At 37.3% G+C, this 270000-nt stretch overlaps 5 protein-coding genes across 8 annotated transcripts in view; 3 read left to right on the top strand and 2 right to left on the bottom strand.

Annotated features, from left to right (window-relative positions):
• LOC121391286 (sedoheptulokinase-like) overlaps nt 1–4456 on the top strand; it is an 8522-nt gene extending 4066 nt beyond the window's left edge. The window contains exons 2-4 of the mRNA XM_041522968.1: nt 363–538; nt 2267–2470; nt 3653–4456. Of these exons, the coding sequence (XP_041378902.1) occupies nt 363–538; nt 2267–2470; nt 3653–4041 (769 nt within the window). The 3' untranslated portion in view covers nt 4042–4456. The remainder of the gene's footprint in view (nt 1–362; nt 539–2266; nt 2471–3652) is intronic.
• Nucleotides 4457–18122: 13666 nt separating this feature from the next.
• LOC121368332 (P2X purinoceptor 4-like) lies at nt 18123–107691 on the top strand. Of its 3 annotated transcripts, XM_041493018.1 has the most exons (12): nt 18123–18272; nt 34402–34561; nt 45967–46035; nt 54144–54219; nt 63470–63563; nt 64437–64523; nt 69346–69493; nt 81336–81466; nt 84511–84667; nt 91357–91461; nt 96619–96720; nt 105752–107691. In XM_041493018.1, exons 1-11 carry the CDS (start codon nt 18136–18138, stop codon nt 96688–96690), a joined length of 1236 nt encoding a protein of 411 aa, XP_041348952.1. In that variant the 5' UTR covers nt 18123–18135; the 3' UTR covers nt 96691–96720; nt 105752–107691. The 3 variants fall into 3 exon arrangements, with proteins under 3 accessions (XP_041348952.1, XP_041348950.1, XP_041348951.1); XM_041493016.1 differs by lacking the exon at nt 96619–96720; XM_041493017.1 differs by lacking the exons at nt 69346–69493; nt 96619–96720 and adding an exon at nt 73150–73297.
• Nucleotides 107692–121644: 13953 nt separating this feature from the next.
• LOC121391294 lies at nt 121645–168643 on the bottom strand. Of its 2 annotated transcripts, XM_041522977.1 has the most exons (16): nt 168475–168643; nt 165623–165994; nt 153883–154011; nt 146348–146502; nt 145294–145512; nt 141400–141475; nt 140542–140685; nt 138935–139155; nt 137649–137846; nt 136602–136689; nt 135955–136142; nt 131464–131998; nt 130475–130772; nt 128665–128932; nt 126256–126292; nt 122521–122687 (listed from the first exon to the last, which is right to left on the bottom strand). In XM_041522977.1, the coding sequence occupies exons 1-16, from the start codon at nt 168491–168493 to the stop codon at nt 122650–122652; spliced, it is 2985 nt and encodes a 994-aa protein (XP_041378911.1). In that variant the 5' UTR covers nt 168494–168643; the 3' UTR covers nt 122521–122649. The 2 variants fall into 2 exon arrangements, with proteins under 2 accessions (XP_041378907.1, XP_041378911.1); XM_041522973.1 differs by lacking the exon at nt 126256–126292 and having other exon boundaries at nt 121645–122687.
• A 5488-nt stretch (nt 168644–174131) lies between these two features.
• On the top strand, nt 174132–198249 carry LOC121368333 (serine/threonine-protein phosphatase alpha-2 isoform). The gene is made up of 7 exons (XM_041493019.1): nt 174132–174324; nt 181170–181301; nt 182300–182530; nt 190302–190406; nt 191821–192044; nt 195951–196085; nt 196572–198249. Exons 1-7 carry the CDS (start codon nt 174267–174269, stop codon nt 196674–196676), a joined length of 990 nt encoding a protein of 329 aa, XP_041348953.1. The 5' UTR covers nt 174132–174266; the 3' UTR covers nt 196677–198249.
• A 17951-nt stretch (nt 198250–216200) lies between these two features.
• LOC121368748 (solute carrier family 43 member 3-like) lies at nt 216201–241815 on the bottom strand. Its single transcript, XM_041493496.1, has 9 exons — nt 241283–241815; nt 235024–235070; nt 232743–232912; nt 228996–229200; nt 227865–228032; nt 219827–219922; nt 218769–218955; nt 217134–217257; nt 216201–216527 (listed from the first exon to the last, which is right to left on the bottom strand). Exons 1-9 carry the CDS (start codon nt 241813–241815, stop codon nt 216201–216203), a joined length of 1857 nt encoding a protein of 618 aa, XP_041349430.1.
• Nucleotides 241816–270000: the final 28185 nt, after the last annotated feature.

Consider the following 270000-nt stretch of genomic DNA (forward strand, 5'->3'; position numbering starts at 1 on the left):
ATTTATTTTTTTTTTTTTTTTTTTTTTTTTTTGTGTAAGTGTAGTGGGACATTGATGTAGAAATGTTCAAAATGAAAAACAACTTACTTGGTATTTATTTTAAAAATTGCTTGGAATAAATTGCACATGAATGCATGCAATAAACTGAACAGCATTAAAAACACACCTTTTGTTTTTGTTTTGCTGCGAAGGGGTCAAATAAGATAAACTAAAACATTATTTCAGTATGTTAAGATGCTGACTTTATAATTATTTCAATGTTACAAGTTTTAGATATTGAATATTAATATTAAAAGGGGAACATTTACTGGTTCATTTAGTACAGTTTAATGAACTATTTTGGTTTTGTTTGTTATTTTCAGATTAAAGAAGGGTGGATTTCCTGTTGATCTTCTTCCAGAAGTAGTGGATTGTGGGTCAGTGGTGGGTCACACAGGTCACCAGTGGGGTCACATTGCAGTGGGAACACCGGTCTATGCAGCTCTGGGCGATGTTCAGTGTGCATTTCTCTCAGCCCAGCAAGAAATAACAGATGCTGGTGATTGTTTAAGCTGTAGCAAACTAATTGCATGCTTTAAGAAATTAATGCAAAAAGTTGCCCTTGAAATAAAGGACATTTTAAAATTTCACTCTATTTTTTTGTTATGCCATACTTTTGGTAACTAATGGTTTGTTCCTTTAAATCCATCTCGCCATTTTAGTTAGTGGGCATGTCATGTTTTTTAAAGTTAATTTTTACCAGTCCTATGTTTTTTTGCAAGTAATTGGTCTCACTCACGTCTGCTTGCAGAAAACTATTTTCATGTGGGCGAAAAATTGGTCACCTCATCACACGCTGATATTACTAATTTATTTACTAAAAATTACTGTGCATTGGTACACTGAGAAAGTTTCTTGCTCAACATCAATTTTCAAAACACAAGCACTATTTTTATATACTCTTCAAAAAAAGTAGCCGAACTGTAATAAGAATTTGTAATTGCCAAAATTGTAAGGTATATTTTAGCTGTGGGGAATGGTTATATGATAATAGTGAATTAATTGGGCAAACATTACAACCGGTAGTTCAGTATTACAGTAGGTTTTATGACCACCAAAGATCTTAAAGGAGGATTGGGGTCAGAAGTGAAATTTGAAAGTTGACAGTTTTTTATCAGTAAATCACAAATTCAAACAATAAAAATTACTAAAAAACAAAACAATAACAACTGTATGAAACAGAATGAAAAAGATTGACAGGAATAATGTTCCACAGTGATTAATCGACCTTCCTTGAAATTGTGTACGGGGCAATTGCGTGATGTATGTTTAAACTATGGAATGTGTTTCGGTGTGTTGATAAACAGACCTGAACGTTCTTTACTAGAATGTCTGTGGTCAAAGTGTATGTTTTAATATTTCAGGTTCTCAGCTTTTTTGAAGAGTATATATAGAAGTTATCTTTAACAAGCACTAAACTTGCCATAATTTCATACGTTAGCTTTTTTTTTCACAGTACTGGTAATATTTTCACAATCAATCATATACAGTCGAACCTGTCTATGGCGGCCACTCGTGGGACATGACAAAAGTGGCCGCCATAGAGAGGTGGCCACCGTATGCAGGTTATATATAAGTCCGAAGTGAAAAAGAGAATATTTAACAAACAACAGAATAATGGAGCACTGTTCTGCGCATTAAAGTCACTGATTATCCTTTAATGTTCACTTGCTAAAGAAGTCACGTATCTTGCTAAATATCAGAAATAAACTGCAGCAGTATTTAATTCCTTCTAGAGTTGACACGTTTAACTCCAGTTGTTTTAGGATAGATACCCCCTTATCACCTGCGTTTAATGACCACCGCCGATGACTAGTACATCGCACCGTTAATCCAGATTAAAAACACTTGTTAATTAACGAACACAGCTAAGCGACCGACGACCTTTAAAGGACCGCTGATTATCAAGTCAATTGGTTATATCAACAAAAACATCTTACGTTTTTTTTACGATTGCCGACATTTCTTTATAACTTGCACTAAACAACAATTGTGGCCGCGATAGCAGGTTCATTTTCGCTTTTTTATGACAAAAGTGTGGCCTCTGGCCGCGTTGAGCAGGTGGTTGCCATATAGAGGTAAAATATATAGTAAAATTCATTGGGGGGACCTCAGGGTGGCCGTCATGGACAGGTGGCCGCCATATGGAGGTGGCCGCGAAGGCAGGTTTGACTGTATTTCATTTGAATGATGTACTGCGGTAACAGTTTTCTTCCTGTTTTTTCAGTGTTGAATATCGGTACATCTATGCAGATGGGATTTGTTTTAAAGGGAAACAATCTGAATCCATTCCGTTTTCCAAGTTATCCAGAAAGTGTGGATTATTTCCCTTACTTTGATGGCCAGTATTTGGCACTGGCTGCCAGTCTGAATGGTGGAAATGTGGTGTCTGAGTTTGTAACCATGCTACAAAGCTGGTTCAGCGAATTTTGTAAGTTTGGTTTATTTGTAAAACTTTTGCAATATTATTTTCAAAGTTACTGGCAAAATAAAATGACTTGATTTATAGTCTAATGCTAAATTGATGATGATTCTAAACTTTAAAATAAGAATTATGTTCCATTCCAGCCACAAAAAAAGGTATTGGATATAAATGGTTCATTTTCATCATGTCAGTATTGTTATTTAATTGCAGAAACAGCTGAAGTCCCCTATCATTTGCAATTTGGTCTATCCCTGTGAAGATGACAATATGGTAGTTAAAGTTTGTTTTGTTGAACAACACTACTAGAACACATTGATTTATTAATCACTGAAAAATTGGCTTTTGGATGTCAAACATTTAGTAATTCTGAAATGTAGTCATCAGAGGAAACCCGTTTCATTTTTCCTAATACAGCAAGGGATCTTTTATATGCACTTTCACACAGATAGGAAAGCACATACCACAACCTTTGACCAGCTATGGTGCACTGGTTAGAACGAGGAAAAAAATCCCAGTGGCTTGATCCTGCAATGCATGCACCTCAAGCAAACATTCAACTGATTGAGCAAAATCCCACCCCCAAGATGACAATAGGTGCATGGTTCTAATAATTAGTCCAGTAATTCAAACTGAATGTATAATCAAAAGTTGATCAGTTGGGACAGCTGATTTTAACTGATGATCATTGATGAAATGCCATCCAGATCCCAACACCAGGTGTGCGTCCAAGTGTTTGTGAAAGGATTTGGGGGGGGGGGGGGGGGGGGGATGTTGGACATGAAAAGAGGTGTTTGAATGGGCTTTCAGTGATTTTATGTTTTTTACCTCTGCGAAAAAAAAGGTGTGTGTGCACACTCCTGGATATGTGCCTGAATACAGCAAAAATATATTCTAATCCCATCATTCATAATAAATTTCTCACTCCTGCCAGTGCACCACAACTGGTATATCAAAGGCTGTGGTATGTGCTATCCTGTCTATGGGATGGTGCATATAAAAGATCCCTTACTGCTAATCAAAAAGAGTAGCCCATGAAGTGGCAACAGCGGGTTTCCTCCCTCAATATCTGTGTGGTTCTTAACCATATGTCCGATGCCATATAACCGTAAATAAAATGGGTTGAGTATGTCGTTAAATAAACCATTTTCTTCCTTCATAATAAATATACATACATATATATAATTTTAGCTTTCAGTGTTTCTGAAGAAGATGTGTGGAGGAAGCTTCTATCATTAGCAGGTGTCGCAGAGGACAACGGGCTTAAAATCCAACCAACTATATTTGGTGAGCGCTATCAACCAGACGAACATGGCAGTGTTGTGGGCATCACAAACAGCAACACATCCCTCGGTCAGACATTCAAAGCAGTTTGCGACGGAATCATAGACAACCTTGACCGTATGATGCCTTGTGACTTTGTCAAGTGTAATGGCGTCAGACGTATTCTAGCCTGTGGAAATGTTGTGGCCCAGAATTCAGTCATTCGAAGGAGACTGGAAGATGTGTATCATAAGATTCCTATTCATTATGGCCAGTGTGGAAATTCTGCCTTTGGAGCTGCAAAAGTTGTTAAATAACAAGGGCAGACCCTGGAAATATTTTAGGGAGGGGATCAAGGGAAAAAGGGAACATGGACTCCTGAAAAGGGCACCTCATTAAAATTTTGACCCATGAAATGAAAATTGTAAACAAATTGTTTTTATAAGGGAGAGCTGGAATTAGTTTAATGGGGACAGGACTCACCCCCCCCCCCCCCCCCCCCCCCCCTTTGGTCCACCCTTGAATAAAATATCTATGTGAATAAATAAAATATTTTGATGTTATTGAAATTATTATCAGGGTATTTATTATCTTTGAAGGTGTGAGTGTTTGACATTTTCATTTCATTTCAACTTATTTTCGTGCTTATATCCAATCAAGGTTCAAGCACGCTGTCCTGGGAACACTTCAGCTATCTGGGCTGTCTGTCCAGGACAGTGGGTTAGTTGTTAGTGGTTAGTGAGAGAGAAGAGGGTGTAGTGGTCTTACACCTACCCTCTGAGTAGTTAAAACTCACTTTTGATGGGAACCGGTACCAGGCTGCGAACCCAGTACCTACCAGCCTTATGTCCAATGGTCTAACCACGACACCACTGAGACTGCTCTATATATGCTCACCGCAATGAGGTGTATAATTGTAACAATGAAAAGCATTCGGCAGTGACGGAGCAGTGCTGGTAGAAATTGCTTTTTACAATGGTTATAAATCTGTGTGATAGAAAAAGTATCCAGTTACTGGCGTGGCCATTGGGGGGTGGGGTGGGAGGTGGGGGTACACGTGGGCTATAAAATTGTCACTACGCCAATGTATCCACTTCTTAAAACTAGGACCAATGGACAGACCACTTGCTGATATCAAGGATACAACATGGGGATGGGGAATTTTAGTGGTCTTTTTGGATGCCTGATAGGGAATTCTAGTGGTCTTTTTGGATGCCTGATGGGGAATTCTAGTGGTCTTTTTTGATGCCTGATGGGGAATTCTAGTCTTTTTGCATGCGTAAAATGTTATACTTTTTTAAAACATTTTTTATTCTTTATATATCAAATATAATGTCCATAATTAGTGTTTGTTAAAATGCAATTTCTAGTTATCATAGCTAAAAAAGAAATTGTACTTGTATTGTTGTTAACATGTAACAGACATATGTCTATATGAAAGCTATATGAGCACAGAATGGTGCTCTATAAATGGCCTTAGACTAGTTATCCACCCATTTAGTTACCCAAAATACGGAAATGAATGCGAGCAAATCTTGTTATGTGATTAATGGCTGGGGAGCTGCTTTGTATGCTGAATTGTTACACTGGTTTTGACAGGGAAGAGAATGCAGTTAGTGAATATGTGCAATTTTCAGGGTACCCATGGGATGGAAAAACGGGACATGGTTTTAAAAAATTCACTGCAGGGAAAATTCAGGGAATTTGAAATTTTGTTCTGATTCAGGGAAAATTTTATTTGGAATATCAGGGAATTGTTTTGAGTCCTATATTGTATATACATGGATATGTATACAAAATCATGTAACAATGTAATAAACCTAAGATATTGTGTGTTTTGGATTCCTTTGTCTTTTTCATGAGGGTATTGAATGATAGCTACTGATGATTTCTAGTGTATGTTTTGAAAAACTATCTACATGTATTTATTTTTATTGAGAAATCATCTGGTCACTTTATCAAATTGTACCACCAAGGGAAATGTCATGTTTATATTATCTACATACAGCACCCACAACATTAGAAGTCAAGAGTAGAAGGTTATACCAGACTTAATCTATATAGTATCTATTAAGTATTGTTATATTTGTAAACCATAATCTTTATATTCAGCATGTAGCTTTTACATGTAGTTATAATACAACATAATGCCTGATGTTTTCCCCCAAGGACCTCTATACACATTTGTAGTTTTTATGTGTAGACAATATTAACAGTAACTGGAACACAGGAAAAATAAATACAAATTAATGAGTTGAAATGTACACACATATACATGTATATTGAAACAATATGTTGATCATGGTATTTGGAGGTGAAGGCGCAGCTACTGGGGGTGACAGGAGGCCCTTGCAAACAATAAAACAACATGGATATCAGATTGGGAAAAATCTTTTACAACGGGGAAAATACAGGGAATTTTAATTTGAAAATTCTGTAGGTACTCTGACTTTGTTTTCACAAGATACTGAATACTGTCCCCCCACTGCACCTTGAAATCATGAAACATTTGTGTAAAATGCATAGAAATGGGTGTGATTCGGTCCCTTAGCCCACGTGTGTTTGTTTACATTGATATAACGTGAAAACGAGCTGGACAACAGGGGTCGTCCTTTTGAGTGTTCATTGGCCCCAGGCAGCTAACGTTTCTTGTGAAATGCCATGGCCTGGTGAAATTAATAAACGTGCTACAGCCACTGGGGCTATGTACCATGGTGTGGTATGCCTATGGGATATCATATGGTATGTTATTTGGCATGTACATGTATTTAAAACAAATTGTCTTTGAATTATGATCCCCCGTCCGCTACCGATTCCGGTCGGACTGCTGGTGCACCCTTGCACTTGCCAGCGCGAGCGATCCCCTCTCCCACCTACCCCACCCCTTGAACAGCTTGTTCTGGATGTGCCTGTCAAACCCTTTGACCTGACCCGAATTATGACTGACTAGAAGAAATGTAAGCTGATAACTTTATTTTTATTGCATATCTATATTTCTCTTGGCTTTTAGAACATGCCAGCAGCCTTGGACAATGCCCAGTCTGTAATAATTAAACAACAAAAAGAAACACAGATATTTAATTGATTTAAAATTAATAACTTTTCATCCCATTAGTTTTTTGTGTCCGTTGAAAAAATCAATGTCTTGTAAACATTGAAGGCCCATTACTGACCTTGTTTAACCGGCCTCTGTGGTGTCGTGGTAAATCCATCGGACCACAGGCTGGTAAGTACAGGGTTTGCAGCCCGGTACCAGCTACCACCCAGAGCTAGTTTTAACAACTCAGTGGGTAGGTGTAAGGCCACTACATCCTCTTCTCTCTCACTAACCACTAACAATTAACAACCAGGGTTTCTGCCAGAGGGTAAAACGGGTATGGCGCCATATCCAAATTATTTTGCAGATTTAAAAAAAAAAAAAATTAAGTTAACCTTTTGAAAAATTAATTACTCTTACTATTACTGTATGATTTTCTTAACCCTAATCCTAAACGTAACCCATTTTTCCTGGGAGAGGCCCCCATACCCCTTGTTGACTGTGTTTGCATTCAATTCCACAGCGCCATACCCAAAAAAAAAATTCTGGCAGAAACACTGACAACTAAGCCACTGTCCTGGATAGACAGCCTAGATAGCCGAGGTGTGTGTCCATGACAGTGCGCTTGAACCTTAATTGGATATAAGCACGAAAATACGTTGAAATTAAATGACACTGTTTAATATATTAAGAGTATCATAAAAAGATATGTATGTATTAAAATATTTACGTTTCTTTTGTAATTCATTACACATGTATCACAAGCAAACGAAATGGTATTAGACATAACTTGAAAGGGTTAGAATGGGAAAGAAAGACTGACGCTATAATCAGTTGTGTGTGTGTGTGTGTGTGTGTACTATCTGAAACAGTACAAAGTTTTTGTTTACAAGTAAAATGCGTTGCTGGAGATAATATTTCCCCCACAGAAAGTTAAGCCTTCATCGAGTTTAATCAGCTGTAATATTATTATATCGTATTACTAATTATAAATGTTTGTGATTTGAGAAAATCGGAGTGGTGAATGGGGTGGAAGCGCAGATTTCCTTGCTATGGCACTCTAATGTTCACTTAATGTAGAAGTAATTTTTGCTTTAGACTCTGGTTCCATGCATATGCATTTCCTGCTTTCTCAAGGATAGCGAAACATATTCTAGGTATAATTTTCACCACCCACGTTCGGAAATTGGAGTCTTGGATTTTCTGAAAATTTTGACAAGAATTCCGACATGAAAATGATTAAATTCATTGATCTAAAGAAGTGCATTACTGATGACGCGACGGTAAAATGGTATAAAATGTCACTTTCAGAAAGTAATAAATTCTTTGTTCTGAAACTTTTGTCAATAGAGACTAACAAGCAACACTGATTTCTCTTTGGGACAATGGATGATTTTTTGTCAATAATATGGCTTTAGAAATGATGAATCGGTATGAAAAAAAAAAAAATCATGGGTTACCATTATATGTTTTGATTGACGTCTTATAGAGACCATTCGTAAAAATGACATGCTTGCTAATGAAGGTAAAACTATTAAGACTTGAGAGGCTTAAACCTGTAGTGGCCATATCATCAAGTATCCTACTTGTTATGGGTACGTTAAACTATTTTCACACTGGTAATTGACTATAAAGAGTGGAGGGGCGCTTGTCGGGCACCTCATGAAGTGTTCTCAGGGAAGAGAGGCAGTACACACACATGGCTTACAAGTAACAAAGATTGCGAATTCCGTTCTATTTGTAATGAAATACAATAGATCCTAATGTTGGGTATTGAAATTTAAACATATCTATTTTTAATTGTCTTTTTCCCCACGCCCACGCCCAACCACATTTTTGGCACACGCGGGTTTTTTGTTTTTTTGTTTGTTTATTTGTTGTTTTTTTTGTTTTTGTTTTTTTGCAACCATGATCTTGGAGATTATATATGTCAATGCCGCTAAACATATATTGAGTAATTGATATTTTATATAAAACCAGTTTATTATAGTTTTTGATGGTGAAATTTTTATTTTGATACATGGCTTACTTTTAAAATGGCGCACGAAATAATGCGTAATGTCCCAAATATTATGTATCATTGATAACCTACACATCTACCAACGATGGTCGATTGTCGCACCATTTTCTTTTCACACAGCTTATATTTTTTTAATAATAACCACACACACACGCGCACACATAAACACACACACCATCTTTATTCTTTAATACGGTGTTATTTTTGCTCTCAACGTTTCGGAATTTCCTCTTCATATCCCCGACTGCTGCCTCTATGGAATGTTCAGTACGGGACCAAGTCGACGGTGGTGGTCTAGGATCGATCCCCGTCGGTGAACCCATTGGCTTATTTCTCCTTACAGCCAGTGCTCCACAACTGTGTGTGGGATGGTGCATATAAAAATCCCTTGCTGCTAATCGAAAAGGATAGCCCATGAAGTGGCGACTGCGGGTTTCCTCTCTCAATATCTGTGTGGTCCTTAACCATATGTCTGACGCCATATAATCGTAAATAAAATGTGTAAATAAAACACTTCCTTCCGGTGCACTGGTTGGAGCGAGAAAAACCGCAATGGTGTTGAATGGATCCACAGAGGTGGGTCGGTCCTGCGACGCAAACGCCTCAACCGAGCACTCAACCGACTGGGCTAAATACCCCCCCCCCCCCCCACCCCCCCTCCCCGTATATGTGCTTTAAAAGGAAATCTCAACAATGTTAGCTGAAGCAAAAATAGCACTCCAAAAAATAAAGAAGTATATTTCATCATGTAACAATAGACCATGGGCAGTAAGAAAATGAAACGGACACCCGATATATTTGATTGGTCAGTAAATATTGAAACTCGTTAATAACAACAGTTGTCTAGCGATGTCTGATCGTGGTATATTTACTTGAGGTCTTTGAGGACAGATCCACTAATCTCAACTTTCGTCAGCCTTGAAGGGACTCCTGAGTTTGCAGCCATTGTAAGATGTTTCCGACTAACAGAGACTTTTTGGCAACTAAATTTACACATTCAATACATTTTCGTGTTTAAAATACCAATGTCTGTATACCCAAATGTTATATATATATATTTCGTGGTAAAATGAACAATGACCGCTACAAACATTAGCATACGATCGCAAACATTTGGGTATACAGACATTGGTATTTTAAACACGAAAATGTATTGAATATATATATATATATATTTTTTTTTCATATGTACGAAATTATTGGAAGGTAAAATCCGGTTTGAGCTACTACAAACATTAGAATAACAATAAACACCTTGTTTATACAGATATTGATATTCTAAACAGGAAACTAGTTTTAGTATGTAATGTTAGTCATCAAAACTAATTTGTTACTCGTAAACTATATAGTTGCAGTAAACTCAGGGCAGTCCCTTTAAACGAAATATATCTAGGAATGTACCCAGGAGTGTTTTTTTGCTTTGTTCAACGACACCACTAGAGCACATTGAGATTTATTAATCATCGGCTATTGGATGTCAAACATATGGTAATTTTGACAGTCATAGAGAGAACACCCAGAACATTTGTCTGTTAGTAGCAAGGGATCTTTTATATGCACAGACAGCACAGCACATACCACGGCCTTTGGTATACCAGTCGTGGTGCACTGGCTGGAATGAGAAATAGCCAAATGAGCCCACCGACGGGGAACGATCCTAGACCGACCGCGCATCAGGCGTGCGCTTTACCACTGGGCTACGTCCCTCCCCGCTTACCCAGGAGTGAATATAAGGATGCCACTGTTCTGAATCAGTCCAGTTTGGCAAATATCCATTTTAATATACACTAAAGTAACACAGGTATAAAATAATCTTTCTACCAGTTCTTGGATTTTGATGCAAAACCACTCCAAAAACCCCATCAAAAAAAGAAGAAGAAGTGAAACACGGTCTCATTTAGCGGTACCGGCCTCGGTGGCGTCGTGGTTAGCCATCAGTCTGTAGGCTGGTAGATACTGGGTTCGGATCCCAGTCGAGGCATGGGATTTTTTAATCCAGATACCAGCTCCAAACCCTGAGTGAGTGCTCCGCAAGGCTCAATGGGTAGGTATAAACCACTTGCACCGACCAGTGATCCATAACTGGTTCAACAAAGGCCATGGTCTTTGCTATCCTGCCTGTGGGAAGCGCAAATAAAAGATCCCTTGCTGCCTGTCGTAAAAGAGTAGCCTATGTCGTGACAGCTGGTTTCCTCTAAAAAAAACAGTGTCAGAATGACCATATGTTTGACGTCCAATAGCCGACGATAAGATAAAAAAATCAATGTGCTCTAGTGGCGTCGTTAAATAAAACAAACTTTACTTTTAGTGGTGTTCCAATGATCGATTATAATCGACAATTAATCGGATTGGCTATTACGATGTGATGATCGATTATGAAAAATCCAGAATCGATTGTGTGGGAAAATGTTAACTGTAATTGTTCCGCCAGATTAGATGATAGAACTGATGTATATATGCTTGGGTTTGGGTTGTTTTCGTGAGTACATAAAGAAAATAGATATTAAATAGTTAATAAAGATACAATTAGTCATTTGCAGGGTGCAGACGACAATGGGTACATGGTCCTTATAATTCAAAGCCTTCTTATGGTCATGGAATTCTAACCGATTGTGTAATCGAAAATTGATCGGTTGGTGCCAACCGATTATAACCGATAATCGATGATGAAATCCCAACCGATTCCCATTACTGGGGTTAAGTGTGCATAATTCGAAAGATATTTCTTAATCAATGTCAGCGTCTCATACTTACTTCTGGTGTTTATAGATGATGATGATGATAACTAGTTTAACGTGCCCATATACCACTAGGGTTTCGAACACGCCCATCCCGAGTCCGACCTCCGATAAGATCGGTCATGGTCATGGAAAACTAACCGATTGTACAATCGGAAGTTGATCGGTTGGTGCCGACCGATTATAACCGATGATCGATGATGAAATCTCAATCTGTTGTTGGTAAATCCGGCCCGGCTACCATTGGGCTTAGCCTGGTGTTTGATCGCATTCTGGATTGGGCGCGATGCCCCCCCCCCCCCCCCCCCCTTGTCCTCCAGGGCTAAATATGATAATTATAATATTATATTAATAATTTTATTATATTTAAATCATTTTAGACAAGCTCGATCGAAATTAGCACCAAATAAAATAATATATAAATATATATATCCTGGAATAAATCATTTTTTACGGTGCGCCTAAAACTTGTATATATATATATCTAGCTATATAAACTAACTTTAAATATTGCCTCCCTGTATTAGGCTATTTAGAACCCGGTCTTACCGTCTAAATTTTGAAATTGTCCCCATCATACTATTACCCCCCCCCCCACACACACACACACACACACACACACCCCTCCCGCCATGGAATAGTAGGCTGGCGAAGTCAGAACCCGAGTCCATGGCGGGCGTGCCTGAACCGAAAGGATGTGGGCACATTAATACAGTTCCCTTCCCTTCCCTTCCCTTCCCTTGTTGTTGGTATTCCAAGCTGTCACATTGATTCATACAACGTTTTAGTAATACCCTTTTTTGCATAATAACTGAGAGTTTCGCTTTGTCCTAATAGGTTGGTCCGGGAATCGGAGACCAGCCTTTGAATCCGTCTCAAGTACAGTGTTCTTTGTACTGTAAATCAATAGTTATTACAGTGTTTAGTATTCTATGTGAATTAAAGGGTCTTATACTCGATACCAGAAGTCGATTCCTGTAATGAAACTGAAATAACAATTCTTATTTGTTTGAAATCCTGCAGCGTCAATGCACCTGGACTAATTACAAATGCCAGCATCTGTTCAAGCATTTATTTACAACCACTGAACATGTATCAAGTTCTGTCCATTCTTTATTATAATAGCACAAACTGTACCTGCACTCAGTTTATCATGTCCCCCTTCCCCCCACCCAACCACCACCCCACCACCCCCAACAAAAAACCCCACACAAAAAACCCACAATATTATAATTATCAAAAAGGAATCGAGAGAAAAAGAAAGAGAGGGATGGTGGGCAACTTGGATATACATAAAACAGACCAAGCAAACAATAAAATCAATATGATATAATTAGTTGTTTAACCGACAGAAGACCCCCTGGCTGTAAATATTCACCATTGACGAAACAGGTAATTATATTTACAGTGGCAGTATATTTTTATTATTTAAGCATATAAAACAGAAAATCCAATTACGTTTGGTGCATATAATGATATATGACGCCGCACTCCGCATTGGTTTCACTACGCTGGCTTATCCAGGTCAAAAACAAATCCAGTATTTCGAAACTGGGACACTTTTGACAGGCTCCTACCGATCTCGGTTTTTATTGGCTTATCACAAGTGTGGAATTCCTCAACAAGAGATCACGTGAGATTTCGCAATTTTTTAACAAATTTAACTGTCTTGATCGAGGAGTCGTCTCATATCTCCAAAACATATTTATATCCATAGAGGTATGGTACAACGCCTTTCCAGGCGTCGGTGGGTGGGGGATTTGCCTTGAAATTTTGACAGTGGCCAGCTGTTGGCATACGCGTTACATGTAAGGGGGTGTTACTAATTACGTAACGCTCTAGTGGTAGAGGAAGAGGGTACTGTGTTCGATTTACGTAACATTTTTCAAGACTATATGTTATTTTTATTCATTACTTAGACCTAAAACGGTGTTTTTTTAGGAAATGCGCGGTCAGTCTAGGATCGATCCCCATTGGCGGGTATATAAAAGACCATGGTATGTGATATCCTGTCTGTGGGATGGTACATATAAACAATCCCTTGCTAAAAAAAAATGTAGCGGGTTTCCAAGGCGCGTGTGCAGGGATTTCAGCGGGGTTGGGGTTATAGACTGTGTTGAGCGAAGTTTATATGGGGCTATGCTCCCCCAGAAAATACATTTCAATTATTTTAAGCTTGGGCAAGTAAGGGTTTCGACTTCCAATACCCTCCCCTATATGTCAAAATTACCAAATGTTAGACATCCAACAGCAGATGGAAGGAAGGATAGGATATGCTTTATTTAACGACGCACTCAACACATTTTATTTACGGCTGTATGGCGTCGGATGATTATTAAATCAATATGCTCTAACTTTGTCGTTAACCCCCCCCTCCCCTAACTTTACCTTTTCCAAACGAAAGAATATTTATTTGAATTTGTCGATTTTAACACGTAAAATTAAGAAGTGAAAACGTTCATTGTCTACTTTAGTATATTTTATTTAAAAAATATATACATGATTAATGTGTTACTAGTATACAAACTAAACTTTGAAAGTTCTACTAACACTGTATAAAATATTAATTCTGAAATAGGAAGGTACGATTGTCGATATTACGTTGTCAAGATCAAACCGGTTTTAACGAAAGACTCTAGTACCGTATCCTCAGCCGAACGTTCTTGGTACACCGCAAGATTTCTCTTTTAATGTTTTGAGACGAACCCTACAATTTGAAATCGGCAAACGCACGTGTGGCTGTCGTATGTGCTTTGCTGAGCTATGGCGGCACAGGCGACGAATCAAGCGTATACTTTTGACGATATCCGTTCATAGCGAACACACACGAGTTTTTTAAAAAGTGTATTTGAGCTTGTATTTCATATTTGTAAATGGTGTTATAATATGGTAACCAGAGACTGTAACTTTAATATCTAACCATATAAAAGAAATGTTTTATTGTTTATATCGACACAATCTCTCTCTCTCTCTCTCTCTCTCTCTCTCTCTCTCTCTCTCTCTCTCTCTCTCTCTCTCTCTCTCGCTCTCTCTCTCTCTCTCTTATATCCGAAGTGTTTGCGGTCATCCTGGTGTTTCTAATACTACAAAATGTAATTTTTTTATATGTTTAAAAACGCATGCACCTCTGAGAAATAAGACTCTTGTTTCACTCTATTATAACCCCTGCGCGTGCTGTAACCTCACCGTGGTGCAGGGGTGTAACATTCTCTTTGAGAATGGCCAATACAGCACAAATTGAAGTTTAGAGTAAAATTCGGTGTCCGTAAAATTCTGTGATATTTGTATTTGTATTTTTGCACAGTTCTTTACACTGTTTTTGTTTAAACCTTGAATTTTTATATTGATGTTGATCATCACTTTATTTATTTGCATTACCATAGTTTGACACCCAATAGCCGATGTATTTTTCGTGCTGGGGTGTCGTTAAACATTCATTCATTCATTCACTCTATTATAACTTTATCCAAATATGTTACAGGTTTGTAGATTAACCAAATTTAGTATCATTTTTTACGCTTGGAAACTATAGTGTCTGTGACTTTAAAGGAATGAATAAAACTGCATTTTTATTACCCCTGATGCCAGTATGGCTGGACACCCAACAAAATACAATGTTTTTTGTGTGTGTGTGTGTGTGGGGGGGGGGGGGGGGGGGGTTCACATTTTTATTGAATGGCAATGTATAAAAAGATAGACTTTCGTTTCGCCATCTCAATTAAGGGATGTTCCAGCTTCATATTTTGACAAGCATCTATTCCTAAGGATAGCATGATTTTATGTTGTTTCATTAAATTTGAACAAAACACGGTAATTACTATACTCCCCATCAACAACTCTTTATCTGCCGACATTATGCATCCCAATTTAAAGGGGAAAAAACAATCAATAGCTGTCGAGGGCACGGTCTTTTAACATGTAATTCGAGCAACACAGCAAGCTAGCTAATGGGAAATATAATCTTTTCTTCTTGTGTAAAAAGTCTATATGGTTGCTACAGTCATTGGCATAGACAGCGCTTTACTTATAAAAAAGAAAGAAAGAAATGTTTTAGTTAACGACGCACTCAACATATTTTATTTACGGTTATATGGCGTCAGACATATGGTTAAGGACCACACAGATATTGAGAGGAAACCCGCTGTCGCCACTACATGGGCTACTCTTTACAATTAGCAGCAAGGGATCTTTTATTTGCGCTTCCCACAGGCAGGATAGCACAAACCATGGCCTTTGTTGAACCAGTTATGGATCACTGATCGGTGCAAGTGGTTTACACCTACCCATTGAGCCTTACGGAGCACTCATTCAGGGTTTGGAGTCGGTATCTGGATTAAAAATCCCATGCCTCGACTGGGATCCGAACCCAGTACCTACCAGCCTGTAGACCGATGGTCTAACCACTACGCCACCGAGGCTGGTTTACTTATAAGACGTCTCTTAGATACTGGCATATGCATATAGTTTTGTCCTGTATTCATCCATCACTTCATTTATCCATAATTCCACCGACCCATCCATCAAACAATCTCTCTATCCATCCATCAATCTTTCTATCCACAGATTCATCTATTATTTCATTCACTTATTCATCCATCCATCCATCAATCCAATCAACCATCCATCCACCCACCCACCCATCCATCCATCCATCCATCCATCCATCCATCCATCCATCCATCCATCCATCCATCCATCCATCCATCCATCCATTCATCCAACCATCCACCCATCCAACAAACCATCCATTTAATCCGTCGATCGATCCCCGTCAGTGGGCCCATTGGGCTATTTCTCGCTCCAGCCAGTGCACCACGACTGGTACATCAAAGGCCGTGGTATGTGCTATCTTGTCTATAAAAGATCCATTGCTGCCAATCGAAAAGAGTAGCCCATGAAGTGGCGACAGCGGGTTTCCTCCTTCAATATCTGTGTGGTCCTTAACCATATGTCTGACGCCATATAACCGTAAATAAAATGTGTTGAGTGCGTCGTTAAATAAAACATTTCCTTATTTAATCCGTCCATCTCTCTAAACCCACCTATCCATCTATGCGTGCGTGCGTGCATCCATACATCCATCCATCCATGAATATCGGCATCGGGTGACATCACAATACGATAACCCTGCTGAATATCAACTAGGGTTGGGTTTTTTTTAAGTATGGGACCTTCCGTCGCAGGATCGAACCACCTCGGTAGATCCATTCAGTTGAATGGGTTTGTCTCGTTCCAACCAGTGTATCACAGCTGGACAAAGGCCGTGATATGTGCTTTCCTGTCTGTGGGAAAATGCATATAAAAGATCCCTTGGTGCATTAGAAAAAAATGTAGCGGGTTTCCTCTGATGACTACGAGTCAGAAATTACCAAATGTTTGACATCCAATAGCCGATGATTCAGGGCCGTAGCTAGTGGGGAGTGGGCGGTGGGGGGAAGGTGACAGAAAACAAATCAGATTTTTTTTTTATAGAAACTTAAAAACAATTCTCTTCTTAATCGTTTAAGGAGTTTTAGACCCCAAAAAAAACCCCCAAAAAAACCCCCCAACAACATCCTAGCTACGGCCCTGTGATTAATTAATCGATGTGCTCCAGTGATGTCGTTAAACAAAACAAACTGTAACATATTTCACACTCATTAATATAAGGATATTTGCCACATTCAGTGAAAGTTTTAGATCCAAAGGTCAAATATTGTTAAAATGGCAACAGATTCAAAAGTGTAAGTCAAACAAAAATGCGACGCTTATATATTTTTTGGTCTTACAATTTTGAGTCTGTTGCTATTTTAATAATATTTTACCTATAGATGGGACTAAAATGTTCACTGAAGGTGGAAAATATCCATATATTAATGAGTGTGAAATATCAAAGTTACAGTCCCCATACTTTTAAAATAATTCTATAGGCCTATTCAGTAGGAATTATCTTCTTCTTTTTTTAGAAAAGGGGGGGGGGGGGGGGGGGAGACACCCAATAAGGTCTGTATGTATCCTGTATTCCATTCCCATTTATTTTTTCCACCCCAACACCGAAATAAAAAAATAATAATGTTAAGTAATACAATTCTTTTTTTTTTTTTTTTTTTTTTTTTTTTTTTAAGAAAATAAATAGTGGGTGGTGAGGGTTCAATCGAACATCCTGAGATAGCATCATATTTCGAAATAACCTCAGACCATACACATATATAATAAACCTATAGTAATTATTAGGTATACCGTATAGATGGGTCAATGATGACCCTGCATAAAGAGGTCAACATAATTTCAAAAAATAATAATAATAAAATACAAATCCATGAAAATCTCGCTTCGCTTGCGAAAATCACAATCTAATTAAAATTAGCTCCACTATTACATGTGGCATATAGGTACCAGTAGAGCTAATTTTAATCAGATTGCGAAAATCACAGAATCCTCCCATTTCAAGATCCACCCTACGCAGGCTACGGGCATGAATATATTTACAAAATGTTAAAAAAATAAGTAATTTTTGCACCAATAAGAAAGCCTTCACTTCGTGACTCCACCCATGTAATTCTCGGATCCTCCCTGTAAAACAGGATGACCCACGTGCTGTTTTGAGTCACATGACGGCGATTCTCCAGTTGGTGAAATGGCTCCCAAGTTGGTACGGTCGGCGATCAGTGTGTTCTTTGAGTACGATACCCCGAGGATTGTTCACATCAAAAGCAAGAAAGTTGGCTTCGTAAATAGGTTTTTACAAGCGTGTGTTATTGGATATGTCATAGGGTAAGTGTTTTGACAGTTGTTTAGTTTTACAAAATTACTTTTTGGTTCAGGAAGTACGATCGAAACTACGCAAGTTTATAGTTACACTTCACTAAGCTATCTTCGTTTTCAACTTATGGGTACATGTATACATATCTAACTAACCACCTGCCTAAATATGGTTCAATACAGATAGTGTCGTTCTTGTTCGTGTCGATAAAATGGTCAAAAGACGTGGAAGCGCAGAAGGGGCGGATCCAAGATTAAATTTTGGTGTGTGATCTGATGAGAACGAAGTTTTACTTTCTCTTTCGCCGATGAAAGTTATATTTTGAAAGTGCATCCTTGACAGATATTGAATGTAGGCCAAAGCATTGTTATAAATAACCAGATATATTCTGACAGTTGTCTTTACTTCAAACAAATGTGTTTTGTGGGGGAGAGTGTTTTGTTATGTTTTTTATATACCGTATTTTATCTAATAACACGAGCCTCCAGGCCCTGTGCTTATAAAACTTAAAGTCTAGACTTTAATAAAGTCCAGACTTCAATGTAATGCTGTTTGAATGGTATTGCCATGACGTTAAAAGTCTGGACTTTATTAAAGTCTAGACTCTAAGGTTTATAAGCATGGGGCCTGGTCCGCAGGGGACAATATTTCAAAATCTTACGTAACCGGAAGTCAGTTCACGTGAGTTTTACTTAGGTAACCGATTGTTCGGTTACGTGAATATAGTCCTTGTAACCGGTAAGTTAGACCTACCTAATCCTAAAACACTTGAACTACGGTTCTGTGCTACATTGGTGGTTCAAAAACATTGTATCAGTGCTGTCAGGTGTATCGGCGCACCTAAGCATTCAAGGACCATTTTCTATGTGAACACTGTGAGATACATAATAAAATGTGTCTCTCACCAATGAAGAAGTGCATAATCTGAAATACACTACAAATTGTTTTATGTCTTTAGTAAATAAACATTTTAAAATGGTGCATAAATATAGGCACCCCCTTGTATACAAAATGATTTGCATGTCCGGTGATTCAGCGCAGTAGATGTGGATCGTTGACTCCGCTATTTATAGACCGCCCATGACCTCATTTTGTTGCCCATAAACACTACACTATTGTCCCAGGATTATTTTAGTACTTTTTTGTTTTGTCTTGTTAAAGATATTACGTACCATGAAAATTAACAATCACACATGACCCATCTCATGATCAGTTTCGGAATCGTTTTCTTGAGTGGCACAGTACTGCAGATGCATACATGTTCATTGTCATGCATGGCTAAGATGCCTACATGGAATTTTTTTTTCTCGGGGGTGGGGGTGGGATTGTGCACACATGTGGATCTTATTTTGCTTTTATTTCTTGTAACAATGTGACAAAATTTTGGGAACTGGAATGACATAATTAAGGTGTAAAACTTTCGTTTTGTTTGCATTTGTCTGTGTTTTCCTTTTCAGTTTAAATAAAAATAACCCAAAAAATAATTATACCATCTACTATAATTTTAAAAATGCAGGAAAGGTGTTTTCAGACTGGTTTTAACATTCTTAATATTAATACGGCTGACCTACTTTGCGTTTATATACCCGAAAACAGGTGAATGATTTATTTTGAAATTATGATATAATTATTGATAATTCAAAAAAAATATTAACTGCACCCTTAACAATAAATATGTTGATACTTGATTACTCCCTGGCATAATTTAAAAAAACATAAAAAAAACTAGTTTTGGTAGTGAGGGCTAATTATTAACCATTTTCATGTTATTGAATAAGCAAGGAAGGAAATGGTTTATTTAAAAACGCACTCAACACATTTTATTTACGGTTATATGGCGTCAGACATATGGTTAAGGACCACACAGATATTGAGAGAGGAAACCTGCTGACGCCACTTCATGGGCTACTCTTTTCGATTGGCAGCAAGGGATCTTTTATATGCACTACCCCATAGACAGGATAGCACATACCACGGCCTTTGATGAACCAGTTGTGGTGCACTGGCAGGAGAGAGAGTTATTGATTTAAGTTGCAGTATACTATTATTTTTAAGTTATTGTTGAGGCGTCTTCAAGCAATGACATTGATGCTATATGTGCACTTTACATGGACAAATAATATTGATTTGTTCATTGTTTTGTTAAAGTTTAAAGTTTTGTTACAGTTTGAAATTAAAGTTTAAAGATAAATAAAATTGTAAGTTTGTAATTTTTTGCTTTAATTTCTAAAATTAGTTTGAAAAAATAAAGGTCAGGTCTCCAATAAGTGCTCAGTCTGAGACCATTTTGTATATCTGCCCTACCTAGACAGAGCCATCCCTAGAATAGTGCCCTTTAAAGTTCTAATTTACATGTGCCTCTTTGTATCGCTCTTATGTATATCTGCCCTGCCTAAACAGAGCTGCCCCTAGAATAGTTCCCTTTAAAAAAAAAAGTGATCAAAGACAAATTACGATAGAATATATGAAGCAAAGTTGATTTCATTGGTCCATCGTGATTAACTTTATTTCATACATATAATATGGCATACATAATATAACATACATAAAAGAAACTTGCATACAATATATCCATTATAATATTTTGAAGAACGTTAACATGTGTTAACATGCGTTTTCTACCTACCAGGTATATGGACCTGGGCTTCCAATAATTCAAGACTGTCAATTCCGTTATCAATATTGTTTCTTTCACCTGCATATTAAAAATACATATCTTAAAATCAAATATCAAAACCATACTACAATGCAATAAAAAAAACCCGCAAGTACATTGGTTACAAAACCATGGTAATTCAAACCACCGTAAATGTCATCTAAATGAAAAGCATTTCCTAACAATCCAAAACCCCAAAATGGTTATTAAAATACATACAGGTAAACAATGAAAATAGCGCATACCATGGATATTAAATAATTACAACCATGTTTTAGTTGATCGTTAAAGATAATCTACAGTAAACGTTAATACGTTCATACCAATACTAAATCTAATATACAAGAACTACCGTGAAATATAAATACTATTAATTAAATAAAAACACACTAATCTGGACAACAACCCGATCTGCCAACACCTAGTGATAAGTGACAATGAATCCCCCAACATACCCGTCTATTTATGTAACTTTACACGGTGGACAAATCGTGGGTGTGCAATAAGCTGCAATGCTACGTGTTCATGCAGTTAGTGTTATCTATGCTGCATGCTGTATATTGATTTTGTACCCGATAGTGCAATCAACAAATCGTATTTTCAAAATTTACATTATACTTTGGTTGCGGCCAACATATTACTAAAACATTAAACATAAAACTATGTACATACCTAACACTCCCCCCATAATAAACCATCTACCACACACACAAAATATATTTTACAGTGATTCGGAAAGAGCAGCCTGTATACATGTATATATAATAATAATACTGTTAAAAATTAAGTAGGGAATATTCCATTTCAAATATTAATAATTATAGAATGAAATCAGATGTAAAACACAATGTGCACAATGTGTGTTAATGTTTCCATGCACTCAAAAAGCATGAAAAAACGCACCGATTGGTTTGATCGCGAAGCACGTGATGCAACGTTGCATGTGTGAAGGGTGTGATTTGAAATTGAACACTTAAGTTTGTGTGTATGTTGTGTGCACTCTGTGGCAATATTGTTTCTTGTTTTACCGTTACTAACTAGTGCTAATATTGAAAATGTCAATTTAAATTAACAAGCACCACCCCTGTTGCCTATCTGTGTCTCCTTTGGACCTGCATCACTATCCTGGCTATAATCTTTAATGCCAATCCCTTGTTACATGAGTGCTTATGTTTTACCATTAATTAATATTGCACTAAAAATTAATACATCTCTGTTATATAGTCTTTATTTAGAACATATATGAGGCAACGACTGATTTTTTTCGGTGACTATGAATCAATATATACTGAAAAAAAAAAGAAACTTCCAATTTGTACATATAGTATTTGTTGTGTTAAAGAATTCATTGTGTAATGAAATTATACAGGTAGTATTAGCCTTGAGCTGTATTATCAGGATTCATGAATTTTATCGATTATTTTTGCACTGTTAATCATCGACAATGTGAACTTCAATTTGTACGTGCACGCATGGTTCGACATGTCCCGTGTAGTATTCGGTCAATTTGTTTTACTGGTCTTACTGACATTGTTGTCAAGTGAATGAAAACGCTTCAAAATTTGTAAAAAAATTAAAGTTTTTTACATTGTAGCATTTTTAGTATGCCAAGAATACCCAATAATTTACGCAAACGGGCAATTGGCATATTTGATGCTAGCATGTCGACAGAAGACGTTGCAAGGCATGTTGGGAGTTCTAGTCGAGCGATACGAAATCTTCGCGTAAGATTTCGAACGACAGGAAGCACCAACGACTTGCCATGTCGTGGACATCCGCGTGTTACAATGCGTGGTCAAGACCACTATATCATGAACACGCGTTTGCGCAATCGATTCCAAACTGCTACTGCTGCTAACACACCTGGGCTTCATAATAACTGAATCAGTGGGCAAACTGTTCGTAATCGCCTGCGGGAGAACGGTTTACATGCACGACGTCCTTACGTCGGATGCGTTTTAACGCAACGTCATTGTCTAAATCGTCTTAATTGGGCACGTGTACACACTCGCTGGATACGGCGACGCTGGAATACCGTTCTTTTTTCGGATGAATCCAGATTTTCTTTACAATGTGGTGATGGCAGAGTGCGCGTCTACCGTAGGAGAAATGAAGGCTATGCTGACTGTTGTGTTCTTGAACGAGATCGTTTCGGGGGTGGGGGTTGTGTCATGGTCTGGGCAGCCATTGCCCATGGTTATCGTTCACCACTAGTCGTCATTGATGGCAATTTAAATGCTCAATGTTGCCGCGATGACATTCTCGCTCATCACGTCATTTCTCTGTTCCATAACAACGCCAACATCTCGATTTTTCAGCATGATAATGCCACCTCTCATACAGCTAGAGACACTGTAAATTTTCTTAGAACAAATAACATTGATTTCATTGATGACTGGCCTGCTAAAAGTCCTGATCTCAACCCCATCGAGCATGTCTGGGATAGTCTGGACAGACGCTTGAGGCGTCGTCCCAACCCACCCGCTAACGTCAACGAACTTCGTCAAGTGCTCATTCAGGAATGGAACAATATTCCACAGGCAGAAATCAACACTTTAGTCAATTCTATGTGCCTGTGATGCACTGCTGTGGTCAATTCAAGAGGTGGTCATACCCGTTATTAAGTGGGTGGGTTTTTTTTTTAACCCCTACCACACTTGGTCAAAATTTCTCCCAGTTTCTGTTAACCTATGGCCATGATTTTTGCACCAAACGATGCATCATGGAACACTCTTTAAACGCATATATAACAATTATTCCCCCGTTTTGTTTTCATCAAGTTATGTTCAAGCAAAGTTAGCGGAAGTTTCTTATTTTGTTCAGTATATAATCATGTGCCAGCCCTACATTCAATAACCGCTGATCAGGTACTAATCAAGTGTTATAGGGTGTATACTACCAAATTAAATCCCATAGACGACAATTGTAGTAGCATCATCATTTTGGAACAAATGACAACTGTATTGTTTTGGGTTAAAGGCTCTTTAATGGCTGACAATAGATTCCATTTTTATATCATCCTGTAACAATATAATTAAAATACAATATAATAATACATAATATTCCATCATTTAAATAATAGTATTTAATATAACATGACATATTAAAGTAATTAATGCATAATACAAAATAGGTCTTATGATTACAACAGACATAGTTACAATACATACATACATAATATACATTATCACTCACATGTCCAAATAATGATTTAACATAAGTCTCCATTATAACAAATTACAATACACAAGATATTCTCAATCATGTGAAATACATACATGTCTGGAAATAAGAATTATATTATAAAAATACATATACAAATATATTACATACCAAGTATGTGACACCAGGGCAAATGGAACTGGTCACACTTAAAAGGATTGACGTATCTGCATAAAAGAATTACAATAATAAATAACCACGCAGACACGTTATGTTTCATAAAATATATAATAAAATACAACAATCTCTAAAGTGTTCATCACCACAAACATACACACTGCATTCATACTAAATTATGTTTATCACATATTTAGATATAGATTAATCAAATTACTGAATTAATAAAAATTAATATTACACTGTACAGTTTTATAATGTTATACAGAAATATATAATAATTACTTGTTATAAATCATGATTTAGTCAATTACATTTACATTAAAGTATATGTTATTATAGTGTACACAAACAATAAATAACCTAACTATAACTAACCTTAAATCTTCTCTAGAAATATCTTCCAATAAATTGAGCAAACATGACGTATTAACTCCAGAAGAGCAAACTATAATGTGGACCATAATACCAGACATACACCAGTATTTAAGAAAACAGTGAACTGTAATAAGCTATTACTTCAGACAAGAACACTAAAACCACATCAGCTTACTATGTACCCAAGCTAGAAACAATAGGACAGGCGCAGCGCATGGGTGATAGTGCTATTGTTACTAAATTGTGCAAGGTGTCATATGTGCTTGTGCAATTTGTAACAAAGAAAGAAGAAAGAAGTGTTTTATTTAACGACGCACTCAACACATTTTATTTACGGTTATATGGCATCAGACATATGGTTAAGGACCACACACATTTTTTTTAGAGGAAACCCGCTGTCGCCACATATGCTACTCTTTTTTACGACAGGCAGCAAGGGATCTTTTATTTGCGCTCCCCACAGGCAGGATAGCACAAACCATGGCCTTTGTTGAACCAGTTATGGATCACTGGTCGGTGCAAGTGGTTTACACCTACCCATTGAGCCTTGCGGAGCACTCACTCAGGGTTTGGAGTCGGTATCTGGATTAAAAATCCCATGCCTCGACTGGGATCCGAACCCAGTACCTACCAGCCTGTAGACCGATGGCCTGCCACGACGCCACCGAGGCCGGTCAATTTGTAACATGCCAAGATACCTGAAAATAGCAATCAACTTGTCATTAAGAATAAAATAATTAAAGGTACAGAATCTGTTGTAATTCATTACCTGTTTATGGAAATAAAATAATTAATTACATGAAAACAAATAAAACCAATGCATTAATATAAAACAATAATTATATACAAATATCCACATGTCAATATTATTACACATATGTGGCTAAAACTCCTACCTGCAGCGTATCAATCAACATAAACACCACAAATATAAATACCACCATCCCTCACCCTTAAAGTGAATCAGAAAAAATGGGGGTCAAGCTGCTCATTTCTGAGGTAATAGGTAGCGTCTATGACTATCCTAGTTTCGTACAAAATTCGAGTACTTTTTTTTTACAGGTACCCCATACATGTTTCAAGCATAAGGCTACTTGACACAGTGGTACTAGATGAAATAAAATTGCATAATTTTTTTGCCCAAATGAAATAATTTTTCACATTCACATTTATCACCAATCACAGGATGTGTGGTGTTCACTTCTCTATCAAAAGTTCGGTGCACCTCGAACTTTGATCCAGCCAGAAGTTATTTGGTTTAGTACTACCTGTAGTAGTGTCATTAAACAAACTTTATCTGTAACTTTTATTGATATTAAAATTAAAAGGTATCAGTAGACTAGTAGTAGATAATACTTGTTTATGAAAGCAAGTTCCATGTTAAATAAATAAATAAATACTGAAATATTATAAAGGTGATAGATATACATGTAGTGTCTGTTAGACAATGTCCATTACACATTGCCTGACAGTGACACTGGACTTGCTGTTCCGTGGTATTTTATTGTGTTGAATGTTGTGTTCATAATGACCAAGAACATTTGGTTGTGATGGAATTCAAGTATTGTATATATATACTGAACTAAAAAGAAACTTCCGATTTGTACATATAGTATTTGTTGTGTTAAAGAATTCATTGTGTAATGAAATTATATAGGTAGTATTAGCCTTGAGCTGTATTATCAGGATTCATGAATTTTATCGATTATTTTTGCACTGTTAATCGTCAACAACGTGAAATTCAATTTGCACGTGCATGCATGGTTCGACATGTCCCGTGTAGTATTCGGTCAATTTGTTTTACTTGTCTTACTGACATTGTTGTCAAGTGAACGAAAACACTTCAAAATTTTAAAAAAAAATTAAAGTTTTTTACATTGTAGCATTTGTAGTATGCCAAGAATACCCAATAATTTACGCGAACGGGCAATTGGCATGCTTGATGCTGGCATGTCGACAGAAGACATTGCAAGGCATGTTGGGAGTTCTAGTCGAGCAATACAAAATCTTCGCGTAATTCGCGTAAGATTTTGAACGACAGGAAGCACCAACGACTTGCCACGTCGTGGACATCCGCGTGTTACAACGCGTGGTCAAGACCGCTATATCATGAACACGCATTTGTGCAATCGATTCCAAACTGCCACTGCTACTGCTGCTAACACACCTGGGCTTCATAATAACCGAATTAGTAGGCAAACTGTTCGTAATCGTCTGCGGGAGAACGGTTTACATGCACGACGTCCTTACGTCGGATGCGTTTTAACGCAACGTCATTGTCTAAATCGTCGTAATTGGGCACGTGTACACACTCATTGGATACAGCGACGCTGGAATACTGTTCTTTTTTCGGATGAATCCAGATTTTCTTTACAATGTGGTGATGGCAGGGTGCGCGTCTACTGTAGGAGAAATGAACGCTATGCTGACTGTTGTGTTCTTGAACGAGATCGTTTCGGGGGTGGGGGTTGTGTCATGGTCTGGGCATTGCCCATGGTTATCGTTCACCACTAGTCGTCATTGATGGCAATTTAAATGCTCAACGTTACCGCGATGACATTCTCGCTCATCACGTCATTCCTCTGTTCCATAACAATGCCAACATCTCGATTTTTCAGCATGATAATGCCACCTCTCATACAGTTAGAGACACTGTACATTTTCTTAGGACAAATAACATTGATTTCATTGATGACTGGCCCACTAAAAGTCCTGATCTCAACTCCATCGAGCATGTCTGGGATAGTCTGGACAGACGATTGAGGCGTCGTCCCAACCCACCCGCTAACGTCAACGAACTTCGTCAAGCGCTCATTCAGGAATGGAACAATATTCCACAGGCAGAAATCAACACTTTAGTCAATTCTATGCGCCTGCGATGCACTGCAGTGATCAATTCAAGAGGTGGTCATACCTGTTATTAAGTGGATGTTTTTATTTTTAACCCCTACCACACTTGGTCAAAATTTCTCCCAGTTTCTGTTAACCTATGGCCATGATTTTTGCACCAAACGATGCATCATGGAACACTCTTTAAACACATATATAACAATTATTCCCCCGGTTTGTTTTCATCAAGTTATATTCAAGCAAAGTTAGCGGAAGTTTCTTATTTTGTTCAGTATATATATATATATTGATACAATCTGTTCTGGATTTTTTAATTTTTTAATTGTTTTTTTTATATATATCCCACTGCCCCCATTCCTTTCTCTCCTTTGACTTCCATCTCTTTTCTTCCCGAACTGGTAGTTCCTCCTGTCTTTTAACTTCTTTTGCTATCCATCTCCACATCCCAGTCCATGTCTCTCCAACCGCAGGTCAGGTCAGGTTAGGTCATAGGGTTTTACGTGCACATTCAGAACAAGCTGTTGTAGTGCACGCCTGTCATGGGCACAAGAGCTGGCCTCGGCCAGCTCCTCCGTCCATGACAGGAAAGGGTGGGGGAAGAGGAGGGACTGCCTGCACTGGCAGGTGCAAGAGAGCACAAGCAGCCCAACCAAGGTCGGTAGCAGGCGGGGGAGAGTGGTGGTGGTGCTATGGAATTTTGAATGGAGCAGTTAATATGCCAAAGAGAAAAGGTGCGCAATTTTGATTGAGGAATTTGGGCGCAATTTTGAACAGTCGGTCAAAAGGAAAATGGCAGAGCTAATATAGGTTTTGACATTAGTGAATCAAGAGTAGCTCGTTAGTTAGACCTCTATGATGCTGTGGTGTCTCCCTAGGTTGCCCATAGGGCCCTTAGAAAGGGCCTGACCTCTTCTGGTCGTGGCATGACAACCCGGGTTTTGTCCAGGTGTTGATGAAGTGGTCCACGGCGTCCTCCTTTTCAGTGTCACCAAGTACCAAGTTAGACTACCAGCAGCAAGTATTTGGGGGTTGGATAGGGTAGACTGGTATTCTTTTGTCCAGTTTCCCCTGGGTGCAATGCAATTGTGTACTCGGAACCGGTATTCTTTTGTCCGGCTCCTTATTAGAGTACATGCTGGGCCATTAAATGGGGGCGGGTGCATTGTTATCATTAGTCAATGCACTCTATGTACTGATGCGGTGTGCGTGCTGTCTGTTTGTGAATCCTAATTTCATGTTAAGGTTATACCTATCAGTGTTCTCGCTGGGTGAAAATTAAAGGAGGGCGGCCGCACAGTACCACACCCTTCAAAAAAAAAACGAAAAGCAAAAAAAAAAAAAAAAATGGGGGGGGGGGGGAAGCTTGGTGGTTACCATGTTGTTGGGTGTTGATAGACTTTGTGGAAAGACATACTCCTTATTTTGATTACAAAACGTTTATACGAAATACAAGCACTCATCTTTTAACTGAACCGAAGATGTTATCGGTCTGATATTCACTGGCAGTTCCGGTTTTGCTCAAACCGATCAAAGTTTTAATATTATTATTTTAATAAAGATTTCAAGATATACGAAAAACAAATAAGACATTTGTGTGATCCCCTAATGTCGAATTTTTTTGTTTGTTATTCCCATCTTCATCGAATCAATCGCCAACTGATAAAAAGTAGTTTCATTTTTGTAGTGGCGGTGTATATATTATTTGGCACCCAAGATGAATGATTTTAATGCCAAACACTACCACTTCTGTTGATTTTATAAGCGGTGATATCACCCCAAAATGAAATTTTACAATATGTTATAAGAACTGCTGAATAAACAGAATGACAGAAATGACAAAAAGTAAAAATCGTCAGTTACAATCAATTATATCTGTAACTGAGGACAAAATGTCAGACAACAGTTAGTGGAAACAAAAGATAGAGTGACCGTTCTGATCACGTGACAAATTTGGCGCCAAATAAGTAGGGGGTTTTCCAGTCGGAGATTGCCGAATCCATAAAAAATAAAAATGTTTTCATTGCTCAAATAAAATATAACTTTTATTGTTTGTATTAAACATACAAATGGATATAGGTATAGGACAAAATAGAGGCTGTTAAAAATACTATTAAATTATGTTACGCTACCCGTCGTAAATGTTTTGTCAGCTGAGTTGCTTTTTCGTACACAACACGGCTTGTTTCCTTTGATGTTCAGTGGGCAGACTGATCGTTGTGGGTTTTTTATGTGTGGAAAAAAGTGTGCATTTGGAAATAGCGGAGATAGGTGCTGGAAAATATAGTAGGGTGCTGGAAAATAAAGAGGGGCGCAGAAAAATAAAGGAGGGCGGCAAAATGCAATAGCAGGGCGGGCCGCCCCGCTTAAATGGAGCAGCGAGAACACTGCCTATTGTCCTAAGTCCCTGATCGCATACCAGAAGATATGATCCGGGCAGTGGTGGACTACTGGCCATCTTTGGTGATAGTACACCTGGGCGGAAATGACATTGCCCCCGGAACTGCCCCTAAGGACATAATTGATCGTTTGCTGGCGTCTCGTCACTGGCCGATGTCCGAGGGTGTGGAGAAGGTCTGCGTGATGAAGACCTCCAAGAAATTCCCCGAGATGACGATAGCCTTATTTAACACGTTGAGAAATGCTGTGAATCATGGTATGAAGAAGGCCATAGGACGCAACCTGGTGCCCCTGTCACCTCGGTACCCAGACAACTTTTTGGAAGACGGAGTCCACTTCAATGTCCGTGGAATGCGGAAGTACTTCTTCCGCATTCGCAATACGATCAGGCCATGGTAGTATTAAACCGGCCCTTTTAAAGGCCACTAAATCACTAGAGAGTGATATACCAATTGCCAATCATGAATCCAATAAAACATTTATGTCTATAGTTATCTATTTTTAACATTTTATACTAACGTGCCTTTACCCCTCACCGTTGGACTCCCGGGGTGGAGTGCGTGGTCCTGGTCAAGTGCTTATGGTCGCTTATCCATCTGGGAGGCGTACAGGAAAGGGGTGTTGGCTAGGTATATATTGTTAATCATTGCACCGTTTTCCATATATTGCACATCCATATAGATCTACACGGATGGCTCTAAAAACCCAGATAACAGCAAGGTTGTCTTTGCAGTAGTTGAAGAAAAAATATCTAAACATTCTAAACTAGTTAAATACTCTAGGCTATCAGATAATGTATCAGTATATACAGCAGAACTGACAGCCATACATGAAGCTCTTATTTGGATTAAAACCCAAAACTGCTCAAAAAGCGTTATTTTTTCAGATAGCCTCAACTCTATCCAATCACTTCAAACAAATAACAACCCCCCACCCCCCCCGCCTGCTACCGACTTGGTCGGGCTGCTGGTGCTCCCATGCACCTGCCAGTGCAGGTGGTCCCTCCTCTCCTCCTCCCCCCCCCCCCCCACCTTTCCTGCAATGCAAGTTGGGCGTGGTACATGATATCGGGGACTCCAGTTTTTGTTTTTTTTTCGGTCTGTATTTTTGTCATGGCCTGTTGCCAGAAAACGTACTCGTAGAATGTTGGGTTAAGCCCATCGAACAAAACTTGGCAAAGTCCCGGTTTACTGGAGACTCGCGACGTGAGAAATTTAGCCTTTTTGTTGGAACGGATGGGTCCTGGTTTTTTGTCACTGCCTAACACTTGAAACCTATTTTTAACCACCACCTCGGGGTGGATATCTGATTCAATGTCACTATCCTCGGGGTTGATTTCTCGACTGAGGTTGGGTGAGCCCTTTCGTTTGGAAGAGCTGCGGGGGGTATTGATACCGGTTTTAGAAACTGATTTTACCGCTAGGTTGAAGGCATGGGAAATGGTGTTGATTTGAGAGTTTGTGGACACAAACTCCACGTCTAGGTCAACGTCCTGGTTGTTAGCTGACCCTATGACAGGCACCTCCACAACAGGTGCTTGTCTCTTGTAGCTATCTGTGCCACACACCTGTTATTTCCCCATCAGCTTTTATTATTTGGTGTTCTCGATGGGTGAAAATTAAAGGAGGGCGGCTGCGCTGCACCACACCCTTAAAAAAAAAAAAAAAAGGAAAGCTTGGTCACCATATATCGTTGTGTGTTGGTTGGTCGACTTTGTGGAAAGACATACTCTTTATTTTGTCTCTCGTTATTTGGCTCAAAACATTGATACGAAATACAAGCCGACTCACGTTATTGGGCAATTTCGGTTTTGCTATACTGAACAAAGTTTTAATATTATTATTTTAATAAAGATTTCAAGATATATGTAAAACAATAAAGATGTTTGTAAAGTGATCCCCTAATGTGGGATAAAAACATTTTATAACTTTTTTTCCATCTTCATCGAATGAATCGATCGCTTTGATATTGCCAATTGTTTTTGGAAAGGCAGTGTAGATATTATTTGGCACCCAAGATAAATGATGACCGGCCTCGGTGGCTTCGTGGCAGGCCATTGGTCTACAGGCTGGTAGGTACTTGGTTCGGATCCCAGTCGAGGCAAGGGATTTTTAATCCAGATATCGACTCCAAACCCTGAGTGAGTGCTCCGCAAGGCTCAATGGGTAGGTGTAAACCACTTGCACCGACCAGTGATCCATAACTGGTTCAACAAAGGCCATGGTTTGTGCTATCCTGCCTGTGGGAAGCACAAATAAAAGATCCCTTGCTGCCTGTCGTAAAAGAGTAGCCTATGTGGCGAAAGCGGGTTTCCTCTAAAAAAAATCTGTGTGGTCGTTAACCATATGTCTGACGCCATATAACCGTAAATAAAATGTGTTGAGTGCGTCGTTAAATAAAACACTTCTTTCTTTTTTTCCAAGATAAATGATTTTAATTATAAACACTACCACTTATGTTGTTTTTATAAGCGGTGATATCCCTCAAACATTTAAAGGTTATAATATTTTATAAAAAATTACTGAATAAACAGAATGACAGAAATGACAGAAAGTAAAATTCATTAGTTACAACCAATTAAATCTGCAATTGAGGACAAAATATCAGATGATAGTTAGTGGAAACAAAAGACAGAATGACCGATCTGATCATATGACAGATTTGGCGCCAAATAAGTGGTTTTTTAGTCGGAGATTGCCGAATCGATAATAAATCAAATCTTTTCATTGCTCAAATAAAATATAACTTTTATTGTGTGTATCAAACATACAGATGGATACAGGTATGGGACACAATGGAGGCTGTTAAAAATACTGTTAATTTACGTTATGGTAACTGTCGTAAACTTCTGAAGTTTTTCGTCAGTTGCTTTTTTGAACACAATTTAACACAGCTTGTTTCCTTTGATGTCCAGTGTGCAGACTGATGATTATTTTTGTGTGGAAAAAATGGGCCATTTGGAATTAGCAGAGATAGCTAGGTGCTGTAAACTACAGTAAGTTGCAGGAAAATAAAGGAAGGTGGCAAAACATGAAAGGTCAAGGGCGGTAAAATGCAATAATGGGGTGGGGCACCCCAGGTAAATGGAGCAGTCAGAACAGTAATGTTTTTGTGAGAGGTAAATATTGAACTGTCTTTCCAGATTACACTAAGTGGGTCGGTAATGCCATTATCTAACTTGACAGACTGCAGGTCCTTTTGGACCAATTTGTTTCCCATTGCTGATAATGTTAACATTTCTAATACACGAAATTATAAAGTATGGATGTCACATTTATGAACCATATACGCAAGAAAATGGATGGTCACATGGCATTTAAGCAATTTTATAAATTCATGTTTTCGTTAGCAGCTGTCACTTTTTGTGAAATTCACCCATTCCATTTTTGGGTGTGTACCATACACTGGTTTCAGTGTCTAGTGTATGCTGCGTAACAACAATGTACTGAAGCTAATTTTAATCTGTAAATAATTGATGGTACACCTCAAACTATAAGACAGAATAGAGCCTCGATTAAGGAATTTTCAGTGGGCGGCAAGCAAAGGCTTGCAGATCCAGACCTCCCCCGACAACCGAAATCAAATGTGCGAACCATGACAAAATAACACAAAGAAGTAGTTCTAAAATGTTCACTTTGAGGCATAAACCATATTCACTATAACAATATCTCTATCATCCTCCCAAACTTGTGAGCAAGATGTCGCTCAGTGGTAGACTGCTCCTCAGGTTTCTTCCCATTCCAACCAGTGCCTCATGACTACTACATCAAAGGCTATGGTATGTACTATCCTGCCTATGGGAAAATGCATATAGAAGACCTGATTTAAAAAACAAAAAATCCCTTTTCTCCTTTGAATTCCGTCTCATTTCTTCCTTATCTGGCAGCTCCTATCTTTCAACTTCTTTCGCTGTCCACCTCCACATCCCAGTCCTTGTCTCTCCAACCGCAGCAAGTTCAAGGAGAGTAATTTTTAGTATTTGAATTATATGGTGTCCATGTGTTAATATTTTAAATGGCTTTCATAATCTACGGTAGGGGAGCAATTAATTACTTCCCGCAATTTTTTTCATTTCAATGTCTGTATATTGGACACCAGATGGCTTCACTTTAAAATGTGCTGATGTTGTTTTTTTGTGTGTGATTTAAAAAAAGAAAAGAAAAAGGATTATAATTATTATTGTTAAAAGTAGTAAGAAGGCCTCAGGGGAGAAGTCTAGAACTAATTGAGCTACCTTCTATAAATAATTTGTTTATTATTTTATGATGATGATGATGATGATGATGATGATGATGATGATGATGATGATTATTATTTCTGTGATGTTTTTAACCACAAAATAAATTGAAACAACATGGCTCCAAAACTTATATTCTAATTGCGATATGCATGCGTAAACACACAACTTCGAGCAAGGGGACCAGTCTTTGTCTCAGAGTTATCATCAGAGGGAGCAGTCATTTGTCTACATTTTCACTGTGTTCATTAATACACTATAATTTCCTTCCTGTGTTTTCCAGCTATGCTATTGTTTGGCAAAAGGGCTACCAGAGTTTTGAGGATGTCCAGAGCGCAATAACTGTGAAGGTGAAGGGTGTGGCATTCACCAACCTCACAGGTGTCCCCCCCGAAGGTGGGCCTCGGATCTGGGATGTTGCCGACTATGTTGTGCCCCCTCAGGTAAACAGGTTTTTTTTGTTTAATGACACTACCAGAGCACATTGATCTATTAATCATCGGCTACTGGATGTCAAACATTTGGTAATTTTGACATAGTCTTTGAGAGGGAACCAGCTACATTTTCCATCAGTAGCAAGGGATCTTTTATATGTACCATCCCATAAACAGGACAGCACAGCACATACCACAGCCTTTGATATACCCACTGACTGGGATCAGTCCTAGACCTACTGTGTATCAGGTGAGCATTTTACCACTGGGCTATCTTCTCTCTCTCTCTCTCTCTCTCTCTCTCTCTCTCTCTCTCTCTCTCTCTCTCTCTCTCTCTCTCTCTCTCTCTCCCCCCCCCCCCCCCCCCCCCCCCCCCCCCCCCCCCCCCCCCCCCCCCCCCCCCCCCCCCCCCCCGGGTAATGAAGAGAGCTGCATTTCATTTATTAATTCATTCATTGTGAGTGAAACAAGATGTTTCCAGCGCTAGCCTGTTATGTGCCATGGCTGCAGGATCGAATTTCCTCAGTGGACTCACTCTCTGATTGATTTCCCCCTGTTCCAAGGCCATGGTATGTGCTGTCTTGTCTGTAGGAAAGTGCATATAAAAGATCCCTTGCTGCATCAGAAAAAATGTATTGGCTTTCCTCTAAGACTGTGTCAGAATTATGAAATCTTTGATGTCCAGCTGTCATTGGTGAATAAATAAATGTATTGGCTTTCCTCTAAGACTGTCAGAATTATGAAATCTTTGATGTCCAACTGTCATTGGTGAATAAATAAATGTATTGAGTTTTCTCTAAGACTGTCAGAATTATGAAATCTTTGATGTCCAGCTGTCATTGGTGAATAAATAAATGTATTGGGTTTCCTCTAAGACTGTCAGAATTATGAAATCTTTGATGTCCAACTGTCATTGGTGAATAAATAAATGTATTGGCTTTCCTCCAAGACTGTGTCAGAATTATGAAATCTTTGATGTCCAGCTGTCATTGGTGAATAAATAAATGTATTGGCTTTCCTCTAAGACTGTGTCAGAATTATGAAATCTTTGATGTCCAACTGTCATTGGTGAATAAATAAATGTATTGGGTTTCCTCTAAGACTGTCAGAATTATGAAATCTTTGATGTCCAACTGTCATTGGTGAATAAATAAATGTATTGGGTTTCCTCTAAGACTGTCAGAATTATGAAATCTTTGATGTCCAGCTGTCATTGGTGAATAAATAAATGTATTGGGTTTCCTCTAAGACTGTGTCAGAATTATGAAATCTTTGATGTCCAGCTGTCATTGGTGAATAAATAAATGTATTGGGTTTCCTCTAAGACTGTCAGAATTATGAAATCTTTGATGTCCAGCTGTCATTGGTGAATAAATAAATGTATTGGCTTTCCTCTAAGACTGTCAGAATTATGAAATCTTTGATGTCCAGCTGTCATTGGTGAATAAATAAATGTATTGGGTTTCCTCTAAGACTGTCAGAATTATGAAATCTTTGATGTCCAGCTGTCATTGGTGAATAAATAAATGTATTGGGTTTCCTCTAAGACTGTCAGAATTATGAAATCTTTGATGTCCAGCTGTCATTGGTGAATAAATAAATGTATTGGGTTTCCTCTAAGACTGTCAGAATTATGCAATCTTTGATGTCCAGCTGTCATTGGTGAATAAATAAATGTATTGGGTTTCCTCTAAGACTGTCAGAATTATGAAATCTTTGATGTCCAGCTGTCATTGGTGAATAAATAAATGTATTGGGTTTCCTCTAAGACTGTCAGAATTATGAAATCTTTGATGTCCAGCTGTCATTGGTGAATAAATAAATGTATTGGGTTTCCTCTAAGACTGTCAGAATTATGAAATCTTTGATGTCCAACTGTCATTGGTGAATAAATAAATGTATTGGGTTTCCTCTAAGACTGTCAGAATTATGCAATCTTTGATGTCCAGCTGTCATTGGTGAATAAATAAATGTATTGGGTTTCCTCTAAGACTGTCAGAATTATGCAATCTTTGATGTCCAGCTGTCATTGGTGAATAAATAAATGTATTGGCTTTCCTCTAAGACTGTCAGAATTATGAAATCTTTGATGTCCAACTGTCATTGGTGAATAAATAAATGTATTGGGTTTCCTCTAAGACTGTCAGAATTATGCAATCTTTGATGTCCAGCTGTCATTGGTGAATAAATAAATGTATTGGGTTTCCTCTAAGACTGTCAGAATTATGAAATCTTTGATGTCCAACTGTCATTGGTGAATAAATAAATGTATTGGCTTTCCTCCAAGACTGTGTCAGAATTATGAAATCTTTGATGTCCAGCTGTCATTGGTGAATAAATAAATGTATTGGCTTTCCTCTAAGACTGTGTCAGAATTATGAAATCTTTGATGTCCAACTGTCATTGGTGAATAAATAAATGTATTGGGTTTCCTCTAAGACTGTCAGAATTATGAAATCTTTGATGTCCAACTGTCATTGGTGAATAAATAAATGTATTGGGTTTCCTCTAAGACTGTCAGAATTATGAAATCTTTGATGTCCAGCTGTCATTGGTGAATAAATAAATGTATTGGGTTTCCTCTAAGACTGTCAGAATTATGAAATCTTTGATGTCCAGCTGTCATTGGTGAATAAATAAATGTATTGGGTTTCCTCTAAGACTGTCAGAATTATGAAATCTTTGATGTCCAGCTGTCATTGGTGAATAAATAAATGTATTGGGTTTCCTCTAAGACTGTCAGAATTATGAAATCTTTGATGTCCAGCTGTCATTGGTGAATAAATAAATGTATTGGGTTTCCTCTAAGACTGTCAGAATTATGAAATCTTTGATGTCCAGCTGTCATTGGTGAATAAATAAATGTATTGGGTTTCCTCTAAGACTGTCAGAATTATGAAATCTTTGATGTCCAGCTGTCATTGGTGAATAAATAAATGTATTGGGTTTCCTCTAAGACTGTCAGAATTATGCAATCTTTGATGTCCAGCTGTCATTGGTGAATAAATAAATGTATTGGGTTTCCTCTAAGACTGTGTCAGAATTATGAAATCTTTGATGTCCAGCTGTCATTGGTGAATAAATAAATGTATTGGGTTTCCTCTAAGACTGTCAGAATTATGAAATCTTTGATGTCCAGCTGTCATTGGTGAATAAATAAATGTATTGGGTTTCCTCTAAGACTGTCAGAATTATGAAATCTTTGATGTCCAACTGTCATTGGTGAATAAATAAATGTATTGGGTTTCCTCTAAGACTGTCAGAATTATGCAATCTTTGATGTCCAGCTGTCATTGGTGAATAAATAAATGTATTGGGTTTCCTCTAAGACTGTCAGAATTATGCAATCTTTGATGTCCAGCTGTCATTGGTGAATAAATAAATGTATTGGGTTTCCTCTAAGACTGTCAGAATTATGAAATCTTTGATGTCCAACTGTCATTGGTGAATAAATAAATGTATTGGGTTTCCTCTAAGACTGTCAGAATTATGCAATCTTTGATGTCCAGCTGTCATTGGTGAATAAATAAATGTATTGGGTTTCCTCTAAGACTGTCAGAATTATGAAATCTTTGATGTCCAGCTGTCATTGGTGAATAAATAAATGTATTGGGTTTCCTCTAAGACTGTCAGAATTATGAAATCTTTGATGTCCAGCTGTCATTGGTGAATAAATAAATGTATTGGGTTTCCTCTAAGACTGTCAGAATTATGAAATCTTTGATGTCCAGCTGTCATTGGTGAATAAATAAATGTATTGGGTTTCCTCTAAGACTGTCAGAATTATGAAATCTTTGATGTCCAGCTGTCATTGGTGAATAAATAAATGTATTGGGTTTCCTCTAAGACTGTCAGAATTATGAAATCTTTGATGTCCAGCTGTCATTGGTGAATAAATAAATGTATTGGGTTTCCTCTAAGACTGTCAGAATTATGCAATCTTTGATGTCCAACTGTCATTGGTGAATAAATAAATGTATTGGGTTTCCTCTAAGACTGTCAGAATTATGCAATCTTTGATGTCCAACTGTCATTGGTGAATAAATAAATGTATTGGGTTTCCTCTAAGACTGTCAGAATTATGCAATCTTTGATGTCCAGCTGTCATTGGTGAATAAATAAATGTATTGGGTTTCCTCTAAGACTGTCAGAATTATGCAATCTTTGATGTCCAGCTGTCATTGGTGAATAAATAAATGTATTGGGTTTCCTCTAAGACTGTGTCAGAATTATGAAATCTTTGATGTCCAGCTGTCATTGGTGAATAAATAAATGTATTGGGTTTCCTCTAAGACTGTCAGAATTATGAAATCTTTGATGTCCAGCTGTCATTGGTGAATAAATAAATGTATTGGGTTTCCTCTAAGACTGTCAGAATTATGAAATCTTTGATGTCCAGCTGTCATTGGTGAATAAATAAATGTATTGGGTTTCCTCTAAGACTGTCAGAATTATGAAATCTTTGATGTCCAGCTGTCAGTGGTGAATAAATAAATGTATTGGGTTTCCTCTAAGACTGTCAGAATTATGCAATCTTTGATGTCCAACTGTCATTGGTGAATAAATAAATGTATTGGGTTTCCTCTAAGACTGTCAGAATTATGCAATCTTTGATGTCCAGCTGTCATTGGTGAATAAATAAATGTATTGGGTTTCCTCTAAGACTGTCAGAATTATGCAATCTTTGATGTCCAGCTGTCATTGGTGAATAAATAAATGTATTGGGTTTCCTCTAAGACTGTCAGAATTATGAAATCTTTGATGTCCAGCTGTCATTGGTGAATAAATAAATGTATTGGGTTTCCTCTAAGACTGTCAGAATTATGAAATCTTTGATGTCCAGCTGTCATTGGTGAATAAATAAATGTATTGGGTTTCCTCTAAGACTGTCAGAATTATGAAATCTTTGATGTCCAACTGTCATTGGTGAATAAATAAATGTATTGGGTTTCCTCTAAGACTGTCAGAATTATGCAATCTTTGATGTCCAGCTGTCATTGGTGAATAAATAAATGTATTGGGTTTCCTCTAAGACTGTCAGAATTATGCAATCTTTGATGTCCAGCTGTCATTGGTGAATAAATAAATGTATTGGGTTTCCTCTAAGACTGTGTCAGAATTATGCAATCTTTGATGTCCAACTGTCATTGGTGAATAAATAAATGTATTGGGTTTCCTCTAAGACTGTCAGAATTATGCAATCTTTGATGTCCAGCTGTCATTGGTGAATAAATAAATGTATTGGGTTTCCTCTAAGACTGTCAGAATTATGCAATCTTTGATGTCCAACTGTCATTGGTGAATAAATAAATGTATTGGGTTTCCTCTAAGACTGTCAGAATTATGAAATCTTTGATGTCCAGCTGTCATTGGTGAATAAATAAATGTATTGGGTTTCCTCTAAGACTGTCAGAATTATGAAATCTTTGATGTCCAGCTGTCATTGGTGAATAAATAAATGTATTGGGTTTCCTCTAAGACTGTCAGAATTATGAAATCTTTGATGTCCAGCTGTCATTGGTGAATAAATAAATGTATTGGGTTTCCTCTAAGACTGTCAGAATTATGAAATCTTTGATGTCCAGCTGTCATTGGTGAATAAATAAATGTATTGGGTTTCCTCTAAGACTGTCAGAATTATGCAATCTTTGATGTCCAACTGTCATTGGTGAATAAATAAATGTATTGGGTTTCCTCTAAGACTGTCAGAATTATGCAATCTTTGATGTCCAGCTGTCATTGGTGAATAAATAAATGTATTGGGTTTCCTCTAAGACTGTCAGAATTATGCAATCTTTGATGTCCAGCTGTCATTGGTGAATAAATAAATGTATTGGGTTTCCTCTAAGACTGTCAGAATTATGAAATCTTTGATGTCCAGCTGTCATTGGTGAATAAATAAATGTATTGGGTTTCCTCTAAGACTGTCAGAATTATGAAATCTTTGATGTCCAGCTGTCATTGGTGAATAAATAAATGTATTGGGTTTCCTCTAAGACTGTCAGAATTATGAAATCTTTGATGTCCAGCTGTCATTGGTGAATAAATAAATGTATTGGGTTTCCTCTAAGACTGTCAGAATTATGCAATCTTTGATGTCCAACTGTCATTGGTGAATAAATAAATGTATTGGGTTTCCTCTAAGACTGTCAGAATTATGCAATCTTTGATGTCCAGCTGTCATTGGTGAATAAATAAATGTATTGGGTTTCCTCTAAGACTGTGTCAGAATTATGAAATCTTTGATGTCCAGCTGTCATTGGTGAATAAATAAATGTATTGGGTTTCCTCTAAGACTGTCAGAATTATGAAATCTTTGATGTCCAGCTGTCATTGGTGAATAAATAAATGTATTGGGTTTCCTCTAAGACTGTCAGAATTATGAAATCTTTGATGTCCAACTGTCATTGGTGAATAAATAAATGTATTGGGTTTCCTCTAAGACTGTCAGAATTATGCAATCTTTGATGTCCAGCTGTCATTGGTGAATAAATAAATGTATTGGGTTTCCTCTAAGACTGTCAGAATTATGCAATCTTTGATGTCCAGCTGTCATTGGTGAATAAATAAATGTATTGGGTTTCCTCTAAGACTGTGTCAGAATTATGCAATCTTTGATGTCCAACTGTCATTGGTGAATAAATAAATGTATTGGGTTTCCTCTAAGACTGTCAGAATTATGCAATCTTTGATGTCCAGCTGTCATTGGTGAATAAATAAATGTATTGGGTTTCCTCTAAGACTGTCAGAATTATGAAATCTTTGATGTCCAGCTGTCATTGGTGAATAAATAAATGTATTGGCTTTCCTCTAAGACTGTCAAAATTATGAAATCTTTGATGTCCAGCTGTCATTGGTGAATAAATAAATGTATTGGCTTTCCTCTAAGACTGTCAGAATTATGAAATCTTTGATGTCCAGCTGTCATTGGTGAATAAATAAATGTATTGGGTTTCCTCTAAGACTGTCAGAATTATGAAATCTTTGATGTCCAGCTGTCATTGGTGAATAAATAAATGTATTGGGTTTCCTCTAAGACTGTCAGAATTATGAAATCTTTGATGTCCAACTGTCATTGGTGAATAAATAAATGTATTGGGTTTCCTCTAAGACTGTCAGAATTATGCAATCTTTGATGTCCAGCTGTCATTGGTGAATAAATAAATGTATTGGGTTTCCTCTAAGACTGTCAGAATTATGAAATCTTTGATGTCCAACTGTCATTGGTGAATAAATAAATGTATTGGGTTTCCTCTAAGACTGTCAGAATTATGAAATCTTTGATGTCCAGCTGTCATTGGTGAATAAATAAATGTATTGGGTTTCCTCTAAGACTGTCAGAATTATGAAATCTTTGATGTCCAGCTGTCATTGGTGAATAAATAAATGTATTGGGTTTCCTCTAAGACTGTCAGAATTATGAAATCTTTGATGTCCAGCTGTCATTGGTGAATAAATAAATGTATTGGGTTTCCTCTAAGACTGTCAGAATTATGAAATCTTTGATGTCCAGCTGTCATTGGTGAATAAATAAATGTATTGGGTTTCCTCTAAGACTGTCAGAATTATGCAATCTTTGATGTCCAACTGTCATTGGTGAATAAATAAATGTATTGGGTTTCCTCTAAGACTGTCAGAATTATGCAATCTTTGATGTCCAGCTGTCATTGGTGAATAAATAAATGTATTGGGTTTCCTCTAAGACTGTCAGAATTATGCAATCTTTGATGTCCAGCTGTCATTGGTGAATAAATAAATGTATTGGGTTTCCTCTAAGACTGTGTCAGAATTATGAAATCTTTGATGTCCAACTGTCATTGGTGAATAAATAAATGTATTGGGTTTCCTCTAAGACTGTGTCAGAATTATGAAATCTTTGATGTCCAGCTGTCATTGGTGAATAAATAAATGTATTGGGTTTCCTCTAAGACTGTCAGAATTATGAAATCTTTGATGTCCAACTGTCATTGGTGAATAAATAAATGTATTGGGTTTCCTCTAAGACTGTCAGAATTATGCAATCTTTGATGTCCAGCTGTCATTGGTGAATAAATAAATGTATTGGGTTTCCTCTAAGACTGTGTCAGAATTATGAAATCTTTGATGTCCAACTGTCATTGGTGAATAAATAAATGTATTGGGTTTCCTCTAAGACTGTCAGAATTATGAAATCTTTGATGTCCAGCTGTCATTGGTGAATAAATAAATGTATTGGGTTTCCTCTAAGACTGTGTCAGAATTATGAAATCTTTGATGTCCAGCTGTCATTGGTGAATAAATAAATGTATTGGGTTTCCTCTAAGACTGTCAGAATTATGAAATCTTTGATGTCCAGCTGTCATTGGTGAATAAATAAATGTATTGGGTTTCCTCTAAGACTGTCAGAATTATGAAATCTTTGATGTCCAACTGTCATTGGTGAATAAATAAATGTATTGGGTTTCCTCTAAGACTGTCAGAATTATGAAATCTTTGATGTCCAACTGTCATTGGTGAATAAATAAATGTATTGGGTTTCCTCTAAGACTGTCAGAATTATGAAATCTTTGATGTCCAGCTGTCATTGGTGAATAAATAAATGTATTGGCTTTCCTCTAAGACTGTCAGAATTATGAAATGTTTGATGTCCAACTGTCATTGGTGAATAAATAAATGTATTGGCTTTCCTCTAAGACTGTCAGAATTATGAAATCTTTGATGTCCAACTGTCATTGGTGAATAAATAAATGTGCTCTAGTGGTGTTGTTAAACATGAATGAATGAATGAATGAATGAATGAATGAATGTATGTATGTATGTATGTATGTATGTATGTATGTATGTATGTATGTATGAATGTATGAATGAATGAATGAATGAATTAATTAATTAACGAATGGACAAATGAATGTTTAATGACACGCCAGCAGCAAAATACACTTCGGCTATTGGGTACCCAACAAAGGTTCCTTAAACAGAATAAACTGTTGGGTTCTTTTTTTTTTATATAGACATTGCTATAAAAAAATGTTTAAAAAAAATGATTAAAGGTGTAGACCCTAGTTTCAGCCCGTGAAAATAGAGACATAGTTTACTTAAAGAGACAGACCCTAGTCTGAGCCTATGAAAATAGACACATAGTTTACTTAAAGGGACAGACCCTAGTTTCAGCCAATGAAAATAGACACATAGTTTACTTAAAGGGACAGACCCTAGTTTCAGCCAATGAAAATAGACACATAGTTTACTTAAAGGGACAGACCCTAGTCTGAGCCTATGAAAATAGACACATAGTTTACTTAAAGGGACAGACCCTAGTCTGAGCCTATGAAAATAGACACATAGTCTACTTAAAGGGACAGACCCTAGTCTGAGCCTATGAAAATAGACACATAGTTTACTTAAAGGGACATACCTTAGTCTGAGCCTATGAAAATAGACACATAGTTTACTTAAAGGGACAGACCCTAGTCTGAGCCTATGAAAATAGACACATAGTTTACTTAAAGGGACAGACCCTAGTTTGAGCCTATGAAAATAGACACATAGTTTACTTAAAGGGACAGACCCTAGTCTGAGCCTATGAAAATAGACACATAGTTTACTTAAAGGGACAGACCCTAGTCTGAGCCTATGAAAATAGACACATAGTTTACTTAAAGGGACAGACCCTAGTCTGAGCCTATGAAAATAGACACATAGTTTACTTAAAGGGACAGACACTAGTTTGAGCCTATGAAAATAGACACATAGTTTACTTAAAGGGACAGACCCTAGTCTGAGCCTATGAAAATAGACACATAGTTTACTTAAAGGGACAGACCCTAGTTTCAGCCAATGAAAATAGACACATAGTTTACTTAAAGGGACAGACCCTAGTTTCAGCCAATGAAAATAGACACATAGTTTACTTAAAGGGACAGACCCTAGTTTCAGCCAATGAAAATAGACACATAGTTTACTTAAAGGGACAGACCCTAGTCTGAGCCTATGAAAATAGACACATAGTTTACTTAAAGGGACAGACCCTAGTCTGAGCCTATGAAAATAGACACATAGTTTACTTAAAGGGACAGACCCTAGTCTGAGCCTATGAAAATAGACACATAGTTTACTTAAAGGGACAGACCTTAGTCTGAGCCTATGAAAATAGACACATAGTTTACTTAAAGGGACAGACCCTAGTCTGAGCCTATGAAAATAGACACATAGTTTACTTAAAGGGACAGACCCTAGTCTGAGCCTATGAAAATAGACACATAGTTTACTTAAAGGGACAGACCCTAGTGTGAGCCTATGAAAATAGACACAGAGTTTACTTAAAGGGACAGACCCTAGTGTGAGCCTATGAAAATAGACACAGAGTTTACTTAAAGGGACAGACCCTAGTCTGAGCCTATGAAAATAGACACAGAGTTTACTTAAAGGGACAGACCCTAGTTTCAGCCATTGAAAATAGACACGTAGTTTACTTAAAGGGACAGACCCTAGTTTCAGCCAATGAAAATAGACACATAGTTTACTTAAAGGGACAGACCCTAGCCCGAGCCTATGAAAATAGACACATAGTTTACTTAAAGGGACAGACCCTAGTCTGAGCCTATGAAAATAGACACATAGTTTACTTAAAGGGACAGACCCTAGTTTCAGCCAATGAAAATAGACACATAGTTTACTTAAAGGGACAGACCCTAGTAGTTTACTTAAAGGGACAGACCCTAGTCTGAGCCTATGAAAATAGACACATAGTTTACTTAAAGGGACAGACCCTAGTTTCAGCCAATGAAAATAGACACATAGTTTACTTAAAGGGACAGACCCTAGTTTCAGCCAATGAAAATAGACACATAGTTTACTTAAAGGGACAGACCCTAGTTTGAGCCTATGAAAATAGACACATAGTTTACTTAAAGGGACAGACCCTAGTTTGAGCCTATGAAAATAGACACATAGTTTACTTAAAGGGACAGACCCTTGTCTGAGCCTATGAAAATAGACACATAGTTTACTTAAAGGGACAGACCCTAGTCTGAGCCTATGAAAATAGACACATAGTTTACTTAAAGGGACAGACCCTAGTTTGAGCCTATGAAAATAGACACATAGTTTACTTAATCTACAAACCACATTTGGATAAAGTTATAACAGAGAGAAGCTAATGCCTGTGATGTTTAAACAGGGAAATACCGTGTAAAATAACTAGAGCTTGTGCATTTTTAGAACCATGAAGAATGAATTTTGGATGACCGGAACCACTTCAGGTGTACAAAAATTAATATTTTAAATAATAAAATGCAAGTATTTCTAATTTAAATGATAAAAAAAACGGCTTTAATAGGGGAAAATGTGTTGTAGTGTTTAAAAACTAGGGTCTGTCGCTTTAAGAGAGGTATTTCAGATTAGTGCAGTGTTAATTAAGGTTGTGTTTGTTTCAGGAGAACAATGCCTTTTTTGTGATGACCAATATGATAATCACACCACAGACTCAGGACATATGTGACGAGGTGAGTTACTACACTTTAAGAATTCCAAATAATGCTAGTGTCAGACTATCAATTGTCATGACGAAGTTGGCCAAGACTGTGACTGCATGGGTCCTTTTCCCAACTCCTGACTTACGATGGTTGCACTCAGATTAACAACTACTTGGTTGTAGGAGTTTCTATATGACGAGAATCAAGTTGTAAGAGCCCTCAGACTAGCAACTGGACAGTTGTAGAAGTCGAGAGATCAGCGAGTTGGCCAACTCCATCCTGACAGTTGGTAGTCTGAGCCTAGCATAAATGTTCAGTTTTGTTTGTCTGTTCCAAGATTTACTCTTATCTTCTGTTCTGTCTTCCTTCAACTTTCTTGAGAACCATTGATCTCTTAACTCTAGCTACTCATTATATACAGGTCTCACGCGAGGTCAAAATCATAGAGTGAAGTCATTTCTCTCTCAAACTTTAGAGAGGGAGAAGTTTTTAACAACAGGGAGACTTGAATTTTTAATTTTAAAAAAGGTTATCTTAATACAGGTGCAACTTTTACAATCTGTATTTTATTTTTTATTTATTTATTTTTTGTTTACCGTCTGTACTGCTAATTGATGGCTATGTGCTCTATAGTTGTTTTTTTAAATCACCTTTCCACATGTCGTCTTCTTTAGAAATAATGAAATGTAATTGTAAAGCACTAATTTAACCGTTTAGAAGTCATTCTCTTACAAGTTTGTCTTCTCGTTTTATTTATTACCTACTCCATGCAGAGTATTGTCCTAGTAGATTAATCTACCACGGTCAAACTTCGATTACCCAGATGCAATTAAATGCGTTCCACCGTCACCGTTTCTTAATTAATACACTGTGGAGTTGTAAAACTGAATGGGTACTAGTATTCGTGAAGGTGTGAACATTGCTTGTCTGCTGCATCTTGTCCCTGTTGTTTACAATAAAAAAAGTGTTTAAAGAATTTACAGTGGCCGCTTAACACGGATACTTTAGCGACTTGGGGATCCAGTTTAAGTGGCCGTTGGGTGTATAGGACAGGTCACCGTTATTTTATAATTTTAACATTTATTTTGTATGTTAAATTTATTCATTATGACAAAGTCTACGTAAAACTAAATAATTACTCCAACTATTAGTGCCAGACACGGGTGTTGTCTGATCTAGACCATCTATCTATGAGCCTGTCACATGATTTTGTGGCGCCAGTGTGTCTTCAAACTCTCACACTTCACACTTAATTATTTCTATAGACATTACCTGTCCTCAAACAAGTGCACCTCCCCCCCACGCAAGTGGTCTGGTCCGAACATCCCAACAGCCAATGGGATGGCCTAAATTCTTCTACTGCATACTGCTCTCTAGTTCCGGTCACATGACTGTAACTTCCTTCTTTTTCTCTTCGCTAAAGGGTCTGGACGTCTTTTTGCTTGGCTCTGTTTGGAGTCAACTTTTTTTATAAGACCTTTGGTTTTGTATTCGTGTTGGGTGAAATGTTTTTCACCTTAATTTCGTTAGCTTTCGTTAGCTTTCGTATGTGTCTTTTCGCGTATTCGCTTGACTTTCCAAGCGTTTAATTACATGAAATGTTGTTATATTGCCGGTTGTCGTGTCGGACGCCATTGCAAAATGGCGTCTTTGTTGACCGGCTTTGTGTTTGTGTCATGGATTCTTTTTCTTTCTCTTTCACAGATTGAAAACTTATTATCATGTCGGATGTTAATGTTCAGAGACAGGTACGAGCGTGTTTACGCTGTAAAAAGTTCACTGCAGGCGGCGACCCTCATGATCTATGTCCGGGTTGCCGTGTTCCTTGTAGCCTCTCTTCGAGATGCGACCTGTGTTCGGGCCTGTCTACTGTCGACTTCGCAGCTTACTTGAAGGTGGTGTCAGCGAGAGTCAAGAAAGTGGAATCTTCGCCGTCAATTGCGGATTCCGTAGCAGATGTATTACGTTCGATGCTACCCACTATGCTGAAAGAGACCATGGCGTCGATGGCGGCCTTACCAGAACCGGCGGGTTTGGGGTCAGGTCCGGTTCAAGTCCCCTCTTCGGGGGGTGCGGCTCCAGGACGCAAGACTTCAGATGACAGGCCTGCGGTTCCTATGCAGCCCTCTGACAAGCCGACTCAATCAGTTAGACGTTCCACGGCCTCCAAGGATCACCGATCTTCAGCGGGGAAGTCATCTTCGGTGCAGCGGAGCCGGGACCGGAGCCGGGCCCGTAGCCGTTCGCCACGACCTGCACGGCTCCCTACGGGTTCCGTGGATCAGCAGCGCAGACCTTCTATTGAGGCTTCAGAGGGTTCTCGATGGGACCGTCCACGGTCCGGTTCACCAGTGACTTCTGCTTCGGCGGATCGATTAGCCTGTGTTCGAGACTTTGGAGATGCAGCGCCTACAGCGGTTTCCATCATTGATGAGCCTGAATCTCCTGACCATATGAATATGAGGGATTGCTTGGCGGCCGTCTATGACATGTTGCCGTCCTTGCCACATCCACCAACGCCGTCCAAGAAGGGACCGACACCGATGATAGCGACTGATGTCCCTCCGGAAGATGTGGTGATCTGTTCCTTGGCAGCCGGTACACTCGTATCCGAGGTGGCGACAGATTTAGACCGCACTTTTAAAGACACAGCGTCTTTCGTTGCCTTCCCGTCTTGGGGTCACCGTATGTATCCGGTGTTTGACATGCCCTTTACAGATGGAGCTCCGTCTTTGGATGAAGATGTTCACCGTCTTGGGAAGTCGTCAACCGTGGATTTGACGGACAAACAAGTACAAGCCATGGATACTGCCCAGAGACGTTGCTTGTTTGTGTTATCTTACTTGGACGTTTTCCTTGCTGCGATGGCCACCCAGGCAAAAGATGCACGTGCTACGCACTGTTTCAGCAATCGGCGCAGATGCTAGCTTTCCTGACGTCTTCGGTGACTTCGATGTCTTCGATGTTGATGTAATACCGTCGCCAGGCTTATCTGAAAAAATCCACTTTGGATTTCCAGCATAAGAAGGAGCTGTTAGCTCAACCGTGGTCCGCAACGAAGCTGTTTGCAGGCAAAGTTTCTGAGGTGGTGAAGGGCAATGATAAGGACCAACAGTCGACAGCAACTGTTAAAGCGTTGCAACTTATTTCGACGTTGGCATCCACGAAGCAGAAGTCTACATTCACACCACAACCAACATCTAAGCGCTGGAAAGGTTCCTTTCGAGGTCAACCTTCTCGACAGTTTCCGGTCAGACGATCATCCGGTCCGCCAGCTCGGACCCAGGGGAAGCCTGGTCGAATGGCGCCAGCCAACAGATCATGGACTGCTCAGATTGCTTCAACCTACGCCCGCCCCTGATTTTGAACCAGAACAACGATTCGGTTTTGACGCTTCCGGTGTGTACCACACCGGTCGGAAGATCCATGGTCGGAAGTCGACTTCGCCGTTATTGGCGAAACCGGCAGACACTTTGCCAAGATCCGTTTGTCACGTCGATCTTGAAGACAGGGTATCGTCTGCAATTGTCTGCCATCCCTCCATTGACCACTTCACCTCGAGAACCGCGGCATTCCGTCGCGCAAGTCAAGGTTCTACAGGAGTCCGTCAACAAGCTGGTGGAGAAGGGAGCCGTTCGCAGCATTTCGGAAGCACACTTAACACCCGGCTTTTACTCGGACATCTTTCTCGTACCAAAGAAAGATTCTCCGGAGCTGCGAATGATTCACAACTTGGCGGTCTTCAACGACCACTACCTGTCTCCTCCTCCGACTTTCAAGATGTTAACGTTGCGAGATGTCATAGCCGTGATCAGACCGGGGGATTGGCTTGCCTCGCTAGATCTCAAGGACGCCTACCTGCACGTTCCGATGCATGCCGATTTCCATCACTACCTGCGGTTTGTGCTACAGGGTCGGCATTACGAATGGACAGTCCTGCCCTTTGGGATATCCATAGCACCATGGCTGTTCACCAGAATCACGACTCCGATGTCACGCTTCCTGCATCGCAGAGGTATATCCTTTTACCCATACCTCGACGATTGCCTGATGAGATGTCACAGCAAGACAGAGCTGACTGCACATGTTGTCTTCATCATGGACTTTCTCAAGCAGCTGGGTTGGATTATCAACATCGAGAAATCTCGACTGGCTCCCACGCAGTCTCTACAGTTCATAGGCGCTTGGCTTCGACCCGACCTGGGCCTCGTTCAAGTTCCTTTAGACCGTTGGGAGAAGATCCAGACCATGATTGCCATAGCCCTCACCGCTCCAATGACCTTCCGCGGTTGGCAGAGTCTCCTGGGTCTCCTCACTTCCGCCCAGGATTTGACACTCAGAGGTCGTCTCCAGTTGCGGCGCTTGCAGATGTTTCTCAACCCGTTTGTTCGTTTCAACAATCCGGACTTGATCATCTTACTCCCGGACGATCTACGCTCCAGCCTGCAGTGGTGGCAGCTCCGATCGAACGTCTTAGAAGGTGTCTCTATGCTGGCCTTCATAGCCACTCATCACCTGTTCGTCGACGCATCACTGGAAGGTTGGGGAGCCCATCTAAGCAACCAGACTACTTCAGGGCTGTGGTCTCCCGACGAACTCGGACTCCACATCAACCTGTTGGAGTTGTTGGCAGTCTACTACGCTATCCTTCATTGGCGACAGATGTTGACGGAAGCCTCTCTCATGGTGGCCACAGACAGTACTACCGCGGCGGCTTACATCAATCGTCAGGGCGGAACTCACTCCAGCAGTCTGCTGCAGTTGACTTATTGTCTCTACAAGCTGGTCGACGAAATTCCATTGCAACTTCGGGCTCGTCATATTCCAGGGGTTTCCAATGTACTAGCCGACACATTGTCCCGGCCGTCGTCTCCACAGCCGACGGAGTGGATGCTCCATCCGGAAGCATTTCGATGGGTGTGCGACAGACTTTGGACACCAAACATCGATCTTTTCGCCACACGATTCAACCATCAGCTGAGGGTTTACGTGTCTCCGGTGCCGGATCCCGAAGCTCTGGATCTCGACGCATTGGCCATCAGCTGGGAACAGATGGACGCGTACGCTTTTCCTCCACCAATCCTCCTTCCAAGGGTGCTGCAGAGGTTTCAGCTGTACCATTGTTGCCTGTTGCTCATTGCTTCGATGTGGCCATCCAGGATGTGGTATCCAGATCTAATACGTCTTGCCGATCCACATCCTTTACCGCTGCCAGACTGGGATCATCTGTTGCTGCATCCCACGTCAAGACTATACCATCCACGTCTGCAGTTGTTCCAACTGCACGCGTGGACTTTATCTCCAAGAGTTTGAGGAAGAAAGGTTTTTCTTCACAGTCTACGACGGCCATTTTGAAAGTGCACAGATCAACTACTACTGCGGCTTACAACGTCAGATGGCTTTGCTTTCACCGATGGTGTGTCCGGCAAAAACTCAAACCTCAGACGATCCAGATACCTCGTCTTGCTGATTTTTTGCTGTATCTGCGGACCACTTTACGATTGAAGGGGTCTACCATCGCTGGGTATGTTTCGGTCATCGCTACTGTTCGTGATGTCACTACTGGAACGAAGTTATCGGGTATTCCTGAGATCCATAAGATGATCAAAGGGTTTCGCCTTGAAGATCAAGTACACCGGTTTCGGCCACCAAGATGGGACCTGAATCTGGTGTTACGAGCGTTATCGACCGCACCGTATGAGCCGATCGAGTCCTCTTCCCTGCAAGATTTGACACGGAAGACGGTGTTTTTACTCGGTTTCGCCACGGCTGCCCGTGTCTCAGAACTTCATGCTCTTGATGTAGACTTGGTACGTTTTCACCGAGATCGGCGTACAGTCAACTTGGGGTTACTCATGAACTTTATTGCAAAGAATCAGTTACCAGACCAAGCGCCTCGCTCGTATGTTGTGCAGGCCCTCTCCTCTATCGTTGGTCCGGCGGACGTTGAGGACTTGGCGTTGTGCCCTGCACCTGCCCTGCACCAGTACATCGAGAGGACCAGATCTTTTCGACAACATCGCAAAAGACTTTTCCTCTCCTGTAACCAGAGTCGGTTGAGGGATATTACCAAGAACACGGTGGCTACTTGGATCCGGTCGTCTATCCTGACCGCCTATCAGAAGGAGGGTTTACCTGCTCCGTCTGCTTCCAATCCGCATGAACTTCATGCCTTGGCTGCCACGATGTCCCTGCACTGCAACACATCCATTCAGCGCATCATCACTGGCTGTTTCTGGGCTACGGACTCCATCTTCGCCAACTATTATCTGAGGGATGTTTCCACAGAAGACGTTGAGGGGTTCCATCATCTGGGTCCGGTTGTTGCTGCACAGACTCTGTTGAATACAAGCCGTCCTCGTCGCCGTTGATGTCTGTCTGATTCTGGGCTATATACTGAGATGTCCACTGAATCAACAGGTGAGGATTGCTTAGACTTTTGTTCTTTTGCACAGTTCACGCACTGGTGCCGGAACTTTTGTCTCGATAACCTTTACCCTGCACTGCATGTGGTTATTTGTTGTCGTTATTGAACTAACAGTTCTTTGGTTTACTAGACAGAAAACACTCGGGGGGCTTGTTCTGTTCAATGTTCTGACGGATGCACCTCATTAGGTTGTCGCTTGTTATTGAAAAACTATAACACTTCAATACGTGAGGGTTACCTAACACCTGCATCCCTGGTGGCTACGTCTTTCCACCCTGTCAGAACCAGCATGAGATGTGGCTTCCGCCTCCTGGTCCATGTGTTCTAGGAGCCGTACCTGCCACTGCTGATGGATGCCACCATTCTGGTTGTTGTTACTAACATCACCTGCTTTGGTCTGTGACGGGCATCCCTAGGAGGAGGGCTTACCAGGGTTGGCCTTATTCTTCCACTAGTCAGCCTCTTTCCGGTTGGGGAGTTATCACAAGCATCTACGGATCTCGGCACCCACCACCATCTGTTGAATGCTGCACTTGTTTGAGGACAGGTAATGTCTATAGAAATGGAGAAAACTTGAGTGTTTTCTCTTTTATAGATACATTACCTGTCCTCAAGATTCATCCCGCCCGGGCCTCCCCGCTTCCTGTTCTCCGTGTGATGCGCTCAGGGAAAAAGAAGGAAGTTACAGTCATGTGACCGGAACTAGAGAGCAGTATGCAGTAGAAGAATTTAGGCCATCCCATTGTCTGTTGGGATGTTCGGACCAGACCACTTGCGTGGGGGGGAGGTGCACTTGTTTGAGGACAGGTAATGTATCTATAAAAGAGAAAACACTCAAGTTTTCTCCATTATCTATGAATAGGTGTTTCTCAAGTTTTTCACCATTCACCCGTGATTCTGTACATTGCAAGTGATGGCTATTTTTAAAAAGGTGACACAGATTTCGCCTTACGATGACTAGCACGGCGAAGTGTTAGGCTGGTCAGAGCGAAGTTTGGGCTCACTTCGCCCGGTCGCGTGAGCCCTGTATATATGAAGAGTTCAGGCGCAAATATCCATTTTTAATTTTCAGTGAAAACGGGTTTTTTAATTGGCGTATATCGCGTTTTGATATAAAAAAACCCCAGGATTTACCCAATACAATTTCATAAGGATCAATCACATTTTGCAGCAAATCAGCGGGCCTACGATTAGCCCTTCCTGACATACAATAATGGCTTTAACTAAAAACTAGAAAGAAAATGGTTTATATCGCGTTTTGCGCCTGAACTCTTCATATGTATAGTTGTCTCAGCTTCCTTAAAAGTCAAATTAAAGTCCAAACCAAACGATAAATTACTCTCCTACATTTAATTACTGTTATATTTCCACCAAGTTTTGTCCAGACAAATTGTGAAAAAAAAACGTTACAGTGACACAGATTCTATATATCAGACTGTAACGATGTCACCAATATCGACTTTGCTAAGATCACATAGGGCAAAATACATGCAGTTTTCTGCCGTCTGCCATTTTGCTTGTTTATGGTTTTATTGTTTGTGATTCGATAATCTAACAACGTCATGACATGCAATACGGTATAACGCACACATCATAACGTAGATTAATTATGTCAAATTCTTAGGAGGCTTCCGCCCCTATTGAAGAGTATTCCATAAACACCTCACCCTAATGTTAAAGGTAACCCGAGTAAAATGTGCATTTATTTCAGGAACTTGGAGTAAAAGGGGCCATCTGCACATCGGACAGTCAATGCCATGCGGGCATTGCGTTACCAGGTGGAAGCGGTGAGCACACTTTGTCTGCTTATTAGTAGTCTCTGTAAAATGGGTGATGCTTTCTTTTTATTTATCTCTGTGCACTTTTCCTTCATCTTTTTGAGGAAGGAAGGAAATGGTTTATTTAACGACGCACTCAACACATTTTATTTACAGTTTTGTGGCGTCGGACACATGGTTAAGGACCACGCAGATATTGAGGGAGGAAACCCACTGTCGCCACTTCATGGGCTACTCTTTTCAATTAGCAGCAAGGGATCTTTTATATGCACCATCCCATAGACAGGATAGCACATACCTGTACCACGGGCTTTGATGTACCAGTCGTGGTGCACTGGCTGGAGCGAGAAATGGTCTTTCTTTTCATTTGAACATCTATCTTTAATCTTCTTTTGCTAGCTAATTCCACATCCCAGTCCTTGTCTCTCGTGGGCATTAGTTCCACACGTCTATTGTACCATATTCCATCAATACATATATTTTTCCTTGAAATTTACACATACTTTTAAATTGCAAGTTGTAGAATTTTATTTAGTAACCCAATTGTTAAAAACTGTTATATAATATATATTTATAATAATTAAGCATTTAGGTTAAATTGTCAGTCTAACCTTTAACATATAACCATTGGACAGACAGCTGATATGGCTGATGTGTGTGCCCAGGAAAATATGCTTGAACACTTGAGTGATTTTTTTTTTCATGCAGGGGTGTTGTTAAAGTACATTCTCTGGTTACCATATTATATCATCATGTACAAATGTGAAATACAAGCTCAAATGCACTTTTAAAAAAGTCGTGTGTGTTCGCTATGAACGGATATCGTCAAACGTATACGCTTGATTCGTCGCCTGTGTCGCCATAGCTCGGCAAAGCACAAACGACAGCCTGTTGTCAGTTTCAGTTAACACGTGCGTTTGTCGATTTCAAATTGTAGGGTTCGTCTCAAAAAATTAAAAGAGAAATCTTGCGCTGTATGAAGAACGTTCGGTTAAGGATACGGTACTAGAGTCTTTAGTTAAAACCGGTTTGATCTTGACAACGTATTATTGACAGTCGTACCTTCCTATTTCAGAATTGATATTTTATAAAGTGTCAGTAGAACTTTCAAAGTTTAGTTTGTATACTAGTAACACATTAATCATGTATATATTTTTAAAATAAAATATACTAAAGTAGACAATGAACGTTTTCACTCCTTAATTTTACGAGTTCAAATCGACAAATTCAAATAAATATTATTTCGTTTGGAAAGGGTAAAGTTGGGGTGTGTGTGTGTTATTTAATGATATCAAAGATAAAGCATATTGATTTAATAATCATCCGACCCCATACAACCGTAAATAAAATGTGTTGAGTGCGTCGTTAAATAAAACATATCCTATCCTTCCTTCCATCTGCTGTTGGATGTCTAACATTTGGTAATTTTGACATATAATCTTAGAGGAATCGGGTGCATGTGCAGAGGAGGGTATTGGAGGTCGACACCCTTACTTGCCCAAGCTTAAAAAAATTTGAAATGTATTTTTTGGGGGAGCATGGCCCCATATAAACTTCGCTTAACACAGTCTATGACCCCAACCCCGCTGAAATCCCTGCACACGCGCCATGGAAACCCGCTACATTTTTTTTTAGCAAGGGATTGTTTATATGTACCATCCCACAGACAGGATATCACATACCATGGTCTTTTTGTATACCCGCCGATGGGGATCGATCCTAGACTGACCGCGCATTTCCAAAACAACAACTTTTTAGGTCTAAGTAATGAATAAAAATAGCATATAGTCTTGAAAAATGTTACGTAAATCGAACACAGTACCCTCTTCCTCTACCCCTAGAGTGTTACATAATTAGTAACACCCCCTTACATGTAACGCGTATGCCAACAGCTGGTCACTGTCAAAATTTCAAGGCAAATCCCCCACTCACCGACCCCTGGAAAGACGTTGTACCATACCTCTATGGATATAAATATGTTTTGGAGATATGAGACGACCCCTCAATCAAGACAGTTAAATTTGTTCAAAAATTGCGAAATCTCACGTGATCTCTTGTTGGGGAATTCTATACTTGTGATAAGCCAATGAAAACCGAGATCGGTACGAGCCCGTCAAAAGTGTTCCACTTTCAAAATCATGGCTTTGTTTTCGACCTGGATAAGCCAGCGTAGTGAAACCAATGCGGAGTGCGGCGTCATATATGCACCAAACGTAATTGGATTTTCTGTTCTATATGCTTAAATAATAAAAATATTCCAGGGAATATAGTTTTAAACATTCATTCATTCATTCATTATCTCGAGTGCATACTCTTCTGTCAGGGCTTCTAAACTCAGGATGGGTTGGAGAAGTCGACTCTTGGTCATGGTTGCAAAGTTTTTCAGATATTTTATCATCTTCAGCACAGCTCTGTAGCATCGTTCAGACTCTTGGTCTTCTTTTTTATCATCAGAGCTGTCAACAGAAAAGACTAAAAAAAAAAAACTGATGATGATCATGGTGGTTTTAGTTTGAGTCTTTTCTGCTGATTTGTAGGATTTGATGAACTGGTATCAGGATTCTCGGTTGGAATGGCATCATCAGACTGTACAAACTCTGCTACATTTACATCACAGGATAAGGTGGCGTTGAGGTTACCAGGAGGTTATCACATGTGAGGAAAGTCGAGAACAGATGTTGAGGTTAACATGTCAGGAAAGTCAAGAATGGATGTTGAGGTTACCGAGAGGTTATTACATGTGAGGAGAGTCGAGAATGAACGTTAAGGTTACCGGGAGGTTATCACATGTGAGGAGAGTCGAAAATGGATGTTGAGGTTACCGGGAGGTTATCACATGTGAGGAGAGTCGAGAATGGATGTTGAGGTTACAGAGAGGTTATTACATGTGAGGAGAGTCGAGAATGAACGTTAAGGTTACCGGGAGGTTATCACATGTGAGGAGAGTCGAAAATGGATGTTGAGGTTACCGGGAGGTTATCACATGAGGAGAGTCGAGAACGGATGTTGAGGTTACCGGGAGGTTGTCACATGTGAGGAAAGTCGAGAACGGATATTGAGGTTACCAGGAGGTTAACACATGTGAGGACAGTCTAGAACAGGACTTCGTTCTCCACAAAATTGTCTTTAAACAAAACCTATACAATCCCTAACAGTTGATTAATTGTGGTTTTTATCAAAGATATATTAAAGTATAAGTACAAAGAGAAATGTACTATGAATGAATAACAAAATATTAGTGTGTCTGCTGTGGAATTTTGTAGTAAATAATATAAATATAATAAGTGTGTCATAACCCATAGGTTACTGTGTCTGTATTTTGTGGTAACATGTACATGGGTTACCAGGGCCCAGTTCAGCCAGCAAACGTTTCACTAATGTTTGCGAACTATTTGATTGATTTCTGGTGTGACCATTTGGTTCACAGTGAAGCGCATTTTTCTGCTCAGGTCTGGCTGAACTCAGCTTTAGGAATCAGTCCTGATATTGGTAGTGTTTTGGCCCATGCCTGTTGAAACCATTGATGCAGCAATATGTTATGGTTTTGGAACTTTGCATTTGTTATTCTTTCAATCCTCTCACCAGATATGTTGTCCTCATATAGTTGCCTGTATAGTGGTCACTACTTTTTAGTATGTCAGATACTGTCTGTCTGTCTGTCTGCCTATCTTATATATATTTATTACCCCAACAGGCACTCATAACGGAGGGGGGGGGGGGGGGAAATCATAATTTCTACTGAGAAATTATCATGCATTTGATTAACGTACACTACTGATGGATGATTTGATGCCAACAAACCAATCACCTTGTCGGTACTAAATAGGAAGTCATCACGATTTGGCAAAGCACACAATGACGTCACGTAGTTTGCGTTTACGTCTTTCTGGTTTCAGTGTTAAACTTGTAGGAATGGTAGTTTAATGCAATTCATTATAGTTTGTTTTGTTTTTTACAGAATATATATATGGGTTTTGAAAATTATCTGTGAACAGTAAATAAAATACAAAGTTAAAGCAATACCCAGAAAAGTAAAGTAGTATACGTCATTTTTGTATACATGAACATGTAGTCGATATAGGCTATATCGAAAATAAAGGCTTTAAAAAAAAATAAAAATAGCTGGGGTAATAAATAGAATAACAAACTCGGTACCAGGTATTATCAAATTTATGTCCCGACACATTTAAATTCTTCAATGAACTCAACTTTATTGTTAATGATAATTCACTGCACTGTCAGCTTTTTGGGTCATCCAGCCGTGATAAAATCATTAAAAGTGAAACGTTTTAGCACTTATATTTATGCATGGTATAGTTCTGACACATTTATAAGACATATATATCACAAGATATATCACCTACGTATGTGCATACGGACTAACACTGACAGATCTAACAGTCTAAATAGTTACAAGAGCATTTACCTATCAGAGAGGATCAGTCACAGTGGCCATACCAGCCTCGGTGGTGCAGGCCCATAGGAACCGGGTGGGCTGGGAGGCACGTGCTCCCCCCCCCCCCCCCCTTTTTTTTATCTTTTTTTTTTATCACATTAATGTTTGCCATTGTAACCAAAGTCTGATATAGAGTTTGTACCCGATCCGTCAGTGCCGCCCCCCTCGCCGACTCCTTGGTACAGGGTTCGTAGCCTGGTACAGGCTCTCAGCCAGAGCGAGTTTTAACGACTCAGTGAGTTGGTATAAGACCACTACACCCTGTTTTCTCTCACTAACCACTAAAAAAAACCAGAAAGAAAACCCCCCCACTAACAACTAACCCACTGTCCTGAACAGACAGCCCAGATAGCTGAGGTATGTGTCGAGGACAGCGTGCTTGAACCTTAATTGTATTTAAGCATGGAAATAAGTTGAAATGAAATGAAATGAAATGCAGTGGCCATTAGTCATTAGTCACTGTGTGGGCAGTAATCAAACCTATGCCGATGTAGACAAGAGTTAATTACAACAAAATCTGCGTCTTTGTTTCCGATATCTGGAATAGAGAGATGCTGGATTAGACAGATGTTACCGGTACTTTATTCACTGAAGGAACCGGCCTCGGTGGGGTCATGGTTAGGCCATCGGTCTACAGGCTGGTAGGTACTGGGTTCGGATCCCAGTCGAGGCATGGGATTTTTAATCCAGATACCGACTCCAAACCCTGAGTGAGTGCTCCGGCTCAATGGGTAGGTGTAAACCACTTGCACTGACCAGTGATCCATAACTGGTTCAACAAAGGCCATGGTTTGTGCTATCCTGCCTGTGGGAAGGGCAAATAAAAGATCCCTTGCTGCTAATCGGAAAGAGTAGCTCATGTAGTGGCGACAGCGGGTTTCCTCTCAAACTCTGTGTGGTCCTTAACCATATGTCTGACACCATATAACCGTAAATAAAATGTGTTGAGTGCATCGTTAAATAAAACATTTCTTTCTTTCTTTCTTTATTCACTGAAAGAATGTATGGCACATGTAGATTATTCATTCCATTTGTCTTGGAATGAATGCATGAATGTTTAACGACACCTGTCTTGGAATTCTTGTTTTATATGTATTTAAGTCTAGCATAGACATGGAAAAAATATTACATACGCCCAAGATTAAACACCTATGTTTAGCTTGTTAAGAAAGTTAAATACTTTTCATAAATTCAACCCTTTTTTTTTTTTTTTTTTTTTTTTTTTTTTTTTTTTTTTTGACAATTAAATATAATTTACATGTTAAAACTGTACATGAATCACAAGTTTTGAGTCTTCAAGATTACAGCAAGATATTATTTTGGGTATGGCCTTCATGAAACACCCAGAAAGATGAAATATATACTCAACAACGAAAGTTTAGCAAATATCTTTTATGACGTCTAAATTTGCCATGGTTGAATAAACTTTAAAAACCACCAGGTCTTCCTGTTGTGTTAAGGCAAAGGTTGATGAGTTTATGTTGTTTGTAAATGGTAAACATTTCAGATGTGAATACTAATTAATAAAAATAGGTTAATTTATAAATATTATGTCTTTTCTTTTAACAATTATAGCTAAACTTTCGTTGTTGAGTATATATGTACAAATTATTAGACCGTGACATCAGTTATATCTTAGTAAGCTTAGCTGTTTTTTTATCCTTGAACTTTGAATCGATGAAAGATTGAAAGCTTAGCAAACATACTACCATACCGTAAATTTGACATTTCCCACTGTTGTTGCTAGGTACCAGCTGTAATCTAGTGTCGGTAGCATATGTAATGGGTTTTCTAAAACTCGATGCAAAACGTTAAATAACCAGTCAGCTCGCCTGGTAACATGTCCCACGAGATTATACCATTACATTACTAGCTGAGGTTGTTTTTAATGAGATTGATAACTCGGATGGCAAGACATAAAGAACATACATTTTGTTATCATTAACAGAAAGATGTAGCGGTATACCTGAATTATTTCATTTGAGATGATCCATTATTAATTTATTGGTAATACCAGTGAGGTTGTGTTCCTTATTATTGTATAACATTTAGTGAAATATCTTAAAATATCAGTGAAATAAAAGTGTTATCATCACTGTAGAAAATGTTATGTTCACTGTAAGAAAGCCGGAACTATTTTGCTGCTGTCATTTTAAAAATAAAGGTAAATTGACAAAAGTTATATAATAAATAGAAAATTTTAAGTTTTTTGTCGAATATGATTTATATCTCATCTCGTGAAGTTTGCAATCATATCACACTTGTTGCGCAAGCGCAATTCGTGAAATATGATTGCAAACTTCACGAAATGACATATAAATCATGTTTGACAAAAAACATGAAATATCCTCTAGATATTATGATTATTAGGGTTCCAAACCACTTAAATAAGACATATGGTATATGCTAAGTTATTTTTTGCTATTTCAAAAATTGAATTTTAATTTTAAGCAATTGTTTCCTTTTGGTTACTAAGCAAAATTAGGGCACCAAGGCAATTCAGAGAGTCATCAAGACAACTTACTTTCCATCAAGGTTTCAGAGACAAAAAAGAATTTTATCATGGTGCCTTGGGATCTGGCCTATTAGTTAGTCGAATACTTGTAATTTTTATCATAGGGTCATTTTACTATTTCTTACTTGTACAACATGGAATGTATCATACGTAAACTGAATAATAAGTAGATTTTAGCATATACATTATTATCATAAAGCATGAGATCTTTTGACTGAAACACCAATATGTACATGTAGTTGGCGAATACATATTTAGATTGGCGAATATATAATTTAGATGGGTGAATACATAATTTAGATTGGCAAAAGAAATTGAACATTGGCAAATTTTTGGGCAAACAGAAATAGCAACCCAGGGCTACATGTAGATCTGTGTATGGGAATGGCATGGTGGCAAACCATGATGGGAACCATAAATGTTTTTTGCCATCGACGACATCTGATTTTTGGAGGGCACAACAGCAAGTAAGAAGGGCAACCATAGCACTTACTGTCGTTGCCATGGTAAAACTAGAACCCTGCTGTTTCCAAGTTACTGAAATTCCTTGCATAGCAAACAACATGGTGCCCTTAAGTGTCTTTCTCATTATGCGATTAGTCGCACTGACTTGTCACATGCGATTTGTCGACCATACAAAAATCGAATGTATACTGTAAAACATGAAATTAATGCACAAGAGAAACTAATGCGAAAAATGCGTGAAGACATCTGACACATTAATTTTACAACGCATTTATGTTTGTAAAATACTGGTAATGTAAGCAAAGTTAATAAAACAAAGAACCTGAAAACAGTGAACAAATGTGTGTTTTATTTCATTTTAAATGTCAAGCACAACAGGAAAACACCTTCAGTTAAACAGAAATCACATGTATCAGTTAGAAAGTGTTCCTGTTGCAACCGAATGAGCATATCTCGGTAACACAAAAGTATTTCATTCAGTTATTGTCTTATAACATGTCAAACAGACCCGATTTTATCCAACCATGTACAGTCCGTGTCTTTCTTAATGGAGTCAAAACAATTCACAATCCAGCGGGAATGAATTGGTTTTAGGACACAAATCCTCAAGTCAAAGCACAAGTCTTTGTTGCTTTTCAAATTACTTGCCACTTGATCACCATTTTACCAGTTTGTGAACTGCAGTTGGTTTGATGCATCTTTGTAATCACCGTTGACTAAAAGTTCCATCGGCTAAAGTCTTCCTGTGCACCCGGCTGGAATGAACTGCACCTCAAAACCACGTTTGCATAACAGTTGTAAAAAACTGTCACACCTGTGAGCTGCAAACACATCAAAGATGGCAATTGACTTTTGCCACACTGGAAGACCGAGTTGTTTTTTCACACATTTTGTGTACAGAACCAGTACTTTGTCAACATAATCGAGCATGCTATCTTTGTTACTCAAGTGATTGGCTGTGTGGGTCACATGCCAATCTTTGGGAAAGTTGAAACGTGGGTGGCACTTTTCCGTGAAGCCTTTGTAAATGACCTGCGGTGGTAAAAGATCGCCAGCTGTTGTATTTCCTTGTAACATGGTGACTTCTCATTTGTCCTCCAATCCAATAATACCAATTTGTTTTGACCCCTATGAATCTAATATCCATTTAGATACAGGAACGATCTTGATACCAGTTTGGTCGAAAGTTTGACTAATTCGGGGGGGATTTTAACTCATAGACAGGTTGCGCGATCGTTATGCAAGCTAAATAAAAAAACGTTTAGCCTACTCTATAGCTGTAACAGAGTTAACTCATAGACTGGTTACCGTGATCATTATGCAAGCGAAGTGAAAATAAAGTTGACTTACGGTCTTTGCATTAATTAATACACGCATTTCTGGCCGTGTTGAGATGGCGCATTATTTTATATATCCGCATTAATTTCATGTTTTACAGTATAAGACTAAAGTCGTTCCGATTTAGCTGTTCTCACAGTACGATTCGATCACATGCGACGAGTCTGTGCCACTAATCACATAATGAGAACGCCCCTTTGGCAGTACAAAAATTGTCCAGAAGTGGTCTGCTTTATGCCTCTTAATTATAGGTGTTTTTGTGGTAGGCTGGTTTTGCCAAGTTTCAAACACCTGAGATTGTTCATACCCTAGCAACCAAAGTGGTGTCCACAGCAACAATGCACCTTTATAGCTTTTGGGAGGATGCTGAATTCAAAAGTAATGCATTTGAGTAATCCATGTGTCAGATCAGGTAATCCTTGGAGCCCAGTGTTCTTGCTACTGTGGTTATGTTTATGTTAATTGCGGTTAATGTGTATTTGCAGGTGTAATGAACGGCAGCTGCATACCTTCCTCAGAGAATGCAACCCTCAAGACGTGTGCTATATACGCTTGGTGTCCAGTTGAACGGGATAAACTGTAAGTAATAAGCCGTTTGCTTGTAATGGAATATTACCATTCTTTATATCTTTTTACATGATTTACAGAATAATGTCATCATTAACAAAATTGGTACCAGCGATGTTTTGGAAAAAAAATATTCTTACTTTAATTTGTAGGTGTTTTTTTTTCATTTTCATATATATACATACGTGTACTAATTATCCAGTGGTAAATTGTCCGCATGATGCGCGGTCGGTTTGGGATCGATCTCCGTCGGTGGGCCCATTGGGCTATTTTTCATTCCAGCCAGTGCACCACGACTGGTATATCAAAGGCCGTGGTATGTACTACTCTGTCTGTGGGATGGTGCATATAAAAGATCCCTTGCTGCTAATCGAAAAGAATAGCCCATGAAGTGGCGACAGTGGGTTTCCCCTCTCTCTGTGTGGTCCTTAACCATATGCCTGATGCCATATAACTGTAAATAAAATGTGTTGAGTGCATCGTTAAATAAAATATTTCCTTCTTAATTATCGTGATTATATCCAGTTTAAAGTTCAAGTGTGCTGTCATAGGCATACACATCAGCTATTTGGACTGTCTGTCCAGGACAGTAGGTTAGTGATTAGTGTGGTTAGTGAGAGAGAAGTTGGTATAGCTCACTCTGGATGGAAGCCGTTAGCAGGATGCGAACCCAGTATCTACCAGCTTTAAGTCTGATGGCTTAACCATCAAGCTGTAGTGTTATAGCTTTCTAGAAATATCTTTTTAACTGTTTTGTAAAGTGTTGTTATTATTTTTTTTAAATTCATTAATTAATAATAGTTTTGTTATTTTAATTTCAATAACAGCAGTATATTTCTTTCAAATTATACAAATTATATAAAATATTTTTTGTTTTATTTATAGACCAAGTAAACCAGTGTTACTGGCATCAGGAAATTTTACAGTTTTTATAAAAAATAATATAGAGTTTCCCAGGTTTGCAGTTAAAAGGTAAGTTTAGTTTAACAAGTGTTTGTAACTCTTATAATATTGATATTGTCTAATTCTTCCAAACCCCGTGTTTTAGGAAATTTGTTGTCTATTTGCTCTATTTAGGAATTTAACTCTCTGCTTCTCAGTCTGATAAGCAGTAAATAGACAGAACCACATCAAACCTGTTGTTGGTTCCAGCAAGGAGCTAAACTATCAACCAACTAAGTCAAATCAATCAAGTAGCTCCATTTTAATTTCGATGAAAAGCTCCAAAATATGCATCAAATTTATCATCATGAAATTACCCAACCTTTTTCTTTTTGAACATAATCTTTTGGGACATTTGCAAATTCAGTAGCTCCAAAACCAACCCTCACCCGCTACCAACCCTTGTTGGGTTGTTTGTGCTTCCTTGCAAATGCCAGGGAGCGGGACGTAGCCCAGTGGTAAAGCGCTCGCTTGATGCGTGGTTGGTTTGGGATCGATCCCCGCCAGAGGGCCCATTGGGCTATTTCTCGCTCCAGCCAGTGCACCACGACTGGTACATCAAAGGCCATGGTATGTGCTATCCTCTCTATGGGGTGGTGCATATAAAAGATCCCTTGCTGCTAATCGAAAAGAGTAGCTCATGAAGTGGCGACAGCAGGTTTCCTCCCTCATTATCTGTGTGATCCGTAACCATATGTTTGACCATTTCCTTCCTTCCTTGCAAATGGCAGCGGGTGCAACCCCTTCTTTCACCCCCACCCCCTCCCCAAACCCTTTCCTGTCCTGGACAGAGGAGCTGGCGGAAGTTGACACCAGCACCTATGACAGGCGTGCGCTACAACAGCTAGGTCTGAATGTGCACGTTAATCCCTATGACCATGACCAGTTGTTTTACGATGTTATTTATTGCACAAGTTTATAGTTAACAACCGGTATGTGGTTCTGTATTTATCACACACCATCTTTCTCTATTATGATTAACAAAAGTTTAATTAAATAACACACTTTATCGTCTGGAATTTTGGTAGAATTTTATGGAATGGATGCAATGCTGAGCATCCTGACCAGAAACATGATGTCATTTGGGTGAACATGTACTACGCATGCAAGATTTTGTATCACACATATATTCAATACAAAAAATATTTTTTATTGCACGGCCAGAATTGTCTTTATTACAATAACTATAGTAAGATTAAATGTAATAAATTGTAGGATCATTTGCCCTTGATGGGTCCATCAGAATTCTATGTATACTGTCCTATCTTTGGGAAAGTACATGCTATGGTTTTCATTTCGATTTTTAAGACTAATTGCTGAAATAAATATATGTTAGAACACCAACCAAATAGCCATACTTGTTGAGGTGTTAAACAAATAGTTCTTAACTTGCTATTCCAATTCCTAGATGCTGTCCTCTGTTTGTTAAGAGGTAACTGTTTATAAGAACGAAAAGAAGAAGAAGAAGAAGATATTTTTATGCTGATGTCAAAAAGAAACTTTACATACATAAAATCTGAATAATTTGATAAATATTGTTGCTAATCGAAAAGAACCAATTCAGAAACCACCTTACAAACACTTTGCATTTATCACGAAGTGCAGTGTGATGTTGAAAGTCATGATATTGTTTGGTAGGGTAAATCAGTATTGACATGATACCGATAACGAATGGTATAGGCCTATACGGTATACCGCCCATCTCTACTAGAATAGCCGTGTTAGAATCTGTTCATGCTTTTGAATCATATTCATAGTCAATGATTAAATAATGTGCTGCAGGTTAAACAAACATTCCTTATGCAAGTCTGTCATAAATTGCTGTGTTTCATTTTGTTAACATCCCTTTTTGTTAAAATGTATAGACTCATAATGGGATAAACCATTTGAAATGTAGATAGAGTTAACCATGTAATGTAAGCATTTCACAATATGCAGTTACTGTTTTCATATATCACATATACTGACATCCAAAAGAAACTTTACAACGTTTGAAATTGTATTATAGAAAACAAACAATACAGTGGGATATGAAAGATTTCAAAAGACCAATCGGTATTGAATTTTTTTATCCGCCATTTAATAAAGCACTAACAACATATTTGACAACATATCTGATGAACGCAAAATAGCTGAAAAGAAAAGAGAGATGATGGCCTTGTGTATGGAATTTAATTTTATTTAGATGAAATTAGCAGGTGAGATTTAACTCGGGAATGCATTTAAAGCCGACTATACCAAAAATACCACTTGATATTGGTATTGAAAACCATACTGATACCAAGGTAAATCACCCCCAAAATACAGATAACAATACTGTACTTGAAATTTCAATACTGCCCAGCTCTATACTCCAGTATATAGTTATTTTAATGTTCATATTGGTGTTTATTGTTATGGAAAGTAAGGCAAGTCACATATACATACTGTGAAATCACTTTTGTTCATGGTGGTCTAATGTTCGTGTAATTCATGGACTAGTACAGTCAGTGAATTTAGGAATACAGCGAAAATATAATACAGGTATTTAGCATCCATTAAAGGCATACTGTCACGGATTTAAGGACCTTATTTCTCTAAAAATGGATAATAACTAAAAATTACACTCATTGTTAGAAACCAAATCTAGCTATTGCATCACCTTAACTGAACCATGATGGAGTGAAATACATGTCAACTCTCTCAGCAATTTTAGTTTTTGAATTATGGACCATTGCCATAATTAAATAATTTTTACAAAATATCATTAATAAATGGAGTTTTGGTGGTTATGAAGATGGTTGAATAAAGTACATTTAGGGACAAATCAAATTATGTTTGTTCAGGTAGTACTTTGTTAGACCATTAAATAGGTCAGTGGTCTATGACAATATGCCTTTAATGGCTTTTGTAGGAGATATCGCTGGCACTATAATTTGCGTTATCTCCTGCGATATTCTCCTAGGAGATATCGCTTCTTATAATCTTGATTGGTCAAATTTTAATCACAAGACATTTTGTTACGTCACTGTGTATGTTTCAACGTTAAACCTATCATTAGTGACATCACGCCACTGTCGTTCTGATAGTTAACCAGTCTACCGCTGCCAAATATAGTGACAGTCAACTCACATTACAGACATTGTTTACAATTGTCGCAAATGAAAATAATGATAGTGGATGATAAAAAGAGTACCCCCCTCGTGTCTTGTGATATCATAATTTATCAGCCTTGGATTTCATATTCTTATCAACTCATGCTGATAAATTCTGATATCACAAGACACTCTGGGAGTATCCTCTATTTATATATATATATAATAGAAATTTATAATACTACCTTTTTGATCCACAAATATAGCAAAACCATGAAAATGTAAACACCAGGAAAATAAAGGATTTCACATTTCTGAGCACATTGGTGTTGTAAGTGAATGTTAGGTCTTAATAGTTATCTTTACAGTCTATGTATGAGAGAAAAAACTGCATATCAAATACAGATATAGCCTGTTTTTAATTACCAAAATGTGTCATTTTAGTGGATTTGCCAGCAGTCATGACAGTACATGCCATGCTTTTCTTATAACTGTTGTTCACTGATTGGAATTGGTCAAACAACAATTCATTTTTGGATAAGAACTTCTCAATTCTCCTTCCGAATGACTTTGAAATTCCTTCGATCATAACTAACATGGTGTCCTTAGCAACACCAAAACTGCCCACAAGTGACTTCTTCTCAAGTTATACAAGGCAGATTTCAACCAAACTTGGTACAAATGATTCTCCACATGGCTTTAAGCAACAGTTATTTTTCGGGCCACTTTGAAATCCAAGATGGCTGCCCTGGCCTCTGATTGGCTGAGACTTTTTCAACTTCTTCTCAAGTTCCACCAAATTTCAACCAAATGTGGTCCAAATGGTTGTCTCATATAGGCCTGCAAGTGTTGTTATTTCATGGGCCAATTCAAAATCTAATATGTTCAACATGGTTCATCATGCAGATTTCAACCAAACTTGGTACAATTATTTCTTGGCCCTGACCAATTGTTTTAATTTTTTGCAATAATTCAAAATCTAACATGGCTGTCCTAGCCTGTGATTGGCTGAGAGATTTTTGACTTGTTATCAAGTTCCACAATAATGTAGATTTTAACCAAAACGGGTACAAATAATCCTCTGATGACTTTGACCTTCACCAGGTTACATCTTCATTTATTCCAGGCAAAATTAGAATTCACAATATTTCACGGTGTATGCTGTGATAAAAGTAGATCATTTATTGGTTCTGGTTACAATATACATACATATACACATTTTCATTTGTTCATTTGCTATTTTAATTTCAAATTAGCAGTCACTAAATGACCATCTGTGATAAATCATTGTTACTTGGGTTCACTTTTGAGAGGCATAGTTTGTTTAATTCATTATTTCATTCATTCATTCATTTCAACTTATTTTCATGCTTATATCCAATTACGGTTCAAGCATGCTGTCCTGGGCACACACCTCAGCTATCTGAGCTGTCTGTCCAGGACAGTGGGTTAGTTATTAGTAGTTAGTGAGAGACAAGATGGTGCAGTGGTCTTACACCTACCCATTGAGTCGTTAAAACTCGCTCTGGGTGGGAGCTGTTACCGGGCTGCGAACCCAGTACCTACCAGCCTTATGTCCGATGGCTTAAGTCGACACTATTATGTTAAAAACCATAAAATAAGAGTATAACTAGATGAAAATCATGAGATATTACTGTAACATTATATTATTACATAAAGGTTAAAATTTAAGATTTTCAAATTATTGTGTTGATCATTTTTGTCCTGCGATGCAGATTTAAATCTGCTCTACATACATGTGTGTGCTTTTGCAACAGGCGAAACCTCTTGAACTTTATGAACGATAGTTACCTGAAGACATGCCGTTACGATCCCAATGATGAAGACAATGACATGTGCCCCATATTTCGCATTAGAAAGATCATTGATGACCTTCATGGAAACTTCACTAGTGTTGCTAGCCAGGTATCTACCAATCGGTGCAGTATTAACCCAGTATAGCAACCAATCACAGCACCCGTTGCTTTTCTTGTTTTTCCATAAGTTTCGGCTAATTATAGCATACACATACACGTACAACATTCAAATCTGTCCAGCAACCCATTCAACTGCTAGGCTTTTAAATCTCTATACAGTTTACAGGGAACATTTTGTTCAGTCACGATTCGCTTTGCAAATTTTTGAGATCGCTACACAATTGTAAAACATTAAACAGTAGTTGCTAATCAATTTTCAAATGACTAGAAACATCACTAATCAAGATTTTGAAGAAAAAAAATTCCCTGGTTTATAATCTAAATCGTGAAATGAAATTATTTTTTGTGGCATTTTCCTTTTTCTCAAACAAAATATGGTTGGTTTGGCCTAAATTTAATATACCTGATGAATGAATAATGATATGCAAACACTTCCTCATGAATATTGATCAAGTTACCAGCATTCTTCATTCTACTACATTAACTGAAACATGATTTGACAACTGTATATATGACTGAATTTAAATATGCCAATCACTTATGATTACTGGGGTTCGTATGGACAGTTTTGTTTGCATGTATTTGTATGGAACTTTGTGTATTGTTCTATTAACATTTAGTTGTGTTAATCTGAGTTTAACCTGACATCCTATCAGACATATATGGGTAGTAACTCAGCACCAGCTTGAATCAGTGATGGTAATTTGTATGCATGAGCAAAACTAGTATACTTGTATATACCCCCCCCCCCCCCCCCCCAAAAAAAAAGAAAAAAAAAAAGAGCCAAATTAGTGCAGTACCATTATGCAAAACATCAATGTGTGTCAAATATAAAATGAGAATAAATTAAGTGAAGACAGATCAGGAAATATTGCAGTAAATGTATTTATTAAAGCATTATGCAAACTAAATAGCTTCATTATCTGCAAACTGGAAGAATTATTGTGTACATGTATTTCTGCTAACTAAATGAATGTCAGTATGTATTTCTGCTAACTAAATGAATGTCATTATGTACGTCTGCTAACCAAATGAATGTCAGTATGTATGTCTGCTAACTAAATGAATTTCAGTATGTATATCTGCTAACTAAATGAATGTCAGTATGTATATGTCTGCTAACTAAATGAATGTCGGTATGGATGTCTGCTAATTAAATGAATGTCAGTATGTATATCTGCTAACTAAATGAATGTCGGTATGTATGTCTGCTAACTAATTGAATGTCAGTATGCATGTCTACTAACTAAATGAATGTCGGTATGTATGTCTGCTAACTAAATGAATGTCAGTATGCATGTCTACTAACTAAATGAATGTCGGTATGTATGTCTGCTAACTAAATGAATGTCAGTATGTATGTCTGCTAACGAAATGAATGTCAGTATGTATATCTGCTAACTAAATGAATGTCAGTATGTATGTCTGCTAACTAAATGAATGTCGGTATGTATGTCTGCTAACTAAATGAATGTCAGTATGTATATGGCTGCTAACTAAATGAATGTCAGTATGTATGTCTGCTAACTAAATGAATGTCAGTATGTATGTCTGCTAACTAAATGAATGTCAGTATGTATGGCTGCTAACTAAATGAATGTCAGTATGTATGGCTGCTAACTAAATGAATTTAGTATGTACATGTATCTGCTAACTAACTAAACTTCAGTATGTATATGTCTGCTAACTAACTAAATTTCAGTATGTATATGGCTGCTAACTAAATGAATGTCAGTATGTATATGTCTGCTAACTAACTAAATTTCAGTATGTATATGTCTGCTAACTAAATGAATGTCAGTATGTATATGGCTGCTAACTAAATGAATGTCAGTATGTATGTCTGCTAACTAAATGAATGTCAGTATGTATGGCTGCTAACTAACTAAATTTCAGTATGTATATGGCTGCTAACTAAATGTCAGTATGTATATCTGCTAACTAAATGAATGTCAGTATGTATGTCTGCTAACTAAATGAATGTCAGTATGTATATCTGCTAACTAAATGAATGTCAGTATGTATATCTGCTAATTAAATGAATGTCAGTATGTATATCTGCTAACTAAATGAATGTCGGTATGTATGTCTGCTAACTAATTGAATGTCAGTATGCATGTCTACTAACTAAATGAATGTCGGTATGTATGTCTGCTAACTAAATGAATGTCAGTATGCATGTCTACTAACTAAATGAATGTCGGTATGTATGTCTGCTAACTAAATGAATGTCAGTATGTATGTCTGCTAACGAAATGAATGTCAGTATGTATATCTGCTAACTAAATGAATGTCAGTATGTATGTCTGCTAACTAAATGAATGTCGGTATGTATGTCTGCTAACTAAATGAATGTCAGTATGTATATGGCTGCTAACTAAATGAATGTCAGTATGTATGTCTGCTAACTAAATGAATGTCAGTATGTATGTCTGCTAACTAAATGAATGTCAGTATGTATGGCTGCTAACTAAATGAATGTCAGTATGTATGGCTGCTAACTAAATGAATTTAGTATGTACATGTATCTGCTAACTAACTAAACTTCAGTATGTATATGTCTGCTAACTAACTAAATTTCAGTATGTATATGGCTGCTAACTAAATGAATGTCAGTATGTATATGTCTGCTAACTAACTAAATTTCAGTATGTATATGTCTGCTAACTAAATGAATGTCAGTATGTATATGGCTGCTAACTAAATGAATGTCAGTATGTATGTCTGCTAACTAAATGAATGTCAGTATGTATGGCTGCTAACTAACTAAATTTCAGTATGTATATGGCTGCTAACTAAATGTCAGTATGTATATCTGCTAACTAAATGAATGTCAGTATGTATGTCTGCTAACTAAATGAATGTCAGTATGTATATCTGCTAACTAAATGAATGTCAGTATGTATATCTGCTAACTAAATGAATGTCAGTATGTATATCTGCTAACTAAATGAATGTCAGTATGTATATCTGCTAACTAAATGAATGTCAGTATGTATGTCTGCTAACTAAATGAATGTCGGTATGTATGTCTGCTAACTAAATGAATGTCAGTATGTATATGGCTGCTAACTAAATGAATGTCAGTATGTATGTCTGCTAACTAAATGAATTTCAGTATGTATATGGCTGCTAACTAAATGAATGTCAGTATGTATGTCTGCTAACTAAATGAATGTCAGTATGTATGTCTGCTAACTAAATGAATGTCAGTATGTATGTCTGCTAACTAAATGAATGTCAGTATGTATGGCTGCTAACTAACTAAATTTCAGTATGTATATGGCTGCTAACTAAATTTCAGTATGTATATGGCTGCTAACTAAATGAAAATGAAAACTGATTCTGCACTTGTCCTTCAATAAAGAGCTCACAGGAAGTCTTTACTTTCAAAAACCCGGCAAAGTTTCAGAATTTTTTCGTCCATTCTCTTTTTCGGCTCTGAATAGGAGATGGATCTATTTTAAAGCTGTATGGGGTGGGTTATCTCACAATTTTAATTTACTGATCAAACCAGGGACTGCTGTGTATTAGTGTATGCTGAATACTGGCACTATACAACTGATTGTCAGATTAAACTCAGATTGTGTGTTTGGCTGTTTTATATTTGTACATGATCTAAAAATGACAAATTGATTTTTGCAGGAGGAATATTTTGCACTTCAAAGACAACAAACAATTGGCCAAATGCAGATATTCTCCTACCGACCCTCTAAATAAATTTTGTCCTATTTTCAAACTGGCTGATATAGCGAAATATGCCGGCCAGAACTATGATAATATGACCAAATGGGTAATTTGATTTCATTTTGTCAGTGTGTTTTTCTCATTCAGTGTTTTTTATTTATTTTAATTTCAAAAGCTTTTCAGTGTTTTTTATTTATTTTAATTTCAAAAGCTCATTCAGTGTTTTTTATTTATTTTAATTTCAAAAGGTCATTCACTGTTTTTTATTTATTTTAATTTCAAAAGCTCATTCACTGTTTTTTATTTATTTTAATTTCAAAAGCTTTTCAGGTCAAACACACAAATATTGCTGCCAGTAGCATGAATGAATGCATACATTAAAAATCTATCAAATGTTTGTTTCATAAGTAACATTGAATGAATCAAAATATTTCTTATGTGGAATGACTTTCTGTCTTACATATGTACAAGCATGGAAGCATGTTTCAATATGCACATTTTTATTATCACGTTTATTATTTTGTAGTTTGTTAAAGGTGCTATCTCAGTTATATGCAGTGCCATATTTCACTTTATTACCCATCAGGCATTCATAACGGGGAAAATAAAAATCATAATTTCTCATTGAGAAATTATCATGCATTGGTTTAACGTACACTACTATTGGACGATTTGTATATTTTACCTGACTCCCAATTGCTTAATGTTATGTCAGGTGTGATTCCGTTGGAGATCATATTGTGCATCTCTGTAGTCTTGCGAACCCATAAATCATGATATTGCGCACTATTTTGATTTTGTCTGCTCCACAAAACATGTTGGTCTCATCACGTAATTTTTTAATATATATATATATATATATATATATATATATATATATATCACGGAAAGAAGTTCCTGTGCATCATTAAAATTTCAGTGAGATTTATATTTTTAAAATTTAAAAATATTATGTTTTACATGGATGTACTATTTATCTGTTAAAAGTACAGTGATCCTCTCCTGCCTTCTGAACCTGAAGTACCGTCTACACAATGTTTGGTGCACCGTCGGTGACGATGTAACAGAACAACGTATTGATGTACGATCATGGTCGTACTTTGTGATCACCTAATCGGTTGCGTACAGTTATGCCACTGGTTGGCCTTAACTCTGGGATGTATTGGGATGTTAAACTTGTCATTTCGAAATGATTCCATAGGTGTATTGATTGATATTGACAATTTGTTAACATGACATCACATGTCGACTCCCTAAAAATGGAAGATCCCTAGTATCCCTAATCTGTCGACAACATCTCCGCAGGCACAGCATAGTTTTCTGACCAAAACAAATAGCAACAACGTTTGTGCCATTCTCACCTCAGTCGTACCCATCATTTGAAGAAGTTAATTTTCTTGGAGGCGTGGCATCACACTGACGACAATCGATACCAACAAAAGTATTTTTCTGAGTGATGAGAATCCATACAATAGTTTTAGAGTCCAATGATAAGAAAAATGACGTCAAACAGGAGCACGTGATCAAGAATGCTAGTAATGCAACTTGTGATCACAAAGCATGAATGGCTCGTGCAATTGACAGGACACCGCTGTAATATCGAAGAGAGTGGTTACATGTTTATTTACTGAAAGATGTATGACCTTATTTGAAATAAATAATATTCCATATCAGCGGTTGCAAAACGAAGTACTAGTAGGCGTTGGAACTGACAGAGTAGGAGTTAGGGGTTTATCGAGAGCTACAAACACTCAGTAATGAGGGAACGCGGGGGGGGGGGGGGGGGGGGGGGGGGGGCTCTATGGGCCAGAGTCTGTTACCACAGAAGTGTGCAATATAGTCCACTTGTAATGTATATAGTTGGTGAAATTGTTGGCCCAAGAATAGAACAAGTATGACTCACGGGTTAAGAAACATTTCAGATCTTTAATACACGCCTTGTAAAAGCTGTTGGTTCGAACTATGTTACATCACATGATGTAATCTATTTCTCTGTTTCTAGACAAAACAGTGGCAAGTTATGTCAGAGGTGTGTCAGAAAGAAACTGTCTCACTCTGACCACTCTAGTTGCTTCAGGTTCAGAAAATTTGAAAAACCAAGAAATCTGACTGGGTGACAGTCTACAAGTTGTCTCATCTTACTAAAGTCCAAACAAATTGTTAACAACTACGAGAAATTGCTCTCCTACCTTTATTTTTCGTTATATTTTACCAACATTTTGTCCAGACAGAAATCTTGAAAAAACCATTACAATAACACAGATTCCACAAACTAGATGATAACCATGTCACCTATATCAACCTCGCTGATATCGCATTGAGCAAAAAACTTAATTTTGTGCTGGCTGCCATTTTGACTTTTTATGGAATAATCTCCAAGAGGGGTGAAAGGATATCATTTAATGTAACAATGTCTCAACATGTTATGATATAAAAGTCATATTAATGTTTTTATTAGTATTTTTTGTTTGTTTAAAGATACCACTAGAGATCATTGATTTTATATTAATTATGTCACATACTTTTGAGGCTTTTACACCCCCCTTGAAGTGTATTCCATTAAAAAAACAAAGTGGCAGACGGCAGAAAACTGCCCTATGCTATCTCGGCGAAGTCGATACTGGCGACATCGTTAGTCTCGTATGTGGAATATGTGTTACTGTAATGATTTTTTCAACTTGTGTCTGGACAAACTTTGGGGGGAATATAACGGTAATTAAAGGTAGGAGAGTAATTTATTGTTGTTGTTAACAATTTGGTTCAGATTTTAGGTTACTTAAAGTGATCATATCAGTAGCGAAAAATCATATCAGAAGCAAAGGCTACAATTATAATAACTACATAAAGCATGATTGTCCAACAATTAAGTGCACTGCTTTATTCAACAGGGCTTAGGGTTCATAAAACGTAAACATTTTTTTTTTTGCTGAATGTTTGCAAACATTTTGACTGGTCGCCATAGCAATGAGCAATAATGGAGGCTGTATTTGTGGGAAACTCAAAGTTTTCCTGAAAAAATGCGTTTCCTCTCTAAGTCTACATGTCAAAATTACCAAATGTTTAACATCCAATAGCCTAATTTCTCGCTCCAGCCAGTGCACCAAGACTGGTACATCAAAGGCTGTGGTATGTGCTATCCTGTCTATGGGATGGTGCACATAAAAGATCCCTTGCTGCTAATCGAAAAGAGTAGCCCATGAAGTGGCGACAGCGGGTTTCCTCCCTCAATATCTGTGTGGTCCTTAACCATATGTCCGATGCCATATAACCGTAAATAAAATGTGTTGAGTGCATCGTTAAATAAAGCATTTCCTTCCTTATAACCATAAATAAAATATGTTGAGTGCGTCATTAAATAAAGCATTTCCTTCCTTCCAGTAGCCTATGATATATAAATCACTGTGCTCTAGTGGTGTCGTTAAACAAAAACAAACTTTAACAAACATTTACACAAAGACAGAAAGCTTATCACCAACATCCGCCTGGCATAGCGTTACATGTTTGCCTTATCTGAATACGCCTAATTAAATTCTGTCGGCTGGCAATCTACATGTACTAAAGATTCTCCAGTTTAAGAACAATTTCCTAGAACATTAAATTATTTGGTTGTAATTTTTTTTTATGTGGATAATAGTAGAAGGCATAATGTTTATATTTCAGAATGTGTTGAGTGCGTCATTAAATAAGACATTTCCTTTCTGTTTACATTTCAGAGCAAAAGTTAAATGATTTTGGAAGGAACTGACCCTCGTGCACCTCTGAGATAGCACTTTTAAGCACATTGTTAGCTGCACATTTTAAATAGGTTAGAAGATTGCAGTGATTAGTTAAACTAGCCTGATATTAAAGCCACTAACTGTAGTTTTTAAGCAGTATAAAACATGTTTAGCTATTACGGGGTTATTTTTAATATTAATTTACACATTGCTTATAATGTTTTTTCTTAAAGGGACAGACCTTAGTTTCGACTCATGAAAATTAACACTAGGTTTAGTTAATCTACTAACTGTAGTTTTTAAGCAGTATAAAACATGTTTGGCTATTACAGGGCTATTTTTAACATTAATTTACACATTGCTTATAATGTTTTTCTTAAAGGTAGACTAAACTCCAACAAGAGCCTTATGTGTTGGAAAGATGCATACCCGGACCACCAACACATACTGACACTTTAACAAATGAAAAACGCGTAATTTTAGAATTCATAAAAAAACATGATTATTCCTGCTAACTGGGGGCAGCCATTTTGTTTCGTTTTTGTGACGTCCGGTGGTATAGCTTGGGGTGAAGTGACGTCAGTTCTCTATGCACAGTGTAAACAAACACACTAATTTATGACAAGGCGCTTCGCTTCAGTCAACCTGACTTGTAAATAACATAAATGACTTGATAGTATAATAAACTATTTAACTAAATATATTTCAATTTGCATCAATATAATGAAACAGAGTTATAGTATTTTTTTCTTTTAAAAAATCCAAAGAAAAAATACATATTATTAGACCTATTGGTAGGATACGTTCGAGCAAAAACAACCACTCACGATACCCAAGTGATAATTTTATTTTCTTTGGGACTACGTAATTGGTCAGTTTTGTTATTTTAGATGGGAAAATCTACTTAATCAAGGGTTTTACAGTAATAAAACAGGACGGCTGTTAATGTCCATTACGATTTGAGGTTATCACACAATACCCTGTGATCTTAATAAAAGAGGCACGTCTTTTTAGTGTGTCTAGACAGTGTCTGGGGACCGTCTAAATATACACCTGCCAATCAAGAACCACAGGTATGGGCCACGGAAAAAAAAGACTAATTAACCAAGAAAACACTCCGACTATTATTTCAATATGTTGGTTAATTTATGTACAAAACATAATACAGTTATTTCAACACTTTGACAATGGTGGTTTATTTTGTATTGAAAAATAAACCACATATACACGTTGCTGTGTTACTGGGATGGATATTATTACAGAACATTGCGATGCATCCGCAAAAATCAGGTATGTTTTGTTTCTTTAGTTCGAAGACTTAATTCCTGACGTGACACGTTAGGTATTAGGTAACCACCAGCTCCATGAGGGTGTATTTACTGGGATAGTACAAAATGGCTGTGCCCTTTATATATAATAGCTGTCATATTTAACCATTTTATTAATTAACTATATGATTATATTTGTTGATATTAAGCAATAATGTGCATTATGTATCGTTGAATATGCATACCAGTCCAAAAGCCTTGCTTTAGCATTCCTTTTAAGGGACAGATGCTAGTTTCAACCCATTAAAATTAACACTAGGTTTAGGTAATCTACAAACCTGTAACACATTTGGATAACGTTACAATTGAGTGAAACATGAGTCTGTGACTTTGAAATGGTGAAATACCCTCTGAAAATAGACTAAAAGTCAACTCTGTAACTGTTACTTCTCAGACGCACATGTGTTTTTAAAAATATGAAAAATGCATTTTGTGATATTAAAAACACCAGGATGACCAAAAACACTTTGAATATACGGAAATGGATAATTTAACAATACAATCTAAGTAAAGTATGATTTCAGTTATCAAAAATGGCTATAATAGTAAAAAAAATCTGCCTTAGTGTTTAAACACTAGTGTATGTCCCTTTAAATTATCCATCCTATTTTTAGTCATCCAGATATTGATAGTACTTAACTAAAAAAAGCATTTTATGCGATACAGAAAATATATTTTTCTCTGCAACTAAGGGCGGTGGCTTTAATAATGATTGCTATGATTTGCTGTGCATTTAGTCCATTCAGAACATACCGGTAGGCTTATTGCCCACTGTCCCTGCAATGTATACATGTATCTGACAACAAATATCTGCTGTTATCCTAATTAAGTATATTACGGAAGCTGTAATCACTAGATATTAATGTATCTTGTCTCTTAATTTAATTACTTTAAAACTTCAGACAGTGGTAAAGCATTTGCTTGATGTGCTGTGGTCTAGGATCGATCCTCGTAAGTGGACCCATTGGTCTTATCTCTTGTTCTAGCCAGTGCTTCACAAATGGTGTAACAAAGGTTGTGGTATGTACTGTCCTGTCTGTGGGATGCTGCATATAAAAGATCCCTTGCTGCTAATCAGAAAGAATAGTCGATTGCATAGCAGCAGTGGGTTTCCTCAAATAATTTTTGCTAACTGGATACATTTGAATACCACTCTTTGTAAGATAAATAATCTCCAACAGCTACTCAAGTATTATTCTCTATTAATATAACATGCTGCCCCTTTTCTAGTCAAAGTTGGTTTTGTTTAACGACACCACTAGAGCACATTGATTAAATAATCATCAGCTTTTGGATGTCAAACATTTGGTAATTCTGTATCGTAGTCATCAGAGGAAACCTACATTTTTTCTAATGCAGCAAGGGATCTTTTATATGTACTTTCCCCACAGACAGGACAGCACATACCATGGCCTTTGTCCAGTTGTGGTGCACTGGTTGGAACAAGAAAAAACCCAATCATCTGAATGGATCCACCGAGGTGGTTCGATCCTGCGATGCAAGCACCTCAGGCGAGCACTCTACCAACTGAGCTAAATCCCGCCCCCCAGTATTATACCCTATTAATAAAACATGCTACGCCTTTTCCTTTTCTTGTCAAAGTTAACTTCCTGCAAAATCCAGAAGTGTAACACTATCCTAGTTTTTTGTCTGTGTGAAATACTTTTATATATATAAATATATGTATATGCATATACAGTGTATTTACATGTGCATGGAGCATGATGTAATTTTTAGTAAGTCTAAATGTTAAACACTGTCAAGGTTCATACAGATTTGAAAAGTGCATGAATTTAAGTGGTCATAATGAAAAGCCCTTGATTTTTTTTTTTAAACTGTTTAAAAGTGTGAGAAAATTATCTCAAAAAGTGCTTGAATTGCATATTTCTGCCTCAAGTTTTTTTCTTTTCGTAATTCCAAAATTTGCAAGCTGGTATTTACTAGTCTACGTACTTTTATCACAAATAATTAAAATTGTCGGATACGCTGTTACCAAGTCGAAGAAAAACATATGAGACCAAATGTTACCAACTGAATATGGAGAATTCAGAAACTCTTGAAAATTTATAATTTTGCAGTGAAAAATTTTTGTCTTCCAAATTGTATATGCACCTTGACTGTCATTTTTTTTTTTTTTTTTTTTTTTTTTTTTTTTTTTAAATGTTTATGAAAATAACAGATTAATAGGTGGGGTGTTTTTGTTTTTTTTACCAATATTTCAATGTTTTATTTAAATTGTTGAAAAAATGTAAACATAATGTATGTAGATATAGTTAAACATTCTTAAGAGTATAAACTGTACATTAAGTTTATCTGCACGTGTAGCTGTGATAGACATAGGTCATAACAACTTTCTTTGTAATAATCAGTGTACCAGGAACAGAATTTGACCTTATAACTGTTAAACTAATTGTAATCGATAATTGACCTTGATCTTATAATCAGTCTTAATACGCTGTCGATCTGGGATCAAACCTCATCTGTGGGCCTTTTGGGCTATTTCTCGTTCCACCATGACTGGTATATCAAAGGCCATGGTATGTGCTGTCCTGTCTGTGGGATGATGCATATAAAAGATCCCTTGCTACTAATGGGAAAAATGCATCGGGGTTTTCTCTGTGAGACTGTCAAAAGTACCAAATGTTTGACATCCAATAGACGATGATTAATAAATCAATGTGCTCTAGTGGGGTTGTTAAACAAAACAAACTTTTAACTTTTTAAAATATGATAGATTCATCAAACATTATCTATAGTTGGTTCCATCCTACAAAAATGTTTTTTGTAAATATTTTCAGTTTGGTTTGACATAAGAAAAACAGTAATTAAAGTGTTTTGGAAATAACAAAAAATATAGTTTTTTTGTGTGCAATTTAGAAAACAATCGGCTCAGAAATAAATAACTTGTAGTAAATTCCATAGCATGAAAAAAGGCGTTCTCTGTGGGACGGACTATAATTGTCTGACCATAGGACCTGTAGCTGTTAAAATAAATTCCTCATTAAAATAAAAGTTAAAACCCTCTATTATTTATTATAGTTGAGCCGTTATAAAGTGAGACCATCATTTAGATGTTTTAATGATATATTATGTTTTACAGGGCGCAGTTGTCCAGATTCTTATTCACTGGGACTGTGACCTTGACTACGATGTTGAGGACTGTGTTCCTGCGTATGGGTTCAGGAGACTGGACAGTGAGGATTATAAAGTATCGAAGGGTTTTAACTTTAGGTGAGCTAGCAGGCTATCATGTTGTTGTTGCTGTGTGTTGTTTTTCTCTATCTCTGTATATCTTGATATCTGTCCATCTCAAAGTCCCATCCAGTGACAATGTATACATGCATATTTCGTCAGTCACCCTTGATTCCTGTTGAGTCCAGTGTGTGTGTGTGTGTGTGTGTCTGTGTGTGTGTGTGTCCGTGTGTGTGTGTATGTGTGTGTGTCTGTGTGTGTCTATGTGTGTGTGTGTGTGTCAATGTGTGTCTGTGTGTGTGTGTGTGTTTATGTGTGTGTGTCTATGTGTGTGTGTATGTGTGTGTCTGTGTGTGTCTATGTGGGTGTGTGTCTGTGTATGTGTGTCTCTATGTGTGTCTGTGTGTGTCTCTCTCTGTATGTGTGTCTGTGTATGTGTCTGTGTGTGTGTGTGTCTGTGCGTGTGTGTGTGTGTCTGTGTGTGTGTGTCTGTGTGTGTGTATGTGTGTGTCTGTGTCTCAGTGTGTGCGTCTATATGTGTGTCTGTGTGTGTGTGTGTGTCTGTGTGTGTCCCTGTGTGTGTGTGTGTGTCTGTGTGTGTCTCTGTGTGTGTGTGTGTGTGTCTGTGTGTGTGTATGTGTGTGTCTGTGTCTCAGTGTGTGCGTATATGTGTGTGTGTGTGTGTGTGTGTCCATGTGTGTGTGTGTGTCTGTGTGTGTCTATGTGTGTCTGTGTGTGTGTGTCTGTGTCTCAGTGTGTGTGTGTCTCTGTGTGTGTGTGTGTCTGTCTGTGTGTGTGTCTGTGTGTGCCTGTGTGTGTCTGTGTGTGTGTGTGTGTCTGTGTGTGTGTGTGTGTGTCTCTGTGTGTGTGTGTCTGTGTGTGTGTGTGTGTGTGTGTGTGTCTGTGTCTGTGTCTGTGTGTGTGTGTGTGTGAGTGAAAGAGAGAGACACATAGAAGAGAAAGATGGAAAGACACACACACATACACAGAGAGGGAGAGAGAAGTTTGTTTTACGACACCACTAGAGCACATTGATTTATTAATCATCGGCTATTGGATGTCAAACATTTGGTAATTTTGACATATAGTATTAGAGAGGAAACCTGCTACATTTTCCCATTAGTAGCAAGGGATCTTTCATGTGCACCATCCCACAGACAGGATAGCACATACCACATCCTTTGATATTCCAGTCATGGTGTACTGGCTTGGATGAGAAATAGTCCAATGGGCCCACCAACGGGGATTGATCCCAGACTGACCGACCGACCGACACAGAAAGAGAGAGAGAGATGGGGTACCGTCCATGATTTTTGAAAGAGGTGTTGATATCACAAAATGTAAATGAGGAAGGGTAAATGTTTAATGAGGAGGAAGGGTAAATGTGTAATTGTTTAATTGTTTAATAGCCCTCATCATATTTTTATTGATTGAAGCATCTGCTACAAAGTGAAAATTGGGTCATTTATTTAAGCTGGAGGTGACACGAATCAAAACTAACCCGAAGAATAATCTTGCCATAATGTTTGTAATTGATACATATTTTATAGTAATAAAAGTGCTTTATGGAGAATAAAACTAGTTTCAAGATTAAACTTAAAAGTTAAGATCACAGCAATTAAAGTAACAGACCTTAATTTTTAAATACTGTGATACATTGTTCACTATTGAAGCCATTTTTGATAATTGAAATCTGACATTACTTTGATTTTATTGTTTAGATTATCCATTTCCGTACATCCGAAGTGTTTCTGGTCATCCTGGTGTTTCTAATACCATAAAATGCATTTTTCATATTTTTAAAAACTCGTATACCTCTGAGAAGTAATGGTCTTGGAGATTAGCTTTTCTTTTTTTTTTAACAGTATTTTCCAGTTTAAACATCACAGACTTTTGTTTTACTCTGTTGTAACTTTATCCAAATGTGTTGTAGGTTTGTAGATCAAGCAAACCATTTTCACTGGTTTTTAACTTGGGTCTGTGACTTTAATTTTAATGTCAGGGGTGAGGCGTAGCCCAGTGGTAAAGTGCTCGCTTCATGTGCGGTTGGTTTTGGGATCGATCCCCATCAGTGGACCCATTGCGCTATTTCTCACTCCAGCCAGTGCACCACAACTGGTATATCCAAGGCCTTGGTATGTGCTATCCTGTCTATGGGATGGTGCATATATGCTGCTAATTGACAAGAGTAGCCCATGAAGTGTCGACGGCGGGTTTCCTCTCTCAATATCTGTGTGGTCCTTAACCATATGTCCGACGCCAATATAACCGTACAAAAAATGTGTTGAGTGCGTCGTTAAATAAACCATTTCCTTCTTCTTCCTTAAGTTTAATGTCTTGTATTTCAATTAATTTTCAATTATTTTATCAATACCTTTGACATTTGGCAAACAGAATGTTAGCGATAGTTTTTTTAAAGTTGCAGACCCTATGTTTCAACCCATGAAAATGAACACTAAGTTTGCTTAATCTAGAATCTTGTAACAGTGTACAGTGAATGCTCTCAAGATCGGACCGTCTGTAAACTGGAGTTCCCTCAAAACCGGACGTTTTACAGAGTCCCATTTTAAAAACTAGAACAGAACTTCACCTGTGTAAACTGGATCCCTCTAAAAACCGGACATTTGTCTTGGTCCCAAGGGTGTCCGGTTTAGAGGGGTTTGACTGTAGATCTGGATAAAGTAATAATAGAGTGAACTGAAATATGTGGTGTTTAAATGGTGAAATACAGTCTAAAAATAGACTACAGCTTGGCTCAATAACCCTTTACTCCCCAAATATATTATGTTTCTTGAGAATTATAAAAAAATTATTTTGGGGTATAACAAAATCCAGGATGACCAGAAATACTTCAGATGTAAGAAAATGGATATTCTAAATGCTAAAATGTAAGTAAATTCTATTTTAAATGATCAAAAATGGCTCTAATATTAAAAAAATATATTGTTACACAGTAGTGTTTTAAAAATATGTTGTAGTGTTTAAAAACTAGCGTCTGTAGTTTTTTAAGTTTTCATGGTTTGGGATTGTCATATTATTTAGAACAATATTAATGTAGAAATAAATCTTTTACTTTTTTTTAGATTTGCCAGTCATTTTTTGGAGAAAGGTGTTCCTAAAAGAACGCTGACAAAAGCATATGGAATTCGGTTTATTGTATCTGTTCAAGGAAGAGCCGGCAAATTTGATATTGTGCCGCTGATGCAGAACATAGGAAGTGGTTTAGCTCTGCTGTCCATTGTAAGTACTTCCCCTCTACTCTGGGCACCGTTCCACGTAGGGTGGCAGACATAGCCCAGTGGTAAAGCGCTCGCTTGATGCTCGGTCGGTTTGGGATCGATCCCCGTCAGTGGGCCCATTGAGCTATTTCTCGCTCCAGCCAGTGCAACACGACTGATACATCAAAGGCTGTGGTATGTGCTATCCTGTCTATGAGATGGTGCATATAAAAGATTCCTTGCTGCTAATCGAAAAAACGTAGCCCATGAAGTGGTAACAGCAGGTTTCCTCCCTCAATATCTGTGTGGTCCTTAACCATATGTCCGATGCCATATAACCATAAATGAAATGTGTTGAGTGCGTCGTTAAATAAAACATTTCCTTCCTTCCGTTCCACGAAGCGATCTTAGCCCTAAGATTACCTTAGGCGCATAGCTACCTTATGCACTTAAGTTGATCTTAGGCCTAAGATAGCTTTGTGAAACGGGGCCCTGTTTTCTAGATACACAAAAGGAAGGAAATGTTTTTATTTGACGACGCACACAACACATTTTATTTATGGTTATATGGCATCAGACATATGGTTAAGGACCACACAGATATTGAGAGAGGAAACCCGCTGCCGCCACTTCATGGGCTACTGGGAATGGGAACTCTATTTACGTTCACCTCACCGTGGTGCAGGGGTGTAACATTCTCTTTGAGAATGGCCAATACAGCACAAAATTGAAGTTTTGAGTAAGATTCAGTATACGTAAGATTCTGTGATATTTGTGTTTTTGCACAGTTCTTTACACTGTTTTTGTTTGTCTTGAATTTTTATATTGATGTTGATCATCACTTTATTTATTTGCATTACCATAATTTGACACCCAATAGCCGATGTATTTTTCGTGCTGGGGTGTCGTTAAACATTCATTCATTCATTCATTCTATTTACGTGCCCATATCCACAAGGGTTCAGGCACTCCAACCACAGACTTGGTTTCTGACACGTCGCCAGTGGCCAACTCCGGGGCGGGAGGGGATGGGCTACTCTTTTCGATTAGCAGCAAGGGATCTTTTATATGCACATTCCCACAGAAAGGATAGTACATACCATGACCTTTGTTACACCAGTTGTGGAACACTGGCTGAAATGAGAAATAGCCTAATGGGTCCACCGACGGGGATCGATCCTAGACCGACTGCGCATCAAGTGAACGCTTTACCACTGAGCTACGTTCCGCTCCCAGATACACAACAGAGAGTTGATAAAGGGAAATGATGACCTTGATTGCTGAATGGTTCAAAATTCTGGAAATTCGAAAATGCTTGTTGTTGTTGGGACAGGAAGTTGTGGTGGAGGAGAGTTAACTTGACCTTACAGTTCTCCCACATAGCAGAAATTAAACAAAAATAACCTCTGATTAAACTGTCGATTATTTTGAAAGTCCTGGTACAAATATTCATCAGAAATGGAACAAAATATATGTCTATTAAACTATCATTGGGCTATTTCTCGTTCCAGCCAGTGCACCACGACTGGTATGTCAAAGGCTGTGGTATGTGCTATTCTGTCTGTGGGATGGTGCATATAAAAGATCCCTTGCTACTAATGGAAAAATGTAGCGGGTTTCCTCTATCAAAATTACCATATGTTTGACATTCAATAGCTGATGATTAATAATCAATGTGCTCTAGTGGTATCGTTAAACAAAACAAACTTTAAACTTTTTGAAAGACCTAGTGCAGATATTCATCAGAAATGGAACAAACTATACCATCAGTGTCACAATCTGCGTTCACTTAACGATAAAAATACAAATACAATATTTAGCTATGATACATGAAACAAAATAGATTGTGATTAGTTAAAGGGACATTCCTGAGTTTGCTACATTGTAAGATATTTTCAACTATAAAATATTTCTACGAGTAAACTTACATATTAAATATATTTTCTTGTTTAGAATATCAGTGTCTGTATATTCAATGTGTTTCTGGTCGTCTTAATATTTGCAAGAAGTGGAAACTGGATTTTTCTTCAAATAATTTCGTACATACGAAAACAAAATATTTTAGGAAATAAAATGAAATTTTACCTAGTACAAATATTAGAACGATCAAAAACATGTTTTAATATACAGTCACTAATATTTTATGCAGAAACATATATTTGATATGTAATTATAATCGTTAAAAAGTCTGTTAGTTGATAACATCTTAAAAACTGCAGCAAACTCAGGAATGTCCCTGTAAAATAAAAAATCAACAATGTGGACGTAAAACAAATACATTCTAGTAAACAAAAATGAAGCACCCTCCAGTAAACAGGAAAGAGAGCAACTTTCTAACTGCATTCAGGCACGTGTGTTTGCAAAAAAGTATCATACCACGCATGTGCAGTTTGACGTTTTCAATAAATGACAAAAATATATGTTTTTTAACTATGCACAGTTGATGAACACTTTGTTTAATAGTTTTTTAAAAGGAAAAATTCAGTTTGTCAAACGTTCTGGTCCGGTCCACATTTTACCAATTCCCATCGCTAACACTTGATGTCAATACTGATAGGCATTATGTTCATACCAGTGAATAGTTTGTAAAATAATTATTTTTTTAAATGTATTGATTCTTAATTAACAAAATTTATACACTCAAAATTGTTTACAATTGTTATAAATGGATTATGAATACTATTCACTACAGTAGAGGCTCAAAAATGTAGCATACCTTTTGCAGATCGAATGTAATAATTGAAAATAAATTTGTAGCAACAGGGGACTTAAAAATAATTTTTTAAAAATGATTAGGCCTTGTTGATCTGGCACGTGTGAGGTCATGTGACACGCACCGAATGTTAATTCATCTTCCTCCATTTTAAGTCAATTTTTACGAGCCATGTGGACCTGATATCAGTAATTTTAAGGAATAAACAAAAACGACTTAGTAAAATTAATAGTTTTAGGAGTTTGTAAAGTTTTGTGTTTAGATACTTACTTGTCTGAACTTTATTATTAATTAAAATGTTACAGAACTGTGAAGAAAAAGCTCACAAATGAACGACAAGCAGATTACTACAAATCAGATGTTGATTGCGCGATCCGTGCACGAGAAAATGAACTGAATGGAGATGGACGCATAAAGCAATTAGGGACGTTGCTGGGGTGGATCTAGAGGGGGGGTCCAAGGTGTCCGGACCCCCCCCCCCCCCCTCAAATTTGAGAAGTGGCCCTATTATTAAGGATTTTTAGGTTTTTTACAAATTTATTTATTCTGTCAATGTATAGAACACTGTAGAATACGTCTGCCAGCGTCCCTGTTGTAGCACTATTATATTATGGTCCATGTGAACCGTGTGTAATTTTTCAATAGTGCCTTTTCATAAACTTATGGTGCCCTTTTTGTCTTGGACCCCCCTTCATCAGAAAAGCTGGATCCGCCCCAGCGTTGACGATATTTCTAATGAAACTATCAGTTATTTTGAAAGACCTGGTATAAATTATTTCTTGGTTGGCTACTGAACATGTTTTACTGGACAGTAAAACCTCTCTATTAAGGCCTTCGAAGAAAGGGGCAGGATGTAGCCCAGTGGTAAAACGTTCGCTTGATGCGCGGTCGGTCTGAGATCGATCCCTGTCTGTGGGCCCATTGGGCTATTTCTCGTTCCAGCCAGTGCACCACGACTGGTATAGCAAAGGCCATGGTATGTGTTATCCTGTCTGTGGGATGGTGCATATAAAAGATCCCTTTCTGCTAATCGAAAAGAGTAGCCCATGAAGTGGTGACAGCGGGTTTCCTCTCTCAATATCTGTGTGGTCCTTAACCATATGTCTGACGTCATATAACCGTAAATAAAATGTGTTGAGTGCGTCGTTAAATAAAACATTTCCTTCCTTCATGTACAGAACTATAATATGCATTTGAAATGTCTTGTGACACATACTCATCTACCAGCTGAGCTAGATCCCTCCAGTTACTCCCAAGTTGCATAGAGATTCTTTATTTTGAAATGTCTTGTGACACATACTCATCTACCAGCTGAGCTAGATCCCTCCAGTTACTCCCAAGCTGCATAGAGATTCTTTATTTTGAAATGTCTTGTGACACATAATCATCTACCAGCTGAGCTAGATCCCTCCAGTTACTCCCAAGCAGCATAGAGATTCTTTATTTTGAAATGTCTTGTGACACATACTCATCTACCAGCTGAGCTAGATCCCTCCAGTTACTCCCAAGCTGCATAGAGATTCTTTATTTTGAAATGTCTTGTGACACATAATCATCTACCAGCTGAGCTAGATCCCTCCAGTTACTCCCAAGCAGCATAGAGATTCTTTATTTTGAAATGTCTTGTGACACATACTCATCTACCAGCTGAGAGCTAGATCCCTCCAGTTACTCCCAAGCTGCATAGAGATTCTTTATTTTGAAATGTCTTGTGACACATACTCATCTACCAGCTGAGCTAGATCCCTCCAGTTACTCCCAAGCTGCATAGAGATTCTTTATTTTGAAATGTCTTGTGACACATAATCATCTACCAGCTGAGCTAGATCCCTCCAGTTACTCCCAAGCAGCATAGAGATTCTTTATTTTGAAATGTCTTGTGACACATACTCATCTACCAGCTGAGCTAGATCCCTCCAGTTACTCCCAAGCTGCATAGAGATTCTTTATTTTGAAATGTCTTGTGACACATAATCATCTACCAGCTGAGCTAGATCCCTCCAGTTACTCCCAAGCAGCATAGAGATTCTTTATTTTGATGTTTTACGGCAGTGCTTTAAACAGTCTTCACTGATACTGGTACATTTAGTTCCACACCATGACCATTGAATGATTGAATAATGACATTAAAGAACTGAATTATTGATTTCTCTTTTATCATCTCCATGGACATTGAACTTCTGTTGTTTTTTTTCTTTTGATGGCAGATCCTCTACTTGTACAGTTTTCATCAACGTAATTAATTAACATTCCTTTTACACGGACAGTGACACTGGGCTTATTGTATTTGTAGCGATTGAACCATAAGAGTTTAATGTTACATTGTTATGCATAATGCTTGAATTTGAAGACAGTCAGTATTTTTGTGTGGATGAAGTGGCATACAACTCAGTCCAGCACTCCTAATTACTTTCATTTTGGAATAAAATTTGGGAATACCTGTCTTTCCATCCATCCATCCATCCATCCATCCATCCAACAACCCACCCACCCACCCACCCATCCACCCACCCATCCATCCATCCATCCATTCTCCATCCCATCCATCTATCCATCCATCCATCCACCCATCCACCCATCCACCCATCTATCTATTCATCCAGCCAGCCAGCCAGCCAGCCAGCCATCCAGCCATCCAGCCATCTATCCATCCATCCATCCATCCATCCATCCAACCATCCTCTCATCCATCCATCCATTTATCCATTCTCTATCCATCCATCCATCCACTCATCCATCCATCCATCCATCCATCCATCCATCCATCCATCCATCCATCCATCTATCCACCCATCCATCCATCCATCTATCCACTCATCCATCCATCCATCCATCCATCCATCCATCCATTCATCCCTCCCTCCCTCCCTCCCTCCATCCCTCCATCCATTCTCCATCTATCCATCCATCCATCCATCTATCCATTCTCCATCCATCCATCCATTCTCCATCCATCCATCCACCTATCCTTCCTTCCATCCATCCATCCATCCATCCATCCATCCATCCACTCATCCATCCATCCATCCATTCTCCATCCATCCATCCACCTATTCATTCATCCATCCATCCATCCAAAACCCATCCCCCCAAACCCATCCCCCCAAACCCATCCATCCATCCATCCATCCATCCATCCATCCACTCATCCACTTATCCATCCATCCATTCTCCAACCATCCATCCACTCATCCATCCATCCATTCTCCAACCATCCATCCATCCATCCATCCATTCTCCAACCATCCATCCATCCATCCATCCATTCTCCAACCATCCATCCACTCATTCATCCATCCATTCTCCAACCATCCATCCATCCATCCATCCATCCATTCTCCAACCATCCATCCATCCATCCATCCATTCTCCAACCACTCATCCATCCATCCATTCTCCAACCATCCATCCATCCACCCATTCATCCATCCACCCACCTACCCACCCACCATCCATCTATCCATCCATCTATCCATCCATTCATCCATCGATCTGTATTTATTATTCCTATTTGCTCATTTGTTCATTTAGCTATTTGGATCATAACATATTACAAAAACTACTTACCACTGAATACTATATCAACATATGGAGTGTGGGGGTGGGGGTGGGGATATGATTTAGGAGTGTTTTATTTAACGACACCTCTAGAGCACATTGATTTTTATCTTATCAACGTCAAACACATTGCGATTCTGACATATTTCTTTAGAGATAACCCGCTGCTGCCACATAGGCAGCAAGGGGTCTTTTATATACATTTTCCCACAGACAGGACAGCACATACCACAGCATTTGATGAACCAGTTGTGGACCACTGGTTGGAACGGAAAATAGCCCAAACTGCAAATGGGTCTACTGAGAAGGATTGATCCGATGACCGACCACTTCACAGGCGGACACGCTACTGCTTGAGCTACATCTGATTTAGGAGGTATAGAACCTGATAATATGATTGCTTCCATTTTTAACTGTTTTGTGTGCATTGTACTTTCCAGGCAACTATTATATGTGACATCTTTGTGCTGTATATCCTAAAAGCAAGATCATTGTTCCGGGACAAGAAATATCTCACCGTCACAGGAGATGATGCATATTATGAGGTACACTTTCTTCTGTTTTGATTTCCTTCATTTTATTTGCAGCTCACCAAAACCCAAGTTTGCTATAAACTGGCCCAGCAATTAAGTCAGTAAACAATTGTATTTAAATATATATATATATATATATATATATATATATATATATATATATATATATATATATATATACACATACAGACAATTTGCTTGTGCATATATTTTAGAAGTGTATTTTTAAAGAGGGTTGGGGCTAAACTGTGGCTAGTGAAATTTATGAAGGGTTAAGACATGCTTCCCCAGAAAAGTATTGAAACGAAGAGAACATTTGAAGAGTTTCATCGCAAAACGCGATAAACGCCATATTAAAAACAATTGTGCAAACACCACTCATACTATACACTGTTCACACGTAGACAAACACAAGTTCAAATTCTGTTTTCAGCAAAACGCGATACAATTGTCTGAGGATATATCACAGATTGCAGAGAAACTGGTGTAGTGTTTATGGTGGTTTGGAATAAAACGTTTTTAGGATTGGGTGTGTATAGTGGTGTTTATCGTGTTTTGCGATGAAACTCTTCATTTGCTTGATCAAGGGGAGGGTTTGACTACCGTAATCAGTTTTTCATTTTTTTTAAATGAATTTATCGATGTACAACTCTCAAAAACTGCATAAAATTGCGTAGCATGGTGAAGGATTTTAAACTAAACACCTCAGAAAATCACGTCAAATGAGATGTCATTATGTAAAGCAGATAATGGGAGGAACGTCAGAACCTGATTTATGAATTATGTGTAGTTTTTAACTCAATAATAAGTTGTGCTGTTTATAATTATAAGAATTGTTCGTCAAATTTATCGATGTATAACAGTCACATATTTAGTATAAAACTGCTATCCTGTGCGATTTAATACAATTTGTGACTGTTGTACGTCGATAAATTTGCAAAATATTACCAACAATTCTTATAAATATTGTTGCCAAATTAAACAGAACTTATTTAGAAACCACCTTACAAACACTTTGCATGTATTATGAAGTGCATTGTGACATTTAAATGTTGAACTGCATGATACTTTCAAATCCCACCATACCATTTGTTTGTTTTCTATAATACATTTTCAAGCCTTGTAGAGTTTCTTTTGAACATCAGTGTAGTAAAACATGAACGACTTGAGTAACTTATAGATGGGAACAAAGTTTTCTGCAAGATTAAGCTTTTAGTGTTTTGCTTTCTCTCTTGCACTGCTTTATGAATAAGCCTGCTTGAATTTGAAGACGCTTAGTATTTTTGGTGGATGAATGTTTACTTATTAACAATGCAGCCCTTGGAAATAAGTCGTGAACAGTAGGTTTGGTCTCGTAACGGTTACGTCTTGGTGCTGTCCCCATAACACGTTGCATGGTTGGACAATTTTTTTCAGGTGACTGCACTTACTTTCAAACATCTGCTGTAACTGTAACAAATAATATCCAAATGTTTCTATAATTACGTTTATCGTATTTCTTAGGGTGCTAAAAATTCGTTCCGGCACCATTTTCATTACAGTATCCTCTCGCGGGATTTCGTTTCATAGGAATTAAATGGGTCCTACTAAACATCAAAGTGCACTGAAATTTACAGGTCAGGTCAGGTCAGGTCAGGTCAGGTCAGGTCATAGAGCTTAACAAGCACATTCAGAGCAAGCTGTTGTAGTGCATGTCTGTCATGGGCAGAGGTGTCGACCCATGTGGGCTCCTCCGTCCAGAATGGGAAAAGGTTTGGGGTGGGTATTTACTGACCGAACATTTTGAAGTGTAAGTACAATCCTTTAGAATGAAAGAAAGAAATGTTTCATTTAACGACGCACTCAACACATTTTAGTTACGGTTATATGGCGTCAGACATATGGTTAAGGACCACACAGATTTGGAGAGGAAACCCGCTGTCGCCACTACATGGGCTACTCTTCCGATTAGCAGCAAGGGATCTTTTATTTGCGCTTCCCACAGGCAGGATAGCACAAACCATGGCCTTTGTTGAACCAGTTATGGATCACTGGTCGGTGCAAGTGGTTTACACCTACCCATTGAACCATGCGGAGCACTCACTCAGGGTTTGGAGTCGGTATCTGGATTAAAAATCCCATGCCTCGACTGGCATCATGGTTAGGCCATCGGTCTACAGGCTGGTAGGTACTGGGTTCGAATCCCAGTCGAGACATGGGATTTTTAATCCAAATACCGACTTCAAACCCTGATTGAGTGCTCAGCAAGGCTCAATGGGTAGGTGTAAACCACTTGCACCGACCAGTGATCCATAACTGGTTCAACAAAGGCCATGGTTTGTGCTATCCTGCCTGTGAGAATCGCAAATAACAGATCCCTTGCTGCCTGTCGTAAAAGAGTAGCCTATGTGATGACAGCCGGTTTCCTCTAAAAAACAGTGTCATAGTGACCATATGTTTGACGTCCAATAGCCGATGATGAGATAAAAAGTCAATGTGCTCTAATGGCGTTTTAAATAAAACAAACTTTACTTTTTTCTTTTCAATGAGATCAACTCGCTAACATGTATGCATCAATTAACTTATTTAGTCCCTAGTATTTTGGGTGAGATCGACTAAAAGCATATTTTTGCAATAATTTACCTAAAGTGTATAGTTACCTAAATCTGGCTAAACATTAGCATACATGTACCATTACAACTGTATCTTCATTATCTGTGAATGGCGATTAAAATATTGTAATAAAAGAACAATTCACAAATTCACCCTGCAATCGACACACGTGGCTGGCATCTCTCTTTCCTACAATGAATTGTTTTCCAGTAACGTTTTACGAATATATTAGAATTTTAATCTTTGTTGTTTTTGTTTTTTAATAATGTAGGACACATATACAAAACATGCAAATAAATGTGTCATATTATTAAATGAATAACACGAGCTCGCATTTTTCGCATTAATATTATGATCGCATTAATTTCAGGATCTACAGTACTTGATAGTGGGGTCAATTAAAAATTGATTAGCAGCTACTGTTTAATGTTTTAAAAATTGTTCAGCAATCTCGAAAACATCTGCTGCTTAATTGTAAGAAACCAAATTTAGCATCAAAACCAATGGAAGGGTAAAAGGCTTACTGGAGCACACTTCCCTCAATCTGCCAGTGACACGTGTGCAAACATTTAATTTTAAAATTTCGAATTATACTGCCAGGTATGTGTGTTAGATAAACCTTTAACTAAATCATTTTAACCAAAATGTTGCTAACATTCGAGTTACAAATAGTATAAGCGAACATGCAGGAGAAAAGGACTCACAGTAGAAAATACATGTACAGTGTAACCCCTCTAAACCGGACACCCTTGGGACCAAGATAAATGTCTGGTTTTAAGAGGGATCTGGTTTAGAGAGGTTAAGGTCTGCCCTGGTTTTTGAAAAGGGACTCTGTAAAACGTCCAGTTATGAGGTAATTCATAACGTAGCTCAGTGGTAAAGTGCTCGCTTGGCGCTCCAGCCAGTGCACCACGACTGGTACATCAAAGGCCGTGGTATGTGCTATCCTGTCTATGGGATGGTGCATATAAAAGATCCCTTGCTGCTAATCGAAAAGAGTAGCCCATGAAGTGGCGGCAGCGAGTTTCCCTCCTCAATATCTGTGTGGTCTTTAACCATATGTCCAATGCCATATAACCGTACATAAAATGTGTTGAGTGCGTCGTTAAATAAACCATTTCCTTCCTTCCTTCCAAGAGGAGTGGTGGGGAAACGACAATAATGGCGGCTCTTAAATTCGTAAGTATTGTTAACAGAGCCTTTTCAACAACTAAAATTACATATTACCGGGTAAATAAACACATTTTCCTGTTTGCAATATCAGAGTCTGTACATCCAGTGTGTTTCTGGTCACCCTAATGTTTGTAGTAGCTCAAATGTCATTTTATTTCCCAATGCAGTAAAGTACTGTTATAACGAACTGGAAGGAACCATAATTGTTAGTTCGTTATAGCAGTACACATTTGCACAAGTTGGTTATTAATGTACAGGGAGATAAAACGGGACTTTACGACCAGTTCCGTTCTATGAAGTAGTTCGTTCTAAGTATGTTTGTTATAAGTGTACTTTACTGTACTACTTCTGTTTTTCACATGAAACTATTGGTAGGTAAAATCTACTTTGGGCTACTATATACATTAGGATGACCAGGGCCCCATTCCAAGAAGCGATCTTAGCCCTAAGATCACCTAAAGTGCATAACTAACTTAAGCACTTAAGGCGATCATAGCACTAAGATCACTTTGTGGAACAGGGTCCACAAACATATTGAATGTAGAGACGCTGATATTCTAAATGAGAAAGTGTATATGGTGAAACCTGTCTAAACCATATCACTCTGGGCAATTAACATTTATCCCTATTTTAGACAGGATCTGCTGTTTAGAGGGGCGTATTTTGGAATTTATAAAATTCAGAACCATGAAACTTGGCTGGTTTAGACAGGTTTCCGGTTTGTTCAGGGTCTGGTTTAGACAGGTTTCCAGTATGTTCAGGGTCTGATTTAGACAGGATTCCAGTTTGTTCAGGGTCTGGTTTAGACAGGTTTCCAGTTTGTTCGGGGTCTGGTTTAGACAGGTTTCCGGTTTGTTCAGGGTCTGGTTTAGACAGGTTTCCAGTTTTTTCAGGGTCTGGTTTAGACAGGATTCCAGTTTGTTCAGGGTCTGGTTTAGACAGGTTTCCAGTTTGTTCGGGGTCTGGTTTAGACAGGTTTCCAGTTTGGTCGGGGTCTGGTTTAGACAGGTTTCCGGTTTGTTCAGGGTCTGGTTTAGACAGGTTTCCGGTTTGGTCGGGGTCTGGTTTAGACAGGTTTCCAGTTTGGTCGGGGTCTGGTTTAGACAGGTTTCCGGTTTGGTCGGGGTCTGGTTTAGACAGGTTTTCAGTTTTTTCAGGGTCTGGTTTAGACAGGTTTCCAGTTTGTTCGGGGTCTGGTTTAGACAGGATTCCAGTATGTTCAGGGTCTGGTTTAGACAGGTTTCCAGTTTATTGAGGGTCTGGTTTAGACAGCTTTCCCTGTATAATGAGTAATTTTAGTTCTTAAAAAGGTTCTGTTAGTGAGAAACAGTGTTAATAAAGGCAGCAGACCGAGGACAGTCTGTGTAACATTTTTGTTCATGTCAATTGTTTGTTTCTCTGAAGGAGGAACTTCTAAAATCTTCCCGAGAGCTCACTGGTCACACGCAGTATGGCTCCACGCCTAACAACAACTAACAAAGCTTTCTCATCTTCTCACTAATCAAGGTTGGTTATGTTGTCTGCAGGGCCAACACAAATAATTACTTCTTCAAAGTCAGGCTTTCCAATTAACATTTTCAATCAAAAAGATCTGTTAACTTTCATTGTTTTCTTTTTTTCTTCTTTTTTTTTAATCTGTAGAAACCAGGAATTAAGATGGTTATTCTGTTTTAATGAATGTCATTCAGATCTGTGTTTTAATTGACAAAAAGAAAATCAATTTTCTTCATGTATCACATTACTACAACTAGAATTCCACAATAATTGGCCTCAGTGGCGAAGTGGTTAAGCCATGATGTTTTAATGCTGGTAGATACCGGGTTCAAATCCCAGTACTGTCACCCATGCAGAGCGAGTTTTGACAGCTCCCTCAGTTATCAATTACAACTAACACTAATACCGGCCTCGATGGTGCAGTGGTTAAACCATCGCTGGTAGGTACAAGGTTCGCAGCCCGGTACAGGCTCCAACCCAGAGTGAGTTCTCAAGAGCTCAATGGGTAGGTGGTAAGGCCACTACACCCTCTTCTCTCTCATTAACCACTAACCAACTAACAACTAACCCACTGTCCTGGACAGACAGCCCAGATAGCTGAGATGTGTGCCCAGGACAGCGTGCTTGAACCTTAATTGGATATAAGCACGAAAATAATAATAAAAAATAAAAAACCTATAAAAAACCCTTAACACTAACCCAGTTTCCTGGATACACAGCTGAGGTAGCTAAGGTGTGTTCCCATGACAGTGTGTGTGTGTGAACCTTAGACCGGCCTCGGTGGCGCAGTGGTTAAGCCATCGGACTACAGATTGATAGGTACAGGATTCGCAGCCCGGTACCGGCTCCAACCCAGAGCAAGTTCTTAAGGGCTCAATGGGTAGGTGTAAGGCCACTACACCCTCTTCTCTCTCACTAACCAACTAACAACTAACCCACTGTCCTGGACAGACAGCCCAGATAGCTGAGGTGTGTGCCCAGGACAGCGTGCTTGAACCTTAATTGGGATAAACAGAGCATGACATGACATGCATTAATGTGATTACATTCAAACAACCATTGAAGAGATCAATGTAGCAGGTGAAATGAGAACAAGTAATTTGTTAGTGTTAGTCCTGCTATATTACTAACACACTTGGTCTGCATGCCGTCTGTCTGTCTGTCTGTCTCTTTAGCCATCTCTGCATGCATGCATTCATTATATTGTTGTACCAGCCTCGGTGGCGTCGTGGTTAGGCCATCGGTCAACGGGCTGGTAGGTACTGGGTTCGGATCCCAGTCTAGGCATGGGAATTTTAATCTAGATACCGACTCCAAACCCTGAGTAAGTGCTCCGCAAGGCTCATTAGGTAGGTGTAAACCACTTGCACTGACCAGTGATCCATAACTGGTTCAACACAGGCCATGGTTTGTGCTATCGTGTCTGTGGGAAGCGCAAATAAAAGACCCCTTGCTGCTAATCGGAAAGAGTAGCCCATGTAGTGGCGACAGCGGGTTTCCTCTCAAAATCTGTGTGGTCCTTGACCATATGTCTGATGCCATATAACCGTAAATAAAATGTGTTGAGTGCGTCGTTAAATAAAACATTTCTTTCTTTCTTTTTTTGCAAGCAATGCATGTATGATACTATTTTTTAGAAGTGTGGACGTTGAGAAAGAAAAGAATTGTTTGTCATTCCTGCCAGTGCACCACGACTGGTATAACAAAAGCTGTGGTATGTGCTGTCCTGTCTGTGGGATGGTGCATATAAAAGATCCCTTGCAACTAATGGAAAAATGTTTTACAGAGCTTCTAGAATTTAAAAAAATCCTCTAGCCATAGGATTAGTGATTTAAAAAATTTACTAGCCACGATTAAAAATCCATTAGCCCTACTTTACTTTTAAGTTAAAACAATTTTACTAAATAATATACTGAAACACAATGAAAACACAAAATTTTCATTGCAAATAACGACAAACTATTAATGAATTGATGGATATAGAGATTATTATATGAGCTTGTGTGTCGTACTGATTTTACGAAACGAGTGTCAGGATTTTTGTATTGCCCGAGCGAGAGCAAGGGTAATACATGAATCCTGACACAAATTTTGTAAAATCAGTACGACTCACACACGAGTGTAATAATTTTTTTATTATCCATATTATTATTGTTGTTGTCTTTATGAATAACAAGACCCAACTCAAAATATTTCAGCCACAACTAGAAGGAGATGATGAAATGACATCATATTTCAAATGCACAGTCTGAGCTAGGACTGGAGAAGCAACATGTGCTTCGTATGATTATTAGTAACTTGGTTATGTTGAACCACATGGATAATAAAATGTAATATGACATTAATGACTGGTATTCATGAGATACATTCACATGGAAACATGGCAACATGGCCAGTTATCATCAGTAATCGAGTTGCATTCATAATCGAAAAGTTCATCCCCCCACATATCAAGTCAGTATCTGGTGTGTCCACCATTGGCCCGTGAGCATGCGTGAAGACGACGGGGAAAGGATTGGCACAAACATCTCAAATAAGGCACAGGAATGTTCCTCCACTCCTGCAACGCCTGTGCAAGCACAGCGACGTTACTCGGTGGTGGCTGGCGGTGACGTACACGACGTCCTAACTCATCCCACATGTGTTCAGTTGGGTTCAAATCCGGTGAAACGGCGGGCCAGTTCATAACGGTGATACCGGCTTGTTGCAGGAATGCCTGGGTAATTCTTGCAGTATGTGGACGGGCATTGTCTTGTTGAAACAGAACGGAACCTCCTGGTCTTCGGTGACGGCGCAAAAGTGGCTGGAGAACTGGTCTTAGAATAACATCAACATAACGCTGGGCTGTAAGCGCATCGTGGACAATGATGAGATCACTCCTAAAATCACAGTTGATTGCCCCCTATACCATCAGACAACTGCCGCCAAACCGATCACGTTCCCTCACACATCCGTCAACGTACACACGTGCTCTTCCATCGGCAAAGGAGACCGAGAACCGGGACTCATTTAAGAAACAATGCTCCGGTAAAAGGCTGGTGGATTATTACCATTCTGTAGAGCAAACTGTAGTCTCGCAGCACAATGTCGCGGTGTCATGATGTTACCGTTGTATGGGCGTCTGCATCTGAGTTCAGCCATTCTGAGTCGACGGATGACTGTCATCGGATGGATAGGCCTTCCATGAAGTCCTATCGTGTTGCTTGCTGTCATCATCGCAGTTCTGAACCGGTCACGGAGGTGGTGTCGTCGAATCTGCTGATCTTGGCGTGGGGTTGTAACGGAACATTGACCCGGTCGAGGTCAATCACGGACACTCCCGGTCTGTTGATGACGTTCAACAAGTCGTCCAATAGTTGATGGATGGACTCTGAAGGTCCTAGCAACTTGGCTTTGCGAAGTCCCCCCTTGAACCATGCCCAACGCTCGCTCCCTTTGTTCTTCTTCGAGTCGTGACATTCTTAATGTGACGAGGAATATGACACCGTTATATGACTTTTATGTGTCGACATACTGGCATTTCATGTGCATTGCATGCAGCATGATTGAGCATGTAGTGAGCGCATTTTGTGTGTTTCTGCTATTGTATGTGTAATGAGAACAAAAGCAGGATTAAAACCCAGACAAAAGTACCAATCAATGGCTTCCTCTCATAAATTGTTATTTTAAGTCCAATAAATATATTTTTCATTAATCACAACAAAATATTGAAAAATATCTGTTTTGCGTTTTCATTGTGTGTCAGTATAATAATAATCAGATACTGGTATGTCACCTAAAGAGGGAGATAGAGCTTAAAAATACTAACATTGGGGGTTGGGGGTTGGGGGTTTGGGGTGGGGTCAGGATATTTATATTTAAAAAATAGACTTAACTGCATCATTTGACACAAAAAATTCACTAGCCCAACATTGAATATCACTAGCTAAGGGAGTGGGGCCGCCATAATCTAGAAGCCCTGGTAGCGGGTTTCCTCTCCAAGACTATTAGTTTGACATCCAATAGCTGATGATTAATAAATCAATGTGCTCTAGTGGTGTCATTAAACAAAACAAACTTTAAGTGAACATGGTTTGATTAGCAGCTGATATGATAGTATGCAACAAGAAACCCACTCAAACACTTCAACTTAGCAAATGAGGATCTTTGTATGCACTTTCTTACAGCTGGAATTTCACATATCGTAGATAATATAACATGCGCACAGGGCCAATTCTAGCTTATATTGACTGGGGTGCAGTAAAAAAAAACGAGAGATTGGTGCTCAGTGATATAAAGTCTTTTCCAGCAAGACAAAATGAACATTTCTAAACTAAACGGACACTTTCTGTATTTGTTTGGGGGAGTGCAGCTGGTTCACCTGCACCCTCTTCCCCCTTCCCCCTCCCCCCCCCCTCCCCCCCCCCCTCCCCCTCCCCCCTCCCGCAAGTGAGACCTAAAAACACCTTACACAACCTCTGATTGTGACATGAGACAGTATTCAAGTCTTTTATCAGTCTTCTCATTTTTACCTTGTTTAATATTTTATTTTATCATATGTTAGCTAGCATATCCAGTGTAATCAAAGTATGTGATATTTTTCAGATCGCATACTTTCAGAATTTGATAGCTTTGCAAGTTAGATGTAAATTAATCGAGGTCCAAGCACTACGTTTATTGACATTTTAAGCAAATGTTCTATGGTTACACTCCATGATTGATGTGTGCATTCATAGTCTTCAAACAAAAACATTTTCAATGGCAACTTTGCACTGAAAGCTGTTCAGTGTTCAAAAAATAAAAAATGTTAAGCACAAGTTTATTTTTATGTAAGGATATCCAAAATGACGTCATTCGAGTTTGACGTCATTCCCATTAAAAAAGACACCTGATGTATCATATTTGATATGGCACATGCTTGCCACTTAATTTATATTCACAGAACTGTCGTTAGAAAGGAGATCTCATCATGAATGTAAAAGATTAAGATATGTTTCGTTTAAAAATATTTCCACAATTTAAGTGTTGGAGATCAGTAAATGCTATATATTATATAATATTATATTTGTAGTATTAACTAAGGAATATAGTAAACTGAAATTATCAGTCTCCTGGCATGTACATGTTGTAACAGTGTGCGATTTGGGTTTAAAACATTGTCATAAGGTGGTAAAGTGTTCGCTTGATGCACGGTCCGTCTGGAATCGATCCCAGTCAGTGGACCCATTGGGCTATTTCTCACTCCAGCCAGTGCACCACGACTGGTATATCAAAGGCTGTGGTATGTGTTATCCTGTTTGTGGGATGGTGCATATAAAAGATCCCTTGCTGCTAATCGAAAAGAGTAGCTAACCCATGAAGTGGTGACAGCGGGGTTTTTTCTCTCAATACCAGCCTGATGCAACAAAGGCTATGGTATGTACTATCCTGTCTGTGGGATGGTGCATATAAAAGATCCCTTTCTGCTAACTGAAAAGAGTAGCCCATGAAGTGACGACAGCGGCTTTCCTCTCTCAATATCTGTGTGGTCCCTAACCATATGTTCAACGCCATATAACTGTAAGTAAAATTTGTTGAGTGCGTCGTTAAACAAAACAGTTCCTTCCTTATTCTTGATTAAACATTGTGTTGACAGATGTAATGAACATCACAAATTAGCAGCAGTCAGTCTTGTGGCCAAGAAATGGCCAGTATAAGCCGATTAATCCCAAGATGGTGGCGTCTGTCAAGACTGTAGCATACTAATCTCTACTGTATACTGATTAACGAGATGAAGAATTCAGACTCAAAAACAACTTTGAAGTAGGCTTGACAGTTCATTGTAATAAGTATCAAAGTTGTAAAAGCCTTGGATTTACCATCATTACCAGTTGAATTTATGGGTGGAACAACTTTGGAGAATAAAATATAAGATCAAAATGTATTAAATAATCATCATTATTAATATATTGCTTGTAATCTGTTATTTATGACCATCCTACAATTAAGACCAGTTATTATAAGACCCACAAGTGGTCATAATAGCAGTTTCACTACGGTATATCAAATTTGAAAAAGAAAATTCGAGATATATTCGGGAATTTCAGATATTAGATGGCAGTTGTAAATTATTCGGGAAAATCTGGATAGTTGATCACTGATACCATTATTCAAAGAATCCTCGTTCATATTTTTTTAGCTGTGACGTGACGTGCAAAAATATAGTATTTCTGTGGGCCCTATAGCTCAGAATTTAAGTCTTTTGCAAGTAATTTTATTATATATATTTGCTTAGCATAATAGTATCTCATAATGTGATGTTTTTGTAATAAATTTAATGTAATAAAATTTAATAATAAAAATTTCTTACGGTACACATTTATAAGAAAAACATTATCTTGGTGATGTGATATGCAAAAGACGTTATTATAAATACACATGTATGTGATCTAAAAAAATAAATTACAAGTAATAAGATCATTTCAAAACAAAATTACACCAATTTCTGTTGTGTGCTGAATCGTGTGTTTTAATTACCAGTCTAATGATTTTAAATTACCAGGCTACCGGTCTTAGAAATGCTTATTTTGTTAATGTTTTCTCTCCATCAATGCTTAATTATTGGAATATCTGGGGCTGAAGACAATCACAGAATGGGCAGAATGTTTAAGTCATAAAGAAATGTTTTATTTAACGACGCACTCAACACATTTTATTTACGGTTATATGGCGTCAGACATATGGTTAAGGACCACACAGATTTGGAGAGGAAACCCACTGTCGCCACTAGATGGGCTACTCTTTCCGATTAGCAGCAAGGGATCTTTTATTTGCGCTTCCCACAGGCAGGATAGCACAAACCATGGCCTTTGTTGAACCAGTTATGGATCACTGGTCGGTGCAAGTGGTTTACACCTACCCATTAAGTGTTGCGGAGCACTCACTCAGGGTTTGGAGTCGGTATCTGGATTAAAAATCCCATGCCTCGACTGGGATCCGAAAACAGTACCTACCAGCCTGTAGACCGATGGCCTAACCACGACGCCACCGAGGCCGGTAGGGCTGAACATGGATGCCAAATCATGCCACTGTATTGCATTTAGATTGGTTGATATGTTCAGTTTTGTGACGGACAGACGATCAGATTAAAACGAGCAACAAGCAAATGATACTGCTGAAATTAATGCTCGACATTGTCTCACTTGTACGGGGACTTGAGTCTTGCTGGACTCGTCCCTAGACTCGTCCCGTGACTCGTCCCTAGACTCGTCCCTAGACTCGTCCCGTGCCCGAGTACTTGTGTAGACCCTAATATTTACTGATATGTCAAGTGGCTGCATATATGTGCAGTATTAAATGTGTTTGAAAAATCAAAGTGTTTTTATCCAGGTAGATTGGAATGAGTCGAGTTTAATTAGGGCCAGTCCTGAGCCTGTCTTGGACATAAATCTCTAGTAAAGTCAGATGTTGTGTCCATGACAGACATGCTTTAACAATTATCCTTTATTTGTACTAAAAATAATCATTCTGAATGGTTGCTTGCTTGTCTCAATTCTTGGTTATTTATCTTGATGATAATTCTCAGTGATTGCTCATTTTCTTAATGCATGGTTATTTATCTTAATGATAATTCTGAATGGTTGTTTGTTTTCTTAATGCTTGGTTATTTATTTTAATAATTATTCTGAATGGTTGCTTGTTTGTCTCAATTCTTGGTTATTTGTCTTGATGATAATTCTCAGTGATTGCTCATTTTCTTAATGCTTGGTTATTTATTTTAATGATAATTCTGAATGGTTGGTTGTTTTCTTAATGCTTGGTTATTTATCTTAATGATAATTCTGAATGATTGGTTGTTTTCTTAATGCTTGGTTATTTATTTTAATAATCATTCTGAATGGTTGTTTGTTTTCTTAATGTCTGGTTATTTATCTTAATGATAATTCTGAATGGTTGTTTGTTTTCTTAATGTCTGGTTATTTATCTTAATGATAATTCCAAATAGTTGCTTGTTTTCTTAATGCTTGGTTATTTATCTTAATGATAATTCCGAATAGTTGCTTGGTTATTTATCTTAACAATAATTCTGAATGGGTTTTTTTTTTTTTTAATGCTTGGTTATTTATCTTAATGATAATTCTGAATGAGTGCTTGTTTTCTTAATGCTTGGTTATTTATCTAATGATAATTCTGAATGGTTGTTTGTTTTCTTAATGCTTGGTTATTTATCTTAATGATAATTCCGAATAGTTGCTTGTTTTCTTAATGCTTGGTTATTTATCTTAATGATAATTCCGAATAGTTGCTTGGTTATTTATCTTAACAATAATTCTGAATGGTTTTTTTTTTTTTTTAATGCTTGGTTATTTATCTTAATGATAATTCTGAATGATTGCTTGTTTTCTTAATGCTTGGTTTTTTTTTTAATGCTTGGTTATTTATCTTAATGATAATTCTGAATGATTGCTTGTTTTCTTAATGCTTGGTTATTTATCTTAATGATAATTCTGAATGGTTGTTTGTTTTCTTAATGTCTGGTTATTTATCTTAATGATAATTCTGAATGGTTGTTTGTTTTCTTAATGCTCGGTTATTTGTCTTAATGATAATTCTGAATGGTTGCTTGGTTATTTATCTTAATGATAATTCTGAATGATTGCTTGCTTTCTTAATGCTCGGTTATTTATCTTAATGATAATTCTGAATGGTTGCTTGGTTATTTATCTTAATGATAATTCTGAATGGTTGCTTGGTTATTTATCTTAATGATAATTCTGAATGATTGCTTGTTTTCTTAATGCTCTGGTTATTTATCTTAATGATAATTCTGAATGGTTGTTTGTTTTCTTAATGCTCGGTTATTTGTCTTAATGATAATTCTGAATGGTTGCTTGGTTATTTATCTTAATGATAATTCTGAATGATTGCTTGCTTTCTTATAATGCTCGGTTATTTATCTTAATGATAATTCTGAATGGTTGCTTGGTTATTTATCTTAATGATAATTCTGAATGGTTGCTTGGTTATTTATCTCTCTGATAATTCTGAATGATTGTTCACCTTCTTAATGCCCTTGATATTTCAGCATTTGGACGATGAGCGAAATGAATCTCCTGTTCAGCAACCTGGCATAGCTGACACTTCATCAAAAAATTTAAATCAAGATGACTGACAGAAATAAGTATAAAACATTCCATCACTTGCTTGCAGTTCACTGCGATACAAGGGTAGTAAACAATGGCAGTATAATTTAGTGACTGACTGGTGATAGCTGAAGGAAACATTTTGTTGTTGAGTAAACATTATGTAAATGAACATGATATGAATTGCAAACATTTTATGTAAACATTGTATAAATGAACATTATTGAGTACAGTAAACATTGTATAAATGAACATTATATGAACTGCAGACTATAAGTTTTAAACTGGAAATATTGCTGTATGATCAGGTAATTTCACAATGTTAAATATATCATCAAGCTTGCTTTCCTCGGGCCAAACTGTAGTAATCTGAGCTGTCTTTCCTGGACAGTGGATAATACTTATTTGTTGATGGTTAGTAAGAGTGAAAACCTGCCTGGATATCATAATGGTTAAGCCTTTGGTCTGCAATTAAGTCTGGTAGATACTGGGTACCCCAGTACTGGCTCCCACCCAGAGAAAGTTGTAACAGTTACATGGGTAACTCTATGGTCACTATACAGACCTCTCTTACTAAACATTAACCCCTATCCTGGATACACAACCCAGATAGCTGCGGTGTGTGCCCAGGACAGTGTACTTGAACGTTAGCTGGATATGAACATAAAAATAAATTGAACACAGACGCGAACACAGACGACATGTTAAACATAACGCACGATCGTCTTCCTTAGCCAGCTTGACATTGCAAGTCCTGCCTACCCCAGGACACGAGACCAGTGTAATTGGAAAAGCTATTTTAAAAATAAAAAGGGCCAGTGAACCCGGTCAAGGAAAACCAACGAAAATAAAATTGTGGTGTTAATTACCGTACCCGTTCACAATAATTTGCTGAACACATTAGTGTATCGCAAGGTTTGTCAAAAGACAATAAAAAACTATAAGGAATGAGCAAAACATTCAAGAGAGTTCAATGAATAAAGTAAACCTTGTTCTCTCAATGGCGAGCCAAGAGTAAAAGAGGCTGATGGTATGAACGTGCAGCCGGTTTGGATGTAATCAGAACAACAACGTGGACCGGTATCATATATGATGTAGAAAATGTTTTCCGTTTCGCCTTCAGGCTCAGTAAAGTTGTTATATTTGGCTATATGGATGGGCTAACTAATGTCTAACCCAGTGTTTATTGTCGTTAAGTATTGAAATAGAAATGGTGTTATTCAATTGGTTTTTGTGTTAAAATATTTTTAACGTGGTAGGCTTTTATGTTGTATAAATGCAGTCAATGATAGCCACCGATAGTGATAACAAATGCATTTAAAACTCTACCTGTTTATATTTTGCATCATTCAATTATATTACAATATGGCGAGATGAGTTTATTAAAACTGTAAATGTGTTTGTATTGTACTTTATTAAATGATTACACTATGGCAAGGCGAGATTGTAGCTTTAAACGATGTTGGTAATTTGTTGTATATATGCTTGTCAAATGATTTTATTCGGCAAGATTCAAACATGTTTGTATGTACATGTTATGTACGAGTAATGAAATGTTTCCTATGTACATGTTATGTATAAGACGAATGAAAATATTCATCTCTGATAACGTAACCTCCTGTACATGGTATTATGGCTGACAGCAGGAGTGTCGGACACAATCATTTTGGTCTCATACACAATAAATATATCATATTCGATGGTATTTTTTTTAAATATATATTTGACATATATTGTTTTTTTTCTTTTTAAACTTAAATTGTTTTTTTCCCTACACTTTAGAAAAAGAAAATGTACTGAGATGTAAACACCGTTCTCTGCTCAACATGGAACTGAAAGTTATAATCAAAGGAAGGCTATATTAAGGCTTTTTGACCACTACATACTTCATGAAGAAATATTTTTTATATATATATAATGATATATAGAGCACATATTTATATCATTGGCTGATGGATGTCAGTGGTAACATATAAAAAAAGAGGTCAAGGTATTTAATTAAACAACAATCACAATACTGACATTTTCGTCATTGTTTTGTGATGTCAAACCCAGGTGGCACACCGATGGGTTTTGTGATGTCAGAACCAAATTACTGCACATTAGTTTTGTGATGTCAGACCTGATCACAACCGGTCAAAAATTATAGTCAGAATGGTACTGGACACTTTGTTTTGGCTTCGTTGTCTGACAACAAACAGATTGGATTCATGACCGTATAAAGCTGATAGTGGCCACATAGACACCAAGTTTTAATGCCCGGTCATCTTGCGACACTGCCATATCTTCAACACCCACCCATTCGGTTTTCTTCTTCAGAACTGGGATTCAGTTAGCTGATGTGTGTGCAGGACAGCGTGCTTGAACCTTAATTGGAAATATTCAATGTAAAATTGCTATTGGAAAGTTTTTATTTGAAGATTACCAGTATACATAACTGAAGAAAATATAGTAATTTTAAAAACTGTAGTATTTACAAAAGGATGTTAAGTAAAATTACGGTAAAATAGGTTTTATTTATTGTGCATGATGGTTCAGAAATATCCTGCGGTCGACATTAGATTAAAATGGCGTATATCGGTATTAACAAGTTAATGAGTTTGTACTAATTTACATTTTTTAAAATCCTCACGTTCTAATTTTACTTATGTTCATAAAACGTGCATGTCTGTGCAAATGCAATGAAATTGCAGCCTCACTTGTTAATATAATTGAATATGTGTTATCAAATTAGTGAGATAGCTTTTACTTTATTGACTATAAAAATATTAACCAATGTGAAATCATTGTAAAATATATAACTTATTAAAACAAAATTGAATGAGACTGTGGATTGTCCCTCGTACTATTATTTCCCCACAAACTTCAAGGTGCTGTGATTCTACCAAGAATAACGAGTGTATTTTTGTTCCAGGTTTTATGAACATTAGTTTTATTTGTATTGCACTGAAAATCTATATTGAATGGACAGTGATTTATTTTGTACACATTCCTTTTTCATATTGTATATGTAATAAACTGTAATATCAATTTGTGTTTGTTTGTTTTTTTATAATTTGTGTTTGTTTGTTTTTTTATAATAAATGTATGGATATTTTTAGCCTAGTTATAGTCAAGACTCCCAGATAATTTTCTATTTGTTTTGTTTGTTTAATAGGGGGCTGCACACACTTTCTATTGTAAGAACTATAGTGATTTGTTGTTGTGCTGATGGAACACCTTTAAAGGCTCAGAGACCCTAGTTTTAACCCGTAAAAAATGAACACTATGTTTAGTCAATTTACAAACCTGTAACTCATTGGATAAAATTACAACAAAATAAAAGAAGAGTCTGTGCTGTTAAAACAGGAAATATCCTTAAAAATAGACTACAACTCGTATCAATAACGGCTACTTCTCAGACGCACATGCATTTTTAAAATATGAAAAATGCATTTTTTGGTATGGGGAAAAACAAGGATGACCAGAAACACATCGGTTGTACGGAAATCTAAACAATAAAATATAAGTAATGTTTGATTTCAGTGATCATAAACGGCCGTAATAGTGAAAGATAAGCCCTTTAAAAGATTTTTGTTTTTAAAGAAATATTTTCCCCCGAAAGCCCTCAAAATGAAATATGTTCCTATGAAAAGTAACTCCATTTAGCAACACGAATTCCATTAAGTTAAATTTTTGTTTTTAAAGAAATATTTTCCCCCGAAAGCCCTCAAAATGAAATATGTTCCTATGAAAAGTAACTCCATTTAGCAACACGAATTCCATTAAGTTAAATGTCCCGCCTTCCATAAACTTATTCTATGTTTTAATTGTTAGGCCCGCTTTCCATTAACGTGATTCCGCGCACGTTTAATCATGTGTTTCCACAAGCGGAAATGTGCATTTCCATATCTGCGTTTTCGCAAGCTCATTGTGTTATGCAAACTTTTACGTTGTCAGACTATACTTTAAAAGGGACACACCCTAGTTACGGCTAGTTGTTAACCATTACGGCGTTGTTTTTCGCTATTAAACCCATTTTTTCACAAATAAAATTGCACTTTACTTACCGTTTATTATTTAGAATATACATTTCCATTCACCTGAAGTGTTTTTTGGCAATCCTGGTTTTTGTAATACCACAAAATGCATTTTTCGTATTTCATAAAATCGCACGCACGTCTGAGAAAAAACGTTGAGCAGACAAGGTCTAATCTATTTTTAGAGGGGATATTTCCATTTCATTGTCACAGATGTTGGTATATCACATGACCGTTATCATTTTGGTTCGTTTTGTTTTCTCGTGCACGGTTCGCACAATCAACATCTGATTTGTTGTTGTTCATTTGTGAGATTTTTCTTCACAGTTCGTGAACATTTTCAGTAACAATAAAGTTCAGACAAGTAAGTGTCTCAATACAAAACGTTACAAACCCTTAAAACCAATAATTTTGCTAAGTCTTAAGATATCTGGAGAGGGGATACAACCAGGACAGAACAGTTGGAACATGTCCAGGAGAGGTGAAAGAAACGCACCCCAAGTCTGTGAAATTTGTCGTGAGGTAGGCATTGTTGTGCTTCGAGCGACATCTACCGGTGACATCAGAATACTAACTTTCAAAATTTATTTCAAGCAATTGGGACATGGGGATTCCCATGGTATTTATCGATATAAAACCTGCTTTTTCACTCCATTTCATAAAAACGTGATCTAAGTGTGTTACAGGTTTGTAGATTAACCAAATTATAATTTATTTTCGCTGGATGGAACTAGGGTGTGCGGCTTTAAGCTGAAAGTAAATGCTTCACGTTATGTCACTGCGCTGAAAAATTGATCATCAATACTTTTTATTCAGCGCGCTGAATATCCGCTCATAGAATCGTGTATATGGAAAAGGTCCTATGTAAATGTATCGATAAACTCGTGCATGAAATCGTGTTAATGGAAAGTGGGCCTTATTATTATTTTAACATACATTGTGATGAACATCCATAGGTGCACCTATAAACCAAGTTTCAATGATCTAGGATGTAGTTTGTGAAAAATGGGAGCTAAATACAAAAGCTGATGCCATCGCTGCTGGAGAAGTAATAACCTCTTATCTCATCGTTTTAATGCTTAAGGAAATGTTTTATTTAACGACGCACTCAACACATTTTATATACGGTTACATGGCATCAGGATAATGGTTAAGAACCACACAGATATTCAGAGAGGAAACCCGCTGTCGCCACTTCATGGGCTACTCTCTTCAATTAGCAGCAAGGGATCTTTTATATGCACCATCCCACAGACAGGGTAGTACATACCACGACCTTTGATATGCCAATCGTGGTGCACTGGCTGGAACGAGAAATGGCCCAATGGGTCCACAGACGGGATCGATCCCACCAACCATGCATCAAGCGAGCGCTTTACCACTGGGCTACGTCCTGCCCTCCCTTTTAATGCTTAAAGGCGAGACAAATATTCACAGAAGACCTATAAAACAAAATTACAGTGAAAATTAGAAAAAGTTTGCCTTCTAAACTGTCATCATATCCCCCCCCCCCCTTTTTTTTCTCTCAGGTAAATGACTATTAAGCATTTGATATAATCCTTTTTAAAAAGTTGGTTATTAGTTAATTAAATAAATGTTATGCATAAGACATAATAATATACGCAATGGTGATGGCAGTTAAGCTATCAGATTCGAGGCTGGTAGGTAATGAGTAATTGCCAATAAAATGTGACAACAAAAATATTTTCAAGTGATGTAATAAATTTATTCATACAGTTGCCCATAAGCGGGCTGCTACAATATGTACATCAATATTTAAATTATTAAAAACAATAACGTATAATCATCAGTAATATGCGAGCAAGAATTCTCACCCGAATGATGGTACAAAAATAGGCACTCCAGGTACTAATGCAAATAATGTGCTAATACACACCCCAACAAAAGTTTAGTACAACAAAATATGGTTCTTAAATCCAAGAGTGGGATATTTTAATGCTCTCCAAAAAAGAAAAGAAGAAAAAAAAAAAAAAAAAGAGTTCAATTATTGGCAGATGAGTGTTGTCATATATTTGGTAATTATAACGTGGTCCGTTACCTAGGAATGTCCGGAAAGGACAAGTAGAACAAAGGTTAGAACCCCCACGCCCCCTCTCAAACAAACAAAGAATTCCCAACAAAATATAGAAAAAACCAGGGGCCTAGCTTGGGATTTTCAGGTGGTACGCAGACTTTCTCGGCGATGGAATAAAACTGCTATTGGCTGTGCGTTTACATCATATATTTGACTAAAAACAAACCATTTGTAATCTCAGGTGGTACGCAGCTGTGTACCTGCGTTATATGGAAGCTAGACCCCTGAAAACCCTGTTTCGGAGCCTAATGACCTTTCTATCAATGTTCAAATCTCAGGATTTGATACTGTTCTCAATTAATTAAAACTTTGATGTTTAAAATTATGAAATATTCATTTTGTTGCCTATTGTTTATTAGAAGCAAACATTTATTTTTTCACCCTTGAATTTCTATAAACCTTATTAGAAATTTGTAATCCCTTTTTCACAAGTGTTATTGATGTCCTTGGTATTCACACATGATAAAATGACCCTAAAAGGCATTTTCATTTTCAAAACCTCAAATTTTTTATAAATCAACCTGTTTTTAAATAAATACTCATGCATGAGACACAATATTAACTGTAGAATATTTAATGTGGATGAAACATGTTCACTGTAGGTATACTGTTCACTATAGGTATACTGTTCACTGGCTTTACTTGGGATTTTCCATCATTTTGAAGAGCAAAAACAAAAACCAAAAAAATAAAATAAATAAAGATGTGATTAATTTTGTTGAGGTGTATAGATCACAGAATAACATTACAATAACCTGAAATATGGATCACAGTATAACATTCTAATTACAATAACACGAAGTAAAACAAAGATAACACTTTTGACCATTATTCTGACTGGAAATTGTGGACAACAAATTTAGTATCCCTAAAAGTTCTTATATTCTCAGTAATATCTGTGCAATCCTTAAATATTAACACTATAGTGATCACAGTTCTTAACATCTAAAACCAACCAAGGAAGAAAAAAAAAGAAAAGAAAAAAAAGATCCACATAAAATTGACCCATTTAAATGTTTTCATGCTAATTTTGGCATCTTTATTCCCTTAAAGCTACAAAATTAGGCTATTCCAGTAGGATGGAGGCTTATGGTTTATTCAAAAATATTATATGTTTACATGTAGAATTCCTAAAAAACAAAAACAAAACTTTATTAATATTGTGTGCAGAATAAATATCACCTTATGTACATGTAGAACATCACAAACATATATAATATGTCCTAAAACCAGTGATGTCCAAGTAGGATTAAGCAAACAAGATTTCTACAGTTAATATCAATTTACTATACAAAATCTGAATGTTAGCTTGTTTAATATTAGTCCATGTGTAAAGCCAATACAGTATGCATAAATGAACCTTTTCTTCACCAGAGACGCAACCAGACCTTGATGGTTGGCACAACCAAGGTGGAAATGCATGACTCAGTCTGAAAAGGCTTTTTGTAATATGTTATATACTGATAACAAAAATCAAAAGCTTTCAGGATGATTACAAACTTGTAGACTAACAAAATAATTCACATATATTCCTGAGGTAAACTAGAGCAAAAATGTGAACAACAAACTATCACAGACATGGAAGGAATTTAAGCTTTAGAAGACTGCGATAAATGCTTAGAATTACTAAGCAGAATTGGTCACAACGAAAAATAAGCAAGTGATGTGTGACGGACTATGAATGTAAAATAAAAAATGTTAAAATGGTTTAAATAAAATATTTTTGGCTATAGGTCTATTTCTGCAAGCTAACACACAATATTTGTTTTTCATGTTTTCATGAAAAAAAACAATAGCAGATTTTAAGCAAAAGACTTTTTCAATATATGGACAATGGGAATACATGTATATGTAAAGGTTATTTTTGTTAAAATTGTAATGATTTAAAAAAAAAAAAAATTAATCAAAAACTACCATATTCTAATATAAACACAAATATATGAAGACCTAAATATGCTATTGAATTTCATCTGGTACATATTTTTCGTCAAACTATCAAATATTTTTGTTTCTCCCCAAAGGTTATTGTAACTGTAATATGACTACATGTACAAACATTGCTGACTATTACAGACTTTTGTAACTGTAATATGACTACATGTACAAACATTGCTGACTATTACAGACTTTTGCCATTATGGGAATGAATCTGACTGGATGTTATCCTTTGAAAAATCCATTTGAAAATAGATCATAATAAGCACAAAAGGAAATGATTTATATTTAATTATTTTTAATTACATGTATATTACTTGTATTGTTTGTATTATTAATGGTTTCTTTTGGCATTTCATTTTTTAATTATCTTAATACCATATAAATTGTAAATTTAGGATAACTTTGCTTCATAATTTCAGTTATTGATTAAAAAAATAATAATTTAAAGATGAGAAAAATATTCCAACCATCATTGTTTAAACAATGGTTACATTATTTAAACAATGGTTAAGGCTGACATAAATCTTTTGCACCTGACTAAAGCAAAAATGACTATATAATGTAAAGAAATAATAAACGTCTTTTAAATACATGTATGAACAGTAACCTAAAAAAATTAGAAACGCAACAATAAAAATTATAAATTAGCATCTATCCACCTTTACACACCTTTGAACAAAACACTTCCCTCCTTAACACCAGTTATTTTAGACTGCGATTTTTTATAAGTGTGATTTTTTATGCTCCTAGGTTTTTCAAAAACAGAAGTCTATAACAGTCATTATTTCAATGCAACAAATAAAATTATAAAACAATATACAGTCCATGTTGATAATACATGAATTTTTTATTTTTTTTTAAATTTTGGAATGTACCTGTATATTATACATATATATAATATATAAAACATTACTATATAAACATGATTGTTATAATTGTAACAAGAGTTTAATAAAAATATTTTAATGTAATCGAAATAATGTAAAATAAAAACAAAAAATATAAAAACATAATGAAAATGGACGGAATTGAGACTATTAGTTGGACAAAAATCACAACAGTAACATTAAAACAGGAACTCCACTCCACTGGAGACCTCTTACAATTTTTCTTGGAGGGTTTGGGATCGATATGTTTGTGGAAATATGACAGACATTTATGAACAATATATCAAAACAATTTCCAACGACAATTCAACATAACAAATAAAAAATAAATCTATAACAGCTGTCAGATATTTAAACTAGTTATGCTTTCATCAAATGAGAATCTGATCTGCTTTTTCATCCATATCACTGAGTTACATCCTAACAAAGCTGTGCCAACTGTCCTATCAAAAACTGGTATTTGCACCCTGCAATTGGAACCGGCCACATGCTGCATGCAGCTCACTACAAAAGTATCCCAATATCAATTCGGGACACGCCGACATCAAAATAAGTACCGGTATAGTGGGTATAGTAACGCATATAAAGGTTACTACAAAATACATATTTGGTAACGTATAAAGTTTACAATTCATATTATTTTTACTATATAATCCCCTCACAGACATATTTTGATACTCATGCATATCAGTTCTCCTTTTATTGACACTTGTATGTATATCTTATATCTGAATATAACACAACTTAGTGATGGTGCTTGTGCTTAATAACATTTTGTTGAGGGTGGAGTACTGTTATCATCTTTATTAACATATGGTAACCTCATGGTAACCTGATTGACCATTTTTCACTCACTTCAAAGTCTGGACATACTTAAACCACATAATAGTTACAAGAAGTGTAACAATACAGCGACACAGTATCATATCACGAGACGAGGTCCAAGATATGATGCATCGATTTAGGGCAGCTGTACTGCAATACACACAATATATATACTGTAGATCCTGAAATATAACGTCCCTAAATTAATGCGAGTGACTGTGGGCACCCTAAAATGCGACATGAAATTAATGCGAGTGACTGTGGGCACCCTAAAATGCGACATGAAATTAATGCGAGAGGCCTCCCTTTAAAATATTACTTTCCTAACAACTTACGTCTGTATACGTTTTAGTTAAATTCGAGTTACAGGCGTTTTTAATGAGATCAAGACACTAAAATGTCTGTGTACACATTAATTAATCTGCTTAGTCCCGAATTGTTTTGGTGAGATCAACTCAAAGCATATTTTTTCAGCAATCATTAACATAACGTGTATAGTTACCTAAATCTGGCTAAACATTAGCATACATGTACCATTACAACTGTATCTTCCTAAGACATTATAACTGTATCTTTCTTATCTGTGAACGTTGATTTCAAAGTCATCATGAAAGAACAATTCACCCAGTGGAATGCCAACAAAGTTGCAGCAAACTTAAACAGTAAAAACAAAGAAACGGTCAACCTCACGCTTAGCGTGCTATAAAACCCATTCACACACGATGGATGTGTTGGCTTTTGACAGGGTGGCCAAAGATCCTGCAATCACACGTGGCTGGCATACTGCTGGACAATAGGACAATTAGTCTGTCTCGCCTACAATGAATTGTTTTCCAATTGTTTAGAAATATATCAAAATTTTAATCTTTGTTTTGTTTTAATAACATGGGACACATAGATAAAACATAGAAATAAATGTGTCATATTATTAATGCAAATAACACGAGCTCACATTTTTTTGCATTAATATTATGATTGCATTAATTTCACGATCTACAGTATATACATGTATGTTGTAACATCACTGATTCTAGTTTCCAAGCTACATATATGTGTCTTTTCTGTAAATAGCACAAAATTAATTTTGAACTACTACAAACATCACAATGACCAAAACCACGTTGGATTTGCTAAAATTGATAACTTAAGCATGTTTGATGTAACATGTAACTTAATGGTTAAAGAATATCAATTGCTGAAAATATTTTACACTGCCTAATAATCTGGGGTTAGTGCTATAAAATTTAGTGATACATATTGTATCACATATCAGGATACCTATTGTATTACATATCAGGATCCATATTACATTGTGACCTATCTGTATTGTTACACCTCTAATAGTTATGATTTAGATGATGTTTTATTTTAAGATATTTGTTTTAAAACAACAAAAAATAAACTGCTAAATAATATGACACCATATATAATGCATAATAATGATACATTAGGATAAAGGGGTTATACCTATATAGTAAAAAAAAAAATCAACATTACACAAGTAAAAAATAAAAATTAATCAATAAAATATGGACGGATTTTGAAAATAAATAGGTCAACAAGTTAGCATATTAAATAGTTATCACCAGAATGTACTTTATACTTCATATATACATATTTGAAAAAAACACCCACAAAAAATCAAACCAATCTAAAACCTGTGAAATTCAAACACAAAACCAAAATTGATACATCATAATATTCAATCTTTGAGTCAATCGTTACACACAATTCATGAACAATTGTTGGAATGACAACCTGAAAACTAAATTAGCATTATGACGACCTCTAAACTTTGAAGTTATATGGTACCATTACTGCCACAGGTGTGTTAAATGATAATTTTCGTAGAAAAATAAAAATCATCTTATAATAGGCAACTTTTTAACATGTTTTTTCCATCTATTGTTTATATTTAAAGTAATAGGTCATCATAATAATAGTTTTCAGATTTTCATTAAAGAAATATTCATGAATCATAAGTAATAAGCAAAAAAAAAATGCTGGTGTATTATTTTGATTAGGACATTTAAAAAAAAAAAAAAAAATTAGGAAAACTTTACACAAATGAATTATAAATGAAGTTTCTATGAACTACTTTTTAGAGGGAAATATTAGCACTGGATACGCTCTTTAACACCGACTGATAAAGGAATTAACAAATTTGGGGTTGTGCTGAATTTAAAAAGTGTCCGATTCTGGTGTTGTGTTGGGAATTCTCAGGTGTTTTTCTTGTTTGGCTTTTTGTGGATAAAATGATTTGCAGCTAACACAGACAGCTTGAAGGCACCTTGAGGAAATCTCTAACAACTGATTATATACACTGCTAGACATCAACAACGTAATGGTACAGACCGTCAGCTGTCTTCGTAACAGCTAAACAAACCTGTCATTTCTGTAAACAAAAACGGTAGAACAGGCATGAATATGTACACTAAATGATATTACAGGCTTGTTATATCTGCCATGGAAATATACATATATATATGAAAAAGAAAAAAAAAGAAAAAATTACTAACAAGAATAAACATGTGTACATGCATAATGAACATTTAAATATTAAAATTATTATAATAACTAAAATTAATTAGACATTAAAAAACAAGTCTTTTTTTATTTATTCCAACAAGCATTTTGGGGTTTTTTAAGTGAAAGACTGTCTATCACATATAAATTATTGTGATTGTCTACTACAATACATGGATTAATCCTAGTGTGACCATTTGTTTCACCTACAAACAACATTACAAAGAAAGCACATAATCATTATGTCTGGCAGAGAAACAATAGTTTTACAGTATTAAAACTGGGTTTTTAATGCTGTTTCTAGAATGACACTATGCAAATAATGTCATTTTGAAAACTGAAACTGATAGTTTGTGCCAGCTGCCACAAAGTTAATATATTTTTTAATCAATAATTTTAAAATGTGAAAAAAAAAGAGAACAGCTTTATGCATAACAAAAGTGAAAAAAACTATTTCTGTGATACATAAATAAAATTACGTCATTTATAAAAACAAATAGCAATAGATTTAGCTTCCCCTTGTCATCAAACAACACTACGCGTTAACACGTCATGTTATGATATCACATATCATTGTTACTCTCAGTACAGTAATATATTTGTCTTATTCAAAAAGCCATATTCATGTCATGTCTATATTTAAGAACACACATTAGACTAAGGCCCAAAACACACCAGATCTGGTTCTGGGTCTGGGTTTGGTGAGTATGGTACCAGACCAAAATGAAATGTGTTGGAACCAAATGTGACAAAACAAACCGCATCTGTGCTGGAGTGAACTACAGATCTGGCAACAGAACTATATTTTGTCTGCCTTTTTAAAAAAAAAATTCTTAATAAACAACAGGAAATATATATATTAAGCTATATGGAATTACCGTAATTATTATTGATGTTTATATTAATAAAAAAGATATCCAAAAATATTAACAAAGTCAATTATATTGATAACTCGTAACAGTTACAGACGTAGACATCAAAATACACCAGACATGGCGTCTTTGCCACATTCTCCAGACCCAGACCTGGTGTGTTTTGGGCCTACTGAGTAAGGAGTATACTCAAGTGGTTCAAAAGACGGCCAGCCAGTCCAACATAACACTTCAGATTGTACAGATGTACAGTGAAATCCCATGTAACGAAGACCACCACAGTTCTAAAACCACCCCACTATAAAGACCAATTATTTAAAGATCAGAATATTTCCTTATTATTTGACAGTAAAAAAAATACTCTGGTACTAATACTATCCAACTATTACAGATTACGAACAGTAAAGATAATGGTCGTTTTCAATACATTTTAACCCCACAAATGTGTCATGTCACACAAGCGACAAACTATAAATAAGGTGGTAAAATCGTGCCTGGTTATCTTCCCCATGTTGTTAAGGTTAATTACATGTGCAATTAAATAGTCTCATGTTTATTTAGATTTGAAAAACAAAGGTACATGTATCACTTTTGTAAAAAACAACAACCCTGGTCTATAAATAAACGTCACGGTTAACTATTGGAATGTCTGATGCACTTCCTTTTTATTGTACAACTTATTAAAAAGTAGTAGTTACAAAAAGTTAAATGTTTTCACGAAAGCAAATAGCATACCATTCTAGTCTCTTATTTTTCACAGAAACTGTCAATAGATGTAATGATCACATGACCCAGAAGTCACATGATAGTATTACCTTTGCAGGGCTTGAACTTTAGAATTTGTCTCCCGCGGCAATTTTTAAAAGAAATGCCATGGGTGAAACAGCCCACCGATGGCAATTTTTAGCCTGCCTATGACAATTAGTTTTTTAAAGTGACATTTGCAGAAAATAAATATGACTAAAAAGTTATTTTGCTGTAATGTAGACTATTTCAAATGTGAAAATGTTAAATATTGGCAGATTATGTACACCAGGACCCATATTCACAAAAAAGTGTAAATTTACGTCTACGACTAGCACTTACGTCTGCCGTAGATTTATGTTTACGTGCAAGAAGCACCTTATTCTCAGAGACGGTCGTAAATGTAAACGTAACTTAGTTGGACGTAAATCTACGATTTAACTCACCGGAGAAATAAAAAAAACAAAAAAACAAGAAACAATAGCTATCGGGTAAATAAAAATGCGCAAAATGCAATTTCGTTTGTTGTCTGCTAACAATAACGTCGCGAACGGCGAACCATGACATTTTGGTATTGGTGAGGATCCGCGTTTTGGTACGAACTTGAGGATATTTCTTAAAAAGGAAAAGATAACTCAGGAGAAATTGGCCGAGTCGAAAACATCCGTTTGATCACCAACAAAAATATGTTAAATCCGTGGGCGTTTGCCATCGCAAACTGCTTCAATTATTGGAACTGCTGCCAGTTTCCGTAAATAATAGTAAATAACAGCGATCATGCTTGATTCATTATATGTACACGACTTACGTGCAGCGTTAGTTGTAACCGGAGGCACTCTTATATTTACGTCCAATTTTACACGTAACTTACGTTTTCGTTGTTTCGTGAATAGCTCTTCAGTCGTAGATTTACGTTTACGTGTAAAACTAGGTTTACAATGTTTTGTGAATATGGGTCCTGGTGTATATATTTTGCCATTGTTGTGGAGTTTTACCAACGGCACAAAAGTGCCATCAGTAATGCTCGTTATCTACAGCAATTTATATCTCAGTGACAGCAATTGCTGTCGGTGCCGTCGTTAAGTTCGAGCCCTGCCTTTGTGGCAGTGAACACCCTGAAATACCTGGAAGAGTGTCGGGTTTTTTAGACATTTGTTTCTCTGCATTATGTAACAATTAATAAAATACTTATTCTTGCAGTTCAATGCAAATACTAATTCACCATTATCATCTATTAATTTTATCAGTTGAGACATTGTTGACGACAACCAGGAAAGAAGGTGCGTGTGTGTAAAATACACAATCAATATTTACCAAACGATCGTCATTATGAATACTGGTAATTTGGTATTAGGACCACCTCAGTATTAAGACCAATTTTAATATGTTCCACTGTCTGTCACAATAGTACTGTAGTACGAAAACCAAACTACCAAGTTTGACAGTAATTATTACATTTTCAGCAGTCAGTTTAACAATAATTTGCATAGTTCACATGACATACGAAACTACCATGAAAAGTGGGAACAAATGTTTATAACGAGCACAAACCATTGTGGTTCTCTCACTGATTACAATGACTGTAAAAGCCGCAAATAAAAATTAAAATATGACATTGCTTGAAACATTTAAATCATGCGATATTGTAGTAAGCCCGAAAGATTATTCAGGTTGATACAAAAAGAGTCATTTCGTTAAAGACATATTGTCACAGACCACTGATCTATTTAATGGTCTAACAAAGTATTATCTGAACAAAAATAATTTGATTTGTCCCTAAATGTACTTTATTCAACCACCTTCATAACCACCATACTCCATTTATTAATGACATTTTGTAAAAATAATTGAATTATGGCAATGGTCCACAATTCAAAAACTAAAATTGCCAAGAGGGTTGACATGGATTTCACCCCATCATGGTTCAGTTTAGGTGATTTGGTTTCCAACAATTAATGTAATTTTTAGTTATTATCCATTTTTAGAGAAATAAGGTCCTTAAATCCGTGACTGTATGCCTTTAAAGCACTTGTCAGTGCTATAATTTGACATTGTTCTCTTTCTTTCTTTGTAAAGTGCCATGTTGCTAATATTACTTAATTACTTACTTATAAGTATTTGACGTGTTTAAATGCAATTAAGGTTCAAGCACACTGTGCTGGGGACACAGTTTAGCAACATGGACAAATGTCCAGGACAGAAAGGGGGCTGGACAAAAGATGCTATGGCATTACTTGGTTAATTAGTGATCTATAATCGATAAAAGTAGTGGGTGTATATTTTAATGAAAATAGTTTATGGTTATCATTCTAAAGTTTTTAATAATTTGGATACGATTTTGATGCAGGGCTCAAAACTCACCAAAAATATGGTGGCCCAAAAAATAATAATGGATGTTGGCAAGTTACGGTAAGTGAACCATGAGCAAGATTTTAATGTGGAATAAATATATGCGATACAAATATTAATAGTGGTTCATATGTTATAGCTCTAAAGTAATGCCATTATTTTTTAATATTTAAGTCGCCCAAACAGGACATTGGTCGCATTTGGCGACCTATCCACAGGCCGTTTCAAGCCCTGTTTTGATGGTCCCTTAAAATAGAAATAAAATAAAAATGGAAGCAAACATGTAGACCAATGCAAATATTTCAATAAATTTTGGATTTTAAATTCTGTTGGGGATAAATCAACTGGTAACCCCATGGATGTAAAACTACAGAAGCTTAGTTCCTGTATTCTCTATATTACACGAAAATGTCCATGTAGGTCGTGAAAAACTCTTAGTTTTCTGATCGACTTGTCGGGGGGCGTGGTGTGCGCCTGACAGCCGAGCTGCGAGAAGACAGCGAGCTCCGGGAACTCCGTCCATAGTTCTGAACACTGCCCCGACCAAACATCGAAGCACTGTTCCGTCCCCGTGGTAACGGTGGTTTAGCACTGGTAGGGAGCATCCTCGATTGTTTCGTGTCCTATAAATACAACACAAATAAATTTACTAAAAATTAATATCAGAACAAAAATTTTAGAAATTAACAACAACTACACATTCTTATTTTATAAGCTAAACCACTACCAGTGTTCGAGAATAACAGTATCCCGATATCCCGGGGATACCAGAATTTAATTTTGGATACCAGACTTCAATAACCCAGTATCCCACCGGGATACTGTATAATGTTGTTGGGTTTTTTAATCCTGCGTTTTTCTTTTTCGCTGAAACAATGAAAGTCGTCATTTACTGGTGAAGTTAAGTAACATTGTCGTCTGAGTTTGTTACAATGTTATTTATAAATTTCATTTAAGTGGGATACTAAATTCTTAGGTGGGATACTAGATTTTGAAATGTTAGTATCCAACTGGGATACTGCCCAAAAGTTTTAATCTCGAACACTGACTACCACCTTGTAAGTATCAAACCCGACCATTTTTATTAAAGGCAGTAAGAATAATTGGAAACTGACCATTTTTATTAAAGGCAGTAAGAATAATTGGAAACTGACCATTTTTATCAATGGCAGTAAGAATAATTGGAAACTGACCATTTTTATCAATGGCAGTAAGAATAATTGGAAGTTATCAGGCAGTAAGAATAATTGGAAACTGACCATTTTTATCAATGGCAGTAAGAATAATTGGAAACAAACCATTTTTATCAATGGCAGTAAGAATAATTGGAAACAAACCATTTTTATCAATGGCAGTAAGAATAATTGGAAACAAACCATTTTTATCAATGGCAGTAAGAATAATTGGAAACTGACCATTTTTATTAAAGGCAGTAAGAATAATTGGAAACTGACCATTTTTATTAAAGGCAGTAAGAATAATTGGAAACTGACCATTTTTATCAATGGCATTAAGAATAATTGGAAACAAGACCATTTTTATCAATGGCATTTAGTATCTTTGGAAATATCATTCATAAATTTTTGACTTGCAGTTTTGAAATAATATGTACAAGTATTATGACAGCACATAGGTTAATTGTTTGTATATTCCATGACACTTCAAATCCTGATACCAGATTCAAACACTGCTTTTACAGGTCTCATGCATCACTTTAATGTACACAAAAAAAGTTTTGTTTTTTTAAAGTTGGTTTTGCTAACAACTCCACTGAACACATTGATTTATTAATCATTGATTATTGGATGTCAAACATTTGGTAATTTTTATATATATATATATATGTAGTCTTAGAGAGGAAACTTGCTACATTTTTCCATTAGTAGCAAGGGATCTTTTATAGGCACCATCCCACAGACAGATACCAATGTCTTTGATACACAGAATATTCAAGCTACATGCATGCTTATTGTAAGACTTTTCTTCTTTTTTTCAAATAATTTTCCTTACCGAAATTACAGCACCAGAATGCATATTCAAAAAGACTGCATGCATGATTAGTGTTTTGAACATACAAAACACGTCTAACGTGCACACTGATACAAATACTGGATGCAATAATACCACTGACAGCATGCTTCAAATGAAATGTTTGTGTCACTGAGTATTTTGACAAAATAGAATGTGTTCCTGATACAAAAACAAAACATACTGTTGTAGTGCAGACAATGTGCTTGTGACACATACAATGCTTAATATTAAACAACTCCAAAACAAGAAAAACTTCTAGAAATTAAACATATCCCTGTTCTTAAAAGCAAGAAAGTTAGTATGTTTTGTTTAACGACACCACTAAAGCACCATGATTTGATAAATCATCGGCAACTGGATGTCAAACATATGATAATTCTAACACGTAGTCTTTGGAGGAAACCCGCTACATTCCTGCATTAGCAGCAAGGAATCCAATATGTGAACTTTTCCAGGGCAGAACAGCACATACCATGGCATTGTGATATAGCAGAGGTTCTGGTCGGGATGGGATGAAAGCAACAGAAGTCTGAGGAATATTCCATGGCATAATCACATCAGAGTAACAATACTTCCAGTGTATTATAAGTTTTTTTGTTGTTGTTGTTGTTGGGGTGTTGTTGTTGTTGGGGTTTTTTTTTTTGGGGGGGGGGGTTGGGGGGGTTGATTTATTTTTATTACAGATAATTACTGTTACTAGCTTATTTTTTATTTACTACTAGCATAACATTTACATGTATTAGCTACTGTCCTTAAAATAATAAACATATTTGGAAACCCTGTCCTTTATTGACATTTTACCAAATCTGTTAGTTGCTCTATATTAATACTGGCAGCTATAAACTGAAACATTATATATGAAATAGTATAATAATTGCTTTTCAAAGAATACCAAAAAAGCAAAGAAAAGCCGAATTTTGTTTTTTAAAATCAAATCTACAATGGGTACAATCCTTATGGAAAGCAGCTTGTACGGAATAAATTCATATTTTTTCTATTTACTAAAATAGTCAAATATAATAGTACAAATAAACCCATCACTTTATGGTACTAAATATGACATTACCATTTTTGCAACATGACATACTTTAAATAGAACTTGCTTCATCTGTGTCATGCAACTAGTACTAAAACATTGTGCATTTTATGGTCACCTGGTTGCCCAGGCAAGTGAAAACAATATCGGGCGAGTCAAAACCGTATCGTGAGTTGTCAGTCTGACGACCACAATTTTGGGTTTTCATTACAGCAAATTATTTCAGAATGCCCAAAATGTAATGTTTGTAAAACAACCAAAAAGTTTCTTTTGATAATAATTCAAGATGCATATACCCATTTAACTGATCTCCTATGCCAAATACATTTACTCTTTTAAAGTTTTTAAAAAAATAAAATCGGGCAACTCAAAAATTGCACAGGCAAGTCAAAGTGCTGACATGACTCACCCAAATGGCAAGTAAAAAAAAAATCCCAAGTGCACACCCTGCTAAAATGTTTAGTTGTGAAATTTTATTCCTTTACTAACTTCTTTTAATTAATTAAGGAATTAAAAAACAAAAAACACCTACTTGTCCAGTGAATAAAACAGAAAGCAATGTGTACCTGGACTTTTTGTACATAGTCCATTTCTCAAAAATAAAAAACCCACAAACAAAAAACATGTCCAAACAAATTTAGGAGCACTAACACTTGCAAGTCAAACAATCAAGGATGGGTATTTTGAATCAAAGGACAACATGTTGCCAAAATTCTACATGCATGGCAAGTGATTAGGGCAAGTCCTTTTTTTCTTCAGTTGTCACGGAATTGTTAGCATTGTTATTTTAAATTCTTTACAAGAGTGCAATATTATATGATGTGTTATTAATATCATTGGCCTTAATCACAGAAAGCTAAGAATCTAATAACAATACGACTCTCACCCAAACAAATCAATGTATAAACAAATATAATAAAGTAAACATGCCACATCCACCGTCAATGTACAATGCATAATGTAGAAATGAGCTATTGAATGAAAGATATAAGTAAGAGCAGAGCAATGCAACCACGGTGTGATATATATATATATATATATATAATATATATAAGACATGTAAAGCAAAAGATGGACATTGTCAAGCTGTAATAGAGAGCGTATGTTCATGCATGACACCTTACCACTGGTTTTGGGTGCAGATGACTTGCGAGAGAACGGCTGAAGGAAACGATACACAAACAACATGACCAACATAAACAATAAACCAGACTGTCGGAAGAACAGACAGCAGGACACAAAATAGTTTTTAATAAACAGTAACCATTTTTCTATGGCAATTAATTGTTGAAAAGAACTGACTTATGATTTAAATTTGTTTCTAGAAAAAGACGTTTTAATGAAAGTTTTAATACACCAAGACTGAAAAACTAAATAAATTAAGGTCAAAACAATAAATATATACATGTATATTATATATATTTTTTAAATTGGATAAATTTGTCAAACCACTAGTGAGGCAGATCTACTAAGAAAGCCTATACAGTTAATTTAAAGCAGTTATTTCCAAATCAACACATTATCTCAAAATAAACATCAAGACTATTATATTATGTAGTTATGCAGAACTTCACAGCATCTATCTCAGTATAAATAATGTACATCAAGAAATACTGAGTGATTAAGCTTCAAAACTGTAGCTTATAGTATTAAAGTCTCTTTATTTTGAAACATGAAATAATAAATTTTTAAAAAGATCACATCTGACAAGGAATGCTACTGATGTCTGAAATCAGTAGGTTTGGTGTGTTTTTGTTTATTTAAAAAATCACAATTTATTTGGTTCAAATACTCTATGTAAAACTGATTTCTTTTATCAGTAAAACCATGCCTGGTGAATGCACAATATATATCATTTATGACAGCAATAACAATACTACATCATTCTTTCCAACCCTCTGCCATCTTTGTTTCACAGGACCAGTCTTTCATATGGCAAATTTAAGATACAAAATGGTGTTTTTTCTTCAAAAAAGTATTGTATTTCTAATACTATTGTTTGGTTGAGAGGATGCATTAAACTGTAAAGTAATGCCATAAATAAATTAAGCTCATTATTAACATTACCAACTGAAAAAACATAACATGAATTTCACAACAATAATTACTCCCAAAATTGTCACATGACCATACCATATGACAAGTGAACTAGTCTCAATCAGTTTATATTAGCTTTCCTTCACTCCAGACACTTCTGTCTATGTCATTTTGTAAGCTCTTATTTGATTGGATCACACGATTTTGCCACCTGCACTAGTGTGAATAGCAGTCACGGACCAGAGAATTGCTTGTTTCTGTGAGGGGGAAAACAGGGATTAAACATGAATTAATTGTTTATTATTTGCTGTCCAGTAAATAATTTCATTTCATTTCAACTTATTTTCGTGCTTATATCTAATTAAGGTTCAAGCACGCTGTCCTGGGCATACACCTCAGCTATCTGGGCTATCTGTCCAGGACAGTGGGTTAGTTGTTAGTTGGTTAGTTGTTAGTGAAAGAGAAGAGGATGTAGTGGCCTTACACCTACCCATTGAGCACTTAAGAACTCGCTCTGGGTTGGAGCCGGTACCGGGCTGCGAACCCTGTACCTACCAGCCTGTAGTCCAATGGCTTAACCACTGCGTCACCGAGGCCGGTTTAATTACTTGTGTGCAGTGATATGTTGTTACAGCTTGAATTGTTAATTTTCTTGTTATGATTTATCGGTGCTAAATTATTTTTGCACAACATGGAAGACATTAGTGTCTGTAATTATTAAAAGGAGAAAAAAATACAATCAAAAAGAAAAGCACAAGTCTATTTGTTGACAGTATTATTGAAATCCATACAACATACAAATGGACAAAAGATGACTTTGGCTTATACAAGAGGCCGATGATTTTGTACTTGATATTTAGGATCAAACTAAGAGGTCGGCTTATTCAAAGAGTCGACTAATACACGACAATATACGGTACATGTCATATCCAAACTGTCTATAGAAATAAAAACAGATACACCAACTTCTACCACTGACTAGTTGTCTTGACTGTTAAGATACAGTTTGAATCAATTCATAAATTAAATGACTCACAAAAAACAAACCTTTCAAATTTGCAGATAATATCTGGTTGTTACTATTTATTGAAAATAAATAACACCAGCTTTTTGCCAAAAAACCAACTAAAATAATATTTAATGTTACATATGTAAAACAAATTATGCTGGTTGTAATTTTTTTTTATAAAATGAGACACCCACTCCAGCTGATTGTTAATTAGAATTAATACAGTACAGATAGAAAATGTCTCCGGTGAGAATTCTGAAGTCTAAACTTAAATGGATCAGTGTTAATACTTTATAATCAATTCTATGGAATTTAAATAGTAATTTACCATTACTAAATATAAAGTTTTAGTAAAAATGTCTACCAGATATAAAAAAAGAGAGACTTTAATACCAAATGGAGTTAGCTGTAGGCTTATGGGAATACAAAAGCCAAAGTGGAAAAAAAAAAAAATATATATATATATATATATTTCATAGATATTTACCTGTGGAACCGACTGAGAGAGTTGTCTTCCTTGAATAGTAGACTGAAATCCCTGTGGTGGAGGAATCAAGGGGCCACTCTCCAACTCATCCTCCTCAGCAATGCATGGCTGCATATAATTGTCAGCATTCCCATCATCATATGTGTCCTCACCTTCCATTGGCTGTGACTTGTCACCTGTTTTCTGTGGGGAGCTGGCAGGAACGTCCTGAGTCCCGACTGAATATCCATTTACAACCGGATCTTCATCAGCCGACTCACCAGCATGTCTGTAAAAGCAAAAGTCAATTATCATGTAACAACTAGACCCTCATCAGCCGACTCATTAGCATGTCTGTGAAAGCAAAGATCAATTACCATGTAACAACTAGACCCTCATCAGCCGACTCATTAGCATGTCTGTGAAAGCAAAGATCAATTACCATGTAACAACTAGACCCTCATCAGCCGACTCACCAGCATGTCTGTGAAAGCAAAGATCAATTACCATGTAACAACTAGACCCTCATCAGCCAACTCATTAGCATGTCTGTGAAAGCAAAGATCAATTACCATGTAACAACTAGACCCTCATCAGCCGACTCACCAGCATGTCTGTGAAAGCAAAGATCAATTACCATGTAACAACTAGACCCTCATCAGCCGACTCATTAGCATGTCTGTGAAAGCAAAGATCAATTACCATGTAACAACTAGATCCTCATCAGCCGACTCACCAGCATGTCTGTGAAAGCAAAGATCAATTACCATGTAACAACTAGACCCTCATCAGCCGACTCACCAGCATGTCTGTGAAAGCAAAGATCAATTACCATGTAACAACTAGACCCTCATCAGCCGACTCATTAGCATGTCTGTGAAAGCAAAGATCAATTACCATGTAACAACTAGATCCTCATCAGCCGACTCACCAGCATGTCTGTGAAAGCAAAGATCAATTACCATGTAACAACTAGACCCTCATCAGCCGACTCATTAGCATGTCTGTGAAAGCAAAGATCAATTACCATGTAACAACTAGACCCTCATCAGCCGACTCATTAGCATGTCTGTGAAAGCAAAGATCAATTACCATGTAACAACTAGATCCTCATCAGCCGACTCACCAGCATGTCTGTGAAAGCAAAGATCAATTACCATGTAACAACTAGACCCTCATCAGCCGACTCATTAGCATGTCTGTGAAAGCAAAGATCAATTACCATGTAACAACTAGACCCTCATCAGCCGACTCATTAGCATGTCTGTGAAAGCAAAGATCAATTACCATGTAACAACTAGATCCTCACCAGCCGACTCACCAGCATGTCTGTGAAAGCAAAGATCAATTACCATGTAACAACTAGACCCTCATCAGCCGACTCATTAGCATGTCTGTGAAAGCAAAGATCAATTACCATGTAACAACTAGACCCTCATCAGCCGACTCATTAGCATGTCTGTGAAAGCAAAGATCAATTACCATGTAACAACCATATTGCAGTATTGCACATCATATGTAACTCTTTACTGTAACATACACATTTAACTGCTATGGGCAACAAATAACCTGCAGGCTGAGATAATACACTGTTTATATCATTTTTATTAGAAAATGGCAATGGGGACCAATATGATCTAACAGCAACGTAGGCATTCCCCAATAAATAGTGATTCCTTGTTCATTAATTCGTATAATAAATATTTCCTCTTTTTTCTTGTCACACACAGTAGACTCACTCCTCTTCAAAAGACCACAATTCATTTGCTTTTGTTCAGAGGATAGCACTTGAGGAGTGCAGTTTTAAAAAACCGAAAGTTTGCTACTGTACCGTGGTTCATGATACTGTGGTTCGTGTTTGGAGATCCGCGGCCCCGAAGGGAGGCCAGACTGAACCCTGCCCTGTTGCTGTCCCTGAGGGAAGGGATGAAGAGGTGCAGCATATCCTCGGGGCTGGGGGATGTCCAGTGGGTTCTGGGGTGGAGACTTCGTGTCTTGCTCTTTGTCAAGTCTTTTCTTCTTTTTCTTCTTTTCGGCTTTCTCAAACCTGTCTCCGTTTGGTGGTTTCGGAGCATTTGGAAGTGGAGTAAGCATTGGTGGAGGCTGTATTCTTCTGCCCTCAAGGATTCCTACAAATTTATCAATTAATTACATAATATAAGCAAAACTAACAAAAATTAATTGCAAATTTCAGCTAAATATTAAATGCTAATATCAAATCCTAGTATAAATTTGACATCATAATCACCAATTTTTACAAACTTTTGTAGGATAATTGGCACCTTTAGGACCCAAATTACTGATAATTACTTTTACAGATAGTGTTAACAAAGTTTCACTTCATTGGCACGAACTCATTCACTCAAATATCTGATATTTTCAATATTTCACCTAAAGGCTTGCGGCCAAATTTACAAAGCCTATTTATGTCTTACACGTGTAACTACAAACATTTACAATGCTAAGACACCTGCGTTAAAGAAAAACAGCCCTTGGTGTTTATACCATATTAAGCTCATCTGAATAGTTTACGATAAATATAATACGTATCGGTATCAGTACAATTATAGCAGATACTGAAAAGAACAACAAAGTTAAAACAGCCATTGATAATTGTCATTATGTATCAGTGTCTGTTAAATGGGTTTTTATAGTAAAAATAATGCTTATTTCCATGCCCGTGATTGATTAAGTAAATGAGAAATAACATCTAATCTATAACTGCATTAACAAGTACAGCCGATTCGACTCATAAAAATATTTTTTGGACAAAAAACAAGGATAACTAAGATATTTTGACTGGTATTTGTCGTAACACACCAGGTGGCTTGGTGCCTCCAGAATTTGGTCGGTTTGCTTCATCTGGACTCGTGCCGCGTGGACCAGACTTTCCACTCGGCTGATCCGAACCACTCGATAGGGGAGGACTGCCGACTTGTTCCCGCTCCCGACTCCGTGCTCTAGGGGGCGCCACTGGGTGGTCCCTGGCCCCTGGGTGTGCTGGAAGTGGCACGTGCTGTCTGATTGCATGCGGCCTCTGAGGAATGTTCGACGGAGCCGACGGAATGACCCCGCCACGACCTGATCGATACAGTCCATGACCTTGATACAGCTGTTGGCGTTGCATCAGACCAGAACGAAAAGGCTCATGGATTGGGCCCTGCTGCACCTGCTGTTGCTGTTGTTGTTGATGATGTTGTTGCTGCTGCCCCTGCTGACGCTGAGTCGGGTTCGAAACATAGCGATGTGGAGGTGGATGTGCATCAATGTCATCATGTACGATGTCATTTTGTGATTCCGTCTCTTTGTGGTCTGCATGGTTTCGTTTCAGTGTTGATGCCGGGTATGAAGGTTCCTGAAATAAATATCTGATGGTTCAGTTTCTAAATCACTATGTACGATACACCAGACTATCAAAACATGCATTTAGTGTAATTATTTCAAACTATAGACATAAAATACATGTATGCTGCTGATATTTTGTTTTTGAACTTGTAAAACAGCTCATGTACTGAAGTTAATAACAGAATCTGTTTACTACAATATTGTTAACAAAGACATTTTATTGCAATATATACATGTGGTATCATTATACGGTTTGTTCTAACATGAGACTGTATTACAATACAGGAAAATGGGTTTTTTTTTAAATTATATAGAGTGCGAGTGCGAATAATTTTTACATGCTCATATACCACGAGAGTTTCGAGCACGTCCATCCCGGGGGCTGTCTCTGGATAGCCAGTGACTTGCTCTGGGACATATAGAGAGTAACTAGTTAATGACGTTGGATATCTGCTTTATCCTGGAAAGGTAAGAATGGGAAATTCTCATGTGACCTGAACAGGATAAAGCGATATCCAACGCCATTAACTAGTTATTATCTTTATCCTGCAGACCATAAAAATTAGGGAGAAAAGCTATTATTTCTGTTATTTCAGCTACATTGTAATTTGACCTAGAGGTCAAATCAGCGATTTTGTAATGTAGCTATGTGTTAAAAGTGATATCCTGCTAGTATAGGTTTATGACTTTTCCTTATCGGTCATCATAATCTGTCAATAGAAACAGTGGTTGCAGAATAGAATATAGTAGTTAACATGAACCCATTGTCGTGTAGAATAGTCAAATTAACCCATTTCTTTAAAATCCCAAGCCAATGTAGTGAAATTCTAAAGCTGCAATCTCAGGTATATTTTAATTATTTAAAAAAATTAATTCATTAAAAACATACCAAAAAAAAAAAAAAAAAAAAAAAAAAAAAAAAAAAAAAAAAAAAAAAAAAAAACATAATTGTTTTTTTTGTTTTTTATTATTTAACATTTAAATTGACCATTCATGTTTTCTTATTTATGCTTACTTCAGTGTCCTTTGGCTAGTCGCAAATCTGAGTCACCCAGAATTGGGCTTCTATTCCAGTTTGGTGTTACAATGTATAAAAAGCATGGCAATATATTTGTATTTTGCATAAAGACAGCTGACAATAAGTGTCAATAGCAATCACACAAAACTTTATTAGAACTGTAGTGGTGTTTGTATTCTGCGTCAGTTAATGATATTATAATATGGTACGGAAAGACGGCTGCTTTAATAACTTTTGCTTAACCCTCCTTCAGTATTAACAGGAGATTCTAAGAATCCAACATATGTGGCCAACAAGGGATAGAAAAAGTACACACAAAATGAAGTCCCAGGGTCGAAATTTCTAATATCAAGGGTGAACTGTTTCTATCTCACATTACTGTATAATTATGATGGATTTTGTTTTTCTCATCCATTTAGTAAATAAACTGTTATTTTACATGAACAGACAAAGATGGCTGAAAAGGTAACTTCTTTATTTTACCATGTTAACATAAATAAACTATCATATTTACCCTGTTTCATGCATTACACACAATTTACTGTTAAATAAAATTTAACACTATAAATTAAAAAATAATAATTATAAGGCAGGTATTAATCACAAAATATCAATCTAAAACTGTTGTCTGATGACCTCAGGACTTCTGCCTGACTTTCAAGCGATGAAGTTGTGTTTAGAGAGCGTGGAGATTTCTCTCCCCCCCCCCCCCCCCCACCCTAGGGGCTGTGCTTCGATCGCTTGGGCCATTGTCCAAGTATCGGATCGAGCACAATGGCGACTCGGCGACCGTCACACTATTATACAGCAGTGACAGGAAGCAACCTACAACCAGCAGAAGACGGAGGAGGTGACCCAAGACTTCGCAGGGGGGACCTAACTTGGCGGCTCAACCGCCAAGGGTGGTCCCACCTGTCCCGAAGAGGAGGGCGAGACCAGGAGCGGCGCAGGGTGATCCAAACCCGGTGGCTCAACCACCGGGGGCGGTTCATTCTGCTCAACCGAGTTTACCTGCTCGACCGAAGCACTCGCCAGGAAAGACCCTGGGGGGACCAAAGCTGTCAGCTCCACTGACAGTGGCGGCCCCTTCTGTTGATCTACCGACTACTATGGACACGGGCCACGTGGTTATTGATCAGCCACCGGCAAGTCCACCACTACCTCCGGTAGTTGTTGTTGAACCCACGGCGGTCCAGCGAGAATCCAAGAGGAGGAAGATGTCATCAGTCACCGCACCGAAGATGTCCGACGATTGGATTCTTGTCTGTGACAAACTTCTGGCAAAATATAAAGGAGCGGTAATCGGTGATTTACCGACCCCAAACATCTGAAGGGACCCTGGTCAGACAAGCACTGGCGCCAACTTCCAACAGGACAAGGGAAGTACCAGCTCCAGGAGTCCCCTCACGCAAACCAAACCTATGTGACAGCACAGCAGGACGGGTTGTACAGACAAGGACTCCTGATGCCTACGATGCCCAACGCGACCATTCATCGCATCTTAAAGATGGTACTGCGGGACATCTACACAGAAGCCCTTGAACGTAACACACAGTTTCTGATGGAAGGACTCCCCAACTTCTGCCCTGATCAGCCCATCAACTCACCATGAGTCCTGCTGCGCCAACCTTAACTAGGACAGGTAACCTCCTTTTTGGGCTTAGTTGGACTTTAAACATTTTTCGATCGAGCTTCCAAATTCTTATGTTTATTTTTTTATAAATAGTCCAACGCATTTTACTTTGGCGCCCGTTCAATTGCTCAAATCACCTTAAAACCTTTTCGGCCGAGCAGTCAAACTTATTTTTGGGTTTAAATTCTTAGTCCGGACATGATGTTAGGTGCAGGTATTCTCCGTAGACTTAGGTTTTTCTAGTTAGACCCGAAGGAATCGAAATTCAGCCAGTCAGAACACGGCCCATTTTCGGTGTCTACTAATCGGTCCGCGCAGTCGCTGGACGCTACTAAATACTTATTCCAAATTCCGCCCACTTCAAACTCAATCCCCCCCCCCCCCCCCTTGTCCTGGACTTAGTCACTGGCAAAGGCCAGAGATTAAGCCCAGGACAGGCGTGCGTGAAACCTTCGTGGTATATATGCACGTTAATACTTTTATGAATGAATGATGACCTCACATCACCATCTCGATTTAATATTACGTCATGTATTACCAACGACGTCATGTTAAGTGCAAGCACTTGATATCCCATGAAAGACAGAAATTTATTTCATAGCTTTCTTTTATGGGATAGCTCTGTCCTATATATCTGAGGATAAGAGAAACAGCTTTCATAGCTTTCATTCATGGGATAGCTCTGTCCTATATATCTGAGGATGAGAGAAACAGTGTTTATAGCTTGCATTCATGGGATAGCTCGGTCCTATATATGAGGATAAGACAAACACTTTCATAGCTTTCTTTCATGGGATAGCTCTGTCCTATATATTTGAGGATGAGAGAAACAGCTTTCATAGCTTTCTTTCATGGGATAGCTCTGTCCTATATATCTGAGGATGAGACAAACAGCTTTCATAGCTTTCTTTTATGGGATAGCTCTGTCCTATATGTCCTATATATCCGAGGATGAGAGAAACAGCTTTCATAGCTTTCTTTTGTGGGATAGCTCTGTACTATATATTTGAGGATGAGAGAAACACTTTCATAGCTTTCTTTCGTGGAATAGCTCTGTCCTATATATCCTAGGATGAGAAAAACAGCTTTAATAGTTTTCTTTCATGGGATAGCTCTGTCCTATATATCCTAGGATGAGAGACACTTTCATAGGATAACTCTGTCCTATATATCCTAGGATGAGAGACACACTTTCATAGGATAACTCTGTCCTATATATCCTAGGATGAGAGAAACACTTTCATAGCTTTATTTCATAGGATAGCTCTATCTCGTACACTTAAGGATGAGAGAAATGTCCCCTTTACATACTGACCTGTGGGTATGAGACCGCTGCCATGTGTGGGGTTCTGTAGCGTGGAGGTGGACAGGGTCGCATGGGTAGTGGTTGAGTTTGTCCAGTCACGGTCGGCGATTTCGGTCGTGCCTCGTCGTCATCAATGTCAGAAACGTCCATCCCACCCACGCTGACGGCATCAACATCTTCATCAACTGCTTCCTCACCTGATAGAATGGGAAAATTCATTTCTGCAAACATACTGACCAATATACTAATGAGTTACTCTTTATTAGTTAAACTGATAGTTATTTTGGCAACCTCATGAAATGGAATTATTTTTTATATGAAGCCAATGGGGAAGGGAAGGGGGTAGATCTGATAATTTTGTGAAATAAGTTTAATTTTAAAAGTTTATTTACAATAAATCCATATGGCTACTTAAGACGAATACTCAATATGCTTCAGCAAAATAACATTTAAAGAAGTATTAATTCCTGAGATAAATGTTTTTTTGTCCAAACATTATGAGAAAATATTCATGTATGATGTGGACCGCTTTTTTAAAACACTTACACTGAGTAATGTCAAATAATTTGTATGAATAACCACGAAAAGCACATGCTTATTAATTAAAACTGAACAGTTTTTATATTTTATGTCTGGGTCCCAAGAAGCAACCTTACCATATTGTTCATCAGTGAGCATGGCACTCTCTTCTCGACCATTGTTATAAAACGCCATTCCTGAGGCCCTCTTCGTATCAATGCTCACCTGAAAGCAAGTAAGTTAGGTCTCAAAACAAATTAAATAATTAAAACAAGTAAGCTAAAACCAGCTACAAACCTGAGTCAATATTAAAGCCCCGGTCACACAGTCAAGGATCGTCTGGCCGGATCGACGACGGATGAAAACCTCACGGATGACCCCGGATAGTGGTGTATCCGCCGTCCCCTACGGATGCACCACGGTTTAACTGCGGTTTTCAATGGATAAACCAAGGATTTTTAAGGATAGGGGTTTGTTGACAATGGGGAGCGCTACGGGTCGCTATGGATCACTAAGGTACGGTAGAGTTTAGTACGGACCACAGCGGATTGTCACGAATGATGCCGGATCGTATCCATGGCTAACCCGGCGTCCTGATCCTTGACAGTGTGACCGGGGCTTAAGAAAAAAACTAAAAGAATCACAAGATTCTGCTCAGTACATAACCAAATACTTACAGAATAGTGACAAAATAGTAACATTCCAAATATGACAGAACCTATTGACTACAGTATATGACAGAACGAATTGACCAATGAATATGAAAGAACCTTTTAATAAAACGACGTTTTGATTAAGTATGACAGAACGTTTTGATCAATTACTGTGACAGAACCATTTGTCGAAATAATATGACAGAACCTTTTGACTAAATAAAATAAAACAGCCACTATCAAAGAAATTGACAGTCTTCATGTTAATTGTACTTTTAATCAGTAAGACACCTGAATTCAGATTCAGACAGATTTTGATGTCAGTATTATACTTACAAAATGTTGATCATATTCAGTGGTTTATATCCCATAGACTTAAAATTTTCGGGAAAACTCAATGGTTTAAGAAAAAGACTGTTTATAACATGTTTTCCATATTGGTTTCCTCATCTACCTCAAAACCGCTTACTTAGCCAATTTAGGGTTATCATGTGTATTCGGTCATTTTTCCTAACTACTTTCCATATTAACCTCTATTCTCTCCTTCTTTCTCTCCTTCCCTGCACTGTTCACCGCCCTCTCTGCGTTCACCGTTAGTGACGGGTCACCCTGTTGTGAGGTAGACAGACTCTTGGCTCTTCTGGTAATAGGAAGACGACCTGTTCTCGGACGTTTCGGAGGGTGAGGGGGGGTGATTGGCGTGGTGTTTCCCGATTTCCCCTTCCAGCTCTGTAACAACAAAGAACACGTTATTATTTAGAACATTTATGAGGTCTGAAAGTTGCGTCTGTTCCATCACAAAATGTTAGTATGACCATATTTTATGCCGCTGTTTTATGCCTGTGCCTACATAAGCTGCGTTAGCTGCAAGGTGTAACTAATCCTTTTCCTTTCTTTTTCTTCTAGAGGTTGTGAAGAGCTAGTTTTGAGAAACCAATCATATACAATTATATTAATGAACACGGACCTGTCAACCCTCCCGGATTCTGCGGGAAATTGTTATTTTCTAAGCATAATTTTTTTTAAAGCTACCGTAGCTGTGTACTGACATTGAGTGTTGCAATATATAAAACTATCCAATTTAGTCCTAATAACGCCTCAAACTTGTAAAATGTCTTCCCACTAAGCTTACATAATGCAAAATTCTATGGCTGGAAATGCAGAGTTGACAGCCACCACATGCATCAATACATACGATGTCAAAATCACACGTCAAAGCAAGACAATGAAAATACCAAGAAGCCATATAGACAATACTTGTATTAGCCAGATTTGTAGGTTTGTGCAGTAAAATGTTGGCAACAAGAGTACACTTCACGGGAATCTTAACATTTTTGGACAAAAGAGTTATTTTTAAAAATATGTATTAAATCATATTTAAATATTAAAAAAAAAAAAATAAAAAAAAAAAAAAATATATATATATATATATATATATATATATAAAACATTTAATTAATTATTTCATTTATTATTTTAATGCCAAGATCTAAGGTTGACAAGTATACATGACATTATGTAGTGTTCATATAACTTATTGTAATACTTTTTAAAAACTTGTGTTAAATCGTGTACATTTAAAAATTCTCCTGCTTTTTCAACACACACCTCCTGCTTTCTCTTGACTAAAGGTTGACAGGTCTGTGAACACATTGTACGTAGTATTAGTCAACAATAATGTGGTTTCATGAAGCTAACAAGCATTCACAATTAACAATTTGGATTAAAAAAAACTAAATAATAATAATAATAAATTTATCACCCTTATTACATAAAATGTATATAGCACACATGCTTCTGTGATAACGATTTCTTACACTTTCTCTGCTGTTGTAGAAGTCCGGGTGCATCTGCATGTCTCCATTCACGAGGCTGATGTTGTCGATTAAACCCATGCCCTTGGATACAGTGGCGCCCCGGTTGTTGGAGAGACGTTGTCGCTGATGGGACATGAGAATCAGCTGGCAGTAGTGCAGCTGTTGATTTCTAGCATAGTTCCATGCCGTGGCGCCCAGGTGATCTTCCACATTTAGATCAACTGACAAGACAAAAAACCCTGATTAACCCTTGTAGATTCATAGCTGCACAGAGAATGAACTCTATAACCAACCTCTGCAGTGTAATGGACTATTCACTGGATTCAAGGTTAGTAGTCATACTGGGTCCGTGCCCCACCTCATGCAATGCGTGTGTGCGTTATACTTTAACATGCTCATATACCACAAATGTTTCGAGCATGTCCGCCCCAGGGTTCGGCCTCTGGGAGGCCAGGGACCCAATCCGGGCCAGATCCTCATGCAATGGAGGATTGTTCTTTCCAATACCAAAGCCTACCCAGAGTGAGTGTACTGCTAGAGTTTCACCCAGTTAATGGGTGCAATTATGGGAGTGTCTCCCAAGTGTATGACCCCAAACAGGAGTGTCTCCCAAGTGTATGACCCCAAATGGGAGCATCTCCCAAGTGTATGACCCCAAATGGGAGTGTCTCCCAAGTGTATGACCCCAAATGGGAGTGTCTCCCAAATGTATGACTCCAAATGGGAGTGTCTCCCAAGTGTATGACCCCCCAAATAGGAGTGTTTCCCAAGTGTATGACCCCCAAATGGGAGTGTCTCCCAAGTGTATGACCCTAAAATGGGAGTGTGTCCCAAGTGTATGACCCCAAATGGGAGTGTCTCCCAAGTGTATGACCCCAAATGGGAGTGTTTCCCCAAGTGTATGACCCCAAATGGGAGTGTTTCCCCAAGTGTATGACCCCAAATGGGAGTGTCTCTCAAGTGTATGACCACAAATGGGAGTGTCTCCCAAGTGTATGACCCCAAATTGGAGAGGATTACTCAGCAGGTAGTAAGGGTTTCTTGTACACCAGGGGACCTAGACCAGTGGTAAAGCGCTCGCTTGATGCATGGTCGGTTTGGGATCGATTCCTGTCGGTGGGCCCATTGGGCTATTTCTCGTTCCAGCCAGTGCACCACGACTGGTATATCAAAGGCTGTAGTATGTCCTCTCCTGTCTGTGGGATGGTGCATATAAAAGATCCCTTGCTACTAATGGAAAAATGTAGCAGGTTTTCTGACTACATGTGTATATGTCAAATTTACCAAATGTTTGACATCCAATAGCCGATGATTAATAAATCAATGTGTTCTGGTGGATTCGTTAAACAAAACAAACTTTAACCTTGTACAACAGGCTTGGATGACACCGAGATAACCCTACTGACAGCAAGCGTGGAACACTGCCCAGTCATGTATTCCTACACCGGAAAGGTGATCTCATTATCATTGTCTATATACACATCTATAATGTCCTAACCAAAAATGTCTTTGTCTTCGTGTTACATATTTGAGGCAAATAAAAAAAAGAAGATTCTTTTGCAAATTATTAGATAACAGCAAGAACTAATGCACTGTAACAAACTTACTGCCCTGTTCCAGCAAGAAGTTGACCACATCGCCATGTCCACCTATCGTTGCCAGGTGCAGCGCCGTCTGCCCATTGTTGTCACGGTCAAGAACGCAGGTTTTGTCTGCAATTTCCATGATTACCCGACAAGCTGCCAATGAACCTACAAAAATTATATAAATAAAACATTTAATTACAATATAAAGTGGCCTTTCTCCATATTTATATAATATGTACATGATATCTGTAGATGACTGATGTTTCTGTATTCCTTCACCCACCCCTCTAAACTGGACACCCACAGGACCAAGTAAAAAGTCTATAGTCCGTCCCATCATCCGACAAAAATTATTTATGTAAATAATTTCAGTTTTGTTTGACATAAAAGTAAAAGTAACTGAAATGTGGAAAGGAATATTTGTTTATAGCGACACCTCAGCACATTTTAAAAGGAAATAACAACAAAATACTATTTTTGTGTGCAATTTAGAAAACAACTGGCTCAGAAATAAATAACTTGTTCTTTGTGGGACAGACTATAGTTGTAAGATGTCTTCGGTTTAGAGTGTTTTTGGCTTTGAGGATCCAGTTTCATTGAATATATTTTCAGGCAATACTTTGCTGGGTCATTTTTAGGACAATTACCAGATGATAAGCAAACAAATAACTGGGCTAGCTCTGGCACTCGCCAAATTCACCAATTGCAAATTTTTGAAAGCAATTTTACTTTAGTTTGGCGAAATAATTTCATGTAATAATTGACATTTTTTAGAAAATAAATGACAATTTCTGCAAATTTTTAAAGTTTAATAGACAATTTAACAAATTGTTTTGCTCAGCTAGAGCTAGCCCAGATTAATATAAACAAACTCATTACCCATTTCTGCAGCAACATGTAGTACTGTTTTGCCATAAACGTCTTTGAGTGTAGCTGTACTAGCTGTCAACAATGTCTGAAATACACAAGAACATAGCACAAACATGACAAAAAAATTTAAATAATGATTATTTTAGACTGCCCGATCAAAAATGCGACCAAAAAATAAGATTATATTTTATCAATTACAATATTAATATTTGAAATGCGCACAAAAATTACTTAAAGTCCCCATAACAAATTTTGGATATAAAAATCAAAATTACCCCTCTCATATACTCTGTCCAAGATCAGGCCGCTGGCTTTCCAGAGATGGGACCTGGCATAAACATGCTTAAAAGCCTAGTGGTATAGGAGCATGTTAAAACTATCATACATACATACAAACATGACCAGGAACTGCAATACAATACTTGTAGGTTACTCAATACGTTGTATTCCAGGACTCCAAGAATTGAAAATTTGCATAATCCATCAACGGGTTGCAAAAAAACAAAACATTCAGGTAACCCATTTTGTGTTTAGGTAATCCATCATGACCATGTAAATGATGTCACAAATTCAATGTGTGAACCAAAAATGGGTTACGTAAACTATATTTACTCAAGTGACGCGAGAACGGAACTATCGCTCTTGCAATTAACTATATTTACTCAAGCGATGCGAGAACGAAACTATCGCTCTTGCAATTAACTATATTTACTCAAGCGATGCGAGAACGAAACTATCGCTCTTGCAATTAACTATATTTACTCAAGCGACGCGAGAACGAAACTATCGCTCTTGCAATTAACTATATTTACTCAAGCGACGCGAGAACGGAACCATCGCTCTTGAAATTAACTATATTTACTCAAGCGACGCGAGAACGGAACCATCGCTCTTGCAATTAACTATATTTACTCAAGCGACGCGAGAACGGAACCATCGCTCTTGAAATTAACTATATTTACTCAAGCGACGCGAGAACGGAACCATCGCTCTTGCAATTAACTATATTTACTCAAGTGACGCGAGAACGGAACCATCGCTCTTGCAATTAACTATATTTACTCAAGTGACGCGAGAACGGAACCATCGCTCTTGCAATTAACTATATTTACTCAAGTGACGCGAGAACGAAACTATCGCTCTTGCAATTAACTATATTTACTCAAGTGACGCGAGAACGAAACTATCGCTTTTGCAATTAACTATATTTACTCAAGTGACGCGAGAACGGAACCATCGCTTTTGCAATTAACTATATTTACTCAAGTGACGCGAGAACGAAACTATCGCTTTTGCAATTAACTATATTTACTCAAGTGAGGCGAGAACGAAACTATCGCTCTTGCAATTAACTATATTTACTCCAGCGACGCGAGAACGAAACTATCGCTCTTGCAATTAACTATATTTACTCAAGCGACGCGAGAACGAAACTATCGCTCTTGCAATTAACTATATTTACTCAAGCGACGCGAGAACGAAACTATAGCTCTTGCAATTTTCAGAGGCCAGTATTCCTTTGAGAATAGAAGCCAGGGGATATACACTGGTGGCACCTAACTCTGCGCACCTAAGCATTTGTGTTATATTTTAAAGTTAAAATATTTCTTTAAAAATATTTGTTTTACCGCCACAGTACAATGGAACAATAAACGTGTTACAACTAAAGTTATTTTAATTTTAATGTTTTTTAAACTCAAGTAATGAGCACATTTTTAGTGGGACCCCCCTGCATTTACTGGCCTGCATGACAGCACATAACTCTGCGCAGCAAACATTAAAACAACCACTTCTGTCGCTAATGTTTACATAAAACAGCAACAAACAATGGATCCGACTTTTTATAAGTTCTAAATAATAAACACTTCCTGTTATAGTCTGTTTCAGAAACATTTAGATTGTGCAAATGAGATAAATATAAATGGTGTTCCATGCTCCTTAGTTTGGATAACACAAAATGACAATATTAAAAAAAGCCAATGTAAAAAATATTTGATCATTATTCAACAAAAATTGTCTATTATTAACTGTGTAAATGAGCACAAATAGTGTTCGTTAGACATATAGGACAATCAATGATAATTTTAAAACAGACTATAGCTAAAATAGGCTATGCTGTCAGTGCAATTTTCAAAGTCTGTGTGCAGCCATTTTGCATTGTGTCAATCGGAGGGAAATTCAAAGTATGCTTGGATGTTTACGTTAACAGATAAAATAAGACATTCATTTCATTTATGGATTCATAAATTACAATAAGGTATGTATTGAAGCTTCTATGTAAACTTGTGTCAGTTGATATACAAGGTTGATCATTACAACGTTGACAGACACGTGTTGACAGGTGATACAAAAACATGTTGATTGAGGCTGGCAAAAGTATACTTTTAGTGCATTAATTCAGTTTTTTTCAATAAAAGTGTTATCGACCAGTTTTATACATATATTCACAATCAAGATGTGTTGTTTTAACAACAGTTTTGTGAATTAAATTAACATTTTTGTTTGTTTACAAACATACCCCGACACTTGTTTCAAGACGTAATGTAACGTCATTAACATGTGCAGACCTTTCTGCCACGCAGACTAAGGTGACATATGAGTGTATATTTATAATGTTAATAAACATCAAGTTGGATAACAAGCACCATGTACACAGGTTGGGCAAAAAGGTCATACTGAAAAGTTACCCCCATCCAAAAGACCCTTCATGTGTTGTTCCTGGCTGTTGTGCTTGAGTGTCAATATGCTAACAAAATACTAACAAATATGACTTATCGTCATAAACGATATCTAAATCTTACATATTTTTCTGTTATATAATGAGGTTAAGGCTTAATGTTTATGGAAATTATGCTATCATTATTTTTATCCAATTTGTGAGTAATATTACTAACAGAGTAAGTACGAAAACAAAAGGTGAAATAAACATTGTTATATTAAATGTACACAATGTACCATTTTCAGTTATCTGTCAGGATGTACACGCATGTTGCAATAGCTATAATAATGATGATAAATCATTTTTAATATGGCCATTGTTGTACCATTTCTCCATAAATCTTAAGATTTTCCTTGATTATTCTTGTTTTAAATTGGAGATACACTTTGCATGTATGTACAATAAATATATTGAAGAAATATTTTGAACTTCGAAAGCAGACATTCTTCAAATAGGGTGGCTATTGCTATTGCTGTGAGGTAACAGAAGAAAGGTTTTTTTAACCTTCTGACTACTGAAGGCGAGATATCTCGCCCGAAGTCACAACAGTCGATATACAGTGCATTCCCCAATTCATATTTCCTGCCATTTTGCACATGGCACTCACCGGAAATATTAATATAACAACAGGAAACAGTTTAGTTTAGAGTATGATTGCTTTAGTTTTTAGTTTTCCATGAAAAATACCTTGGAATTTTTAGTTCAAAACATGGTTTTCTGCAAGTAGGCCTATTTTCACTTAACAACAATGGCGACACATCACAGTCATTTTCAGAGATCGATAGCTGATTGTGACAGCTAATTTGATAATAAATTTGACCGTTTTACCAAAAACAAAATCACCAAATATTAGGATAAGAATCGTAAATAATTTTTTTAAACAAATTCTGGTCAGAAAACCACTATTATTGATAAATACTGGACAATCTGGCAACAAATGCCTGTAAGTAAACGCGACTTTTAAAAACAAATTGCCTAATTTTAATCAACATTAACTGATCTAAAATATCCTAAAAATTAGAAAAACCCACGAAAATAATACTTACCAATTGAAATATGAACTTTATTTTATGTATTTATAAATAAATTTAAGTGAAAATATACGAGTCAAAATTATAAGCTTGTACCCCCTCAACGTGGTTTTTGTCAATAATTAATCGAGTAATGAGAATGTTAAAGAATACCTGGAGACATTCGAGAGGCTCAGTCCTGCGGACGGACCAGTGCATCCACGTGCGCTGTGAGTTATCTCGCTCTATGCCGTCCGGTTCGGCCACGTAGCAGGTCTCACACCGACTGATCAGTTCGAAGTGCTTGATGTTGTCCATTCGGCACGCCCACATTGACGGGGTCAGGCCGTCCTGGTCGCGGACACCCACGTTGGCCAGCCGCTCCAGAAGTAACTGAAATGTGGAAAGGAATATATTGGTTCATAACGACACCTCGGCACATTTTAAAACTACAGCTGTTTAAATGTCTAGACAATGGCTATTTCAACGCATGGTCGAGAAGAGAGAGAGACAGCATATAATTAGTTACATGCTTATAACAGGTCAACTACTAAGCAATGCTGATAATATATTGTATGTGTTGTATTATACACAATTTTTATGTAATCCTTCTCGAGACCATAGAATAAGTTCAACTGTCATTGCAGGCCAAGAGGAACACTTTGTGAAGAAGCGTGTGTGTGTGTGTGTAGGTGGGGGGGGGGGGGGGGAGGGGAGGGTGCACTTGCTGTAGCTAGGTGGGGACACAAATACATTTTAATGCTTTGTAATAATGTAATTATATAATAGCAGTGTTTCTGCCAGAAAGAAATTTTAGGGTGTGGCGCTATGGAATTGAATGCAACCACAGTCAACAAGGGGTATGGAGGGCCTCCCCCAGAAAGAAAATGGGTTACGGTTAGGGTTAGGGTTAAGAAAATCATACATTAATGATAAGAGTAATTAATTTTGTCAAAAGGTTAACGTTAAAAAATAAATCTGCAAAAAAATCTGGGTATGGCACCATACCCATTTTACCCTCTGGCAGAAACCCTGAATAGGATCAAAAAAACTTTTGCCCCTCGCCCTCCCTCCATCCCTAGTTTCTACCGGCCTGCATTGACATGCAACTAACAATAAACATATAATTTAGTTGTGAAACCAAAATATTTTGAGTTCTTTCTTTAATGAGCTGTTGCCAAGATTAAAAGCAATGTTTGCCCATACAAAGCAACAGCAGCAAACTCACAGTAAGACATTCATGGCTAGGTGTCGTAACGGCCCAGTGGATGGGTGCCCTGTCATTGGTGTCCTGGACACTGAAGTCGCCACCGTAGTCAAGAAGCAAACTCAGTGCAACATGGTTGCCATCATGACAGGCCCTGTGAAGAGCTGTTGAGCCATCTGAAATACAACAACAAAATTTTAAAAATAAATTTTAAAAATAATAGTAATGTCAAGTTAATTAAAACCGGCCTCGGTGGTGTCGTGGTTAAGCCATCAGACATAAGGCTTGTCGGTTCCACCCAAAGTGAGTTTTAACGACTCAGTGCGTAGGTGTAAGGCCACTACAAACTCTTTTCTGTCACTAACCACTAACAACTAACAACTAACCCACTGTCCTGGACAGACAGCCCAGGTAGTTGAAGTGTGTGCCTAGGACAGTGTGTTTGAAACGTAATTAGATATAAGCACGAAAATAATTTGAAATGAAAGTTATTTAAGGCATCACTTATTTTGTCTCGATCAATATGCAAAGTCCATTTGCCTTCTAATTCTTACACCATATATATACATAGCTGGCATTTTATAAATAGACAAGACCAATAAAACAAACCTTATGAATGAACCATGCTGGCCATGGGTGTGGGTTTGGATGTGGGGTTGGGGGTTGGCCAGTGTACATTTTTAAACTGTTTATGCACACCTAGGATGAGGGAGGAGGGTACACATAGCTGATCAAAGTACTCTGTGAAAATGCTCCAATCTACATGTACAATACAGCAATATAGTTCTACTCAGAAATAACACATTGGGTATTCGAAAAGCAGAAAGGGGCATGATGTAGCCCAGTGGTAAAGCACTCGCTCGATGCGCGGTTAATCTGGGATCGATCCCCGTCGGTGGGCCTATTGGGCTATTTCTTGTTCCAGCCAGTGCCCCACGACTGGTATATCAAAGGCCGTGGTATGTACTACCTTGTCTGTGGGATGATGCATATAAAAGATCCCTTGCTGCTAATCGAAAAGTGTAGCCCATGAAGTGGTGACAGCGGGTTTCCTCTCTCAATATCTGTGTGGTCCTTAACCATATAATCAAAAATAAAATGTGTTGAGTGCATCATTAAATAAAACATTTCTTTCTTACTTAGAAATAACACATTGGGTGGTATTCTAAAAGCAGAAGCCATAAAATATAACAGACAAAGGACATCAATGACTTTCAAGACTATGTGTCATAATTACAATAACCAGTTATTAATGTGCTGGTGGTGTTCAATTTTTTTCTTTCTTTTTTTTCAATGCACCTCAATGTTATTCATCATTCATGTATTTTATTACATTTACTGCAATGTCTTACATAACATACAAGATTTCACAAAAATAGTTATCACAGGTTCAAATGACATTTTGTCTGAAGTTTCATATTTTCCTCTCAGATTCTCTTTTAAAAATTGATCTCATTACTATAAATAAATAAGTAATCTTATGTATATTGGGTCCTCTTTATATTGCTGTATATAATGTATCTAATAATATTCAGGGGAAATTTTGTGTTCAAAATTTTGATTAGCGACATTTCTTATCAATTGAAAATTGATTAGCAACTACTGACTTAGGTCTGTTTAATGTTTTAATATTGTGTAGTGATCTTTGAAACTTGCATAGTTAATTGCAATGCGATACTGAACAAAATGTTTCCTGATATTTTATCAGAACTGTAAAGAATGGGAAATAAGATAATTGACATTGACATAATTTCTAATATTTATATAGAGTAATACTAGTTAATGACGTCGGATATCTGCTTTATCCTGTGAAGGTAAGAATGGGAAATTTATCATTTGGCCTGAACAGGATAAACCAGATATTCAACGTCATTAACTAGTTATTATTTTTATCTTGAAGACTATAAACATTAAAGAAAAAAGCTATTATGTCTGTTACATTGTACGATAATGACCTACAGGTCAAATGAGCGATTTTGTAATGTAACTATGCGTGTGACATCACATGAGTGATATCAAAAGTCATATCCTGTTAGTAGCAGGATATGACTTTCCTTTTTCCGTCATATTCTGTCAACAGAAAGTGAAACTGCAGGATAAAAATAGATATAAATACTGAATTACACGGACATGGCTTATTGCAGAGTAATATTATATCCACACAGAGGACTGATACTTTATCCTTTTTATTTATAGCAATAAATGTATAACTGTTCCATGGGTCTGAACATCTTTCAAAGTAATCATGCACTTTGATTTTATCTGTCTATAACTATATAGATCTATATGTCTACATACTACAAATCAGTATAGTTGTACTATATAAACTAAAATGCTATGTTTATCGTCATAAGCTGAATATTTTTAGTTCAGATTAAATGTCAAATGAGCACGAAAGACGTCATAGGAATGTTAATTTGATCGAGTGATGTCCAATTAAGAGGCAGTGTTCAGAGGCAGTCTCGGCACAAATGCCCACGGATGTCATCAGCCCCGACCAATTTCAATGTACTTATTGATCGTAGCTCTCTCCACCTGCAAATAACATGAAATCAATACCGCTGCCATTCCGTGACGTATGTGTACATGGGATTATTCATCATAACTACATTCAATACTAGACGTATAACTAAAAACAAATGTGTTTGTTTTGTTGCGCTTAGTGTTTTTCAGTCTTGTTAAGCATGCAGTGACCTTTACTCGGTGAACTGCATGGCTGTGTATCTTGTCACTTAGTTCTGTTCAAGAAATTATCATTTGATGGAAAGAGAAAGCATGTTTTCTGAGGCTTGTTCACAAAAACGATCTTGGGGGGGGGGGTGGGGGTGGTGATGGAAGAGGGGCCAGTATCATAATTATTTTATACAAGCGGGTCTTCTACATGTTTTCTCTTATGCATACATGGTTGAAATAAAAGTACATTTAGTGGATTATGGGTATATACAACATTGGTGAGTACAGGAATGTTGTAAGTTACAAGTATTAAAAAGGTACAAATAAATCATAGCTGGGTTGGATTTGAGTGGCTTCTAAAATATTGGTAATGATACATTTGTTTTCTCAACTACAATGGATGCAAAATAAATAAATACATTAAAAGGACCTTTATTCTATCACTAAGAAGATCTTTTCAAACACTAGTGTGTTGGATTCACAAGGAATGACAAATTATTTGTAAAGTACATAGGGTCACTATTTGTTTTCTTTACGACAATAAAAAAACCTAAGTGTACACATTTCATTTGCTTGATTTCTAAATCTATTGTTTGTAAGTATAAAATGGGGTGGAGTTTGCAAACGATAATACATGTGATGATTATTTCAAAACTGATTTTTAATTCCTTTTGTTTTCCACCACTTCATCTGTCATTGGGATGTTTTTTCTTTCAATTCTGAATGCATTTGAAAACCTAGTACAAACATCACTTGCATAATACCTGCCATTTTTCCTTTGTCAAGTTAAAACATAAAGTAATATATATAGAGGACCAATTATTATCAAATTTATGTCCCGTTTTACATTCTATTTATCATTTCAGCTAAAAAAATTGTATCTTCAATAATCTCATACTTATGGGGGGAAAATTGCTGGGGAAACAAAATGAAGTTTGAACTACTACAAACATTAGGTCATGATTCATGGTCAAGTTGTTTAACATGTACATTCAGAGCAGCTGTTACAGTACATGCCTGTCATAGGCACACGTTCTGACAACTGCCAGCTTTTCCATTGAGACAGGATTAGGTCAATAGAAATTTTTAAAAATTAGGTCAATAGAAACACATTAATATAGACGTTGATATTCTACATGGGAAATACACTTAATATGTAATTTTAGTTGTTGAAAAGGCTTTGTTAACTGGAAAGACCTAAGTAACAGTCCCTTTAATGTATGAACTGTCAGATAATGCCACGTGAGTCTACTTCACAAATCAGTCAAGCATTTCTCAATCCCTGCCAGGTCTGCACTTTGATCAGACCTACAGTAGTTCATCAAGATAAACGTCTCTGGCACGATATTTATTATTGTGATGTTTATTGCTGTGCCGTAACGTTTATCCATTGGATCGAATTTTATATTTGCAATCACGATTTAATAAAATCAGGCATATGTGCTTTATTTAAGAGCCTCAACAAGTACAACAACGTATTTTAATAAACTTTAGACAAAAATATGAATTACAATACCAGGGCTAGAAATGAAAAAAAAGTTACATGCACCATTAAAATTCTGGATGCACCAAAAATAAGGTAAATCGGAATTATTCGGCAATACCTATATTTATTTATTAACAGTACCAGAACGTTATACAACTGCGTTTATTACTGATTCTTGATCAAATTTGAAAATTTCACCCAACAGCAATCTATAACAGACCTATTACAAAAACGTACGAATATTTGTGTTTTGTATTAAGCAAGTTATCAACTTTTGTAACTCGATAAGATCTGTTGGTATAATATAAATTAGCCTACGGAATTCGACGAGAAGTTGCGATTGAAATAATCACTGGCTGACTTGGAGTCAACTACGCGAGTAACGCACCTGCACGTTCGCAATCATTTGATCAAGTGCCCATATCTGAGGTCTAAAATGTTCAAGGCAGTTACGGTACTTTGTATTGATCACAGATCTGGCGGAGTTCAATTTGTCAGTGACGACAATAACTGTGTTATGCGCAAGGATACCCCAAAGTCGGTCTCGACCACCTTCCCTAATACCGTTCACGGATATAACCGAGATATTGCTGGCAATTTTCCCAAATATATTTCACGGAAATGACCGAAAGGGCACCATTGTTGTAAGTAGGATTATGGGATACAAAATGGATGCGCCCATAAGATAAAAGTTATCGTTTTCATGTGGCGAACAGATTACGAAATGCATACGCAAAATTCAACAACTTGAGTCTGAATCTGGTAGACAACAGGATACTAGTATACGCAATACACAGTACTTGAAAAATATTAGCATGCACTGCGTGCACCCAGTTTTAAAAGTTACATGCACACGCAAAAATCAGCATGCACCGGTGCATGTACTAACACTGCATTTTGAGCCCTGAATACCTTTGGTAACCTTTCCAGGATTAGATGTTTGAAGATGACACATTTAAACATTTGAAAGCTATTTTTATCTTGGTACATCGAAAATGCGGAATGAAAATTTTGCGAAACGAAAATTATTCGTATCAAGCATTTTACGTCCACCCAATAAAAAGAAATATTGCGGAAATGAATGGAATTGATTATTTATTTTGTTATTTTTGTTTCTATATATGTGCTTTGTGTGGGTTGCATTATATGCATTGTTAATAATATTATCACATTAAAGTTTTGGGGTGTATTATTATTTTTTAGTATTATTAAAAAAAATAATGATTGTTAGTACAGGTCATTACTTATTTTAAGGCCTTCATTTATTTACTTTTTTAAAAATTATTATTTCCTTTAGTATTTTTTTTTCAAATATTATTATTACAGGCCATTGCTTACATGTGTTTCAAAGGTTTTTCTCCTTTTTTTTTCTTTTTTTTTAGCTATAATTACTGGTTATTAGTTATTTTAGGAGTTTTATTCAGTTAAAAACAAAATATATATATAAATTTCTTATAATTAACATGCACAGCCCCCAACCCAACAACCTAAAAAATCATTGATTATAATAGTTTCATTAATCTTTCATAATATTTATATTAATCTTTTATAGCAAGTGCTGGGGAAAGGTGAATAGACACACAAAGAAATGGGGAAACACAATTTGAAAGTTAAACTGGCTGTTTTTAAAATATTTTATCCATGTAAATCTAAAATGTTATAATGATTGTCAGCTCCATGTAATTTATTCCTTGAAACATATTCATGTAACTACTTTCAAAACTTGTGCTATAAGTCATATGTAGTTACATTACAAATCTGCACAGCAATGTACTTAAATAAAGTACTGAAAAAGTATGTTCAACTACATAATTATCAAGCATTAAGTCTCAAATGTTAACCATAACATTTAGAAATTAACATAAGTGTATGTACATGTTAACAGTAAACTTACCTGAAGAAATCCTGGTACCAATTGAGGATTGCCTCACAACCATATGAACATGTCTTGTAATTAATGCATAAGTGTGACTTGATGACAAATGCTGCTTGTGATGACTGCCTTGTACCTGTCTGCACATTGGATAAACTGATGTGCATTTTGATTCCTACTTAACCGTTTGAACATTAACTATGTTGTTGAGGATTGCCTCCAACATTATGTGTTGTTGAATGTAATCAATTCATAAACGTGACTTGGTGACAACTGCTGCTTGAGACAACTGCCTCGTATCAATGTGTGTTAAACACGGGTTAGCACACTAAATTACGAATAATGCACATTAACAAGAAACAAGAAACAAGCAAATCCGTGATATCTTGCCACCCCGTTTCATCCTCTATGTCTGTCTCCCCCACCCCTCTGTGTTGTGTGTGTATATAAGTGTATGTGTGTGTGCGTGCATGTGTGAGTGTAACGGAAACATTTATAAATGAAAAAAATTTAGTTAATAATTAAATTAATTCATTAATTTATTTATTATCATTATTATTAAATCAATAATTTATTTATGTTATTTATTTATTATAATTACTAACATTATTCAGTAATTTATTATTATAGTATTATTTATTAAGTATTAATTAATTAATTTTTTATTATATTATGTAATTGTTATTATTAATTAATTTATTATCTATTAATTTATTTAAAAAAAAATATTATTCATTAATTAAGTTTATTTATTTATTTATTATTATTATTAAACGTGATATTCCATTAAACATCGTGGAAGAAACTCGTGAACCCGAGACGAATAATAATAAAAATAATCCGATTCCGCCAACAGTTTTCAATCACATTTTAAATATGCTCACAATGGCCGGCGGGAATATTCGAGATTTTGTTCGTAACTGAAAATTGGATTAATGCAGAATTACTATTTGGACAAACTGTCTATTTATGCGTAAAACGTGACTCGGTAAGTTTTCTTTATACAGTAAGTGTTTATATTTATTGTTACATCTCATATTTTGCCACGAAATAACTAATTTCATGGTTGTATCGATTCCGCCTGAAATCTGGGCGGAAACTGCATGCTTGCTTTTGCTGTTAAAGTTGTAAAACATCGGGTCCAATAAATGTCAAAATGTTAAAAAACGGACCGTAGATGTTTACCTTGGTGAACTAACCTACAGTGACAACAAACTACACATGAGGTCAGTTAGGCTGAACCAAAACAACAGCTTGTTTCCTATTACATGTTGAAAAAAACAGGGCAATTAAGTAATAAAAAAAACACATTTTTATTAGGACAAATTATTTTATATGATAAACAAATCATTACAACACCAAAGCGGTTATTTTTTATATAATTGGTTTTTTCTTGGTAATTTAAAAAACAACCAAAAAAACAACAACCGGTCAGCAAGTTAAAAATAGGCTTGGTTTGGTAACTTGAAACACACATATTTTATGTTAAGCGTACAGAGTATCTATTAGTATAGTATTACTTACCATGAGCTCTCATGTTGACATCAGCATTACTTTCCAGCAGCACATTCAGAGCCTCATCTTGGTCAAAGTGAACCGCATAGGTCAGTGCTGAACGCCCTATTCCATCAGCTAGGTTTATACACTCTGGGTCTGAAATAAGGATTATTTCATTTCAACTTATTTCCGTGCTTATATCCAATTAAGGTTCAAGCACGCTGTTCTGGGAACACCACTCAGCTATCTGTCCAGGACAGTGCATGGGTCAGTTGTTAATTGTTAGTGGTTAGTGAAAGAGAAGAGGGGGTAGTGGTGTTGCACTTACCCACTTAGTTGTTAAAATTCACTTTGGGTGGGAGCCGGTACCGGGCTGCGAACCCAGTACCTACCAGTCTTATGTCCGAGGCCGGTGATATAAAGATTAAACTTAACACAACTGCCTATGCTGGACTTATAAACAAGATATTTGTGTAACAATTAAGTGATTTATTTTTAGGATTTAAAAATAAATAAATAAATAAAACCAATCCAGTGCTATTACTAATACTGCTAAAATGTTTTTATCATGTACATTCTATACATCCAGTGACTTAATAATCATATTGATATACTAGTACTTACCTTTGTTTGACACCTAATAGCCAATTTCTATTTTTGTGCTGGGGTGTCATTAAACATTCATTCATTCAACAACACCTATCTTATCATTCAAGTGTTCCCATGGTACCAGCACAACACTATATAGAGTACTCAATTGAGCTGTCAGAATTTAGAGATAACTATTCTTAAAAGGAAAGAAGGAAATGTTTTATTTAACAAGGCACTCAACACATTATATTTACGGTTATATGGCGTCAGACATATGGTTAAGGACCACACATATATTGAGAGAGGAAACCCGCTGTCGCCACTTCATGCGCTACTCTTTTCGATTAGCAGCAAGGGATCTTTTATATGCACCATCCCACAGACAGGGTAGTACATACGAGAAATAGCCCAATGGGCCCACCGATGGGAACTGATCCCAGACTGACCACACATCAAGCGGGTGCTTTACCACTGGGGTACGTCCCGCCCCCTATACTTAAAAGATCCCAATCAAACAAAATGTATCCACTGTTGTGTTTGGTGTATTGCATATATCGCATATAACACCGACTCCCAATGCATCGTCACAGTAATAACCCATCTATGATAAGTTATTATAACTCGGCTGTGTCTTGGCGTATTTAAAGTTATGAAACCAAACAATGTTAAACTGTGTCAACCTAGAAATGTGAACAAGCCATTGGGCACACAAGTAAACACTACATCCACAATGTTTGATTTTGCTTGCCCCACCTCTAGGCCAGGAATTGTCAGAATGCCAAACCAACATGCCCTGTAAGTGTTATGAGGTTACCAAGGAGCATATTCAGCACATGGCAGTAGAGGTTTGTCACACACCCTTCAAACAGAATCATATTCATTTGGGGGGGGGGGGGATTGTTTCTTTTTTAAAAAAACACCACAAACATATAACAGAGACAATTTTTAAAAAAAAATTTTTAGAATATCACAAACATAGATGATAATGAGATGAAGGGTAAAACCACAGTACTTCCATTTCGGTATGGAACTAGTTGACAGGGCCAAGTTCCATGCTTGCTGTCAGTTGAGATATCTTGGTATCACCTGACTCTGGCGTACACTGAATCTACAGTGTCTGCAGCATAATCATTCCCCCATATGGGGTCGTACACTCCGGAGACACACCCATAATCGCATCCGCAAAGTGGGTGAAACTTGTTGTATGTGGTTTTACACTACCCCACTGAGCCTGGTGGTGCATTTGCTCTGGGTGGGAATAAGTATAAGAATGAAAATTTCCACACTGCCTCAGATGGGTCATAAATGCATTACCTACCAGGCTTATACAGAAGCATATTTATAATTTTAAGTTCAATCAAATAAATAAAATCTGTACAATTCCTGTAACATTAGAGCATTTTCCTTTCTTGTTTTTTCTTTTGTTTTATTTCGAATGAACCAGTGTTTAAAATTAAACACTAATCAATGAAGCATGCAGTTGCATTTCAGTAACCTACATCTAAATTGGTCTAATACTTTTGCAGACTGGAAAGAGCTGTCTGCACATGGTCAAGCCTGTAGTGTCATAAATAATATTAATCTGTGAAGTCAACCCGTAATTTGTATTCATGAAAGGCCAGTGGGCAGAGCTTAAGCCCACGTTTAATGGAACATGGTGTTTTTAAGGCGATGCTGCCTAAGTTTTTGGTGAATATGACATGAAATGTTTTCCATGGATGACATTAAATGGTATAGGTAGATAGATTATCATTCTACGAATATGAATTTACAGTTGGAATCAGTCTCATTGATTTGTGTTACTGACCCTTACTCAATATATGACAATACAGAATACACGCATAACTTGTATCATCGAGTGGTACTAACTAAACTCCAACCAGAACCTTAATGCCCATGTCATAAGCTATAGGTTACCTCGGTCCAGTTCCACGAAGCAATCTTAGTGCTAAGATCACCTAAAGTTCATCAGGACTTTATACACTTAAGATGATCTTAGGGCAAAGATCACTTCATGGAATGGGGCCCAGGTCTGTATTTTGTGATAACCTGTAAATAGGTTACCCTGGAAGCACATTGTTTATCACCGGCCTCGGTGGCGTCGTGGTTAGGCCATCGGTCTACAGGCTGGTAGGTACTGGGTTCGGATCCCAGTTGAAGCATGGGATTTTTAATCCAGATACCAACTCCAAACCCTGAGTGAGTGCTCCGCAAGGCTCAATGGGTAGGTGTAAAGCATTTGCACCGACCAGTGATCCATAACTGGTTCAACAAAGGCAATGGTTTGTGCTATCCTGCCAGTGGGAAGCGCAAATAAAAGATCCCCTACTGCCTGTCGTAAAAGAGTAGCCTATGAGGCAACAGCAGGTTTCCTCTAAAAAACAGTGTCAGAATGACCATATGTTTGATGTCCAATAGCCGATGATGAGATGATGAGAGAAAAAAATCAATGTGTTTTAGTGGCGTCATTAAATAAAACAAACTTTACTTTACTTTTCAATGCCTGAAAATCTAGCTAAATAGAAAGCAAAACGACTTTACCAACAGGGATTAAATTTAACAGCAGCCATGTGGTAAATTGCCACAATGCACTTATCATATGCTCCAATACCCTGCAAATTAAACAGAGTATCATGATCAAACTGGCTGGTCCTTATTTTGCATGTAAGTAATTGGTCAATAAACTCATGAAACTATTAAAACTTATTGATTTTGAATGGGTGCTGGTGTGTTAAATTATGTTTGCCATGTGCACTCTGGCAGTAATTAATGCCTCCACAAAATCTCCATCGGTCTAGACCAAATGGCCTCGCCATTTTATTTGCCAAATTCGAGGCACCACCCATCTACATGTACCTAGTATTCCTGTTCTAGCACACATCGAAATATGCAATTTGTCAGGTAACCCATGTACAGGTTACCATAAATTACAGATCTGATAACATAAAGTTTAGTTTGTTTAACGACACCACTAGAGCACACTGATTTATTACTCATCAACTAATTGATATTAAACATTTTATAATTTTGACATATAGTCTTAGAGACGAAACCCACTACATTTTTCCATTAGCAACAAAGGATCTTTTATATGCACCATCCCAAAGACAGGAGAGCACATACCACAGCCTTTGATAAACCAGTCGTGGTGCACTGGAATTAGAAATAGCCCAATGGGCCCACTGACAGGGATTGATCCCAGACTGACTGTGCATCAGGCAAGTGCTTTACCATTAGGTAACATCCCACCCCACCTCCCTTGTAACATATAGGTTACCACATTTATATTTCTATTATTACTATAAAATACCTTCACAGACAAGCTAATACTTTGTTATTTATTTGGGCGCGACATAGCTCAGTGGTAAAGCGCTCACTTGATGCGTGATCGGTTTGGGATCGACCCCCCGTCAGTGGGCCTATTGGGCTATTTCTCATTTCAGTCAGTGCACCACGACTGGTATACGAGGTAACCTCCTGGTAACTACAACAACCGTTCTCGACTTATTTTGATGCCTATTCTACTAATTAAATAAAACTGTGTCTAACCCATGGCACTATCTAATGGTAATCAATGGTAGTTTAAGCATAGCAGGTGCTTGCAAGTGTCTCCTAGTGCTTGAAACAACCAGCAAAACACTCTCCCAAGTAGTTCTGAGAATAGCAGATGTGGTCACATGGTCACAAGCATAATCTATCAGTGTAAATAGAGAGTTAAACAAAATGACCTCAACTGGAATACCTCGCCCAACACCACTGCACTAAAATCATGCAAAGATTTCCTACTGAAAACTACTGAGAGAAGGATGGAAAATCAACACCAAAAACAACCAGTTGTTATTTAACACATAGCAGAGACCACAGTGTTTATGCTCCACAATTGTGACAATACTTGATGCATCTACATACGTATAGAGGATATTGCATGTTTTTGTGTCAAATATGATTTATATCTCATTCAGTGCTCCACAATTATACCAAGTGAGTCATTCTTGCATGACAAGGGTGATCCAAAACTGCAGACTTCATAACATCAGAAATACAAGTAAATTATAAAAATATATGACATCACTTTCATCACTTTACCGGTACTTTAATTTTTCTTTTATTATATTACTTCAATCATTTTACTTTCAAAACAAAAGCCTTAAGTCCACTGATTAATTAGTGTAAACCCTGTAAGTTAACAAACATGATTTCAAAATTTAATGAACTGTAAGTCGGTTTGCCATGATTTTTACCTACATGTGTAGGTGCTGCTCATCAAATATAAAGAAGAATTCCACATAATTAATGTCTCACCTACTATATTTATTCAATGTCACAGATTTTTGCATCCACAGATGTTAATCTTCATGAATGTTTTAAAAACATTAAGGCTATAGTCCGTCTCATCATTCTATTAAAATGTTTTTTGTAAATAATTTCAGTTTGCTTTGAGTAAGACGAAAAGTAAAAGTGTTTTGGAAATAACAAAGAAATGCAATTTGTGTGTGCAATTTACAATCGGCTCGGAAATAAATAACTTGTAGTAAATTGCATAGTATGAAAAAAATGTGCTCGAACGTAAGAAGTTGTCTCCCACAGCAATTAAAAAAAAATTGCAGTTAGTGAAATGGACCACCGACAGCAATTTAAAGCCTGCCCATGGCAATTGAAAAACGAGAAGACTTTTGTAGCAAAATAATAATACGGAAAGGTTATTTTGCTGTATGTAGACATATTTTAAATGTACTAAAGTTACATACTGGCAACTAATGTACATCAGATGAAAACATTTTGCCATTATTGGGGAGCTTTACCGACAGCACTTTTGTGCCATCGCTGACGCTCCCGGCCTATGGCAATTTATATCTCAACGACAGCAATTGCTGTCAGTGCCATCGTTAAGTTCAAGCCCTGGCGATGACATCATAAATGCAGACCTGGAAATAATTTATTCAGTGGTGCCTGTCAAAATGTTCTATGTCCATCAATTTGATCCTGTCAAAAATTAAACTGTGCCTGTCAACCAAATGTTAAAATAATATTTATATAAGCACATGGATTGGGGGTGGAGCATTTTGTTCATAATCAAATAAGTTGACGTTTCATCTGACTTTCTGACATGCTGCAATTTCATTTGGAAATGAAATACAGTTGATATTTTTCTACGACGCCAAGTTGAAAAATTCATTTGGTTAAATATACATTTAAAAAATTACAACAGAAAAAATAAATTCATGACTGCGATGAGGACAACAAAATGTCAACGAATTCCAATCATATTCGAAACTGAAATAACTTTATGATAACAAAGCACCTACTAAACATGTTAAATAATGTGTACTTTAGTTGAGCAAATTTCAAAATACCGAAATTTCAGTATTGAAAAATGTTTCTAGCCATTTAATAGCACTAAAAATATTACTGACGAATGCAAAAATTAACAAAAATGGGTTGGGTATAAATCAAATGAGAGCCATATGTATGGAATTTAATTTTATTTAGATCAAATTAGTGGGTGAGCCTAACTCGGGCATTCATTTAAAGCTGAGTCTACTGGAAATACCACTCAATATCAGTTATTGTGTCAATACTGAATACCGTACCAATACCATGGTAAATCACTCACAAACATACTGATACCAATACCGAACCTCAAATTTCAATACCACCCAGCTAGCTCTACAACTTATATTAAATAAACACAATGGCACTAGATTATTCTCCACTGTTCAATTTAGAAGGGTAAATTTTTGTGTTTTCCACATCGACTCATCAGGCTTGCTCGGGTCTATTAATAGACATGAAAAACACCATTCCCAGGCAAACACAAAGATGTTCTAGCAACAGTTCCATCAACATGTGCATGCTGCATCATATGGTCAAAAAACTATATTAAATATGCATTTTAAAATGTACTGCATCGAACTGCTTCCAAACTAGTGCAAGGCACAAATTAAGTGAATATCTTTCTACGTTCATTTTGGACCACTTCAGTACAGAAGTGTCGGACAAAATGACCGCTAATATTAAGTTTGTGACTATCAAAGCTTGACAAATGACAAATTTGTACCGGTCAACGACTGTGACCAACCACTTATTTCCAGGCTTGCAGAAATGAAAATAAAAATGTTTCACCAAGTACGTGTAGGTGCATCAGTTATGCTACAGTCCACACTGTAGCCAAGATCAGTTTCATAGAGAACCAAGATCGAGGAACACTAATGGCATGTATACTCTATATATACGTAAGGTCTTCCAAATTACTAGCAAAAATTATGCAAAATGTAAATAAATCTCATTGGTATCATTAATTAATTATTATGGATCAGTTTGGGATCATTCAACTATGGGTGTATTAACAAGCTTCCATTTGGTATCAAGTTTATGTCCTGAGTGAAATAATTTTCAATTGTCACAAGCTTTAGAAATTGACAATGAAAATTATTTCACAAGGGACATAAACTTGATAATAAATAGTACTAGCAAGTTTATTACCCTATTTATTATCCATAATCGATCTTAATTGATGCGCAGTCAGTCTGAGATTGATCCCCGTTGGTGGGCCCACTGGGTTATTTCTCATTCCAACCAGTGCACCATGACTGGCATGTCAAAGATCGAGGTATGTACTACCCTGTCTGTGGGATGGTGCATATAAAAGATCCCTTGCTGCTAATTGAAAAGAGTAGTCCATGAAGTGACAAAAGCGGGTTTCCTCTCTGAATATCTGTGTGGTCCTAAACCATATTTCTGACGCCAAATAACCGTAAATAGTTTGTGGACAACGAAGTATCGTTCTTGACATTTTTGATACGAGGTAACCTCCTGGTAACTACAACAACCGTTCTCTGTGTCTAACCCATGGCACTATCTAATGGTAATCAATGGTAGTTTAAGCATAGCAGGTGCTTGCAAATGTCTCCTAGTGCTTGAAACAACCAGCAAAACACTCTCCCAAGTAGTTCTGAGAATAGCAGATGTGGTCACATGGTCACAAGCATAATCTATCAGTGTAAATAGAGAGTTAAACAAAATGACCTCAACTGGAATACCTCGCCCAACACCACTGCACTAAAATCATGCAAAGATTTCCTACTGAAAACTACTGAGAGAAGGATGGAAAATCAACACCAAAACAAAAAAACAAAAAAACTAATTTTTTTATAATAATAAAATACAGTTGTTATTTAACACATAGCAGAGACCACAGTGTTTATGCTCCACAATACTTGATACATCTACATACGTATAGAGGATATTGCATGTTTTTGTGTCAAATATGATACAGTGGTCCACAATTATACCAAGTGAGTCATGCTTGCATGACAAGGGTGATCCAAAACTGCAGACTTCATATCACCATGCAGAAATGCAAGTAAATTATAAAAATATATTACATCACTTTCATCACTTTCCCGGTAATTTAATTTTTCTTTTATTACATTACTTCAATCATTTTACTTCCAAAAAACAAAAACCCTAAGTCCACTGATTAATTAGTGTAAACCCTGTAATTTAACAAACATGATTTCAAAATTTAATGAACTGTAAGTTGACTTGCCATGATTTTTAACTAGGTGCTGCTCATCTAGTATTAAGAATTCCACATAATTAATGTTCCGCCTACTATTGTTACAGATTGTTGCATTCAAAGATGTTTGTGACACCCAATAGCCGATGTGTATTATTGTGCTGGGGTGTCGTTAAATATTCATTCATTCCAAAGATGTTAATCTTCATGCATGTTTTAAAAACAGTACGGCTATAGTCCGTCCCATCATTCTATTAAAATGTTTTTTGTAAATAATTTCAGTTTGCTTTGAATAAGACGAAAAGTAAAAGTGTTTTGGAAATAACAAAGAAATACAATTTGTGTGTGCAATTTACAATCGGCTCGGAAATAAATAACTTGTAGTAAATTGCATAGTACGGGGGGAAAAATGCGTTCTCTGTGGGACAAACTATAAGTTGAACAATTTTGCAGGAAATACATTTGCGATGACACCATAAATGCAGACCTGGAAATAATTTGTTCAGTGGTGCCTGTCAAAATGTTCTATGTCAATCAATTTGAGCCTGTCAAAAATTAAACTGTGCCTGTCAACCAAATGTTAAAATAATATTACTATCATCCTAAATATTAATAATGTACTATTATATTATACCTGTAGAACTACTTTTTATGATGTAGTGAAATCCAACTAAACATTACAACCCATGGGTCAAATTGAGCCCAATTTAAAACGTATGGTTTTGATGGGTTTGGATTGAGGTAAAAGTCTGTGTGGTATTCTGTTCACTATTAAATATAAAAAAGTAATAAAATCAGCAAATAACAACTACAATTAATTGTGGGTAAAATAATGTAATTTATATAAGCACTTGGATTTGGGGTGGGACATTTTGTTCATAATCAAACAAGTTGAGTTTCTGACATGCTGCAATTTCTTTTGGAAATGAAATACAGTTGATATTTTTCTACAACACCAAGTTGAAAAATTCATTTGGTTAAATAGCTTTCCAGACGGTTCGTCCCCTGGACGTTTCGTCCACAGACGATTCGTCCACCGTACAATTCGTCCACGTACAATTCGTCCACCCACCTCGGACAATTCGTCCACTCGATTACAACATTTAGACAAATAAATCTAAAACGATATTTCTTAGCCATTGAAATTGTCAGTTATTTTCGTTTTGTGGTAAACTACTATAGTATATGAAACAAACTAAATTTTAGTGGCACTATCAACTGTCTGTCTGTGTCCATTATAGTACTTTGTTGATATGTTGTTATTCAAATTGCTCTTCAATAAAACCTATATTTCTGACATACTATTTAGAAAACAAAGCTAGTAACTAAACTAAAATGTCGTCATTTATGTCAAAAAGCCATAACGTGATGTCATTCGAAGTAACCAACCAATAAACAATGATATTATTTCCATTCCGCTACCAAGTTCCAGCCAAGTTCTAAATGAACTATAAAAATTATAGTGGACGAATTGTCCAAGAACAATTTTTAGTTGTGGACGAATCGTCTGAGTTCAACAGTGGACGAATTTTTAGTGGACGAATCGTCTGTGGACGAAACGTCCAGAGGACGAATCATCTGCATCCCGTTAAATATACGTTTAAAAAATTACAACAGAAAAAATAAATTCATGACTGCGATGAGGACAACAAAATGTCAACGAATTCCAATCACATTCAAAACTGAAATAACTTTATAATAACAAAGCACCTAATAAACGTGTTGAATAATGTGTACTTTAGTTGAGCAAATTTCAAAATACAAAATTCAGTAAAAATATATCTGACGAACACAAAAATAAATAAAAATCTGTTGGCTATAAATCGAATGAGAGCCTTGTGTATGGAATTTAATTTTATTTAGATCAAATTATCAGGAGAGCTTTAACTCAGGCTTTCATTTAAAGCAGAGTTTACCAAAAATACTGCTCGATATCGGTATTGTGTCAATCCGAATACTGTACCAATACCATGGTAAATCATCCACAAAAATACTGATACCAATACCGAACCTCAAATTTTAATACTGCCCAGCTAGCTCTACAACTTACATTAAATAAACACAATGGCACTAGATTATTCGTCCACTGTTCAATTTAGAAGATAAATTTTTGTGTTAAAAGATGCATTTTAAGAACCATTCGGAATACGACGACTCATCGGGCTTGCTCGGGTCTATTAATAGACATGGAAAACACCATTTCCGGGCAAACGCAAAGTCATTCTAGCAACAGTTCCATCAACATGTGCATGCTGCATCATATGGTCAAAAAACTATATTAAATATGCATTTTAAAACGTACTGCATCGAACTGTTTCCATTTAGTATCAAGTTTATGTCCTGAGTGAAATCATTTTCAATTGTCACAAGCTTTAGTGAGTGACAATGAAAATTACTTCACAAGGGACATAAACGAAATAGTACTAGCAAGTTTATTATCCTATTTATTACCCATAATCGATCTTAATTTATATCACCTAACTTGTTTGGTTGACGTTCCTGAAGGTTGTAGTGCGCCAATCGATGACATCATTGTGTGGCGTCAAAAATGTTGTGTCCCACTTGGCGTTCTAGTGGGACGTATTACTTTGATGATATGTACCAAAATATTTTAACCAGATGGGCAATAAACTGGTATGTTTACTGTGATCCCTGTCATATCATCCAAATTTTATATTAATTTCAATACTTGGCAATCAGCCATTCTTCATTTCCACAAATTGACCTTTAACCCACGGGAGTCATGTGACTCGTTCTTTAATTTAGAGGAAAAACTGACAAGTAGAGCAAAGTCAGTGGTTAAAATTATGTCCTGGGCTAACTGTCATCATGGACCGTTAGTGATCTCTTCTCTACTGAAAGGAATTATTTTTGCAAGGAATTAAATTCAAGTGCAAATTATAATTTTACGATGAATTTTTCCTGTGAACATATTTCCCTTTACGGTAGTCTTAGAGAAAACGTGCTAAATGTTTCCATTAGTAGCAAGGGATCCTTTATATGATCCATCCCACAGAGAAGATAACACATACCATGGGTTTATGATATACCAGTCATAGTACTCTGGCTAGAACCAGAAATAGCCCAATGGACCCACCGACTGGAATCAATCCTAGGCCATCCGTGCATCAGGCGAGCACTTTACCACTGAGCTACAAGGGTTTCTGCCAGAGGGTATGAAGGTCAAACTTACCATAAAATCCTGAAAATTAATAGATTTATTTTTCTAATTTTTAAAAAGATTATAGTGAGAGAACTGATGTTTAAACTTTGTCAAAGTACATAAAACGGTCCAACAACGGCAATTTTGAGCCTACCTCTGGCAATTTGTTTAAAATAAACATGACTGAAAGGTTATTTTGCTGTATGTAGACATATTTCAAATGTGCAAATGTTAAATACTGGCAGATAATGTACACCAGGTTTATACATTTTGCCATTGTTGAGCCTTACCGACAGCATAATAATGCTGTCAATGATGCTCTTTACCTATAGCAATTTATATCACAACAATGGCATTTTCCGTCAGTACATTTTTTAACTTCGAGCCCTGTATATAGACTGATATTTTCAGATATATCCTTAAATGTAATATATAATAATATGCATTTAAAACCGGTTCATTCCTAACAATAAATACATGAACAACACACATACCTTGAGCAATTATATTCTCAAGTTCTTCAATTGTGCCATTTTTAGCAGCTTCAATCACATTTGGTAAGGTGACAAAGTTTATGCTGTCGGCTCCACTCATATTTGTGGCGAACCTTCCCAGCATGTCTAAGTTTATCCATTTCCACTGGAACTTATCTGGAGTGTCGACAAACGGTGTTAAGGGACTTAATCCCCTCGCAAACTGTAACGTTGCCTGACAGTTCTTCTCCTGCGACCGGGACTGTAGTTTCCGATAGTACTTCTGCATGTGCAGCAAGGCGAGATTGAGGGTGTCACGCAGCTCAGCACACTCGCCATCTTCATTGAGCTTTAGTAAAAACTCATGGATGAAGGCTGCTGCCTTTTGAAAGTCTGCAATCAAACAGAAATAACCTTTACTACTTTATTCTAATTTATAAATTTGTAATTTAATAGGTCTATAACATTAACCATATCAGAAATAACTTTTACATCTTTATTATAATTTATACACTTGTAATTGAATAGGTCTATTACATTAAACATATCAGACTTTTCTTTGATACTGTCATCTGAGATTAATACAAAGTGGCTTAACATAGTATTTTGGTTAATAAAATTAAGTTTTTAATTGTCATTCTGTAATCTTTTTCAAAGAAATATTCTAGCAGTGTTTCTGCAAGAAAGAGATTTTTTTGGGTACGGTGCTATGGATTTGAATGCAACCATAGTCAACAGGGGTTATGTAGGCCTATCTAGAAAGAAAATGGGTGTTAGGGTTAAGAAAATCATACAGTAATGATAAGAGTAATTAATTTTGTCAAAAGGTTAACTTAAAAAAACATAAAATCTGTAAAAACATTTGTATATGGCACCATACCCGTTTTACCAACTGTCAGAAACCCTGTCTAAAATATCCAAAAATTGGCTAGAATAAAATTATTCCTAGAGTGAGCCCTGCAAAGTATGTTTTCTTATGACATTCAGAAGTGTATGCTGGGATTTGAACCCATCCATATTGGCTTGAGCATCCTATGTGCTAGCCACTATACACAGAGATTGAATCAATTGAAAGTTATGGGAGTTAAGCAGTTTTGTGGATAGGCTTTTATGAATTTTGACGGAATGATCCGAATGCTTGTCAAATTTTTTTAATAATATGCACTGAATCTGAATTGAAGATATTCAGTCTAGGCTGCATTTAAATTCATGATATTTACAAATATTTCATAAATATCTGTGATAGCCAGAGTTATATGGCCTTTGCTTCTAAAGACAAACATGGCATCGACTTGATTTTATCTGTGGCCATTAGTAGAAATTGGTTGAAGTTGGTGCCGGACATTCTATCTGGGCCGACCCAATTCAAAACCTGCCAAACCAAACATTATTGACTCATTAGTTTAATATGCGAATATAAATGTAAAATATTTGCAAAAAATATTTTTAAATATCCCTGCTGGCAAAAAGCACTTCCATTATTTTCTGATAGTGATAGAATTAAAAAGAATTAAAAAGAAATATTTTTGGGTACTCTTAATTAAATTTGTTTTGGTTATGAGAAAAAATTTAGTATATAAATAAAAATATGTTTTTGACTTATGTGTACATTGTATGTAGGTTTCACAAAACTACCTAAGGAACAAGTTGTAGGAATTCATCTGCTAAAACTATCAAAAATTAGCAGGTAATTTTTCAAGGGACGGATGTATGTATGATTATCTCATCCACTAGTTTGATCCACATGGTTCTGTTAAATATTTTAATTCCATAGCAGCCCTTAGGAACCAAGCAGGCCAGGAGACGAACATCAGGTGTGCAGAAAGTACACTCATCAAATCATTGCTGGTGTGTTTTGAATAGATTGTTGTTAAATACTTGCAGGATATCATTGGAATTTTGTAATAATTATTATAATATTGTTAAAGAATAATATATTGTTCTATAGCCAGGCGGATTAGTAAAACTTCTGGCTGGCTAGTCAATGTTAGTTTGTTTTGGTTCGGCAGGCTAGCAGTGTTTCTGCCAGAAAGAATTTTTTGGGTATGGCGCTATGAAATTGAATGCAACCACAGTCAACAGGGGATATGGGTGTCTCCTCCAGAAAGAAAATGGGTTAAGTTTAGAGTTAGGGTATAGAAAATTGTACATTAATGATGAGTAATTAATTTTGTTAAAACGTTAACTTTAACAAAAAAAAAAAATAATCTGCAAAAATATCTGGGTATGGCACCATACCCGTTTTACACTCTGGCTGAAACCCTGGCTAATGAAATATTTTCCACATCTGCACCTCTGAACATACATGTACCTCTTGTGTCATCTTCCATTACAGATTATCCCCCCATCTGTCTAGATATCAATTTTATCCTACAGACCTGCATAATCATGATAATGCTCTAAAATACATATATGTACATCACTCACAGAGGTCCTAATTTTCCACAAACTATCCCAAACCTCCCCTCACCCAGTGCTGTTTTATTTCTAACAGGCAATATTTAAAAACAATTTTAGCAGGACATATATTTTTAGACCTGCTATTTTAAAAAAAAGAATTATAAAATAGCAGGCCATATTTTACTTCCTATTTCGAGCCCTGAATAAACTATAGAGAGAAAGTTTTAAAATCATTCAAAACATGCTTTGACTTGTCAACATGTCATTTTATTAACGTAATTAAATATTAAAGCTAATCCGTATAAGATTTATGAATTGTTTAAATTCATTTTTTGAAACGTGTTTAATATTACACACACCGAACCGCGTGTAATGTATTGTATATGTCACTTGACAAATTGACCTGGGTACACAAGAATGGGTAAAAACACGTTACTACATAAACAAATCACATTTACGGGACGACCACGAACCTTTCCGCTTTATGACCATCCTCGCTCACATCTCCACGGATTAGAGGATGAAATCCAGTGCATGCTAATATCCATTTATTTTACATTATAACTAATGTAAGCATAATGTTCAAGCGAGTTAACAAATTCTTTAAGCGGGCATTTTGTTCAAGACTAACGCACTGTCAGAATTCGGGAGGCCATTTTTCCTTACCCATAATACCTTGTAATATCCCCCCAAAACCTTTCATTTGTGTACATAAATAAAAGTAGTTCCGGTTAGCACACGATTTTATGTTCAAATAACTGGCTAAGACATCGGGCTTGTAGGTTACTGTACTGAGTTCACATTCCGGTATCGAGTCTCACACAATCGGGCTTCAATTTCTCTCTCACTAACAACTAATGATTAACCCATTGTTCTGGACAAACAGCCATGGTACCTGATCGAGGTGTGGGTGCCCAGGACAGCGTGCTTTAACCATAATTGAATATAAGTACGACAATAAATTGAAATGCAATGAATAAATATGTTCAAATAGTGCTATGTGTAGGAACAAGGGTGGTATAGTGGCTAAACCATTGGGCTTAACGCTGGGTAAGTAATGTGTTCGCACCCCTGTACCGGCCCTTGGGCTACTCGGAACGTTTTAATGGTCCAGTCGAATCGGTGGGTATCTACGGCCAAGATAAGATACCACGACACAACGTGCTTGAACCTTCATTGGATATAGCCATGAAAATAAGTTGAAATCGAACTGCGACTAAGTCACAACTTTGAAGCTGTAGGGCCTAACAATTAAGGTTGGGTTGGGGTTTTTTTTTTATGTGTGTGTGTGGTGGGGGGGGGGGGGGGGGTTAAATACCTATGGGTCATTCTACAGAAAGCATCACTTTTCAAAACACAAATTCAAGATAAAACAAAAGATATAAAAATTTATTGTTAACTTTTGGAAACTAGATAAAAAAGAAAAAGAAACATAAAATTATATCTGGCCACACAGCACTGTAATCGGCCTGCACGTGCAGACCTATCTTACTCCATGAACAAAAAAGAAATGTCTTATTTAACGACGCACTCAACACATTTTATTTACGGTTATATAGCGTCAGACATATGGATAAGGACCACACAGATATTGAGAGAGGAAACCCGCTGTCGCCACTTCATGGGCTACTCTTTCCTATTAGCAGCAAGGGATTTTTTTTATGCACCATCCCACAGACAGGGTAGTACATACCACGGCCTTTGATATACCAGTCGTGGTGCACTGGCTGGAACGAGAAATAGCCCAATGGGCCCACCGACGGGGATCGATCCCACACCGACCGCGCATCGAGCGAACGCTGTACCACTGGGCTACGTCCCGCCTCCTACTCCATAACAAGCTCAATATGTCAATGGTGTTACCGGACAAGTGGGGTAGTTCAGGAGTGTAATCCATTTGGTTTGTAGTGATCAAAAGCATATGGATGTATTATTTGGGTGTCCCTAATAACATATTTGGAACAACTTTAGCATTAAAACTATCCAAGGGTGTAATTTTGCATTTCCACACACATATTCTATATGTGACTTAAATTATGCACTGTGGCAGTTTTAATTATTTAAAAATATGGAATCCTTGAAAATAAATTTGATCAAAGTCATAAAGGTAGAAGCTATGCTTTCCTTAATAAACAATTTAAATGTAAAAAAATACAGTTTCTAGAGAAATGACAGTTAATATATTCTTGAGTAACACCAATGATAAAAAGTAACACCAATGACAATGTGTAACACTAATCACATTCAAGATTGTATCCTTGAAACAGGGTTCACGCGACCGGGAAAGGTGATTTAAATTATTATTTTTAAACTATAGAGCACATATTCATCAATTAGCAGTACAGAGGGTAAAAAAATAAAAAATAATAATAATAAGAAGAAATAAAAAAATAAGAAATAAATAAAATACAGATTGTAAAAGTTGAACATGTATTAAAATAACTTATTTTTGCGTATTTTATTTTTTGGATTAAAAATTCAAGTCTCCCTGCTGTTAGAAACTTCGCCCTCACTAAAGCTTGAGAGAGAAGTGACTTCGCTCTATGATTTTGACCTCGCGTGACCCCCTGTTGAAACACTATTATAATTCTTGAGACTACCACTGCTTGTTAGCAAATTCAGACACGGCGAAAACAGTTAGACATGGGGGGGGGGGGGGGATGACTGAGATTGAGGGCACAAAGCAAAGTTTCTAGGGGGTTCGGGGGTATGCTCCCCCGTAAAGGTTTGAAAACTTGATGTCCTGAAATGCAGTTTTCTGCATTTTACATCTACAAGTAAAATTCATCTCTGCCGATTTACTGCCTGTAATTAATATTTCCTTAAATGTGGTTTGTTTGTTTGTTTGTTGTTTGTTTTTTTTCAGCCTACAACTATTAATGGCCTATTAGAATAATTGTGTTTTTCTGTGAACAATATTAATAAAAGTTAGATACGGCCGGTCAGACAGTTTAAAAAATATACTAAATTCAGATATTGAATTTTAATTTTAGTTTTTAAATATTAAGTTAAAGATCCAATTATTCATAAATTATGTACTAGCACTGGCATAGGAAACGGGGGGAGGCAAGGGCAAGGGGGGTATGTGCCCCCCCCCCTCCACTTTTCAGATATTTTGCTTTATATTTGCTTTATAATAGTGTAAACGTGTGTAAATATAAAAGTGTTATTTTCGTGCTTATATTAAGGCTCAAAATCTATTTTACTGTATACTTTGTATTCCACATAACGAGTGAAAAGTGTTCATTCTACTTTTGCTATCACATAAGCGCTGCAAACATCTACACCAACTGTTCCCAATTTTTCCGAAACCGAAGTGGCCTTGAAAATACGTAACGTATTTCTAATTTTTTCAGTATATACACTAAACAGCAAATCAAACAAATTATGTCATCATTCAAGATATAAATCATATAAAATACGTTATTATTCAAAAGAGCTAGTTGGTCTTTTTTTTCTTTTTAACTGAAAAATTATTTTAATGCAGAATCTTCAATATTTTTTTTAATAAAATCTAAATAGCCTTTATTGGAAATGAAAACATGTACGTAATGTAATTTTCTGATATTTGACTACAACATTTTCGGTATTATTTCAACTTTCCTTTATCATAAAGTTAACTTTTAACACTTAAAGGTCCACAATCATGGCACATTATTAATACACAGTATATAAAACAAATACATAAATATTACAGTATTAAAAATAAAAACCAAAAATACCATCCCAGTTATTAATAAAGTGACTTTTTTTAAATGCTTGGGGAAAAAACCCACTGCTCAATTGATTTGACCCACATCAGACCTGTGACGTAGCATCAGGTGTTGTATTAGTAGTCAACATGCCGACAGCAGAGAATGATTGTTCGAAAAACAGCTGATTCTTAACGGACGCTAGTTTGGACATTTTGGTCTTAACACATTTGTACATCTACTCTAATGGTACCTCGATTGGTGAGGAAGTGGTATATAAGCACGTTAACCTAGTTACCTACCTAACTGTAAAAAGCAGGCCACAAGTTCAGTCCCGACTTTTGAAAGTGGGATATTAACATCTTACTGTAATAAAAATATGTGTTCAGATCAGAACGCATTTAAAACAAAAAGCAGAATAAATAACATTATTTTATTGATTAATATCACATAAAATAGGGATCTGAATTTATTGTCTTAGACAGATCGGTATGATGCAATGCAGATATGAACACATACAAATAATAATACGATTTATCTTGCTACCTACACCCATTACTACAGGTGTTGTTCATTGTTTTCAAAGAGGCGCGATTATTTCTTAACACTTTCTGTGGTGTCCTAATTACCGGGGAGCCAATGGCAGACAGTAGGCATGATCGCATGCCGGTGTAGACAGAGCTAATTACTACATGAAAGGTTCTTTTGTTCTTGAATTTGCATCCGAAGTCCGGAATAGCATAGGAGGGTATTGGTGTTTTAGATGTCCATTAATTTGTGAAGTATTAAGCAATCAGGTCCCACTGTACAATAGCTATGTTAGTCCAGAGGATATGACCAAATTGTGCACTATTTGATAAAAGCATGACACTTTACACACTCGTACTAGACATCATAGAGAACATTGTAAAGATTGGAGGGATTCTCGGTATGACCTGTGGTGCCCATGACAGCCATTTTTTTCAATATGGCCGCTGTGGATATTTCTTAATATTATGAATCATGTACAAATTAGCCCAAAATACTATATTGGGCCATTTTAATGTTACATATTCCATCGAAATGTATACATTAGGATACAATATATAAAACTGATATTTGGTGCCCCTTGTTATATTTAGGGGTAATTTTAGGGTCAAAACCATAACGTTTTTACCTGACTAATAATTAATGCATTGCCGTTAAAGTGAATCACATATGAAAGTATTATATATCTTCAAAAACAATGTAGATATGATTAGGGGACCCTAACCATTGAAAACAAATGATTGTAGACATAATATACTCAGTATGTAAAGTAATAAATTGGCCACTATTGCCAACACAGGTCATATTGAGAATTCCTCCATTGTTAAAACTAATCTCTATGATGTGTAGTATGTTTGTGTCAAGTTTCATGCTTTTATAAAAAAGTGCACAATTCATTCACATATCCTCTGGACTACGTGGAATTCACTAGACTTCGTTTTGTGTAGATTGTTTTCGAAATTTGACTGTGACCGAGTCGGGTGCAAAATTTGCTTTTAAATCAGACTGAGCATGTCGTCTGAAGTCCGACATACGTGTTTTCACAGATCTTGAAATGTTCACCTTTAGAGGTGAGACAGAACCAATCAAATTTGGATTCATTTGATATGTGACATAAAAGTACACAAAATGTAGAAACAGGTAATGAAATTAATTTTATAACGATTATAGACAACGATCGAGTCATCATTTCACATTAAAAAATTCCCAATCTATTCTCTGTCTTACTGGGTATTGGTGTGGGAAATGTTTGGCGTGCTTTCGTTAGAAAACTGTTCAATTACGCCTGTCGAGGGCACAACTTCTGAATTCGCCAGATAGCTCTGCCCACGACAGAGAAGGGGTAGGTGAATTGAGGAAGGGGTATGTATGGATAATAATATGACTTTATTATTATTATTATTATTATTATTATTATTATCGGGTGGGACGTAGCCCAGTGGAAAAGCGCTTGTCTGATGTGCGGTCGGTCAGCCCAATGGGTTAATTCTCGTTCCAGGAAGTGCACTTTTGGTGGTCAAAAATTATAAAGTGTTTAGCACTAAATTAAGTTCTCTATACTATGTATATATAGCCAGCTATAGGCCTATTCTCACGTATAAATGGAACAGGACTAGAGCATTTGAGCTATGAGGCATATATCTGGATTAACCTGTTTGTTGTTAAATATTTTAAAGTTAATAACCATTCTTCTTATAATACAGCTTCCTCGCATAAAGACCAATTGAAACACATACGCACACTCAGATATATCGTTTATTTAGTTCGTGGACGAAATGTACGTTAAACTAATGGGGATCAAAATATAGTGGACGAATGCTTGGTGTACAAATCGTCCGTGGACGACATGTACAGTGGACGAATTACCCGCAACCAGGATAAAAGATTGGCCTCTTTACTGTGGATACCAATAATAGATTCCTACGCCCCTCGTAACGGCGGCCATCTTTCTTGGATAAGCGGTGGCTCGTGAATATCTGCCATCATCGGCGTCAGGAAAGGGTTAAATCAATCAAAACGGATAACAAAAAAGACATTAAGATTCCATGATGGCAGATACAGATAAATTAAATATAGATTCAATCATAGCTCGACTTTTGGAAGGTAAGTTTCGATGGGTTCGTTGATAAAAAATTTAGTATTTCTGAAATGCACTAAATTATTATTAATATATGTACACACAGTGACATAACAAAGTAACATAAAGCAGTCTGTTTTATTTAGCAGCGAATGTTTTTTTAAGCTATGGTTTGCGCATCGGTGAATCGTAAATGATGCAGACGTGATGGACATTAATGCTTGAACAGATGAATTGTTTCAAGAATTGAATCAGGCGTTCTGAAAAGCAGAGTTATAGGTGGGTTACAGAACACGTATGTTTAACCTGCAAACACCAAAGATATATATGAATGCCAGACCACAAAATTGTCTACCCATTTCATGGTAAGGAAAGAGTGACCCGTACCCCTCTGTATCAAACAAATGCTCTAATTAGGACTAACCCTGTCCCTAAAAGTACCCAAACCATTGAAAGGATAGCGTGGAACTCGTGCCGGTTTGCTTTCATCCCTGGGCAAGAGCTCCACCCGTTCCCCCCATCATTTATAATAGTTTATTAATGTTTCCTTTTTTTTATTTTTGTCGTTTTGTAGCATGATGATATTAGTTAGGGTTAGGGTTAGGGATATATATACCCCATCAAAAAATCCCTCTTTAGATCGATAACTAATGGGGGGAACGGGCGGTACACTTTCCGGCAATATGAATATCAACTGAATGTTGCATTAAACACTAAAAACGACGCAGTGCTACGGTCTGGATTCAAACCACAGACAATCCGGTCTAGCCGAGTGATCCAACCACTCGGCCACATAGTGGATCAACAAGTTTCACTGCATTTTAATACTTATGAATCTTATAGGATGTATTTTGACAGAATAAATCAAACGTCGACGGAATAAAAAACCTTTCAGGGTGCAAAGCAGCGCTTTATATTTACTCGCCAACTGGCTAGTGAATGAAAAAAGCCACTAGCCAACTTGAGATTGTTGCTTACAAGGCAACATATCAAGTACATGTATGGATATATATGTAATAAAAGTATTAAAGAACATTAAACACGAACCTGTGGCATTTTATTTTACCTGAGGGTTATGTTCAAGATGCAGTCACCAGCAGTCAGTTTGTGAACAGATCAACTCGCCCCCAACATGGTTGGTCAATTCGCCCCACAGTTTAGTCAACTCATGACATATCAATTAATATTAAGGATGTAACGATTTATCGATAAGTTGACATGTCGCGATATTTATCTCTACAATACGATTCACGATACATGCACTATTTTGTCGATACTTATGGTTTTTAAAAATCGATATTTGTCATTTAAAGTATCGATTTATTTGAAATAAATGTACGTTTTGTTGAATTTAAGTTTAATATGACCATACACAAACCGCATATCTTGACCTAGCTTCCGTTTCAGTTACCGGAAACCAGGCCACGCACAGCTGTTCAATTAATTTTTGATTGGCTGATATCCAAATTTGTGGCCAATCACTTGCTCGAACCAAGCACTTCATCAATATTGTTTCACGTGTGTCATCTTTGCAAAGCATGCCGTTCTTGGCAGATGAATTTGAAAATCCGCCTGCCAAATGCAAGTCTGCTGCCGTGGTGATTTTTTTTGAAGTTTCCCATTTATTATGAGAACGGTATTAGAAAAGTGTGTAAAAATAAAACTGTCGTACATAAAAGTCCGTAATTAATTACAATGGCAACACAACAAATATATCATTGCATGATTGCTTGACTCCCCTAATCCTACGAAACATAAAACAGACTAAAGTACGTCAGATGTTTGCAAAAAGCTGCAACGTTGAATAAAGTATTTGTTCCAAAACTGCCACTAACTTGTGATCGCAGTAAAACGATAACAAAAAGCATATGCAAGTTTATAGCACATGATTTGCGACTATATTCTGATGTTGAAAATGCTGTGTTTGTTGAGTTTATTCATGCATGTGCTCGAGCCTGAATATCAAATCCAAAGCGGAACAGACATTAGTACCAAAGTAATTCCTGAACTTTATAAAGAGGTTCGAGATCAGGTTCAACTGCAACTAAATCTTTCCCATGTTTTTTAAAACAAATAATTCAGCACAGTTGTGAACCATTTGTGGTTCTTTTCTTTGCAATCCTCAAATATGTGTGGATTTATTTTCATTCTTCAAGACTTAAGCATTTTTTATTGTAAATTTAATATCGCGTAGCATTTTTTTATTGCAAATTTAATATTGCGATACCTATTGTATCGTGAGGTGAATACCGTGATACGTATCGTATCGCAACCCTACTGCATCGTTACACCCCTAATTAATATACCAATATTTTAAACAATGTGCATTAAATATTGTTGAATATGCACACCAGTCAGTCCAAAAGCCTTGCCTGATCATTCCTTTTGTAAATCGCAAATGTAGTTGAAATAGGCTTGACAGTTCATTGTAATATATTATCAGGGTTTAAGCTGCTGTTCGCCAAATGTGAATTAATATTGAATTTGGCAAAAATATTTCATTATCAAATCACCAAAAACATATTTTGAAAATCCTGTTTCATTATCTTCCGCTATTTGTTTCTGAGAGTATTTGTTAATTCATTAAAACGCGTACAGGTCGTAAATAAGTTTACAAATCAGAAATAACAACTTCATAGTAAGCGCGAATGCAGCATTAGTTTTGCTATTTGTTATTTGTACATCTACTTTGCGCATGCTTGTTTTGAGCCACTTCCGTTGGATTCCGTAACCAACTTTATTTTTGTCAATCGGAATAGCTTGCTCCTTTTAGCTTGCTCCATGTGGCCGATGTTATGTGATTTTTTGCGTGCAGGAAAAAGCCGACATGTCTCGATTGACTGTTCATGAAATACCGCTTACCAGGTATATCTCAAAGGATTGTTAAAACGATTAAACTATTTAACTCTCATCTTTTTTTTGCTGAATATTTAACAATGTACTGTCATTACAAACTCATAGCAATAGCAATAAACTGGGTGAAGTAAGCCTCTGCAGACGATTGCGATTTAGTTGCATGTAAGATTTTTGATTGTCGCACATATATAATTAGCAATTTTATCATTATGTTCAAATGGCGCCAGTTAATATACATGTATTAATCTCTTATCATTGATGTCGTGTGTGTGTGTATATATATATATATATATAGCCCTACAAACAACTGTGCGAGACACCAGGGGTGTAGTCCTAACTATATGAACAACTCCTAGAGAACAAAGTTGGTTTGTTCCAAAAATTACACTTTCGATAACTTTAAACAAAATTGTCACACTGCCAAAAGTGAAAAAGATTCACAATTCTTTTTAATGTAGGCTATCAGTCTACCCTTTTTGTATCACATGATCGCTATGGTAGTTTAAATGATTGTGTCATAGTTCGGTCGCATTGAAGGCACACATGTTTTTGAAAGCTGAAACGATGCAACCACTCATGATGCAATGACATAAGATTTTTGTTACATGAATCTCAACTTGGTCATATTCATTCAGAAATTATGGGTTAGAAATAAATTACTTTAAAAAGAACCTTAATTTTGTTGGCTAATTGAAACCTGAATTTGGCTACAGATTTTTGTGTCAAATTAGCTAAATTGCTAATAATGTTAAGTCCAGCTTAAACCCTGGATTATTATTTATACGATATTAGGATCTCTCCAATATAAAAAGCAAGGTTGTAATAGCAGTTTCATGGTAATATTAATAAATAAAATGACACCAAATTTGTAGACGTCCATTTTTAATTTTGTCACAGTTACTTACTTATGGTAAAGTTTGGGGTGAGTTGACCAGAATCATCGTCTGAAACGCATTTACTTACATGCGTAACAGATTTACTCTGGAAATATGCAGTTATAGTCGCAAGTTTAATTTTCCAGTCAACATAACAGCTAAAAAAGTCTTATCTCCAAAAGTCCAAAGTGTTAATTCTTATTACCAGTACTTCTGTTCTACTTTTCTTTGTAAACTGGTTTTTAATTGGGTTACGCGATTCTGACTAGTGTACTGACCGAAACTAGGATTTTTTATTTTTATTTTTTATTTTTTATTGACACTGCAATCGTTGCCAACAATACAGTAAATGAATTATTTTTTTTCTAACACTTTTTATTTATTCCTGCGATGTAACATTTAGCTTAACGTTAGGTGCAAACAAACTAAATTTACAAAGAATTCTAGCATTTTTTGTTGAGTTTCAACAAATAATTTTCTAATTTAAAATTCATGCTTGAACATTCTGTAGTTTAATACCTTTTGATGAGTCAAATTTATCACTTCCATTTTTGTAAGTACTGGTCACATAGTATTCGTTTAACTGCATGTTTTAACCACAGAACAACCACCTGTGTGCATGAATATATGTTACATAAACCACATTCATCTAATATACGTTTTATAAAGGATAACCAAGTACATGGTATAGCATTAACGTTATGGTTATATGATGCCAACATGTATAATATACCAGACAATTTAGATTTTCTACTATTAACATTTGCCCAGTATGTAATCATTCTAACTTTAACACTAATAGACAGTGGGTATCTACCTAATTCACCATAAATCATAAAGCTTGGTGTCGACTTATTAACACATAATATATATTTGCAGAACTTGAGTTGTAATCATTCAATATCTAAATTACTGAAGCCCCTTATTTCACATTCATATAATAATATAGGTTTTACAATCCTGTCGAACAGGTTTAATTGACAATCGATTGATAAATTGAAAACTCTGCTTTTTGTAATACAGCAAACATAGACTTTGAGGCTCGATTGATTAGATCTTTCTTAGCATTTGTGAATGACCCAGATTTACTCAACACAAGCCCAAGGTATTTAACTTCAGTTACGATTTCTGAGTTTTTATTATTATATATGTAAATTGTCAGTATGTGGGTTAATGTATGGTTTAAACATAAGTTATTTAGACACTTTGACAGTGGTGGTTTATTTTGTATTGAAAAATAATATATACTTATTGCTGGCTTACTGGGATGGATATTATTACAGAACATTGCAATACATCTGCAAAAATCGGGTACATTTTGTTTCTTCAGTTCTAAGACTAATTCCTGACCTGACACATTAAAGGAATGCTAAAGCAAGGCTTTTGGACTTGTGTGCATATTCAAACGATACATAATTCACATTATTGCTTAATATCAACAAGTATACTCGTATAGTTAATTAATAAAACGGTTAAATGTGACGGCTATTATATATAATGGGCGCAGCCATTTTGTACCATCCCAGTGACTACGCCCTCTGGCGAGCTGGTGGTTACGTAATACCTAACGTGTCACGTCAGGAATTAGTCTTGGAACTGAAGAAACAAAACATACCTGATTTTTGCGAATGCATCACAACATTCTGTAATAATATCTATCTCAGTAACACGGCAACGTGTATATGTGGTTTATTTTTCAATACAAAATAAACCACCATTGTCAAAGTGTTGAAATAACTATTATATTTTGTATATGAATTAACCCGCATACTGAAATAATAGTCTGAGTGTTTTGCTTAATTGATATTTTCTTTCCGTGGCCTGTACCTGTGGTTCTTGATTGGCAGGTGTATATTTAGATGGTCTCTAGACACACTAAAAAGACGTGCCTCTTTTATTAAGATACAGGGTATTGTGTGGTAACTTCAAATCGTAATGGACTTTACCAGCTTTATTACTGTAAGTAATTCTGTAAAACCCTTGATTAAGTAGACTTTCCCATCTAAAATCACAAAACTTACCAATTACATAGTCCCAGAGAAAAGAAAATTATCACTTGGGTATTGTGAGTGGTCGTTTTTGCTCGAACGTATCCTACCAATAGGTCTAATAATATGCATTTTTTCTTCAGATTATTTAAAAGAAAAAATACTGTAACTCCATTTCGTTATATTGATGCAAATTGAAATACATTTAGTTAAATAGGTTATTATACTATTAAGTCATTTATGTTGTTTTACAAGTCAGGTTGAAGAAAGCGAAGCGCCTTGTCGTAAATTAGAACATTTGTTTACACTGTGCATACTAGACAAGTTGGACCTGAGCTGACGTCACTTCGCCCAAGCTATACCACCGTACATCACAAAAACGAAACAAAATGGCTGTCTCCAGTTAGCAGGAATAATCACGTTTTTTTATAAATTCTAAAATTACGTGTTTTTCATTTGTTACTGTCAGTATGTGTTGGTGGTCCGGGTATGCATCTTTCCAACACATAAGGCTCTTGTTGGAGTTTAGTCTACCTTTAAGTATTACGTAACCACTGGCTTGCCAGAGAGTGTATTCACTGGGATGGTCCAAAATGGCTGTGCCCGTAATTTATAATAGCCATCAGATTTAGCCGTTACATTAATTAACTATAAGATTATACTTGTTGATATTGAGCAATAATGTGCATTATATATCGTTGAATATGCATACCAGTCCAAAAGCCTTGCTTTAGCATTCCTTTAAATGCAACAAATGTAATTTTCAGGGCTAGCTCTGGGTCAGCAGAAAATTTCGCGAAATTCTCTATTAAACTTAAAAACCCCAGTACTTTTGCAACAAAATATTAATTATTACATGAAATTATTTCTCCAAGTGTATTTGAAATTCGCAGTTGGTGAATTTGGCAAGTGCCAGAGCTAGCCCTGAATTTTGATTGTGTGAACATGCATTGATGAAAAATCACCTTATATTACAGTACAGAACTTTCAGCTATTTACTATCAAGTCAGTTTTTATTTTAAATGAGTAGCACATGTACGCTTTAATATTCTTACAGTGGTATGTATACTAGTATGATAGCTTTTTGTAAAGCAAACCTATAACTAAACTTAATATTTACATGTTAAAGAAATTGTTTTCTATGATTTGCAGTGAGAGGATCAAGACCAGGAAAGAATGTCCAGTTAACAGAATCCGAGATCAGAGGACTTTGTCTGAAATCGAGAGAAATTTTCTTAAGTCAGCCCATCCTTTTGGAGCTAGAAGCACCCCTTAAAATATGTGGTAAGTAATATTGAATCCATTTTGTTGCTTTTGTGTACAAACATAGTATGAAAGTTTTACTTATTGCATGGCTGTATCATGTTAGTGATGTAAATGTATAATACCTTTGTTTTTATCAATCAACAGAACTTGGCCAGTGCTAAAAATCAATTATATCTTGGGCATTCTAAAGGGGTTTATCTAGTGTTTGAATTTATCACCGGTTGTAATCAGTTTTCACATACTGATTAACTTTTAATTTTGTAAACACAATCAGTATGAATGATTTGAATTAAATACATGTTGGCTTATTCACCGGGATAGACATTAAAGAATTGTTGCTTATATCATGAAACATTTTATTTAGTAATGTCCTAATTCACTGTGTAAATAAAAAGATTGCTACATGATAAACAGCAGTTCAGATTGATTAGCGTCGACACATCTCTATACTTAGTCTAGTTTTTCCTGTTTTAACCAGTGCCCCATGACTGGTACCTCAAGATATATGGTATGTACTCTGGGATTTATCCAGGCATTTTGTGAATCTGAGCATAGGCCCCTTCCCAAAATAAGGTGCCACTGAAAACTCCCAATTTCTATGCTAAAAATTCTCAATATTTTTATTTAGTTATGTTTCTGCCAATAAGTATGATTTATTCGCACTAATTTTCCAAATCCCATCAGACATGGGAACATGGCAAAAAATATATTATAAATCCCAGGAACTCGTCTGTGGTAAGTTGTATATAAATAAAGGTTCCCTCACTACTTTAATAGTCCCTAGGTTTCCCCAATTTCTTTCAGCCGTGTCGAAGTAATCACAATTTATAGAAACATCTTTTGAATGTGCTGAGGTGTTAAACAGTCCTTTCCTTTCACCATTCAGAACCTAGTAAATGGTATAGTTTCAGATTTTTTTTTTTTAATTATGGTATGATGGTTTCAGATTTTGACAATTGATTATGCAACTTTGTTATACTGACATAAAAAAAAACTAAACTTTCTTTTATTTTTAGGTGATATCCATGGACAGTATTACGATTTGCTGAGGCTATTCGAATATGGAGGTTTTCCACCCGAGAGCAATTATTTGTTTCTTGGAGATTATGTGGATAGAGGAAAACAGTCTTTAGAAACTATATGTCTGTTGTTAGCCTATAAAATCAAATACCCAGAAAACTTTTTTCTTTTGAGAGGGAACCACGAGTGTGCAAGCATCAACAGAATATATGGGTTTTATGATGAGTGTAAGTATATTATTTTTCAGCAGAACAAGTAATTTATAGCAGTATTAAAGTGTGCTTTTTGCCAAAAGTTTGTGTGGCTTTTTTAAGTTTGGGCTGCTATATCGTGGTATGAGCCTGTCTGTGGGAAAGTATACATAAAATATTTGTTTTCTCTGCATAGCATACTTTAGCATTTGTGAAATAACTGTAAATTGAGGTTTGTTCAACTTGGAACATAAAAATTAAATACCTGGTGTTGCCCCACTAGATAAACTTATTTGTGTAATATAAAAGTTTGTAGTTTGGTTCATAATCTTTTGGTATTCACCATTATTTCTGTTAAAATTTTTTAATATATGTACTATCAAATTCTTAAAGTACTAAGTTATTAAATATGCTTAGATTCAAGAAAAGTGAACACTTCAGGATATCATGCCAGTGTTTCTGCCAGAAAGACATTTTGGGGTATGGTGCTATGGAATTGAATGCAACCACAGTCAACGGGTGTGGGGGGGCTTCCCCCAGAAAGAAAATTAGTTAGGTTAGGGTTAAGAAAATCATACATTGATAAAGAATAAATAATTTTGCAAAAAAAAATCTAATGACCTAAGTTAGGCCCTGCAGGCAGCATCTCCATAAGACAATTTGCCAATTAGCAAATAACACCACACAACAAAGGAAATTAGTTATAACTTTTTATATATACATCCTAGAAAAAAAATGAAATGACAGCTAATGTAGAGAAAAGGATGAATATTTTTAAAATGTTACTTACATTGTCATATTTGGTTATAGTCTTATTCAACTTACTGTGCTAGCACAACAAATGCTATTCAACCTGAGTCATACCTACACACTGCAGAATTCTCTCCCTTGCCGGATTTGCGCAATGCTATCCTTGCACGGGCTACCTGTAACTTCATTCTCAATTCTGCAGTCCACCTGTTGAGCTTTGGCAAAAACTTTTCTTTACTTGTAATTTTGTGTTTGTTTTTTGGTTGAACGACATACGGCTGGTAGTTGGGAATTCTGTGTTGAATTTACCATGTCCGACGCGAGTTCGTTGACAGCTAGCGCACGGAAAGTTTGTGCGCGAGATGATTGTCCATTTCCTTTACGACGTAAAGACACGCATGTGTTGTGTCCGGACTGTCGGTCTTGTTCTCAAGACCGTCAGTGTGAGATCTGCGTCACGTGGTCTCCTGACCAGTGGGTTCGGTTCTGTTTGCAGACTCGGGTTTCGGGTACCAGCAAAATCTTGTCGTCTGCTTCAGCAAGTCGGACTTAGTGGGTAGGTCCCATAAGTCTCTAGACACTTTGAAAAGCAACGGATGTAGCAACGGACATCTCCTCACAGTTTGCACCGTCTTTGGTCCCTACCTCTTCGACTTTACTCGATAAGAGGATGAGGTTCGCGCAGATACCCCTTGGCTGGGGGTACTCTGTGGCCGCAAACTCCGACCGTTCCGCATTTGGCGCAGGAACGACTGTTAGGCTTTCAGGAAATGTTGTTTTAGAGTTTTGTGGAATTTTTGAACGCTTCACCTCAGTTGGGATCATTGCTTTCGCAGACGGGACCGTCGGGCGCGGCTCCCATTGCTCTCTCTCTCTCCCTCCCTCCTCTTTCCGCCAAAACCAGCAGAAACTGCGTCTCGACAGCAGTTTGACGATGCAGTTAGGGATTGTCGTTCGGTTCCTATTGTTTCCGTCTCGGGAGACGCTGCCCTAGGGGCGTCTCGATAGGGGGAGGAGTCCATGTAGATCTTCGGGATCCAATGGACAGTGACCTGGCTTCAGAGGAAGCCTCGGTTGGACCGGATTCTGTCGCTGACCCAGCTCTCTCTCACTTCGGTTCGGAGGTAGAGGAGGACTGCGATTATCCGGCGGTTCTGGCTTTTGTCAGGGACCAAGTCCGACGGGTATGCGGGGACGCTATACCTCAGGTTGAGGCCCAGCCTACATTCAAGGGTGTCTCCTTCGGGAACCGTTCTTTGGGGAAAATCTTAACAGGAGCGCGCATTTTCCGTGCCGACTCCTATGAGACTTTGGGGGCGGATTTTCTCGAACATCCAGCGGCCGTTCCCGCTAGTGTCCGAGCTGCTTGTTCCCCATCACCGCATGTGTCATTGCCAATTGCGGATCTGGAATCGTTCGAACAGCTGGCTAAGTCGATGTTCCAGGTTAATAACCATTTAGGTACGTTCCTATTTGGCTTGGATAAGGCTGTCAAGAGCCTTCCTGCGATGGCGAAAGGCTGTTTGGAGGCTGCGTCAAAAGCCTCTAAGCATATCGCTCAGTAATCTGGCCGATCGTTTGCGAACAGTCTTTTGTTACGGCATGACCATTACCTGGCGGGTTTGAGTGCGACAAACGTTGCGAAGACGTTTTTTCGTACACGTTCGGTACGGGAAAATGTACTTTTCGGTCCTGATTTTAATATTGTCCTAGACAAGGATTTGTCGCGACCAGTCCCGAACACTCAACCCTCAACCTCTGGTAAACGTCGGTCCACGTTTTCGGGGTTCAAGAAGACTCCTGTGAAAAAAGCTGCTTTTTTACAGTCGGCTCCGATCCCTAGGGTTTCTGACACTAGGAGGCAACCAGGTAACAACCCATCTTCCGCTAAGCGAGGACGCAAACGTACTGCGTTCCGTTCTCAGTCCACCAAAGGCGTTGCGCCTACGGGTGGTAAGCGGTTGGGGTGAGGGTACGTGAACGATCGGCAGTTGCTTTCGGAGGTACCGTTGGCAACCATACCCGTGGGGGGCAGGCTCCGCCATTTCCTTTGAAATTGGTGCAAGCTGCCTGGTCTCGACCCCTGGGTTCTGTCGGTCGTTCGACACGGTACTACGGTACAATCTCTCCACGTGGTGTTGGGCCGCCTCGTTGATTGTGCGGTTCAGACGATTCAAACGACCACTCCAGTGGCATTTGTCCCCACGGTGGGACGGTCACAATTGGGACATGTTAGTGCCTCTGGACCCATGGTTCACTCATCCGATACAGGAGTGCCTGTCGGACAAGTGCATGTCCCTATCGGTTCCGTTGCACCCCCCTGCTCTGGATCTGATCCTTTTCACGGATGCGTCGCTGCACGGGTACGGGGCGCATCTGTTGGATCAACACATTTCAGGGGTATGGAATCTCTCCGAGAGGAAGCTTCATATCAACTGTTTGGAGATGGAGGCAGTGCATCGTGCCTGTCTTTATTTCCGGTGTGTTCTTCGACACTGTCGAATTCTGTTGAGATGCGACAATACGTCGGTAGTGGCATATCTCAATCGTTGGGGTGGAACCAAATCAGAGACTTTGGATCGCAAAGCTCTTGCGATTTTGGAATTCTGCGACCAACTAGGGATCACTCTGTGGGCGAAACACATTCCTTCATCGGTGAATGTGTTAGCCGATGCCCTCAGTCGACATGCCCCTGTTCAGACGGAGTGGATGTTGAACAAATGGGTGGTTGCAGCGGTTCTTCGGGTGTGGGGCAGTCCACAGATGGACATGTTTGCCACACGGTTGAACAACCAATTGCCGGTGTTCGTATCCCCGGTACCGGACACATTGACGTTGGAGTACGACGTGTTAAGTATGGATTGGACGGGACTGGATTTTTATGCCTTCCCTCCTCCTGTCTTACTCGGCAAGGTGTTGACCAAAGTGGTCCAGGAACCTTGTCACGTGACATTGATAGCTCCTCTGTGGGTGGCGCAGCCCTGGTTTCCACAGCTCCTGTCACTGTTAGTGGCAGTCCCGTTCCGGTTACCAGCGTTGCCCGATCAGCCAGCGACTGAGTCAGACGGTGTGGCATCCGAAGCCGGAGGTCTTCCGGTTTCACGCGTGGAGGTTATCAGGGCTTCCTTGCGACGCAGAGGTTTTTCGACAAGAATTGCGCATCTCGTCTCTTCAGCAAAGCGCAAATCTACCGAGTCGGTTTATCAGTGTCACTGGCGTATGTGGGTTCGTTGGGCGAACGCACGGGATTTCGATCCCTTATCGCCTACTGTCAACGATTTAGCGGAGTACTTTCTGGCGTTGGTCCAAAAAAGGAAACTTAAAGTCACGACAGTGAAAAGTCACAGAGCTGCGATTTTCACTACTCGTAAACAGTGTGGATGTTGTGGCTTTTCTACGAACTTGGTGTTGCATGATTTACTTAAATCATTACAATCCACGGTTGAACGACCTTCCATTATTCCGAAATGGAATGTCTTTCTGGTGTTACATGCTCTTAAGGATGAGCTGTTGAGGTTTGCTAGTCTTCGTGCCTTGACGTGGAAGACTCTGTTTCTGGTTTCACTGGCGGCTTGTCGTCGGATCAGTGAGATACATGCTTTTTTGCATAACTTGGTTGATTACAATTCGGACGGGTTTGTCACTTTACGTACTGACCCTATCTTTGTTGCTAAAAACCAGTCTCCGGGGGAAGAGTTTCCACCTACTATCATTCACAGTTTATCTCGTACACTGTCATCTGACAACTCGGATAAACTTCTTTGCCCGGTGAGAGCATTGAAGTATTATTTGGAGCGTACGAAAAACCGGCGGCAGAGTAAAAAGAGATTGTTTATTTCTTATACCATTAGGCCGGGTGATGTCACAAAAAATGCTTTGTCTGGATGGATAGCAGCTACCATCAAGCTAGCATATGAGATGGCGGGTGATCATGTGTTACAGAATTTCTCTGTTAAACCATTTCTGCTTCCCTGAATTTTCATGACTCTTTAGATATTATAAAGGTCATGAATGCAGGGGTTTGGAAAGGACGGCACACTTTGACCGTTTCTATTTCCGGGATATGGCGGTTGTCCTGACGGTACGCGTAGGATCCAGACAGTCATTGCTGCTCAACACGTCGTGTTTATGGGCAGGGCAACGGAAAGGGGTCGACCTCTTTTCTGTCCGACTGCCACCGATTCACGCTTCGGATATGTTTAACACTCCACCCTTTTCTGAGGGATGGTTTTTTTTGTAGTGTTCTTACGTTTCCTCTCCCTGGGGAGATGTTTTTCCTCCCTTTCTTGGGGATGAGTTTTTCTTTTGGGAAGCCCCTTTTTATTCCCAAAACTTTTTTGACTCCTTGTTACCGTATGTCGTGGTTTGTCCTATCTCCATGTCATTACTTCAAAGGAGCTTTTTGGGTACGGGTAAGTCCTCTATTTTCTTACCTCCTCCCATTAATGTTGAATTCACATGCTCTAACGGTGTCACTGCACGTCCGTTATAGCATATTTGTTGTGCTAGCACAGTAAGTTGAATAAGACTATTAGAAAATTTATTTCTAATTTTCATTATTATTCATACTTACCTAGTGCTAGCACAACAAACTATACCTCCCGCCCACCCCTATGAGGCTTTCCCTCGGTGGGTTTGGGTGGACTTTGAACCAAGAATGAAGTTACACGTAGCCCGTGCAAGGGATAGCATTGCGCATATCCGGCAAGGGAGAGAATTCTGCAGTGTGTAGGTATGACTCGGGTTGAATAGCTTATTTGTTGTGCTAGCGCTGGGTAAGTATGAATAATAATGAAAATTAGAAACAAATTTTCTAATTATATGTTTCAGGTCACAACAGAAAGTCACAAAACAATAAAAATGTTCCAATGTATGAAAAAGAATTATAATAAAAATGTTATGTTCTATTTACAAGTTTGAAGTGTTCCACTTGAATTTTGTCCTTTGAATGTCACTGAGTGTTAAGGAATTTTGCATGGCACCCCTCCTTACACAAATGAACCCCACACAATTCACACCCATAAACAGTTTCTTTGCGCTTTCCACTTTTGCTGTGAACTTTGCACCTGCGTGCTTTGCCCATGTGTGTGTTGCAATGCAATCTCACATTGCATTAGCAACGGGAATGTCCTGAATGTCACACATGGCACTTATCTTTCTTGAAGTGACGCCTCCAACCAGGGCCCTGGCAAGCTCCCTCCGGAAGTCCAAGTGTGAATCGCTTGTGCTGGGTTCTTCTCTTTGATGACAAACTGTACAGGATATATGCATTCACAATTGCACAGTTCACCAGAAAGAAGAACAAGTACTTCCACCACCGTTTGCTCTCCCTCGACACATCATACTGCAGGCGATACTGGTCGTGTTTGTCGACGCCGTTCATGTACTTGTTGTAGCTGTGTACAGAATGTGGCTGGTTGAGCTGCACGCGGTTGTTTCCAATCCTCTTGCTTGTTTCTAGGATGTCTTGTGGAGGACTCGAGCTACTCAGCATACTCACTTGCTTTTTGTCTTGCCAAATAACAGCTGTAATGTTTCTCTTTGAAGCCGACTGCACAATTTTGCTGTCTCCACGTTGCATTTTTTTCACGCGTTTCAGTTCATCCGGAAAGTTTCGCCGGTTTTGTCTAACAGTTCCACAAGAATATATGCCGTTTTTCAATAGATCTTTCAGTAGTTTGACACTGGTGAAGAAGTTGTCAAAATATACATGGTGATGTTTTCCTCGTAGATCATCAGTTAGTTCAGTTACAACTCCATGTCCCAGGCCATTTTCTTATGTCTTGTCTGATTTGCCCAAGTAAAAATTAAACTTTGTGAGGTACGAGGTTTTGGATTCACATCTCATCCACACTTTCACTCCTCGTTTCACTGGTTTAGCAGGCATGTATTGTTTCATGGAGTTTCTACCTGCAAATTTGATCATTCCCTCATCAATAGCCATCTCCCTGTGTGGTTTGTACGACTTAAAAAAAAAAAAATTTCAGTGTTCATGATGGGTCTAATTTTGAATAGCCGGTCATAGTTTGGAGATCTGCGTTCTGGTTCACTTTGTTGGTCTGCCACATGAAAATACTGCGTTAGTTTTTCATAACGATTGCACGTCATTGTTTTTTTTGAAACCAGCATTTCCAATAAATTCATCTGTTGACCAGTACATGTTGTAATGTGGCTTGGAATCGATCCCCATAAAGATGTTCAGTCCGATATACGCGGCCATTTCTTCAACGGTGGTAGCTATCCACTTTGGGTAATTTTCGCCGGATTGGGCCATTTTCCAAATTGCGTAGTTGTTTGTGTGGTCAACAATATTAGGAAATAAGATGTAAAAATAGTATAACGGCGAAGCAGTATTTACATAAAAATCTTCAGGCAGTTGAGGTCCAGTTTCGTCAGTGTCGTCGGACAGTTCATCGTCACTTGATTCAATATCACTTACTGATATATTTCCAACATCAATGTCAGAAATATCCCCTACTTCACTCATCAAAACCCTCAAATAATGACTCTCCATTGCTCTCTTCACTGTTTTCTTCCATGGTCGACATTTTGTAAAATTTTGCTACACGTGTTGTTAAAAACCGGATATAACCTGTTTTTATTTATAAACGGTCACGACGTGGTTTGTGGGAAATTTTCATTTGAACTTGAACTTCGGAAAAATACGTCGGTTTTTACCGAATATTTACGAAGTTATAATAGGTTTTTTCCGTACTCGTCAAAAGACGTCTGCATGGAAATGCGCTTACACGTCAAAAGACGTTTCCATGGAGAAATGTACCATACGTCAAAACATGGTTCTATGTGGTAATGGTTTGGGTTGGAAATATTTTGAATTTTCATGTGCTGTGACAAATTATGAAAGGCAGGATACACATTTTCAAAATTATCTTGGCTATCGTAGGCAATGGTGTCACTAAACACACACCATATCATTTATGTAAACATTTATCCATTAATTTTTATGATACATATTTTACCCTCTGCTCTCTGGCAGATAACCTGGATATAGTAATGCAAGAGTAAAGATAATGAACATATTGTATTTGTCTTTCAGGTAAAAGACGGTACAATATTAAATTGTGGAAGACATTCACAGACTGTTTTAACTGTTTACCAATAGCGGCCATCATTGATGAAAAAATCTTCTGCTGCCATGGAGGTAAGTAATCAGTTTTAAGCACACAGCTCTGTATTCAGCAGGGCACAGTATTTCATGTAAACTGTCATTCTGTTTGTGTGTTGGTTACACAAGTTAAAATAAATCAATCGGTTAGATAGGTAATGGTTACATTCTAATAAAAGTTGATTTTCAGAATAATAGATGGTGCTCTGTTGTCTTTTTTATTTTAATTTATTCAAGTTGAATTAGATAATCCATTTTCAGAATGTTTGGTGCCTAATACTTCCTGATTTTTTTAAGTCTTACCGAGTTCTCATAGGCTTTGAGGTAATTTGATTTTGTTATAATTATTTACTTTCCACTTGTAAATGCCTCTGATGGGTAAAATTGTGGTATGGTGTTATCCATTTGTAAATGTTTCTTTTCCTGGGGCTTATCTTCCTTATTGATTCACAAAGGATCATTAAACCCTGCATGCAAGTACAACTTGGGAAGTCATGTTGCATACCCCATGGAAATTCTTTTCTGGATCATATCTTCCTTATCAATTAATATAGGGTTACTAAAGCTTGCGTGCAAGTACATCTTGAGATGATACTGTCACATACCATTACTAGGTCATTGCAACTTACTTTTCATTGTCCTATATAACTGACCTTTTATCACAGATGAATGGCTAATTTGTCTAGATTCTGAACATGTCTTGTTTCACCTATGAAGAAGCCAAGATTGTTGACTTTTCCTTGTGTTGGAACTTGAAGTACATAAACCCAATATTAATCTCACCATTTTAACTCTGCTACACAATTATTCCAATTTTAATAACATTAACTTCATTAAAGGTGCAGACCCTAGTTTTAACCTGTAAAAAATGAGCACAAAGTTCAGTTAATTTACAAACCTGTAACACTCAGTTACAATAGAGTGAAAGAAGAGTCTTATGACGTTAACTGGAAATATCCGTAAAAATAGCATTCGAACAATAAACCGCTACTTATCAGATGCACGTGTGTTTTGTAAATTCAGAAAAATGCTATTTTTGGTACTACAAACACCAGGATGACCAGAAACACTGGTTCTACGGAAATTGATAAAATAAACAATAAAATATAAGTAATATTTAATTTCAGTGATCATAAACGTCTCTAATCGTTAAAAATTTGCTGTAGTGTTTAAAAACTAGGGTCTGTCCCTTTAATCAAACATCACCTTTTCCAGTGGGTACACTATCACCAGTAGTTGGTGCTAAACAAACTGTTAATCTATCCCATTGCACAAATTTCACATAATTCAATCATACGCGCAACACATGTATGTTTGTGTCTATCAAATTCCTGATGTGCATATAGTATACAGCAATGGTACTCTGGTATTTGTTTAATTCTGGTAGAGAAATGAGTGGAAAATGTTTTTTTGGCAGTGTTTATATTATTTTGCACCTCTGCTTATTCAGGTTTGAGTCCAGATTTGCAGTCGATGGAACAGATACGTCGTATCATGAGACCAACAGATGTACCAGATCAAGGACTGCTGTGTGATCTGTTGTGGTCTGACCCAGACAAGGAAACGATGGGCTGGGGAGAAAACGACCGGGGTGTTTCATTTACTTTTGGTGCAGAAGTCGTTGCAAAGTTTTTACACAAGCATGACTTGGACCTTATATGCAGAGCACATCAGGCAAGTGAAAATATAGGTCTCCATAATGGTGCCAATTTTTAAAAAGTAAAATGGAAGGTCCAGTACTAAAAAAATATGTCACTCTTCAAATTTACAGTATTCGTATTTTGACGAAATATAGTATGTAATTGATTTTTTAATATATATTTTAAAGAGTTCAGTGAATAAACAGATGACAAAAAACCCACCATGTAATTTCTGGTTTGTTTGCCATCATCAAATTGTTCGAAATTTAGAATTTTTAGTTTAAAAAAAAGTAATGCAGTTTAGCATGTCAAATTTTAAAAATACAACTTAGTTTTGGTGGTTCAGCGATTTTTTTTCAGACATTATATGCAAATAGAAATTTTAAAATGTCTGGTCTTTTTAAATTTTGATTTTAAAAAAGACCAAACTAATTAACGTAATGTTCAAAGTCTTATTTCTTCCTATGTTTTGACTGATTGCCATATATCTTGGCCTATAAGTCAATATGAGGGTCAACTTGTAAAGAGGTAAACAATTTACACCAAATGTTTTGGGGGAAATATTGCAAGTTTTTAGTGTTAAATTATGCCCTTTATTTATACTCAAATGTGTTAATGTGACAGTTTAATTTTTATAACTTTTAGTTTTAGCCATTAGAACGATTTTAGTTTAAATGTGTGTTGTGAAAAGACACGAATCTCTAGACAACATTTTACTTTACTAAAATAACAGCCATCATTAACCTTTAGACTAATGGATTAATTTTGAACAAAAACCATGTTGAGTGGGTACAAGTTTATAATTTTTACTCGCATATATTCACGTAAATGTTTTATAAATACATGAAATAAAGTTCATATATGAATCTGTAAGTATTATTTTATTATTTTTTTGTTTTGTTTATTATTATTATTTTTAGATCAGCTAATGGTGATTAAAATTAGGCAAAAAAATCGAAAAAGTTTTGTTTACTTACGGGCATTTGTGGCCAGCTGTCCAGTATTTATGTCCATTATTCCTGATAACAGTGGTTTTCTGAACAGAATGTTTTTTTAAACCCGAACTATGATTCATATTGCAATATTTGGTAATTTTCGTTGTTGATAAAACGATCAAATTTATTATCAAATTAGCCTGTAATAATTAGCTATCGATCCCTGAAAATGACCGCGACATGCCGCCATTGTTGTTGAGCGAAAATACTTGCCGAAAACCACTTTTTGAACTCAAAATTTCAAAGTATTTTCAATTGAAAAAAATCAAACAAAAGCTACCATTTGAAAAAAAAAAAAGTTTTTCTTTTATTATATTTCTGTTTCTGGTGAGTGTCGTGTGCAAAACGGTGGGAAATATGAATTGGGGAATGCACTGTATACAGTATACAGTATGTCGACTGACCTGACGTTGGTCGAGGTATCTCGCCTGCAGTACTCAGAAGGTTAATAGCATGACTGTAAATAGTGCTGCTTATTCTGAAATCTGGTCACTGGCATTAATCAGTGTTCAGACAATCTTTTGTACAAAATATATATACAGTGTCCAACTATCCATGGCCGGCTTTCACTTCAATAGTTTTAGACTGATTTCTTGCTTTTGGCTCGAAAACCAGTGTAGTTTTCACAAGAGTTGTCTTCCTTTACATTGTTATTAGTGGATGTATTTGAACTTTGTTTCACACAATTTCGTAGTGATCTGTTGATAAATAAAGCTGCTACATGTGCTTTTCCTCTGACTACTGGATTAATTTTGGACAAAAATCACGTTGAGGGGGATACAAATTTATAGCTACTCATATTTTCACTTAAAAGTTTTATAAATACATAAAATAAAGTTCATGTTTGAATTAGTAAGTATTAATTTTGTTGTGTTTTTCTAATTTTTCTAATATTTTATATTAGTTAAAGGTAGACTAAACTCCAACAAGATATTTATGTGTTGGAAAGATGCATACCCGGACCACCAACACATACTGACACTTTAACAAATAAAAAACACGTAATTTTAGAGTTAATAAAAAAAACCCATGATTATTCCTGCTAACTGGGGGCAGCCATTTTGTTTAGTTTTTGTGACGTCCGGTGGTATAGCTTGGGGCGAAGTGACGTCAGCTCCGTCCAACTTTTCTATGCATAGTGTAAACAAACACTCAAATTTACGACACGGCACTTCGCTTTCATCAACCTGACTTGTAAAACAACATAAATGACTTGATAGTATAATAAACTATTTAACTAAACATATTTCAGTTTGCATCAATAGAACGAAATGGAGTTTCTTTTTTAAAAAATCCAAAGAAAAAAATGCATATTATTAGGCCTATTAGTATGCTACGTTCGAGCAAAAACGACCACTCACGACCACTCACGATACCCAAGTGATAATTTTCTTTTCTTTGGGATGACGTAATTGGTCAGTTTTGTGATTTTAGATGAGAAAGTCTACTTAAGGGTTTTACAGAATTACTTACAGTAATAAAGCAGGATGGTTGATCAATTACGATTAGAGGGGTGTCCGTACGGTTAACACACAATACCCTGTGATCTTAAGAGGCCCGTCTTTTTATTTTGTCTAGACAAAGTGTCTGGAGACCGTCTAAATATATACCTGCCACAGGTACAGGCCACGGAAAGAAAAGACCAATTAACTAAGAAAACACTCCGATTATTATTTCAGTACATGGATTAATTTATGTACAAACCATAATAGTTATTTCAACACTGACAATGTTGGTTTATTTTGTATTAAAAATAATATAATTGTCGCTGGCTTACTGGGATGAGTATTATTACAGAATATTGCGATGCATCCTCAAAAATCAGTTATGTTTTGTTTCTTCAGTTAGAAGACTAACTCCTGACGTGACACGTTAGGTATTATGTAACCACCAGCTCGCCAGAGGGCGTATTCACTGGGATGATACAAAATGGCTGGGCCCGTTATATATAATAGCCGTCACATTTAACCGTTTTATTAATTAACTATACGATTATACTTGTTGATATTAAGCAATAATATGCATTATATATTGTTGAATATGCATACCAGGTCAAATGCCTTGATTGTTCCTTCCTTTAATGTTGATTACAATTAGGCACAAAATTTAAGTTCAGTTACAGGCATTTGTGGCCAGACTGTCCAGTATTCCCAATAACTTTTTCTGACTAGATTCTCTTTTTGGCAAACGAACTACAATTCATATCCCAATATTTTGTGATTTTTGTTGTTGGTAAAATGGTCAAATGTATCATAAAATTAGCTGCCACAATCAGCTATACATTCTTGAACAAAACCGTGATGTTCCTCCATTGTTGTGAAGCGAAAATACTTATTGAGAACCTGTTGTTTTTTTTCAAGTAAAATTATGCAAAAAATGGAAAGTCACGTTTACGTAACAGCATTTGTGGCCAGCTGTTCAGTATTTTTCTATTATTCCCAATAAGTGGGTTTGTTTAAAACTAACTATGATTCATATCCCAATATTTGGTGATTTTCGTTGGTAAAACGATCAAATTTATGATCAAATTAGCTGTCACAATCGGCTATCGATCCCTGAAAATGAGGCAACGTGCTGCCATTGTTGTCAAGCAAAAATACTTTACAAAAACCAGTTTTTAAACTAAAAATTACAAGCTATTTTCAATTAAAAAACCCAAAAACCTAATGATAAAGGAAGTGGAGTTGTCTTCTGTTTTCCTGTTATACAAGTCTTTCCAGTGAGTCGTGTGCAAAATGGCAGGAAATATGAATTGGGGAATGCACTGTATACTGTACATTATGTCGACTGCAGTAGTCGGAGGGTTGAGATTTAATTCACTACTATATTTGATTTTTTAAAACTTGATTAAGTAGTTGAGCTTCCAGACTTATGTGCCTTCTTTATTTGGTGTCTCTTGTTGACTGAAGTATATTTTAAAAATATTGTTTTGTTTTTTTTATCAGGTGGTGGAAGATGGTTATGAGTTCTTTGCTAAACGCCAGTTGGTCACATTATTTTCTGCCCCAAATTATTGTGGCGAGTTCGACAATGCCGGTGCAATGATGAGTGTTGATGAGACTTTGATGTGCTCTTTTCAGGTAATAACTGCTGCTTTTCGTTTAGTTTGTTGATACACGAATTATCAAGGGTGTTTTAATCTCTTGTGTTTGGACTTGTATTTAATAGTTAATTTTGAGTATATTTTTAATGTATAAGCATTTAGAATAGAATATCCAGCTTTGTTTTGATTTCCTTTGTTATGTGTACCCATGGCTACTGTAGTTTCAGTGTTTGCCATGATTGTTGGATAGTTCATTTTGTTAAACTATACAAAAATATTTCAATGAGTCTTATCTACTGTTACAGTTTTCTAAATGACTAATATTTTGCTATCTTGGATATCTTTTTATAGCTGTGACTGTCCAGTTAAGTTTGTAATGATCACCTTTCTGGTTTAGAAGTTATTACTGAAGTGCTTGTAAATTTGCAAACATGGTTATTTCAGATATTTCGGTGATGATGTCACCAAGTGTGTGTTATTCAAGCATATGATTGATTATAAGAGTATATTTTTTTCATTTCAGATACTGAAACCTGCAGACAAAAAGAAATTTCCATATGGTGGACTGAACGCAGGCCGACCAGTCACCCCTCCAAGGGGAAATGCACAAAAGAAAGGGAAAATGTAGAAGTGTATGAAAGATGTAATCTATGTAAATACTTCACTCCTACGTGCAACACTGACGTACTGAAACTCAACGACGGTGGCTTTTGGAATAGAGATGTTGACTAACGTGCTGAACAGACGACTTGTAACTTGACATGGCACGTACCGGTTCAAGACATTTAACTTAGCAGCAGTGTAGAACAAGTGGGAAAAGATCAGCTTGATTAGGGGGCATTTGTGGTCTGAATAAAAATTGTGTATACATGTATATATATATATATATATATATATATGTGATCGTTCAAGGAGCTGTGTCTAGTCAAAGGGCACTGACCAAACTACTGTAAATAAGAACTCGAAATGAGACTGAGGAACCGCTGTAGTTGAGCAAATATAATTAATCTTGTAACAATCGACTCGAAACGGTTGGTATTTACTTTTTCTGTGCTGCAACTGAGGAATATCGATAATGGAATAGTTCTTGTAGTTTTTAACACAAAAAAATTAAAATATTTGTATATACATCGTGTATTCTGCAAGTTTAATAATTTATTAAGAAGAGCTAATTGTTGTATGTTTCGTGTACTGATTTTATTTGGTAGTACAGACTTCCATTCTGATTACCATCAGTAAAATGGTTAGTAAAATGCATTTTTAAATTTGGCATGCTTCTATCAAAATGTCTGCAAATTAGTTTGTACAGTGTTTTCTTAATACTTGGCTGCATGCAAAAAGTGTACTACTTAATCTGCATTTGATTATTGAAAAATAGGCAGTACTGTTTGAGGACTGTATCAGTCCGAATTATTTCATTTGAACATAGGATTACAATTACACAAAATGCAATAATTTTGCCATATTCACCAATAGTTATGTAATCATTTTACACAGCTTGAAAAAAAGAAATTAATTTTACAATCTCGTTTAAGATAAACAAAATTATTTTTATGATGAGGTTGTTATTTGGGATGGGTAAATTTCGGTTTAAAACTCTGCATTGGTCAAACTAATTTCCATATTGTGCTTGTGGACTTGGGGATAACATTGATTTACAAACTGAGTCTCTTGATATTGCAAGATGTTGGTAGAATATTGCAAACCCTGACCTGGTGATACCAACATTCATTTGATAGTCATTTATCTCATCTAATATATTGCAAGTTTATTTTGATTTATTTATAGTAACTAAACATGTTTTAATATGCAAGTCATGTATTCTAGTTATAGTTGGTTTTTTCTCTTGATTTTTTTTCCCCCTGTATTCCCAAGTGTTGTCTGCAATGGAAGATTTGTAAAAAAATTTAGAAAAAAGTTGTACAAAGGACTATCATTTGTGTTGTTTTGTAATGTCTAAACTTGTAAGATCATTGGCTACTGTAGTACTCATGCATCAAAAGCAGCACTATTCTACTAATAATGTGGATCTGACTTCAGTCTTTTTCCGTTCGTTTTTCCATTGGTAAAAATGTTTTATATATAAAAAAAAAAAAATTGCATTTTTGTCAAGTAGTCGTTCTATGTTTACTACCTTTCATTTTTATGTCCATTGTATTTTGTAGTTCCAACTTGAAAAAGAGAATAAATGTAGTTTTTTATTTTCTGTGTCTTAATAATATGTAGTCCATAGTGTGTGCTGAATACTTTTGTCAAGGAGGCACAATGTTTAAAACTGTCTACGGCTTACATGGAAATGGTTGTTAATGAAAGTGTTACTGTGAATCCCTGGTTCAAGGAAACTGGACTGAGAAGAGAGAACTTGATACTGCCACATATGCTGCTCCTATCGAGCTGCAGCTTGGGATATTTAGTAATATGGACTTTTCATAGACAAGACTGTACATACCATGCCTTTGGTGCATTAATTTATGAGGCAGTAGTTTGGACAGGTAAAAATTAAATCCACAGAGGTTGATGGATGAGATCATGGCACAAATTATCTAGGTTGAACACACCGATTAACTGCATCAGACATAACGGTCCATGAAGTGGCGATAGCGGGTTTCCTCGCTCAATATCTGTGTGGTTCTTAACTATGTCTGACGCCATATAACCATAAATAAAATGTGTTGAGTGCATTGAATAAAACATTTTCTTCCTTCCGACCTAAATAAATGGCAGTTCTGGGTACTTGCCATTTTAAATGTACACATACATGTAATAAACTTTGTATGTTAAGTTAAAAGAGCACTGTTACCTTGTAAGTTAGTGTATGTCTATCTTAAAAACATTGCATATCCAGAAATTTAAATGTAATGGCTATTTTTATGCCATCTTTGATTGGTTTTATTATGCTATGGCTTTGTTCGGACCATACGTTGCATGCAGAAATCTGTCGTGAACGACTTTGAATGGGGTCGTGTAACATTTTATCTTGGTTAACTTTGATAAAAAAAAAAAAAAAAGTGCCGATTGTGTGGTTAAATAAGATATTTATTTCTTCCTTTATCTTATCACAATATTTAGGATCATCATACCTTGCATGCAAGTACAACATCACTGGTGGTGTAACATTGTTAGGCCACTGAGAGCTACTGCATGCAAGTGCAATTCTGGGTGATTGTGTGTTGCATACCATTATTAAATTTCTAAAATCTAATTTTGGTTTACTGCACATCGGGGTCGGAGGATCTTTCCCACACCATATTCACGTAGGACCATCAACCTTGCATGCGAGTACAACTTTATGGATGGTAGTATATTGTGTACCATTACCAGATTTCCACAACCTACGTTCTGTATAATAGACCTGCTATTACTAGGTCACCCATACCTAGTTTTCATTGTCCTAGAGAAATGAGCTATCGCAGATAAATCATCAGATTTGTCTTGATTTTGAGCATTGTAGGAAAGCACACCATTAAACTTGTAGATATTTTCTTGCCTAAGTGCACAAAGGCTGTGATATGTGCCATCTTGTTTTTTAAATTGCGTATAAAATATCCCTTGCTACTAATGGAAAAATGTAATGGGTTTCCTCAGAAGACGAGTCAAAATGACCAAATCTGCTTTTGGATGTAAAACATTTGATATAAATCGACAGTCTTGGAGAGGAAACCCGCTACATTTTTCCGTTAGTAGTAAGGGATTTTTTTTATATGCATCACCCCACTGGCTGGAACGAAAAATAGCCCAATGGGCTCACCAACGGGTATCATCTGAGACTGACTGCGCATGAAGCGATTGCTTTACCACTAGGATATGTCCCGCCCCTCGAACTGTATAAAAAAAAAAAAGTACCATATTCATCCAAAAAATATATTTAGGGATACGTGTACCTTTTAGAATACTGAAATGATTTCCTGATTATCATCGAGGAAAAATAAAAATTACTTTTTAAAATTTTATTTTTCTCACATTAAAATCTACCCCCTGTGGTAGCTTTTGGTGTTAAATTGCTGCAATCAAATAACGTTGGAACGAACGAATCGCTGAAGTTGTATGGCAAATCTTTATTTATAGTGTATAACTTCCAAAATAATCTCCCACTCGAGATCGATTACCTGAAATCAAAACTATTTACAACAAACTGAGTACATTGAAAACAAACAAAAAAAATAAACCTGCTGAAGGCATCACACCACCATTTGTTGTGTTGTTGCTTGCGCTAGCATAGTCCGTTTAGGAAATAGTTCCTCACAAAAAACAACAAAATTCTGATGTTTTTTTTTATACGTCCATCAATGATGGGTCGTATTATGGTATGGCGTTATCCGTCTGTTAACATTTTCTTGTCCGGACCATATTTTGAATACAGATGCATACAGGACCATCAAACCTCGCATGTAGGAACAACATGGGATGGCGGTTTGTTGCATACTATTACTAGGTCACTGTGACGTACTTTGCACGGTCTACTGCAGAACAGTAAATCCTTGTCTTGACCATATTTTGCATACAAGGCCATCAAACCTCAAATGTAGCTGTTTGTCGCGTATTGTTAAAAGGTCACTGTGACCTACTTTTCACAATCCACTGCACACAACGACAAATCCTTGTCAGGACCATATTTGGCATACTCGTGCATACAGGATCATCAAACCTCGCGTAAGAACAACAGGATGGCAATATTTCGTGTTCTACTTTTTAAGGTCTACTGCACATAACAGTAAATCCTTGTTCTGCCCATATCTTGCTTACAGATGCATACAGGGTTTATACTACCAAATCAAAACCCATAGACGACAATAGTAATGTGGCTGAAACACCTACCTGCAGCGTATCAATCGACATAATGCCACGGATATAAATACTACCACCCCTCACCCTTAAAGTGAATCAGAAAAAATTGGGGGTCAAGCTGCTCATTTCTAAGATAACGGGTAGCGTCTATGAAAACCCTAGTTCCAAACAAAATTTAAGTACTTTTTTTTTTTTTTTACAGGTATTCCATGCATGTTTCAAGCACAAGACTACTTGACACTGGTACTAGATGAAATAAAATTGCATATATTTTTTGCCCAGATGAAATATTTCTTTTACAACCAACACACTCACATTTATTACCAATCACAGAACTTATTGTGTTCACTTTATCAAAAGTTGGATGCACCTCGAACTTCGATCCAGCTGGAAGTTATTTTGTTTAGGACCATCAAACCTCGCATGTAGGAACGACTTGTGATGGCGGTGTGTCGTGTTCTATTACTAGGTCACTATGACTTACTTTTTACGGTCTACTGCACATAACAGTAAATCCTTGTCCAGACCATATCTTGCATGTAGGAACAACATGGGATGGCGGTTTGTCGCGTACTATTAATAGGTCACCGTGACCTACGTTTCACGGTCTACTGCACATAACAGTAAATCCTTGTCCAGACCATATCTTGCATGTAGGAACAACATGGGATGGCGGTTTGTCGCGTACAGTTATCTTGCCATTTGGTTGTCAAAAATCCGGAAGTTTGACCGCGCAAGTAGTCTGCTGTTTGACTGTGATTATTTCATGGCAGACAGCTATGAAGTGGCAACTGTTTGACTGAAGTGACAGGGAATAGCATGTAGTTTGTAAACGTGTGTAACTTGTTGACATTGAAGACTTGTTTGTGGTAATTCCGGCCCATGCAAAAGTAGTGTTTTTTGTGTAAAATGGGTGTACACTCCGGCCTGGTTTAGAGGGTGTGTCTGTTTAAACCAATATGCTGGGAGAAAGAGCTGGACAACAGGGGTTGTCCTTTTCAGGGTATGTGTCCCCCATGCAGGCAAAGGTACATACAAAACTTCACGGGCCTGCTGATATTAATAAAAATGTTATAGCCACTAAGGCTATATAGAAACATATAGCGAAATTAATTGTGGTCTGAGGCCTGATATAGTTCACACATTACACTGGTTAAATGCTTGATTCTGATGAAAGTATTATAACCAGAGAGGTGAAATTACACAGACTGATTGTGCATACCACAAGGAATATGAAAACTAATTTATTTATTTTCTAAATATTTTATTAAATTAAAAAACATTTTTTTTGAATTTATTAAAAATTAAAATTAAAATTTTCAACTTTTAAATTTCAATATCCTCCAAAATAGCATAAAATGACCTCTGATGTTACTACAGGTTGTTGCAATATTTTTTAACAGTTTTGAGCTAATAATTTGGTAAAAAAGAGCAAAAGTTGGATTTTGTTAGTCAATATTGAGATTTTGATTTTTTTTACATATTGAATTTTAATGAGTCAATTATTGCAATTGGACAGAAGATCTAAATATAATGAATATATCACTACTAAATATAATTAAACACTTTAAATAAATAGTATACAGTTTTTAACAAGATTAAGTACTCTAATAATACATTTCACCTACATTTATGTAAATTACACACTTCAGTAATTTTTCAAAAATGGTCTTTTATCCTTAGAAAATCTAATAGGCTAATATTCTATGCTGTCTGAATGTATTTATTGTGTTCAGTAATCAGATGCTGGTATACTTGTCAAGTTTATTGCAGAAAATGTGCCAAAAAGGTTAACATTTGGCTTGTAATACATATGGCAGAATAATCCATAATGCATATTCAGTGGTCATTACTACAAACATCCTTCCAATCAAGAAATACTACACTGAGGTATCCCAGACACTGGCACATGACTACACTTGTTAACAGTTATCACTGGAAACTGAAAAATATGTTGCAAGTACCTCTTGGTAGGATTTATATCGGCATTTTGTGACAAAATCTTCATTTTCAAAGTTGTCAACAAAAAACATAATATGGTGTATACCTAAGTAATATCTGTAGGGCATATTCATATTAATATGCATTTATATGGACTGTTTTGCCTTTTACAAAGTGGCTACATGTCTAATGCAGTAAATGAAGTAGATTAAGTAAATACAGCAGGTAAAAATTGAATATGAGGCCTATCATGTCTAATTTTCCCTGAAATTAGTGTGTAAACATTTGTTGCAAATGGCCCCAATTTTGTGACTTTCACCATCCCTCTGACACATTTCTAATAATGTATCATGAATTCAGTCACCATATCTTTACTAAGCCTCCACTTATCATATCTAAAATGCAAAATTTTACAGTTTTAGATTTTTTTGTTTTTCAAAAATTTAAATTTAAGTTTAATATTTCATTAAAAATGAAGTAAAATCTAATGATTGATTTTTTTTCCTTTAAATATTTCAAAATCTTTCCAAGACAACACTGTGCAGATAGAACATATGTAGAAGAAAAAATAGCTGCTCATTGTATGAAGAAATTCCAAAATTTGATAAAGTTATTACATTTTGAAGTTGGTGTCCCTCAAGTTTCCATTGCTAAAATTGGCCATGGCAAGGCACTGTGGTAGGTGTTTTAACACAGCCTCTGTATACTCTCAGTTTAAAGGTGACATACCGATACTTACTGAGCATTGCTTTAATATGTATATCATTGGAATGCATTAGTGTGGGCCAGTTTTTAGGGGAAAAAATGGACTGATAGGCCTCAGATTACAGTTATCTTCCCATTTGGTTGTCAAAAATCCGGAAGTTTGACCGCGCAAGTAGTCTGCTGTTTGACTGTGATTATTTCATGGCAGACAGCTATGAAGTGGCAACTGTTTGACTGAAGTGACAGGGGATAGCATGTAGTTTGTAAACATGTGTAACTTGTTGACATTGAAGACTTGTTTGTGGTAATTCCGGCCCATGCAAAAGTAGTGTTTTTTGTGTAAAATGGGTGTACTCCGGCCTGGTTTAGAGGGTGTGTCTGTTTAAACCAATATGCTGGGAGAAAGAGCTGGACAACAGGGGTGGTCCTTTTCAGGGTATGTGTCCCCCATGCAGGCAAAGGTACATACAAAACTTCACGGGCCTGCTGATATTAATAAAAATGTTATAGCCACTAAGGCTATATAGAAACATATAGCGAAATTAATTGTGGTCTGAGGCCACATGCAGGAACAACTTGGAATGGTGGTTGATTCAAAACAAACTGTTCATCCCATTGCAAAAATTTCACATAATTAGAATTTAATCATACCCGTAACATATTCATTAATATATATATGGTTTTCCATCAAACTACTGATGGGCGTATCATGTACCTCACCGGTATATTTGTTGAAATATTTGTTTGATGATTACACGTAGGTTGACCTCTGTAGTATTTAAATAACCCATTGGTTTGAAGTTACTTGTTATATGTAGTACTAACTGATAACAAACGTACAAGTGGTATAGTGCCACTTGTATAACCGCAACAGGGGACAGTACTCTGATACGAGGGTGACTGACTGAAACATTTTGTTGTCTGCATGTTGATTTTTTACACAGTACTTGTCAGTTGAGAGCACTCTCTAAAATTAGTAGTCACATGACCCTCTCAATAATGGATTTTTCACAGAATATATTCTGACATAGAAATTGTATTGAACTGCATGGAGTAATTAATGGTGTGTGGAACCTTAACAGATTATTACTACTTAACTGGCACCCATCTTAAATTTGTACACGTGATTGTTGATACTATGCGCTCTGATTGTTCCATACATCGCCATAGTAATACTGCATGACTACAATTTTATTTATCGTAATATTGCAGTTGCTTTACTTGGCATACGCCTTTTTAAAAGCACTGTCTTAAGCACTATTGTATGGAGCAGAATCCTGGAAAATGACCAAGACCATCGGTCAGAAATTGGAGGTCTTTTGAAATCGGTGCGTTCGTAGGATTCTGAAGATCTTTTGGCCCAACATCATAACCATTGAAGAACTCCATAAACAAACCTCCACAGCGTCATTGGTATCGGAGATCAAGCGCCGAAGATGGGGGCTGGATTGGCCATGTTATCAGAATGCCTCAAACAGACCTACCAAGAGTGGCACTCCGATGGACCCCTCCTGGAAAAAGGAAACGAGGAAGACCGAAAGAAACATGGAGGAGGACAGTAGAGAAGGAAATCCGAGAGGGCAGTCTGAGCTAGGGGCTGCTGGAGAATCTGGCAAAAGAAAGGCAGCAGTGGCGATCTCTGGTTACAGTCTTATGTGCTTCTTAGCACGAAGGGGATTTAGTAAGTTACTTGGCATATGTTTTTGCAAGTATTCCTAGTGAAAGTTGAATAGTATATAGTGGACATGTATTTTTAATAAACACCATTCAAATGCAAAATAACAATACACAAAATCGGATTACCATAGCTGCTACAAGACAGAATATGGAGAAGGGCAACTAACTGGCTCCCAGCACGGGCGTTCCGGTCCCGTGACACCCTAATTATTGATGGATCAAACCTCTTACTAGCTAAGATAGTCTTGGATTTTACTGATAGAAGATTTCACTCACCACCTACAAGTATGTAATCCACCAAAATCCTGGCAGATGAGTTTAGCCGCCAGAACCCCATGAAACATCCCTCTAAGAGGCTGGGGTAGAATGAACTGCTCATTGGTTGAGCAATGGATTGGTGAAGGGTCTGTCCCAACCAGTGCCCCACAGCTGGTACATCAAAATATGTGGTATGTACTGTCCTGCCTATGGCATGTGCATATAAAATATTTATTTCTGCTTGATTAGTAAGGTTATTTTTACTCTCTCTCGACCAAGCATTAAAATAACCCATAGTATGTTACACGCCAAACAGACGTAATATAAATTTTGCTGAGATGTTGAACAACGATCCTTTGATTTGAACCAGCTTATACGTGAACCAAATTTTGTTGCACAGTACTTGTATTATAGTCCGATATCAAAGGGGCACAACTCAAAATTATCGGTTATGCGTGTTTTGTTTTGTTTTACATAGTACTGTATACATAGAGTAGTAGTTTTGTTTGTTTGTTTAATTGCTATTTATTAGTATTTCTTACGCCGCCGTTGGTAAGAACATCATTCGTTTAATTTTGGTAACCCATACTAATAACACATATATGTGTGATAACACTTTAAAGACATACGTCTGGCTCCTCCTAGATGGTACTGCCATACTATCCAACGAAACACCGTCGAAATCGATAGTCTGTGACGTTTAAGTGTACCTGAAACTGAGTACCCTGTGGCGCATAAGTTCACTGTGGTGCGAGTGCCGTAAATAGGTTTTAGTTTGGGAAAAGACGTTTAAATATATCTTTGAAGACGTGTAAGAAATATAATACTGCATTCTTCATATTCATCTGTGTGGTCCTTAACCATATGTCCGACGCCATATAACAGTAAATAAAATGCGTTGAATGCGTCGTTAAATAAAAAAAAAAAATCCTTCATTCTTAATGTTCGTTAAATACCATTTATCTTAAAACTCGTTGCTTTCACTCGTTGGATACGTTTTAAAACAACTCGTTATAAGATCAAAGGTATCTAACAGCCACTCCTGTAGTATTCTCCATTTTCATTTGTGCATATGTGCCTATATGTTTGCATGGTTCTTTCATCGAAGCACCGGCCTCGGTGGCGTCGTGGCAGGCCATCGGTCTACAGGCTGGTAGGTACTGGGTTCGGATCCCAGTCTAGGCATGGGATGTGTTAATCGAGATAAATACTCCAACCCTGAGTGAGTGCTCGCATCAATGGGTAGGTGTAAACCCTTTGCACCGGGCCAGTGATCCATATTATCAAGAAAGGCCATTATTGGTTATGAGATGCTAGAATTGCTGTGGGATTTGGTTCTAAAAGATTTCTTGCTGCCTGTCGTAAAAAGAGTAGCCCATGTGGCGACAGCGGGTTTCCTCCAAAAACAGTGTCAGAATGACCATATGTTTGACGTCCAATAGCCGATGATAAGATAAAAAATCAATGTGCTCTAGCGGCGTCGTTAAATAAAACAAACTTTACTTTTTTCATCGAAGCAAGCCTGGGCACCATCGAATGAGTAGAACACTATAAATACCAGACTGCAAAGTATTCCAACTACATTTGTGTAGGATCGATCCCCGTCGGTGGCCTCATTGGCTATTTCTCGTTTTCGCTAGTGCACTAGACTGGTATACCAAATGCCGTGGCATATGCTATCCTGTCTGAGGGATGGTGCATACGAATGATTTTATGCTACTATTCCTTTCTAAAACTGTCAGAATTACATTTTTTAAAAATATACAATAGCCGATGATTAATAAATCAATGTGCTCTAGTGGTGTCGTTAAACAAAACAAACTGCCAATCAGGAACCACAGGTACAGGCCACGGAAAGAAAAGACCAATTAACCAAGAAAACACTCCGATTATTATTTCAGTACATGGATTAATTTATGTAAAACCATAATACAGTTATTTCAACACTTTGACAATGGTAGTTTATTTTGTATTGAAAAATAATATATAATTGTTGTTGGCTTACTGGGATGACTATTATAACAAAACATTGCGATGCATTCGCAAAAATCAGGTATGTTTTGTTTCTTCAGTTCGAAGACTAATTCCTGACGTGTGTCACGTTCGGTATTACGTAACCACCAGCTCGCCAGAGGGCGTATTCACTGGGATGGTACAAAATGGCTGCGCCCGTTATATATTATAGCCATCACATTTAACCGTTTTATTAATTAACTATACGATTATACTTGTTGATATTAAGCAATAATGTGCATTATATATCGTTGAATATGCATACCAGGCCAAATGCCTTAATTGTCCTCATTATGACTGACCTTAGCCATGGGCGTCGATCGGTGGGGGACAGGGGGGACGTGTCCCCCTCACTTTTCAACGCCGGGGGACAATCTATATAGGTGCCCCCCCCCCCCCCACTTTTTCGTTTAGCAAAAACAATAACAATACCACCACCAACAAAAACAACAACAGCAACAACAAAAAATGAACAAAAAAATTAAAAAATTAAACATTTAACCACTAATGTGTAGCTTTATGATTTTCATTGACATTCCTTTATCACACACACGTGTGCGCGCAAACACAAACACTAGCACGTCCCCTCCACTTTTAAAGCCGGATTGACACCCATGACCTTAGCATGCTAGAGTAAACATGTTATACTTGATGTGGGACTTCTCACAGATGAATGCTAATATCGCCCAATTAGACGAGGGTATAAAAACCAGACCGTGGTACTTTAATTTTTCTACCGTTTCCAGTGCCAAACAATGACGCCATTGAATCACACCCAGCGAGTATGTGAGTTGCCAATGAGTTAGGTATGACACTTTTCCACATTTGCATTAATATAAAATTATCAGTCACTGCGTGGCCTTTGATTGGGGAAACCATCTTGACATCTCCAAGATAACAGTAATGCAAAGGGGGGGGGGGGGGGGGGGGGGTCTGTATACTAGCATCTGCAAGTAAAAGTTCTAACAAGCTTTAACATATATGTGATTTACTGTACAGTAAAGTTATAGTTATGGTTTGGTTTGTCTAACGACACCACTAGAACACATTGACTACTGTACAATAATAACATCACCTTCATGACTTGTAACACGTGTTGTCGCTTGATAAGCACACCGTTATGGATTTCTACTGGGCTACTAACATTACAACAAGGTTGTGCATAATGTATGTTTGTTTATAATATTTGCATTATTCGTTAACTACGGTTAATTGGACTTCCACTTTTTTCTGGAAGACCCGTCAAATGCCATGCAAATCGGTGCAGTATGTTCGAATTCTGCCATTTGACATTAGGTGTTTTTAAATATTAGATCTGATTAAAGTTCAAACACGGACGTTGAGTTAGTTGCTAGTAGTTAGTGAGTGAGAGAGAGAGAGAGAGAGAGAGAGAGAGAGAGAGAGAGAGAGAGAGAGAGAGAGAGAGAGAGAGAGAGAGAGAGAGAGAGAGAGAGAGAGAGAGAGAGAGAGAGAGGTTGCCGTACACCTACTCTATGGGTAGTTAAACTCGCTCTGGGTGAGGACCGGTACCGCGATGCGAACCCACTACCTTAACTACTACACCAGGAAGGCCGGTGTGCATAATGAAATCATCCTTATACGATTATATGTATAACATCAACCCATCAACATTGGGCAAGTTTGTAAACGTTTAAGGTGTAAGTTGGCTACACAATAATAACTGGGGCGAGTAGGCTTTGAACGAGTTGAGTATAGTACCGAATCAGAGTTTTTTGCTTTCTGTTTTTTCGTGTTTTGTTTTTCTTGCTGGTGGGTTACAATCAGCTAGCGGTCGGACTAGGATCGATCCCCGTCGGTGGACCCATTTGGCTATTTCTCGTTCCAGCCAATGCTCCACAACTGGTGCATCAAAGGCCGTGGTATGTGCTATCCTGTCTATGGGATGGTGCATATAAAAGATCCCTTGCTGCTAATCGAAAAGAGTAGCCCATGAAGAGGCGACAGCGGCTTTCCTCGCTCAATATCTGTCTGGTCCTTAACCATATGTCCGACGCCATATAACCGTAAATAAAATGTGTTGAGTGCGTCTTCCTTTCCTTCCTTTTAATGGGCAAGTTGGCTACACAATAATAACTGGGGCGAGTAGGCTTTGAACGAGTAGAGTACAGTATGAGTATAGTACCGAATCGGAGGGGTTTTCTTTCTTTCTCAGCTACGTATTACTTAATCAGTACTGTCTATATTACTCAAAACCAATTCTCTCTGCTGGTATATCTATATATCTATATATATATATCTATATATATATATATATATATATATATACTCACGGAAAAAAGTTCCTGTGCATCAATAAAATTTCAGTAGGACTTATATTTTTAAAATTTAAAAATATTGTGATTTACATAGATGTACTATTTATCTGTTAAAAGTACGGTGATCCTCTCCTGCCTTCTGAACCTGAAGTACTGTCTACACAATGTTTGGTGCGCTGTCGGTGATGATGTAACAGAACAACGTACTGATGTACGGTCATGGTCGTACTTTGTTATCACCTAATCGGTTGCGTTCAGTTCTTCCACTGACTGGCCTTAACTTAGAGATGCATTAGGATGTTAAACGTATCATTTCCAAATGATTCCATATGTGCACCCGCTTAACAGTGACGATTTGCTGACATGGCGTCACGTGTCGACTCCCTAAACATGGAAGATCCCTAGTACCGCTAAACTGTCGAGAACATCTCCACAGATATTGCATAGTGTTCTGATGAACACCAATGAATACCAAAATTACTAGCAACAGCGTTTGTGCCGTTCTAACCTCAATTATACTCATCGTTCGAAGGAGTCCATTTTCTGGGAGGCGTGGCATCACACTGACGACGATCAGATACCAACAAAAAAAATTTCTGAGTGATGAGAATCCATACAATAGTTTTAAAGTCCAATGATAAGAAAAATGACGTCAAACAGGAGCACGTGACCAAGAATGCTAGTAATGCAACGTGTGATCCACAAAGTATGAATAGTTCGTGCAATTGACAGGACACCGCTGGAATATCGGACGGGAGTGATTACACGTTCAGTTACTGATTTTTTTATAACTAGATTTCAAGTAAATTATATTCTATATGCAATCATTTGGTGCACAGGAACCTTTTCCGGCACACACACACACACACACACACACACACACACACACACACACACACACACACACATGTATATATAAACACTGTTTATATAAACAGCAACTATGTATTAAGTACTGTCTATATTACTCAAAATAAAACCATTTCTCTCAAGAGAACCAGCGAGGTACTGTTTAATTAAATAGCATGTCTGCATTACACAGAAACAATATTCATCAGCGATAAAAGAATACAGATGTACTATTAACAGAGCTATTTCCATTACAATCAATTTTTATACAATGACTGAAGAACAGAATACTAATTAATTAGTACTATTTATATTACTGACAAAATTAATATTTAACAAGGAAGCAACACTGCTCTAACAAAATAATTAATGGATGTTTACTGTCAGGTTTCGTATTCGATATACCAGGGGGCGGGATTTAGCTCAGTCGGTTGAGTGCTCACTTGAGTCGCAGGATCGAACCACTCATTCAGCTGATTGGATTTTTTTTCTAGTTCCAACCAGTGCACCACAACTGGACAAGGCCGTGGTGTGTACTTTCCTGTCTGTGAGAAAGTGCATATAAAAAATGTAGCGGGTTTCCTCTAATGACTACGAGTCAGAATTACCAAATGTTTGACACCCAATAGCCGATGATTAATTAATCAATGTGCTCCAGTGGTGTCATTAAACAAAACAAATTTTGAACGTTTCGATATAACAGACGAAGCAACATTATCTACGTACTACGGTTTCACTACTGCTTGTTTTTTCCCCAGTCAGTATTTAAGAATTAATATACCACGAAAGGGGCGTTCACCAGTCAGTATTTAAGAATTAATATACCACGAAAGAGACGTTCACCAGTCAGTATTTAAGAATTAACAATACACCACGAAAGGGGCGTTCACCAGTCAGTATTTAAGAATTAACAATATACCACGAAAGGGGCGTTCACCAGTCAGTAATTAGGAATTAACAATACACCACGAAAGGGGCGTTCACCTGTCAGTATTTAGGAATTAACAATACACCACGAAAGGGCGTTCACCAATCAGTATTTAAGAATTAACAATACACCACGAAAGGGGCGTTCACCAATCAGTATTTAAGAATTAACAATACACCACGAAAGGGGCGTTCACCAATCAGTATTTAAGAATTAACAATACACCACGAAAGGGGCGTTCACCAATCAGTATTTAGGAATTAACAATACACCACGAAAGGGGCGTTCACCAGTAAGTATTAAGAATTAACAATACACCACGAAAGAGGCGTTCACAAGTCAGTATTTAAGAATTAACAATACACCCCGAAAGGGGCGTTCACCAGTCAGTATTTAAGAATTAACAATACACCACGAAAGGGGCGTTCACCAATCAGTATTTAAGAATTAACAATACACCACGAAAGGGGCGTTCACCAATCAGTATTTAAGAATTAACAATACACCACGAAAGGGGCGTTCACCAATCAGTATTTAGGAATTAACAATACACCACGAAAGGGGCGTTCACCAGTAAGTATTAAGAATTAACAATACACCACGAAAGGGGCGTTCACAAGTCAGTATTTAAGAATTAACAATACACCCCGAAAGGGGCGTTCACCAGTCAGTATTTAAGAATTAACAATACACCACGAAAGGGGCGTTCACCAATCAGTATTTAAGAATCAACAATACACCACGAAAGGGGCGTTCACCAATCAGTATTTAAGAATCAACAATATACCACAAAAGGGGCGTTGACCAATCAGTATTTAAGAATTAACAATACACCACGAAAGGTGGTGTTCACAGCTTTGCCCTTGTATCTGTAATTACATTTTTTCTTGCGTAGAATATAAATATCCATATATCAAATTTGTTTCTATTCGTCCTGTTTGTAATAGCCAAAACTTAATTTTACCTTTTAATTCATGTGTAGCACCTATATTAGTATTATAATTTTCTGATCCTCTACTGTTAATATAGTTAATAATCGAACAATGACAGTATACTCCAAAAAAGTGCTGCAGTATAAAATCTGCCAATGTCTCTCAATGAGTTTTGTTACGTAACCGTACGTAAGTTCGCCGTTAGTGTACGACTTGTTACGAAATTCGCGCATGCGGAATGTGAAATAGATCTATTATAATTTATAGGGGGTAAAAATCCAGCGTAAGCATAGGCCGACCAGAAATACATTGGATATACTCAATCTCATAGTCTAAACAAAATGAAATCAAAAAGATAATTCTGTTTTATTAGCAAGAACCATATTACAATGACTTCACAGTCAGGAATTATCTCCCTTGGGGGAATATTACTTGACAAAGAAGAAATATGGACTAAATGAAACGTATCCCGTGTTTTAATATGCAGATGTTTACAAAAGTTTGTAATGCTACAATCTAGTAACTTCCGGTTTATTTTCTACCTCTGGTGGTAAATTAGTTAAAAGTAAGTTTGTTATTCTTCAGTTACTGAATGTTATGAGTTTATTAACACAGGGATAATCACATTAAACCTATACCCTTTAGATTGGTTATTTTAATTTAAAATTATGAAAAATGCGCCCTTTAGTGGAAAAAGCAGCCGTAATAGTCATGGGGATACTTGTTTCATGTCTGCATGCCTCATTTTTCAAATGGAATACTCCGAGGACGTGTATTCCGATCAGCATTGAGTGTTACCGCAATAATTTGTAGAAACGAACTGTGCTCACAACGCGTCAGTTAAAGTTTATTTTGATTAACGACACTACTAGAGCACACTGATTATTAATCATCGGCTATTGGATGTCAAACATTTGGCAATTCTGACATATATAACCTGAGAGGGGAAAATTGTTACCTTTTTACATTAATAACAAGGGATCTTTTATATGCACCATCCCACAGACATGATAACACATACCACGGCCTTTGATATACCAGTCGTGGTGCACTGGCTGGAACGAGAAATAGCCCAAACCGATCGCGCATCAAGCGAGCACTTTACCACTGGACGACGTCACCGCACCCACAACGCGTCAGTGACCGAACACAAGAAAACGGGGACCCACGCCGAGTTCACTTTTTGGCTTGTCTTTCATACTTTTTATTTGACTGCGTAGATACACCCGTGTCGAATCAGGGAACTTAAAGGGTCAGTCCTGAGTTTTCTGTCATTGTAACATTTTTGACCGGCCTCGGTGGCGTCGTGGCAGGCCATCGGTCTACATGCTGGTAGGTACTGGGTTCGGATCCCAGTCGAGGCATGCGATTTTTAATCCAGATACCGACTCCAAACCCTGAGTGAGTGCTCCGCAAGGCTCAATGGGTAGGTGTAAACCACTTGCACCGACCAGTGATCTATAACTGGTTCAACAAAGGCCATGGTTTGTGCTATCCTGCCTGTGGGAAGTGCAAATAAAAGATCCCTTGCTGCTAATCGGAAGAGTAGCCCATGTAATGGCGACAGCGGGTTTCCTCTCAAAATCTGTGTGGTCCTTAACCATATGTCTGACGCCATATAACCGTAAATAAAATGTGTTGAGTGCGTCGTTAAATAAAACACTTTTTTTTCTTTTTTTCTTGTAACATTTTTACAATAACATATCCTCTTTGATAACTAAAATTACATATTACAGATATTTTCTGTTTAGAATATCAATGTCTAAATAAACAAGGTATTCGTTGTCATACTACTACTTTTGTAGTAGACCAAACCAGATTTTAATTTTCCAAAATATGCATAGTATATTAATATTTAATTTTAGTCACCGAAAAGGTCCTTTTATAATGGCTGAAAAATAGACAGTCCCTTTAAATGCTATTAAACTTTGCAGAACTGTCGCAGGACGTCTGCGTCTGTCTGCGACGACTACTTCCATTGCAGACTTTACGAAAACCGATTTTACAGCCCGTTTGTAATACTAACCATGTTATATATTTTTAACGGTGTTTGGGGATATGGCAGCTCACCTATTTGATTAGCCATAAGTCTGCTCTTTTATGGATGTTTCATCAATGAGACAGTTATGGAACAATTTGTGTCTGGGTAAATGTGTTATATATTTTATCAAGTACATCATTGGGTGTCAACTGGGACATTTTAAATATATCACACAAAAATAATGTAATCACATATAAACGAAGCTCTTGTTTGTACACGTTCTGGTGTAAACACGTTGTTTTTATTTTCACATTTATAAATCTTGCCAAACGATTACTTGTAAATCTAGTTGTTATTCCCGTACGATCTATAAATCTGCTGTCCAAACAGCCAGCTTTAACAGGAGATTAAGTTTCCACGTCGTCTAATATAAATCAAGCGCCTTTCACTTCCAATCTGGGCTACGTTCAGCCAGCCCGAGCAGAAAAACGTCCACTAGACTGGTTTGTGCGCTTCACGGTAAATCTAATGGCCACGTCGGAAACCAATCAAATAGTTCGCGAACGTTAGCGAAACGTTTGCTGACTGAATTTGGGCTGATGTAACTAGAATCATGACTGTCTCCACAGATCTGTCGTGTGTACAGATGACCAAGCACTCGTGACCAATTTAACTGACACCATCGTCTTCTATCATCAGACATTCCTCTTACGTTAGGTGCAAAAACCAGTCTAGCGAGCGAACTCGGTCACTCACCCTCCGGAACACGCATCTGGTGTCAATCGCCACATCAAAGTTGAATAATATTTATCAATACTAAATTCACGTCCACTGACTGTTGATTCTGACTGTTTAACATGACTGGCGAGATCAGTCTACTATACGGTCCTTTCACACGTGATCAGTTTGAATCTCCAATTCAGCGTGTTTAGATTGCCCATGACTGCCAATACAGACATCCGCTACACATTTCTTTCAATTACATTCTGGTTGTTAGAATACCATAGTTGTTTAGTTTAACGACACCACTGGAACACATTAATTTATTAATCATCGGCTATTGGATGTCAAACATTTGGTAATTTAGAACACTATATATATATATATATATATATATATATATATATATATATATATATATAATATATATATATATATATATAGTCAAAACAAATACGTTTTTTACGGAAAGGCGCCAACTTATATATATACATATATATATATATATATATATATATATATATATATATATATATATATATGTGTGTGTGTGTGTGTGTGTGTGTGTGTGTGTTTGTGTGTGTTTTTATATACATATCGTTCTGTCTAACACGTCACACACAGATGTTGATTATTGGACAAGAAATTGTATTTTATTTTGGTGTACATCATGTTCAGCACAGTAACTACCATTGCTCAGCTGTTAAAAACAGTTAGATACATTAGTTTAACAAGAAAGGTTTTTCTGCCCCTTGAGATAACTCCTGTGTGCACATGAATGTCCTCCCCTTCTTTCTGTTCCATCCATCCATCCTAATGCAGGGCATGCCAACCATTTCTCTTACACTATTTTCTTCCCTTGTCATCAACAACAACAAAACATCTGAAATATATAGCGTATTGTGACTTCACTGATCTTGTTTTCAAAATTGTCAGATGAAATGATAGATTTTTGGAATATCAGTTGTGATGTTATTTTTGATCAGTATTTGGCGAACTGTTCAAAATGGTAAACATTCTTTGAACATCGGTATGTAATTAAGCCATGTTCTGCTAAACCTCGTAGTATCATTGAAAAAATCAAATGTTAGGTGTGAGTCACGGATTTCTCGTTAAATTTTATCTGCGGGACTACAATAGTTATGTCGCCATTTCCGGAAAAATCGTCGAGATTGGTCTCGATGACTGGCGGTCTCTCCACCAGTTCCAGCTCCAGCAGACCTCCGTTCAGGTTGGGGAACTTGGACTCGTCGTAATCTTGGTACTGGGTAAGTTGTGGGTGGCTCGTTTCCAACGCTGCCTTGTGGTCTTCTTGCGTCAGGTTGTTGTGGATGAGTCGTCGCTTACAGTGGTTCCAGACATTTATCGGGTGACCAATCACAACCAGAGACAAACACAGCAGTAAGATGTTTATCTGTGGGTAAACGAAGAACAGGAGTAATAGTATCACAATATGTCACTAAAGCTACACCCCCTCCCTTTAAAAAAAAAAAATCGCCTGTTTCGTCTAGCTCAAGAAGCGCTCTCTATACCATGCTCTGATTAATTTTTCACAACCACAATCCCTTTTATTTTATATTTGGGGTGGTTTTTTGTTTTTGTTTTGAGGGTTTTCGGGGGAGGGGGAAGATGGATTTTTAAAAATATTATTTTAATGTCAAATTTTTTATTTAAGGGGTGCTAATGGTTTTCTTATATTTATTGGACGATTTGTTAAAAACGTTAATAAATGTCAAATATGGACATTAATAAACACATATTGAACAACATGGTAAATTTCACACAGGGTTCAACGTGTCAAATTATATAGATGTAAATAATACATGTAATAATAATGGAAATATAGATTTTCTTTTCCGTTTTAAAAACGACCTTTATTGGGAAATATACAAAACGAAAGGTACATATTTTACACATATATATTAGGACGATCACAAACACATTATGATTATATTATGATTTGGCATGACCTTCATATATTTTGAAAATATTATAACTACCATCTAATAGGATAATTTACCTGCATTGTACTTTCGTATTTCTCAATCAGAAATGTCTTCATTGGAAACTGAAAGGCTCCAGCTACTGCAGCCATGGCGAGCGTCAGTCCAAAGAATTTGCCAAAATGCTGTTGTGGGAAATGACTGAAACGAAATGCAATTACATGAGAATAATTACTATTGTCACATCGAACCGCTACATTTTCTTTTTCCAGGCGCGTGCGCAGAGGGGGGGGGATTTTTTTTCTCCATTTTTAATGTAATTTCTTTCCAAAAAAATGTGGTCAGAAAGCAGCTCGGCTAGCCAGCAGAAAACACCTCAGAATAGCCCTAGAAGGGGTCAATGTTTCAAAATTTTCGGGGGGAGGGCACCCCCAGACCCCCCGCCACGCCCCTGTTTTCATTAGTAGCAAGGGATATTTTATATACACCATCCCACAGGTAACAGCACATACTAGGGCCTTTGATACACCAGTAGTGGCGCACTGGCTGAGACGAGAAATAGCCTAATGGGCCCACTGACGGGGATCGATCCTAAACCGACCATTCACGAGAGCCACGTTTGAAAATGAGTAAACGTAGTTTCGAGTTGTATTAAAGTCGGCTGCACTATAGTCCGTTCCACAGGAAACGCCTTTTTTCATACTATGAAATTTACTACAACATTTTTGTAAGAGGATGGAACGGACTATAAGTTTATTTGCGTTCAGATGCGTCCCTGAAAATGTTCTGCCGCTTCACTCAGAACTTCAGTTTAATTGTTTCTAAACATATAATTTTACAACGTTCGATATCTTTTTTATGGTACACCTGTGCTATATGATCGATTTTCACCCGTCAGAGACATTTGCCAAAGATTCCGACGCTATTTTGCTTATACAATCGAAGCTGAAGGTCATGATTACTTATAGTTCGTCCCACGGGAAACGCTTTTTTCTTTTCTTTTTCATACTATGGAATTTACTACAAGTTATGTATGTCTGAGCCAGTTGATTTGTAAATTGCATACAAACATAGTATATTTTTGTTATTTCCAAAACACTGTTGCTTTTTTTCCTACGTCAAACCAAACTGAAATTATTCACAAAAAAACCCATGTTTATAGAATGATGGTACGGACTATAGGTACCTGGGTTGTTTTCCTTCTGAATAAATGAATGAATGAATGGTTCTTTAACGACACCCCAGCGCAAGAAATACATCGGCTATTGGGTGTCATTGAAGACCCAATCAGATTGGTTTTAAATTAATATAAACTAAGCAATATAAGAGGCGGATCTAGGGGCCCCCAGGGGCCCGCCCCCCCCCCCCAAATTTTGCGACAGTTATAATTTTATTATATATTAATTTTCACCCCCTCCAAACCTCCCCCAAAGTTCCCTTGGCATTCCATCTCATGTCATTGGGGCCACCTAAATGGATTTTCTGGATCCGCCGCTGAATATTGCCGTAACATGGATGATGGTGGGTGGGGGATTAATATAACATGTATTTGATACATTTTCTACACCGATTATTTTCAAACACGCACACGAACAGACACATTTATGTCGTATTTGTTTTAAATTATTTCATGCAAGTGCCTGTGCGATAGACCCATTAGAAATATCCAATACAGTCTGCTTATAAGGTGATAATTATTTATAAATACTTACGCATGCATGATAAACGTACACAGTGATGTCATGAGAAATACGCGGTGAATGACGTTGATGACAAATGATGCTATTCGTGCTTCCCAGGCAGGCACCATCGACGTGACCAGCTCCGACACAGAAAGTACTGACGTAGTAAACATCACAGGTAAAATATTTAACATCAGCTGTGTTTCTTTTGTCACACCTGTATTGAACAAAAGTAGAATTAAACCTACAATCTCACCTCATCATTTGCAACATCTTCATATTCAATATTATCAGATGCGGGTATATAAAACCATATTATTACACCAGACCATCGTTTTTAAAATTAATACAGCTATTGTCCATTGATAATGTAAAGCAGCTAATAACACAGTGTAACTATCTACTAGGGGCAACCACGCAGAGACACGATAATATGTAAGTGGAGTATATACATTCTATTTATTATAATACACTCTTTATTATATTGATAATTATTATTACATTTTATATTCAATATTTTCATTACTTTCCATACAATGTAAATTGTTTTCCCCTTTTAATGATATATGCATTATATTTTAATGTGTGTAATACCTATGAACTGTAAGTTTACGGCTAATAAAAAGTATATATAGGTAAATAGGAACACAATTACAGTTCTAAACATTCTACTCATGTGATATCGCTATCAGTGGTTACTGTCGGCTACTTTCATAAAAATAGAAGTACATTTTCGTTTTGTCATATTTGTAATACTGTGCAACACCAAACAGCAGGGTGATCAACCTAATGGAAAAAGCATTTCCGGAATATTCTGATATTTTTATTTTTAATTTATTATCAATTACAGAATTCCAGATACCGGATGAAAATTCCAGATTTTTTTGAAAATTGTAGAAAGGCGTTGCCCTGAAACGGTGGAATAGCGCTTCGCTTCCGAGTGTTAAAATGGAGAATAATACATTCATATTTGACCTAGATTAGCGACTCTAGCAAGAGGGTATTGAAGAATGGCGCACAAAGGTAAGACGATGTTTCTAGAAGAGCCCTGAATAAGTATATTTAAACGATTCCTGCATTACACTGACCAATGTCTCGTTTGCGATGCCTGTCAATCATGAGTCCGGCAAGTGGAGACACGAGCACGCTGAGCATCTGAATAAACCCATACAGCTTCTCGTAATCTGAAATTAATATTTCAATATATCAAGATTAAACAACACTCGGACACATTACAATGCGTAACAAGAGGACATACATGACAAGAACAGGCATCGATATAGAAGTATCTATATCTATATCTATATAATATACTTAAAATCTGGTCATACAAATTTCAATAAACGAACGCGTAACCACTCCATGCGATATTCCAGCGGTATAATGTGTAAAAAGAGGACATACATGACAAGAACAGGCATCAATATAGAAGTATCTATATCTATATCTATATAATATACTTAAAATCTGGTCATACAAATTTCAGTAAACGAACGCGTAACCACTCCATGCGATATTCCAGCGGTATAATGTGTAAAAAGAGGACATACATGACAAGAACAGGCATCAATATAGAAGTATCTATATCTATATCTATATAATATACTTAAAATCTGGTCATACAAATTTCAGTAAACGAACGCGTAACCACTCCATGCGATATTCCAGCGGTATAATGTGTAAAAAGAGGACATACATGACAAGAACAGGCACCAATATAGAAGTATCTGTAGTTAACATAGAACGCAATAAAAAAATACTAGCGGAAAAAAGTTCCTGTGCACCATATAATTGCATATAGAATATAATTTACAATCTGGTCATAGAAATTTCAGTAAGTGAACGTGTAACCACTCTCTTCGATATTTCAGCGGTGTCTTGTTAATTGCACGAGCTATTCATGATTTATGATCACATATGCCATTACTAGCATTCTTGGTCACGTACTCCGCTTTGACGTCATTTTTTTTTATCATTGGTCTCTAAAACTATTGTATGGATTCTCATCTCTCAGAAAAATACTTTTGTTGGTATCTGATCGTCGTCAATGTGATGTCACGCCTCCAAGAAAATGAACTTCCTCGAACGATGGGTATGATTGAGGTTATAATGGCACAAACGTTGTTGCTAGTCATTTTGGTGTTCATTTGTATTCATCGGAACACTATGCAGTGTCTGCAGAGATGTTTTCGACAGTTTAGGGATACTGGGGATCTTCCATGTTTAGGAAGTCGACACCTAACGTCACATTAACAAATCGTCCGTATCAAGCGGGTACACATATGAAATCATTTAGCAACCCAATACACTCCTGAGTTAAAGCCAATCAGTGGAAGAACTGTACGCAACCGATTAGGTGATCACAAAGTACGACCATGACCGTACATCAATACGTTGTTCTGTTACACCGTCACCGACGGCGCACCAAGCACTGTGTAGACCGTACTTCAGATCCAGAAGACAGGAGAGAATCACTGTACTTTTAATAGATAAATACATCTATGTTAAACACAATATTTGTAAATGTTAAAAATGTAATTTTTACTGAAATTTTAATGATGCACAGGAACTTTTTTCCGTAAGTATATATAGCTAAGTTTTTTTTTTCAGTAATGGCGCATTACATAAAGACAGCATACCTTTCATTTTAAAAATGCCAGGATTAGTTCTATAATATTGTTTTGCATATATGTTTTCAATATTATGATTTTTACAACTGAATAAATAATGGTATTCATATCTCTAGGAATATTACACCATCTACAAGTTTCGAAAAGTAATCTTAAATTTGACGTATGCAATTTAGTTATCTTGACAAATAGGTTTCGAATTACAATTTCTTTTTTAATAATGTATAAAATTGACCCATATTGATGACGACGCCAGTAATATACCTTCTGCTTCAGTTTATCATGAATAAAAAATATAAGCATATATAATATGTATTATACAGAAATAAATTGTAAATGGAGAGTAAATCTGCTGATTGGCTACTAACATTACTGAAAATTAAAATTAATACATTCAATGTTTTATTTAACGACGGACTCAACACATTTTATTTACGGTTATATGGCGTCGGACATATGGTTAAGGATCACACAGATATTGAGAGAGGAAACCTGCTGTCGCCACTCCATGGGCTAAGGATCTTTTATATGCACCATCCAACAGACATGATAGTACATACCACGGCCTTTGTTATACCAGTTGTGGACTACTGGATGGAACGAGAAATGGCCCCATGATCCCACCGATGGGAATCGATCCTAGATCGATCGCGCATCAGCCGAGCGCTGTACCACTGAGCTACGTCCCGCCCCTCATTTGGATGGAAACCAGTCGTTACAATAAGAGAAACACCCCAGTTGATGACAGAGCTTGAGATAGTTTGTTTTAACCGTCTCATCTGTGTAGAAGATGAACAGCATGTCCTACTTCATTGCCCCATGTATAAAGATTTGAGGGAGATTTTATTTATTAATTAAATGTATAGAATTATTTATTAAATGTATAGAATTATGGGATTGTTTTATAACTGCTATAAACTTTATAAACAAATGTCATATCTCTCTCTCTCTCTCTCTCTCTCTCTCTCTCTCTCTCTCTCTCTCTCTCTCTCTCTCTCTCTCTCTCTCTCCTATCTATATATATATATATATATATATATATATATATATATATACATGTATATATATATATATATGTATATATATATATATATATATATATATATATATATATATATATATATATATATATATATATCTTATCCAGTCATACTTTCTACAGATTAAGTGCCAAGACCCGCACACTAATTTTAGAAAAGCGTCATGGTGTTTTATACCTTAACTGAATTGTTATATATATATAAGTTAAGTGATACTGTATTATTAACTGCATTTTGGAGTTTTAGTTAGATATATCTTTTATATATTTGATTTCATGTTAAATGTTTTAAAAGTGTTTTAATGTAATATTTATGTATTTTATGTGTCGATTATTAATATTTTATAGTCTCTCATAACTCCATATGGAGTGGCTCAGTGTTATTTTGGATTTTATTGTGTTTAGTGATGTTCTAACTGAGGTGAGACTTTAATAAACAATTTGTCTGTCTGTCTGTTTGTCTGACATGCAAATCGAAATCCGATGTCCAGCCACCTCGGGCCTGTTCATTTAGCTTGTCACGCAATATACTGTTAATTCTCTTCTCTGACAAACCCGCACAAGATCCATTTGAAGAGATCTGCACGTACTGATTTAAGACCTTGTAATACCCACATGATAGGAGTTTTTTGGTGCTTCACGGGATAAACATGTTGACTACTCATCACGGTATGCAGTCGTAAAGCATATATTATAGCTAGTTCATTACAAAGTTAATTAAAGGTGTAAAAGGAAGACTGCACTTACCAGACTAATCTACATATATGCCTCCCATCCCATCCCACCCTCCATCCCCACCCCGGAACCCCGGTTCCTCTGGGCCTGGAAAGAGAACACATCCTGAAACACAAGTACATTTATTTAGTGTACGGTTGCTGCCAGGGCTCGACCTCTACGATAGCCCGGGGTGTTTTGGCTACCGATTTCTCATTCGGACTACAGTTGTCTAATCCTCTGTTAATTAGGCAACATGGAGCGGGATGTAGCCCAGTGGTAAACCGCACGCCTGATGCGCGGTCGATCTAGGATCGATCCCCGTCGTTGGGCCCATTGGCCTATTTCTCGTCTCAGCCGGTACACCACGTCTGGTATATCAAAGATCGTGGTATGTGCTATCCTGTCTGTGGGAAGGTGCATATAAAAGATTCCCTGCTATTAATGGAAGAAATGTTGTGACTTTCCTCTCTATGACTGTGTCAAAATAACTATATGTTTGACATTCAATAGCAGATGATTAACAAATCAATGTGCTCTAGTGGTGTCATTAAACAAAACAAACTTCTTCTTCTGTGCAACATAAATTGAAAGTTCAAACCAATATAGGTGCAGTAAAAAGTGCAAGATGATGGAACTCTCTACCGGCCTCGGTGGTGTCGTGGTTAAGCCATCGGACCTAAGGCTGGTAGGTACTGGGTTTGCAGCCCGGCACCGGCTCCCACCCAGACCGAGTTTTTACGACTCAATGGGTAGGTGTAAGACCAAACAGCCCAGCTAGCTGTGTGCCCAGGACAGCGTGCTTGAACCTTAATTGGATATAAACACGAAAATAACTTGAAATGAAATGAATGTTACATTTTTTAAAAGCGACGTGACGCCCCCATTTTGTTGCAGTTAGATTATATGTCAGGCCTATTCTGTTTATATATATATATATATATATATATATATATATATATATATATATATATATATATATATATATATATATATATATATATATGTATGTTGACTATATATGTGAGTGGATGTTCTGCGCATATTAATGTATTAGAAAATGTTAACAGTATATGACTGGTGATTTAGGGGATCTCTCATGCTTGCAAAACACCGACAGATCCAGAACTACTGCGCACTTTACTTGTTATCCAATCACACCCATTATGAGTATTAAGACAGACAGCGCGACACATTCGTTCCCAATCGTGTAGTAACATGATTGGATGCAGTTATCCTCATTTAAAATAAGAAAAAATACTAATAGCTGGCTGTGACTTATGCCATCCAGCAACAGCTGTCGGAATTTAATTAACCACCTTTTCGTTACATGATATCTGTGAAACAGCAAGCAAGTAATACGGGTACATCTTCCTGTATCGTAATTGCGACTTTTATAGATCGGGGGGGGGGGGGGGGGGGGGGGGGGGGGGGGGGGGGGGGGCTGGACGTAGGCCACAGTGGACAAGCGCACGCCTGATGCGCGGTCGGTCTAGGATCGATCCCCGTCGGTGAGCCCATTGGGCTGTTTCTCGTTCCAGGCAGTGTAGCGCGACTGGTTTATCAAATGCCGTGGTATGTGCTATCCTGTCTGTGGGATTGGTGCATATAAAAGATCCCTTGCTACTAATGCAAAATAAATGTAGTGGGTTTCCTCTCTATGACTGTGTCAAAATTATCATATGTTTGACATCCAATAACCGATGATTAATAAATCAATGTGCTTTAGTGGTGTCGTTAAACAAAACAAACTTTATAGGTCTTTTAAACAATATTTTTCATATCTGATTTCTTTTTCGTCATTCTATTTTTTTTTTTTTTTTTGGTGGTTGGGGGGGGGGGGTAAATGTTTAGTACTGGTGGATGTCTCATTCAGGTATGATGGTATGTATGTATGAGTGTATGTACGTGTGTATGTATATGTGTGAGCCGAGTGTGTAGCCTACGCACATGCGCGTGTAGGTATTATAAATCTGGACCAAGGACCGTATCTTCTAACCCAGGGAGAGGATTTAGTTCAAACAGTTGAGCGCTCGCTCGATGTGCTTGCGTCGTAGGATCGAACCACCTCTGTGGATCCGTTCAACTGATTGGTTTTTTTCTCTCGTTCCATCCAGTGCACCACAACTAGTCAAATGCCGTGGTATTTGCTTTCCTGTCTGTGGGAAGGTGCATATAATAGATCCCTTGCTGCATTAAGAAAATGTAGCGGGTTTCCTCTGTTGACTACGAGTCAGAATTACCAAATGTTTGACATCCAATAACCCATGATTAATATATCAATGTGCTCTAGTGGTGTCGTTAAACAAAACAAACAAACTAAAGTATATTCTAACCCTGTCCTGTTTATAGATTGGGTCAATAATTTAGGAATTTATAGGTTACGCAAAATAAAAATTCAGGTGACCTATTTCTTTTTACACAACCTATTATGATCATGTAAATGATGTCATGAATTAAAAGCGCGAACGCAAAATGGGTTACGCAAAACTATACTTACGCGAGTGACGCGCGAACGAAACTATCGCTCTCGCAGTTTTCAGAGGCCTACAAAGCCAGAGTGTTAAAACGGTCAATTTTAAAATTTCAAACGACTAAAGAGTCGATAAAGGACTGTATCTAAAATATACAGTTTTAAAAAACAATATCTGATGTTGCATACCTTAGGTTTGATGATTCTGGAGTTCACTAAAATACACAGTTAAAAAATATCTGATGTTGCATACGTTAGGTTTGATGATTCTGGAGTTCACTAAAATACACAGTTAAAACATATCTGATGTTGCATACCGTAGATTTGATTATTCAGGAGTTCCATAAAATACACAGTTAAAAAATAGCTGATGTTGCATACGTTAGGTTTGATGATTCTGGAGTTCACTAAAATACACAGTTAAAAAATAGCTGATGTTGCATACGTTAGGTTTGATGATTCTGGAGTTCACTAAAATACACAGTTAAAAAATATCTGATGTTGCATACGTTAGGTTTGATGATTCTGGAGTTCCCTAAAATACACAGTTAAAAAATATCTGATGTTGCATGCCGTAGGTTTGATGATTCTGGAGTTCACTAAAATACACAGTTAAAAAATATCTGATGTTCAATACCTTTGGTTTGATTATTCAGGAGTTCACTAAAATACACAGTTAAAAAAATCTGATGTTGCATACCTTTTGTTTGATTAATCCGGAGTTTACTAAAATACACAGTTTAAAAAAAATCTGACGTTCAATACCTTTTGTTTCATTATTCTGGAGTTCACTAAAATACACAGTTTAATAACAAAAATCTGATGTTGCATACCTTTAGTTTGATCATACCGGACTTCATTAAAATATCACAGTTAAAAAAATCTGATGTTGCATACCTTTTGTTGGATCATAACGGACTTCATTAAAATATCACAGTTAAAAAAATCTGATGTTGCATATCTTTAGTTTGATCATACCGGAGTTCACATTAAACTTACATGTTTCCGACTAGAAAAAGAAACCTGACCTAATCCGAAACACATCCAGTCTGGTTTCGGATATATGGATGTTGTGTTACTTCTTGTACCTTATGTACTATTCACTAACATGGTAGTTTAATGTTATGAATAAACTTCAAACGGATGAAACTAAAGGTACAGGGCCCAATTTCCCAAAAAACACCGTTAGCCTACTTTTGCATGTAAAACATAAATTTTGCGACTAAAACCAACTATACATTCTTAGTACTATTATAGTAAACAATAAATACATTTGAAAGTACACATACATATTTTCATTTTCAGTTGCCTTAAAAATTCTCCCTGTCTTCTATAAATGGTGTGATTTTTGTGTGAAATAATATGAAGTCAAAAATCATGACATGTAAAATTAGTTGCGATATTATTACGTACGACCGGTATAACTGCTAGTCACAGGACCCGTAAACGTTACGATGTTTTGTGAAATTTAGTGGCTGCCAGTATAGTAGATTTGGTGACAGTTGACGATCTGTATAGAGTAATCTCTAGCCCTGACTCAACATATAAACAAACAGGGATAGAGCACAGTGGAGCTAGGCCGTACAGCCCTGACTCAGCATATTAACAGCCAGGGATAGAGCACAGTGGAGCTAGGCCGTACAGCCCGGACCTCAGCCCCAGACACACAGCATATAACCGTACAGCCCTGACTCAGCATATTAACAGCCAGGGATAGAGCACAGTGGAGCTAGGCCGTACAGCCCTGACTCAGCATATTAACAGCCAGGGATAGAGCACAGTGGAGCTAGGCCGTACAGCCCTCACTCCGGATATTAACAGCCAGGGATAGAGCACAGTGGAGCTAGGCCGTACCTGACCTATAATAACTAGGGTGCAGAAAAAAGAAGATTGGAGACAATAATATACGGGACACTTTTTGTATTTTTCTCATGGGAAATTGCCTCCCGTCCCCTTTTTAAATTTCATTTCAACTTAATTTCGTACTTATATCCAATTAAGGTTCAAGCACGCTGTCCTGGGCACACACCTCAGCTATCTGAACTGTCTGTCGAGGACAGTGGGTTAGTTGTTGGTGAGAGAGAAGAGGGTGTAGTGGTCTTACACCTACCCATTGAGCCGTTAAAACTCGCTCTGGGTGTAAGCCGGTACCGGGCTGTGAACCCAGTACTAACCAGCCTTATGTCCGAAGGCTTAACCACACCACCGAATATAATGTAACAGATAACTAACCTATTGCATGCATATCTATACATCTTTGTTTGTGATACCTATATTGTCTTGCGGGTACTGCTCCGTGAGTCCAATGAGCCTCGTTTCGAAGATGGCGGTCTGAAGGTACTGCACGGAGTACCAGACGACGGACCACACGTACATCGACTCGATGACCGCCGGCGAGAACTCGGGAACGGTCTTCCGGCACCGGACATTTCCGACCTCTGTAATTAGGCAGACGACGGAGGTTATTAGCATTACGGAGGACCCAGACTCAAATTATGTGTAATTACTCAACAGTTCTAAAGATGCAGGTGTTTTATATGTTGTCGTTATTGGTACTCTTTATAGGCGATTATTTCTGAAGGAAGTCACGTACAGCAGCTGCTATTGGGGAAGAAGGCGACGTGTCCTGTCTAGCCACGACCTTGTCGCATCTCTTTGGGTGCGGACTCAGTGGGGTGTTCAGGAAAGAAAAACAACTTGACTGGTACCATCGTGTTCTATCCTGTCACATTAATTTAACGTTAGGCGCAAAGACCAGTCTAGCGAGCGAATCGCTCTCCTGGACATGAATCACTTTTAAGCCACAGCGTCCGATAACACTGACGTAGTCACTATGCCCCCAAGCACACTTCTTGATTGCCAACACCTTTTATATTTTTTTATATATTATAATACAATTCATAGACAGTGTGGGTGCTCATCCCCTTCAATGTAAAGTGCACCCCCCCCCCCCCCCCCCCCCCATCAAAATGAAATCCTGGCTATACCAATGTTTAATGATGGCATGGAATAAACATAGAAGTTGATTAAGGGTATTTTACACACTGTAACAGATTAACAGACATTACATATATATATTATATATATATTCAAGTCTTGAAATCCACCATTTTACACGTGTTTACATCAACAAAGGTTCAAGAAGGAAGGAAATATTCTATTAAACGACGCACTCCACACATTTTATTTACTGTTATATTGCGTCAGACATATGGTTAAGGACCACGCAGATATATAAAGCTTCAAGAACGTCTGGATTCTGACATCATCGAGTTAGTCGGAAATATCTGCCCACGGCAGCGGGACAATGAAGGAGATTAAAAAAAAAAATGTATTTATAATAGACAGACGATGTTGGCGTTCAAATAATATCTGCTGCTGATTAAAAAGGCCACCATTACCTGACATGCGTCTTTGCCACGCCCTCTGTTTCCGGAGCAAGCTTTCATCTAGAGACTGGTTGCGACGCTTTTGGTAGTCAAGCGGAAGTGGCCAGGGAATTCTGGTCTTGGGCAAGAAGGCAACGGTGGAGACGAGTATAGGCACGATTCCAATGGTGAGGAACATGAACGATGTCTGGATGTTTACTCCGACGTGATGAGATGACTGTTAATGGAAAAAACTAAATTAAAATACTTTAAAGGAAGGCATGATACATCTAAAACACAGTAGTTCTGGTTCAAGCATACACTTTTTTTGTTAGGGTCTCCACGAGTACTCGAGTAAAAAAAAAAAAAAAAAAAAAAAAAAAAAAATAACTCGGGCACAGGTACAGGACTCGAGTACCCGCAGAGTGGCAGTGACGTAGCGAAAAAAGGGGAGGGCATGACCCCCCAATCAGACTTTTTTTTTTTTTTTTTTTCCTAATCATATATAGGCTACATACATACATAGTGTGGGTTGCCCCTCCCCCCCCCCCCCCCCCCCCCCCCCCATCTAACATTCTGCATACGCCAGTGAGTACCCATACAAGTAAGACAATGTAGAGCATTAATTTCAGCAGTAACTAATCAGCAATACAAGTTATTATAATATATATATATATATATATAATATATAGATATATATATATATATATATGATCATGTCCTAGTTTCCCGTTTAAATCTAACCGTCCGTCCGTCACAAAACTGAACGTATCAACCAGTTTCTAAATGCAAAACAACCGGCCTCGGTGGCGTCGTAGTTAGGCCATCGGTCAACAGGCTGGTACTGGGTTCGGATCCCAGTGAGGCATGGGATTTTAATCGGATACCCAAACCCTGAGTGAGTTCTCCGCAGGCAATGGGTAGGTGTTTGTTTTATTTAACGACGCATCAACACATTTTATTTACGGTTATATGGCGTCAGACATATTGGTTAAGAACCACACAGATTTTTGAAAGGAAACCCGCTGTCGCCATTACAAGGGCTACTCTTCCGATTAGCAGCAAGGGATCTTTATTTGCGCTTCCCACAGGCAGGATAGCACAAACCATGGCCTTTGTTGACCCAGTTATGGATCACACTGTGCGGTCGATGCAAAGGTTAAACCACCCATTGAGCCTTGCGGAGTTATCACTCGGGGTTAACGGTATCTCGATTAAACTCCCATGCCTCGACTGGGATCCGAATCCAGTTTCGGTTGTAGACCGATGGCCTGCCACGACGCCACCGATGGTTAAGCCACCACACTCAGTGATCCATAACTGGTTCAACAAAGGCCATGGTTTGTGCTATCCTGCCTGTGGGAAGCGCAAATAAAAGATCCCTTGCTGCTAATCGGAAAGAGTAGCCCATGAAGTGTCGACAGCGGGTTTCCTCTCAAAATATGTGTGGTCCTTAACCATATGTCTGACGCCATATAACCGTAAATAAAATGTGTTGAGTGCGTCGTTAAATAAAACATTTCTTTCTTTTTTCTTTCTTTCTAAATGCAAAACAAGGCATGATTTGGCATTCATGTTCAGCGCCAGAATTAAGATGCATAATGCTATTTTACTTTATTCCTTAGTCTTATTATCATCTAGTGTCGGGTACTCGGGTCCGGGTCTAGTTTGACCCTCCAGTACTCGAGTCCAATATTTTGGAACCATGAATGCCCTATTAAAGGGACACACCCTAGTTACAGTTATTTGTTAACCATTACGGCGTTGTTTTTCGCTATTAAACCCCATTTTTCACAAATAAAATTGCACTTTACTTACATTTTATTATTTAGAATACACATTTCCATTCACCTGAAGTGCTTTTTGGTAATCCTGATGTTTATAAAACCACGAAATGCATTTTTTGCATTTTTTCACAAGACGTGCTATCGAGAAAAAAACGTTAAGCAAGCGAGGTCCAATCTATTTTTAGAGGGAATATTCCTGTGTAAACGTCACAGATGTTGGTATACCACGTGACCGTTATCATTTTGGTTCGGTTTGTTTTCTCGTGCACGGTTCGTGCAATAAACATCCGATTTGTTGTTGTTCATTTGTGAGATTTTTCTTCACAGTTCGTGAACATTTTCAGTAACAATAAAGTTCAGACAAGTAAGTGTCTCAATACAAAACGTTACAAACCCTTAAAACCAATAATTTTGCTAAGTCTTACGATATCTGGAGAGGGGATACAACCAGGACAGAACAGTTGGAACATGTCCAGGAGAGGTGAAAAGAACGCACGCCAAGTCTGTAAAATTTGTCGTGACGTAGGCATTGTTGTGCTTCGAGCAACATCTACCGGTGACATCAGAATACTAACTTTCAAAATTATTTCAAGCAATTGGGACATGGGGATTCCCATGGTATTTATCGATATAAAACCTGCTTTTTCACTCCATTTGATAAAAACGTGATCTAAGTGTGTTACAGGTTTGTAGATTAACCAAATTATAATTTATTTTCGCTAGATGGAACTAGGGTGTGCGGCTTTAAAGTGCATATTTGTGTTACACAGTCTGCTGCACGTCCAGTGTGTCTTCGTGTGATATATAGCGTGCAGCAGGATTTTGATAATACATGTACTTGCTTTCTTAAAGTACGTTTAAGAAATAGATAGATATATCTATAGACAGACAGACGACAGACAGACAGACAGACAGATAGATAGATAGATATCGTCAATATATGTCACTACAATATTTAAGTGATGCAAACCATCCTCGTATGCTGCCATTAATTACATCCCCTCCATACGAACACACACACACACACACACACACACACACACCACACACACACACACACACACTCACTTCAGTGTACGCTCGTAAAAAAAATTGATAACAATATATGTGAACAACTAATACAAAAAAGAAGCAAAACAATTTAAAAAATTAACAAATGAGAAAATCATCATTTATTATTTCATTTCATTTCAACTTATTTTCGTGCTTATAATTATTATATAATTAAGGTTCAATCACGGTTTCCTGGACACACACCTCAGCTATCTGGGATGTCTGTTGTTAGTGGTTAGTGAGAGAGAAGAGGCTATAGTGGCCTTTACACCTACCCATTGGGTTGTTAAAACTCGCTCTGGGTGGGAGCCGGCATCTGGTTGCGAACCCTACCAGCCTTATCTTCGATGGCTTAACTGCGAGACCACCGAGGCCGGTTTAGCTATATTAATCCTAACCTGCATGGGGGCGGGACGTAGCCCCGTGGTAAAGCGTTCGCTTGATGCGCGGTCGGTTTGGGATCGATCGCCGTCAGTGGGCCCATTGGGCTATTTCTTGCTCCAGCCAGTGTACCACGACTGGTATGTGGTATCTTTTCTGTGGGATGGTGCATATAAACGATCCCTTGCTGCTAATCCAAAAGAGTAGCCCATGAAGTGGCGACAGCGGGTTTCCTCTCTCTATGTCTATGTGGTCCTTAACCATATGTCCGACGCCATATAACCATAAAATAAAATGTGCTGAGTGCGTCGTTAAATAAAACATTTCCTTTCTTTCTTCCTCTCTATATCTGTGTGGTCCTTAACCATAATAATGTCCGACGCCATATAACCGTAAAATAAAATGTGTTGAGTGCGTCGTTAAATAAAAATTTCCTTTCTTTCTTTCTCTCTATATCTGTGTGGTCCTTAACCATAATAATGTCTGACGCCATATAACCGTAAAATAAAATGTGTTGAGTGCGTCGTTAAATAAAACATTTCCTTCCTTCCTTCCTAACCTGCATGAGAAAAGTGACGACGCCGCTGGAGAAGTAGGCCCCGACCAAGGTGGAAGCGACTGTGTTCCTCTTCCTGATCATGAGATTGGCGAGTTGAAGGTTCGTCAGTAACACAGCGGTACCAGCCGCGCCCGTCAGACTTAGCGCGGGAACGATGAGCCAGGGGAAGGCTGAAATTACGAGTAAATAAACAAACAAAAACACTCAGAAATAGATAGAAAAATATCCGCAATAAGTCAGGGCAATCTAATTAAAATTAGCTCCATTATTACATGTGGATCTAACAGCAGCCCGTTGGAGCTCATGTCCAGTTGACCTTTCATTCGACCAATCAAAATCTTACTTGCAGAATCATGCCAGTGATTTGAAAAGAATTTGAAAAACATTCGGGATTATGCCGAGGGTATACGAAATGATTCGGGTGAATTACGAAGTATGCCGGAAACCTAATTTCAATATAAAGTTTAATATAATATTCGTTTCAAGACGATAAAAAACCGTGTTGGTATAGTCATAAAATCTGTTATACTAGTATACAATCCAGAGTTTATTACTGCATCCCCGCCCCCCACCCCCCTTATTTTAAATGTTGAAATAGACCAACAAGTTCGCCTATTGCATAAATTTTGGGAGCATACGAATTCTAAAAATACCGGTCGAGACTATTTTTAGAATGTGTATGTTCCCGAATAACGTTATAAAAGGCGAAGTGTAATTGGTCGATATTTAAATTGTTATTTATAGATAAAATGTCACTTGGACATGGTGAGACCACTAGAGCTAATTTTAATCAGATTGAAATCAGGGCTGCGCCTAGCCTACAATATTAGGCCAGGGGGTGGGAGGGGGCTTGTTATGCATGGTGTAGTGGTGAGTGGGGGTAATTAAAAATATTAAGAGTACAGTAACAGAGGGTCTTCTTCAGATAAATTAACTGCACACTTTTAAATTTAAAAAAGAGCATTTTTAAACACTACCACCCCTCCCCTACACTTTTTCCTATTTTTCAGTCTTCCCCATTAGGTATGACTAGATGTAAATGAACAAGTAAGCCGGGTTGAGTATGATGTATACAGATGGTTGTTTGTGTTTTGAAATATATTTTTAAACCCAATACGTGGGTCGCGATACGATACGTATCCCGATACGTGGGTCGCGATACGATACGTATCCCGATACTGGGGACGCTATACGATACCTATCCCGATACGTGGGTCGCGATACGATACGTATTCCGATACGTGGGTCGCGATACGATACGTATCCCGATACGTGGGTCGCGATACGATACGTATCCCGATACGTGAATTGCGATACCTATACGCAATAGCCCTGACTAATTATTAGGCTGTGTAAAATATTTTCGGTATTTTACAGATTTTTACCATTACATTTTACCTATAATGTTTTGCTTAATATATGTGTAACGACTCCCATTTTAGCAGGGGGGTGGGTGGGTGGGGGGGGGGGCAGGCTGGCTTTTGTCCGAATTAAATGAAAATGCCCGAATCTGGATAACAACATTTATTCATATTAGCATTACTATCAAAAAGCTATATAGAGTTGTAAACGAATCAGCACTTTTTCCCCAATATCTGTATCAGTTTTTCCCCCTGTTTCGTACGTTTAGGTTGCTAAAAATAAGTTATTCATTTCAGCAAATCCAATATCATTTGGCTGGGCCTGTTTGTAGTAAAAAAAACGGTACGAACTGCGGAAACTAGGGCAGTGACTGAATGATATGTATATATCGTATGTATCGCGATATAGCTGCACTAAATCGATACATCGTACCGTGGACCTCGTATAGCGATGTGATACTATATCGTCATATCGTAAAGCTGTATCCTAACCGGCCCCGAGCGACGCGAGCGATGCGATGCGAGCGATTATTTTAGAAATAATTGATTTCAATTGCCGCATCCTAACCGCACGCGTGCGACGCGACAGATAAATATGTAGCGTCGCACGCGTCCGATTAGAATACGGCAATTGAAATCAATGATTTGTAAAATAATCGCTCGCATCGCTCGCGGCCGGTTAGGATACAGCTTTACAGCTCGAATGGGGGCGAAGCAAATGTTGCCTGGAATATTGGACAACAAAAGATATTTTGAGGACAAACGAAAATATAATTTATGAACGTGGCAAAAATAATTAATATCTGGTAGTCCACTCTAAGAAAAATATGTACTGTTCTAAACTACAATTGTGCCAAATTTGGTGCTTTGGACCAGCAAGTCACGATCATTTCCGTACGTCACTACACTAAATATCGTACCTGCACTTGTGAACGTCATCATGAGAGTTCCAATAACGAAAACAAGACTGAAAAAGAGTAAAATAACAGTTTACAAAAGCACGCAAAACATAGTAAAAGCATATTAACGTTTTACATTGTAAATGTCGATCACATTTTAATACCGACGGTCGCGACTTGTGTGTGAGAGAGAGAGAGAGAGAGAGAGAGAGAGAGAGAGAGAGAGAGAGAGAGAGAGAGAGAGAGAGAGAGAGAGAGAGAGAGAGAGAGAGAGAGAGAGAGAGAGAGATGTACATCTTAATAAACTCGTGTTGTTTTTATATCAAATGCCTTAAAACAACTTTCTAGTTTCCACATTTCCCAGCTTCAGTCCATAGTCCAAATGGAATCAGTTACCCACTTGGAGTGGCTGGTTATTATTGTATTTTTATTTGAAAAAGACTGAAAAAACCCCCAGCGAACATAAATCGAAGAATGGCACATAACGCGAAGAAACGTATTTATTGAATGCTCTATTATACATGCTTAAATATTTAAAAATGATAATTGCGATATTGCGGCCTTAACAAATATGTTTTTATTATAAACAAGTAAATTACTGATTGAATGAAGAAGTCTTTATAACTTAAGGTATAATACTCCATAAGCCATAGCAATTAGTTATTAAAAATAACAAATTACTTTTTTTTAATATAAGGGCTATATCAAGCATCATTTTTCAAACATACAATCTTATGGTAGATTTACGTATTTCGAAAAAAAACCTCACTGTTTCGATAAATACAATTCGAGTGGTATTAATCGCACGTGACTTTTGAGAATTCAACTGGAGAAAGGACCTGAGGCCTAATTCACTAAAATCTCTCAACTTTGCGATCTCGCAGTGCAGTGTTAAAAGACTTCCAAAGAGGATGCTTTGTTGTCTAGCAGAGCCTAAGAGAGCTTTGTGAATTAGGCCCCTGATTTTTTTCCACACACTAATTGTGTACAACCTGAAGAGCATGGTTTTAGTCACTGCCCACTTTAAGCTATTCGAGTAGATTTCTTTGAAAGGGTGTGGGCTTGTATGGTACACATTTTAATCTCCCATCATCTCGTAGCAATTCGGATATCATGAAACCTACGGCTAAACGCTGAGCTGTGAACATATTATTGTGGGAGGTTTTTGCAACGTATAAATACACTTTTGAATACAATTCATAAATTTCAGGTATAAAACATATTTTCGTTATGAAGTCTCTCTTTGTATTATTTATATTGTTCTTATCGTACACAAGGTAAGGTTATACTAAAAATTATCTGTCTGTCTGTCTGTCTGTCTGCATGGCTCCCTTTGCTTGAAGGAAAACAGGAGTAGGTAATATCGTGTCATATTGGCCTAATTATATTTAAGTTCCAGCCAGTGCACCACGACTGGTATATCAAAGGCCGTGGTATGTGCTATCCTGTCTGTGGAATGTACATGTAAAAGATCCCTTGCTGCTAATCGAAAAGAGTAGTCCATGAAGTGGCGACAGCAGGGTTTCCTCTCTGAATGTGTGGTCCTTAGCCATATGTCCGACGCCATATAAGCCTAAATAAAATGTGTTGAGTGCGTCGTTAAATAAAACATTTCCTTTCCTTTCCTAATTGTATTTAAAGTCTGGTAGTTATTTAGCCTGGTCAGGCTGCTTGTGGCCCCCCGCACATGCCAGCGTTGGCGACCCCTTCTCACATCCACTCCAAACTCTTTTTTGTCCTGGACGGAGGAGCCGGCGAAAGTCGACACTTGCGCCCATGATAGGCGTGTGCTACAACAGCTTGTTCTGAATTTGCACATTAAAACCTTTGACCTGACCTGACCTGACCTTAGCCGATTTGTGTAATGTTCAGGCACCCGAGGAATACTTTAGAAAAGGTGTGTAACTTTCAGACTGAACTATTGATGGCTGTCATCGTTGAGCAAGGGGGCGGGGCGTAGCCCAGTGGTAAAGCGCTCGCTTGATGCGCGGTCGGTTTTGGATCGATCCCCGTCGGTTGGCCCGTTGGGCTATTTCTCGTTCCAGCCAGTGCACCACAACTGGCATACCAAAAGGCCGTGGTATGTATTATTCTGTCTGTGAGATGATGCATATAAAAGATCCCTTGTTCCTAATGGAAAAATGTAGCGGGTTTCCTCTCTAAGACTATGTGTCAAAATTACCAAATATTTGACATCTAATAGCCGATGATTAATAAATCAATGTGGTCTAGCGGTGTCGTTAAACAAAACAAACTTTTGTTTTCGTTGAGCAAAGTATCTTAACGTTTTCGTAAAAGAAAGAAAGAAATGTTTTATTTAACGACGCACTCAACACATTTTATTTACTGTTGTATGGCGTCGGACATATGGTTAAGGACCACACAGATATTGAGAGAGGAAACCCGCTGTCGCCACTTCATGGGCTACTCTTTTCGATTAGCAGCAAGGGATCTTTTATATGCACCATCCCATATACAGGATAGCGCATACCACGGCCGTTGATGTATCAGTCGTGGTGCACTGGCTGGAGCGAGAAATAGCCCAATGGGCCCACCGACGGAGGTCGATCCCAAATTGACCGCCCATTAAGCGAGCGCTTTACCACTGGGCTCGTCCAGCCCCCCAATGAATGAGTGCATGTAATCATGACTGTGGAAATGTCCCATCGACTCTGCACTGTTCTGTCTTCCAGTATTGGACATGTAATGACTGCTGTATTATTTCCCTAAATATATTTAGCACTTTTGGTGATCGTGGGAAGTGCAAATAAAATATCCCTTGCTGCTAATCGGAAGAGTAGCCCATGTACTGGCGACAGCGGGTTTCCTCTCAAAATCTGTGTGGTCCTTAACCATATGTCTGACGCCATATAACCATAAATAAAATGTGTTGAGTGCGTCGTTAACTAAAACATTTCTTACTTTCTTTTCTTTTGGTGATCAACCTGTATTTTAAAACCATGTATATTGTAGTAGCACACGAGGAATATGGTATTTATAATGCAGAGATGGCAAGGACCAAAAGCTATCCGACCACTTAAAACCCATACATAATTGGGTCCGTTTATCTCTGCATGTTGAGAAGAAAGTTGTAACAGCCTGATACTGGCTGGCTTCGACAAAGGATTACAGAACCATCGCACATATATTTAGTGTTGACAAATCTGAACGTCAAACCATTAACACATTCAAGCTTGTATCTCTGCACTAAACACAGTTCAAAAGACGCCATGACAAGGCCACGACACTGACAATGTGCTTCCGTGAATCTCAAAAGTGTTTGAAGGAAGGAAGGAAATGTTCTATTTAACGATGCACTCAACACATTTTATTTACGATTATATGGCTTCGGCCATATGGTTAAGGACCACACAGATATTGAGAGAGAAAACCCGCTGTCGCTACTTCGTGGGCTACTCTTTTCGATTAGCAGCAAGGGATCTTTTATATGCATCATCCCACAGACAGGATAACACATACAACGGCCTTTGATATACCAGTCGTGATGCACTGGCTGGAGCGAGAAATAGCCCAATGGGCCCACCGACGGGGATCGATCTCAGACCGACCGCGCATCAAGCGAACGCTTTACCACTGGGATACGTCTCGCCCCCAATAGTGTTTGACTGCATTCGTGAAGTGTACGATGCTATTACTGGTCATTTGTTGAATACTTGCATGTCTCAATGTTTTCCCTCGAGGAAAAATGTAATGCAATCATAAACGGCTATGAGAAAACGTGGAGGTTTCTAAACTGTGCCGATACTTGTCTAGACACTATAGCGTTTAAAAACAGACAATATGAAATACTAATCCAAAGTGACCAATTATGAATGCGCATGTGTATTATTTAGGAAGAGTTTGCGTGATAGTATTTGCATACATAGGAAAAATACGATTTTGATGATAATAGTTTTGAATCTTTTATGTACAGTCGAGCACCGTTGTGTCGATATTGTGGGAACAGCAAACAAATATCGAGTTAAATGTGGCAATTAATTAAAAAAAAACAAAAAAAAACAAACACAACAACAACAACAACAAAAACAACAACAAAAAAACCCCAAACAACACAACTTCAGATACATCAGGGCCACGGGCAGTTAACATCTCTGACAATGCTGTCGTCTGACATGGAAGCTGTCGTCTGATATGGAAGCTGTCGTCTGACATGGAAGCTGTCGTCTGCACATTTATATTCCTCTGAATTCACACTGTTGGTTACTAGGTAGGTATGATGATGGAATATTATCGTCCGGGTCCTACCCGAATCTCTGGACTCGGTTACCATAAAAAAAAAGTCAACATAGCGGAGACAGTGGTGTCACTGAATAAATACCGAGATCGCTGCCTTCTTTGTCAATGAACAACTATAGTCCGTCCCACAGAGAACGAAATTTTTTCATACCATGAAATTTAATACAATTTATTTAGTTCTGAGCCGATTGATTCGTAAATTGCACACAAAAAAATAGTATTTGTTTTGTTAATTACAAAACACGTTTAAGAAAAGTCCAAACTGAAATGATTTTCAGAAAACAGTTTTATAAAATGATGGGACGGACTATAGTTAACATATCAAGACAGTTTAATCCTACTTGTCCCAGTCCACAAGTTCTCAAAGCCACAAGTCACATGACTAGTTGCAGTCTGGGACAATGTATGTTCATTTTTATATTTTTATTCACTGACAGTCTCTCATAGTTCCTGTAAAGGATGGCTTATATACTTTTGTACTGTATTTTAAATTGCATTTTATTATTGTGTACATAAGGTGACATTTTAATAAAATATCTGTGAATCTATCTGTCATAAAAATACATTTGCATGACTTCCGGAGTCTATGCTAATTTGTTCCTCGTGTAAAGATGTACATCTGTGTAATTACGTTCGCATGATCAATTTACACAGGTATGTATAATTTATACGTGTAAATATGCACCATATAGTACTATAATATGTAAACCTGTGCAGTGTGCAATGTCTTTTAAAAATTATTATGTACAATAATAATTATATATACTAATTTATTTTAAAATCACTCTGATCTGAACCTTACGCAAACTGAATAACGAAACACCAATCACTGACGAGAAAACGAAATAGGCGTTGTTATTGATATAAAAAATCTTAAAAAATGGAGTTAAGCCATTTCTCATCTTGTATATTATTTTTAAAATTTCGAAAATGAAATCTTGATATCTAATTTAAAACCTTTGATCAAAGAATCAGTCTTCATAAGGTCTTGTTGATGTGTTGTGTTCATTAATAGTTTTAACGAAATCTGTTTGGCTTCCGTTAGCATGCTGTTTGATAGTATTATCTTATGACTGATCAGTGTAATTTGCCAGATTTTCCTTTGATATATATATATATATATATATATATATATATATATATATATATATATATATATATACATACATACATACATACATACATACATACATACATACATACATGTATACATACACACAAGCACACACTAGATAATAACGTTTGGATTTTTAAAAATCATATTAGTTTTTACTAAGAGAGAGAGAGAGCGAGAGAGAGCCCACCGATGTAAGCAGCAAAAGGAAAGAAGCGAGAAAAAAGAGAAAAAAAAAAACAAGGAAAAAAAATAAAGAAAAAGATTAAGCTGCATATCGCAACGAATTGTGACGTCATAAATCAATATGTTTCATTTCATTTACAAAGCCCTGAAAAAGTAAGATCAAAACGATGCCCTCTCTCGTCCTATCTCTGTGTCTCCGTCTTTATTTTGGTATATTCTAGTCATTAAATAGACACTACAGTAAATTCAGAAGTCTCATTAAATATGTACTACCCTGTCTGTGGGATGGTGCTCGAAAAGAGTTTCCTCTCAATATCTGTGTGGTCCATAACCGTATGTCTGACGCCATATAAACGTAAATAAAATGTGTTGAGTACGTCGTTAAATAAAACATTTCTCTCTCTATCTCTGTCTCTCTGTCTCTCTCTCTCTCTGTCTCTCTCTCTCTCTCTCTCTCTCTCTCTCTCTCTCTCTCTCTCTCTCTCTCTCTCTGTAAATACAAATCATGGACCACTGACAGTATTATCATTGAACCTTCACAATGATTAGCTCACAAGCACTTACGCGTTCTAAGCATTATAAGCCGATGCAGAATGAATACTATACTCATCACAAATCAAATTGGGACCCTGCAATTTTTAAAGGTGATAATAAAATGACACGATATTTAAGTTAATAAATAACACCCATACGGTATCGACAACACAATGACGTCATACGTACACTGTTAGTAAACGAGTCCTTGTTGTCCCATACTTGTCAAAGAATATTCCTATCGGAAGGGCTAAAACATCTCGAATTATCAAGACTAGGGCGAACAAGATGTATAACTGATCGCTCTGCTCAGCGCAGCCAATGGAATTCCTTTTAACATCATCAGATTCGCTGTTGTTGGACACGACATGGGCAGCGTATCCATCAGCTACTGGGATGTTGTCGTCCTCTAAATGATGATTCTGAGTCAAGTTATCAATTGTGTACTCTTCTCTGTACTCGATCTCTCTTTTCTTGGTCTTAATAGGCCTACATTTTGGTTTCGGTCGAGCAGTTATCGGCCTGTATATGCTGCCGACCCGCGGTTCGTTTAACATTCCGAAATCTGTGAAGTTCGTGTTGTTGCACATGGTGACGAAGTACCGATCGGTGCGGAATACGTCCAGAAACCACGACCAACCCAAGACCACACCGGCAAACAACAGACACTCGAACCCCGCCCAGGACAACGCCCACATCTGTTTCGTACAGACCCGCGTCATGTCGTCGTTCTTGTCATTCAGTCAACATGTCACCTGTGAAGGAGAGAGAGAAAAAATAAAACATTGTTTTTAGATGACAAATATGTAAAAGCAAGAAATGCAATATTACTGAAATGTCAGGACCATCTAAAACAGAAATAATATGTTGATCTTCACCAACCACTTCCTTTATGAGGTAACTTCCGGTTGCGTGTCATAGTTAGAGGGAAATGGAGCATTTGCCTCCAACATCAGATCTTCATCGGCTCTTTAAAAAGTGTTTTTGTTTGCTCGTTGTTTGTTTGGTTTTGTGTTTGTTTTGGGGGAGTATTTAAAACCAAATTTTTTATGCAATTTCTCTTTCTATTGTATAGTTAAAGTTGATAATTTGTTTGTTTTTTTTGTGGGTTTTTTCAAGGTAACTTCCAGTGGATGATTATATCAAGGAGGAACTCGAACATTTGCCCATTTTTTTTAATTTATTTTTTTTGTTTTTTAATGGAGTTTTCCTTTCTATATAGAATGTTCAAACTTGTTGAACAGTTCTGCTCTGTTCTGTTTCATCATTACAAATTCTCTGTCACCCGATAAATGAGAAAGTTACTCCGACATTGGCAACCTCCACCTCTTTCTTCTAAACTGGAATATCCATTTCCCATCCTATGTCATTAATTAACGCAAAGTAAACCAAACACAATTACGGGTTCTGCTATCAACAGATATCGTCAAATGGCTGAAACAAACTGATGTAGCTCGTCCCGATTTTTATTCTTGATATTACTAAACGGCATAGGACTGGCCCGCCATATTAGCGTTGACTGCGAATAAACTACATTGCTATGTGACAAAGCTGTTCGTTTATTGTTGTTCTTTTTGCCCCACGACTGATATATTAAAGGCCGTGGCATGTACTGTCCCGTCTGTGCAAAGGTAATGGAAAAATGCAGCGGGTTTCCTCTTAAGGCTACAAATACCCATTTTTTATATCCAGTATCCGATGATTAATAAATCAATGTGCTCTAGTGGTGTTGTTAAACAAAATAAACTTTTAACTTTTTGTTTGTTTTTGTTGTGTGAGTTTTTCTTTTTTGTTGATGTTGTTTTGTTGTTGGTTTTTCCTGTTAGCTTTCAGTCCATATTGAGAATATAATATACAAGTCATGTCTATATAATACAATACAATTATATTTGGTGTTACAGCCCGTGCTGTCCCTGTATAATAAGGCCGTGATGTAACCAATCGGACACGCCGCGTTAGGGTGGGAATATGGGATTTCAGTTCATCTCCTGTCCGTCTTTTAGTCTTCAATCTAAAAATCACATTTCCAGTTTCTCCCGCTGGAGAGCGAATTTTATCATTTCTCTGTCGAGTGTAACACAGTTTTGTTAGCCTTTTATATCCGTCTAGAGACAATAACTTATTTATGCGAGAAAATAATTGTTATTCATCACATCATATCACAACAGCGCGTCGTTTTTTAACTGTAGATATTTGTAGTGTCAGGTACGGCAGAGTCAAGGGGGGTGGGGGTGAGGGGGGGGGGGGCAATCATTTTAAATAAAAAATATTATATAGAGTGTGCTGCGTATTTAGTTTGTAGCCGCAATACATCGTGGGAACTTGAATCTACAGCCCAGTTCGCAATCCGTGTTTATATATCTGCACAACGTTCCCAGTTCCAGTGCCCATGGCTTGTCTGTGGGGAAATGCATACAAAAGATGTTTTTGGCATAATTAATGACAAAATGTAGCGGGTTTCTTCTACGACTATTTGTCAGAATTATCAAATGTTCAAGACCTGCCCTAACCCCTCTAAAGAAATGAAAGTGCCCGTGTTTTTTTTTTTTTTTTGTTTTTTTTTGACAATTTGTTTTAAGGAGTACCCCTTTGCCTTCCGTCCCTGTCCCTAAAATATTTTCTGGGTCCTCCCTTGATGTTTGACATTCATTAGCCGATGACTAATATATCAATGTGCTATAATGGTGTTGTGAAAAAGAAAAAACCCTAAAACAACAAAACATTTTTTATATCTGTGCTGGTATATAAAGCCAACGCAATTAAAGGGACACTCCTAAGTTTGCTGCAATTTTTAAGTTGTTATCAACTAACGGGAGACTTTTTGATGACTGTAATTACATATCAAATATATTTTTCTGCATAAAATATTAGTCGTTGGATATTAAACGTGTTTCTGATCGTTCTGATCGTATTTGTACTAGGTTAAATTTCATTTTATTTCCTAAAATAATTTGAAATTATTTGAAGACAAAATCCAGTTTGGGCTTCTTACAAATATTGAGACGACCAGAAACACATTGAATACACAAACACTGATATTCTAAACAAGAAAATATATTTAATGTGTATTTTTAGACGTTAAACGATTTTATTAGTCGGAAACATCTTACAATGCAGGAAACTCGGGACAGTCCCTTTAAGGTAATAGGGCGTTTATGGCTGTGTTAATCCCACCTTGATGCATGAATTAAATATTTAAATTAAAACCAAAACAAGTATTGATGTGAAAGAACTAATAAAAGGACTGTTTATCTAACGACACCCAGAACATTGCTTCGTCATCCGTTATTGGATGTCTAACATGGCGACACATGGTCGAATTAAAAGAACGAAAAAGAAATCCGTTAGTGTCACATTACATGGCGTTTCTTTTTTTAAAAATGGATTTCAAGATTTATTACACAACACTCAGACACATTACAATGTGTAACAAGAGGATAATTCAAATACGTAGTTAACATACATGACAAGAACAGGCGTTAACAAAGAAGTATCTATAGTTAACATAGAACACAAGATATGCAATGAAAATAGCTAAAAAAACGTCAGTTCACAAGACTAGATATTTAAAAAATAAATTTAAAAACGCTAGGTTTAATTCTATAATATTGTTTTATAAATTTTCTTCTAATGTTTTCAATATTATAATTTTTACAATTGAACAAATAATGATATTCGTCTCCAATATCAGTATTACAAAGTTTGCATAATCCATTTTCTCTAGGAAAGTTAAACCATCTGCCAGTTTCGATTGGTAATCTTAAATCTGACATACGCAATTTAGTTATCCAGCATCTATTTTGGTACGATAATCTCGACAAATAGGTTTTGAAGTAAAATTCTGTTTCTTAAATAGTGTATAAAATTGAGCCCTAATTATTGATTTGCACCAAAGGGTAATTGTACATATTTCCTTACAAACAAGGTAACACGTATGTAGATTTTTGAAATACCAAGGCAGGATTTAACTAAGTCGGTCGAGTGCTCGCTTGAGGTGCTTGCATCGCAGGATCGAACCACCGCGGTGGATCCATTCAACTGATTAGGTTTTTTTCTCGTTTCAACCAGTGCACCAAAACTGGTCAAAGGCCGTGGTATGTGCTTTCCTGTCTGTGGGAAAGTGCATATAAAAGATCCTTTGCTGCGTCAAGAAACATGTAGCGAGTTTCCTCTTATCACTACGATAATGACCAAATGTTTGACATCGAATAGCCGACTGCAACCCTATAACCATAGTTGTTTGGCAGTGATGCTAATATGAAGTGTTGCTATCCAGATTCGGGCATTTTCGTTTAATTCGAGCAAAAATCAGTCCCTCTCCCCCCCCCACACACACACACTTAAAACGAGCGGTCTACTACTGAGCTACATCCTACAGAGAATACCAATATCGATTATTTCACAAGGTTAGATTTACATTGCTGTCGGTGAGATCCTCTTTCAAAAGCTAATTTATTTTCGTGCCTCTGTCCAGTTAAAGCTAGGATTTAATTAATCCAACTCCGGCTCCGTCTTCGGTTCCGTTTACGGCACACTGCCATGGTTGCAGGTGGCCTCAGACCACAATTAATTTCGCTATATGTTTCTATATAGCCTTAGTGGCTATAACATTTTTATTAATATCAGCAGGCCCGTGAAGTTTTGTATGTACCTTTGCCTGCATGGGGGACACATACCCTGAAAAGGACAACCCCTGTTGTCCAGCTCTTTCTCCCAGCATATTGGTTTAAACAGACACACCCTCTAAACCAGGCCGGAGTACACCTATTTTACACAAAAAGCACTACTTTTGCATGGGCCGGAATTACCACAAACAAGTCTTCAATGTCAGCAAGTTACACATGTTTACAAACTACATGCTATCCCCTGTCACTTCAGTCAAACAGTTGCCACTTCATAGCTGTCTGCCATGAAATAATCACAGTCAAACAGCAGACTACTTGCGCGGTCAAACTTCCAGATTTTGGACAACCAAATGGGAAGATAACTGTAATCTGAGGCCAGGTTGCATGTCGTGTGTATGAGTTTACGACAGTGGAAACATATCGGTTTCATTACTTCTTTTAACCCCACAGATTCCAGGTGAAAATCAAGGGATGGAAGACTTTAATAGCATCTTATCGTCGAATTCTTGTGGTGAATAGATTTAAACTTAAAGAATAACAGATTAAAATAAATAAATAAATAAACATTTTTGGGGAGAGAAAACAAATCCAACGAAAAACAAAAACAAAAAATACCCTCCTCAATAAGTCCCCTCCCCCACTAAAAATAACAAATAACAAATAACAAAAAAAAATAAAAAAAAATAATAATAATAAAAATAAAAATAAAAATAAATAAATAAATAAATAAATAAAAACAAAGCAAAGCAAAGCAAAGCAAAGCAAAGCAAAGCAAAGCAAAGCAAAGCAAAGCAAAGCAAAACAAAACAAACTAAGCAACCCATTTTAACCAAAACCAAACTAAAACCAAAACAACAACAACATCATCAAATCCTGAAAAAATGTCCGATGCCATATAACCGTAAATAAAATGTGTTGAGTGTGTCGTTAAATAAACCATTTCCTTCCTTCCCGAAAAATGTTTTATATTCATTTGAATTTAAAGCATCGTGACACAGACACATCACTCGGCTGTTTGTTTAGGAAGGGGTCAATATTAGCTGTTGGTGATCAGGGAGAGAGATTGAGATGGGGACTGGTATGTTGAAGCCCAAAATGTCCCAATTGCCCAAAATGTCGCAATTGCCCAAAATGTCGCAATTGCCCAAAATGTCGCAATTGGGACATCTTGGGCCGGTGTCCGCCCAAGATTTCCCAATTGGGGCATTCTGGGCTTCAACACTGGTACTTGGGTTCGATCCCATCTCTTAACGACATTTCGACTGTTTAACCTCCACTCTCCAGTAACGGATCTCCTCGGGAGTGGCTGTCCTCCTATAGACGAGGCACTAGACAGAGATCCATGGAATCAACGACTACTTTTGCGAAATGCTCATTCAACTCTGCATTGTGCAGAAATACGACCTTGATCACATATTACGGTTTTGTCGTTCAGTTTGGAGAAACACTGAATTATAATATGCCACGGTTAAACTTGTTTACCTTCATCTTGGCAGGGTTAACTCTTCGATGTGTACACAGCCTTACATTAATGACCACGATTAATTCTGCATGTAAGTCTTTTTACGGCGAAGCAGGTTGGGGATTAATTACTTAAATGGAAAAGCGCAAAAACAGTAAACTAGAATAAATAACAGGGAAAGGAGCTCATAGAAATACCTTTCCTTCACGAAAGTTTTGATTTGTTTAACGACACCACTGGAGCACATGGATTAAGTAATCATCGGCTATTGGATGTCCAGCATTTGGTAATTCTGACTATTAGTTATCAGAGGAAAGCCGCTACATGTTTCCTAATGCAGAAAGGGATTTTTTATATACACTTTTCCACAGACAGGAAAACTTATACCAAGGCCTTTGACCAGTTGTGGTGCACTGGTTAGAACAAAACAAACCCCCAAAACACAATCAGTTGAATGGATCCACTGAGGTGATTCGATCCTGCGACGCAAGCACCTCAAACGAGCACCCTTCGCGAAAGAGTAGGACAATACAGTTAACGATTTAAAAACCAGGCTCAACTACTGCCCCACGACTGGTATATCAAAGGCCGCAGTATGTGATGTCCTGTCTGTTGAAAAGTCCATATGAAAAGATCCCTTGCTGCTGATGTAAAAATGTAGCGAATTTGTGTTTTTTTAGGATTGTTAGAATTACCTAATATTTCACATCCAATATGTAGCTGATAATTAATCAATGTGTTCTAGTTGATCCTTAAATAACACAAAGTTGAACTTTTAACGGTTTTAAAATAAAATAGATGGGGTTTTTTTTAACGATTTCTCAGCACATTATGTAATTAATGATTATTTCGTGTAACACGTCCAGGACTTCGATTTAAAGAGACCGTATTCCTCAATTGCAATGGAATGTTACCATCACTACTCAACGTAGATTGGGTTTGTGCAAAAATTCAATGTTCTACATTGCATTTTTTTTTTTCCATTAAAGGCATACTGTCACGGATTTAAGGACCTGATTTCTCTAAACATGGATAATAGATAAAAATTACATTAATTGTTGGAAACCAAATCTAGCTATCGCATCACCTTAACTGAACCATGGTGGAGTGAAATCCATGTCAACCCTCTCGGCAATTTTAGTTTTTGAATTATGGACCATTGCCATAATTCAATTATTTTTTTACAAAATATCATTAATAAATGGAGTATGGTGGTTATGAAGATGGTTGAATAAAGTACATTTAGGGACAAATCGAATTATTTTTGTTCAGGTAATATTTTTTTAGACCATTAAATAGGTCAGTGATCTGTGACAATATGCCTTTAAGTTTTGCTTCGTGTACCATTTTCAATGTAAGCAACTAATTACAATGAAAATTTTACCATCACTACACAAAATAATAAATTTGTCTTGTACAAAAGTTCAATGTTCTGCATGGCATAATTTAACTTTCTACCCCCCCCCCCCCCCCCATTCCACTTCAAAATGTAGGATTTGATTGGGGTTTTTTGTTTGTTAGTTGTTGTCGTTTTTTAAATCACCCGATATTTTTTTTATAGTATTTTTAATCAAAATAACCTTTTCATATATCAAATTGCTGGCCATTTCCTTTTAAAAGCTTACGGATGCTTTTTGATGGGTAATTTCTATTTTATTATTATTAAGAGAGAGGGTACCAAGTAACTGATGCAAATGTTCAAACGTTACATACAAAAAGAAAAAAAAAAAAAAAAAAAAAAACTTTTAAACATTACTGAACCAAACAAAAAAGCGTATAACTGAAAGGAAATGCTGTTTGACTCGTTGTTTTTGTGCCGGAAAGTGGGCCGGCATTTTGCCCCTGGAAACACTGGTTTCCCGGACACTTTCTATATTTCAAGAGCATATCCTGGGTTTTTTTACTGTTAAAATGTGTGGGAAGTAAATTACCCACAGAGTCTTGTTTCATTCTGTGGATAAGGCAGCGATGATCATGTGCAATTTGCCATCTGACAGTCGATGATTTTCGTTGCACTATGTAGTATAGTTGTTGAGCCATCGGTAGGTATTGGTTTCGTATCCCGGTCCTGGCTCCCCGTCGGTGGGCCCATTGGGCTATTTCTCGATCCAGCCAGTGCACCACGACTGGTATATCAAAGGCCGTGGTATGTGTTATCCTGTCTGTGGGATGATGCATAAAAAAGATCCCTTGCTGCTAACCGAAAAGAGTAGCCCATGAAGTGGCGACAGCGGGTTTCCTCTCTCAATATCTGTGTGGTCCTTAACAATATGTCCGACGCCATATAACCCTACATAAAATGTGTTGAGTGCGTCGTTAAATAAAACATTTTCTTCCTTCCATTCTAGGCTCAGAGGCTCCCACACAGAGCGAGTTTGAACAGGTTAGCAGGGACGAGTAAGGTCACTACACTGTGTTTTCTCTCACTAACAACTAATTACTAGCTATTAACCTGACAGGCAGCATAGGACGCTAACGTACTCTCTCTCTCTCTCTCTCTCTCTCTCTCTCTCTCTCTCTCTCTCTCTCTCTCTCTCTCTGTCTGTCTGTCTGTCTCTCTCTCTCTCTCTCTCTCTCTCTCTCTCTCTCTCTCTCTCTCTCTCTCTCTCTCTCTCTCTCTCTCTCTCTCTCTCTCTCTCTCTCTCATGAAGATGAACTTTGGCTAGATAGTTAGATGATTAAAGGTCCTTCCATCTGCCCATTGTCCGTCTGTGTCTGTCTTTCAGTCTTTGTCTCACACGCAAACACTCATACACACATAGCGTTAGCCATGCCATACCTTTTTTTATATCCCCTGCGCATACTGTAACCTCACCGTGGTGCAGGGGTATAACATTCTCTTTGAGAATGGCCAATACAGCACAAATTGAAATTTTGAGTAAAAGTCCGTATCTATCTGTGATATTTGTATTTTTGCACAGTTCACTGTACACTGTTTTTTTTAAATCTTGAATTTTTATATTGATGTTGATCATCGCCTTATTTGAATGCATTACCATAGTTTGACACCCAATAGCCGATGTATTTTTCGTGCTGGGGTGTCGTTAAACATTCATTCATTCATTCATTCATACCTTTTTTATATAACCAGATTTAATCTCTCTCTCTCTCTCTCTCTCTCTCTCTCTCTCTCTCTCTCTCTCTCTCTCTCTCTCTCTCTCTCTCTCTGTGTCTGTCTCTCGCTCACACACACACACACACACACACACACACACACACACACACACACACACACACAACGTTAGCACTCCCTTTCTGTTATGACCAGTTTTAATTTCGAGTACACCCAGGAGGCCTTAAAGACATGTAAATGCCGCATGGCTGGGTTTTGAACTATTGTGGTAATATGAAGACAGACAACTATTACATGAAAAATCAATCTCCTATGCTTCGGGGTGCTTAATATGATATAGTTGTACCCTCTTGGCTAAATAATTAATCAAGAGGAAAAAAATTAGTAATCAGCCAGTGAAAAAAAGACCCACACAAACCAACTGCAGCTACTGATCTTTTTGAGTTCTGTTTTCTTGGATTACAGACATTAATATCTTTTCTATCTCTAGGCATTGGTCTTACGTCGACGCAAACCAATCTAATGCTACATGCGTTTAAAATGCCGAGAAATCTGTATTTGTAAGGGATCGTTCAAAAAATTATTAGCATTTTTACAAACGTTTAAAGTTTATGAACAGTATTCGGTGTTGTTGTTGTTTGGGGTTTGTTTGTTTGTTTGTTTTTGTTTGTTTTGTTTTTGTGTTGTTGTTGTTGTTTTTTGGGGGGGTTGGGGGGTACCCGGTTTTCTGTCTCTGTAAAGCTACATTTCATATTTTCTATTTATTTTAAAATAATTTTTCTATTTTCTATTTATATTATGTTCAATGGCTTTGCTCCCACTCCCTCCTAATAGCATACATTAAAGATGTTGAATTTTGTAAGGAATATTTTAATTTTAAATTTTAAAATGTATTTTTAAAAATCCCTTGCTACTAATAAAAAAAAGTATCCCACGGAATAAAGTCACTAGATTTCCCTTTCTCTATGTTAGGTCATTAAAGGAGCAGACGCTAGTTTTAACCCGTAAAAATGGACACAAGTTTGGTTGAGTTACAAACCTATAACACATTTGGATATCGTTACAAGAGAGTGAAACAAGAGGTCTGTGATGTTTAAACGGTGAAATTTCGTTAAACTCGACTCCATAACTGTTATTTCTCAGACGCACGTGCGTTTTTAAAAATATGAAAAATGCATTTTGTGGTATTAGAAACACCAGAATGACCAGAAACACTTCGGTTGTACGGAAATTGATTATCTAAACAATAAAATATAAGTAATGTTTGATTTCAGTTATCATAAACGGCCCTAATAGTAAAAAATATGCATTAGTGTTTAAAAACTAGGGTCTCTCCCTTTAACCAAATGTTATTTATGCCAACCTGTTACAATGTTTTGCTAAGTTCGATGAATAAGTAGTATAAAATACATGAACATCTAGTTGAATTGAAAAAGGCCATTTATTTGGTGACATAATAACTGACAATATTCATATTCATAACTATAGTCCGTCCCACAGGGAACGCCTTTTTTATGCTATGGAATTTACTACAAGTTATTGATTTCTGAGTCGATTGTTTTCTAAAGTGAACACAAAAATAGTATGTATTTGTTATTTTCAAACACTTTTACTTTTCGTCTTACGTCAAACAAAACTGAAATTATGTACAAAAACCCCAAAAAAACCGCACATTTTTGTAGGAGGATGGAACGGACTATAACTAGTTACATAACAACAATATGTGTAATAAATTAAATTTAACAATATTATCACTGATACATTTGTCTTATTACCATGTCATCAAAGATGTAACAACATTATAAGCCACCATATTGTGAACATCACAACATACTCCTTGCTACTAATGCTACTAACTGAAAAGAGTATCCACAGAATGGATTTTTCTCACTATCTGTGTGGTCCTGAACCAAATGTTATTTTAAAATGTGTTGAATGCATCATTAAATAAAGGGCGGGACGTAGCCCAGTGATGCGCGGTCGGTCTAGGATCGATCTCCCGTCTGTGGACCCATTGGGCTATTTCTCGTTGCAGCCAGTGCATCACGACTGGTATATCAAAGGCCGTAGTGTGTGCTATCCTGTCTGTGGGATGGTGCATATAAAAGATCCCTTGCTCCTAATGGAAAAATGTAGCCGGTTTCCTCTTTATGACTATGTCAAAATAAACAAATGTTTTACATTCAATAGCCGATGATTAATAAACCAATGTGCTTTAATGGTGTCATTAAACAAAACAAACAACCTTTCATTAAATAAAATGTTACATATTCTTTGCGGTGTTCCTGCTTTGTTGTTGTTGTTGATGTTGATGATGATGAAAGAAAGAAAGAAATGTTTTATTTAACGACGCACTCAACACATTTTATTTTACGGTTATATGGCGTCAGACATATGGTTAAGGACCACACAAAGTTTTGAGAGGAAATCCGCTGTCGCCACTACATGGGCTACTCTTTCCGATTAGCAGCAAGGGATCTTTTATTTGCGCTTCCCACAGGCAGGATAGCACAAACCATGGCCTTTGTTGAACCAGTTATGGATCACTGGTCGGTGCAAGTGGTTTACACCTACCCATTGAGCCTTGCGGAGCTTGATGATGATGATGATGATGATGATGATGATGATGCAGATGTTGTTGTTGTTATTATTGTTATTTTTCTTCTTCTTTATCATGATTGTTTGCTTAGTAGGCATTAACGTGTTTATGTCCCGAGAACCGGCCTCGGTGGCGCAGTATTTAAGTCATCGGACTACAGGCTGGTAGGTACAGGGTTCGCATCCCGGTACCGGCGCCAACCCACAGCTAGTTCCCAAGGGCTCAATGGGTAGGTGCAAGGCCATTACACCCGCTTCTCTCTCACTAACCAACTAACAACTAACCCACTGTCCTGGACAGACAGTTCAGATAGCTGAGGTGTGTGCCTAGGACAGCGTGCTTGAACCTTAATTGGATATAAGCACGAAAATAAGTGAGCATATCCTCTTATTAAAACCAGGGATTGTTCTCATAAAAAGTGGGGAAGAGGAGGGGGGGGGGGGGGAGCAGGCAATTCAATCAGCAGACATTTGCAATACATTTAGTCTAATAGGAATGTTTAATTCAGGCAAAACATAAATGTGCACTAGTTTAAAATGTGGGCACAAATTTAGATTTCATAATAAAACGGTGACCATTAATGTATTTTAGAAAAGTGGTCTAAAATTAGTCCGTCAATAAGAACCTAAATATCATTAGCCAGCAGCTAAATTGCTTTAGGTTTTATAAGATAGTGTATTTGTTTGCTTTTACAGTGAGATAGCTAGGAAGGTATTTTATTAGTATAATAAAATTAAATGAGTATGTAGCAGAGGGAAATAGAACAGATGACGTCAGGTCGTACGTCGGGTAACTCATGACAAACTGTGCTACTTCCATCTCAACGGTCACAAAGCAACTTGTAACTTGTTTATTACATTTTTGCAGGTAGCGAATCACTGAATATTTTAAAAGTATATATAGGTATAAATAGAACCTTGATAAAATTGACTATTTATAACAAGGAAGTCACGTTAAAAGAGATATTCAAACCACGACCAAAAATAATGCAAAAGATTGTTTTTACTTTTTACGTTTCAAGCCTGTTCTTTATAGATGACTTGAACAAAAAATGGACAAAAGAACAACATTAAAGCCTTTTTTTGTTTTATACATTAATGTTATTGATTTTAAGTCAAGCCTGGCTTTATAATGTGAAGTCAGGTTCCGTTTGAAGAAAACAATTTGATTTTGTTTTTAAGAGAACACCAGTTAAACTGTCACCGTATATTGTGGTGAACATATAAAACTCACACTAATAAATAGCGAATTTGATTCCAGGAAACAAAGCTAGCAGACAGATGGAAATGTTAAAACCAAGATAGCAGACAGGTGGAAATGTTAAAACCAAGATAGCAGACAGATGGAAATGTTAAAACCAAGATAGCAGACAGCTGGAAATGTTAAAACCAAGATAGCAGACAGATGGAAATGTTAAAACCAAGATAGCAGACAGATGGAAATGTTAAAACCAAGATAGCAGACAGATGGAAATGTTAAAACCAAGATAGCAGACAGATGGAAATGTTAAAACCAAGATAGCAGACAGATGGAAATGTTAAAACCAAGATAGCAGACAGATGGAAATGTTAAAACCAAGATAGCAGACAGATGGAAATGTTAAAACCAAGATAGCAGACAGGTGGAAATGTTAAAACCAAGATAGCAGACAGATGGAAATGTTAAAACCAAGAGGATCATAAAGAGGGAAGGAAATGTTTTATTTAACGACGCACTCAACACATTTTATTTACGGTTATATGGCGTCGAACATATGGTTAAGGGCCACACAGATATTGTGAGAGGAAACCCGCTGTCGCCACTTCATGGGCTACTCTTTTCGATGAGCAGCAAGGGATCTTTTATATGCACTATCCCATAGACAGGATAGCACATACCACGGCCTTTGATGTACCAGTCGTGGTGCACTGGCTGGAGCGAGAAATAGCCCAATGGGCCCACTGACGGGGATCGATCCCAAGCGAACGCTTTACCACTGGGCTACGTCCCGTCCCAGGATCATAAGGATATAGACTTAAGGCGAAGCCACACGACGTGACTGCCTAGTATGAAATATCCACGGGATAGCCAATTATGTCAAGACAACATTGTTATTGCATCGGTTTCTGTGCAATCAGCTGTCCTTGTACAAGGCACTCGAATCGTTCCAGCCATTGCACCACGACTGGCATATCAAAAACCGTGGAATGTGCTATCCTGTCTGTAGGATAGTGCATATAAAAAAATTCCTTGCTACTAATGGAAAAATATAGCGGGTTTCCTCTCTAAGACTATATGTCAAATTACCAAATATTTGACAATCAATAGCCGGTGATTAATAAATGAATGTGTTCTAGTGGTGTCGTTAAACAAAACAAATCGAATCGTGTGGCGTTGCGTTTAGTAATAGTTTTTCAAATTATCGTCAAAATGTCATTCTTTTCAACATGTTTCAAGTTTTATAATTTATCTATATATAACATTTGTAAGGATTATCGGCTATTGGATGTCAAACACTTGGTAATTCTGACACGTAGTCATCATAGGAAACCCGCTACATGTTTTCGTAACGGTAACGCGGCAAGGTATCTTTTATATGTACTTTCCCACAGACAGGAAAGCACATACCACGGCCTTTGATATACCAGTCGTGGTGCCCTTTCAAATATATACATTATACATTGTACTAGTTGAAAAAAAAGAAGATAATTTTTAGAGGACGACCAACGGGCTTTGGCGCGTTCAGTTGAGGTAAACACTTCGTTACGTTATGTCAGACGGATGTTGTCAACAAGTTTGCTGTCTTGGTGCAAATCATCTGTCTCTAAAGGCCTTATCTCGCCGCGGCAGTCAACTTACCAGATTTTGTGGATTCGCTGATTTCATAAGATTGGATAAGACAGGCACCTAGTTGCACTGAAAATGACTCTATTTCTAAAACTACTACAGGATGTAAAACTATTAACCGTACGTCTATTCTGGTTATGTCCTATATTGACGAACACTACCTAGAATATAAAACTACTAAACTTACGTTTATTCTGTTTATGTCATATATCGACAAATTCTACCTAAAATATAAAACTACTAAACGTACGTCTATTCTATGTTATATATCGACGAACACTACCTAGAATATATAACTACTAAACTTACGTCTATTCTGTTTATGTCATATATCGACAAATTCTACCTAAAATATAAAACTACTAAACTTCTGGTTATGTCCGCTATCGACGAACACTACCTAGAATACAAAACTGCTAACCTTACTTCTATTCTGTTTATGTCCTATATCGACACATTCTACCTAAAATATAAAACTACTAAACTTACGTCTATTCCAATTATGTCCTATATGGACGAACTCAACCAATAATACAAAACTACTAACCTTGCTTCTATTCTATGTCCTATATCGACGAACACTGCCTAGAATATAAAACTACTAACATTGCTTCTATTCTGTTTATGTCCTATGTCGACGACACTACCTAGAATATAAAACTACTAACCTTGCTTCTATTCTGTTTATGTCCTATGTCGACGAACACTACCAAGAATATAAAACTACTAACCTTGCTTCTATTATGTCTATGTCCTATGTCGACGAACACTACCAAGAATACAAAACTATTAACCTTGCTTCTATTCTGTCTATGTCCTATGTCGACGAACACTACCAAGAATACAAAACTACTAACCTTGCTTCTATTCTGTCTATGCCCTATATCGACGAACACTACCTAGAATACAAAACTACTAACCTTGCTTCTATTCTGTCTATGTCCTATATCGACGAACACTACCTAGAATACAAAACTACTAACCTTGCTTCTATTCTGTCTATGTCCTATATCGACGAACACTACCTAGAATACAAAACTACTAACCTTGCTTCTATTCTGTCTATGTCCTATATCGACGAAATTTTAAGAAACTCTCGGTGCCTTCGTCCGAAAGGAAAGTTGATTTCGTTAGCTGGTTACGTGAGTGAGTTACGTGGTCTGATTACGCAAGATAGTCCTGAGTATGGTCTTCATTCATTATGTCTGTCATCACCGCCATTCAACGTTAAAATGCAGGAATTAGCCGTAATTTGTGATATATTAGTTTTTGATCGACTGAAATAGAAACACAATACAGTTTAAATAACATCTGGTCTTCATGGTTTTGGCGGCAATTAGCATGGTACCTGAATCTGTAAACGTTAGATATTAGTTTTGATGAGTCCCAAATCATCAGTTAGTGATGTTGACACACACGTGTGAAAAATCAGCGTCACCCATATAGGATACCGGATCTTCAACTACTGAATTCCACGCAGACAGAAACATTGTGCATGCATATTTCTTCTGTTTTTTCCCCCTTTCTTCTTAGTTTCTTTTCTTTTCTTTTTTCTTCAAGTTGACAATAAATCCGTTTTTCCTTCTTTCCTTTACTTTTTGGTGTCTCTTTATTATTATTATTATTTTTTAACGCAAACAATGTTCTTTAACTTTCAGATCAAGAATCCACGATCATTCCTTTTTACACTTCTCATTTCCGGTTAACCAGTAATTTAACAGTCCAATCACTTCACAGTTCATTGTGAGTATATCCAAATAACCAGGAATGCTTTTTAGTGTTGTTCGGTCGTGGTCAGTGCCGTTTTCCCGTGAAAGTTCGCCTTCCAGAAGCTTATATAGCCGGGATATTGTGCTCGAATTGTTATATAGGAATAACAACATTGGCCACGGCGCGCAAATCCAATCAAAAGAGGTTTGATTTGATTTTGATGGGTAATGGCCGCCATTACCTCGAGTCATAGTGTCTACAGAGTTCGCCCGCTTCTGATGAGAATTTATTACTGGTGCACTCAAACGAACACGCCCAGCGAAACCGTTACCAGTCACTTACATACAATTAAAGGGACTATACGGAGTTTTCAGCAAATTTTTTTTTTGTTTAACGACACCACTAGAGCATATTGATTTATTAATAATCGGCTGTTGGATGTCAAACATAAGGTCATTTTGACAGTCATAAAGAGGAAACCTGCTACATTTGTTTTCATTAGTAGCAAGGGATCTTTTGTATACATCATCCCACAGACAGGATAGCACATACCACGACCTTTGTTATACAAGTCGTGGTGCACTGGCTAGGACGAGAAATAACCTAAAGGGCCCACCGACTGGGATCGATCCTAGACCGACCGTGCATCAAGCGAATGCTTTACCACTGGGCTACGTCCCGCCCCCGAGTTTTCAGCAATTTTAAGAAAGAAAGAAAGAAATGTTTTATTTAACGACACACTCAACACATTTTATTTACGGTTATATGGCGTCAGACATATGGTTAAGGACCACACAGATTTTGAGAGAAAACCCGCTGTCGCCACTACATGGGCTACTCTTTCCGATTAGTAGCAAGGGATCTTTTATTTGCGCTTCCCACAGGCAGGATAGCACAAACCATGGCCTTTGTTGAACCAGTTATGGATCACTGGTCGGTGCAAGCGATTTACACCTACCCATTGAGCCTTGCGGAGCACTCACTCAGGGTTTGGAGTCGGTATCTGGATTAAAAATCCCATGCCTCAACTGGGATCCGAACCCAGTACCTACCAGCCTGTAGACCGATGGCCTAACCACGACGCCACCGAGGCCGGTCAGCAATTTTAAAGTTTTTCCAAATAATAAATATTTTTAAACAACTGAAGTTACATCCTGACTACAGTTTATTGCTTAGAATATATGTTCCTGTATGTCGAATGTGTCTCTGGTCGTGCTAATGTTTGTAGTAGTTAATTTTGTTATTTTACCTCCTAATTAAAATATTTCGTACGTACGAAATTATTTGGAGGTAAAATGCAGTTCGGACTACTACAAACATTACGATGGCAATAGACATATTGTATGTACAGACAGTGGCATGTTAAACAATAAAATATATCTCATATATAATTTTGTTGTAAAAAAATGCTATGTTGGTCGCAAACATCTTAACAATGGCAGTAAACTGAGGACCTATTTCTCGTTCCAGCCAGTGCACCACGACTGGTATATCAAAGGCCGTGGTGTGTGCTATCCCGTCTGTGGGATGGTGCATATAAAAGATCCCTTGCTGCTAATCGAAAATAGTAACCCATGTAGTGGCGACAGCGGGTTTCCTCTCTCAATATCTGTGTGGTCCTTAACCATATGTCTGACGCCATATAGCCGTAAATTAAATGTGTTGAGTGCGTCGTTAAATAAAACAGTTCCTTCCAAACTGAGGACAGTTTGTTTAAAGGGACATTACAGACTTTTTAAATTAAAGTATGTTTTGTTTAACGACATCACTAGAGCACCTTGATTAATCAATCATCGGCCGTTTGATGTCAAACATTGGTAATTCTGACACACCAGAGGAAACCAGCTCCATTTTTTTTCCTAATGCAGCAAGGGATCTTTTATATGCACTTTCCCACAGACAGGAAAGTACATACCACGGCCTTTGACCAGTTGTGGTGCACTGGTTGGAAAAAACACACACAGTCAACTGAATGGATCCACCGAGGTGGTTCGATCCTGCGACGCATGCACCTCAAGCGAGCTAAATCCCGCCTCCCCCTTTAAAAAAACCCAAAGAGACTGCCCTGAGTGTTTTTAGAAACCAATACTTCCCACAAATATAGTACATACGAAACAATATATGTTAGGTTATAAAATGACGTTTTAGCTACTATACACGTTAGAAACACACTGACTATACTAATATTCTAAAAAAGAAAAAGAAAATGAATTTAACGTGTGATTGTAGTTATTAAAAATGCTCTGTTACTCTGAAACATCTGAAAAAGACAGCAAACTTAGGACAGTTCCATTAATATGTATGGAATGAATAGGATGTAGAATCCTTTGCAAGCTACTACACACATTCAGTACAGTCCAGACATTTATCATGACATTTTACGAAATAATATGTAATTAATTTGTAAGTCAGAGCAATATCCCTTTAAATGTCTAGTAAATTGCCACTGTTGATAAATTTAAAATGTAATTTTCTAGCAAAACTGATATTGCAAGAAGCATGCAAACAAACATAAATTCATACACATACATACATACATACATACATACATACATAAATACATATATACACATACATACATAAATACATACATACACACACACATACATACATATATACATACATACATACATACATACATACACACACATACACACACACATACACACACATACACACACACATACATACATACATACATACATACATACATACACACATACACACACATACACACACACATACATACATACATACATACATACAGAAGCTTCGATAGCTCAGAGCGTATCGTGGTTAGTCTTGCAATTTGCGGGCGAATCGGTGCCACAGATTCGAGTCCCAGCAACGGAATGGGACAATTTGTGAGGCCAGAAAGGATTTAATTATCCCCTGCGCCAGTGCGTTAATATCTATGTATGTAATAGTCAACCTCGACATACATACAATATATAGATATTCATGCATCAATACATACATACATACATACATGAATACATGAATACATACTAACCAGTGCCAGGTCTGCCAACTGTTTCATGCCCATAAGCGGGACCGACCGCGTAGATTGCAGGCCTCATGCATGTGGTTGAGTTAAAGAGCATCCTTTTTTTTTAATGGATGCCTCAATAGCTCAGAGCGCATCGTGGTTAGTCTTATAATTTGCGGGCGATTCGGTGCCACAGGTTCGAGTTCCAGCAACGACATGGGACAATTTGTGAGGCCAGAAAGGATTTAATTATCCCCTGCGCCAGTGCGTTAATATATGTGTATGTAACAGTCAACCTCGACATACATACAATATATAGATATTCATACATCAGTATATACATACATACATACATACATACATACATACATACTTTTGCATGCACGTAAGCGGGACCGACCGCGTAACTTAAAGACCCCATGCACATAGTTGAGTTAAAGAGCATCCTTTTTATGGATGCCTCTATGGCTCAAAAGGTATCGTGGCAAGTCTGCAAAGTTGCCGGCGATTCGGTGCCTTAGGTTCGAGTTCCAGCAACGGCATGGGACAATTTGTGAGGTCAGAAGGGATTAAATTATCCCCTGCGCCAGTGCGTTAATATCTATGTATGTAACAGTCAATCTCGACATACATACAATATATCAATATTCATACATCAATACATACTAGCTAGTGCCAGGTTTGCCCACTGTTTCATGCACGTAAGCGAGATCGACCGCGTAGCTCGTAAGGCCCAAAAATATGGATGGGTTAATGAACATTCTTTAAGTAAGAATGACTCGATAGTCCAAAGTGTATCGTGGCAAGTATACATATTGCGGGCGATTCGATGCCACAGGTTCGAGTCCCAGCAACGGCATGAGACAATTTGTAAAGCCAGAAACAATACAATTTTTTTTCTGCGCCAATGCGTTAATATCTATGTATGTAATAGTTAAACTCAGTATACATACAATATATAGATATTCATACAAGGTGAAAAGAATTCGGAGTCACAGCAACGGCATGAGACAATTTGTGAGGCCAGAAACAATTTACCCCCCCCCCCCCCCCGCGCCACCTGCGCCAATGCCTTAATATCTCTGTATGTAATAGTGAAACCCGACATGCATACAATAAATAAATATTCACACATCAATATAAACATACAAACAAACATACATTTGGTGTACTTTATGTTTGCCAGAATTCTTAGCATACACAGAGTCCGTCAACTGATGTCTGCTTATAGGGCAATTACGGATAATAAACCGGGGCCCCGAACATTAATCACAATAACAGGTGACGGATATCCGGCTCTATTACATTTATTTTAAGATGACTGGACGCGCGAGAAGCTGTATTGTGCATAGTCTATACAAGTCGAACAGCACACACCTTTATAGATGACTGGACGCGCGAGGAGCTGTATTATGTATAATCTATACAAGACGAACAGCACACACCTTTATAGATGACTGGACGCGCGAGGAGCTGTATTATGTATAATCTATACAAGACGAACAGCACACACCTTTATAGATGACTGGACGCGCGAGGAGCTGTATTATGTATAATCTATACAAGACGAACAGCACACACCTTTATAGATGACTGGACGCGCGGAGCTGTATTATGTATAATCTGTACAAAATGCACACACCTTTATAGATGACTGGACGCGCATACCTTTATAGATGACTGGACGCGCATACCTTTATAGATGACTGGACGCGCATACCTTTATAGATGACTGGACGCGCGAGGAGCTGTATTATGTATAATCTATATAAGACGAACAGCACACACCTTTATAGATGACTGGACGCGCATACCTTTATAGATGACTGGACGCGCATACCTTTATAGATGACTGGACTCGCGGAGCTGTATTATGTATAATCTATATAAGACGAACAGCACACACCTTTATAGATGACTGGACGCGCATACCTTTATAGATGACTGGACTCGCGGAGCTGTATTATGTATAATATATAAGACGAACAGCACACACCTTTATAGATGACTGGACTCGCGGAGCTGTATTATGTATAATCTGTACAAAATGCACACACCTTTATTGATGACTGGACGCGCATACCTTTATAGATGACTGGGCGCGTGGGGAGCTGTATTATGTATAATATATAAGACGAACAGCACACACCTTTATAGATGACTGGACTCGCGGAGCTGTATTATGTATAATCTGTACAAAATGCACACACCTTTATTGATGACTGGACGCGCATACCTTTATAGATGACTGGGCGCGTGGGGAGCTGTATTATGTATAATATATAAGACGAACAGCACACACCTTTATAGATGACTGGACTCGCGGAGCTGTATTATGTATAATCTGTACAAAATGCACACACCTTTATTGATGACTGGACGCGCATACCTTTATAGATGACTGGGCGCGTGGGGAGCTGTATTATGTATAATATATAAGACGAACAGCACACACCTTTATAGATGACTGGACGCGCGAGGAGCTGTATTATGTATAATCTGTACAAAACGCACACACCTTTATTGATGACTGGACGCGCATACCTTTATAGATGACTGGACGCGCGAGGAGCTGTATTATGTATAATCTGTACACGACGCACACACCTTTATAGATGACTGGATGCGCGAGAAGCTGTATTATGTATAATATACAAGACGAACAGCACACACCTTTATAGATGACTGGACGCGCGAGGAGCTGTATTATGTATAATATACAAGACGAACAGCACACACCTTTATAGATGACTGGACGCGCGAGGAGCTGTATTATGTATAATATACAAGACGAACAGCACACACCTTTATAGATGACTGGACGCGCGAGGAGCTGTATTATGTATAATATACAAGACGAACAGCACACACCTTTATAGATGACTGGACGCGCGAGGAGCTGTATTATGTATAATATACAAGACGAACAGCACACACCTTTATAGATGACTGGACGCGCGAGGAGCTGTATTATGTATAATATACAAGACGAACAGCACACACCTTTATAGATGACTGGACGCGCGAGGAGCTGTATTATGTATAATATACAAGACGAACAGCACACACCTTTATAGATGACTGGACGCGCGAGGAGCTGTATTATGTATAATATACAAGACGAACAGCACACACCTTTATAGATGACTGGACGCGCGAGGAGCTGTATTATGCATAATATACAAGACGAACAGCACAAACCTTTACAGATGACTGGACGCGCGAGGAGCTGTATTATGTATAATATACAAAACGAACAGCACACACCTTTACAGATGACTGGACGCGCGAGGAGCTGTATTATGTATAATATACAAGACGAACAGCACACACCTTTATAGATGACTGGACGCGCGAGGAGCTGTATTATGTATAATATACAAGACGAACAGCACACACCTTTATAGATGACTGGACGTGCGAGGAGCTGTATTATGCATAATATACAAGACGAACAGCACAAACCTTTACAGATGACTGGACGCGCGAGGAGCTGTATTATGTATAATATACAAGACGAACAGCACACACCTTTGTAGATGACTGGACGCGCGAGGAGCTGTATTATGTATAATATACAAGACGAACAGCACACACCTTTGTAGATGACTGGACGCGCGAGGAGCTGTATTATGTATAATATACAAGACGAACAGCACAAACCTTTATAGATGCAGAAGAATTTACACATTTTGTAAATTCTTCTATATATTTTGGTGTTTTCGTTTTGAGCCAACATTTGAAAACTGTACAACAAAGAAGTAAACAGTTTTGAAAAACTGCATATAATACTAGTATATCCAGTGTTTTATCAAATAATTTTGAAACTTGTAAACACCACATTTTACCGGCCTCGTTCGTGGATTGGTTAAACCATCTAAGGGATCGCCTCCCCATACCGGCCTGTACCCAAAGCCAGTTTAACGAATCAGTGGGTAAGGCCACTACACCGACTTCTCTCTTAAATAACTACTAACAACTAACCCTCTGTCCTGGACAGACAATCCGAATAGCTGAATTGTGTGCCCTGGACAGCGTGCTTGAACCTTAATTGGATATAACCAGAAAATAACTATGAACGAATGAATGAATGTTTTGTATCAATATCTGAACATAGCAGAAGACAAATGTAAACAGTTTTGAAACACTAAATATACATCTAATCTTACTATTTTGTGTTTTGGTTTTGAGCCAATATTTGAAAACAATAAGACAAAAATGTAAACAGTTTTGAAACACTGTAAATATATTTTTAGAGAATACTATATGTAAGCTTCACTATGTTAGTGTTTGGAAACAATATAAAAATTATATAAGGTAGATTAAAAAAATTTGAGCTCCCATTTTTTATTAAAACGCTCATAAATCAACCTCCACTGATGGGATTCGAACCACAGACTCCATATCGCTACTTAAACACCAATTCATAACTTTAATAAATGGTGTTGTTTTTTTAAATATTTAAAACAAGTATGTGAATCGGTGATGACCACGGAAGTAAAATAGAAAGCCACCACTGTTTATGATTCACTGCCAAGATGTCTGTTAAGAGTGTAATAAACTTGTTATGAACGCCAGTAGAGTAGGATCTAAATGAAAATTACCGCATCGTTTGGTTTCATCCCGGTTTCATTTATTTAAGGACCGTCTATTATTTCTTATAGGTTTAGCACGGTGATAATAGCGACCGCCTGAAGTGGTGATAGGTCGTAGAATCGATTTTTCTTAGTAGACGGATTATTTTATTCAGTCCCGGCCTTCCCGCCCTGCCCCCGACCCCCACCTGGTTCAAACCAGTGCTTCTACACTGATATATTGTTAGGGTTATTCTGAATGTGAAAGAGTTCTTACTGTTAATCAAAAAGCATAACCTCTGTGGCAATAATTATGTTTGATATCTCCGTCCGCTGATTGATTGAACAGCGCACTGCAGTTTTGTTAAATTAGCATTCTGTACTTAAAGTTTTTCACAGTTCTTTACACTGTTTTTGTTTAAGTCTTTGAATTTTTATATTGATGTTGATCATCACTTTGTTTATTTGCATTACCATAGTTTGACACCCAATAGCCGATGTATTTTTCGTGCTGGGGTGTCGTTAAACATTCATTCATTCATTCATTGTTTAACAACACCACTAGAGCACATTCTGTACTAAAAGTTTGTTTTGTTTAAGACGTTACTAGAAAACAGTGATTCATTAATCATCGCTATTGGAAGGAAATAGAAGGAAAGAAATGTCATCGCTATTGGAAGGAAATAGAAGAAACGAAATGTCATCGCTATTGGAAGGAAACAGAAGGAAAGAAATGTCATCGCTATTAGAAGGGAAAGAAATGTCATCGCTATTGGAAGGAAACAGAAGAAAAGAAATGTCATCGCTATTGGAAGGAAACAGAAGAAAAGAAATGTCATCGCTATTGGAAGGAAACAGAAGGAAAGAAATGTCATCGCTATTGGAAGGGAAAGAAATGTCATCGCTATTGGAAGGAAACAGAAGAAAAGAAATGTCATCGCTATTGGTAGGAAACAGAAGAAAAGAAATGTCATCGCTATTGGAAGGAAACAGAAGAAAAGAAATGTCATCGCTATTGGAAGGAAATAGAAGGAAAGAAATGTCATCGCTATTGGAAGGAAGAAGAAAAGAAATGTCATCGCTATTGGATGGAAATAGAAGAAAAGAAATGTCATCGCTATTGGAAGGAAACAGAAGGAAAGAAATGTCATCGCTATTGGAAGGAAATAGAAGGAAAGAAATGTCATCGCTATTGGAAGGAAATAGAAGAAAAGAAATGTCATCGCTATTGGAAGAAAAGAAATGTCATCGCTATTGGAAGAAAAGAAATGTCATCGCTATTGGAAGGAAACAGAAGAAAAGAAATGTCATCGCTATTGGAAGGAAACAGAAGAAAAGAAATGTCATCGCTATTGGAAGGAAATAGAAGGAAAGAAATGTCATCGCTATTGGAAGGAAGAAGAAAAGAAATGTCATCGCTATTGGATGGAAATAGAAGAAAAGAAATGTCATCGCTATTGGAAGGAAACAGAAGGAAAGAAATGTCATCGCTATTGGAAGGAAACAGAAGGAAAGAAATGTCATCGCTATTGGAAGGAAACAGAAGGAAAGAAATGTCATCGCTATTGGAAGGAAATAGAAGGAAAGAAATGTCATCGCTATTGGAAGGAAATAGAAGAAAAGAAATGTCATCGCTATTGGAAGGAAACAGAAGAAAAGAAATGTCATCGCTATTGCAAGGGAAAGAAATGTCATCGCTATTGGAAGGAAATAGAAGAAAAGAAATGTCATCGCTATTGGAAGGAAATAGAAGAAAAGAAATGTCATCGCTATTGGAAGGAAACAGAAGGAAAGAAATGTCATCGCTATTGGAAGGAAATAGAAGAAAAGAAATGTCATCGCTATTGGAAGGAAACAGAAGAAAAGAAATGTCATCGCTATTGGAAGGAAACAGAAGAAAAGAAATGTCATCGCTATTGGAAGGAAATAGAAGAAAAGAAATCGCTATTGGAAGGAAACAGAAGGAAAGAAATGTCATCGCTATTGGATGGAAACAGAAGGAAAGAAATGTCATCGCTATTGGATGGAAACAGAAGGAAAGAAATGTCATCGCTATTGGAAGGAAACAGAAGGAAAGAAATGTCATCGCTATTGGAAGGAAATAGAAGAAAAGAAATGTCATCGCTATTGGAAGGAAACAGAAGGAAAGAAATGTCATCGCTATTGGAAGGAAACAGAAGGAAAGAAATGTCATCGCTATTGGAAGGAAACAGAAGAAAAGAAATGTCATCGCTATTGGAAGGAAACAGAAGAAAAGAAATGTCATCGCTATTGGAAGGAAATAGAAGAAAAGAAATGTCATCGCTATTGGAAGGAAACAGAAGGAAAGAAATGTCATCGCTATTGGATGGAAACAGAAGGAAAGAAATGTTATCGCTATTGGATGGAAATAGAAGAAAAGAAATGTCATCGCTATTGGAAGGAAATAGAAGGAAAGAAATGTCATCGCTATTGGAAGGGAAAGAAATGTCATCGCTATTGGATGGAAATAGAAGAAAAGAAATGTCATCGCTATTGGATGGAAACAGAAGGAAAGAAATGTCATCGCTATTGGATGGAAATAGAAGAAAAGAAATGTCATCGCTATTGGAAGGAAATAGAAGAAAAGAAATGTCATCGCTATTGGATGGAAATAGAAGAAAAGAAATGTCATCGCTATTGGATGGAAACAGAAGGAAAGAAATGTCATCGCTATTGGATGGAAATAGAAGAAAAGAAATGTCATCGCTATTGGAAGGAAATAGAAGGAAAGAAATGTCATCGCTATTGGAAGGGAACAGAAGGAAAGAAATGTCATCGCTATTGGAAGGGAAAGAAATGTCATCGCTATTGGAAGGGAAAGAAATGTCATCGCTATTGGAAGGGAAAGAAATGTCATCGCTATTGGATGGAAACAGAAGGAAAGAAATGTCATCGCTATTGGAAGGAAATAGAAGGAAAGATATGTCATCGCTATTGGAAGGAAACAGAAGGAAAGAAATGTCATCGCTATTGGATGGAAATAGAAGAAAAGAAATGTCATCGCTATTGGAAGGAAATAGAAGAAAAGAAATGCCATCGCTATTGGATGGAAACAGAAGGAAAGAAATGTCATCGCTATTGGATGGAAATAGAAGAAAAGAAATGTCATCGCTATTGGAAGGAAACAGAAGGAAAGAAATGTCATCGCTATTGGAAGGAAATAGAAGGAAAGAAATGTCATCGCTATTGGAAGGGAACAGAAGGAAAGAAATGCCATCGCTATTGGAAGGGAAAGAAATGTCATCGCTATTGGAAGGGAAAGAAATGTCATCGCTATTGGAAGGAAATAGAAGGAAAGAAATGCCATCGCTATTGGAAGGGAAAGAAATGTCATCGCTATTGGAAGGAAACAGAAGAAAAGAAATGTCATCGCTATTGGAAGGAAACAGAAGAAAAGAAATGTCATCGCTATTGGAAGGGAAAGAAATGTCATCGCTATTGGATGGAAACAGAAGGAAAGAAATGTCATCGCTATTGGAAGGAAAGAGAAGAAAAGAAATGTCATCGCTATTGGAAGGAAATAGAAGAAAAGAAATGTCATCGCTATTGGAAGGAAACAGAAGAAAAGAAATGTCATCGCTATTGGAAGGAAACAGAAGAAAAGAAATGTCATCGCTATTGGAAGGAAACAGAAGAAAAGAAATGTCATCGCTATTGGAAGGAAACAGAAGGAAAGATATGTCATCGCTATTGGATGGAAACAGAAGGAAAGAAATGTCATCGCTATTGGAAGGAAACAGAAGGAAAGATATGTCATCGCTATTGGATGGAAACAGAAGAAAAGAAATGTCATCGCTATTGGATGGAAACAGAAGAAAAGAAATGTGATCGCTATTGGATGGAAATAGAAGGAAAGAAATGTCATCGCTATTGGATGGAAACAGAAGGAAAGAAATGTCATCGCTATTGGATGGAAACAGAAGGAAAGAAATGTCATCGCTATTGGAAGGAAACAGAAGGAAAGAAATGTCATCGCTATTGGATGGAAATAGAAGGAAAGATATGTCATCGCTATTGGAAGGGAACAGAAGGAAAGAAATGTCATCGCTATTGGAAGGAAACAGAAGAAAAGATATGTCATCGCTATTGGAAGGAAACAGAAGAAAAGATATGCCATCGCTATTGGAAGGAAATAGAAGGAAAGATATGTCATCGCTATTGGAAGGGAAAGAAATGTCATCGCTATTGGAAGGAAATAGAAGAAAAGAAATGTCATCGCTATTGGAAGGAAATAGAAGAAAAGAAATGTCATCGCTATTGGAAGGGAAAGAAATGTCATCGCTATTGGAAGGAAACAGAAGAAAAGAAATGTCATCGCTATTGGAAGGAAACAGAAGAAAAGAAATGTCATCGCTATTGGAAGGGAAAGAAATGTCATCGCTATTGGATGGAAACAGAAGGAAAGAAATGTCATCGCTATTGGAAGGAAAGAGAAGAAAAGAAATGTCATCGCTATTGGAAGGAAACAGAAGAAAAGAAATGTCATCGCTATTGGAAGGAAACAGAAGAAAAGAAATGTCATCGCTATTGGAAGGAAACAGAAGAAAAGAAATGTCATCGCTATTGGAAGGAAACAGAAGAAAAGAAATGTCATCGCTATTGGAAGGAAACAGAAGGAAAGATATGTCATCGCTATTGGATGGAAACAGAAGGAAAGAAATGTCATCGCTATTGGAAGGAAACAGAAGGAAAGATATGTCATCGCTATTGGATGGAAACAGAAGAAAAGAAATGTCATCGCTATTGGATGGAAACAGAAGAAAAGAAATGTGATCGCTATTGGATGGAAATAGAAGGAAAGAAATGTCATCGCTATTGGATGGAAACAGAAGGAAAGAAATGTCATCGCTATTGGATGGAAACAGAAGGAAAGAAATGTCATCGCTATTGGAAGGAAACAGAAGGAAAGAAATGTCATCGCTATTGGATGGAAATAGAAGGAAAGATATGTCATCGCTATTGGAAGGGAACAGAAGGAAAGAAATGTCATCGCTATTGGAAGGAAACAGAAGAAAAGATATGTCATCG

The sequence above is a fragment of the Gigantopelta aegis genome, chromosome 3, assembly GCF_016097555.1.
Source record: "Gigantopelta aegis isolate Gae_Host chromosome 3, Gae_host_genome, whole genome shotgun sequence".
Taxonomy (NCBI): Eukaryota; Metazoa; Mollusca; class Gastropoda; order Neomphalida; family Peltospiridae; genus Gigantopelta; species Gigantopelta aegis.

What these genes read in the sequence shown, in the direction of transcription:
- LOC121391294 (XM_041522973.1), bottom strand. An exon ending in TGTCAACATGAGAGCTCATG is followed by an intron (nt 146,503 to 153,882) that starts GTAAGTAATACT and finishes GTTGTATTTCAG; the next exon opens with ATGGCTCAACAGCTCTTCAC. An exon ending in GCTCACTGATGAACAATATG is followed by an intron (nt 136,143 to 136,601) that starts GTAAGGTTGCTT and finishes CCATTCTATCAG; the next exon opens with GTGAGGAAGCAGTTGATGAA.
- LOC121368332 (XM_041493016.1), top strand. Translation starts at nt 18,136, where the DNA reads ATGGCTCCCAAGTTGGTACGGTCGGCGATCAGTGTGTTCTTTGAGTAC. An exon ending in TGCGTTACCAGGTGGAAGCG is followed by an intron (nt 54,220 to 63,469) that starts GTGAGCACACTT and finishes GTGTATTTGCAG; the next exon opens with GTGTAATGAACGGCAGCTGC. An exon ending in TCGAAGGGTTTTAACTTTAG is followed by an intron (nt 81,467 to 84,510) that starts GTGAGCTAGCAG and finishes ACTTTTTTTTAG; the next exon opens with ATTTGCCAGTCATTTTTTGG.
- LOC121368333 (XM_041493019.1), top strand. Translation starts at nt 174,267, where the DNA reads ATGATGGCAGATACAGATAAATTAAATATAGATTCAATCATAGCTCGA. An exon ending in AGCACCCCTTAAAATATGTG is followed by an intron (nt 181,302 to 182,299) that starts GTAAGTAATATT and finishes TTTTATTTTTAG; the next exon opens with GTGATATCCATGGACAGTAT. An exon ending in ATATGGGTTTTATGATGAGT is followed by an intron (nt 182,531 to 190,301) that starts GTAAGTATATTA and finishes TTTGTCTTTCAG; the next exon opens with GTAAAAGACGGTACAATATT.
- LOC121368748 (XM_041493496.1), bottom strand. Translation starts at nt 241,815, where the DNA reads ATGACGCGGGTCTGTACGAAACAGATGTGGGCGTTGTCCTGGGCGGGG. An exon ending in GTGGCAAAGACGCATGTCAG is followed by an intron (nt 228,033 to 228,995) that starts GTAATGGTGGCC and finishes GCCTAATTACAG; the next exon opens with AGGTCGGAAATGTCCGGTGC. An exon ending in GCATCGCAAACGAGACATTG is followed by an intron (nt 218,956 to 219,826) that starts GTCAGTGTAATG and finishes TGTTCAATACAG; the next exon opens with GTGTGACAAAAGAAACACAG.